At 43.2% G+C, this 288,358-nt stretch overlaps 6 protein-coding genes across 9 annotated transcripts in view; 4 read left to right on the plus strand and 2 right to left on the minus strand.

Annotated features, from left to right (window-relative positions):
- Nucleotides 1-10,283: 10,283 nt before the first annotated feature.
- On the plus strand, nucleotides 10,284-11,645 carry GPR19 (G protein-coupled receptor 19). Its single transcript, XM_033148236.1, has one exon. It carries the CDS (start codon nucleotides 10,318-10,320, stop codon nucleotides 11,563-11,565), a length of 1,248 nt encoding a protein of 415 aa, XP_033004127.1. The 5' UTR covers nucleotides 10,284-10,317; the 3' UTR covers nucleotides 11,566-11,645.
- A 4,673-nt stretch (nucleotides 11,646-16,318) lies between these two features.
- On the minus strand, nucleotides 16,319-21,855 carry CREBL2 (cAMP responsive element binding protein like 2). The gene is made up of 4 exons (XM_033148237.1): nucleotides 21,784-21,855; nucleotides 20,975-21,172; nucleotides 19,370-19,517; nucleotides 16,319-16,550 (listed from the first exon to the last, which is right to left on the minus strand). Exons 1-4 carry the CDS (start codon nucleotides 21,796-21,798, stop codon nucleotides 16,546-16,548), a joined length of 366 nt encoding a protein of 121 aa, XP_033004128.1. The 5' UTR covers nucleotides 21,799-21,855; the 3' UTR covers nucleotides 16,319-16,545.
- A 20,185-nt stretch (nucleotides 21,856-42,040) lies between these two features.
- DUSP16 (dual specificity phosphatase 16) lies at nucleotides 42,041-98,025 on the plus strand. Of its 2 annotated transcripts, none has more exons than XM_033148240.1 (7): nucleotides 42,041-42,163; nucleotides 69,111-69,732; nucleotides 70,109-70,247; nucleotides 89,996-90,159; nucleotides 90,656-90,815; nucleotides 94,656-94,779; nucleotides 96,736-98,025. In XM_033148240.1, the coding sequence occupies exons 2-7, from the start codon at nucleotides 69,502-69,504 to the stop codon at nucleotides 97,916-97,918; spliced, it is 2,001 nt and encodes a 666-aa protein (XP_033004131.1). In that variant the 5' UTR covers nucleotides 42,041-42,163; nucleotides 69,111-69,501; the 3' UTR covers nucleotides 97,919-98,025. The 2 variants fall into 2 exon arrangements, with proteins under 2 accessions (XP_033004131.1, XP_033004130.1); XM_033148239.1 differs by lacking the exon at nucleotides 42,041-42,163 and adding an exon at nucleotides 67,864-67,930.
- A 2,646-nt stretch (nucleotides 98,026-100,671) lies between these two features.
- BORCS5 (BLOC-1 related complex subunit 5) lies at nucleotides 100,672-150,573 on the minus strand. The gene is made up of 4 exons (XM_033148241.1): nucleotides 150,406-150,573; nucleotides 148,174-148,317; nucleotides 130,341-130,498; nucleotides 100,672-104,824 (listed from the first exon to the last, which is right to left on the minus strand). Exons 1-4 carry the CDS (start codon nucleotides 150,461-150,463, stop codon nucleotides 104,594-104,596), a joined length of 591 nt encoding a protein of 196 aa, XP_033004132.1. The 5' UTR covers nucleotides 150,464-150,573; the 3' UTR covers nucleotides 100,672-104,593.
- Nucleotides 150,574-151,110: 537 nt separating this feature from the next.
- On the plus strand, nucleotides 151,111-167,310 carry MANSC1 (MANSC domain containing 1). Its single transcript, XM_033148242.1, has 4 exons — nucleotides 151,111-151,199; nucleotides 161,946-162,250; nucleotides 164,491-164,631; nucleotides 166,359-167,310. Exons 2-4 carry the CDS (start codon nucleotides 162,037-162,039, stop codon nucleotides 167,177-167,179), a joined length of 1,176 nt encoding a protein of 391 aa, XP_033004133.1. The 5' UTR covers nucleotides 151,111-151,199; nucleotides 161,946-162,036; the 3' UTR covers nucleotides 167,180-167,310.
- Nucleotides 167,311-193,986: 26,676 nt separating this feature from the next.
- Nucleotides 193,987-288,358, plus strand: part of LRP6 (LDL receptor related protein 6) — a 98,641-nt gene continuing 4,269 nt past the window's right edge. For 2 of the 3 annotated variants that reach the window (XM_033148244.1, XM_033148243.1), the window contains exons 1-22: nucleotides 193,987-194,079; nucleotides 209,619-210,012; nucleotides 224,216-224,413; nucleotides 232,031-232,227; nucleotides 235,590-235,721; nucleotides 244,442-244,838; nucleotides 246,282-246,453; nucleotides 262,476-262,692; nucleotides 264,180-264,469; nucleotides 265,248-265,474; nucleotides 266,754-266,938; nucleotides 267,880-268,206; nucleotides 268,922-269,124; nucleotides 270,328-270,539; nucleotides 271,617-271,810; nucleotides 277,967-278,176; nucleotides 278,426-278,551; nucleotides 281,781-282,017; nucleotides 283,007-283,117; nucleotides 283,785-284,015; nucleotides 285,793-285,929; nucleotides 288,275-288,358. The exon at nucleotides 288,275-288,358 is cut by the window's right edge and continues 14 nt beyond it. In XM_033148244.1, coding sequence (XP_033004135.1) covers nucleotides 194,025-194,079; nucleotides 209,619-210,012; nucleotides 224,216-224,413; nucleotides 232,031-232,227; nucleotides 235,590-235,721; nucleotides 244,442-244,838; nucleotides 246,282-246,453; nucleotides 262,476-262,692; nucleotides 264,180-264,469; nucleotides 265,248-265,474; nucleotides 266,754-266,938; nucleotides 267,880-268,206; nucleotides 268,922-269,124; nucleotides 270,328-270,539; nucleotides 271,617-271,810; nucleotides 277,967-278,176; nucleotides 278,426-278,551; nucleotides 281,781-282,017; nucleotides 283,007-283,117; nucleotides 283,785-284,015; nucleotides 285,793-285,929; nucleotides 288,275-288,358 — 4,536 coding nt within the window. In that variant the 5' untranslated portion in view covers nucleotides 193,987-194,024. The remainder of the gene's footprint in view (nucleotides 194,080-209,618; nucleotides 210,013-224,215; nucleotides 224,414-232,030; nucleotides 232,228-235,589; nucleotides 235,722-244,441; nucleotides 244,839-246,281; nucleotides 246,454-262,475; nucleotides 262,693-264,179; nucleotides 264,470-265,247; nucleotides 265,475-266,753; nucleotides 266,939-267,879; nucleotides 268,207-268,921; nucleotides 269,125-270,327; nucleotides 270,540-271,616; nucleotides 271,811-277,966; nucleotides 278,177-278,425; nucleotides 278,552-281,780; nucleotides 282,018-283,006; nucleotides 283,118-283,784; nucleotides 284,016-285,792; nucleotides 285,930-288,274) is intronic. The other variant, XM_033148245.1, reaches the window with a different exon arrangement.

Raw genomic sequence — 288,358 nt, forward strand, 5'->3', positions numbered from 1 at the left:
ATTTATCTGGAGAGGTAAGAAGCCAAGAATAAAATATAAATTATTAACAGATCTTAAAGACAGAGGTGGCTTCTCCTTACCAGATTTAAAATTATATTATGAAGCTTCTTGCATTTGCTGGATCTGGGGTTGGATAATATTAAAAAACACAGATTTATTAGATTTATAAAGACATGATAATAGATTTGGTTGGCATGTGTATTTGTGGTACCAGAAGGCAAAAGTACATAAAAGCTTCCAGAATCATATAATAAGAAATGCAATTTTTAAAGTTTGGGGGAAATACAAAGATTTGTTAGAACAAAAAACACCATGGTGGCTTTCCCCACTAGAAGCAATATCCATGAAAAACGCAGGGGCCTAGCAAGGGGGCAGGCCACCCCAGGTTCCATAATGGAGGGGTGACAAATTATCAAGGAACAATTTTTTTGATTTTTGATTTTTTTTTTGGAAAATGCCTTCTCCAAAGGTCTTATCTTACTATACTAGGGATTATATAGCTATATATGAAATTTCATGCATATCAGTTAATATATTGACCCTCCTCCACCAAAATAGCTGTTTACTTGGCTGTTTTCCTATGAAGAAGAAGAAGAGTTTGGATTTGATATCCCGCTTTTCACTACCCAAAGGAGTCTCAAAGCGGCTAACATTCTCCTTTCCCTTCCTCCCCCACAACAAACACTCTGTGAGGTGAGTGGGGCTGAGAGACTTCAGAGAAGTGTGACTAGCCCAAGGTCACCCAGCAGCTGCATGTGGAGGAGCGGAGACGCGAACCCGGTTCCCCAGATAACTAGTCTACCGCTCTTAACCACTACACCACACTGGCTCTCTATGTCATGAAGGCTGAAATTTCAGTTCAAAGAACGCTTACTGTTCCCAACCCTAACCCTGTGGAAAGCCATCTAATTAGACTTTAATTTGATTTTGAAATGTTTTTAGGAGGTAATTTAATTATTGCTTGATTTTATACCAATGTTATGTATCTGATGTTAGCCACCCTGAGCCTGACTTCGGCTGGGGAGGGTGGGATATAAATAAAAAAAAATTTTATTATTACTTGTTATTATTCCTTTGTAAGAAAATATGAAATAACGTAAAACCATTTTTGCGGGGGGGAATCAATGGGGGGGGTTGACAAGAAATTTTCTGCACCGGGTACCACCTGACCTTCCCATGCCTTGGGGGGGGGTGACAAAAAGATTTTTGCCGCTGGGTACCAATTTACCTTGCTACACCCCAAACGTAAATATTAAACCTAATTGGGCAACATATAGAGAGCTGTTAACAGAAATGGATAACCAATTAACGTTGAAGGGATTTCAAGAAGTAAAAGGAAAGATAACAGATTGGCTACAATATTTCCAATTAAATGAAGTGTTCAAAAATGATAAAAAGAAAAGATTCACCTATGAAATTTCAAATTTACAGAGATAAGTAATAGAAAGTGATATTAAATTATTATCAAAAATGTACAATATATTGTTGGAATGGGAAACTAAGGATGAAGAGGTCAAGTGTGTTATGATAAATTGGGCAAAAAAAAACCTCATAACACTAATATTTAATAAATTTGTGACTTGTTTAAGAAAAGCATACAAATGGTAATAGGAAAAGTTCAAACCACTACTTAAGGGTAAAAAATCCCACAACTTATTTATATAAGCAGCGTGCTCCCTTCATAACTGATGTGATTTGTGCTAATTTGTAAGGTTCCAAAATTGATGTACAAAACATTTATTAAGGAATAGCTTTCAGTACTGAAAGATAATAATTAAGCAACAATGGTGAGAGAAAGAGAATGGTGCATAAATACCATCAGCTGTACTGAAAATGTATTCTACCATGTGTAACGGAATATTTGTCTCTTCTCTCCTATTTAATCGAAAAAGGCCCACAGCCTCACCTGGTGGAAATCATTATATCTGCGTGAAAGTGGCTTTTATATTACAATTACCATTTTTCTCAGTCATATACTTATTTTATTTTATTATTAATTCATTAATATTTGAGGGGATCATCACACCTAGAGTTAGACTTCTTAAAGTTGCTACCCTGTTTTAACTTGCTAACTCACAGGTTGCACTGCTCCCACAGTGGTATATAAAATGGTGTTGGGGAAACATGATATTATGCTACAGGTAAGTCTGCCTAAACATTAGAGAGGATAACTTTTCTTTGTAGTAGATCAGAAGACACCTCATGTCATGCTTACAGACTTCCCAAGGGCATCTGTGAAAACCGGAAGTTGAGCTACATGGGCCTTTGGTCTGATCCAGTGTGGTGTAGTGGTTAAGAGTGGCAGTCTCATAATCTGGTGAACCGGGTTTGCGTCTCCGCTCCTCCACATGCAGCTGCTGGGTGACCTTGGGCTAGTTACACTTCTTGAAGTCTCTCAGCCCCACTCACCTCACAGAGTGTTTGCTGTGGGGGAGGAAGGGAAAGGAGAATGTTAGCTGCTTTGAGACTCCTTAGGGTAGTGATAAAGCAGCATATCAAATCCAAACTCCTCCTCCTCCTCCTCCTCCTCCTCCTCCTCCTCCTCCTCTTCTTCTTCTTCTTCTTCTTCTTCTTCTTCTTCTTCTTCTTCTTCTTCTTCTTCTTTGTCTTCTTCTTCTGTTTATACTTTAATACAAAGTACACATGCTTCTTGATGTTGGCTCCATTACAATACTAATCTCTATGGGATATACCATAGTAGAGGCCATGTGTGTGTACTTCTTGCACACCCCATTATACATTTAATTAATGCATTTTACAAGTAATGCCATGAGAGGAGCATTCCTGGAGCATTCCTCTTGTAAGAAGCTCTGATCTTTGGGAGGAAGAGCAGGGTATCAGCGCAATCAATACATGGACAGAGGGGAATCAAACAAGCTGCAATTCCAGCAAGCTTTTATCTTTTAAACATCTATTTAGAAAGGATTAAGCAAGATTAGAATGCATAAGAGACTGAAGGTGATTAAAATCTCTATCATATGATCCATACTCCTGTCTCTTTTAACCTGCTTCCCAAATCATGCTTTGCTGGAGCTAGCAGAAGGCGTTCTCCTCTTTACACATCTGCACAGATTTGCTCCCTCCATTTTCTTCCTTTTTTTTATTTCTTCTAATTGCCAGGAGGGGGGCATGGTGACTGTTGCTGAAGAAAATAACCCCCTTCAACAATCACACAGCTCCATAGCAACCAGGACGTCAGCATGAGACAGCTGCAGGTTTCCATCCTAATTTCTGCCCTTCCTCGGGAACTGAAACATTTGAGGTGAGCAAGCAATGTATGTGTCATGGGAAATGAGAATGATGAACAAAAGCAATGGTTATAAAGGGATATATTTCTCAACACAGTGACTGCAAAGGTAGGGTGTGGATGCGAGCAGCTTTGTTTTTTAGATGGAATGCTTTTCCTTTAATTTTGATGCTGGCTATGCTGTGGAATAGGGTGGCTGGAGAGGTGGAACACAAGCCACAGAAGATAATGAAATTATTTATCTGCCAGCATGGCAATTACTTTTGAGGGCATGCAGAGCAGGTTCACTCACTAGCCGTCCTCCAGAGACCCTATTGCTGTCCATGGTGCTGCAGGTCTTTTTGATTTTTTAAAAAATGGCAAAAATGACTTCTGAAAAAGGAAATGGTGGAAGTGGGGAATCATAGAATAACATACTCTTTCCCTTGACAGCAGGCAAGGACTGCTAAAAGCAGAGGGTTGGAAACAAAACATTTTCTTGAGGTGGACTGTTTCTGTTGCATAATAAACTGGCAGTTTTGGCCACAGATTTACCTGCTTAAATAAAAAGCAGTTGAGGAGGAGCCATGTGATGCATTTCTCATGTGATCAGTTCCATAAGCAACAGGGAAGGAGGATTGTACAAAATATTGTCTCCCTTTTAAACCTCTGTTGGATTAATGTGCAGGTGTATAAGTCTTCAGAGCAACTGGGAACATGTGTTTGATCTCCGATACAATGAGTGACAGAAATCCTAATGGAAAACCCACCTGAACTCTGGATTATACTTAGAAGCAGGTATGGCTCATTCAACCTTGAAAACTGTTTGGTTAAAGAAGGGAAGGACAGCTCTCTCAATCTTTGAAACAGCAATCAGATTTGCTGCTGAATTCATTCGTTGCTTTTTTTGAGCATTGCTAGTCTACTTTTGAAAATCCATCCTGGCGGAGCTGAATAAGAAAAAAAAATCTTTGAAATACACCCCCCACCCCCTGTTTAAATAGAAATTTGCCCCTTAAATACACAAGAAAGGTGACTTCACCAGTGATAATTTTACTTGGCGCAAAAATAGTGATTAAACAGAAATTTGACTTAAGCTAAAACAACTACAAACCCTTTTATCTTTCACTAATGGGTTTCAATATAGCCACAGGTGTGTGTGTTCTCTTCCTTCGCTGTCTTATAAATATGCCTTTGTGTTCAATAGTTGCTATTTTGCTCTCCTGATTTTAGGAGTGACACAAAATTTGAATGCATTGAAGTTTTAGTTTGAATCCCTAGCATCTTCAGTGAAAGAATGGGCAGGAAAATAAACCCCAGCTGGAGAGCTGCTGCCCCTAAAAGTAGGAGCAGGCAACACTGGGCCAACAGCACCAATGGTCAGACTCTGCACAAGGCAGTCCTATAGCTGGTCTCCTGCTGCAAGCAGGTAAATGCAAAGGTGGGCTTATTGCATTTGAGCAGAAGTAAATGTATGACAGGAAGTTTATACCAAGCATCCAATTTCTTTCTTCTAATTAGAAGGGTGGGAAAAAGTAAAAAACAAACAAACAAAAAGTGAGAATCCTCCTTTGAAACTCAAGCTGTATGTCCTCATGACAACTTCCTCCAGTGACTGGAGGAAGTGGAGGCGATTTCCGTGTATCTTGGGAGATGTAGCAAATGTTTGTGGGTTTGAAGCTACAGGCACTGATGCAGAATGCTGGACTGGATGGAAGCTGATCTGTTCCTGAAAGGAAGCTGTTAAGAAATAACAAGATGTCATTAAAAATTTGTCACTGAAATGCCAAGCATATTTGAAGTCTTACAAACAGGGTAGTTTACCAAACTCAGACACTTGTAGGTTTTGCTGGGGGGAAATTGCCTCAACAGCATTAGAACAAGAACAACAAGGTGGGATATAAATTTAATTAATTGATAGTAACAACAGCAACAAGAAACTCCACAGAAGACTGTTAACAAACTCACTACTGGGTTATACCCTACCAAAGGGTAGCTATCCTTCAATTAAATTTTGGATTGGAACAGTGAACTAAAATCAGTAAAGCATCTTGGTTAATTCAAATCCCGGTCCTGAGATTACAGTTTGAACACCATTGTGATCATGAGGCCCACCTGCCTGCCACCACCTAGCTCACTGTGGCCCTGAAGCCTCCCCTATTCCCCCCTCTCATTTTTTTTGTCTCCCATTCTCTCTCTCCTCCTCCCTCCCTTTCTCCTCCTCTGTACTTTCCTCTGCCCCTGACACTTGAAACACGGCTGCTGTAGCTTCCTAGGCCCCCCTAAGTCATGTCAGACCAATCTGATCTCATTTTTTGACAGAATTACAAGCCGGGAACGCTGTGGATGTAGCCTATCTTGATTTCAGCAAGGCCTTTGACAAGGTGCCCCATGATATTCTCGTAAAGAAGCTGGTAAAATGTGGGCTAGACAATGCACCCATTCAGTGGATTTGTAACTGGCTGACTGGCCGAACCCAAAGGGTACTCATTAACGGCTCCTCTTCATCCTGGAGAGATGTGACTAGTGGGGTGCCACAGGGTTCTGTCTTGGGCCCAGTCTTATTCAACATCTTCATCAATGACTTGGATGATGGGCTTGAGGGCATCCTGATCAAGTTTGCAGATGACACCAAATTGGGAGGGGTGGCTAATACCCCAGAGGACAGGATCACACTTCAAAATGACCTTAACAGATTAGACAACTGGGCCAAAGCAAACAAGATGAATTTTAACAGGGAGAAATGTAAAGTACTACACTTGGGCAAAAAAAAAAAAAAAAATGAAAGGCACAAATACAGGATGGGTGACACCTGGCTTGAGAGCAGTACATGTGAAAAGGATCTAGGAGTCTTGGTAGACCACAAATTTGGCATGAGTCAACAGTGTGATGCAGCAGCTAAAAAAGCCAATGCAATTCTGGGCTGCATCAATAGGAGTATAGCATCTAGATCAAGGGAAGTAATAGTACCACTGTATTCCGCTCTGGTCAGACCTCACCTGGAATACTATGTCCAGTTCTGGGCACCACAGTTCAAGAAGGATACTGACAAGCTGGAACGTGTCCAGAGGAGGGCAACCAAAATGGTCAAAGGCCTGGAAACGATGCCTTATGAGGAACGGCTTAGGGAGCTGGGTATGTTTAGCCTGGAGAAGAGAAGGTTAAGGGGTGATATGATAGCCATGTTCAAATATATAAAAGGATGTCATATAGAGGAGGGTGAAAGGTTTTTTTCTGCTGCTCCAGAGAAGCGGACATGGGGCAATGGATTCAAACTACAAGAAAGAAGATTCCACCTAAACATTAGGAAGAACTTCCTGACAGTGAGAGCTGTTTGACAGTGGAATTTGCTACCAAGGAGTGTGGTGGAGTCTCCTTCTTTGGAGGTCTTTAAGCGGAGGCTTGACAGCCATCTGTCAGGAATGCTTTGATGGTGTTTCCTGCTTGGCAGGGGGTTGGACTGGATGGCCCTTGTGGTCTCTTCCAACTCTATGATTCTATGATTCTATGGATGCAGTGGAAACTACAGACCTCCCCGCATCTGCAGCATAGCAGTGTCCCTGATGTTGCCATTGTTGCCACTGCAGCAAAATATTACAGGTACTGAGTGACTCTTAAACATCACAGGAATTAAATATTATTGGCATGAAGTGATTACAGGCATTTCTGACTCTCGTCTTATTGAGAGAAGTTGCTCCTGGAAGCTCAAATGTCTGCACTCTCTTGCCAATAAAACTAACTTGATTGGTTGTAGATTCAGGACGGACAAAAGAAAAGTATTTCTTCCCACAATGGATATTAAGCATATGGAACTTGCTGCTACAAGATATGGTAATGGCCACTGGCAGTGCTTTTTTCAGGAGGTACTCAAGGATATGCAGTACCAGCACCTTTTTTGTTGTTAAAAGTGTGGCACTTACTGTAACAGCTTCATGGTGAGTACCGTCACCTATTTTTAGGGGGGGGGGGACATGGGCCACTATGATGATGATGATGATGATGATGATGATGATGATTATTATTATTTATACCCTGCCCATCTGGCTGGGTTCCCCACTGGCACTGATGGCTTCAAAATTGGAGTTAGCAAGCTGCATGGAGGACTGATCAATAGGCATTACCTCCATGTTCAGAAGCAGTCTACCCTAACAGAGAACAAAAAATGTGGGGAGGCTTCATACCTTCAGGAATCTTGTAGGCTTTTTGGAAGTGATTATGACTGGTAATGTTAGCAAGTGGATCATGATCTCAGTCTGTTTTGTGGGGGCAATTTACATTAAGGCTTTGAATGAATGTTCAAATGTATTTTAAATTCATGAAAGCATTTGATTAATCAAATGAAAATTATTTTATTTGACTGAGAATATTTTCTTTCCACAAAATACATCAGTCATGCAGGCAAGAAAAACGCGGCACTAAAACAAAGGATTGAATTTTTGCTGAATCAGAGCTGGCTATCCTGTGACCCTGCAGCCCATCAAGGATGACCTAACCAGCAAAAATGCTGTGAAAATGTGACCAATGGCAACAAACTGAAGCAACTGAGCTTCCTCTGAAGAAAGAAGCAGGTTTGACATCTCCGAATAAGTCTTTGAAAGAAGATGATTTTTGCCCAAAGTAAATTACGTGTCTTTGGTGAGTCAGCGCATAATGTTTTCAGCTCAGACTACAAAAGAACTCATAAAGTCATGTCTTTTATTCTGAACTGTGCTGCTGTTAAATACAGTGATGCAGGTACAGTAGCTTTGCATCATGATCCTCTGCATAATGACTCGGAATTAAGTCCCACTGAGATCAATGGTGTTTACTCCAAAGTAGGCAGATACAGGATTGCACCCTTAGGATACCTGTATGTAGAATATCTATATATAGGGATGTGTTTAAAGAGGAACCTAACGGTTTTATACTGAAGGTTTTTGCCAGAGAGATTTGAACCTGGAGTGGGATGCAGTATCCAAAAGGGAGGCCACAGTCTGTAAGAGGCAGAGCCGGCCTCCCAGGCAGCAGACCCACCAGTAGAGAAGTGCAACCATTAGCAGCACCATATTGGACAAGAGCATGCCAACCTTGATCAAGATGTCACCAAATGCCAGCATGATCTTGCCCCCAATCATTGCCAATGGTGTGCCGCTTCTCCCAGTGGTGGATGCAGCAGGGCACATGGTGGCAGCAGACCAAGGGGCCTCAGGAGCGCAAGCACAAGAGTAAATAAAACACAGAGAATCATAGAATCGTAGATTTGGAAGGGACCCTGAGGGTCACCTAGTCCAACTCCCTGTATTGCAGGAATCTTAGCTAAAGTATTCGTGACAGATGGCCACCCAACCTTTGCTTAGAAACCGCCAAGGAAGGAGAACGTCCACTGTCAAACAGCTCTGACCATCAGAAAGTTCTTCCTGATGTTTAATCTCCTTTGTTGTAACTTGAAGTCATTGGTACAGTTCCTACACTCCAGAGCGGGAGAAAACAAGCTTACTTCATCTTCCAAGTGACAGTCCTTTAGATATTTGAAGATTACTATCATATCTCCTCTCAGTCTCTTTTCCATGCTAAACTTCTCCAACCCCCTCAACCATTCCTCATAAGCCTTGGTTTCCAGACCCTTTATCACAGTTACATCACACTACAGTAAATGCCTTCTTTTACTAGACATAAATGAGAACAAACAGGATGGCTATTCTCAGTGGCAACCACCACCACTTGGCTCTTGAAAAGGCCCATTTAGTGTGTCACACACATTTATTTGAAGTATCTACAGTCTGATATGCTACAGGTTTAACAGCCCGAAGAGTCAAAGTTCCAAGGCTGCAAAGCATACTCCATGAATAAATATTGGAAACAATTTTCATTTGGGTCACCCAATTTTAATTGGAAAAAAATGTACTTCAAAAACAGCATTTTCAGTGTGGCAATGAAAACCTATGGATATTCAGAAGTTCCCTAGGATGAGCATGATGCCTCCGTGCGTAGAAAAAAAAATGGTATGAGTGCAGTGGCTGAGTTGTCTGCTATGGGGAAGGGATGGGAGCAGGAAATTGCCTCACATGGGTTTGTAGGAGGACAGGGGAGCAATTGGATCGTGTCCCAAATTTGATTTTATGTGCAACAACCTATAGTGTTTCATTTCAGTATCTGACTGTTACATGTAACACCACTGAGAGTAACATGAATGAGGTTAATGTTAGACAGTTTTTTATTAGTTTTTAGTTTTTAACAACTAATACCTTATGAGATTTCATGTTTTATGCCTGTCAAATAAACCAAGAAATATCACAGTAATCTGCTAGATTCTGAATATTTCTGAATATTTGTTTTAGCTCTGATCAACCATGTCAAAATTTATTGGCGTTAAAGTCCCAGGAAAGAGATATTGTCTACAGAACTATGAAATCTATAAATATGCATCATGTTATGTGAGGAGACTGCAAACTGCTTAAAGAGGACATATTTGAAATAGTTGTTGAAGCAGGGCTATTTTTCTAGAACAAGAGGCCTCACTCGTTCTCAGGTCAGGTTCTAGCTGCTTCTGCCCACTTGCTTTGTGCACACTCTCAAACTTTTTTTCACAGGGCCGAACTTTCAGAACAAAAATTTGCTCATACCACACCAAATTTTTAATTGATAAACAGTGCTTGATTTATAATATAGAACACAACTACTTTACAAAAAAACAATGTAGCTATATAAGAACACGAATCATTCTCTAAATATAATTATAAATGTGTCCTCTCCAGCAAACAGTGCTTCTGGTCACAACTAGGATTGTCCTCAGTATCACTTGATGCTCTCGCTCTCTTTTTGAAAAGAATCCATATTCTGCAAATAAATAAAAATATTTTGATACTATTCTATGCTACACTGAAATGTTTAAATGTTTCTTTGAATCTTCCCTCCACCTTTGCCATCCTCTCACCTTTTGAGAACTAGTGCTTAACAGGATAAGGGCAGTGGACTCAGCTAGGATTAATTATTGGCTAGGATCAAAGACAAAATATATTGTTCTTTACTAAGAGTGCTTCCCCCCCCCCACCCCATTCAGACTAACATTTGGACTTCTCTCTCCATGCAGCCCTTTGAAGCAAAGGCTGAATATGTTGCTTGCCCCTGATATGGAGAACAACGCTGCTCCGCTTCTTACCCCAACTTCAGGGCTGCTGCAGCAGAACCGGCACCATGAAGAAACCTCTAGCCCTCTGGCAAGCAATGAGATGACTGCTTTACCCAAGGAACACGGGCTTGAGAGAAATGGTACAGCCCCACCGTATGAGTTGATGCAAGGAGAGATCATAGCAGCCAGCCTGCTTTTTGGAGCCTTATGGCTATTCTCCATCTTTGGAAACTCCCTGGTTTGCCTGGTGATCCACAGGAGCAGGCGCACTCAGTCTACCACCAATTACTTTGTGGTCTCCATGGCCTGTGCAGACTTACTGATCAGCGTGGGGAGTGCTCCATTTGTGTTTCTTCAGCTAGTCTCTGGCAGCTGGGCACTTGGAAGCATGATGTGTAAGCTAGTAAGATATTTTCAGTATCTCATCCCCGGTGTCCAGAACTATGTGTTGCTTTCCATCTGTGTGGACAGATTCTATACTATTGTCTACCCGCTAAGTTTCAAGGTGTCCCGGGGAAAAGCCAAGAAAATGATTGCAGCATCTTGGATCTTCGATGCCGCACTAGTGTCTCCAGCTTTCTTCTTTTTTGGGTCAGGTTGGGACAACCATTGCAACTTTTTCCTGCCATATTCTTGGGACGGGGCTCTTTATGGTACCATCCATTTGTTGGTGGCTTTTGTGATTCCATCTTTTCTGATCATCCTTTTTTACCAAAAAGTAATAAAATATATTTGGCGGATAGGTACAGATGGTAGGACGGTTCGGAGGACTATGAATATAGTTCCGAGGACAAAGGTGAAAACTATCAAGATGTTCCTAATGTTAAATTTGCTTTTTCTGCTCTCGTGGCTCCCATTTTATGTGGTTCAACTTTGGCATCCACTTGAGACAGACTACAGAAAGAGCTCCTTGGTCTTTATGTCAGTCACTTGGATATCCTTTAGTTCCTCTGCATCAAAGCCTACATTGTACTCTGTGTATAATGCAAACTTCAGGAGAGGGATGAAAGAGACCTTCTGCATGTCCTCTATGAAATGCTACCGAAGCAACGCATATACCATCACCACAAGTTCAAAGATAGCCAAAAAAAATTATGTTGGGATCTCCGAAATCCCTGCACCAGCCAAAACTGCTTCCAAAGACTCCATATATGATTCATTTGATAGAGAAGCAAAAGAGAAGAAGCTTGCCTGGCCTATTAATTCAAACCCAACAAATACATTTCTCTGATTAATTCCAGTCCTTTCAACAATTATTTGCACAATTGGAGCAAAGAACTATGAAAAGATTCGATCTATTTTGAGCCGGGGGGCGGGGCGGGGGAGGGTTTGCATACAATTTGGCAGGGAGAATAAATGTTTTCTTTTCTTAAATCCACTGATTTATTGTATACTGGATGTTTTCTGTTTTTGTTTATAACTATTTCATGCTCTCTGAATTTAAATTTATTTTTCAACTGATGAGAGTACTGCAGATTGAACTGTCAATGTAAAAAGCAGTAAACTCATCAATTACTTCACAGCACAAGTGTCCTGCTAAAGACAGACCATCTTGTTATGTCTCTTCTATTATGCCTTTGGGGGATATGTTGGAGAGCCTTTTAAGATATCTAGAGCCAAGTGGTTTTCACCCTTTCCCAATCTAGAAGTTAAGCGACTGTACTCTTGATTGTAGTGTGTAAGCATGTAAATGCACACACGTTGGCATGAATCGCTAGTGCACTGCTTCCTTTCCCCCATCCCATTAATAACCTACACTGACAATAAAACTTGCTAAATGCATTTGACTTGCTGCTACTCCTTAAGTAAAGCCAGATCCGTCCTGGGTTTAAACATGGGAGGATCTCTGAGAATTGCAAAGGCTAGGGAAACGCCCGCACAGATGGCTATGCAGCTGTGGTCACATAGCTGAGTGGGCATCCGTGGCCCTAACTCCCACTCCTGGGAGGTCCCATCTGCACACAAGGCCTATGCATTTTGAGGAAAATGGACCTGTGAAATGGGGGCTTCTAGCAGAAGGATTGTAAGAGCCTCCTGACATGGGACCTTGATGTCACCATTATAGACATCCTTTGAAGTAAGGCTGCCACGACTAATCAAAGGCATCTCCAAAAAAGATACCTTTGGCACAATCTGGTCTCCCTTTTTCACTTTTATTGAAGAACAGGATATTTTAATGCCACCATCATCACAGAGGTGTTTGTGGAGGGGATAAATGGATTGAAATTGTCTAGCCCACCTGATCCGTAGTTGGGTTCCTATTTTGAATATTTGGCGAGCTAACATGACAGTGATGTGATATTGAGAACTGGAGTGATCATTTTGTGATATTACGGCAGTGGACAAAGCTGTATACTTTTGAATAAATGTTTATTTAATTTTAAAAAGAAGAAAAAGAAGGTGGCCACCACTGACCTTTTTTCATTGCAGCATCTCCTTAAAGCACACTCATTTTTTCTTATGCTTTTTTTGGGGGGGGGGTATTTTATTGTTTGTACCCTGCCCTCGGATTTACTTTGACAAAGGGCAAGTTTGAAATATGTTAAACCAAATAGTAGGTTATGAAAATAGGGGAAGGAATAAATTAATTCCTCTTCTGCTTCTGATCTAATTTCTTCTAAGAATCCTAATAAAATTATAATAAGATCTAAATAAATTCATACTTCTGCTCTATACATTCTAGGCTTTGCAGGCACAACGTAGACCCTGAATTAGTGACTATCCTATGCTGACTGAATCAGTCAATTATAGATGCTGTAGTCTGGGGAAGCTGGGTGCTACCTTGGGAAGTTGCCTCCAAGGTGTTATTTTTTAAAATTATTTCAGCTAGGGAGTGGCCCAGCTCAGGGAAGAGAAACCCCCTTTCACATTTTACACATGTGAAGGAGAGGGGGAGCATGCCTCTTGGTTCTGCCACAGCAGGGCACAGCTCCCCATCGTCCAACACATTGATTCACAACCGACATGGATGCTATTCCCCATCATTTCTTCATCAATGTGGGTAATGTGGTCTGTTCCTGCAACCGTCTACTTGTCAGAACCCATTCATTCCTTGATTTATAGCACCTATGTAGCTTGCATTTATTTTAATGGAGCCCAGTCATGTTAACTGGTACTCACAGCTTTCTTTGGGCTCTCGGATATCTCCCACTGGGCATTCTTGTCATTCACATTAGTACATCTAGTGAAGAAGCCTTTGTGCATCACATATACCGGTAACTTCCCTGGATCCTGGAACCCTGAGTTCCAGCCTTCACTGAGAGTTAACGAGGAAACCTTCCTACAGCCCTAGATTTTTCCCTACACAAGAAAGGAGCATGGCAACTAAGATGTGCAAAGTGCTATACTAGAGGACACCCTTAAATGGGGAAGAAAACCTGCCTTCAATCTCTTACACAAGATGGGCCAATGTATGAAAGCCCCAAAATATGTAACTTTAAACACGTGAATGCATTTAATGGGCTGATTTTCCCTTAAGTAATAACAGTCACCATGACAAAGGCAAACCAAGTTCAGACCAGAGAGTGTATTGGGGAAGTGGGGTTAACGCTTTTACAACTCTGCCGCAGTTCCACCAAAACCTCCCCTTCCACGTTTGACCCAAGATGGAAGCTTTCATTGACACCCTTGTAAGGGGTGGGACAGGGCAGGGCAGGAATATACTGAAAGCATTTAATGTCACAGCTGTTCTGGCCCTGAAGTGCAGAGGACAATGTACAACACACAGTCCTTCTTTCTGCCCCCACCCTATGAAGAGCTTTTTGTTACCCCTTCTAATAAAAAGTGAACAAATGTTTGAAGTTACATCCACTTTAATATAAAACAAAAAAGGACAGTCTTGGAAGTCTTACAAGAATTGAAGTGTTTTCTTCACAACAAATATAGGTGATCAAGACATCAGGCTGAAAGAAATTAAATTTTCCCTTTCTGATGCACAATGCTACAGTCAGACTCTAAACCAGAGCTTTCCAAACTGTGTGTCACAACACATTAGTGTGTTGGCTGCAGAGTGTAGGTGTGTCAGGCGAACGCTCTTATAAGGGGTTAGTTTGACCTCGAGTTTGCTGGTGGAACTGAATTACTGTGTTGCGAAATGATACATGTCTAAAAAGTGTGTCACCAACATGAAAAGTTTGGAAAGCTCTGCTCTAAATGGAGTCTGCCTGTTATAATACATCTACTCAACATGCTGCCTAAAATACCCCCCACCCCAGTTCACCCTCGTTAATTTCTGCGCGGTGCCGCTAATGAAGTCACTTCAGTAAGAGAAAAGTCAATGTTATGAGAGCTAGCAGACCATTTCTATTCCTCTCTTTCTCCAGCTGCCAACCAGCCTAGTGAGAAATGCCATCCCACCCCCATTCCCACTCAGCTGCTCCTTGGCTGCGTTGAGGAAGCAAGGAATAACGCATTAGGTTTTGACTCAATGATAGCATCAATACACAGGTTCCAAACAGGCACACAGTAACAAAAGCTAAGGAAGTCTAAAGCAAAAGGGTGCCTGTTCAGATGCACTCCGGCAGCATTTTACTTTCAAGGATAGTTTCACTTGGGTGTAAAAAGGGCCATCTCATGTCACAAAACAATGAACCCTTGAAATAATTTAATAGGTCAAATTAATCCATGGCTGGCTAACCTGCAGTATGGGAGCCTTAAGGAGTGCAGGCGTGTGGCACCCCTGAATGGGAGCAGGATGGCCCATAGTCCTGACTGTGGCATAGAACAGCAATTCACCAACTGTGGGAGTAGGGCTCACAAGTATGGCTCCATTTTTAGAAAGGTACTATGTCGGACGTCTTCACCACCACTCTCATGCTGCTCAGTGCAGAGCGATCCTGTGTGGGGCTGCCTTCCCCTGCTCTCTACCAGTGAGTGGACAGTGACATCATCCCAAAGGAGAAATGGGACACAGGGGGCTACTAATGGAGCTGGCCCCAGAGCTGGCGGGTGTGGGAGAATCCCAGGAAAGTTGGTATGGCCCAGCCAAGACAGTGCCATCCCCTATCCCTGGCTGACAGGGCAAAAGGGAGGGTGGGAAGCAAAGTTAACTGGAACTGCAAGGAGAATGCCTGTCCATTGATTCTGCAAAGAGAGATATCTTTTTGAAAAAGAAGGGAAGGTCTCCCTCCAAGCTTGATTTAACAATACACTTATTTACAGTTCTTTGCCTGTCAAATGTTTGGGAAACATTGACTGAGGCCTGGTCTACACAGGTAGCAGACTGAGGTGACAGAAGGACTTTAGCACTATAGACTGTAGGTGGGACACACTGTTTTTGAATGGTTCCTTACTACCAAAAAAGCAAGCAAACACCTAGCATATCAGCCATTCCCACCTGCACCTGTGCTAGTTTTTTTTGTCTGCAGGGAGTTTTGCATAGGAATGTACACAAAAAAGCATCTCACAGACATGGTAACACTGGTATGCTTAAAACAACCCTGTAGAAGAGCCTTTCTCAACCTTGGGTCCCCAGATGTTTTTGGCCTACAACTCCCATCATCCCTGACCACTGGTCCTGCTACCTAGGGGTGGTGGGAGTTGTAGGTCAAAAACATCTGGGGATCCAAGGTTGAGAAAGGCTACTGTAGAAAGAAGGTCAGTATTATCACTCTGAATTGCAGATGGAATGGCCTTGGCTAAGAGAATTCATGGCAGAGGCGAGATTTGAACCAGGGACCTCCTATTCTTAGCCACAATGCTGCACTAGGTCAGAAATAACAGAAGTGTAAACCCATTGCATATTTCCAGCCCACCATGGGAAACTGGAATTATTATTACAACATGGACCACAGATAAATACAATACACATAACAGACTACTTTGATGGCAGATGGGTAAGATCTCAGCCTTTGCGGCACATGGTTTCTTAAATAACCACTCTTATGAATACTAAACAGAAAAATCCAAGGTACAAGCCATGAGCAATTATAACAGCAAGTTTGGAAATTTCCTTCACCATCACAGCAGAAATCTCTACATACACGTAAGTTGTAGTTTATATATCTATATAACAAACTGGTGGTTTTTTAAGTTGTAGATTTAATTCTGTTGGCTTGCCATTGGGTTATTTTGGTAATTCACCTCCACAATCAAGTTATTTGCTGCTGCTGCATTGCCACACATCATAGTGGAAGGGAAGCTTAGCATAAAGACTACAAATCAGTGTTGCTAGTATAAAACAGGGACTTTGATCTTGGCTGTTCCATCTTCTTCACCCTGAAAGAGAAATCAAATACAACTAACAATATTTTATAGCTATTCACAATTTCAACCAATCAGCCAAGAAATCTTATCTACATTTGTTATAGCCAGCATTAAAATATCTTGCAGGAGGTTAAAGAGCCATTTGCCAGTGACTCAGTTTCTGCAGGAATGAGATAATCCTGATGCCCCTCCACCTCTGCTCAGTTCAAAATACAACCCACCAAGCACGGAGTGGTCTGACTCGCACAACATGGTAAGCTAAAACTGTATCTTAGTATGAATGCATGTGCTCTGGGAGGGGAAATAATGGCTGATTTGCTCCTCCTTTGGGTCATTCGGCTGCTGTACTAAATCACTGCTTGGCCTGTCATTCAAACACAGGCTCCTGGTTTAGCTTTCTACACATGAACCACACCCTGCAACCCAAGTTTGTCCAATGGTGGTGGTTTGTCTTGGAGAACTAAACTGGGTTCAAACACCATGCTAAGCCAAGTCGTGGCTTATGACTGCGGAAGAGCAGAGGCTTTTATATTCTGTCCAGTAACCCACATGCTTTCATTTTAACACAAAGCCACACTTTGGCTTAGCATGACATGCAGACAAGGCCATTATGTCCAGTGCCCTTCCCCTACCAAAAAAAAGGGTAGCTGAAGGACAGCGGTGGAGAGGTTTTCAACCTTTTTTGAGTCTACAGCTCCCTTGACCAACTACATTCTTTCTGTGGCACCCCAGTTATGTCCCCCCTTGCCTGCAGAGCTGGCAGCCCCTCACCCCTTTTTGAAAACCCTGCATTGTGGAGAGTTCCCTCAGCCTCTTCTCCCCTCTCTTTGGGGGTGCTCTGGGGAGCTGCAACTGCTGCCCCTAGTCTCTGACATGCCCCCCGAAAGGTGCCTCCTCCCACTGCCTCACAGGGGTCTGGGAAGCTCCCTCTGGCCAGCCCCAGAGGAACCATTCACCTGTGGAGCTTGTAGCCAGGGCTGCTGCAATGATCAGCCACACAAGCCTTTAGGAGGCAGAGATGCAAGAGGGCATCACAGGAGGGGTGGAAGGAAAGAGGGACAAAGGCCAAACTTGCACACGGCACCCTGACCATCATTCAAGGCACACCAGGGTGCCACAGCACACTGCATGAAAACCACTGCTGTAGTGGAAACGTGCAAGAGGATCAAGTAGGCATACGATTGGCCTTGCACAATCAACCTTTCCTTTAAGGCCATAAGTCTTGACAGGAGTACTCCTGACCTTGTGGGTGCCCCAGCTGGGGCTCAACAGCCCAGATTATGGGACCAGAAGGAGCCCTAATCACCACAGGTAGCAGCCATGGAGGGATCCAGCCCTGCCTGGTTGGGGCAGGTATAAATGATGCAGAGAGCCTGGATGTAGAGCTTGGGTGCAGTGCAACATAGTTGATGTTGCTGCATCATTGAACACACTGCTGTTCCAGAGGCTCCCCATGGCTGGAACAAGAGATTTGGGGATCTGGTGCTGTATGTGGGTTGTCTGGCTGAAGGTCTTGTGGGGATAGTTATATGGGATTGTTTCTATGTGTGAGAGGGTGCTTCATTGATTGGGGAAGTTTTACATCGGAAGTTTATTTTGTTCAAACAAAAGTCTTTCCCCTCAGTAAGTGTTTTATTGTCTATCAAAGATCCATTACAGAACCTGTAATTGACTAGGCAAAACAAGAACTTACATGTAAGTGTTGCTTAGGCACTGACTAGAAACTTTGCTGGACAAAAGACAGAATAACATGCCTAATCCTGCAGATTGCTGTCACCAGCAAATAAGTGACAAAGACAAGATGCAACCACAAGATGTTAAGACAATGGCCTTATATGAAGCACAGAAGGCAGGTTTACTTAAGGGTGTACATTGCTTCATTTCTCAAGACTTGGGGACTTTCAGTTGAATGTATGGGCGGAATTCAGTGAATTGAATAAGTATTGAGCTGCTTCATAAGCCATCCAGCCTGGCTTCACACTGTGGCCTCACTTCCCCTCCACCACACAATTAGGCTTCTACAGTGGTACGGTACCTCGGGTTAAGTACTTAATTCAGTCTGGAGGTCCGTTCTTAACCTGAAGCGTACTTAACCCAAGGTAGCACTGCATTTTTAATTTAAGGGGTCTGCACCCTACTCATCAGGCAAAAGCTTCCCATATAGTGGCTAACAAAGGGAGAAGTGTGCACATGTGCACATACACAGAAATAACAAATCCATGGTTAGAAAACCAGGGGCAGCCAGACAAAAAGAATACATAAAAACTGGATCTAGAAGGTCAGGGCAAATAAAAAGGTCTTCACCTCAGAAGACATCAGGAAGTGGCACTGGGAGTCCAGGTGTCGCAACTGAAAAAGCCGTATCACAGGTCACTGCTCAGCTCACCAGAAAGGCCTCTGAGACAGATCATGGAGACCAAGAAGAAGGGAAAAGGCAGTCCTTGAGCTGCCCATTTTTTAAAGCCCTTAAGAAAGCACCTGGAAATTTCTAAGCTCTGTGAATGAGTTAAAAAATATGTTGGCCTCCCTGCAGATTCACAGACTAATAAAAAAGGGAATGGGTAAGGAAGAGAACAACACTAAAACAGCTTCTCCTTCACATCTGCTCAGCCAGGGTGCTCACAGGACAATCCATGATGATTCTGTGATGGACCTACACTGTTATTTTCGCATTACCCTATTAATAAGCCTCCAGGTAGGCATGTTCTTTCTAAATGTAAGTTGCTGTCCCTTGAGGCACTTTACAGTAAGACTATATGACCCGCTCTTCCCCACCTGCACGTCTTGGTCTACTCTCATAGTCATAAGAACCTTCATAAACTAATACTTACAGGAACTGTGACTGTTTGCATCCATCTTTGAAGCCTTGCCAACCTTGGCCATGTTCTGCTGTGGTTTGCTTTGCTCTTCCCCGCTTAGCAGAGCTTTAATTTCAGAGGGGATTTTTCCTTGATCCATTGCTAAGCACCACTGCTTGTACTAAAAACACAAACATAAAAATGAACTGGATTGCAAAAGCAGAGGGCTGCACTATATTTACTTTCAGTTGTGATCATTAGAGTTCTGTTGTTCAACAGCCAAGACTAAAGCCATGGCCATCATCAATCAGCATGTAATTATTTCTAGCGGGAAGCTGCTAGAGGAAGACATTCAGTCTGCCATGTTCCTCCCCCGGAAGTGTTGACATTTATTAATAATGGGAGTCTCTTTTGGTCTTTTTATGTATAAAGGAAGATGAATTCATCTATTTGGGTTAGAAGATTGGGGAAATGTAACCAAACAGAAGGTAGATCAGCTGGGTGTCATTCTAGAGTGAATATTTTGTTTTGTGTAACTTCTCATCTTTTCTTTTCTTCTTCTTTTCTTCTCATCTTTTCTTTTCTTCGAGCCAGTGTGGTGTAGTGGTTAAGAGTGGTAGACTCGTAATCTGGGGAACCGGGTTCGCGTCTCCACTCCTTCACATGCAGCTGCTGGGTGACCTTGGGCCAGTCACACTTCTCTGAAGTCTCTCAGCCCCACTCACCTCACAGAGTGTTTGTTGTGGGGGAGGAAGGGAAAGGAGAATGTTAGCCGCTTTGAGACTCCTTCGGGTAGTGAAAAGCGGGATATCAAATCCAAACTCTTTTTTGGTTTTCCTTAGTTTTGTTTTCTCTTTCTCTGTTTATTTTTGTTTTTATTTAATTAGTTTCTTGTTTTAGGAAAAAGCTTTAATAAAATCTTATTTTTAAAAAAGAGAAATCTGCTGTTGTACATGTGTGATTATTGGACTGGGGATGTGGAAATGTTCATCAGCAGGGCTATGTGGCATTGCAGCAAGTTATTCTCTTGGCTGCTTGTCCGTTGGTCACTTGGCAAGATTTTCTTCTTGGTCAAGGGCCATATCTTCAGTGTCCTGCAAAGTTCCTTGCCAAGTGGCAAAAATGGCAGAATAAAGGATGCCAAAAAAATACAAGAAATCTGGCAAATCTGCTTGATTTAAATAGTGTCAAACTTTTATTGGAGTTTAATTTGGATTTGTTTGTTTGTTAAAGTACACACAACTCTGTTGATGTACAGGGCATCTCACTTTTCTGTCCCAACAACCCTTATTTGGCTACAGTAATTACATTCTGCCTTTCAATAAAGTTTTCAAATCAGCTTTCATATGAAAACTGGGTAATAATTAAAATATCTTAAAAATTGTACCCTGTACGAGTCTTCTGTTCTCTTCCTTGAACAGGACATGTCTTCAGACATGTAAGCATTTCCAAGTAGAGAGTGGCAACTCCCTGCTCTCAGACATCTAAGCAGAGATCCTGGGGACATAGTGACGTTGGTCACAGGGGAAAACAGCATACTTGCATGAACGCACACAACTCAGAAGCTGCTACTATGCTCTAGGTCCAAAGAACTGACTCAAAACTGGGGTAAGGTGGAAAAGAGAAAAAGCATATTACCATTTCCAGCTCTTCTCTAAGAGCACATATGGCTCTCTCTCTGCTCGAAACCAGCTCTTCCAGGTACTGGTACCTCAGCTTCTTCCTTGCCCTGCATTCTCTCGCACTCTGCCGGCTCCTCTCAAGTTTAGCTTTCAAATCTATTTTGGCTGGTTTACGGCCCCGTTTACCTGGTTTCTTCACTTTCCCTCCAGCTACCTAGAAAACAGCAACACATTTTACTTCAGTCAGGGCAGCATCAGTAAGAGTTCTCCCTGGTGGTTCTTACAAAAATTATAACAGGAAACAAGATGGGGAGAATTCGGTTTGAGAATGTTTCTGCCTAGACTGCGCTCCTGCTGTCTAGGGCTTGAAAGCAAGTCTCCACTGTATCAATAAAATAGGTTGCAGAGTGCCTGTGACACCCACAAGTGTGCACACAGAACCAAAAGGGTTAACAACCCTGGGATTAAGGCAAATACAAATTTAATATATAACAACAGTAATAATAATAATAATATGGCTTGGAGAGACTCCCTGCCTTCAAATCGCAGGGAGCTGCTGCCAATGAATCCGTGTACACCAGCCTTCCTCAATTGGGGGGGGGGGGAGTGGCGGAATCCACGCAGCTGTTGGACTACAACTCCCACGATCCCTAGCTACCAGGCCCAGTGGCCAGGAATGATGAGTGTTGTAGTCCAGCAGCTTCTAGGCCCTCCACCGCCTCCCCATGAGGGAGAAAGGCCGCTGAGTCTCGGGCCCCGTGGTCCCCTGGGGAACCCACGCGCCCCACCCGCCGCGTCCCTGCGGAAGCCGCGAACAGCACTTACTTTGCTGTCATCCATGGGTGCAGCCGAGCCCCCTCCCCAAAGAGAACCTGAAGGCCAAGGAGGCCCCTTGCAAATAGCCCCCCCCCCGCCCCGCCCTAGGCCGCCGCCGCCCCCGCCCCCAGGGGCCGCCCTCCCTCCGCCATCACACGCCGCTTCCGGCTTCCTTGTTTTGAAACTCTTTGCCACGAAGGGCGGAGAGAGACGCGGGAGGGGGGCGTGCATGTCCGGCCAGCCCAGTGCATTTCGGGAGCTGTAGTCCCACTCTTCTCTGTCCTCCGCCCTGCCCAGCAGCCAATAAAAGGCGCGGTTGCGTAATGACGTGAGGTATCCTGGCGGGGGGTGGGAAGTCGGAGTGACGAGCCATAGAGTAGGAGGCGCTGCTAGAGCGGCCCATGAGGCTGACGAGGCGGCGGCTGCGCCTGTTCATGATGTTTCCCTACCGAGAGGGAGGTTTATAGAAGTTGTGCCTGGCATGGAAAACGTAGCAGAGGGCAAAGGTTTTTCTTCCTCTCTCGCATAACGCCAGAGCTCGTGGGCATGCCATGAAGCTGAACTTTGGAAGATTCAGGGCAGAGAAAAGAAAGGACTTCCTGTTCAGTGTCTTTATAAAAACTAATTGGATGAAGGAATTGAGGGGGTGCTCATCCGATTTGCAGAGGACACCAAACTGGGAAGGGGAGCCAGTGCCGCAGAAGACAGCATCGGGAATCAATATGGCCTTAACAGATTGGAGAACTGGGCCCAAACTAACAAAATGAATTTCAATAGGAACCAATGTAAGGGTCTGCACTTAGGCAGGAAGAACCAGATACACAAGTATAAGATGGGGGACACCTGGCTTACTAGCAGTACATGTGAAAAAGATCTAGGAGTCTTGGTGAAACACAAGCTTAACATGAGTCAACAGTGTGATGGAGCAGCAAAAAAAAACAAAAAAAAAACTAATGCTATTCTAGGCTGTGTCCAGATCAAGGGAAGTAATAGTACCACTCTATTCTGCCTTAGTCAGACCACACTTGGAACACTGTCCAATTCTGGGCACCACAGATTCCTGCATTGCAGGGGGTTGGATTACATGACCCTTAATACTTTATAGAGGGCAGAGCCTGGCTCAAAGTGAAGTATATTAAATCAGGCAGAAAACCCCAGAGGTTTTCAAACATGGCTCCCTTGACCAACAACGTTCTTTCTGCGGCTCCCCTGTGGGGAAATGTGCTCCAAGTCTCAGAAGCCCAGTTATGTCACCCCTTGCCTGCAGGGGCCGGCACCCCTCACCCCTTTTTGAACACCCTCCCTTGTGGAGTGTTCCCTCAGCCTCCTCTCCAGGCAGCTCCTGGTCTCTGAGCCGTCCCCGCCCCCCCCCCCCCCGCCCAAAGAGAGACACCTCCTCATTCCACCCCCTTGGGCCTGGGAAGAGGATTCCCCCAGCCTTAGTTGCCCTGACAGATACTGGCCAAAGGTGAATGTGAAGCCAGCAGCTTAATCAGCTTGGGAGGCAGCAGTGGACACTGCTCGGCCTGCATGGCAGAAAGACTCCCCTTTGGTGCGGGGAACTCAGCTCCCAGGCAGGCATTGCACACAGCAAGCACAAGAAAGGCCAACACTGCACCTGCCCGGCCTCCCACTAGTCCGTCTATTCCCAACAGCAAGGGCTGGTGGTATCGTGGGCCAGGAGTCGGCTTCACCTGCTGAGCAGCAGCCTGAAGGAGCAGAAGGCAAAGTGATCCCACCTTCTGCTGACCAGCCTTCTTGCTCCTGATGAGAACCAGCTGAATGTTGCCTGCAGCACCCCTGACCAGCATTGAAGGCACTCCTAGGTGCCACAGTACACTGGCTGAAAACCACTTGCTTACCCTATTACTTCTATCCACTGACGCTGTGGGTCCCCCTGCCGTCTCTTAGAGAACCTTAGAAGATGGATAAAGCCATGAAACTTGAGGTCATAGTCTGACAACTGACAATGTTGCTTGATGGTGGAAGCATAACATGGTATAAATATGATCTGGAACATGCTTCATGTTGCTTCCAAGGATGCCACCAAAATAAATATATTTTTGATGAGCTCTTGCCCCTGCCCTCTGCTCTGGAAGGGAGGACTAGAACCAATGGATTCAAGTTATAAGAAATGAGATTCCAACTTTCTGATAGTAAGAGGTGTTCAACAGTGGAATGGTCTCAGGAGGATGTGAACTCTCCTTCCTTGGAGGCTTTTAAGCAGAGCTTGGGTGGCCATCTGTCATGGATGTGATTTAGTTGAGATTTCTGTATTGCAGGGGGTTGGACTAGATGACCCTTGGGTCCTTTCCAACTCTTATAGTTCTATGATAATACTAACAGTTTATGAAATTCTCATCCTTTGGGATTAATGCATAATTGCATTTATTGTATAGGAATCATTTCAAGGATCAGAGATTCTAACACAGCATAAGTTACGGTGTTTGCAGTACGCCAACAAGAAATTATGTATCTATTAAAATAATTAAAATAATTCTCCAAAATAATATTGCAAAACTTGTGTACCTGATACCAAAAACTTTTCCACAAAAGAGCCTAACAGTTTGGTGGTGGTTTTCTCAGAGGTATGCCAATGTTCTGTAGCACTTTCTCAAAATTAAGCATGCATGAACATTTCAGACTGAGGTTGCACTTTTCTTCACGTAACAACAACAACAATAACAACACATTTACCTTGGAGTTAGTCTCACTGGACATAGTGGTGAGGATAACAGGAAGCAGAACCATGAGCTCCTTCGACGAAGGGCAAGGAATAATAATGATAACAATGGAATGGGCTGTGTTACTGATGCTCAATGATAACCAACTCTAATCTGGAGGGATATATCTTAAATTATTGGTCATGTCCCATGGGTGTAGCCAAGGGGGGCAGGGGGCAGTTGCCCCCCCATAAATAAAATAACTAACTGAGGTTCTGCCCCACCAACAAAAATCCTGGCTACGCTCATGTCATGTCCCCAGAATGGAAGATACCGCACTTGACTGCACTTTGCTTCAATGTGTTTTGCAGATATTGCTTCTTAGTAGGAGGCGGGTGCAGCTGCAAGCAGCCCAGCTGCTTCTAGGGGAAGGAAGCCCCCTGCCCCCCTCCCTTCTAGCCACAGGAGTGGAGCTGTCTAGGGCTGAATCCAGGTTTTTCCGCTTCTGCACCTGCAGCCATGGGGGCCTGACTTAATGGACTACGCAGTATAGTATACAGTATAGTGTAACTTTTTGTGCATTGGGGAACAATTTTTCTGTGTGTGACTTGCTTTATTGCGATACTCACTTTATTGTGGTGCTCTGGAACTCAGCCCACAGTATTTCCAAGGTATGTATGTATTAGACATATTTTTCTGCAACTAGAACTTTGCACCCAAAGGCCTGACTTGATATGTCAAATAAATATGTTAATTTAAGCTTTCTTTGCTGCTGCAGTTCCTGCCCATGTTCCCCAATTCCTTCACCAATGTGATCTTCCTATGGACCCCACAAAGACTCTGAAGCCCAGCCCCCATTCATCCCTGCTCTAGGTCAGTAGTGGCAACCATAAATTTAATTCTGTCAACTAGTAAGCCAAATTTCAAGTATACTTCACCATAGACATAATATTCTTTTTAAAGGGAAAGAGAGGGTGCCTCTATCAGAACAGCACACAACTGGGTTTTGTTTGGGACACTTCAAATTTGAATGGAAATTTTGCTATGAACACACTGCTGGCTGCTCTCCCCATGAAAGAAACCCCAACAATAACGCCTATCCAAACAGCAGGTACAAAGATTAACTTAGGTTGCTTCTGTGGGGCAGGAAGCAAGAAAACAGAGCTTTCTATGAGATCAGAATAGCCCAGCCAAGGACACCGAGAGATCCTCTGCTTGTCTTCCCTCTCCTGGACATAAGGGCATCGCAGACAATTACTGGCAACAACCAATTGAAGCAAGTCCCAGAAGTGGCTGGAAAAGGAGGCGGAACAGGAGATGGACGGGCAGGGCAGGGCCAGAACAGGGGGTAATGGGGCAGAGTGGCCTTATGCATGCTCCACCATCACATGAAATCACCTGGAATGCAACCCCCACGCAAATGCAGAGGCTTCACCACTGCACCTCAGCATATGTCAGTGCATTAAAATATACACTGGAAGGAAAACAGATATTTTTGCAAAGACGTTAACAAGGATTTAAAATACACAACTTGAAAGAAAAATCTCTGGCTATAAGAAAGGGTGGTGTTAAATTCTATGAAGTTAGAAAACGGATAAAAGTCGGCCTTGCAGCAGCATCAACAAACCAAGTAGAGCATTACAATGTAGTTCATTCAGGAGTGTTGCAGCCATGCTGATATGTGTATCTGGCACTTAAACAACAGAGAATTATGGCTGCTGATATGGTAATTGCAGAGGTACAGAGGAAAAAAGTGGGTGGGTCATGTGAAATTCATGAAATTCTTGAGGTGAACTCAGACAGCACAAGCATTAGTCACTTCAGTGGTGTACGCTTGGTGTGACTTGCTTTGTACAAGCGCATTGTTCATTTTCAAGAGAGGCTCAAACATGTGTTCCATTTCAGAGCTGTTTTTTGTTTTTGTTTGCTGTTTTTTGTTCTAGAGAGATTTTTCTGATGTGTTTTCACTCCTTTGGCCTACACAGAGAAATATGTCTATATATGCATACCTATTACAGCCAGAGAACACATTGTGGTCTATGAATGACCCTTTCAGACTCTGCTGTGGATGTGTCCAGGCCTATATTTTAAAACCAGAAGGAAAAGAAGGGCAACAACAAATTAGTAATGCCTTGCACATTTCAACAATGTGCCTTGAGCACATTCCCCGTAAGAACCAGAACTCTGAGAATATAGTCAATAGCTACACAACAGCCTTAAACTATAGTTTAGCGCCATGTGAATGCTGAAAATGGTAGTTTTGTGGGAGGAGTGACTAGGGATACTGAAAGAACCCAGCAAATTACAATTGCCAGGATTCCTAGTGGGAGGCAGCCATTCAGAGTTATACCTAGGGTCTCTTGCGCCCTTGGTAAGGAGCTGTATCTGCACACACACACACACACACACACACACACACACACACACACCCCATCACTTTATCTCAACAGAAACATTAGAAATTACTACATTTTATGCAACCCAAGAAGTGTCCAGAGTGAGGGTGAGGCAAGGGGGAAAGACAGAACAAGTTGCACACCTTTGTGCTGCAGTGTGAGGATGGGAAGCTTGCCCACATTTGCTCTCACCGCCACAGCAGCAGCAAGTTGCCACACACACATAAATCATGCACTCCATAGTCTCCAGCAGTCAACCTTCATACCGCCTTGCCATTTCTCCTACTGTTCAGCTCCCAGCTCTTGTCTAAATATATGATCTTACACAGATAACTGGAGACAAATTTCTGGAGTGATTTTTGCCCTCCTCCCCCTTCCAGCCTGCACCCTTGATTTTACCAACTCCTAGGTACGACTGCAGTTAAACTCATATCAAACTGTTGTAAGTCCTTGAGTAGATATACCCTGAAGGAGAACACTGCTTTGAGAGGAGGGGGATGTTCTTGCTTATGAAGAAGACACCATGCCAAAACATGCTGTGGATTATTATTCAGTCCAGTTGATTTGCTATTTGGCACTGTGACATTTGTGACAGGTCTTTTCCTTTATTCAAACAAGCCACTGTTTCAGAACACTTTAGTTTGATCACAGGCCAGCCTGTCCCAGGACTTTCTGCAAACTGCAGTAGGAGTCTCTTCATGACTATATGCATGGAAAAACAGAAACATTACAGTCTGCACTGGTTAAACTGATTCTGCAGTCATATTCTTTTTCCTAAGAGCCCCATGCATTGACTACATCAGGAATCACCTTAAGGTTTCCATTTTATTTTATTTAACAGGATTTATATGCTGCTTAGAATGATAGATACTGGTAACTACCACTGCAATGGTGGTTGAAGTTTCCCATGACTATGATATCTCTGCTTTTTGAATGTTTTATAATCTGATGTAGGAAGACGTCATCCAAGTCTTCAGTCTAACTTGGTAACAGTTGTTTCTCTCTCCTGCAATTTTTACCCATATACTCTCAATCTGTTTTTCCTGCTCCAAGTCATGGATCTCTTCACAAGTGTACACATCTTTTACATATAATGCTGCTACTTCTCCTTTCCTGTTTCATCTATTCCTTTTGAACAGGTTATACCTCTTCATTTTCTACATTCCAGTCATGTGTCTCTGTGTCTCATTCCACCAGGTTTCAGTAATGCCTACCCATAGGGTTGTCCAGGAAAATGCAGACATGTTCTCTTTTGGGGGTCAACATGCCCACCTGGGCACATTTTTACATTTTAAAGGAAATGTCTGCGTTTGGGTGGTGGTGGCTTGGGCTCAGGTGGCTTGGGCTGTTCTGCATGCCACAGCCACTCCCAGCCTGAGCCAGGGAAAGAGGCGTGTGTCCACAATAGCGCCTCCCCCCGCCCACCTGCTTCTTTCTCCTGCTTGGGCTGGTAGCAGCTTGGGCTGTCCTCTTTTTTGCTCTTCAATATATGGCAACCCTACCTGCTAGGTCATATTTGCAATCCTATAATAAAAGCTTGAATTCATCTTTATTGTTTCCCATACTCTGTGCATAAGTATAGAGAAAACTGAAACCATGAGCTGTTCTCTCCAGCTGCTTCCTTCTTTTAGTTTCATGTCCTTTAGCAGATTTCTGTAGCACCACCAGAGTTTCCTGTGCATCAATGAATGTGATGGCCTGGGATTCAGACTCGGATACTGAACCTGAGAGATCCCAGCCTGCACAGGATTCCCTGCCTCCAGAACCAGCTGAGCCAGGGCCAGGGCTTGAGCCTGAAGGGTCCTCACCTGTGCTGGGTCCTCAGGTGCAGGCATCAGCGGAGTCTGCTCTGGCTTCTGATGGGGGGGGGGGACCCATTGCCTGCAGGTGCTCCATGCCCAGCCTCGTCAGAGGAAGCTGAGGCGGCCCCTGGGTCCGGTAGCCCACCGGCCTCTCCTGAACTCCAGAGGTTCAGGGCAGAGAGGTGAAGGGAACTGAGTGCTTGCAGGAGGAGTACTCGCCTCCAGGCTAGAAAGAGAGGCGAGTCTCCAGAGGATCAGGGCCGCCCTAAGCGTCAGGGCAGATAAAAGCCAGCCAGCCAGCCACAGCCCCAAGTTGCGTGAGCAACATAGTTGCTGACACGCTTCTGATTGTAACCCTGTTCCTGCTTTGTTCCTTGCCCTGCTCCCTGCCGGACTGACCCCGTTGGGACTCCTGGACTTAGGATTGGACTAGACCTTGCTTTACGGACAAACCCCTGGGGGCCAGCACAGTGAAGCTATTATCCCCAGTACCAGGTGTTCTGTTCCCCTGTCGTCCATAATATTGTCTTCCTCTCCCTCAGGATTTAGTTTAAACCTCTCCTGATCAGGTTCATGAGACTCTTAGCAACCACATGCTTGCCAACCACTGTTAAGGTGCAACCCATCTTGCCACAAGTCCTTCCTCAAGGAACTGGAGACCAGTGCTTCTTTTCAGGGGGTACTCAAAGGTACACAGTACCAGTACAACTTTTTTGTTGTTGTTAAAAAGTGTGGGACTTACTGTAACAATTTCATGGTGAGTACCGGCACCTCTTTTTCTAGGGGAAAAAACACTGCCGGAGACGATGGCCCCCAAAACCAAACCTTTCCTAATAACACCATCAGCACAGCCGGTGGTTAGTTCCAGTAATTTCCTTTGTCTTTCTGGGCCATAAGCTTTGACAGGAAGGAGTGATGAAAAGACCATCTGTGCTCTAAGTCTCTTCCTGCCCATAGTCCCTTGCTATATGTTGAAGACTGTGTTTGGCAATACTGTTTGTACCCACATGGATCAGAAGGAAGGGGTAATGGTCAGCGGGCTTTATAAGACTAACTTATCGGTCACATCATTAATCTTTGCACCTGGAAGACAGCATTGCTCCTGGGACCTCCACACACTGCTGCCCCTGTCCCCCTCAGTAGGGAGTCACCTACCACCTCCACATGTCTCTTCCTCCTCTAGGGAGTGGCAGGAATTGTTCTGTACCCTCCACAGCCACCTCAGTATATTCTGAGGTCTGCAACTGCTGTCCTTGCTCCTCTAGCTCAGAATCGGTGTCCAAAGTGAGGGCATAGAATTTGCAGCTCCAGCAGCACCACATGGCCCCTGATAATCCTGCTTTTTTGTGTCACATTCCTGCAATGGACAATCTTCCTCCTCCCCCACATTGCTGTTCCAGGACAGTCCACTCTGCTCTATCAATAAATTCCTTAACTTGTCCCATAGTTCAAAGTGTTTGTAAGTGAACCTCAAGTTGTTGTACCTTCTCTTCCAGCAAGGCAACCACATTGCACTTGCTGCGGGTATAGCATCCATGTCTCTTGGTTGAATGCACACCATTCAACAGCACTCTGGGCTTCCCCATCAAAACGCCCTCACAAACATCCCTGTTTAATCATTAAAACCTCTAAATAGTTCATGTAAAAAAAAAAATTAAAACATTGAAAACTACTGATAAAATCAGATGTTAATCACTCAAACTCTCTGTCTATTAATATTAGGCAGGTTTCTTTGGTGTATCATTTTCTGTTCCTGCTATCAGGGCCATCTTAACCATAGGCACCAGGGGTGCAGGGCACCCGGGCCCCGGGCTCTCAGGGGCACCAGGCTGAGAGTCCGGGGCCCGAGAGTTGGAGTCCGGGGAAGAATCCGCCCATCTGAGTTTTTATTTCGCCGCTTGGTTTCACCAGCTCATGGGCAGTGTAGTTCCGCCACCTCAAAGAAAACAGCATCGCCTCAGGGTTGGGCTCCAGAAACGCGAGAAAGACCATCCTGAAGGGGAGCGGGTGCCCGGTTGGCCTTTCGTTCAGCGCTATATTGTCATGTTTCTATGTGCCACTTGGCATCCTGGGAGACGTAGTCTTAACGCCCGTGCGCTCTGAATTGCCCTGTCGAGGAGAAGGTTGCTACCCAGCATCCTGTCCGTGCTTTGAATGGCCTCAGAGGAGCTGAGGCCGCCTCAGGGAGTCACGCCGTGTTTGCTGGGAAGGACGCTGCCAACAGAATCAGGCAGGACTGGTTTCCAGGCAGGCTGGCCCAGCCATGAGGAAAGGCATGCAGCAGTGTCCACACAGGCAGCAGATCCCTATGCAGCTTTTTCTTCCCCACTTGCTCCCAAAGCAGATCTTCACTCCACTTCTTCCCCGGGAGGAGGGAGGGTTGGGGCTTGTCCTGCTGCCAGGTAAACAAGAAGAGCGGCTCTCTCAGGATTCGCACAGGGCCCAAGATCCCAGCCCGCATTTGGCAGATGTGCATGGAGCCCGGCAGGTGGGTCAATGCGGAGGCAGTGTGGCGCAGTGGTTAGAGTAGGCAGCTCTGCTCCGCAAGTTGGGGGCGAGCGAGACAGTGAGGTGCTGAGGCGGCCGGCCGGCTCCACCCACCTGTGCACATGGGATTGGCATAGGGCCGTGAAGAGGCCCACCCAGCGCACGTTGCTCACACTACGAGCCGCCGCTGCCACAATCTCAAACTGGTTTGTAAAAAAGGCCAACAACTCTGGGGTTCCCCCCCCTAAAAACTGGGGGGGGGGCACTGGGTGGATCTTTGCACCCTGTCGCAGCATATGCTTAAGACAGTCCTGCCTGCTATAACCTTTTTTGTTTAGTTAAGCCTACCTAGACACATAATTTTATTATGTAGATTTGTTTTTAAAACTTTTGATTTAATTTTCATTTGGATAATTTGTATGTTATACTATACTATACTATACTATACTATACTATACTATACTATACTATACTATACTATACTCTTAGAGATTTTTATTTAAACCCTGTATAAACATTGCTAAATAAACATTCTGGAGAGTCATATGTTTCCTGGCCCCTTTTACAACTAGATAATATATGTGAAGTGACTGGAAAGCTTGAAATTGATGCATAAATGTGAAGTATTCTTAACAACCTACACTTCTCCCATCAATAAAAGGGGCAAAGACTGTTGTCCTTAGTAAGCCTGGAAATAATTGGTCAAGTGGACATACAGAGGTGAGCAATGACCAGCACTCAGCTACCCTCTCAGCCTATCCTTATGACCACATTTCCACTCACATTACCCACATTTCCTAGTTGTAAGCAATGCTTAATAATTTAAACATCAAACTTGAGCTATACAGTGGAGAGAGGTGTGTCTTTTTCTAAAATATACCTCCCCCACTCCACTGCAATCTTTACACAGCAAAGCTATTTATTAACCAGAGACCTTGTTACTATAATATCCCACATGTAAACATTAACCAAAGAGGCAATGGGTCTACAGTACTAACTCCTGACCTTTCAGATGGAACAGGTTGGCCGAAAGCCACCATCCGTCTGGTGGGTCAGCTTAGCACTCCACACACAAAGTAGCCAATCAATTAGATCATTTGCTAATTTTCTCAAATGCCTTATCAGATGCTTCAGGTCACTGGTCCTCCTAGCCCAATTACTATATTGTCTTTGTCAGCGATTTCCAAACTTGTGAGAGAAAGCAAGTATGTCCTGGTGATCAGTGGTGATGAAAGCTAGGTAATGTGGGACTCTAATCTTAACGGCGTGAGCAAGCCTTGGATAGCTCCACAGACCACTTCAGCTGTGGAGCATACAGTTAACACCCTACTCTTCTCTGAGACCCTTCCCTTCCACGGCCATGCCATGGCTTCTGCATTCTAGATACGTTAGAGCAAATGAACAAACAATATAGTAATGAGTTACAGCTGGGTAGCTGTGTTGGTCTGCCATAGTCGAAACAAAATAGAAAATTCTTTCCAGTAGCACCTTAGAGATGTTGTAAGAATTTTAGGGTATTTTATTTATATATAATAATTGTTATTAATGTACCAAAACAAATAAGGCCACATGTCTGAAAACCAGCACAGGAAGACAGGCCTCACTCCCAACTGACAAGTATTTCTTTGTCTCAGGAACAAAGGGGGGGGGGTTGCCCTTCCAGCTACTCAGCAGCCCTCTGCCTGAGTGATAATCTCTGGCATCCTGATATCTAAGTGTCAGACAAAAAGGTGTGATTAACTTGGCTGGGATATAGGGAAATGTAAATATCTTTTGTTTCACTTGATGGGTTTTTTGTGGAGGGCAAGAGGCATGGGGGCAGGGTCCAAGTTGCCACCAGACCCTCCCAATTTGTGATGTAATTCTAATGTATGGAGGGGGTGGTCTTGAGCTGGAGGGGGGGGAATTTCAAAAGTCTATATAGGAGCTTGCACACCTTTGTTCGGGGTCTTTTGCTTGCAAGACACCCTGCTGCAGCAGTAATAAAATACAGGGCAATCGCCTTGCTTTGGGAGATTCTGTATCGTCTCTATTTTATTCATAAGTGCTCTTGAGAGGAGGGGAGCCCTACTAAGGCTCTCCCCCGGGTTCATGGACTCCCTTCTGGGGTTGAACCTAATTTTTATAACATTTTTTGGTGACTCTGGTGGGACTCCAGTTTTACCAATAATTTTGGGATCCCAGGGGAAGGAAATCCAGCGCGCTCCCAGCCAATTGCAGGGAGGGTTTCTAAGCCTGGGAGATCCAAGGTTTTTGGCAGTAATTGGGAGTCCTTAAGAGACTTACAGAAGGCAAAGCAACGCAACTGGGAAAAGGGAAATTGTTTTACAGGACAGGTACAGCGAAGACCCAGGATAGCCCAGTGCGATCGCGAAGTGAGTATAAGGGAAAAAGGGACACGGGGTGGGCTAAATAACCGCAGCAACTAAAAATCTGTTCTATCCTCATCTTACTCTCTTCTTGGGTTTTGGTTGCAGCAGAGCTGCCAAGGCCAGGTGATAACGTAGAATCAAAACCCTGGGTAAAGACTCCTTGTGTTTAGAACGCAGCATTAAAGAATCTAACCCAGCTCACTCCTAGCAACCTGTCTAGGGAGTCTGAGCGGGCTGTCTCTCTCCTTAACTGGGTCCTCTAAAACCCAGGTCTGTTTCCATTTCTCCTTTTGAACTTATCAGGTGAAGACGCCCCTCTGCCATGGCAATCCTTGTTGGGAGATGACCCATGAACAGAGAACGCAAGTGCACCTGTTCCTTTTCAAATCTATCCAAGACATTACCGCTCGGCATTGCACACGCAAGCGTCTGAGGGCAGGTGGTCTTTTTCCCTTAGTTTGTAACAGGCAGGAAAGTTGCTGTGGGACCCTCGGCAATTGATGACCAGGGGAGGGTTCCAAAGGTATTTAGTGGCACGGGACAGCTGAGTAGTCAGGAGACCAAAGGCTGGGCCACCTAGTAGTTAGCGCAAACGAACGGTAGGCAGATCACAGCCGGGGGCTGTGGGATCTAGAAGATCCGGGAGGAACGTGTCCCAGGATAGAGGGTTCTCCTAACCCGACTGCAGGATAAAAGGTCAGACCACACTTTTTAGATAATGGGTGCACCCCAATCCAAGGAATTCCTTTCCCAGACTCCTGGTCAGAACAAAGCCCATCAGGCTTGGTCCTGGCTGGAACTCTGAGCCAGTTCTCTCCAATTTGTACTTTAAAAATTGACATGACAAACTTATAAAATTGCAATTGGTACAGGATGAAGAAAAATGAAGGGTTGTAACTTTGAAAATGTTTGCTCAAACTTTGAAATTGGTCCTTAAAAGGAGGCTCATAAAACCACTTCATGTGGGACTTTCCCACTAACCGCTTAATGAAACAGGAAGTGAGCCAACTCCTTATGGAAATATATGTTTACATGTTACATGTCTGTTATGTGTGTTGTCTTATACATGTGAGTCTGTTCCTTGTGTCTCTGTCATTTTTGTTTTCCTTGTGTAACTTCAGTGAGCTTAAAAAGGCCAGAGAGAAATTCATATATATATATATATATATATATATATATATATATATATATATATCCAGTCTGAGAGCCTGTATGTTAGAGATCTTCAAGGTGTGAATTGCTGGGTTTCTGTTTAAAATCCAACCCTGTTCTCAAAAAATCTACTCCTCACGCTTACCTTCCTTACTCAAGGTTATTTAGCCAATGAAAGCAACTCTTTCAAATGGTACAATAGGTTTCTAAATCATGAACTCTGTACATGCACAGAAGCTACTGACAAAGCTTAGCCCTGCAGGGAGATTGCTGCAGAGGCCACCTGAAGAACAAGAACATTATAAAGTATTTGGGCTTTAAAAGCCTAACATGCCAAATTCTTTCCACAGGTAAAAATGAGTGCTCTCTCAGGAGCTTATTCTTTCTTTTCTTTTTCTTTTTTTGGAAAAAGGGGGGGACTTTTACTTATTACCTTGATAACTATGTCTTTAAGCCCCAAACCCTACCCCTTACAGGATATCCCTTCTACGGACGTTAATGTAGACCCAATGATGGAAAACCCTCAGCCCAATTCCATGTGACCACAAGACTAGCTACCTCCTGCAGCAGCAGCAACAGCAACAAGACTTCAGAGTTTTCAGAGTGGCCACAGCAATCTCCTTCCAAAAGACATAAGACTGAGGGGGGTTTGGGGGAATTGACAAAAGGGGGGAGTTGAATTGTAAGGACATTTTTTTTTCTTTTGACCTCAAGATTCTGTCTCAAAATCACATGAGTTCCTCAAAAATATCCAACTGCTGTGGAATTAATAATTGTATGTTGTGTATATTATGTGTTATTATGTAGGAATGCTGAAATGTGTCTGATACTGTGTTCTTTTTGTGTTTAATTGTTTTGTTTTTATGTTTAATGTATAGTGTATTGCCATGCATTTTATGTTTCAATAGATCAGACTATTGCATAGTCCAGTATTTAGGTTAGACCAATTTATGACCACATTTCCTTGACCCACTGGATACTCCAACCTCCTACGCATATTAGATTGTTTGAATCATTTACCAAGAAGAAACTTCAAGATCCAAAAAACAACACCCCGGATACATGAAGGTGTTTATGCTTTGATTTAGCAGGAATGGTTCCTTATATGTTAAATTGATTAATTTGGACCACTGCCTTTTTTAGAATGGTTTTTCACAGGTTGGTTTGGAAAGTGAGAACCATGGGCCTATATAAATTTTAATTTGGACTTTGTCTTTGTTTGAATTGGACAAGTGTATCCAAGGTGCCATTGGCTTTTGTCCCCTTAAATAGCAAGAGCGCAGGCCCACCCCTTTGAGAGCAGGACCAAAGCCACAGAGGCCCCAAGGATGGGCAGATGGGGCATTTCTCTCCAGGGAGTGTCACATCTAACCACATGGGGTAAAAAGGCTTTAGGTCAAATCAATGCAAGCCCTTATACCAGGGATGCATGTATGGGTGTTGCTGTGGCATGCTGAAGGTCAAGAGACCATAGGACAGCTAGTTTGACACCTGGAAACACACACAAAAGACAGGAACAAAACAAACTACATTTTTAGTCACTGGTAGACCTTCCTGGTAAATAAAGCATAGACCATTAGGGAGAAAATGTTTATCCCAAAGTGCTAGAATACCACAAGTAATTTAGTAACAAAATGCAACATGTTATCCCTAAGGGCCCTGACTTGCAAGACTTTTCATATTCACACAAAGGCATCCATTTCATACCAGGTTAATAATTTTGTGAGGCAATAATTTTTTATCAAAAAAATTAAGCCTCAAAGGGGGGAAATGTTGTAAGAATTTTAGGGTATTTTATTTATATATAATAATTGTTATTAATGTACCAAAACAAATAAGGCCACATGTCTGAAAACCAGCACAGGAAGACAGGCCTCACTCCCAACTGACAAGTATTTATTTGTCTCAGGAACAAAGGGGGGGGGTTGCCCTTCCAGCTACTCAGCAGCCCTCTGCCTGAGTGATAATCTCTGGCATCCTGATATCTAAGTGTCAGACAAAAAGGTGTGATTAACTTGGCTGGGATATAGGGAAATGTAAATATCTTTTATTTCACTTGATGGGTTTTTTGTGGAGGGCAAGAGGCATGGGGGCAGGGTCCAAGTTGCCACCAGACCCTCCCAATTTGTGATGTAATTCTAATGTATGGAGGGGTGGTCTTGAGCTGGAGGGGGGGAATTTCAAAAGTCTATATAGGAGCTTGCACACCTTTGTTCGGGGTCTTTTGCTTGCAAGACACCCTGCTGCAGCAGTAATAAAATACAGGGCAATCGCCTTGCTTTGGGAGATTCTGTATCGTCTCTATTTTATTCATAAGTGCTCTTGAGAGGAGGGGAGCCCTACTAAGGCTCTCCCCCGGGTTCATGGACTCCCTTCTGGGGTTGAACCTAATTTTTATAACAGAGACCAACTGAGTTTGTTCTTGGTATGAGCTTTCGTGTGCATGCACACTTCTTCAGATCACACGAAAGCTCATACCAAGAACAAACTCAGTTGGTCTCTAAGGTGCTACTGGAAAGAATTTTCTATTTTGTTTCGAATATAGTAATGACTTAATACATATATCAACGGTGAGCACAGGCAGTTTCATGTTACATAAACCCACTTACCGGTAAATCCTAGCACCACCATGGCTCATAGCTGGCAACGTTTCCCTTTTCTTGCAAGGAATCCTATTCGGAATAAGGGAATTCCCCTTAAAAAAGGGGAAAAGTTGACAGCTATGTGCCATGGCTACAGGAAGAAAATATGGCATTTACTTCTGCCCTGATCCTAAAGGCATTTACTTGGGAATAAGCACTATTTTGTAATAGAAGGGGGATAATGTAGTTTTAAAAGGAAGATATTATAAAATTTACTTTCGTTCTCATGTACGTGTCTGGCCGGCTGCCCCATAGCTCTAAACTGTTTTTAATAATATGAAGAATGAATGGATTATGTAGCACTTAGCATCACCTAAGGTGCTGACACCAGGCCTACTTGCTACAGCTCCCTTCACCTGCCACTTGGAGTCATGGTGGCATGCATGGGCGTAGCCAGAAAACAATAGAAATACTTAACTGACCAATCATGTCAATTCTGCCCCCCCCCCCCAACAAAAATCCTGACTGTTCTGCTTCGCTGCCAAAGGTGAAATGTGAAGTTGCTTCGCTGCATGCCTGCGACCTGCCCCGCTTGCCACCCCGTTGAAGCCTTGCTTACCAGGGTTGTGAGACCATAGTTTCCAGATTCTGGCAAGATCTCGTGGGGCTCTTATGCAATCTTATAGGGCTGTTGTGCAATTTCTCCCGAACCCAGAGGCTGCAGCAGCTGCTTCTGGTTGCTTCTTCCATAGCAGCAGCATTGGGAACACACCCACAGAGATGCCCCTTGGATTTTGTTGCCTGAGGCAGCTGCCTTAGTCTGCCTCATGAGCAGGCCGGCCCTGCTCTGGGTGCTTGGGTGAGGGAGGCTCCAAAGTCCAGTCCTAGCTGTACCACTTATTAATTAAAGTTATTTGCAGATAAAGTAGCTCAGATTCAGGAAGAGGTAGACTACACCGTGGGAGCAGGGCTGGGGCGGGAGAGTGCTAGAGTCCCGTCTAGTCGTGTGGGATCAGTTCCAATCTGTTACCTCTGAGGATGTGGACAGGCTGCTTGGATGAGTGAAACCAACCACCTGTCTCCTTGATTATAAAAGCTAGCCGGGAAGGGCTGGGCGATGGGCTTCGCAGGGTGGTGAATGCTTCTCTCTGTGAGGGAGCCTTCCAGCCCCGCTGAAAGAGGTGGTTATCAAACTGCTTCTTAAAAAGAACCATTTTTAGATGGGCCCAATATGGCCAACTATCGCCCAGTCTCAAATCTTCCATTCTTGGGCAAGGTGATTGAGCGAGTGGTTGCTGAACAACTCCAGGCATGCCTGGAAGAAGCGGACCATTTGGATCCCTTCCAGTCAGAATTCAGGCCTCATCATGGGACTGAAACTGCCTTGGTCGCCCTGGTCGATAATCTCTGGCAGGCTAGGGATAAAGTTGAAAGCTGTTTCCTAGTTCTGCTGGATCTCTCAGTGGCTTTTGATACCATCGTCCATAACATCCTTTTGGACCGTCTAAAGGGGCTGGGAGCTGGGGGCACTGTTATACAGTGGTTCCGCTCCTTCCTTCTGGGCCATGTTCAGAAAGTGGTGGTGGGGGAGGAGTGTTCAGACCCCTGGGCTCTCACATGTGGGGTGCCTCAGGGTTCTGTCCTCTCCCCCATGCTTTTCAACATCTACATGCAGCCGCTGGGAGAGATCATCAGGGGGCTGGGTGTTCATCAGTATACGGATGATACCAAGCTCTAACAAAATAATAAAATTCTTCCAGTAGCACCTTAGAGACCAACTAAGTTTGTTCTTGGTATGAGCTTTTGTGTGCATGCACACTTCTTCAGATACCAAGAACAAACTTAGTTGGTCTCTAAGGTGCTACTGGAAGGATTTTTTTATTTTTCATTTTGTTTTGACTATGGCAGACCAACCTGTCATTATAACTAGTTTGTGGCACAGGTCATCATCATTCGACGGATTTTGAATGCTGCTGTGCAGAATCTGGTAACATTGTATGTTGTAGCAGGGTTGGTATCTCAAAGCAGCATGGGAGCTATAGAATTGTCCTGTGTACCCTGGGTACTTATGCAATGATGGTAAGATGAGGCTAGTACGAATGTCTCTATAATAAAGACACTGGAGTAGCACATGCTCTGTTGTTTCTATTTGTCCAGTCACAGGGACATTGTCTCTCCAGGTAAGCAATCTTCCTGTATCAGCCTTCAAGGACAGCTGAGGGAAGGGCATGACATCGAGCCAAGGTAAAGGCCCTCCTGTGTTTAGGGATTTTGCGTTTAGCTAGATATGCCATAGGGGAGGCAGAGTACCTAGAGGATTCATTGGCAAAAAAAATTGGGGTCCTGGCTAGATCCAGTCAGCACTCAGTGTCTACAACACGTTGTTTTATGAGAGCTTTGGCCCGTTTGTATCCCATGCTGAGAAGAAAACCTGGAGAGAAGCTCAGCTTTGAGATTTTAGTTGCCACAGCCTGCTTCCATGTGGGTTGAAAAATCATCATTCATAGTTAGTGGGGCAACTCCAAGGGGAAATACAGTGGTACCTTGGGTTACATACGCTTCAGGTTACAGACTCCACTAACCCAGAAATAACGCTTCAGCTTAAGAACTTTGCTTCAGGATAAGAACAGAAATCGTGCTCTGGCAGCACAGATGCAGCAGGAGGTCCCATTAGCTAAAGTGGTGCTTCAGGTTAAGAACAGTTTCAGGTTAAGAACGGACCTCCGGAACAAATTAAGTACATAACCAGAGGTACCACTGTAAAGATAGTCTGAACCAGTAGTTGAGTAGTTGGTCACCCATACTCTAGCCTCCATTTTTATGAAACCTGTCTCTAGTGTCAGGGTGGCATTAGGGACACATTTTGGGGCTTGTACAAGTTCTAGGGGTGCAAAATTGGAGAAGGGGCCCAGTTGGGCACCATAGAGAAGTTGTGCTATTGGTCTGGCTTCAAATAATTTGCGTGCTGCAGGTATATAGTGGTCATCTCGTTTTAAGAAATTTAAGGATTGCAGATGAGTTCCTCTGAGCAATATTAGCAACATAATCCCCATGGGCTTTCCTACTGCCAGCAGAATGATAAACTACCCCCAGATATTTGAAACAAGAGACCTGCTCAATGTTGTGGCCATCTATGCTCCAAGAGCAGCTCAAAGGCCGTTTGGCAAATGCTATGATCTCAGTTTTCTGATAGTTGAATTCTAGCTGGTCTTAATGGTTTATGGGTGTTACAAGGAGGGCTCCATGGCAGGGGTTGGCAAACTAAGGCCCGCGGGACGGATCAGGCCCAATTGCCTTCAAGATCCAGCCCGCAGACTGCCTGTGGATCGGCGTGGGGTTTCTGTTCATTCAGGCTGCGCCATTTTCTCCCCTGCGCCATTCCATCCCCCCCCCACTGCGCCAGCACCTTCCCCCATCTCCCTGCCCTGCCTAGAGGAGGAAGGGGGCTGGGCTGAGCTGGCTAAGTGCCATTTTAAGCAGCCCCTCTCCGGAGCCAGCCCTTTTGCGCCGCTCATCTTCCTCCCGCTGCCGCCTTGGTGCTCCTGTGGGCCAGAGTGGAGTGGACGAGCTCCCTCTGCCTACCCATGAGAAGCAGCGTTGGTGGTGGCAGCGCCTGGGAAGGTAAGCGCAGCAGCTGGGGGGAGGAGGACTACTTGCCCCTTCTTCCAGCCCCCCCCCCCCGCTTCTCTAGCCCACCACAAGGTCTGAGGGACAGTGGACTGGCCTGCGGCTAATTTTTTTTGCCAACTCCTGCTCCATGGTATGCTGGACACAAGCTATGAAGGCAGGGGTCAGCCAGACACTATTTTGCATCTCAGGTGTGTTGACAGAGGGCCTCTCCTCCTCATCCCCTTCAGCTGCTCGCTACCATGTGCAAATCTAGCCACCAAGGAAGTGGTAAAAGTGTAGTTAACATCAGGGCTCGCCCTCCCAGAGGCTAGGAGATCCTTATAGGTACTTTTAGGATGTGCTTTAACCGATGCTTTTATTGCACGCAGTCATGGCCTTTCCCCGTGACTTGGCAGTTTAGAAATGCTACTACATATTTTTTAAAAAAAATTAAAAGAAAAAAGAAGGTAGAGCAGCAGCAGCAGCAGCGCAAAAGCGCAAGAGGGAAGGGAAGGCCTCTTGTCCGAACTTCAGGCCCACGAGGAGAGTTCAGGGAACTGCAGCCACCAGCGACGGAGCCGGAACGAGGCGGCCACTTCCCGGAGCCCCTCGGGCTTCTCTGCCTCGGGACCAACGAGCTTCTTCAGCCGGGAGTCACCGCCTCCGTGCGCTCCAAGGCGAGCGAGACGCTCCGGGCTCCTGGGCAGGTCTGCGCGCAGGAAAGGCTCGCCCCCTCCGCCCGCCCGCCCGCCCGCCTTGGTTGGAGCCGCGTCTCCGCCCTCCGCCCCTCTTCCCTCAGGCGGAGCTCATTCCCGGGGATTGGTTTCCAATGACGCCATCGCTTTTATTTTTACACCGATGACCTCATCCCAGCGGCAGCAGCAGCCTGCAAGTTGACTGACCAGCAAAAACTCTTCTCTCCCTCCCTCCTTCCCTCCCTGCCTCTCCTCCTCCTCGTTTGTTTTGTCCCCCACATTCAGTTATTAAACGTGTTTGCTCTCTCCCTTTCATATGAGCCGCAGCTTTGGAGAAAGCGACCGGGCGGCTGGTTCCCCGGCTCCCTCCTTCCGCGCTCCCCTCAAGTCATCTTCCCTGAGGAAGAAAGAGCTCGAAGCGCTTCCTCTCTCTCCTTCCTCCTCCTCCTCCTCCTCTTTCTCTCAAGCGGAGAGGGGAGTCCCTCTCCCCCGAAAGAAGCACGAAAAGCCCCCGCCAAATCCCCAGCGGCTTTGAAGAAGGGAGACTTGAGAGAGTCTGGCAGAGTCAGAAGAGGCTGATGGCAGCTGCCAGTCCTTCTAAAGACAAGCCAGTTTAGAAAGAGGGAAAAAAGTAAGTGTTGGTGGTGGGGGGGGGGGCGAAGAGGAGAAGGGGGTGGCAAGGAAGGTGGGGGGGAATGTTGTCCTGTGCACCCCCCCCCCCTCTCCAATATGCAGTACAGTATGCAGCTCTGGGGCCACTGCCTGGAAGCCACATGGGTGGGAGTTATAAAAAATGTTTGCTGTGTCCCTCTCTCTCTAAAGAAAATGGAAAAGAAATAAAAGGTTCTCCACCCCCTGTTAAAGCACAGAAACAGCCCTGGATTTCTTAGAAATATCTTCATGTCTTCTCCATTGTTGACTTGAATTGAACGCCTGCTCTTCCTCCTTTAAATGGTTCTGCTGTAAGACAGTTTTATTATTTTACACACACACACACACACACAGTTATTTCAGATGGGATGAGAAACTACATACCGGTATATGCAAAGAATCTGTGTGTGTGAGAGAGAAAGTTATATTCTTGCTTCTATTAGTATTGTTTTTATGATCTCTCCTTCCTATTCTGTTCCTTGTGTTCTCCAGTTGCTTTGTGGGTTGGTTTGTCCTTTAGGATTTTTATCTGTTGTTTGTATGCAGGCCCCTCTCATGGAATTGGGAGAGGATCAGTGTGAGGCGCCACTACAAACAAATATTTAAATGAAATATCTTTATAAGATCTTTTTTTAATGAGCTTTTGTTTTTCAAATATCCAGGCACCTGTTCCTCTGGTTTTCAGTATCATGGCCTCAGGTTATTCACAGAGGACAAAACATGCAGACTTTTACAGTATTAAATCTTTTACATAGGAAAAGGGCAGAAGAAGGAATGTGCCTCAGAAATGCAGAATTGTCTAGAGATCATGCTGGGTTAAATGACAGTTTATTGATCATCTTACAGTAGGCCTACGTATCTGTGTAGAAGTAAATTCTGTTGAGTTCAATGGGATTCAAGTAAGTGGATACTCTAGGATTGCTGCTTATTCCACGGAGAGGTGGTGGACTCTCATTCCTTGTGTGGCTTAGTTGAAATTCTTGCACTGCACCTGATGGCCCTTCCAACTCCAAAGTTCTATGATTCTAGGATGTCTGGATGTTGTATAATGTACACAATTAGTGCTGCTTCCCTTTCCTCCCTGGCAGAACTGCTGTGCCTATATCTGCTGCCTTAAAGTCTCCTTATCAATAAAACTCTATGTTGCAAGCCTCACCTGGTGAATTTCTCCTTATCAAAGGATAGGGGGACCCTCCTTACAAACTTTCGTTATTCTTGCTTCTAGTCTTTATGAGGAAATATTACGGTTTTGACTAATTTAAATAAAGTGCTACATGTATCTCGTTCCACTAAAGTACCATCCCAGAGAGATTGGAACACTTTTAAGAAAACTCTGTATTGCTGTAAAAAGAGAGAGAGAGAGAGAGAAATACTGTAGTTGGTGACTAACCTGTTATTTTAAATTTTGGTCACCCTCATTTGGCTGATTGTTTTAAAAAAATTGTAGGGCCCTCTGCAAAAATGTCATTGGCAGAGAGAGAAATATCTTAGCCTGTTGATATTTTGCTGAGTGTGGTATGTGCGGTAATTCTATTGTAGACAGTTCTGGCCCACAAGCAGAGGTTTAGTTTCACTTATTAATTTTATGTAAAAAGAAATATATTGAGCTGTTAATTCTCAATCCATACATAGTTGACTGGAAACACTGTAGTTCCACATTGGTGTGTTCATGATTGTAGCCATTGCAATACTTTACTTCCATAATACTTAGAAATTATAGCAGTAGATGAATAGCCTGTGAATTGACAATTTGGACAAAACAGGACTTGAGGAAAATGATCATATACTTGTTGAAGGCAACAAACTTTTAATGCTTACCTCAGTGCGGGAATTGGTTTGTTTTTAAATTGCAAATATGTACACCTGTTTGAAATACATGTCTAATTAATCAAATGTTGATTTCAATCTGGCAGCACAATATAACCTACATACATGGCTGTCATGGGTGAGAATATACTTACCTGATCATGGCAATTGGACATCAACTACTCCATCCAGCTTAAGGGCATGCTCATGTCTGCAGTGATTGAGTGCAGGTTGCAACTGACTGTGTGAATCTAGTGCTTGATTCTAATGAAGATAGGATGGAGGGAACGTACCAGTGCAAGCAACAAAAAGAAGAGCGCTGACATTAGATGTGCAAGAATCAGTTTATTAAGGTCCACATTTTTCATGAGACAGTTCCTAGTTGATGTGATTTAATGGCGTTGGAGGTTATCTAGTTGTACCCTGTGCTTGATGCAGAAAATTCAGAACTAAAGCACCCAGCCTCTGGTTGAAGACTGCCAGTGTGGGAGAACCATAGACTGGATCTAGACACACCAAAAAAGTTTGTTGTAAACCTCATAACGGGAAATCACATTGGAGAAAGATGGGACTCCACAGTGTTATAACACATATAAAGCACTTTTTCTTTACTAATGTAGCTGAGTCCATAGGCAAGAGCCTTAGTTCTATTATCAAACTGCTCATATCATCAAGACGTTTCTCCTGAAGTTCAGCTGGAGACTTCTTAATTGTAACCTGAGCCCTTTAGGTCTTGTCTTGGGACAAAAAGAACAAGTCTTTGCCCCCTTTTTGTAGCAACCCTTCAGGTATAGTATTCCCCATCAGTCTTCTCCAGGCTAAACATAGTCAGTTTCTTTTATCTTTCCTCCTAGGGCTTGTTTTCCATACCATTGAGCATTTCTGTTGTTTGCTTCTGAATCCATTCCAATATGCCTATACCTTTCTTAAAGTGTGGTGCTTGGAACTGGACATAGTACTCCAGATGCAATTGTACTAATGCAGAATAAAGTGGATATTTTACACCTCAAGACTTGGAAACTGTTCTATTAATACAGCTTAAAATCACATTATCCTTTATGGTAACTATGCTGCACTGCTGATTTATATTTGGCAAGTGATTGACTACCATCCCAAGTTCCTTTTAACATGGTAGACCATAAACTTGACATGAGTCAACAGTGTGATGCAGCAGCTAAAAAAGCCAATGCAATTCTGGGCTGCATCAATAGGAGTATAGCATCTAGATCAAGGGAAGTAATAGTACCACTGTATTCCGCTCTGGTCAGACCTCACCTCGAATACTGTGTCCAGTTCTGGGCACCACAGTTCAAGAATGATACTGACAAGCTGGAACGTGTCCAGAGGAGGGCAACCAAAATGGTCCAAGGCCTGGAAACGATACCTTATGAGGAACGGCTTAGGGAGCTGGGTATGTTTAGCCTGGAGAAGAGAAGGTTGAGGGGTGATATGATAGCCATGTTCAAATATATAAAATGATGTCATATGGAGGAGGGAGAAACGTTGTTTTCTGCTGCTCCAGAGAAGCGGACACGGGGCAATGGATTCAAACTACAAGAAAGAAGATTCCACCTAAACATTAGGAAGAACTTCCTGACAGTAAGAGCTGTTCGACAGTGGAATTTGCTGCCAAGGAGTGTGGTGGAGTCTCCTTCTTTGGAGGTCTTTAAGCGGAGGCTTGACAGCCATCTGTCAGGAATGCTTTGATTGTGTTTCCTGCTTGGCAGGGGGTTGGACTGGATGGCCCTTGTGGTCTCTTCCAACTCTATGATTCTATGTAGCACTGCCAAGCCAGGTATCTCCAATCCTGCACGTTTTAGTTTTAGCCTAAATGCAGAATGTTGCATTTCTCTCTCTTTTTAAGTTGATTTCATAGACCCATAGAATTGTAGAGTTGGAAGGGACCCCAAGGGTCATCGAGTCCAACCCCCTGCAATGCAGGAATCTCAGCTAAAGCATCCATGACAGATGGAGAACCAACCTCTACTTTAAAAACTTTAAAAACCTCCAAGGAAGGAGAGTCCACAACCTCCCAAGGAAGACTGTTCCTTTGTTGAACAGCTCTTATTATCAGAAAGTTCTTCCTGGTGTTTAGTTGGAATCTTCTTTCTTGAGGTTTCCTTTTCCTTTTTTGTCAGTTTCAGGCCAGTCTCCTATCGAAGTCATTTTGAATTTTATTGCTGTATTCTGAGGAGGTGTTAGATGTTGCTCAGAGTTTTCGTCATCTGTAAACTTGATAAGGATTTTCTCTACCCCACCACCTAAATAATTGAATGACATCTTGAAAAGTTTTGGGCCCACAACAGAGCCTCTCCCCATTTGATGAGAAATCATAGATGAGCACTCATTGCATATTGTTTGTATCACCATCTATACTATAAACAGTTTGCTAACCAAAATATGTGCTGAAATCAAGATGATTTGATCCAGAGCATTTTTAAAACCCACCAAGATTTTTTAAAAGAGATAAAATTATTCTGGCAGGATCTATTCTTGACAAATCCATGCTGCTGTCTGCTAATCACAACATTGTTAAAACACTTAGAAATTGACTCCTGTGCGCATCTTTATAACAATAATGCAGCCAGAATAAGTGCTGAGAGAGTCCTGCACATTACCAGAATACATTGTGGATGGAAATTATTCCCGATATTCCAATCCAAAATGAAATGGTGTCATTCATATTGTGCTTGTACTCTTCACGATGCTTCTTCACTCATATACTTGCATCTTGGTTTTGCAATGGTCATTTGCTTGGGTGCTTGTGGCAAGTGAGAATTGCTTCTAGGTGACAACACAAATTTAAAAAGATTGTTATGACATGTTCGAACAAATGACAACATTGGAGATGTGTAGGCCAGCGAGTTCATAATTTTTCTGTGGTCTATTAATTGGCTATTAACTTCTGTAAATTTATTTGCAAGGCAGGTTTCAGCCAAGTTTGTAGCACTCTGTCAGAACTGGCTGCAGGTTCCCAGTGCTGATTAATATTTATTTTCCAAGGATTTGGTCTGTTCTGCATGGTTATATGTGGTCAATATGAAAAAATAAATAAAGGTACTGCATTATTCAAATGTTAAGTATGACTGTTTACCAAAGGATTATTTGAGCAAAAATATCTATATCTATATCTATATCTGCTTGCATACACACACAAAACACCGATTTTATTTTATTTTTAAATAACTTTCCAAATTAGCTGTTACCAAACAGTAACTAATATATTGGAGTCATTGTTGCTTTGATTTCTTTAATCTGCTCTGTGAGCTGAAGCTGTTGACAAGGCAAACATAATATAGTACAGATTCACAATGAGTGTTTACTATGCAGCATGTGCTCCTTAAAGTGTGCACTGCTGCTGCTGCAGCAGCAGGACATGAATTGATGGGATCTCCCCTCCCCACACGCACCTCTAGATCATTTTGGTAATCTTCTCTTAATCAAATACATGAATGTGGATCTGGGGACCGTAAAAAACACTACTCAATATTTTCTGTAGGTAGTTTAGAATGTTCAAAGTGCCTCATGACACATGCCAGCAATCCTTCCAACAATTCTGTAAGTTGGCCATTATTATTGTTTTTATATGGCTGGTTATAGAATGAATCTGAGAGAAAAGTGAAATTTGAAAGCATACTGGACCCTGCTTAGCTTTGCAAATGTACTATGTAGTAGATTTATGGAGTCGGTGAATATACACCTACCCTCCACCAGTGTCCCAGTGAGTATGAAGCAATTCTAACTCCTGCACAAATTCCCTCTCTCATTTTCTTGGCCCCTAAGCCCCATAAGAGCAGTATAGTAGCACCCTCAGGCCGTCTGCTCTGAGTCTTCTCAGCTTCCAGTTTTGTTCAGGTTTAGCTTGGCTTTGTAAATGAGAGACAACTCCCCCTCACCTTTGTACCACCACCTCCTGTTGTCAGTACTGCCCTCTTTCTCTTCTCTCCCCTTTTTCCTTCAGCCAGTATCCCTGGTGCTGATTCTGCACCCTTTAAACCATGCTGTATCTGTTTGTGTTTTCCTGTGAGCATTGACCTTGTAAGCTGCAAGTAGCTTAGCTGTTGTTTCAGCAGCAGTCTGAGATTAATTCTTTCGAGTCAGAGGAGGACAACGTGGCAGCCTTGGGCCAGGCAGCTGCTAGCACCACAGGCTGTTCTTGTGAAAGTGCCTGGTTGCAGGGGGGGGGGCATGTTGGCCATTGTCAGACAGGGATGGGGCAGAACAGGAAGGCGGCAAGGGCAGGAATGCACCAGTTTGCTGGTAGGTGCAAGTGCAGGTTCCTCTATGGTGGCGTACCTGGGGCAGCCACTGAGTTTGCCTCCCCCTCACTGTTCCTCATCTAGGAGCCCCACAGCCAGCATGCCAAGTGTGGTCAAACAAAACCAGGCTTTCTTGCACCCAGGTCAAAGACTCAGTTTGGCACCCACACCCACCTTCCAGCACACATTTGCATACACAATGTGCACATCCACACACCCCTCAATATATTTGTTCTTAAAGCACATAAAAAAGTGAGGGAACTGCCAGAAGGCAGTAATTGTAACTGCTGCACATGGAAGTTCTACTTTTGACAAACTTTTACTGTCATAATGCTTCTTAGGATTCCCCCAATGATCAGTTACTCTCTGAGGAGATCTACTTTTTTTTTATTCCCCAGCCACTCTGGGCGGCTTCCAACAAAATATTAAAAATACAATAAAACACCAGACATAAAAAACTTCCCTAAACAGGGCTGCCTTCAGATGTCTTCTAAAAGTCAGATAGTTGTTTATTTCCTTGACATCTGATGGAAGGGCATTCCACAGGACGGGCACCACTACTGAGAAGGCCCTCTGCCTGGTTCCCTGTAACTTCGCTTCTCGCAGTGGGACTTCTGCGTAGACATGTAAAGACTTGCAGTGTAAAACTCTAAAGAATAAAATAAAAGAATAAATAATAACAGAATAAACACTCCACAAGGTTCCTTAAAAAAATGCTGGCTGCTTATCCACTGCACTTAAAGAATTTAAAGTGGATTGGCTACATTTTCCTTCAAAATTAAAGGAAGGGATGTCAGCATCACATTTCTTTCATTGTAGGTATTTTATTTTCAGTATAAACAAGACTCAGTTTTTGTAGCTGATTGTTTGCAGCAGCGCCCTCTTTATGTATTCACTTGGTGTAAACATGTATGTTGACCTCTATATCCAAACACACACACACACACACCATTATAAGTAAGCAACACTCCAAAGTGCTTATCTTGTGAACTTGCCATTTAAATTGTTTAATCATGACAAAAGATTCTGTTTCCAAAAAGGACAGGAGGTGGTGGTCTGATCTCTTCACCACTTTTAATTGATCTCTGAGGTGAAGAAAACAAGAAGAAATGATATTTCAGGAGGTTGGGCTGGGTGTTCATCAGTATGCGGATGATACCCAGCTCTACCTCTCTTTTAAATCAGAACCAGTGAAGGTCCTGTGTGAGTGTCTGGAGGCGGTTGGAGGATGGATGGTCGCTAACAGATTGAGGCTGAATCCTGACAAGACAGAAGTACTGTTTTGGGGGGACAGGAGGTGTGAAGGACTCCCTGGTCCTGAATGGGATAACTGTGCCCCTGAAGGACCAGGTGCGCAGCCTGGGAGTCATTTTGGACTCGCAGCTGTCCATGGAGGCGCAGGTTAATTCTGTGTCCAGGGCAGCTGTTTATCAGCTCCATCTGGTACGTAGGCTGAGACCCAATCTGCCTGCGGACTGTCTTGCCAGAGTGGTGCATGCTCTAGTTCTCTCGCTTGGACTACTGCAATGTGCTCTTTGTGGGGATACCTTTGAAGGTGACCCAGAAACTACAACTAATCCAGAATGCGGCAGCTAGACTGGTGACTGGGAGCAGCCGCCGGGACCACATAACACCAGTCTTGAAAGACCTACATTGGGTCCCAGTACGTTTCCGAGCACAATTCAAAGTGTTGGTGCTGACCTTTAAAGCCCTAAATGGCCTTGGTCCAGTATACCTGAAGGAGTGTCTCCACCCCCTTCGTTCTGCCCGGACACTGTGGTCCAGCGCCGAGGGCCTTCCGTCTGTTCCCTCACTGCAAGAAGCCAAGTTACAGGGAACCAGGCAGAGGGCCTTCTTGGTAAGGCAGAGGGCCTTCCTGCAAGCTTTTGTGGTACCTCACCTTACACTCTAGGTCTTCAACTGCTTCTAGTTTCTTAGGTGCTTCTGGGGCTGGCTCAGAGTGCAACTCCCTGTCCCTCTTTGTGCCTCCAGTGTCATCCCCTGAAGAAAGGGAGTCTGACCTCAGTGTCATCATAATATTGAGGGCATTGACTTATGCCACAAGTTCTGTATCCAAGATCTTACCTCGTGTCAGCCTGGTGTCTTTTGTGCTCTCATTTCTTGACTTCCTCTGGGCATGTTTAGGCAGCCATACTCTGTGTATGATACTTTAAGACCGTGCAAAGGTTCCTTTGAGATAGCTGCTTGCATTAAGCCATTCTCCCTCACTCACAGACATAGCAGCACTGGAGCTGCTTCCCACATCACAGAGGTGTGTGAGCAAATATCACAGCCATGTGATTATGGAGCTGCCTTACACTGAACCAGACCATAGGTCCATTCTAGACCATGATTTCTGCTCTGGCTGATGGTTGCTCTTGAGAGTATTGAGCAAAGTCCATTTTTTACCTTTCTACTCAATCCTTATTAATCGGCGATTTCAGGAATTGCATATTCCAAGCATTTACTATATATATATATATATATATATATATATATATATATATATATATATATGGCTTACAGCTACCTTTAAATAGTGTTTAAGGTGATTATGAACATTTAAAAACACAATAAAAACCCTTAAAAACTCAGAAGAAAAAGAAGAGGTTGAGGCATGGTAGATATTGGTTCATTTATAGCATTTCTATAAATGCCTTTATCAGTGATTAATGAAAACATTAGAGTCTGTGTAAAAACCAAGGCTGTACCCAAAGGGAAGGAGCCAGTTGGGCAGGAAAGCCAAAGACTCATGACCCACACGGCCACACAAGATTTCACAAGGAAGCAGAGTTCAGATCTGGGAAGTGTCCCTTTTTAATGCTTCGCAGAAACACTTGCCCATAAAGAAACACAGTGTTGCTCTTGGGCTTGAGTTAAGGACAAAAGTGCCTGTGACATGTAAATCTGTGCAACAAAGAGGTGGTTTTTTCCTCCTGTGGTGGCCCTGAAACGATGGAATCCTGACCCTCAGGAAGTTCATTTTATCACTTGTTTCTTTTTGGAAGTAAATAAAGACGTTCCTATTTCCTACTTCAATTTATATTATTTCTGCTGCTGGTTTCTTATGCTAGCTTTTGTGTTTTAAATTGGCTTTTAGGTTTTTTGTGTATTTCAGTTGCTGTTCTTATTTTGTAAACGGACTTTGAAATTTTCTTCTGTCAAGTCAAACCAGCTCTGGGAAGGGCAGCTCAGAAGAAAAAAGGGCTGCCTGGCAGTTTTCCATTCCCTGCTAGGTTCCCGGGTGCATGCTTGCAATGTAAAACAACACACCCTTGATCTATGGATAGAGGAGCTTGGTGAGGTGCTCACACTTATTAGGAAAGGATCCTTTGCTGGGTGTGTGAAAAGTTAAAATATTATTCAGGGAGGCTTCTGCTTCTAATAGCAATTGGGGGGGGGGCAATGGATGCAATGACTTATTGGCAACTGTTGTTAGAACTCCCTAGTGGAGATCTTTTTGGCTCTCTGTATATTACTTTTTCTTCAATGACTGTAGCAGGTCCACTTTTTGGAGGAGGAGAAAAGAATTTAGGCTGGAGGCTTGTGTGTGAGAGAACAGGGTTTGTCCTTTCCTTGTGCTCCATTTGTAGTTTGCTACTGAGCCAAGGGTGACCTACTCAGAGTTGGCTCTGAATAAACTGGCAGGCTTCCATTTTGTGTCTCTGCGAAATGCTCTTGTAGGTTTTTAATAACTGAGGTGGGATTTAAGAAGAAAGTGGGGGATGGAATGAAAAGTGTAATTAGTTTCCAGAGTAAAGAACTGCCCCCACCCCTCCCAATTTTGTTTTACTCAGCAACCAAGTTGTGGGGAGAGTGATTTTCCTCCAAGATGTCTTACCTCTGCCTTTGTTTTCTCTCTCACTCCTTTGGGCTTCCTCTTGAGTATGGACCAGCTGATGTTCACAGCCCATTGGTAGGTTTAGGGTGTGAGTCACTTGATGCAGTAATTGCCAAGATTGTCTGGCCACAGATTTTGTCCAGTGGAGATGCCAAGTTAGCTAGCCAATAGGCATCATTGGAAGTGCTCACTTCTATATCATTAAGCATTAAATTCTGCTGACTTTCACAAACATTTAAAGTGTTTTATGAATAAATTACAGGAATATAAAAATAAAGTTATAATGCTTTTGTATTATGAACCACATTGTCCATAAATAAGCTACAGCCCAGAGCAACTCAAACAGCCAATATGACATAAGTACTCTTCGGGCAGCTGGCTCTCCTTACCTGTTAAAGGACTCAGCACTCCTGCCCCAAATACCACTGCAACTTCCGAGGGTCTGTAGCCCAAACAGTGGAGGTGACAATATGCTGAAGTAAACGTTATGGATCTCTGATCCCATGCGATAACAGGGTCGTGTCTGGACAATCAGGTCATCCCCAAGACTAGTTCTGAAGACAAAAGTTGGGATGAACGGGGTGGGGGGGGGGGTGAACAGCAAAGTGAAGAAGAACTGGAAGAGCTAACCGACTCTTTCTCGCTGGAAAGTGTCCAGCCTATCTGTCCAAGGTCACATAGAGCAGATAAGATGGCTACACAAAAAGCACAGTGGTTGCAAGGTCAGGTTGCAATAGGCGGAAGTGACTAGGGAGGAAGTGGGTGGAAACCTTAATTGGTTATTCCGAGAATGGCTGCTTTCTTCTTTTGCTGTGATCATTAAAGACTTTAAATGGGGAGGGGGGAGAAAGCCAAGCCCCCGAAGCTTGACAGGTGCCTTAGAGCTTACTTATATTTAGCAATCCATTATCTTACACAGCTGCATGAAAATGTAGCATGTTAAATGAAGCATTACTTCCCACCTCCAGAGCTAAAATAAGCTTATTTTTGTTGTTTTTAGGGCTGTTTTGGCCCAGTTCTGTGTTCAGATGATCATTTCATTGACTGGATACTTAACACTTGCTGGTGGTTTCATGTGTTGATTTGCATGTACAAGCAGGTCCTCACAGCTGCAACCCAGCAGTTCTGTCTCATCTCACACCGCCTCACCTCAGATGCAACATTCTTCACAAAGAGCACCTCTCATGCACTGTATGCAAGAAGGGGCAACATACAACTAAAGGGGTTGTGGGGTGTAGCTTCCCCTGCTACAGTATAAGGTGATGTGGCTTCCCCTATGCCTGATGTTAGATGTCCATACCTGAACCTGGGAAATCTACATGCATAAGCTTCTGTGGCTCTGATGATATGTAACTAATGGTCATCGGGAGCAGGGGATGCTATACAAGCTTGGAGGCAGGGCCGTTGCTCACTTCCTCCTTGCCCCAAAGTGAAAATCCGGGATGAGTGCCCTGCTTGAAGATTTGTTTCTAACTGCAGCAGTAGCTAAGCAGAATGACAGCTAAGCAGATTGACAGTCTAGCCCAGTGGTTCCCAATTGGGGGTCCATGGAATGCACCCAGGGGATCCGTGGCCCCATCCCTTGCCTCCCCCCAAACTATGCTTTGTCATTTTTGCATGGTAATGTCAGGCTTCAGGGACTCGGCTTCCTCCCCCCCCCTTTGGCTGTAGATAAGCAGAACAATGCAAAAGGAGTTAGAAATTTTAATAATCACAGCGAGAGAACAAAGAATCCATTCCTCGGAATGAAGGTGCTCCCAATTAAGGGTTCCACCCACTTCCCCCCTCATCACCCACTCCCCTTCCCCACCCAGTACTTCGCAGCTTCTGCCTTCTGAACTATGTCCCTCTGCAAACAACTGTTCCAAATCTATACTACTTCCCTGCTCCTGGGAAGATTCAGGATCCTGAGCAGGGGGAGGGGGAGGCTCCCACCATTCCTCCTCAGTGCAGCCCTCCTCAGCATGGTACCTGACAAGTAATAGCACAAATATTATTGTATGTTTTAGTGCTGTGCGATTTTTCAGTATGTTGGCCAAAAACGGTTTTTAAATCACACCTTGATAATGATTTTGACCTGGCAATAAGCAGCAATATATCACTCCTTGCTTGAGGGAGAGCAGGGCAGCCGATTTCAAGGCACTGCTGATATCACACCGATATCTCAGCCGATCACACTGCTGATCTGAGCTGCCTTCCCTCACACTGACAGAGAACAGGGCAGCTGATCGCCCTCACGTCAAGGCACCCTGGCATTACCTTCCCCTGACACTGAGGCGGAGCAGCTTTTCTCAGTCAGCAGGATAACAGCAGCAGCCACAGTGGACATGCATCTCTGCTGGCTGCCACCACTGGCTTCCCCACCGACAGAGACGACTTCATGCACCCCCTGTCCCCTCCCCTCCCCCCTCAAACCACGGCGGTGGAGGTGACTGCTTGCTCTCCTTTCCCCACCCATCTGATCCCTGCCCGATCTCTGTGACTGCTCCTTCCCTCATCCTCACGCCTGATCTCCAATTTCAGACATCATGTTATATTGGAATATTGCAATGTTTAGCTGCTGATATATCACAACATTGAAAACCAGATATTGCTAGTCTGTTTTTTTTAGTATACCTAAAATCCTTTGCTTATTAGGGGCTTTTATGTGCTAATTCTTCTAATATTCTTCTAATTATTTGTTAATTAAAAATAAATAAAATTTCCTTTCTGATGATTCATAATAAATAGCATTGTTATGCTAGTTCTAGAAAGGTAGCTGTATTTGTCTGTCACTTGATAAGTTTGCAGCACTTTGAAGACTGATAAATTTATCGTGGCATGCGTCTTTATTGGCAAGAGTGTGTTTTGCGTGTGTTATATATCTGTCACAGTGTTAGAAAGATCTCTGGACAATCAACCACTGAAAACAGGAATCTTGGCTAGTTTTGCTATATTGAGAATCATTGCAGTTGTAACATTCAAAGGCCGAAGGGGCCTGATTTTGCATGTATCCAGCAGTCTTGCTCGCCTGTCTGCAGTGGGCCTAAAACATCATACTCAGATCTTTTCTGCTTCATTTTCACTTTGCATTTTGCTGACTAGTTATGGATTTTAACAATTTACCTGTTGACCTTTGAAAACAGCTGAGCAGTTTTATGGAAGCTTAGATAGTGACCTTCCTAGCTGCTATAAGACTATGCTGCATTATGTCAATAAACATGACAGCCCTATACAAATACAGTAAAATCTTCCAGGTCAAATGTTCCCCAGAACTATTGTTGCTACTTTGAGGTCTGCTCTAGTACATTAAACTACTGGTCTACATTTTTCTTCATTAGTAGTTCAGAGTAATACTTGCTTTGGCCCATAATCCTTTGCTAACGTGCTTGTTGGTCACATATTAATATGTGTTTTTCTTCTGTTTGCAATCTTTCCTCTTTCCGTAATAATTCTGGGAACCGAATGTTGTAAGCTTAATGGTGTAACTGTGACACAACCTTGAGATAAGTGGTGATGTCATTGGCTAATGAAATAAATCCTTTCCTTCACCCTTGGCTCCCAAAGTTGTTTTTCTGTCACCTCTATCTTCTTATGGCCACATAAATGAGTAATTAACCACCCCCCAAAAAATTTCTACATTTTACAATGATGTGGTAATTTCCTCCTGTCACTTGTCATTATCTGCAGAAAGGGAAATTGCTGACAAGCTTGTACTCTCTCTTAGAGTTAACCTAAAAACATGAACTTCTCTGGGTGTCTGGAATTCTCACAATATTTTTGCTCTGAGATCTCTGTATAACTCCTTACTTTACAGATCATTTTTAGCCAATTCATGTATAAAGTTGTCAGAATCTCACTGGGGACTTGGATGGCTCTGTCCAAACCCAGACCTACGGTATAGTGTGTGTTCAAGTTCCTGGGCTCAGATTCTGCCAGCAGCTACCTAAGACATTTCTGTCTCTTAGATGCAGGATGAGATAGTGCCCTCACCACCTGGCCACCAGTTCTACATACAGAGGATAACTGTGTATAAGCCCTGATGATGGAACATGGTCCTCCACTTCAGCTGAGGACAATAGCCTAGTTTAGGGGACACAGGACAGACTTCATGGCACACATGGCTCTGTCCTAAGAAGAATCCTGGTGGACCAGACCAAACACCCTGCTTAGTTCAGCACTCTGTTTTCACAGTGGCCAAGCCAATGCCCATGGGAGGTCTCCAAGCAGGACTGAGTGGAACAGCACTCCCACCTGAGATCCCCAGCAACTGGTGTTCAGAGGTCTGCTGCCTCCAGCACATCAGCTTCCTGGGGCAGTCGCCTCACTCTGTCTAATGGCAAGGGCCAGGCGAACCCAGCTTGCACTCAGCCCTGTTAAGCAAACAGAGCCCAAAACCACATTGCTGGAAGGCCTGGTCTCAGCACTTGGCATGACTGGGCAAATGCCAGCGCCCCTGAGGACCCAGTAAGACTGACAGCAGGGTGTAATATTTTCCCTTAGAACTGTATGTAGGGCCTGTCTTTATTTATTGTAGAACACTTGGTTTTGAAAGCACTTAGGTAATAATATCATTATGTCACCACTTCTTGGTGGTTGTATACCCGTTAGAACCTGATCATGCAGTGGCTCTTGAACTGGCAGGTTGTGTGGTGTCAGATAGGGATTCGGACAATGACTGAGCCAAATATACCCTGGCTTTGCCGCTGTTTGCAGGCTTCAGCTAGTGACCCCTTCTTTGACTGTTTTGCAGGGACCCTGTAAACATTGTTGAAGTATTTGCCCTGGTGCTGTTTTAATTTTACTCACAAGACTCCAGAGTGAGGGCAGGAAGCTTTGCCCCTATTCTGAGTTGGTTTCATAACAAAGCCACATAACTAATGAGTTTTGGATGTGAAGTCAAATTGGACCAAGGGTCAGTGCTTTCTGCTCTCACTCTGAAGTCTCCTGGGTAAAGAAAAGAAAAAGTCTTGTCCTGCAAGAATCTGGAGTATGGTTGTTGGCATTCCCAAGACCTCAGGCAGGAAGCAGAGGAGTGCAAAAGGTGAGCAAAGAGGACCTTTCATATAAAACACCCCCATCTGGTGACTCCTTTTTGAGCCCCAAAAGTCCAGCTAAGAAATTCTGGCTCAGGCTAGGTGTGTCACCATCCAGCACTGACTAAAGGGGGCAAATGTAGAGACAGACAAGAAGAATTCCTCTTTACATCTGTAGGCCAGAGCAGATCAGGTTGTGTTTGTTTACCATATTCACCCTAAAGTCCTAGGGTAGAAATAACACAGTTAAAACAAAAATGAAACAATATTAAATTTCATAATAATGTAGCAGTTTTAAAAACCCAAGCCAGTGTACCTGACCTTTTCCCAAAAGTCAGAGGGAAAAGGTAGAGCTTCACTTAAGGGCAAAATTCTGATCAAACTAATTCTGACCATAATTGTTTGGTCATTATCAAGTATACACTTCCAGAGTTGATGCTAAATACATTACTTTTGGTAAATGAGCCACCATAGCCATGAAAATTTGTGTCCTGGGCTTTTTTGACTCGTCTACCAATGTACTACCTGAAACCAAAGGGACACACTCCCCCCCCCCAGCTCTCCTACCTCACTATAAGTATTAAAGCAACAAAAATCCCTGTGCAATGTCTTTTGACAGGAAGCCAATGTAACTTTCTTAAAGTAAGTGTGGTGTGTCAGGTTAAAGGCACAAGGGAATGAGAAGAGTTAAGAAAACAAAGCAGTGTTAAATGGGGCATGTTTAAACATGAGGCTGACATCACAGGAGTGAATGAACAATGCACTGTCAACTGAAAATTAAGCCAACCCACATTTTTTCTTCCAAGTTTCGAAAACTGTACTACATAGATATAACATCACCATATCAGTCTAACCACTTTAAAGTCCCTTTCTTTTAAACAGGTTCAAGCTGCACGTGTCATATGCACACCAATATAGTGTCTAGGAAGCTATTCCTGCGCTCTATGGGGCAGTTGCAGCAATGGGGGATCACTCCCCCTCCACCAGTTTATGTACCTTTCCGTGACAGAGGCTATGCCTATGTGGAAGCTGCCTCTGCTCTTCCCGCTTCAGTTCTCTACTGGTTCTGGGAAACAGTGGTGCAAGAGCGTGTGGGGAAGCACCCGGCCCTTCACTTGCCTTGCCCACCACTTCCTTCTCTTCCCCACTGGCCATTACCTCCCTCTCCTGAGCCCAGCCCTCCTTTCCCCAGTGCAGTCCCTGATAGCATCTGGCTGGCTGCTGTGAGAACAAAATGCTGGACTAGATGGGACATTGGCCTGATCCAAGTTCTTATGGACTCTTTAAAGTTTTATGGGGTGCACCTGGGAGGGGTGTGAAATGAGGAAACAAAATTGAGTGCGAAAGCACCTAAATGATGCTGTGAATCAGCAGGGTTCTGTTGTATTTCCCATGACTTAATGTGGAGCAGCCCTGGCCAGCAGCTCTTAACACAGAGACCATTTTGACATCTGAATGACCTAATGTGGTTTACTTACAAACTTAAGTGCAAGTGAGGTTAGTTATGGACATGTGAACCAACATTTTTGGAGGGGTGTGTGGTGACAGAAATAGCCTTCAATGGCTGCTGTTCAGAAATGTCATTCAGAGGCAAGTCTTGCAAACTTGGGAGCTGATCTCCAGCAGATAACAGATCATGTAGTGAATGGTTCCTGGGTGGTATTATTTGAATGTGGAGACATGGGATCGCTGAGCCTGAATGTTCCCTGGTTTTAGTAAAGTAGTATTAAAATGTTTACTTCAGGGAACCGTTTTGTTTGTTTGATGAGGAATTCTTGTGCGCTGTGGAAGAATCTGACACCTGCAAATCTGCAAACATTTCACAGACGAAAACAGGGAGGCTCCTGTGCATGAGTGTGTGGGGTGGAGGCAGCAGCATTTAGTGGAACAGCTGTGTAGCTTCTGGATGATGATTGGGCAACACAATATAGATTTCATAAATTGTGTCATAAATATCAAAAGGGAACTGAAAGTGTGTGAAAGTATATGGATTCAGGAAACACAGAAGAAAGTACTTTTTCACGCAGTGCATGGTTGAACTACGTGTTCTCACACCAGGTAGTGATGGCAATCAACTGGGATGACTTTAAAAGAGGATTAGACAAATTTACAAAGAATAAAGCTATAAATGGTTAATAGCCATGCTAGTTGGGTGCCACCCCCTTTACCAGAGGCAGTACAGTGCGCCTCTAATACAAGTTGGTAGTGGGGATTGCAAGTGGGGAGGGTGCTGTTGTGCTCACCCATGGACATGTAGCTGGTCGCTGTGAGGACAGAGTGTTCGACTAGATGTGCTCATAGAATCATAGAATCCTAGAGTTGGAAGAGACCCCAAGGGCCATCCAGTCCAACCCCATGCCAAGCAGGAAACACCATCAAAGCATTCCTGACAGATGGCTGTCAAGCCTCTGCTTAAAGACCTCCAAAGAAGGAGACTCCACCACACTCCTTGGCAGCAAATTCCACTGTCCAACAGCTCTTACTGTCAGGAAGTTCTTCCTAATGTTTAGGTGGAATCTTCTTTATTGTAGTTTGAATCCATTGCCCCGTGTCCGCTTCTCTGGAGCAGCAGAAAACAACCTTTTTATACTTCCTGATCCAGTATTGCTGTGTGTATGTTGTTGAAAGCAATGAGACTAGCTACACACAAATTAAACACATATAATATACATCTGCATACTATGTGATATTCATAACATTAGGAATTCTTACCTAAAATTAAGGAGCAAGGCTTACATAATGATGGTATATCAACCACACAGATTAAAGCTCTAGCCCTCTTCTCAATCAAGTTTATTACAGCAAGAGTCAGCAATACAAAACAACATAAGTTTAAAAAAAAACCAGCAACACCCCCACAAGAAATCAAAATCCCAAGAGCCAGGACAAAAGATCAATGGCGCAAAAGAAGTTTATAATGTATTTTTCATTAAAAGAGATTTATATTTTTTAATAGCTAAGGTACAAAATTTGGCCACAGCGTAGGATACTGAGCTCAGAGAGTCTTCCAAAAGGAATTTCCGTAAAATTTCGGGGCTGAATTCCAAATAATATTGCAAAGGTATAAATTTTGATAAAGGGGGTAATATGAGTCGAGACCGTTCTTCATTGTAAAGTTCACAAAATAGGAGAATGAGTAACAGATTCCACCTTATTGGTCATGCATGGACATAAGCGCTCATGAATTGGAACCCGCAGGAATTTACTGTATAGTACAGCTGTAAGTAGTGCCTCAAATGGGGCTCTGGAGAATGCCCATCTAATATTAGTAAAATGGGGCTGCAGCTAGGAAATGAGATAACATTCCCTTTTCTAGCCCTCTTCTCTATAGAAATTAAGCAGTGACCTGTACCTCTGTTGTAAGCAAACTACAATCTGAGAACGTGTGGATTTTGTTGTCCACACAATATGCAATTTATTTCCCCTCCTCAAGCAGTTCTTCATAAAACATGTATCTGAAGAAGTGTGCATGCACACGAAAGCTCATACCAAGAACAAACTTAGCTGGTCTCTAAGGTGCTACTGGAAGGAATTTTTTTATTTTTTATTTTGCATTTAAAATTTGCCAGCTGTTTGCGTTGGAGCATGTACTTAGGCAATATTTTTATTATAAGAACTGAGCTTTCACCCCACACTCCTCCTTTCTTCTTCTCTCCTACGCATCCAAAAAAGGGAGTCTTTTATTTTAAACTTAATAGCACAGTGGAATGAGGCAATTCTGATTTTAAAATATATAGACTGTATATGGGTGTTTTATTAGAACACTAGCAACCTCATTCTTGCCATTGCTCAGGAATTCTAAGAAATAAAAAATCAGTGCAGTTTTGAAAGCAGTGCACTCTTGCATGCTTCAGTGTGCCATCTTGATTCCAAATAGTTCCAGTTGTATCTAAACATAGAGAAAAACCTGCTTAATTTCAGAAATGACCTCACAAATTTGGTAAAATCAGTGCAGTTTTGGAAGGTCTACTCTGCCATATTGACTCAAAATGGCATCCAATTGTAGCCAAACATAGAAAACCACCTGCTCCTTGATCTTGGGAACCATAGTGCAAAATATGGTTACAATTATCTTAAGAGGTGTCCAAGTCCATAGTGCATAGGCAAGCAATTTTCAAAAATAAATAGACTAGGCTATCTGTGTTTAAGACTCAAGAAGCTATTCTCTTCCTCAAACTCCTTCTGCCCTTCATTGCCCTTCCCCCCTTCCCTCTGAGGGACAGAGCTCCGAAAAAAAATAGGTCAGTCCGGGGTGAAATGGACTAAGATATGTGGCATTTGGTTCTTCCAGAGCTGTAAGCTTATTATTGTGCTCTTGGATGAGTTCTAGACCACGTCCAATGCTCTCATGGAGCTGCAGATGGCAATAAATGTTCAACAGTAGAAAGACAAGCTGTCCTTTCAGCAAAGTGTTTTCGGTTATTACTCATCCTCTGACTGAAGACCCCTCTGATTAGCTCCAAGGAATCCAGTTTGAAAACCAAATTTTAGAATATTGAAGTGTTGTTTTTAAAACAGTTGCAGCATTTACTTTTCCTACTGCTGCTACAAGAATTTTAATTTTTCCCTTGCTTGCTTTTGTTCCCATATTACAGTAGAAACTTTCACAAGGCATTCACAAAGAAATGAGAGGTAGGGAATATTCACTTCAAGTAAAAGGAGACTTGCTTACAAACAATCATATGCATACACTATAAGCAGGGAATTTTTTAAAAAACGTTAATTTGTAAAATAACTTTAATATTATTTTAGTAGACAAATTTTAGGGGGCATGGACAGCCACAAAAAACTGTAGGCATTGCAATGGGGATCCCATGGAAGCAGTCAGCAAGATATGCATATATAATATAAATAACATAAAATATGTTGGGAGGAGGGATCCCCAGGAGCCATGGAGCACTTTTCTAAAAATGATAATTTGCGGAGGAACAAAATACCGTATTTTTCGCTCCATAAGACGCACTTTTTTCCTCTTGAAAAGTAAGGGGAAATACCTGTGCGTCTTATGGAGCGAATGGTGGTCCCTGGAGCTGAGTTGCCCAGGGGCCAAAAGCAGATTGTGCTTTTTATTTTACAAAGAGAAAAGGGAGTGTTGAAAGGACCCCGCTCAGCAGCTGATCAGCTAGAGATTGGGAGAGAGATAAGAGTCCGGGCTCCCTTTCAGCCCCGCCCTCCTTTGTTGAATGTGCTGCAGAGGGAGGTTGGTTGTTTCCCCAGGACATGGGACTGGCTGATTAGATTATCTGTCTGGAAACAGTAGAAATGGCTCCCTTTCCTCAGAAATGTGAGTTAAACCCCATAAAAATGGGGCTTTTCCTCTTTGCTTTTCCCCCTTTGCAAAAAAAGCTGCAAAACCTTTAGATGATCCTAAAAAAAAAACAACCAGGGCTTTTCCCTTTGCAAAAACAGCTGCAAAGCTTTTAGCTGATCCTCAAAAAAGCCAGGGCTTTTCCCTTTGCAAAAAAGCTGCAAAACTTTTAGCTGATCCTCAAAAAAAGGCCTTTTGCCTTTGCAAAAACAGCTGCAAAACATTTAGCTGATCCTCAAAAAAGCCAGGGCTTTCCCCTTTGCAAAAAAGCTGCAAAACTTTTAGCTAATCCTCTAAAAAACAAAACAAAACAAAACAAAACAAAACAAAACAAAACAAAACAAAACAGGGCTTTTAGAGGAGGAAAACCAGAAAAAATATTTTTTTTCTTGTTTCCTCCTCTAAAAATGAGGTGCGCCCTATGGTCCGGTGCGTCCTATGGAGCGAAAAATACGGTACATTTTCAGGAGGAAGATAAGCAGCCTCGATTATTGGACAATATCCATCTGAAAGAAAACATTTCAGAGGTCTGTTTCATACACTTATTGGGTTGTGATCTTCATGTGGTAAAAATTCTGATGTGTTGTTATATTGATAGTGCCAACTGACTAGGGACTCAGCTATACAGCTGCGAATAAAACGTTTTAAATGTGTTGTAAAGTGCAATATACAAATGTGACACTAGATGGCAGCAGCGAGCTGTGCAAAATTCAATGTACAGTCAAACCTCAGTTGTTGAACGTAATCCATTCCGGAAACCCATTCGGTTTCCGAAATGTTCGACAACCAAGGTGCGGCTGTAGGAGCTTCTTGCACTGAAGTGGAAGCCGCGTCGGACATTCAGCTTCCGCAAAACTTTAAAAAACTGGAGCATTTACTCCCGGGTTTTCATCGTTCAGGAGCCGAATCATTCCAAAATGGAGGCATTCAGGACCCAAGGTTTGACTGTATTTTTCAAAATGTTTTTTTAAAAAGCATGTTCACGGTGGTTTTTAAATGTGTGTAGATTCCACTACAGTTTCCTCAAAGGATGATGTTTCATGGACCCACCTGCTAACTTGAGACTGTTGCTCCACTTTTATCAGGGTGTTCATCGTTCAGAGATAAGTAGTGTAGTGACAAGCAGGCAAAACTTGTTTTTAATTGCCTGATAGCGTCCTGTCAGAATATCAACAAATGATGTGGCAGCTGACCTCATTTGTATGAAGGTGGCTCTGCTCTGCTCATAAAGATTATCTTGCAAACATGGTATTAGTTGTACTTTAGATCAGTGGTTTTCAAAGGTTTCCTTGGAAGGAATCCTCCTCATATTGACCTGTCTGACGAAGCACCCTGTCCATCTGCTAAGGAGCCTTTTCTCCTAGGGTGCATATGTGGTTGGCAGAAGGCGCTGCTGCCTGTATCTGCTGGACCTCTCTGTTGGCCTGAGTGAACTGGGAATGCGATTCTGGGACACACTCTGTAGTGCATTGTGGGAGAAGATTGGTACACTGAACAAAGGGCTTATTCGTGGAAGCTCATCCATCATTACTGATCATATTCCAAATATTACTGATCTTCTCATGGAAGGGTTGCTGTCCCTGAACATAGTTTCATAACTACAATTTAGGAAAAAGACCAAGGTTCCTTCACATGACTTTTAAAAAGTGCTTCCTTTGATGTGTATGTATTAGAGCACGGGTGTCAAACACAAGGCCCGGGGGCCTAATCCGGCCCCGGCCCGCCAGACCTCGTCATGTGGCCCCCGCGCGCCTCCCTCCCTCCCGCAAACACACACGCATAGGCGCGCGCACACAGAGCAACCTCCTTCCCCTTCCCCCTGATCATGTGCCCCACTGCTGCCGGGATGGTCACCCCCTCCCTGCATCTACACACACACACACACACACACGCACACAGCCGCGCAGCTGGCCTCTCTTGTTCTGTCCGCAGCCGGCACAGGCGCTTCCCCTCCGGGAGCCTCGCGGAGAAAGAGGCGCCGCGGCGGGGAGGAAGAGAGAAGTAGCAGCCGGCGCCGATCTCCTCCTCCTGTTTCGCCACCGGTGGAGGATCCTTCTCCTTCCTGCTCCTCTTTCCTGCCGCCACTGCCACCGCCTGGAGGTAGCTTTTCTCTTTGGCGTTGCCGGCCGGCTCTCCTCCCTTTCCCCGCGCGCCCTTGCGCCACTCCCTCGGGGGGCCATGGGGCTCCTGTCGCAGGGCTCCCCGCTGAGCTGGGAGAAGACACAGCGCCACGCGGAGCACGTGCACAAACACGGCATCCTCCAGTTCCTGCACATCTACCAGGCGGTGGGCGAGAGGCACAAGGACGTGCTCAAGTGGGGCGACGAGGTGAGTAAGGGCCGGGGAGATGGAGCTGAAGACCGGATGGATCCAAGAAGCTGCCTTCCTTCCTTTCCTCTCCTCTCCTCTCCTTCCTTCTTTCTTTTTTTCTCTCTCTTCTTTCTTTCGTCCACCCACCATGGCGCGCTTTTGCTGCTTCAACTTCAACACAACAACCTTGGGAGGTAGACCGCTGGTGGCCCTGCCCTCGCCCAACACCACTGCACGGTGCACATGTTCATAGCTGTTAACTTTTCCCTTTTCTTGCGAGGAATCCTATTTGGAATAAGGGAATTTCCCTTTAAAAAAGGGAAATGTTGACAGCTATGCATGTTGCATGGGGAGCGAGTTTACTGGGCGTTGACGGGGTTTGCCCTGAGGAAAAGGTTTGGGGTTGTTATTGTTGTTATTGTTATTTGTTAAATTTGTTTGTTGCCCTTGGATCTCAGGATATTTCACGACATGAAAAAGCACAACATACATAATAAAGCAAACCAATAACACACACACACACACACACACACACACACACACACACACACGGGTTCCCTTGCACCCCCCATTCTGCTGGTTCACACTCAACCGAGACCATTTTTTGCAGTGTGAAACCTGTGTCACCTTGGAAAGCCACAAGCACATCCGATTTAAAGCTTGTGTCTCACATTCGGTTTCAGAAGTGGTTTAAAAGGCTTGTATAGCATCACTTATGAAAATGCCCTTCAGCTTCCCTCCTGCATGTAACAGATTGCTTTGTGCCTGGGTCTTCTCACATGGTGACTATTCAGTAGGCATGGTGCTTGTTTACTAATTAATGGGTTTGTGTATGCTAGTCCTATCAGAAGGGCCATGATTTACACCAGTGCCACCGTGCTCTCCTTTCACCCCGAGTTAAAATGATTGAAGTAGTGCACGGAGTGGACACATAGTCCTACAGATAAAACCGGCCCTTTGAGGGTGACCAAACTGCTGATGCGGCCCCCGATGAATTTGAGTTTGACACCCCTGTATTAGAGGGAGAAATACTAGTCAAAGAGCACTTCGATAGACTTGGAAGAAGATATTTAGGGATATATTTTTATACCATCGCAACATAACACCCCGCTCCCGAAAGAACAGCCTGTAACTGGCTTGGTCTTTGTTTTTGTTTTTTAAAAACATATCTGTTTAAAAGTTTCTAAGTTGGTTAATAAAAGGGGGGGGGGCGTATCCATTTAGAAAGTTCGTTTCATTTTTTTCTGTTTACCTTTTCTACTGGCCAGGCATAAACTCTAGTCTAGTCCTTTATCCACATCCAAGCAGACTGTCTGGCTGCCTCATTAACAGGTCTGATCTTCTGTTCCTCGAAGCAAACAGAACAACTTCTATTAGAATTGTGGGTGGGTAGGTAATGAGGTCCCCAAGAGTCTTTGAAAGTAGAAGCTCATTCTGTTCCGAAGAGCAGGGCATGAATTGTGCAGGAAGCCTCACTCCATGGGTTTTGTTCTTTTCCTTACATTTTGCTAATTTTAGATAGTGGGTCTTTGTTGGGAAGAAGTTGCCACATTCTCAATGCTTTCATGACTGGCAAAATACTCATAATTATGACTTACGTGTTTCTGTGGATGTAGTGAGTTTGTATATTGCAGAGAACCCTGGAGAGTGCAGTATATCGTTGCAGATTCTATATATAAACACACATAATTTCCTTCTCTTGAATTCATGCCATTGGAGGTTGGGTGCTTGTCCTTGCAACATAGGACAAAGATTTGTGGTTCAGAAATGCGTAAGTGGGGATGTGACTAGTATCCCAAGATCTGCATTTTCTTTGTTGCTCTCTATTTTTATTGGCTGATTAGGCAGAAGTCTGACAGCGCTTCTGTTGGTAAATCAAAATGGTTTGAAAAATAGTAATTCTTGAATTAGTTACAGATGGGGGTAGAATTCAACATGGTGCTAAGGTGGTTTCTGCTTGTGCAGTGAAATGTTCTGCAGCTCTCCTCTCCCTCATGCCCCCCTAAATCTGTTCTGGGTGTCCCCCCCCCTAGCAGATTTGGGGAAGACACAGAGCAAGCATGTACAGAGAGGGAAAGTCCCATTGTGCGAGTGGAAATCCTTGCAGTGACAGAACTCATTAGTTAAAATACAGCCCATAGTTTAGTTCATCTTTGCTAAATAATAATTTCTTTAATTCAGTAATTATCACCTGATGGCCCATGGGCCAAACTGTTACCCAGAATAATTTTGTCTGGTTGCTAGGCCCCATGTTTTGATTGGTATGGGAGAAATCATCTCCCCTGCTTACGTGTAAAACTGTTTGAGCAAAGATGCTTTTTCAGCTTGAAAGAATTAGAGCTATTCAATATATTTAAACTGCATATCTCTTGTTGTTGTTCAGTCGTTCAGTCGTGTCCGACTCTTCGTGACCCCATGGACCAGAGCACGCCAGGCACGCCTATCCTTCACTGCCTAGGCGTGCCTGGCGTGCTCTGGTCCATGGGGTCATATCTCTTAAGATGAAATAAATCTTATGAAACTGCAGTTTTGTTCATTTATTCATCTACTGCAGTTTCATAAGAGTATATATTTAAAGTAGATGAATAAATGAACAAATTAAGTTAATTTGGATATGCAAAATACCGGTATATTAAAAATAAATTTGAGGAACTGCAGAAAGAGAGGAAAGGAAGTCAAGTTTTGAAATGTTAAAATGACTGTAAAATTATTGAAATGTATAAATCTGAAAATCATAAATAAAATTTAAAAAGAAAGAAAGAAAGAAATCCTTGCTAGGCTCCAACTGTGCCCAGTTTCTCTAATGACAAAACTGCCTGCTAGCTGGTAACATTACAGTTTCAGACCATTGCAGACTCTCATCACCTATGAGGGGGTTGGTTTTTGTGCAGCAAAAGGTATTTCTGGTCCCTGGATCACTGGGGAATAAAACACACCCTAATGAAATGACTGTTCTTATTCCAGTCAACATTTCATTCCAGTTGGGTACATTCAGCCTTTTAATAGTTGAGGTTTCTTCCTCTGAGCTCATTAGTTTGGCATAGCTCAGAGGAAATGTAAATCTGGTGCACCTCTAACCAACTACAATGCTATAATTAAAACAGGACCTACACGTGTTGCATAATGATGGTGGTGGTGTGCGTAAACCCAATGCCCTCCCTGTGAGTAGAAAGCTAGCAAGTCATGAAAGCTAGGTCCTTTCTTCTGGGTAAGCTCTATGATATATTTAGGTTTAATCCCTGGTAGAGGACAAAGATCCTGAGATCATGTTAAGGGTAGCCAAATTCTGTGCGATCGCCATAAAACTCAGGGGACAAGCTGTGCTATCATAATGATTAAGACCTTAAATGATAATTTTAGGTTATATGTTAGTGACCAAGTTTTAATTTATAACTTTTTAACTGTTGCTATATTTGTATTGTCCCTGTTATTCCTAATTGCAAATTCAAATGTATCCCTATTGTGTTTTATGACTTCCTTGATATTGTATGTGGGCTGGAACTGGTCTGTGACCGAAATAATAAATTCATTCATTTGTATATTTAGGTTTTTGTTTTTAGCAGTGAGGAGCATTTAAAGAAAAACAGCATTCTCAACCAGCTGTCTGTAGTGGTGAAGTGTCTACCACGTAGTATGCTTTCATCTCATTCTTCTGCCTGCCTAACAGGCAGCATCTTAAACGGTTTCCCCCCCACAAAGGACTTGCCACAACAGTAATGTTCTAGATTCAGGTTTGGCCACTTTTTCTCACTGAAGGAAAATCTTACAGCAGACACTGGAAAATTCTCAGACCAACTGCACACCAGTGTTAAAATTAGAACTTTGGTGGCAGACCTGGGTGAGAAAGCCGGGCCTCTGCTGAACTCCTAAAAAGCAGTGGGAGAAAAGATGACACAGTTTGGGGAGCAGAAAGACTGGGTGGGTGAAGGAGTGCCTCTCTCTCTCTCCTGCCCAACTCTTCCCCCTGTGCTCCACTCCCCTGCTCTTCCCTGGCATGTGTGTTGTATATGTCTGTGGCACCTGAGGAAAAAGGCAACTTCTCAGTACATGAGAAATGTAGGACCCACCTGCTACCTCTCCCTCTCCGAAACCAAAGGGTCTGTGTCCTTGGAGACCAAGGTTTCTGGATCAAGATCTCTCCACTAAACATCTAGTTTTGCCCTTAGGGTGGGGGAATAAATGAAGTAAGGGAATCAGTTATCATGTATGCATTTATTTTAAGAAAAGAAAAGAAAAAGATGGTTCACAGCACATGTGAGGACTTTATTGTGACAACAGGGAAAGTTAAGGGGGGATGGGATTATGGGTTGCAAAGTCCCAGAGTCTGTCTTGTTTGTTTTGCTTTTCTTTCTGTCTGCCACTTGTCACCTCTTTCCATGTCTCAACAGGCTCCTAGTCCACTCTAAAAGCCGATGATGTGGGAACAAAGGTAAAGAATGATGTAATGGCAGGACCAGTCGAAAAGCATCTTTTGTTTGAGATGTGAAATGGCTACTCTATAGCCCAGGATGAATTGGTTGTGAGGGCTGCTTTAGCAAGCCCTATATAACTAGAATATCAACTGGGAGCCGGACGGGGCATTCATCTTTGGAGGACCCTCTCAAGAGAAAATGGGTCTAACTTTTCTCTTGCCAGTCACTGCCAGTATGACCTCATATACTGAGTACAATGGAATGGCTAAGCCTTTAAGTCCATAGCCATTACGTCACCTTCTTCATCTTTGCTGCAAATTGGAGAGGAAAAAGAAGGCAGTTGCAAAAGAAGGCCTCTGCTGTTGTCATGGCTGATGAGATGAATGGTACTCAACTGATAGTTGGTGAGAGGCTGGTGGCTTTGCTGCAAAGCGGCACAGAAAAATTGCTGGTGATTGACAGCCGCCCCTTTGTGGAATACAATACATCACACATCTTGGATGCCATCAATATCAACTGCTCCAAGCTCATGAAGCGAAGGCTGCAACAAGATAAAGTGCTGATCACTGAGCTCATCCAGCATTCTGCAAAGCACAAGGTAAAGCAGTGATGGGTGTTGATGAAATTCCTTTTTTTAAAGATGCACTTATGCATGGGTACAGAATTAGAGGTGGGAGATTGCCAGCAAAGACATATGAGCTCAGTTAGCATATAATGTTAAACCCAAACCACGGCTAACAAGCAAGTGTACAAGTGCACAGAGCAAATGTTATGGCTGCTTCACTTCTCCCCTGGTTCTGCTGCTGCCATGTTAGTTACCCAAGACACAACAAAACAAAATCCAAAGGAAGATTAATATTGTCTGAATTAATAATAATAGGCATATAAATAAGAGCTTTCTTTTGAAAAATGTGCTAAAGTTTTTTTAAAAACTTGATTACTTCTGATCATTCCTCCCCAATTATTTTTTCCAGGTTGAAATTGATAGCAAGCAAGAAGTTGTGGTGTATGACCAAAGCTCAAAGAATGTGGCTTCTGTTTCATCTGACTCATTCCTCACTGTCCTGCTGGGAAAACTGGAGAAGAACTTCAGCTCTGTTCATCTGCTTGCAGGTAGGATCCTGGGAAACCATATGAGTATGACACACATAGGGGAGTGCATATAATGCAAAAGGAGAGGCAGTGACTGTGCCAATGTCACTCAGTGCGCTTTATGGCCAAGTGGGGATTTGAATCCTGGACAAAATCCAACACTCCACTACACAACACTGACTAATGTTAGGGAAACATTATGGAATAAACTGCCATGTGAACTCAGTCTAGATGGGCTGTTTGGTTGGTGCAACAAGCTCATTATGTTTGTGAGTGTTTGTGTGTGTGTTCACGACTGATTATTGTGTTAGATTTGAATTGTGTTTATCCTTAATGCAATACTGTTGACAGATGGCTGAGATTCTACATATAGAAAACTGATGCAGGGAGATGGGGGCCTCTCCAAACTGTCAGTATTTTGCAGGAGAGATTTAAGAGTGTACTAGAACTTTAGCAATTGAAGCGGATTTAAGCACTCTGGGCTAGAGATGTAAAATTCCCGGAAATTTTGAAGCCACGAGGAAAAACTTGCCCCCCCCCCCGATTTTTTCAGAAAAAAATGGAAATTTTGGAAAGATTGAAAAAAAGTTCAGTGTGGAGTAGTTTTACAAATTGCGTGAAACGCAGTGTATATAAAAGTATTATGCTAGCAATAAAACAGGTAACCACTGCTCTTTCCCTCAAAAGTAACAAAAAAGCAAGAAACCATCAACATAAAAAATAATCAGATTTGCCCCTTAGCACCAACCTTCCCATTTCTACTTGAGGACAGCCAGGGCAAAGTTACTGAACAGTATGTTGCACTAAGGCTCAGACTCTGTTTGAAAGGAAAAGGAGTGTGTGTGTTTTTAAAATTGAATTTGTTATTATATATTATAAACCGCATGATGGTAAGAGAGCTTCTAAACAGTTTACAAAAATATACAACAGAACATTAAAATGATTGATAAAACACAGTTAAAAGCAGGTATTTAAGAGTGTTCAAAAGATGATTAAAGTCAGCAGTGGTTAAAAGGAAGTAAATCGCATGCAGCTTCTACATCTTCAGATGGGCTGCCCTAACGAAAATGTTTTGAGCAGTTCCTGGAAAGAGTACAGTGAGAGCACCTGCCTGGTGTCAGTTGGCAGGGAGCTCCAAAGTGTGGGTGCTGGAAGGCCTGGGGGGGAAATGGAAAAATGGGGGGGGGGCAGGTTTTTTCCATTTTTCCCCAAAGCCATTTTTTCAGGAAAAATGGGGGGGGATAGTGTTTAGAATATTCAAACTACATCAAACTATTTTGAGGAAGGAGGGGCAAGATGGCGACGGAACAAGCCGCAAGATTCGGAGCTCACAGATAACAGAGCTGGAAACAGTGCTGGCTACACTCAGGGAAGTAAATTCTCTTTCGTTCAAATATCTGTATTTTGAACACATGGACTTACTGAGATTCTATCAGCATTGATAGGCTGCGAGGAGTGTTCTGGGCAGAACGCCAGCTGCTGATTACCGACACCTCCCTCTGTGTCCTGCTCCTGGAAGCTGCTTTCAGCAGTATCCACAGAGAAATTTAAATTTAAAGCAAACCTCTAATTCCAGACTGAATAAACTCAAGTACTCAAGTACTCTCTATCTCCCCTCTGGTTAAGAAACCAATATTGATGAGTCATCTACTTCCACTTGCACTACTATGCCAGTTAGAAAACGTAACAGGGACCCAGAGGACCCAGAGGAAGCAGCTCCAACACCAGCTTCCAAGCAATCTAAGCTGGAGGAATTTTTTAATAATAATAAATCTGTTTTTACAGTTTTAACAAAAAATCGGTTCTCTCCTCTCGAGGAGAATGATGATGATGAAGAAGAGGAGAATAACAGAGATGGGAGTGCAAAAACAGATCCAATAAAGGGGGCAAGTTGACCTTGAACATTTAAGAGAGGAAGGAATAACAAGTGGGGAGAATACCCAGCTAACTTTAATTGCTAGAACAGTGGAGCATATTTTCAATCAAATTAGAGGTATTGCCTCCCAAGTAAGCAAATTATCTGAGGAGGTTCGCAACCTATCAGTCAACAATAAACAGGCACTAGCGGTACATCAAAGCTCCAAAGGGAAATGGCGACAAGAGCTGACCCCTAAGCATGAGACAGAATGCATAGAAACCTTTAAAACTACTAAAATAAATTCTTCCTACCTAATTTTCCAACCAAAGCAGATCTGTATGATAATACGTGGAAGACCTTACCAAATCCCTAGCTGGAAAGGGATCCTGCAGTCCAAACGACATTTATCGGATCTGCTTGGTGTTGGACTCAAAGAAATTGATTTAGTGGGTATGGAAGTACTGAATACCACAAATCAAATCCAAAAAATCATGCTAACCTTCTCCTCTCCTAAACTGCCTACAATGATTCACAAATCGAAATTTAGACTGATATGCAGAGGAGTTTTTCCAAATCGGGTGTTCCGCAATCCTAATGTCACACCATTATGTAAGAGGAGGACTGATCCCACAGAGGAGGCCACAAAATTAAGATCTGAGCCACAAAGGGAAGTAACAACAGCACAAAAAATCCTGACAAATAGAGGAGAAACAGACACGACTGAGCTGAACTTTCAGAGCCATGTCCATCATCCATACGAGCAGGAGAGCCAAAACGAACAACTGACGCCCTTAGACAACCAGCTACAGGAACCTGAACACTCTGTAAACACCTTGGATGAAGATTTTCTCAGCTCCTTTAAGGACCTCCCAAGAGCAGAGCAACAAGTAGTCATAAAGAGGCTTGACCATATGAATCAGATATTGAAAGAGTTCCAAAAATCAGAGGTAGAGACTGATAATGGACCTCATGGCCATAATAGAATGATAACAATAGAACCACCGGAGTACTGGACAAAGATGAGATACCTGGAGGAGGAGGAATCAGGAACTGAACCTAAGAAATCCCCTATGGGTGAGCAAGGTGCAAAGAAAAGGGCTGGTAAATACAAATGTGAGTGTTCCAGGGACAATGACCGAAGTAATTGAACAACTGGATCATTATAATAGCAATAGTAGTTCTCTCCTAGCTAATGACCCCCACTTTGCAGCACACGCAGCCCTAATTCTTCCAAATGTACAGGAAGATCAAACAGCCCTTCAACCATCTCATGAAGAAGAGAGAGACTGACTGCCAATAGACCAGCATAAAGCCACCCTCTTAACCTGGAATGTAGCTGGGTGGGCAGTAGCCTCCAAGAATACTCAATTCACTGATTTCCTTTCACAATATCACATCATCTTGATCCAGGAAACCTGGACCAGGAATGACATAGTATTAAAGGGGTATCATTGCTTTAAAATCGGAGCTGAATCAGGAAAGAGATACGGCAGAGCAAAAGGGGGTTTGGGGACCCTTATTTCCACCAAAATGGGCGCTACACCAAGGCCCCTACCTTCCCTAAAGACAACTGCCATGGCTACCCTGCTCCATCTAAAAGAAAAGACTCTACTAATCATAAATGTATATATGTCTCCAGCGTGCCAGAAATCTGATATCAGAGCCCAATGGAGTGAGCTGGAAGGATATGTGGCAGATCTCATCATACAGAACCCCAGTGCAATGGTGGTACTGGGAGGGGACCTAAATGCTAGACTAGGACCGAATAATCAAACTTTATACACACGTTTTGGCCAAATCCCACCTGACTGGGAGGCAGTAGGGCCACTAAAAACTCGAGCCTCAAAGGATCAAATGTCAAATTTTGCAGGTCTCTGTCTAGCCCAAATGACCTATAAACTAGGTCTCTATATTCTAAATGGGACCCTGGGAAAGGACCACCCGGCAGAGTTCACTTTCCTGTCTGGAATTAGGATGAGCGCCATAGACTATATAATTGTCTCGGAAGACCTTCTGCAATATACAAACAATATGGAGGTTCTAGCCAGATGTGAGAGTGATCACTTCCCGGTCTCACTTTACCTAACGGTAATCATAGAAAAAGAACATAACGAGGGAGATCCTGAGTGCACCTTAAGGCCTGTAGGAAAAACCCTATGCCGGGCCAAATGGACCCCCTCACTAAGTTCAAAAGTTACTAAAATGTTGAACACGGAAACCTTACAGAACATTCGTACCAATCTGATAAAAGCTGAGTCGCCAGAGACCCTCCTGTCAGCCTACAAGGACTTGGTCAAAGAACTACACCGAAATCTTAGCGGGCCAGAGCAGAGATACCATCAGCAATGTCAACATCATTCTAGACCATGGTTCGACAAAGACTGCATTAGTGCGAAAAAAGCCTTTATAAACGCACATCAAACATTTGCTGCAAATGCAACTCACTCAGCTGCACTAGCTCTCCTATATCAAAAAAGACATTATAAGCAGGTGCTGGCACAGAAAAAAAAGGAAGCAGTAAAAAATAACTGGACACAGGTCATACAGGCAGCTAAATCAAACAATTCAGCCCTTTTTTGGAAGGTCATAAAATGCTCCCAACCAAATAAACCACCAAGGGAAGAAACTCACATAACACCAGAAATTTGGGAGTCACATTTTAGAGAACTCTACAAGGATAGAGCAGGGGGGAGAGCTCAACCCCCGGAAAATATTCTGGACCTCCCAAAATGGGCTCCTGTGACATCATTAGAAATCGAAAGTTTAATAGCCCAACTGAAATTGGGGAAAGCACCAGGTGCAGACCTAATACCCGCAGAGGCCATTAAAAATAATTTAGATTTTTGGGTCCCAACTTTAGCCTCACTTTTCACTGGCATAGATACTTATGGATACATCCCTGAAGACTGGGGGCTGTCAATCATAGTCCCGATATACAAAAAAGGGGGAAAGGATGACCCGACCAACTATAGACCAATCAGTCTTCTTAATACAATAAGTAAATTGTACGCAAGACATTTGCAGTGGAAACTGGAAGAATGGCTTCGACAAGAAAATATTTTGGCAGATGAACAAGCGGGATTCCGAGAAGGTTGTACGACTATAGACCAATGCCTAGTCCTTCAACATCTGATAGAGAAGTATTCATCTAGTAAAATTGCTTCTCTTTACGTGGCCTTCATCGATTTCAGAGCAGCTTTCGATTCTATTTCCAGAACAAAACTATGGGGAAAACTGGAGAATCTAATATGCATGCTATATGAAGGGACGTCATTAAAAGTGCGTTATACCTCCCAGGGCCATGTATCCAAGGCAATAGAAACAGAGAAGGGAGTTAAGCAGGGATGTATATTGGCCCCATCCCTGTTTAATTATTACATAAATGATATGATCCCTCATCTTTCTAATATAAATTTCCATCCTCCAAAACTTGCAGGAAATCAGGTTCCGGTACTGCTCTATGCAGATGCTGCTGCAATCCTCTCTAGAACACCGATCGGCCTTAAAAGAGCCATGAAAACACTCGCTACATATTGCACAGAGAACAAATTAGAGCTCAATTATCAAAAAACTAAAATTATGGTCTTCGCAAAGAGGCCCAAAACATATGCGTGGTCTATAGACGGGCATAAGATTGAACAGGTTACCTGTTTTAAATATCTAGGTGTAGCCCTGCACTCATCAGGAAGTAGGAAAACCCATGGCATGTACGTTGCAGGGAATGCCCAGAGAAGTGTCAATGCTATCCTCAGGTACCTCAGGTCTAAAGGTGGGAATTATATACCAGCAGCCTTAAAGTTGTTTGAGGCCAAGTCAATTGCACAATTGCTATATGGTGCTCAATTAGGCCCATTTACCAACTATGCCCCTTTAGAGGTGGTGCAATCCAAATTCCTAAGATCTGCTTTACAAGTACCCAGATATGTCTCCAATGCCACCATACGCCTCGAGACTGGAGTTCTAAGAATCGAGGCAAGAGTGTGGCTGGCCATTTTAAATTACTGGCTGAGACTAGTCTTCTTCCCAAGTGGCCTGGCTCCATTGACCATCAAAGATGACTTCCAAACAACATGGAAAGGAGCAGTGGGAAAAATAATAGCAACCCTGGGATTTAATCCACAAACCCTGCTTGCCATGGGGTATGAAGGAGCAAGAAACACTATTAAACAGCGAGTGGTAGACACTCAAAGACAAGTTGACTTGGCCAGCTCCCCAAGATTTCTGATTAGTGAAAATAGACAATATTTGACCACCCAAATGCCATATGTAGCTAATCTTGAAATTCCAAAGCAGCGAAGGGCATTCACTTTGGCCCGATGTCGGGCATTACCTTCAGCAATGCAAGAAGGCCGGTATGAGAAGATACCCCATGAAGAAAGGAAATGCCCTTGTGGTGCGGGGCAGCAGGAAACATTAGAACATGTCTTCTTCTACTGCAAGTATTATACGGACGTCCGAGCAAGGTTTATCCAACCCATTTTAGATAAGTCTCCTGGGCTTTCAGAACAACATAATATCTCATTGCTATTACAGGATGAAAGCCCAGAAATCACTTACGCTGTCGCCAGATTCTGTGCAGCCTTGATAGATATACGTCGAAAGATGGTCTGTGATGTAAATCAACTTTAAATAGTGGCCTAAAATATTGTTGGATCTATATTTTAGTAGCCTATCTCATAGAACTGATACCCGAGTCTAAATTTTATTAGTTATATCTATGTTTAATCAATGATTTTAAGGACATGGTTTATATTTTTTACATTGTTTTTACATTGTTTTTTATAAATGCAAATATCTTGTTTTATGCTGGTCTGTGACCGAATAAAGTACATTCATTCATTCATCAAACTATTTTTTTTTTCAATTTTTCCATAATTCCCCCCCCCTGGCCTTCCCATCTCTACTCTGAGTTTGTCCATACTTTTGCTTGACCTGTTTTGTGATCATGTTGTGCAGCAGTGGAGCGGTGCAAGGGGAAATTAATCCGTACACAAATAGTGTCAAGATACAGGGCAAGCAAAAGTATGAATAACAAGTTCCTGTTTTAAAAAACAAAAAACCATGTATTCTTCTTCTGCAGGAAGAGTAATGGGGGAAATGCACTAGAGCGTGTGGGTGAATGAATGGCTAATGGAAGACATCCCACAAGCAAATCAGGGTGAATGCAGGTCATTGTCATATGTAAGCTTTGCGCAAGCAAACCAGGATGACTGCTGAAAAACAGGTCATCAGGAGGAGCCCTTAGACAGAGCCTTGTGGCAGCAGCAGAGGAAGCCGCTCGGGCATCTGGAGCAGCGCACCCAGGGGCGGGGCGCACCGTGGGGCCTCCGGAGTCTGCCTGCCTCCTCCCACTTAGCCGCCCTACAGCTGGGGGGGGGGGAGGCAGCGGGCGGACCGTTTGGGCAGTGGGCGGACCTGTGCGTGACAAAGCTACTGCAAAGCTACTGAAGAGATGCATGGCTCGAGCACACTGCGGCGAGTGCTTCCTGGCATTTTCCCACCCCCCTAAGTGGTGGCACCTGGGGTGGCCCGCACCTACTGCACCCCCCTTCCTCCGCCCCTGCCTTGTGGAGACATTCTAACTTCTGTCTCATAAAGCTGGGCTTCGTTCTTAGACAGGCATGTGTGAGGAGTACGTGGATAGCAACAACAACAATACTGAAAAATCCTGCACAGAGAAAACAAGCATTTCAGGAAGGATAGGCCTAGCCTAGCCTTCATCTGACAGTGAACATCCCATCAGGAGGGGAGAAAACTGACAAAAGGATGCTCCATCAGCACAGCTGAAAGACCAGCAACTTCTGGTGCTTCCCTCTCCTTGAACTGATTCCACCCCAGAAGGTCATTAGAAAAACTTGCAACTTAACAGCGTTTACTTCCTCCTACTTCCCAATACATTTTCTTTTAGATTGCAGGCCAGGTGAGAGGCAGAGAAATCCCATCTTGTCTGTAAGATCATCTGCAGGAGCTACTCTGCTTATTCCATGAGTTGATGAACTGGCTCTTATGTACCTGGGGGATGGTCAGGCTGGCCCCAACAAGGGCACATGCCCAGAGGGGATACCCCTTGTTCAGCTCCTGGGCGGCATTTTCTGCGGCCACGTGAATGGGGTGGCAAGATGCCTCTGCCTGTGTATCCAAATGCAACAAAGCAAAATTTGCCAGCACCACCACCCAGCCTTTGTGGGCATTGATGGATCAGCTGATCATTGGCAGCTGCAAAACCCCTTGCCTGACAGCACACCTTTAAAGTCTTGTTTGCAGGTGCAATTTAAGTTCAGTGAAAGCCTGACATCTTTCAGGTCACCAGTTCAAGGCCACTCTGAGCCTGCAGCCTGATCCTAGATGGTGATGCGGCACACTATTTAGGCACTGGTCGCTTATGAGATAACTTGACACTTTTGTTAGTGTTACCAAATCACAAGGTTTAACCAAAGCTACAGGGTTGCCAAAGCTGCAAAAACCCAGACCCTGAGATCTGAAAGGGCAGGTGGGGAAGAGCATGAAGTTAATTGGAGCTGTGATCTGCTGGCGTAGTATGTTGCCCTGGGTGCAACTGTTGCATCAAGTGGCAAAGACTGGCTGTTTCTGGTGGCTCAGGTGTCAGGGTCGAGTCAGATGAGGAGGAGTGGTGGCAAGCCCCCCCTGACAAGGCAGCACCCACAGAGGAATCTGAGGAATTCGTACCTGGGGAAGACTGGTGGCGGCATTCCTCAGAAGAGGAGGAATCTGATAGAGAGGAGGAGGAAAGACAAGAGCGAGAGGAAGAAGTGGGGGCAGGAGCAGGTCCCAGTCCAGAGCGGAATCAGCCGATCCCCTCTCCTCCTCCCTTCTCAGCTGTAGAACGCCGAGCTGAGAAGCGAAGGCGGCAATTAGAGACAGCTGTAGCTCATAGGAAGCGTGGGAGTGAGCCGACTACTTAAGAAAGCTACTCCCCTATTCCATTGCGTCTGCAACAATTGTGTTGGGCGCGTGGTTGCTGTACTCGTCTTGTTCCTGTGTTCCTGGTTCGTATCTGACTGACTTGGCTTGTTCTGACTTGGACTGTTTCTGACTTCGGCTTCTCTTGACCCCAATACTGTTACCTGACTTCGGCTGGCTTCTGACCTGGACTGTTGACCTTGGCTTATCTCGTCCTGACTGCTGCGCTGCAGCACACCAACTTGTTGTCGCCCTGACATCAGGATAGAGACTGAAGAATATGGGATCTGAGCCATGCAAGTAAAGTAGAAAATATCCTGTTGTCCTAGTCTGCACACCCTGAGATTTGAGGCTAAGCTCCTGTAAGTTCAGGTCACAACTTGAGGCATAGTAACCCTCCTGGTATGCCCCACAGAGGACCTTAAGGCCCACAAATAACGCTTTGGAGGTCCCGAGCCACAAGGTGGTTAGATTGGTCTCAACTAGGGCCAGGGCCTGGTGGAACACTCTGTCACAAGAGACCAGGGCCTTGCGGGATTTGACATCTTTCCGCGGGGCCTACACGACGGAGCTGTTCTGCCTGGCCTTTGGGTTGTACTCACTCTGACCCTTATGTTTCCCTCCCCTTATGGTTTTGATTTATGGGCTACTACTAAAATGAGGCTGCATTTTAAATTTTAAATTGTATTTTAACCCATATTTTAATTAATTGTTTCTTCTTTCTTGTTTTATTGTAATTTTATTGGTGTTAGCCACACTGAGCCTGGTTCTGGCCGGGGAGGGTGGGGGTAGAAATGAAAATTTATTTATTTATTTATTTATTTATTATAAAAAGCCCTATTCAGGTGTTAAAGGTAAAGGTAAAGAGACCCCTGACTGTTAGGTCCAGTCGTGGATGACTCTGGGGTTTCGGTGCTAATCTCGCTCTATAGGCTGAGGGAGCCGCCGTACAGCTTCCAGGTCATGTGGCCAGCATGACTAAGCCCATGGGCGTAGGAAGCCTATTATTGGCATCCCAGGGCAGTGTGCAGAGGCACCCCCCTGGGGGCGGGGTGTCGCGACATCGCGATGCACGTCGGACAGGCTGTGCATGCGCGGAAATGCCGCGCATGTGCAGTCCATCCAGCCCAGCGCTGCTGCTTCCACGGCGACCGGGTGACCTACCGAGCGGGCGGCGGGTCGTGGGGCTGCCCTGTCCATGCTGCTTTACGGATGGGGTGGCCTTGCGGGCCACTACTCGCTCGGTCGCCGCGGGAGCAGCGGCACCGACTCGGATGCACTGTGTATGTCAACCCCCCCCTCCCCTGGAACACGGGGCGTCCCACCCCCATCGCCCCTCCCTTGCTACGCCACTGACTAAGCCGCTTCTGGCGAACCAGAGCAGCACACGGAAATGCCGTTTACCTTTCCGCTGGAGCAGTACCTACTGGTATTTATCTACTTGCACTTTGACGTGCTTTAGAACTGCTAGGGTGGCAGGAGCCGGGACCGAGCAACGGGAGCTCACCCCGTCGTGGGGATTTGAACCGCCGACCTTCTGATCGACAAGCCCTAGGCTCAGTAGTTTAGATCACAGTGCCACCCGCGTCCCACATTCAGGTGTTGCTTGTGTGTAAATGTTGTCATGGGCAGGGCAAGTGGCGACGTGCTTCCTAAGTTCCCCCCACCCGAGCTTCACTATGCCTATTACCCTCCATGAATTGGAGGGCAAAGTCTGAAGTGGAGAACCTGCTCTGCTGAGGAAGGCTTTTGACTTGATTATAATCCTGCAAAATTGGGGGTCTAGAACATGTGGGGAAACTCCATGAGCATACCGGGCTCCCCAGTTCAGGCTTTGCCTTCCAATTCACAGGGGATGGTAGGCATAGTGATGCGCAGGCACCCTAAAAGCAGAACCCTCTTGAGAATAAGATTGTGCTCCTAAGATAAACATGATTTCCTACAGCATCTACACTACTTTGTTAGCATGAAAATACAAGCTTGCGCCTTTTTCTTTTCTTTTTACAATGAATCTAGATTTTCTTTCTATGTGGAAAATCATTCATAATTGGCAAAAATTACAAAAACATAAGATGTTGAGGACCACTCTTCACCTCTTCAGGGCCAATCCCAGAAAGAAAACATTTGTAGAGACTCATCATAAAATGTTGGCAGTTGTACTTTTGAGGACTAGAAACTCCTGTGAACTGTTTATTTTGTTTTGGAAAGACCAAAATTGCAGCACTTAAGAGCAAGTTTATGCACTTCTTTGACTTGGTGCTATGTTAACTCCTTGTGAGAACTCCTGAGATGAGATGGCACAGAAAAGCAGAGGTTTTTTTATTTAAAACTTTCACATCAGATGAAGAAACTAAGATTGATATTGCTTATTGTGACTGAAGAAATGTCCAGCAGAAGTCCACTTACCTGCAAAGGTTGTCCAGTTGAGAGAGATAAATCTTTATCCATGTTATATATTGCTATAGTGTTGTTTTTAGCAGGGCTCTGTTGCATGAACAGCTTATGTAATGGAAAATGGCACGCATCACTGTTGAGCTGAACAGGAATGCATGAGTTGTAATGATCTGTGTAAAATCTGCAGTTCATTTAAACAAAGTGGAAACACTACAAGTTCATAGGAAAGCTTAAGTCAGGAAATGTCAGGGGTTTTCTTAGCTGTGGGGTATGTTTTTGCGGGAGGAAAGGAGGTCCTATATTTGGTGTTAAAAATCTTAGGCTACAGTGCGGTACAGTCAAACCTGGGTTGTTGAACGGCTTCCGAAATGTTCGACAACTGAGGTGCAGCTTCCGATTGGTTGCAGGAGCTTCCTGCACTCAAGCGGAAGCTGCATCAGATGTTCGGCTTCTGAAAAACCTTTGAAAACCAAAGTATTTACTTCTGGGTTTTCAGTGTTCGAGAGCCAAAACAGAGGTGTTCAGAGACCAAGGTTTGACTGTAACTTCAGGGGGGTTAATGAATGCAGAGATAGGGAAATGGATCCTGCCCTTTCCCAACCCCTGCCGGCCACTCTGACAAGTGGGTGGGGCTTCCTATCTACCAGTCACCAGGCCTTACCATGGCAACATGTGAAGTATTTTCCTTTGCCCCACATGGCTGCCCACCCTTGCTATGCAAACTTGTGTATTTTGCTGCTGTCACCTTATGGGGAAGGGCGGGTAAGAAATGTGATCGACCATAAATGAATGAATGCTTCAGTCTCTTTTTTCCCCTTTCAATTTTTAAAACAAGTTTTTATTGAAATTTCTTTAAGATAATACAAATGATAATACAAACACAGTCTACACAATTACAAAAGACAATTACACAACCACATCATTACAATTACACAATCAAGTAAAAATAAAACTCAAAAAAAGACAGAGGAAAAAAAGAAAAAAAAGTTAAAATGACTTCCTAAAGTTCTTCTTCGTGTCTCCTACTAAAGTTCTTGTCTATGCTTTATTTAATAAATCAAGTTTGTTACAAAATATACTTATCCCTCGTTATCCATAATTACCTTTCCCTGTATGTCAGTCATTCCAAGCAGATCACAAATTTTGTTTCTACTCCTTCTTTCTTCAAATATTCCTCCACATATTTCCATTCTCCTATAATTTTTTGTTTCGAAATATTTCTAATTGCTGCTGTCATTTTTGCCAAGTTCATGAACTCTACTAATTTTAGGTGACACTCCTGTATCGTTGGAACCTCTTCCCCTTTCCAATATTGGGCTAATAACATTCTAGCAGCTGCACACGAATATAGGAAAACATTTCTTCTATCTTCTTGTATTTCCTCCTGTACCAAACTCAATAACATTGTCTCTGGTGTTTTTTTAAAGGTGATTTTTAACATCTTTTTCATTTTTTCATATACCATATTCCAATACTTTTTAATTTTGACACAGGTCCACCAACAGTGAAAGTAATTACCAACTTTCTCCTGGCACTTCCAACACTTATCTGACTTTAATTTATATAGTTTGGCCATTTTTTCAGGTGTTAAGTGCCATCTATATACTAATTTTAGCATGCTTTCCCTTATTCGCGTGCAAGCCGTAAATCTCATACTAATATTCCATAAATGCTTCAGTCTCATGTTAAGACTTTTGAGGGAGGCTTTTACTGTATGTGTGTGCATGATGATTATAGGTTCCTGAACATTTTAACTTTGATTCCCCGCTCACTTTATAAAAGATCCTAGTCCTTAAGACTGCAAGTGCATGCCCATCACTTTCTGAAATCTCAGAAGCTACTGATTGAGGTTGATGAACTCAATTTCCAGTGTTTGCGGGGTGGGGCTTCAGTTCCCTTTATATTTCGTTGTTAGCAGAACCAGAAAGAATTCTGCAAAAGAAAAAGAGGGGCTATGTAAATTTGATTGTTTTGCATAATAATGCATACAGGTCACATTATTTTGATCACAACATTTAAACTTTTTTTTTACAGTGAGGTTACACAAACACACAAGGTTGCATGTGCCATGCTGTGTGTAGCCCTAGTCAGCAACTAGTAGAACTTTATTATTTTATTACATTACATTTATACACTGCCTTACTTCTGTTAAGTTCTAATGTTGCAGCCAGTCATTTCCTATCCTTCCTTACAGTCAATGCAAGTCAATGAGATTTCCAATTGATTGGTTTTTCTGGATTGTGACTTGGATTAGGGAGTCTGCTCCAGATTGCCCCGGCTGAATCAGGTCTTAAATCAGATCAGGTGTGTTTTGTGTGTACATTGACAGTCCTAGTAATAATAATAATAACAACTGTCCTTTGTTAGGCAGCTTCCTCCTTTAAAAACGTCTATCAGTTGGATTCTTTTTTTGTTTGTTAAAAATTTACTCATTTTCAATTACTATCTTCCAATTAATGATTTGACCAATCAAATCAAATCAATCCAAATTACAATAATAGCAATACACAAATTATATATTCCAATTAAAAATTAAAAATTAGAGACTTTCCATGTTCCAGGTGTCTAGAGATAATCATCCTCATTCATATCTCTTCATTTTTGGCTATTTTTCAAATTCAAACTTAATATTATCCATCCTTATTCTCAATCTGATCAGTCGTTGTTTTTGCGGCTCACATCTTCTATAGCAAAGTTTTTATATGTTTAACACACAGGAGGCATCCCCCCATCATCTTATTATCTGTCCTATTATTTTGGTATTCAGTCCTCTTATCTCTCCTTTGTTCGTCAAGTTCTCATTAAAGGAACCAGGCTTCATTCCAAAAATAGAGTTTATAAATGGCAAGTCAACAAGTTCTCTCTGGTGTCTCTTAATGAGCTGCTATCCATATATGTCTGTATATAATGCTGTAGTGTGCGGCATGCATCCCGGCTGTATATTATGTGGAAATTATTTAAATTCCTCCAAGAGCAAAAGGACCTCCTGCAAGCTCCTCCAGGCCCTGAAAGAGCTGGCAGGGATCCAGCGCTCTCCGTCCTTCTGTCCACAATCATGTATAAAAATAATCAATACAAGCAGATGTATTTTAGAACAAAGCTCACCCAAAGTCCAAAGGAGCTCTTTCCCTTAAGAATTCCCTTTTTTGTGACTGTGCAATAATGATCGCCATTTCGTTTCCGTCTTCAGTCCCAGCTGCCATATCTGATCTTATTTTGCCAGCTCTGATTCTAATTAGAGTCCATTGAGGCCTGTGCAGCGTACATTCAATTAAAATTTTCACCTCTTGTGTTTCATTTAAGTAATTAAATTCTTTCTGGATGAGCTTCGCCAAATCGTGATGTAATATAACAAGTAAGGAAAGATAGCGGTCACTCACCTCCTTAATCCACGTTTCAAGATGAAGAGTCCCTTTGATGTCCAAAATTCAGCATCCAACGACTGTATAATTTGGCAGTTTTTTCCTTTTTTCTCCTCAATCTGGAGCATGCCTGTTTTCCCCTCAAATCTTTTTATTTTATAAAAACAGGTGTCTCCTGCATGTAGGAGTATCTCTGGAGAGTGCCAGCCATGCCATGCTCTTAGACCCAGCGTCCCTGCCGCTTGCACCTTGATGTGAGCAGATCACGGATGATCTGCGGGTCTATGAGACAGCCCTCCCCCACGCTGGGGAGTCTGCCAGGCTAATTACCCCCATACCAACCCTGAATTACTGGCACGGCTGGGGTCTGCTCGTGTGGGAGGCAGCCATTTCCCACAGCAGGAAGTCGGAAGTCCCTGTCAGTTGGATTCTTGTATTGACATGGAGTTGCCTGAGATTAACTTTAAGGCCCCTTCCAACTGTCATTCTATCTTAGAATTAAAATCTTAACATTGCCATGGTTTCTGTCTGACGAGAGAAGTAAAATTTTATTCATGTTACATGTTTCAGTATTGTTTTTATTTACTAACGAGTATTGCGTATAGGGTCTCTGGTGTATGGAGTACCTGCCTTAATACAATTACGGATTAGCATAAAACATGTATAAGACCCATTACTTGCTTCAGAGTAGAACTTCATTAGAATGCCCTCCCTTAGATCTGTGTGTTTGAGTGCCACTTTTAGGCACCAGGGTAAACATGATTTTATTTCAATCCAGTTTACTATGCCTTTATCGACTGCTGCTTGCAGAGTTGTTAGTGCTTATAAGAACTGGATGCTTTGCAACTTTATTTGTTCTGCTGTGGACTTTATTCTGTTATGATGTGCATGCTTTTATCATAAACATTGAAAGTTTATAAAGTGGTAAAATCCCATCAAAACAGCTAAAATATGAACCCTCCTGGTGCTTTTGGATAGAAAGAAACCTTCACCAAAGCTTAGCTCAAGTCTCATAACTTAAGTTTGTCAGCATTGGTGTTCCACCACAATCTCTAATTGTACGGGTGGAGCTTCGTGTGGTATTGTAACCATCAGGCCTAATCATAATGTTACATTACTGTTGCAGCTGTTGGTAACTTTCACATAACAAGCTGTTAGTGTGCTAAAGTCAAATTAAAAGAAACTTAAATGCTAGGGGTGCCGAGAGCTTCAGTAAGGTTCCCCACCCCCATCCAAAGTATATTAGGATGGAACCTATACAAAACTGAGTTCCATTTTAATACATTATTTGATTAGAAAAATCAAGATCTTCTAGCTGCACTATTACGGATTAGCATAAAACATATATGACTTTCTTAAAGTCAATTGAGTGCTACCAAAGAAAAAGAACAAAAGCAGGGAAATGTGAAACATCTGCAATGTGTTTAATTCTTAATTCTCTTCTTTCTTCTTGCTGTTTCTTAGCTAGGACAGAAGAGTTTGCATGTGTGTCTGTGGCATGTAATTGTCGCTTCTTCAGTGCAGAGAATTCCCTAACAAAAGTGATCATACCTTTGGAATAATAACAATAACAAACATGTATGCAGAATTTGAGGAAACTCCATTGTGCTTTGATCACAGAGAGGGTTTCCAACCACCATATTTTCATGCCCACTTGTTGCATCCTGATAATTAAATATGATACTTGATCTTGGCAAGCTTCTGCAACTGGAAGTGGGAGAGAGCCTGCTTTTTGCATGCAAAGATCTGGGAGGTATTTGGTTACTGGAAAACAAAAGCAATTTGGGTTTTCTCAACCACAAGCAGCTTTGGGCGCCTTAAGTTGGTTTCATAGAAACTCCTATCTGAGAATTGCAGCCACAAGTAATAAACTGAACAAGCCAGCACTGGAAAAGTTGCACGATGCATTAATGTGGGGAAATACCCAGAAACCACCAACTAAATAAAACAGCTGAATTGTCTTTTAACTGACACCCAGACTTTCCATAGATGTAAATCCTCTCTGTTATACAAGCTAACAAAGGGAACCAAGGATATTCTCACTCTGTTAAATAATCCCAAATTTAGCCATACAATTGCATCTGTTAATTTGCAAAAGGGTGGTGTTCCAAGCAGACAGCATAGCATAATAGCCTTATTAATTTGTTACTCTGTGTGTGTGTGTGTGTGTGTGTGTGTGTGTGTGTGTGTGTGTGTTTCCAAGCTGGAAAATAATACATCTAAAACAAAATTGGCCTTTCCCCCTGTCCTTTCCCTGCTGCAAGGACAGACAACGTAATACCCTCCAGATGTTGTTGGTCTACAGCATGGGTAAGCAAACTAAGGCCTGGGGGCCAGATCCAGCCCAATCGCCTTCTCAATCCAGCCCGCGGATGGTCCAGGAATCAGCGTGTTTTTACATGAGCAGAATGTGTCCTTTTATTTAAAATGCATCTCTGGGTTATTTGTGGGGCATAGAAATTCATTCATTTCCCCCCCACCCAAATATAGTCCAGCCCCCCACAAGGACTGAGGGACAGTGGACCGGCCCGCTGCTGAAAAAGTTTGCTGACCCCTGGTCTGCAGCTTCCATCCTCCTTGACCATTTGTCATGCTGGCTGTGACTGAGGGGGAGTCCAGTAACATTTTGAGGGCACTCCATTGGCAATGCTGATCCACTGTTTGTTTCTGCATTGTCCTTTGCCTACACTGGAGTAAGCAGCTGGGGATGCCAGTGCAAAATCTGGGCCCACCTGTGTGAATAAACTATTTGGTCCTGCCGGTGCAGTGTGAAGAAGTGCAGCAACAGAGCTGGCTGTATAGCTCCTATGGTGGAGGAAGAGGGGGCGGGGGGAGCGCACCAGCCCCTGCGGCGCAATCCCGGTGGGGTGCATCACGGCTCCCCCCTCTGCTGGGTGCCACGCCCCTGCGGGCATCGCCCCACGCCCACGGGATGTGCGCCGTACCAACTGGACACGTGCCAGCCGCGCCCCTGCCTGCTCTCCGCCACCCCCACCCCCTGGTGCCAGAGCATGAAGCTCCGCTGCTGGCTGCCCCTCCATCACAAAGTGGCTCATCCAGGCTTCCTTCTGCACCATGTTTTTAGGCACGTCCTATCTAGCGGTTTTCTTCTTTTTGTTCCACCTCTTTCCCCAGGAAAACTGATCTTAACTGCTAAATCAGAACAAATGGCAATTGGGTTTCCCATTTGCTCTGATTCAGCAGTACAACACAGGTTTTCACAGGGAAAGCGCCAGAGCAAAAAACAAAAACGCTCACACACGGACCCAGAAATTCCAGATATGCGCCTAGAAAGGTATGTTTGGATGAGCCCTAACTTATTGCTGGCTGGGGACGTAAGCCAAGCAGCAAAACTAAAACCCTCTAAGCAGTTTGCAGACTCTGTGTAGCTTCTTCTTCTTCTTCTTGGTATATACCATTTTGTTATATATATATATATATAGTCACAAGACTCAGCAAATCCATATACTTTGCTAAGGGAAATTTCCTAAGTAATCCTAAATAATTTATGTGAATGGTGAAACATGCAGTAGAAATATCCTGTATCAGTTCATTCACTGTTTTGGAATGGTGTTTATGATTTTTTTGTCTATGTAGTATAAATAAAATATACAATAATAAAGAAACTTGTGTAATCCACACAAAAATAGTAACTTTTATTGGCTTTAATTAGCTAAATCCATAAATGTCACTTCAAGATAGGCAGAAGGGGGAAAGGTTAAGAAATGAGGCTGTGTCTATGCAATCCTGTGTTCTCTCTCTCTTTCTCTCTCTGTGTTACAGAATTGCTTGTTTTCAATGTGTGAAGATGCAAGGAGGACATAATATGGTTAGAAACATTACATAGGAAGACAGTCGTGATATTCTTGATAGTTCTAGTTTAGTTATTTGAGTTAAGGCCAGGTTTTTATATTCAGAGCCAAAAGGTTATTTTTAGCAGTTATTTTTGTTCTGTGATGGATACCAATATCTTCTTTTTGTTTTCAATGAAATGGTGTGTGTCCCGTGTCGTGTCCCCCCCCCCCAAAGTGGAGCATTCCACCAGCATAACTGGGATAGAGGCCACCTTTGGTAATAGTTCCTTTTCCCGCCACCCCCACCCCCATTCTGAAAGGTCCACCAACCCTCAGGAGCAAATTGTGAAAAGGAACATGAAGGTACAGGGGAAGCGGAATTATCAGAGATTGCTTTGATCTCTGATAATCACACAGGCGGAAATCTCCGCTGGACAAAAGAGCCTTCCATTTATGAAGGAAGATCAATTTGTACAGATTGTTTGAATGGTCTTCTTGTTTAAATGTTCTTCTGTTTTAACAACAAAAGTGAGGAGGGTGTGTCTGGGGATCTGGTGGAGCACAGCAGCCAAAGGTTCAGATTTTGTCCTAGCCACAAACTCTCTAGGTAGCCTCGGTAATCTGGCAAATGCTAACCAGTTGCCTGTACTCACCAGCATTCAGTGTCTTACTTACACTGCAGACAAACCAGAAGATTTTTGTGAGCCAGAAGTTCCTGCACACGTGTTGTGCTATGACTGTGGCTCAGTGCTGCCTCATCAGCAGACCAACAAACATCCTACACATTCCACCCATTTTGCATGCATATTCCTCCTTTGTGTTTTCAGACCTGGCCTGACAATCATTGGCCCTGTTCAGATGTAATGTTAAACCATGGTTTACTCTTTTGAAGTCAAGACACAAGTTTTGGCCTCTTACCGTTCTCCCTTTTTGTTTCATTAACTATGGTTAGTACCTAGTTGGGTCTTCAGCTAACCATAGTTAGCCTGAACCATAAGGTTGTATCCAACTAAGTTATACTCAGAGTAGAAACATGAAAATAATGAACCTCTAAGTTAGCCATGTCCATTAATGTCAACGAGTCTGCTCTGAGTAGGACTAGCATTGGCTACAACTTCTAGTTTGTAAACACTCTTCTAACCACGGTTCCAAACTGTATAGCAAAGTTTAGTTGGAGGGGGAAGCCAGGTACACCGCCTGATATATCTACTGCCCTTATTTTACATCCTTGATGATTGGTGCTGAATGTGTGTTCTGATTCAATTGAAAAGCATGAATAATATTTCAGCCACCATGTGACTTAATGTACATGTTTGACTCACCTTGATGTCTTCTCTGGTGATTTAAATCTGGTGATTTAAACAGAAAAAATATGCTTCATTGTGCATCACACTACCGTCCTACACTTAAAACTGAAACTTGGGCTGTTGTTTCCTCCAGGTGGATTTGCTGAATTTTCCAGTTGTTTCCCTGGCCTTTGTGAAGGAAAATCTATTCTGGTGCCTTCTTGTATTTCTCAACCCTGCTTACCAGTCTCCAACACTGGGCCAACACGGATTCTTCCTCACCTTTACCTTGGGTGCCAGCGGGATGTCCTCAACAAGGTGGGTGCCGGGAAATGTTATGGCACTGATAATTGACTCAAAGGACAGTCATTACTTTACCTTTACTTCTTTTGCTGTCAAGCTGAATTGATTTCACTTAATCAGTGATATTATCACTTAACCAACTCTGATTTAAAAAAATACATTTTAACAGCAATTTTTCACAATTCCAAAAAGTTTTCTCTCTAAGAAGAACTTGCATTTAACCTGTATGACAACACAATGATACGTAGCCAGTCAGATATAGCTAAGTGATACCACTGATCAAATGAGAGTGACACCAAGAGATGATAACAGTGTGGTGAACATTTGCATGAAAAATAATTGAAAAGGAATTTGTTTTGTTTGTTTGTTTTACACTGCCAAAAATATTTGTGAAAACCGGGAATAGTTTTGGGTCCTCTCAAATATATTCTCAATTAACATTCTCTTTCTTATATTGCTCTGTAAGTGGTGACACTTGTAACAGCTGGCCTTGGCTTCCTTTCTTTAATAGGAGCTGATGCAGCAGAGCGACATTGGCTACGTCCTGAACGCCAGTAATACTTGCCCCAAGCCTGACTTTATCCCGGAATCCCACTTCTTAAGAGTGCCTGTGAATGACAGCTTCTGTGAGAAAATCTTTCCGTGGTTGGACAAGTCTGTGGATTTTATAGGTAAAAGATGGTGTCTCTTCTAAAAAAGAAAAAAGAAAACCTATGCCAAATGATTTACTTCCACTAAATGTTTTTCAAGCAGAAACATGTTTGCTTGACTCTGCGCCGCTTGCACGACTTCTCTCTTCTCACACTATGGCTGACACTTCTGAGGGGGTGGGATGCTTTCAGCATGAAGCACAGGAAGTTCGCTTTCAGGTGGGCCTGCAGAAGGATGGGCCCCAGAGGCACATGAATCTGCTACAGCACCAATGGCTATGACTACCTGCACAATTGTCCACTTGCCACTGAAAATTAAAATTTGATTATTCATGTGCAGGTGTGAAGAAGCCAGTGGCAATATGAACATGTATGTATTATCATGTTTGAGAGTCCTGGATGTAAATAAATAGGGAGGGTTGGTGGTAGCCATTGGAGTTGGACCCCAGGGTGAAATCTAGTTGGCCTAGAGCAGTTTACGTGTTCCTTTTTATTTTTATTATTATTTATACCATTCTCATTTTTCTATTTGCATATCATACATTACCATCAAATATTCTTTCCATATAGACTTCCCAGCCTAGCCTTCCATGGCATTCGTAATAGATCTAGTATTGCTGTATATCTGTCAGAGGCTACTAGGCAGAGGAGGAATGCTGGAGACCGCCTCTCCAGCCTGGCCCTTCCAGAGAAGAAGACAGTTCAAAATTACAACAGGGGTTTGAGGGAGGTCACAGCTCAGGGGAAGATGAAGGGGAAAGTTGGGAAATAATGGGAGAGGAGGAGGAGGCGGCAGAGCCGGAGCAGCTGGCTGACACATTATTACTAGAAAGCCTTCCAGACCCACCATCTCCCAGAACCTGGTGAGCCTTGAAAGTAGGAGAGCAAAGGGCTCGGAAGCATAGAAGGGATGACGAATGAGGAAGTGGGAGAGAAGGGGAGTGGAGATTTACTCAGGACAATGCCATTATTCCAAGAGGCTGCATTCACAAGCCTCTCTCTGGAAATACTGAATAAAAGCAGATGGTAAAGACTTTTCCTTGTCTTATCTGTTCCTGGCAACCTGCCGTGGGGGTTGGTTCCTCTGCTGCCTGACAATATCCATATCTTAATCTGCCCTACTTTTTCTTTTCTAGTCGCTTCTTTGTATTTAACTGTTGTTCAGAGAATTACCCCTACTTGTAGTTTTGTTTTAGTATCAATTTTGTTTAAGTGCTCCCCAAGTTTCCCATTTGCCCTTTATTTGTTTTCCATTCCTTATTTTGGCTGTCATGCTCGCAAGTTTGGCATATTCTGTCAATTAATACAGTCATTGTTCTTTTGTTGGTATTTCTTCTTCCTTCCAACTTTTAGCATATTCTGGCCACTGCTGTGACATAAATAAATTACATGGTCTTGGGGGGATCTCATCACCAATTATCGCTAATAGAAAGGCTTCTGTTTTCTTTGGAAATGTATTTTTTAATTAAAAAAAATTGAGCTCATTGCAGACCATCTCCTGTTATTTTTGGGCATATTTACACTGCCCATATGTATGAAAGTTCCCTCAATCTCTTCACATTTCCAGCACAGTTTGTTTTTGTTTTTTAAAAATTTCTATATCACTTTCTATTTAGAGAATTTCAAGGTGGTTCAAAGTAAAACTTTAAAACAGCTCTGAAATAACAGTATTGAAATAACACTACTGTGTCACAACATCCAGTGGGCAGCAGCAATGATCAAGGTGTTTTTGGTATAGGTTGAAAACCTGCTGGCTGGAGCTCACTTCCTATTGATAGGAAGACACAAGGTAGGCAGCACCAAACTTCATCTTGTGGATGCTGCAGGATGGACGACCACATACTGTAGCTCAACCAGGAGAGCCTCATGCAAAGGTTTTATTGAATGGGCAGGTCCATATGCAAGAAGGCATTCTCTCAAGTGACCTGGTCCCAGGTTGTTTAAAGGTAAAGGTAAAGGTAAAGGTACCCCTGACCGTTAGGTCCAGTCGTGGATGACTTTGGGGGCATCTCTCTTTACTGGCTGAGGGAGCCGGCGTACAGCTTTCAGGTCATGTGGCCAGCATGACTAAGCCGCTTCTGACCAACCAGAGCAGCGCACGGAGATGCTGTTTACCTTCCTGCCAGAGCGGTACCTATTTATCTACTTGCACTTTGACATGCTTTTGAACTGCTAGGTGGGCAGGTTGTTTAGGGATTGATAAATCAGTAATAAAACCTTAAACTTTGCTCAGAAGCTATGTAAGAAGTAAAGAAAATAGGAGAAAGGTGAAGTGAGTTGCTTTCCTCTTTCCTTAGGCTATGTGTGAGCATGCAATGTGGGAGTGGACACCTCTTACCTCACTTAAAGGAGAGAAGCAAAACTCCTCCTGTTGCACAGTATCCTGGAAATGCAGAAAAGGGGCACACAACTCTCTCTCACTCCCTCCCTGTTTTGATCCTTCTGCATATCTTGCAAAGCTACCAAGCATCCACTTTGTATGAATTAATACCACCTACAGAGCCTTAAGGGACGTGGGTGGCGCTGTGGATTAAACCACAGAGCCTAGGGCTTGCCGATCAGAAGGTCGGTGGTTCGAATCCCTGCGATGGGGTGAGCTCCTGTTGCTTGGTCCCTGCTCCTGCCCACCTAGCAGTTCAAAAGCATGTCAAAGTGCAAGTAGATAAATAGGTACCGCTCCAGCGGGAAGGTAAACGCCGTTTCCGTGCGCTGCTCTGGTTTGCCAGAAGTGGCTTAGTCATGCTGGCCACATGACCCGGAAGCTGTACGCCGGCTCCCTCGGCCAGTAATGCAAGATGAGCACCGCAACCCCAGAGTCGTCCGCGACTGGAAATAATGGTCAGGGGTCCCTTTACCCTTTACCTTTACAGAGCCTTAAGTGGTAGGTGATTACCAAGAGCCATCATGGCACCATGATAGGCCTCTTGGGATGCACGGGTATTGATTCTGACGCACTGCCTAAAAATACTTATCTGTATCTGGAGTCTGCTCCATCTTCCCATCTTGCTTGGCTGATCAGTGAGGCATGTAAGATTAAGCAATGAGCCAGAATCAGCTGGGAGGGCACAAATTGCACGCTTCTCAAAAAGGAATCGGAAAAGGCATTTTTCTAGAGACTGTGCACTTACTGGAGACTGTATGTATTGCCTGAAGAATGTACAAATTCCATTGATATATACCCATCTCCCAAGGCCTGTTGGTGATTATATATATTGACTGGAAAATGTGCACAATTTCCTCTTCATGGAAGGATAATGTGCATATTCTTAATGAGTCTTGGTGCATGTGAACAATGGCTGGTGGTTATGGACATTAACTGCTCCACCTTCATTTCCCCTCAATGTACTTCTTCAATTTTTTTCAGGTAACAATCACATTTTATTGGACCATCTGTGCATAGTTGCCCCTCCATGTTGGCAATCTAAGTATGGGGGCTGAGTGGGTGGAGACAAGTCAGCCCTGCAGGCATTTCGGCATGAATTATATGTATGTTAATGGATTGTGAAAAGAGGTAGCAGCTTGGTGCAAGACCTTCATCCAGTTTATCTCTATAGCTTGATTTACTTAAACAGGTCCAAGGATTATTACTAGCATTCATTGCATTCTTAGTTTTTGTCATGGTTGATGGTGCTTAGCATTTTGGGATAAAACTGCAAGTGGTTATGGCTGTTGTGTAAGCAAGCCACCATGAGAGCAGGGAGAGATGCTTTTTAAAAAAACTAGTTGAAAATGGCTGTATGCTGCAATTTATTGATTTTTACTTTTGCCTGTGGATCCCTGGGCGATTAAACAGATTTTTCTCGTTTTCAGCATCCTTTAGAGCACTAATGAGTGGTTTCCACTTTCTTTCCTTTCCCACAGAAAAGGCAAAAGCCTCAAACGGCCGTGTCCTAGTCCACTGTTTAGCTGGGATATCTCGCTCTGCCACCATCGCTATTGCATATATAATGAAAAGAATGGATATGTCATTAGATGAGGCTTACAGGTAAGGAAGAAGGGTCCTTTTCTTGAGCAAACCTACACAAAGGGCTGACTTCAAATATTCTCATAGCCTCAGCTGCTTTCAATGGTTTCTGTGTGATTAGGGCATGCACGACCAGCAGCCGTTAAATATCCCTGATTTTGTGTTATTCCCAGGCATTGTGTGAAACTTAAATCGTAGCTCCTGGACTCAGCTGCTTTTTGAAAGTGAATCCCAGGATTGTGTGTTGACGCTTGGTCCGCAATGGGCCCTGTGTGGCTTCAGTAACGTTTATTTGATTGGGCTTTCCATGTAAATGGAACAGTAAGTGTGCAATAAACACGTGGGTGGCGCTGTGGTCTAAACCACACAGCCTAGGGCTTGCCAATCAGAAGGATGGCAGTTTCAATCCCCATGATGGGGTGAGCTCCCATTGTTTGGTCTCTGCTCCTGCCAACCTAGCAGTTTGAAAGCACGCCAAAAAAAGTGCAAGTAGATTAATGGGTACTGCTCCGGCGGGAAGGTAAACGGTGTTTCCGTGCGCTGCTCTGGTTCGCCAGAAGTGGCTTAGTCATGCTAGCCACATGACCCGGAAGCTGTACGCCGGCTCCCTCGGCCAGCAAAGCGAGATGAGCGCCGCAACCCCAGAGTCATCCGCAACTGGATCTAATGGTCAGGGGTCCCTTTACTCCACAGCAATTCTGCCAGTGTCTGGGAGATATGGCACATGTCCCGTCTCCCCAGTCTTGCCATTTAGACCCCGTTTACCTTATTCTATATAACTGTAATGCAGGCCCACCTTACTTTTCAAGGGACTATGCTGTGCACACAACACTGTTTGTGTACCTACAAGGCGAAGGTAACTGAAGTATCACCACACATACCTGTATACATACCTGTTGAAATGATCAACATTTTAAAAAAACAAAAACACCATCCTGTGGAAAATGTAGAGGAAACTACTTCTGGAGCAGCTCTCCTCTTCAAGAATGAATTATTGCTATAGTGGTGAATATGCTCTTCTGTGTTAAACTTCTTTCTCCTGGGTGTATGCTGCAGCACTGCACAAGTAGAGAAAAAGAACCGGATTCTGATAGATGGGTACAGAATTTAGCAGTTTGAGGAATCTCAGCATTTTATTTTGAGAGAAGCAAGTTTCTAGCCCTTATTTAGCCCAACGTATCCTTCTACATGGAAAGTGTACAAGTCTGGTGGAATACCTAATGCCATGAGTTTCTACTGGGACACGGGTGTCACTGTGGTCTAAACCACTGAGCCTCTTCGGCTTGCCGATCAGAAGGTTGGTGGTTCGAATGCCTGCAATGGGGTGAGCTCCTGTTGCTCAGTCCCAGCTCCTGCCAACCTAGCAGTTCGAAAGCATATCAAAGTGCAAGTAGATAAATAGGTACCGCTCCGGCGGAAAGGTAAATGCTGTTTCCATGCGCTCTGACACTCATCATGGTCCTCCATGTACCAGTAGCGGTTTAGTCATGCTGGCCACATGACCCTGAAAACTGTCTGTGGACAAATGCCGGCTCCCTCGGCCTCAAAGCGAGATGAGCACCACAACCCCATAGCCACCTTTGACTGGACGTAACCATCCAGGGGTCCTTTACCTTTTTACATGAGGTTCTACTGGTCAAAGGGTTGGGGTTTCGCAATAGTTTCTGGTCATTCCCAAAGATGAGTTGATTGTCCTGAGCAGGGTGGATTGGAGGAGGAACTTTAAGGAAGGAGGATGCTCCAGTTATAGGGGCTGTCAAGGAAAAGGGCAGGGTTGCTTGAGGGAACAGGAGAATTTTGGATAGCAGGAGGTGAATTTGCTTAATGTGTGCAGCTTACCTTGGTATAGCCTAGTATGCAACACATGGGTTCTGGTCAGCCTCAGCACATGACTTGCATGCAGAATTCAGCTGTGGTGTCATAGGCTAATGGATTGGCTGGACTCATTTTAAAAAAAAACCACATATTTCTGTTTAGATTTGTAAAAGAGAAGAGGCCAACAATTTCTCCCAACTTCAACTTCCTTGGCCAGCTTCTAGACTTTGAGAAGAAAATCAAGAACCAAAGTGGCCAATCTGGATCCCTTAGCAAACTGAAGATTATGCATTTGGAAAAAAGCAGTGATCATGGACTGAGACTGGACAGCGGGCAGAACAGCAGCAGCAGCAGCCTTTCCTCTTTCCCGCTCTGTGCTACATCTACCTCGGAGACTGTGGAGCAAAAGCCAGTGGAATCAGGAAACCAGCCAGGTTCCCCTTTGCTGTCATCAGAGGACAGCCCATTGGTACAAGGCATAATTGGACTAAACATATCCTCGGACAAAGTTGAAGACAGTAACAGGCTAAAGCGGTCGTTTTCCTTGGATATAAAATCTGTGTCGTGTGTGGCAACCAGCACCTGTGTTGCTGCTTCAGGAGAGGGCTACCCCTCCTTGGAGGACACACTGGAATATTACAAGCATTCTTCCACCTTGGAAGGTGGAGCCAAACTATGCCAGTTCTCCCCTGTTCAGGAGGTTTCAGAACAGACTCCTGAAAGCAGCCCCGATAAAGAGGAGGCAAAGCTTCCAGAGAAGTCCCAGAATACCTGGCTGCTGGACAGCCACAGCAAATGGCAGCACTTGGGGAGAACCGCTAGCACCACCCAGAGGTCACTCTTGTACCCACTGCATCGAAGTGGCAGCATGGAAGACAACTATAAAACTAACTTCCTCTTTGGCCTTTCCAGCAGCCAGCAGCATTTGGCCAAGTCTGCCGCTGGGCTGGGCCTGAAGGGCTGGCACTCAGACATCTTAGCTCCCCAGGCTTCCGCGACACCTTTGGCCAACAGCTGGTATTTTGCTACGGACACTTCTCGCTTTTATTCTGCATCGGCTATATATGGAAGCAGCACAGCCTACTCTGCCTATAGCTGCAGCCAGCTGCCCACGGGGTGTGAGCAAGCCTATGCCGTTCGCAGGAGGGAGAAGCATGGAGACAGGGGGGACTCGCGGCGGAGCTGGCATGAGGAGAGCTCCTTTGAGAAGCAGTTCAAGAGAAGGAGCTGCCAGATGGAATTTGGGGAAAGTATTATGTCCGAGAACAGGTCCCGGGAGGAACTTGGGAAAGTGGGCAGCCAGTCTAGCTTCTCAGGCAGCATGGAGATTATTGAAGTATCTTGAAGCTCTGTTCCAAGATTTACATTTCTCCCTTTCTTCTGTGTCAAACAATTCCCTGTAAATCTGAAATTTGAAAAGAATGCAAATTGTGTGGCTTCAATGTGAAGGAAGTGAATAGGTTTGTGTGTGTGTTTGTGTGTGTGCACGAGTGAGAAACTAAATGACAAGTTAATACATGCAAGGGGCAACTGCTATTTCCCTGCTTCCCTCCCTTAAGACAGGAGGTGTAGATACTCCTAATGTTTTTATTTCCCTTAACAGCCAAGGCAGTGAGATGCCAAAAATGGTCCAACCTTACTGTGTTTTAAAAAATACTCCTTTGTAAACTAAGCAAATCCTATGGTTCATTTGAAGTATTGTATTTAAACTGAACCTCACACCTGGTACTATCCACCCATTTCTTCAGCAATGCAGCTTAGCCTAGAAGGCCTTAGCTTGTTTCAAGAGAGGAAAATGAATGCAACACTCACACTGCTCAATGCTAGTGCAGTTTGACTGAAAACTAGCATGTATTTTGTCTGGATAGTTTGAATACCCAGTTAGATTGCTAAATCATATTCTTAAAATAAGACACTTCAACAGGTGTTTCCAGCTACCTGTCTGTCAGTCAGCATGTAATGCTATTTGAAAAATAGATGGCTTTTAATTGACAAGTGATGCTCTTTCAAAGGACAGGTAGATTTCAAGTTGTCTACCCCATACAAATATTCTTTGGCTGGCATTGAATGTTTATGGTACCCAGCATGCCTGCATCTGATTTCCAGCTTGTGCACTATTGGGAGAAGCTGATGTGTATTGAAAAATTAAGGCATCAGGTCAGAATCTAACATCTGATGTAGCCACCATTTTTGGAACAGAGAGTCTCCAATTAGCACCCCCCCCCAAAAAAAATTTTTGCCACTATATAGCCAAGGGAGGGAGAGCAGGTATCTGACTTGTGTCATACAAGCCAGAAACATCACCATTCTCTAGAAAGGCGGTGATGAAGATGAAGAAGAAACACTTGTATTTCTGAGTCAGCTGAGTATGCTCCAATTTCTAACTTCATCAAAACTATTATCCAGGTAGCAGGTGTTTAGGTTTAAGCACTGAACAGGTCAGCAGAGAAATACCATTGCAGACAGGTGTGTTAAGATTTAAGGATAGATTTTCAATGTGACCAAATAATGACCAAACTGCATAAAATATTTGCCTGCGGCAGGAACAACTGATGGCAAAACTGAGCTTTTTTGTAGGTGGAGCAAAAAGAGACAAAGGGGTAGAGTATTTTATTTTATTTTTTGTTCAAAACTAAATTCAACTAGGTGGTGCCCTTCAGCTTTCCAATAAAGTTTGTTAGCACTGTTTTCAGTGGAGGCTGCTCCTCTTAAAGAGAAGGGCTTTCTACTTCGGAGAAGAGACTGCGCTCTTCATTCTCCCCTCTGCAAATGTTTATTTTCAACTCTAGGTCCACGGGGTTAAAACTCTACCTAACTCTGTGTCGTGTACTCTAGTTTCGTAAGAGAATGTATGATTACATTAGCAGTTGGCTCATTCAGAAATTGAAGGGAGAGTACAAAAAGCGTTAATGCTCAGTGGTTATGAGATAAAAAAAAGACACCAGTTGAGAGGGGAACATGGACACTTCGTTTTACCAATCACTGTTTCCATGCATAGTGCAGCCTTTGAGGAATGCCATTCACTGCTGATGCTGCCACAAATGTATTTTGCCAAATAACACCTAGGATTTTTTTTTGCTCAAAACGAAGTACAAACTGTCTCTGCTGAAGGATCAAAGGGCCTGTGGTGCATTGCTGTCCTTGTAACAAAGAGGATATTGGAGAAACTGGTGGAATTGAAAGCAAAACTGATTAGAGCAATTTCACTTTCCATTGATAAGCTTTCACAACTACCGGTAGGCTGAGTTGCTAGTAAGTGTGTAGTATCAACCCCAGTTGCACATCAGACTTTGTGTAATCTTATTTCAACTTTATTAGGACACAATCGTATACCTTACTAGGAGGGTTTAGTTTGTGCTTCCACATGGATGGATCGAACACTGGATCAAAGAATTACATGGATTATATCAGAAGAAACCATATACATACTACTACTCAGGGGAGGCTGGTGGTTGAAAACTAACCCAGGACACCCCCAGTTCAAATCTTGCCTCCATCCTACCATTAGCACCTCAACTGCAATATGGGAATGTTAACTGCCTACCATGCTAGGATGTCAGGGTTACTGTGACCACGTATAAGAAGTGTTAATTGGTCCTATACTATCTGTCTATTCCATGTGATTCCCTTATCTAAACTATGAGTGGACAAAAGACCAAAGCAAAAATATGGTCAAGAACATATTTTAAAGGCTAACTGCAACCCCTCCCCTCAGCCATTGGTGTCAGTGGGCACTCCAGCCCCATGCAGGTAGCCTTCCCTTTAACATTACTATGGGGAGATCAGTAGTATTAGCACACATCACTATTGAGTCCAGTATCAGTCTGTACTTTAGTCCAATTTTATAATATACACATACTTAAAATATTTCTTTCAAGCACAGGTCAGCAACTGGCAGACACAAAGCCAAATCCAGCCAACTAAGAAATACCATCTTACTCCCAGTCGTCAAGTTAGGGGGAAGTGAAGTGTGGGGAACAACTGGAGTGATAGCAACAGGACTTCGTTTTTGGGAAATGGTGGGAGTAAGGAGGGTTTTCCATCTGCTGATAGAAGAGCTGGGCTGTTTCTTAAAAAAACAAACACCAGAAACACAACCCAGAAGAAAGCTGGCATGTCACATGTCCTTTAATTATTAATAAAACCAAACAGTAATAAATATTCCCAGCTGAAATAACATTGTGTTAGAGCAGCATCTACATCACACAATGTAATGCAAGACCCATCAAATTTGTACAAGTTGCATTGCAATAAAAGGAAACTACATAGTGCATATGACACTAACCTGTCAAGAAACTGCTTCACCACCACTGATTCCCCCTTCTCTATTTCCAAGGCCTAAAATATGAACACATTAGACTTCCAAATGTGCACCTTCAGCGAGCACTTAAAAACCCTGGAGAACGCTGCATGTCTGCCTGTGGGGATTCCCTGAAGTTTCTGGGGCATGTTCTAGAGCACAGTTTTCATGAGTGTTAGACAGAATTGTGAGGGCAGAAATTATGGCCTGGGATCACATTTCACAGACCCCTGGAGGGAAAGGTTGGTAGGAGTAACAACTTCCCAAAAAGGAAGTTCCACTTTGAAAACCACTGATCTAGGAAATGTAGGCAAACAATGTGTTTTCACTGCAGAGCATTTTAACATCTGGGTACCCTAGCAAGCCAAGTCTCAGTAAGGATCACCTACAGGTTTTCCCCAAGACAAGAATTAAATTATTATAGTAGATAACAGTTGTGCTCAAAAGCGCAAATGCAGATTGAGAAAATGGTTAAGAGAGATGCATTTCTACCTGCATTCCAACTGGATAAAAATATGCTTAACATTTAAGAGGAATGAGGTTGCATCATAGCCAAACGCACACTGCAAAGGGTTCCCAATCCAGTCTGGAAATCTGCATATGGCATCTCCCTTGCTAGCTCACGAGGGGCATATCGGCTGCTTGGACTAAAATACCCACCTGCCTTGCTGGTTCGCAAACTACATAACTCTTTGCACTTTTACACAGGAGTCCAATGCACAATGTATTTGTACATGTTACATTTTCTACTGCTGTTACACATAATTAAATGGAACACTCTGCCAAATTTGGCTCTCAACAGACCCAATACAATTCAATGTATTTCAGGAATTCATTGCATTTGCCTACAAAGTTCCACCATGCCGGGCAGCTTTGTGAAAACATGCTTGGAGCAGAATGAGTAACGAAGACATTTATTTTCCTTCTCCATACTTTAAGGCTTCAATCCTTTACCCACTTACCTGAAAAGTAAGCTCCATTGAACTAAATGAGGCTTGCTTTTGAGTAGACATGACTTGCAGTGAAAATAACTCTAAGGTTTTCCTGACTAGAACTGTAGTCAATAAAGCAAGCAGAATTGGTCCCCCAAAATGAGAAGCAAAGTGGTGATAATATTTTCCTAGAGCACATCTTTTAGAATAATGCGTCCAAAGAACACATCAGCCTTCAGTGTATGCATTTTGACTACCAATGCTGGAATCTGACAACACTGAGCATATTGTTCCAAATACGGCTTTAGCATTTCAAAGCCCAGCTGGTCTGCTAAATGCTATTTCTTAGCTAGAGTTGTGTTGTACAACAAAAGGTGTAATGCAGAAATAACACTAACTTGCATCCATTTTAAGAGACCAGGCCATATTTTGAAAGTAAAGCAATCAGAATATGACGTTAGAATCTTCTAGAACTACAGCTGAACCCTTTCCTCACTTTTGGCTGCATCTGGGGTTTTTTGCAACACCTTTGCATCTATCCATGTAAGATTGCTTATTATTTATTTACCATACTAATTTTCAACCAAAATAGTTATTTAAAATTAATAAGCAATTGTGCCAACAAAATAATGCAGAAAGCAAAAATATAAAACATAAATAAAGCTTCTGTGGAAAAAGCACGCCTTAAAATAAGGTGTCGCATGCGTAGGCACTGTGTGGAACTTCTGTTGTGCTGGTTAGCTGAAGAGGCCCTCTGTCGCCGACCTCGAACCACAGATTGCTCATGGGTATTTGGGTAAAAGCTCTCCTACTATTCATAATCATTTCTGATAGTTAAGCATAGCCCTTTTTAGACATTTTTCCTCACTTCCTTAATCATGATTTAGTGGTTGCTTCTCCTTTTCAAGGGAAGAGTGCACATTTCCGAGAACAAGTGGTTCCTTCACCACTGGAAACATCTACAGTAGTAAGAGCTGTAGGAGGGAGACAGACTTTGTCAATCACTTCTTCAGCCTTGGAGCAATACAGTAGATTTCCATTTTCTGCACCAGGAGTCCCTTCTCCAGTGGCTACTCCCAAAGTAGACCCTGCTACCACAGAGAGGAGTATCGAGTGTCTTCTTTTTCCTTTTCACTCTTGGATTCATCTCTTAAACTAAGTAATAACAGATATATGTAAAAGCAACTTCCCATTCCTTCCTTCAAAGACTTGGAGATAAGAGGGAATTCGAGTGTGCCAGAACAAAACTGGATAATGTGACAATATTAGGATTCCTCAGACCTGGCCAGCAAAGGAATCACATAGGGAAAACAAAGCAGGAATGGTTGGTCAAGCAGCTACATACACAGGCTGAAGACTTCAGTGGTATTTTCCACGCTAGTGTACTATACATAGGCTTGGATCAAAATCAAGTGCTTTACATAAATAAAAGTGTTTGAAATTCAGAAGGCAACTCTGAAATAGCATCCAAACCCTTTTTAATTCTAGGCATAGCACAGCTTCAAAGCTGCACCAGAATTACAGAGCAGGAGACATCAGTCCAAACTAACATGGCCTTGTCCCTGAACTGAGACCATATAGCAGCCATCTTTGGAGAGATTCAACTGCAAACAGCAAGCTGGCATTTTTATGGCATACCTCTGAGGTGCCTTTGGCAAATGAGCCAACCTTTCCCAGCTTAGCAGGCTTTACAGTTTCCTTTGGATGTGGACATATGGACATAACCTTTCCTCGTCATGTTTTATCCATCGTGTTAAGAATAATCTGGCAAAGCAAATTAATAGGATAGGGCAGGAGAGGCACTCCTTTCATTCAGGTGTTGGAAACACCAGCCTAAACCATTACCCAGGCTCTAGCTCTGCTGCCTGCAAAGCTGTGATAGGTCACATAGCTCAAGCATTTGCACATTTAATAGCCCTATAAAATAAGAAGCCAATTTAAAGAAAAACCCTAAAGGAGGGAGATCCTGCCCACCACCACAGGTGGGCAGGATGACTCACCTATCAATCATCAGATTGCCTTATGACTTCAGATGATTGGCGGGCAGGTTGTCTCACCCCTCTGTCAAAGTCCCTTCCACAGCGCTTCTCAAGTGCCTGACAGCTTACTGGTTATTGGGTGCTTGGGCAATTATGTTTTCTGCAGTGATTGGCTGTGTGAACAAGTTGCAAAGCTGAATCTAGCCATGTCCTTACCTGCCCCATACATGATGTCAGGTATGGTGCAGGTGGACATGGACATAGCGAAAATGGCCTCATGGGCCAAATTGGGACCCTGCTCCAGAACAATGACCATCAAACTCCCACTTCTCTGTGTTTTTCACACTCCTTTTGTATGCTGGAATTGTACAATTCAGGTATGTTAGAGAGGAAGTCAGGCAATGATGGTGAAGCCCTGGCAGGCAGTTTGTTAGCCAACACCAATCTTACTAGAAACAGTTTAAAAATTACATTAGAGCATGCCCCAGAATCCTCTGCAGCTTGAAGGATTCCTCAGTAAGCACACTAATGTGCACAACAGTAGAGGAAGGATGTGAACCTTGTTAAAGCAATGTTTGGGTGGGTGGAGTCAGCGGTGGCAAGCAGGTGGAAGCAGGAAAGGTAAGAAATGGCATTTCATTCCAAGTTGCTGTGTGTATTTACATTCCCTGCAAGCCAAACACAGTCTTCCTACCTAACACAGAACGGATACCTCTGCTCTACTCACTCTGGCTTGTGAAGTGTGTTCCAAGTAAGTTCCTTATCAAGTAGGGTCCAGGAAAAAGATGACTGAAGGCTGTATCAGAAAACTACAGCTTGAGCTCCCTGTCAGGGCTCATGCTAAATGGTTCCAGCCTCTCGCTCTCGGGCAGCATGGCATTCAGTCTCTCCATCAGGGGAATGGTCAGGTCAACGCCCATCTGGATGCGACGCAAGATGGCAGACATCTCGTTGACCTTCTGGATCTGCTCGGCGTATTTGGCATATCTTTTCTGGCGCTCCTGCATTAAGCTGTAGAGGGTTTCTACCGAAAGATCCATCTGTTTACAAAAAAAAAACAGGACGGTTGTGTTCAGTTAGTCACCTCTCGGAGGAACGAGATGTTCTTTCCATGGACTGTGGGTGTGGAGCCAAATGTGGTCCCTGAGACTTTTCCTCTGCCCTCCATCTCTCCCAGCCCCCAACAGTACAGGGGGCTAGCTGTACCAGGCCAGGCACAGCAGTACTGAAGCTCCAGTCGGCAGCCCTAATGAGTCCTGCTAGTCTTCCATTTGGCCCACGAAGCTGTTTGGGGTCAAAGGGGGGTTGCAGGTGTTGCTAATCAGTGGTCCATGCAAAGCCCTGTGCACAGCGCTTTGCAAGCACCAACTATCAGCTGATAACAGTCAGAGTCACTCTCTCTCTCTCTCTCTCTCTCTCTCTCTCTCTCTCTCTCACACACACACACACACACACACACACGGAAATGACTTCAAAATTAACCAAGAAATAAATCCTTTCTCCAAACAATCGAGAAAGGACTTTCTGGTTCACTCTGAAGCCATTTCCCACCCGCACTTTCCCTGGTAAAGTGATTTTATAACTGGCCCATCTCAACCACAGCCCACTCCTCACAATATGGTGTGGGCAGGTGGGTGTGCATGGGGAGAGGAGTGCAGAAAGTTCATGATTTTTGCATGACTAGAATGTAGCCAACTGTTGTTGCCATTATTTTGCTCACTTTTGCCTCTGGTCCTGCACACCACTGACATGGGAGCCCCCAATGGAAGCCCATGGGGAATGTTGTCCTTGTGCTGAAAAAGGTTTTCCACCTCTTCCACAGCAATCACCAAGATTACTGACAAGTCATTAACCATTTTTAAAAACCTCTCTGTCCTTTTGCTTGCACCTTTCACACTGCTCCTTCCTTGTCTTCCTGATTATTTGCCTCTCCCCCCATATTACTGCCCCATTGTAAACTCCTTGGAGCAGGGAGCTGTGCTTTCTTAGCTCTTGATGGAATTGTACCATAACAACAAGAGGCAGAAATAAACTTCTGGCTAGTCCTAGCTAGTGCTATTTTTCTAGAACAAGAGGTGCTGGAACTCACCATGAACACCTCCCTTGTTCTCTTAAGAATGCAAATGGCACCCACTTGAGAGGTGGTAGGACTGGGGAAAAAAGCCCTGGTCCTAGCAAACCCTTCAAGATCTTTCCCCCATAGAACACTTCTCTTAAATTAGGAAGATATACAAAGACACAATGTAATAAGGATTAGTCATACACCAAACTTTCAGAAGTTGGTCTTGTAAAACAATCACTACCTCAGAAGAAACCATTTCTTGTTTTAACTTCTGTGAGCTAATGCATTTTCTAACCACTGATTTGGGGTGGATCAGCAAAAGTGTTCCAACGAATTTGGACTGCATTTCTCCCAATAATAGGTTTGAAATTTCCAAGTAGACACATGTAACCTAAACAGCCATAACCTTGCTTTGTGCACTGGTCTGTGCTTCTTAAATATTTGGGAACACCCGCCAAAAATAAAAAATAAAATTGGAGACACACTTACACTAGAAAATGATTACTTTTTAGAGTTAGTCAACCTCTGAAGAGCCCCTCCCTCAATCTGTATTGAGCATAACTCTAGATTAAGAGATGGCAAGTTCAGAAGCACAACTCACATAACTGGCCTCCTCCTCTGAGGGCAGCTAATTCTGGGAACTCTAGGAATGACTGAATGTCGGAATGTAGCTGGAACCACCCAACTATAGTGGAGACTTATCTGAATAAAGCAAGACCAGAGCAGATACTCATGCCAAGTGGGTGAACAGCTGCTATGGAATCACAGGTACCTTTCATCATATTTCTTGCAGCACAGAGATTGGGAATCACTGACAGAAGCCAGGTACTGTACTGGTGGCTAACAATACCACCAATTTCTTCCTTTGCTTTTTATTAAACAATAATACTGTATTTTAACCATCTTGTGCTGGTTAAAATTGTTATCAGCTTTATAATAGCCATGACATGCCAACTGATGGCAATGTTAGATATGCACTATTCAGCCATTAAAGTTCAGTTCCTCTCCTTGGTGAACTGCCCATCATGCTTCGCAATCCCACCAGTGGTGTTTTGGGAATATGATCTCGTACCTTTTCTAACCTTGGGGCCCACCACCTTCAGACTGGCTTACAATACCACCCATCTGCATGCAATTTGCACTGGTGGTATGGTTTTGTATGACAGCTCTTTTCAGCGCAGCTCCTTGGTGAACTTCGACTACAGTCCTGAACTTTTTCTATTTATTTGAACACCCCATAGCTGAAGAGATCACAACATTGACAGAGTAATGAGAGAACAAAGCAAACCTATAGTTAATGTACCTGCACACATTAAACACACGTATGGCAGGTTACCAAAAGAATATGCATGTTCATTGATTTTCATTTGCTTTTCTGAATTAACTACCAAATTCTTCTGTCTGTTTTTACAGAGGATCTAGCATATAATTACAAAAAGTATTGTTAATGTATGGTACTATCAACATATATGGCACCAGTGGTTTGTTTTTTTTCTGGGGGGATGCAGGAGTACGCATACCCCTAAACATTTTGTGAATCTAAGTTTGACCTAAGTATTTCGAAGTATTTCAACATGTGTAGGAAAATGAGAGTACCCCTAAACATTTTTTTAGAAAAAAGCACTGCATGGCACCTCATGAAAACTGTACATTTATTATTTATTGCCTTTTACCATCTCAGTTAAAAAGTGAAGTAATTAAGAGAGAGAGAGAAAGAAAGAAAGAAAGAAAGAAAGAAAGAAAACCCAGAGCTTCAGCTGTTAGTCATTCATAACAAATTCATGGCAGGCCAAGTTCCTGCTTCCATTATTTAAAACTGTGTCACTCAGTGAACAATCTCAAGCATAAGAGTCTCATTCAAAGTTGGCAGGAATATTCCAAACTCTCTGAAATCATCCATTGCTGAAATTAGTGACCATAATGAGAGTTCCGCCAGGCAATCTCAGTCTCTCTCCACGTTACGCTGAGCAGGACACTCCAGCCTTAAAAGTGTCTCAGAATTTTGAAGAGGCCGTGTACCCCTTGCATGCAAGTCAACCAAAGTACGCTAGACACTGATACAGGATTGCAATTCCCCCACCCCTTTTAATAGCTCCCTAGATAGAACCTGACGCACAATTACAGAAATTCTAAGAGTTGCCTTCCATTAAACATAAACCTGTTGAGTAGAGGTTGCTTCACATTTTCAAGTTAAGGGCAAGTGAGACTCGGCTGTGACCACTGGATGGGGCAATGATGCTGGACAAAGAAACTGGCCTTAGATAGGGACGACTCAAGGAAGCAGCACATTTCTACAAGATGACACAAGGAACTTGCCATTCCCCAGCTCCTGGAAAGAAAAGGGCAGCATGCTGTGCAAGCGATGCACTGCTCACACGAGTAAACCACTTGAACAAGCAGGGGGTTTGTGGGTGAGTCAATCCCGCCCCCCGGAAGAGAATGTGCATTTTCTTGTGGGGCTATGTGCATACTCCCCTGCTCCTCTGCAATAGTACAGAAAGTGTGCGGTAAATGTGCATTTTCCTATAGGGATTGGGATTGTGTGTGTGTACATTTTTGGCAAGACTATTAAACTGGTGACTGAAAAGGCTTCTGCTCATCCCCAAATTAATTATGCAAGTTCTGAAATTCAAGATTATCATTTGGTCATGGAAATGAAGCCTGGGGTTTTTTTTGTCACACAGGAGCTGAAACCATCACTGTCCCCTGTTCTTTCTTGTGGCTTCCTTTTCACACATGGAACAAAATTAAAAAGAGCAGAACAAGGCATTGTGCTGGGCATGGAAACAATTTAAGCTTTGTTCATGAGTTTCCATTAAAAAAATAGATAAACTGGACTTTAAAAACTTTTGTGTGCTGGGGTTAGCCATGTAAATTGCAACATAGAAAACAGACCACCAGCAGGTCAACTGTTGCATGGGATGGAAGCAAATGGAAGCCATAATTTTAAACTGATTGTCCCACCTAATGAGACAGGGCTGCAGAATGGGAGCCAGCTAGAATGCTACCAAAAGCATGTATGCCTCATTAAACAGAGCAACACAAGGACTCTTGGTTTCTGAAAGGCTGACTCCAAAGAAATGCCTTGGAACGGTTTTGCAATGCTCCGGTGTATAAAACGGACTGAGATTACAACGTCCAAAGATGGCAACTAACAAGCAAGAAATTGACTGCTCTTTGAATGCTGCAGCCCACTTTCTGATGGGGTTCATTTGCACAGAGTGCACTGAAACAGGACTTGAGGGTCTCCACTGTCTCCCTGCTGCTTTCCAGTATGAGGTCAAAATGGTAGCCATGATGTACACAAACCTAAATGGCCCGGGTTTAGCATATAAATCCACTTCCACATTCCTATGACTCATCACAATCCATAAAGCTGTCCAGGAAATACTTAGGGAAAGTCTCTCACCTCTGGAATTCATTTCACCTGGAGACTCACAGAAACTGGGCCTCTTTGTTTCCTAAGAAGAAGTGAAAAACTTTTCATTCAAATGAGGAAATATGGAATTTAAACAGTGTAAATTAGGAGTTTTGATAAACCTAGCTATAAATCAAATGGACAGAAAATTGGAATTTAAGGGCAAACGTTCAAGCAGATTAGCTTGTGAACTTGGTCCCCCCGCCAAAAAAAAATCAAGGCACATTTCAAGGTGCTGGTTTTGATCTACCAGTTCACAGCTGTTGCTGTTGCTGAATTCGTTGAATTTATACCCCACCCTTCCTCCCCAAGGAGCTCTAGGCTGCATAAGGCTTTAGGCCTCACGCCCAACACTTACAGGTATTGGAGACCACCTGCTTGCTTTGTTATCTCACAACTGTTAACAGATCAGCAGAAACTGCTTCCTTGACTTTACCATTCAAGAACCAAGTTGGAATAGCAAGAACACAGAGAGAGGTGTTCTCTGAGGCTGCCTACAGTTGTGGCACTCTCTTCTACTGGAGATTTCTCAAAACCAGAGCTTGGTCCCGAAGAGCTGTAAAACTTCTCTTTGGGGGCTGGCATTCAATGGTCCTTGAGAACTGGATGTTTTGTTTGGTTTGTGTGGTGTGTAGGTTCTTGTTTTTAACATTATAATTCACTCCAAGGCTTTGGAATGAGGAAGGACAGACTACTACCGGTAATACCTGAGGAAATGAAAGTTTGGTTAAAACCTAGCTAGTGTCTATTCTACAATCCTGTACACATGCTAATTTCCAGAGAGAGTAGGAAGAAAGCAACAGCAACATCTTCTCCTCCCCTTACCACATTATTGACAGTAGCATTATAAATGTTCTAGTAATGCATTTATGTGCAGACAGAAACTCTGGGTACTTGTGATCCAATCCTCAGATTGAAAATGCAGCAGGATTGGGAAGACTAGGGAATCCTGAGGGCTGATAAATACAAAAGAGCTCAATTTGCAAGCTACCTTCTATGCATGTTAAGAGAAGAAAGTGCCTTCAAGCTTCCAGGCCACAGCATTGAGCTTTCTCTTCAAATGCAGCATCTGAACTTAATTTGCCTTACAATAAAAAACATGGCAAGCAAGCCAACCAACAATACACAACACACAGGAGACACAAAGTCAGCCAGGAAGCCTTCACCCCACTGCTGAACAGCCAGGGTCAATTGCAAATAGCGTTTTCCTGGAGAACAACCAAACAGACAACTTTCATCTAGGCTTATTCTCTAAATCCAAATCAAGGGCCTTCTCTTCCACTTATGTAGCTTATCTTGACCACAACCCAATACAAAGACATCACTATACTGGTACATTTACAAGAATGCGGCAGGGCTAAAACCTCCCTCCTAATGCAGTGCCTTATATAATTATGGCTGGGACGCGGGTGGCGCTAGGGCTTGCCGATCAGAAGGTCAGCGGTTCGAATCCCTGCGACGGGATGAGCTCCCGTTGCTCGGTCCCTGCTCCTGCCAACTTAGCAGTTCTAAAGCACATCAAAGTGCAATTAGATAAATATGTACCGCTCCAGCGGGAAGGTAAATGGCGTTTCCGTGCGCTGCCCTGGTTCACCAGAAGCGGCTTAGTCACGCTGGCCACCGACCCGGAAGCTGTACGCCGGCTCCCTCGGCCAATAAAGTGAGATGAGCGCCGCAACTCCAGAGTCGTCTGCAACTGGACCTAATGGTCAGGTGTCCCTTTACCTTTACCTGCTCTCAGTCTACCATAACACAGAAACTCAGGAACCAGGTTCTTGGAAACTTAAGCTTTCAGGAAAAGCAAGTTTCCTATTCTTATGCCTATAAATATACATATAACGGTGTGACATAAGTTGGAATCTCAGAAGCCAGAGAAGTAACCAAACAGGATTTCCAATAAATAGTTCAGTGAGAATTAGGATCACTTTCCTGTATAGCTCTTTTTTCTATCTGTAAGAAGAAGAAGAAGAGGAGGAGGAGGAGGAGGAGTTTGGATTCGATACCCCGCTTTTCACTACCCAAAGGAGTCTCCAAGCGGCTAACTTTCTCCTTTCCCTCTGTGAGGTGAGTGGGGCTGAGAGACTTCAAAGAAGTGTGACTAGCTCAAGGTCACCCAGTAGCTGCATGTGGGGGAGTGGAGACACGAACCCGGTTCCCCACATAATGAGTCTACTGCTCTTAACCACTACACCACACTAGCAAAACAAGAACAAATAATGCAAAACTCTAAAAGTTGCAGAACTGCGCAAATTAGGAAAAATTCGCATAACACATATGGGTTGTGGAATTCAACTTTTCTTGGAATAGGAATTTTATTGAGAGTATACAGAACCCTTATTATAATGTTCTGAGGAAAATATTGTTCCCCAAACACCCTTTCCTATGACTTCTTTAATGAAGAAATTATATCTCTGCAGATAATAAATATCTCAGGACCCACACAGCTATCAAAGGGGTCTGCTGGGGGTGGGGGAACCCAGGATCCAGCTTGCTGGCTGGAAAATATTCCTCACCACTGCATTAAAAAAATAATACACGTTCCACCATAATATAACAATTCACAATAATCACAGCAACCAGCCATCTGGGTGAATGGTATTAGAAGCCAGGAAATGCCTGAATAAACAGATACATTTTCAGGATGTGCCGGAAACATAATTCCATTGACGCTTAACTTATTTCTAAGAAGACGCTGTTCCAGATGGAAGATGCTACTACTATGAAGACCCTCCTTCAGGTGGCAGCATGATGGATTTTCTGAAGGCTGCAGTACTAGGAGGCCTTCATCTGATGATCTCAGGAAACGGTCAGGTTGACAACAGGGTGGTCTTCCCTTGGCTATCTGCCTCCTAGATCACCAATTTTGTGTTGTGATCCAATTCTTTCATGGGCAAAGCCATGATCTTTTAATATTCTCTAGAGCCAATATAAGCACAACTATACAGTCATACCTCGGATTGTGCTCGTTGTGGGTTGTGCGTTTTCAGGTTTCACTCCGTGCTGAACCCAGAAGTACCGGGACGGGTTACCTCTGGGTTTCGGCGCTTGCGCACAAGCGCTAAATCATGCTTTGCACATGCGCAGAATAGGGATGTGAAGGCCCGGAAAAACCCGTCTTTTCCGGGTTTTTTCCTGAAGCCTTTTTTGTTTTTTTCTGAAAAATTGGAAAAATTGAAAAAATAAAAAATAGATTATGGAATGTTTTATTTTAACATGATGAAAAAAATATTTTAAGGTAAGGGGTTCAAATATTTTATAAATTATTTCTAAAAAAATGTATGGCATCAGATTATTCTAATTTCTGTGAGGACAAGCAAGTCCTAGTTACAAACTGAATTCTCCAATGCAAGAACAAGATACATTTCTTCCTTTAGGAGGTGCTGTTGTCACCAGAAAAGTAAAAGGTTTCAGTTTTGTTTTTGCATGCGTGTGGTATGCATTGGTTCTGTTCCTCTTCACTAGGCCCCAAAGCACTGGAAGAAAATATAGAACAACAAAAAGGGCCTGAAAGTATATACTTAATTACGGTACACTTCAGAAAATGATTCTGATTAAATTCCATGCCCATTCATTGAAACTTAGTCCCACTTCCTTCTTCAGTTCTATTTATGAGAATGTTTTTTTTTAAAATACTGTGGAGAGGAAATATGAATTATTTTGTGGAGTTTTTTTGTTCCACATAAACTAGTAAGCAGTTCAGGAGATGGTTGTTCCATTTGTTACAAATACAAATAAATATTATTTTAAAAGTAAATTCTGTTTGTAATAATTGTTTGGATACACTATATTTTAAATATGCTAGTTGTGATAATTTTATGCCCATTAAAATTGTCCATAGTTATATTTTATGTTTCTAAAGTAACAGAATGACTTTCAATCTGGAAAAGAAAAAAGAAGTGCTAATGTAGCATTTTTTTCAAATTTTCTGAAATTTCCCGTTTTCCTCCGGAAAAAACTGGGGGGGGGGGAACGGGTTTTTTCTGAGCTTCAAAATTTCCAGAAATTTTACATCTCTAGCACAGAAGTGCCGAAATGCGTCACGAGCATGCGGAGATGCAGCAGTGCGGGTTGCAAACACGCCTCCCGCACGGATCGCGTTCGCAACCCGAGCATCCACTGTATTTTTATCTGCTGTAACTTCCTTCCACGGGTCTCTCTGAAAGTAGAGGTTTCTTGAATGCAAATCAATGGAATTGTTCATCCTGGAATTGTATGCTGCTAAACATAAACTGAATACCAGCAAGATGTGGAGGAAGCAACAATCATGGAAGTCTTTCATATTCATATTTTTCACCAGACCATATGTCACCTCTTTTTTCCCCTAGAAAAATAGGTACCGGTACTCATAATGAAGTTGTTACAGTAAGTGTCACACTTAAAAAAAAACACCCCCCAAAAGAGGTGTGGGTACTGTGTACCGTTAAGTACACCCTGCGGGGGGGGGGGGAAGCAGTGTCTACATACCATTTCATTTTGGCTTCCATAGCTAGTCAAAAACTGCTGCTACATGGTGCAGTCCCAAACCACAGTATTTGAGAGTTCATCTGGTAAGAACTGACAGTTGTTAAGTGTGTCAAACTTGCACTATTATTGTTTGCTTCTAGTTTTATGACTCTCTCTTAGTACCTACATCTTTTACTTTTATACCATGCACTGTTGATTTAAGCCAGGATCTATCCAGGTCTTGTGCCCCACTTCGTGCCCCGACTGGGCCAGGCGATAAGACTGGAACACCTACAGCTCAATCATAATATCTGGACTCAAGACTGTCTGTCATGAGCACCCTCACTTCCTCAGAGGTTGAATAAAGCGCTGGCTATATTAACTTGAAACAGTTCTTCTTTATTTTCTACAAGCTACATTATATACATAACTATACAGCTTGTGTGGCTAGGTTTCTTCCACACATCTTATCTCCAGAACGAACCCTGTCTAACACACACAGTGAAGGTCACATTCTGTCTGACACAGAGAAGTTAATTAAGAGATCAAAGACTCAGTTCCCTCCCCCTTCTCTCAGACCATAAGTCACACGATTCTCACAAAGGGAGGGGGTGAAATACTAACATACTCCCCCATTTCATCCCGAGGTTTGGGAGAATCTAACATAACTGTAACTGTTTAACATATATACCAAGTTGTTCCTTGTTCACAGCCTTAGTCAACACATCAGCAGGAATTTCCTTCCCTGGTACATATGAAACCTTCACAACATTTTTCTGAATACATTCTCTGGCGCATTGTAATTTTATCTGCAAATGCTTTGTTCTTTGCTTGCAACCTTCAGAATGTATCAGTGCTATGCAAGATTTACTGTCCTGGTATACATTAACTGGACAAGTAATTTTCAGTCTAATGTCTTGGCATAGCTGCAGTAACCACTCAATGTTCATAAGTGAGTGAGTTAATGCATTGAGCTCTGCTTCGCATGAACTCAAACTTACAGTCGCTTGCTTTTTACATGCCCAATCAAAAACACATTGGTTGTACATATAACAGATACCTGAAGTGCTTTTTCCATCAACTGCGTCACTTCCAAAACTGGCATCCGTGTAAATTTCTAAACCACCTGACTTCTGGCTAGAAAGACGCAAGCGATAGTGCATAGTACCTTTAAGGTAGTTTACAATGCGTTTGAGCGCCTTAAAGTCTTGCACTGTGGGATTGTTTGAATATCTGCTGAGCAGATTTACACTAATGGCAATATCAGGCCTGGTACATCTAGCTATGAAACTTAGCTTGCCCAATATGCTCCGAAACAATGTGACATCAGGAAACATTGTAGCAGTTGTGTCATGTTGGTACCCTGTGACCATGGGAGTGTCCACTGCATTTGTTTTTTTTGTTTGTTTTTAAAAAGAATTTATTGATTTTTACAACAAACAAATAAAACACCCACATTGACCCAACACCTAACTGAAAATAAACAAATACATATACACCAATGATTCTTCTTCTTATATCATCAAAAAAAAAAAAAAAGATCTTGATCGAATCTTGGCACAGACTTCCCCTGCCTTTCACCTTCGTTTCTAATACCAAATATTACTTTAATAACATCATATAAAAAGAATTAACACCTAATCTTGTTTTGTAACATGCAAAAATTTAACAAAACTAGCTTAACAAAATTTAATCATATTATGACTTCATATTAATTCCACACACAATTCTAGTTCTTAACACATTATTCTCAATAAAAATCACAAAAATATCCTCTTTCTCTATAACTGCTGTTAATAACAAAAATTTTAAATATCTCTTTTCTTAGTCCAAAAACTTAAAAACTTGACACGCCTGTTTACCATAGTTTATCAATTTTTCTTTTTACCATTAATACAGTTCACCCTATCCCCCTTCTGTCCATTTTCTTTGGTCGCCTTACTCCAGAGCCGCTCCTCGAAGTGTCATTATTCCTTACAAATCCACAGATCCAGACGAAAACCAAAACAGTCCTTGCATAGAGCTTCAGGGTACGCAAATCCTCTTCTTCCAGCTTCTCCGGTTCACCATACCATTCCTCTTTTATTTGTAGACACAATTTTTTCACCGACGCTCCCGGGCTCTCACCTCGAGAGTTAGATATAACAATTCTCCTGAAAGACGTTTCATTTTTCCAGAGTCGCCAGACCATTCCATTCTGTTCTTCAATCATCCCCTTCAGTTCCATGCCAAGGCTCCCTTCCAATACAGCCATTTCTTGTAAAGTCTCCTCTGTGGGATATATCTTTTCTGACATGTCCCGGTTCAAGATCTCCAATTTTCTGTTGAGCAGTTCCAGTCTCAGTATAAAAATCCTTTGTTCATCACTCATCTCACAGTTCATCACCAGATCGAAAACAAAACCCAGCATGGCAGAAGCGGGCATAGGTGTCAAATTACAGTTTCGATTTTCAAACTTCTCCATCTTAATGCCAGTAACTTTCCACTCAATCACAATCTTTCGCCTCCATTTTCCCTGTATCCAGGGTGCAAGAACCACAGATTTTAAAAAGAGATATTATCCACAGACTTGTTCCCCAGAGGGAGATCAAAGAAGTCTCACTTGTCAAAATTCAAATACTTTGTAGCCATCACTGTAACAGCAGTCTCTTAAACTGGTTACTTTCTATCCCCCGAAGGGAGGGAGGCAGGCTTCCTTTCCAAATGTCACCCGGGTCGTTAAAAAAGAACAAAAACGAGTCCAATCCACTACTCACGGCCACCGGGTTTCTTTAATTCCAAACTTGACAGGTAGAACATTGACGCTCGTCGCGGGGGTGACCGCCGCTCCACGTCCCGGTTGGGGCATGTCCCCTATAGCCCGGCTCCGTTGCCCCTTCACCCCCACTCCCCCTTTACAGGGGGAGCGAGGGAAGGGTTCAGAGCCATAGTGGGCACAGCCGGGGAGCCCGGGGTGCGGGACGCTCTTCCCGCACCCCACCGGAGCCCCGCTTTGCGGTAGCGGGGCTCCAACCCCCGGGACGGACTGGGTCGCCTCGCAGCCGAGGCAACCCACGACCGCTCCGCGATGGCGTCGCCGCCGGAAGTCCGGAGTGTCCACTGCATTTGACTCAGTGAGTCTCAATTTCTGGACCAAATCATTAATTTTGCATGTCTGGTGTAACAGAACATCACCTTTGTCATTCCTTTCAACTTCTAATGACAAGTAATTAGTCACATCTCCCAGATCTTTCATATCAAAATGTTTCTGCAACTTCGTGAGTATGTCTTTGTAAATATTTACATTTTTCCAAAAGAATAAGAGATCGTCAACAAAAAAGATGCAATACAACTTCTGTTGCTTGTGCTCTTTTACAAAGACACAGGAATCGGCCTTTCCTTGTTCAAAACCTAAGGAAAACAGTATTTCAGTAAGTTTGGTATACCAACAGCGAGAACTTTGTTTGAGGCCGTACAAAGACTTTTTAAGCTTGCACACCATTCCTTGCTTTACTTGTACACCATCTGGTGGTTGCATATAAATGTTTTCATCTAGAACACCGTATAAAAATGCGGTATTCACATCATGGTGTGAAATTGTCATGCCTTCCTCAGCAGCAAGTTTCATCAACAGTCTGACACTTTCAAACCTAACTGTTGGTGAATATGTCTCGTGGTAGTCTTGATCAGGAATTTGAGAAAAACCACGAGCTACTAGTCTAGCTTTGTGTCTGACCACTTTACCATGTTTGTCAGTTTTGGCTTTGAAAATCCACCTGCTATCTATTAATTTCATGCCTGGTTCTTGTGGAACCAATTCCCACGTTTCATTCTGCTTGAGGGAATTCAATTTAGATTTCATAGCATTAAGCCAAGGTTCTGCGTCTTTGGCTGACATGTTTTGAACCTCTTTGTAACTGGTTGGTTCAAACACAGAATCTGAATTACTGGCAGTAACAGCAGTTTTGGCAAACTCAATGGAAAAACGCTTTGGTGGTTTTCCCTTGGTGGTTCTTTCGGACCTTCTTACAGTCTCCTGATCATCTGGATCCACTTCCTCCTTAGGAGAATGAGGATCTATTGTGAACAAAGGTTGTTCATCTGCACCAGCCTCTGGCTCATCTTTAACTGAGGCTTGGGCACTGTGAAGATCTGTATCTGGATCAGACTCTCCACCATCACTAGAATCAGCATCATCAGACTCAACCTTTTTCTTTTCTGGTTTTGGTTTTACATTTCCATCATCAGACAGTGGGTAACATTGGAAAATACCAACTGTGTCCCATTTAGGATTGCAGTCTATGCTCCTGGTCAACCTTATTGCTTTTGTGTCTGTCATCAGAACACGATAAGAACCTTTCTCATATCCTAGAAAGATACCATGTTGACCACACTTACTCAATTTGTCATTTTTTACAGTGTGCACCCAGACTTCTGAACCAAAAATTTTCAAATGCTTTACAAATGGTTTCTTCTGAAACAGCATCTCATACGGAGTACTCTTAATACTTGAGTGAAATCTCCTGTTATAGACATAAGTGAAACAAGACAGAGCTTCCCCCCAAAAAGAGTTAGAGAGGCCTGAATCATGCAACAGAGTTCTTATCCCTTGTTGCAACGTTTGGTTCATTCTCTCACACAGGCCATTTTGCCATGGTGACCTGGGTGTGGCGGTCAAGTGTTCAATTCCCTGTTCAGAGAGGAAACTTTCAAATTCTTCTGAACAAAACTCACCACCCCGGTCAGTAAAAAAAACAGCGTACATGTTCATTGTGCACATTCTTAAGCCATGCACAGAATTGCTGAAATCTCTGAAAAGCCTCTGATTTCTTTTGCAACACACAAACCCAGACATATCTGGAAAATGAATCAATCAGAACTAGAAAATACCGTGAATTTCCTCTAGAGGGCGCTAGAGGTCCCACCAAATCAGCATGAATTACTTCATAAGGTTTTGTAACCTCCCTTCCTGATTCTGCACCTTTGGAGGCCTGTTTGATTTTGTTCTCTGCACAAGAGATACATTTCATGTGGTAAGGACACTTCTTAACCTTCATACCATCAACCAAATCTTGCATTTTTGTTAAAGCCTGAAAATGAAGATGACCAAACAAGCGATGATAATCATGAATACAATGGTTATGCAACTTCTCATTCTTATCAATTGATATGTTGCAGTGGGCCTGTTTAGTTTTCTTAGCTGTACCAGCTGTTGCACCTGTAACAAAAGGCAATACATATAAACCATTAACACATTTGGCATAAAGAATGAGTTTGTTGTCTCTAATAATGTCACATCGGGACTTTGTGAACACCAGCTTGAGACCTTGAGAAGTAAGCTGAGAAACACTCAACAAATTGTCCTGCAAATGAGGTGCATACATAACATTCTTAACTGTTGCATTAAGATTCTGCAGAGAAATCGTTCCCTGGCCAGGAGACTTTATCTCTGACCCATCGGCCTGTTGAATTCGGCCTTCTTGTCTCTGCAAATTAATGAAAATACTCCTGTCGTTGGATACATGCCGCGTGGCCCCAGAATCGACAACAAAGACAGAGTATGCGTCCTTATCAGTACAACGAGAGATCAAAGCCTTTTGTGCAGCTGGCCCTTGAGGTCTGCGTCGTCCTCCACCACCTTTGAAGTTGCCCTTCTTCTTTGAAGCTTTCTTGCAATTACTCCGATAATGACCTAGCTCTCCGCAGCCATAGCAACGTACTGACTTCAGTGCCTTTGCAGTAGTTTCACTTTCTCCTGCTGAAGGCTTAGAAACATTTTCAGCAGCTTTGCCCCGGCTTTCTTTAACAGTCTGTCTGCGGTCAAACTCATTTAAGAGCACACTAGATACATGATCCGGTGTTAAAAGATCATTAGGCAATGCTGATAACTGAGAAGCAATAGCATCATATGACTCATCCAGGCTATTAATCATTAGCATGGAAAAAACAGCATCAGAAAAAGTCAAGTCTCTTTGGATGAGGTCTTGTCTAAGACGTTGTAATTGGGACAGATGGCTGGGCAAATCGCCATCTTTCTGCAACTCCAGTCTACACAATTTCTTAAAAAAAAGAATACTGCTCCCTGCTCCCTGCCTAAGATGCAAATTATGAAGATTGTCCCAAACAGCTCTTGCCGTTTCAGCATCTTCTAAACTAACCAACAGGGTATCACAAACGCCCAGAACAATAGTCCCCCTGGCTCTTTGATCAGCTTCATGCCATGCATCCCAATCATCGTCATCTTGCTGTGGGGGATCATCCTCAATGGTATGGAAAAGCCTTTCCCTTTGTAAAAGCGCTTTCATTCTAACTTGCCAGGTAGGGTAAGTCTCTGGCGTAAGAGGAGGAAAAGAGAGAGATATCTGGCCAAACTGTGCAGAAGACATGCTTGCGTTTTTAACTGTAGCAAACACCACTTCTTCATGCAACAAAATAAGCCTTAACTCCCTTTAACTTCACTCCCCCAAACTCAGCGCAATTAGCAAGAATCTGGAAAAGCGTCTCTGCTATCTGTTCTGGCAGCTAAACAGCATACCATTGTAAATCAATTCTGTAGCTTGAAAACAGCTCCGAAATGAAGCAGCCGAACTGTCTCACCAAATGAAGCAGCCAAACAGCAAACCGTCCGCCTTCATCTGCAGAGGAACGAAAACCAGCCGCTTTGCATCACAGGAGGAACGCCAACCAGCCGCTTGCCACCATAGGAGGAACAAAACCATCCGCCTCTGCTACCATATGTTGATTTAAGCCAGGATCTATCCAGGTCTTGTGCCCCACTTCGTGCCCCGACTGGGCCAGGCGATAAGACTGGAACACCTACAGCTCAATCATAATATCTGGACTCAAGACTGTCTGTCATGAGCACCCTCACTTCCTCAGAGGTTGAATAAAGCGCTGGCTATATTAACTTGAAACAGTTCTTCTTTATTTTCTACAAGCTACATTATATACATAACTATACAGCTTGTGTGGCTAGGTTTCTTCCACACATCTTATCTCCAGAACGAACCCTGTCTAACACACACAGTGAAGGTCACATTCTGTCTGACACAGAGAAGTTAATTAAGAGATCAAAGACTCAGTTCCCTCCCCCTTCTCTCAGACCATAAGTCACACGATTCTCACAAAGGGAGGGGGTGAAATACTAACATGCACACCATAAAGTTTTAATAAAATTATGTTACTGTATGTCTGTCTGTCTGTCTACTAGTGCCACAACAAACTTCTGCTTGAAGATTCATTTCCACTCATAGCTGTGCCCATTCTATTAATACATTTTGAGACACCTCTATATAAGAGGCATCCTTTTGGCTGCTTTTCAGCCGGGTTTTCCTTGAGGTTTTCATCCAAGCTGAATCTAATGCAATGGGCAGCCTGTTAATAAGTGTGTCTTTAACACATTTTGGAGGCACTTGAACCCCAACACATCACATCTACTCTCAGAAGAGACATGCCACCCATCCACCCCGTCCCGAATAAGGACATGCTGAAACAAGAGGGGTTGGTTTCTCTGAGCCAGGTGACTCTTACCCTATTCAGCTGAAAGAATGAAGTATGCTCCCAATTTTATTTCAGAAAAAAGGTCTGCTTCAGTCATCAAGAGGTTTGTGAAGTACATGAACTCTGGAGAAGGAAAGACCCTGTAGGACAAAAATTATGAAGCAGCTGTCTATTTTAAATTAATAAGAGGAAAATTAAAGTGCAGAAAGATATTATACAACATTAGCTTTCTACACCTCAATATTATGACCTGCAGTGTCCCAGGCCTCCTGTTTCCAATAATGCTAACCCATTAATCATCGTTAGAAATTTTAGAGGCAGACACAGCTGAAAATCTGTTATGCATGATGATAATTTAACATTGAGGCAAATTCTGGGTTTCTTCCAGCACATCAAGATGAATAACCTGTTAAAAAGGAATAGACCAAACAGGAAGGGAGGAGCAGCAGCATTATATATAAAGGATGTGTACACTTGTGAAGAAATCCATGACCTGAAGCAGGAAAAGCAGATTGAGAGCATATGGGTAAAAGTTGTAGGAGAGAGAAACAAACCCACCTTACTGTGGGTGTCTGCTATAGACTGCCAAGCCAGACTGAAGACTTGGACGATATCGCCTTATTAGAGCATTCAAAAAGGAGAGAAATAGTAATCATGGGGGACTTCTGCTTCCCCGATATCTGTTGGGACTCAAACTCTGCCAAGAGTGTAAGGCCTGACAAATTCCTCCATTGCCTCACTGACAATTCATTTCTCAGAAGGTGGGAGGAACTGATTCGTGAAGTGGAAGTGCTCGGAAACTTGGGAGGAAGTGATCATGTTCTCCTGCGTTTCAGGATACGAGTGTAGTCGGACACGCACTCTGGACTTTAAGAAGGCCAATTTTGAAAAGTGGAAGGAGGTACTCAGTGTGATCCCACGGTCAGAAATACTCAATGAGAAGGGAGTCCAAGATGGATGGGAGTTTCTAAAAGGAGAAATACTGAAGGCACAAATGCAAGCCATACCAGCAAGAAAGAAAAGTGAGAGGCGTCTAAGGAAATTGGTGTGGCTGCATAAGGAGCTTACAGATGAGCTGAGGGTTAAGAAGGGAATGTATAAGAAATGGAAGAAAGAGGAAATCACAGAGGAGGAGTCCACAGAAGTAGCCAACAGTTGCAGGGGGAAGGTCAGGCTGGCAAAAGCTCAGAATGAGCTCAGGCTTGCAAGAGAGGTTAAAAAGAAGAAGTTAATTTAGCTATGTCTGAAGAGGAAGAACAAGCAAGTGGTAGGTCCTTTGCGTGGGGAAGATGGAGAAATGCTATTGGGTAACAGAGCTACTTTGCCTCTGTCTTCACCCAAAAGGAAAGCAATGCCCAACCTGGTGATAACAGAATAAATGACATAAGGAGGGAGCTGTAGCCCAAGAGAGGAAAAGAGGTGGCAAGGGAACACCAAGCTGCTTTAAATGAATTCAAATCTCCAGGGCCTGATGAGCTGCATCCAAGGGTACTAAAGGAGCTTGCAGATGTAATCTCAGAGCCTTTGTCTTTGAAGAACAGGTGAGGTCCCTACAGGCTGGAGACAGGCAAATGTTGTCCTCATCTTCAAAAAGGGGGGAAAGGAAGACCCAGAGAACTACCGACCAGTGAGCTTCATATCATACCAGGAAAGGTCTTAGAACAGATAATTTAACAGTTGGCCTGTGAGCATTTAGAAAAGGAAGCTGATTACTAAGACCCAGCATGGGTTTCTCAAAAATAACTCATGCTAGACCAATCTGTTTTCTTTTTTTGATGGAATTACAAACTTGGTGGATCAAGGAAATACTGTGGACATAGTGTATCTTGATTTCAGTAAGGCTTTTGACCAGTTCCCCCATGATATTCTCATGAGGAAGGTGGTAAAATTGTGGGTTGAACAAGGTAACTGTTAGGTGGATTTGTAGCTGGTTGGTGGAGTACTCATCAATGGTTGGTGGAGTACTCATCAATGGTTCCTCGTCATCCTGGGGAAAAGTGACAAGTGGGGTGCCGCACGGTTCTGTCCTGGGCCTGTTGTTGTTCAACGTCTTTATAAATGACTTGGATGAAGGAATTGAGGGGATGCTCCTCAAATTTGCCAATGACACCAAACTGGGAAGCATAGCCAATGCCGCATAAGAAAGAATTGGGAATCAATATGGCCTTAACAGATTGGAGAACTGGGCCCAAACTAACAAAATGAATTTCAATAGGTACCAATGTAAGGTTCTGCACTTAGACAGGAAGAACCAGCTGGGGGACACCTGGCTTAATATGTGAAAAGGATCTCTGGGTCTTGGTGGACCACAAGCTTAACATGAGTCAACAGTGTGATGCAGCAGCAAAAAAAGCTAATGCTATTCTAGTTTGGATCAACAGAAGTCTAGTGTCCAGATCAAGGGAAGTAATAGTACCACTCTATTCTGCCTTAGTCAGACCACACTTGGAATACTGTGTCCAATTCTGGGCACCACAATTTAAGATGATGTTGACAAGCTGGAATGTGTGCAGAGGAGGGTGACCAACATGTTACAGGGTCTGGAAACCAAGTGCTATCAGGAACAGTTGAGGGAGCTGGGTATGTTTAGCCTGCAAAATAGGAGACTGAGAGGAGATATGATAGCCATCTTCAAATATCTTAAGGGCTGTCACAAGGAGGAAGGAGCATGCTTGATTTCTCCTGCTCTGGAGGGTAGGACTCGAACCAATGGCTTCAAGTTGCAAGAAAGGAGATTCTGACTAAACATTCAGAAAAACTTTCTGACAATAAAAGCTGTTCAGCAGTGGAACAGACTCCCATGAGAGGTGGTGGCCTCTCCTTCCGTGGAGGTTTTTAAACAGAAGCTGGATGCTCATCTGTCATGGATGCTTTAGCTGAGATCCCTACATTGCAGGGGGTTGGACTAGATGACCCTTGGGTCCCTTCCAACTCTAAGATTCCATGACTCTCTGATTCTATGATTCTAATCATATTTTCCCCCAAATGCATTCTTTACCCAAATCCTGTCCTCCTCCTTCTTCCTCTCCTCCTCCCATTCACCATATGTATATTTTTCAAGATTTTTATTTCTAAAATTCAACTGGTTTTTAGTTTAACTAAGTGAACTGCTTTTGTTTCAAGGGCAAAATATTTTTAATGTAAAATGCATTGTCAAAGTTCATCCTCTCTGATTTGCAGGCTTTTGATTTGCTGTTAATCAGGTTCTTCTGTTCAGCTAGCAGCTGTTCCTTTCTACAGCCAAAGAATAAGGTTTATGGCAACTCTTATCCAGAGTTTATAATTTCAGCTGGAAGCTGCGCTAGCCGCGCACTGTGGCGCAGGGAGGCACAGGTCCCTCTTCCTCACACACTCCAGTGTGCGCCAGGTCTTCTGATTATGTGGAAACTGCTACAGGTGCATTAGCTGAATCTGTGCATGATTCAGCTCACAATGGAGGCTGTGATGGGGGGGGGGGTATTTGAGCACATCTCCACTACATGCGCTGCACATAATTAAAAACAATGGCAAAAGAAGTACACTTTCTTTTTAAGCATGCATGTGTCAGAAATGGCATCAGCTTAAAAGAGGTATTCTTGGATGAGAAGTTAATCATCTAAACTGTTTGTCACCAACCAGTTGCAGACCAACAGTGGCATCTAGAGTGCCTGGGATTGGGAACCCCTGCTGAGATGCTCTGAACAGAAAACTATCCTGGGTTTCATTTCCAAATCCTCATTTGCTTAGATTGCGATGCTTTTTATGAGGAATTCTTCAACAGAAAGGAAGGGAAAGACTTCCCACCCCCTGGATCCATTATAAAATTGTATACCGGTAAATAAAATTCTAGTGATCAATCAAAGGCAGCTTTTAAAACTGATCCAAGGTTTTCTAACCAGTTCATTGCCATGGGTTGTCAATGGGATGTCCAAGGGCATTTACCCACAGAAGCCCTTCCTGGAGCACACCAGGTCCTGTTTCTATCCTGAAATTAGGCTTTACAATGACCCTATTGTCCAGCAGTGGTCAAGACACAGAGTCAGGGGCTTCAGTGTCTCCTGCTAAGGAGTCCAGATCAGGTTCAGGGTTCTGGATCTGTTGGTTCAGGAGACCACCACGTCTGAGCCCCCAGAAGAATTTCCATACCATCAGGACCTCATGGGAACCTTCACCTGTCAAAAAACAAATGCCACTGACAGTACCTAACTGCTCCAGCAGCGCATAGAGCTATGGAATAGAGAAGAAGGGCCCGTCTTCATCGCAGAAGGTTGACCCTTTAAGAACTTGGAAGTTCTCCACAATGTGGTGGAGCCTGAAAGAGGTGGTTTGGAGGCAGAGGCTTAAAAAGGCTTGGTATGCCCACAACCTCTCTCAGAGTAAGACTGGAACATGTTAGGCTTGAAAAAGCCTTCTGTTTTACCCAGTAGACCGGCTTTTTCAAGCCTAACTACACCGCAGGTAGGTGATTTCAGGGGTGTTGCTCGCCTCTTCCCAGCTGTGCCCCCTTCACCACAATTATGCTTCAAAGAAGCAATTTATTGGCTTTAGTAGAAATCATTTAAGGGCTGGGTGGGTGTAGTTGTGGTGTGTGCATAGTGCCCAGAGCATTTATTTTGTGGTTTGTATAAGCTTCCTGAGGTAATGGAAAGTCAACTCCAAAAAGTTACGCCACAAATAACATCCCGCTCTATTCTTTGGAGGCTAAATAGTAACTGTTTCTGGGAAGTGGCACGGTGCCAGTCTCTCATTCTTTACTACTGAACTTGGCTGGTGTTTGCTTGCAGGGTCTACAGCTCCAGTGACTTACATACAACAACTGGGCACCATATAAGAATGGAAGGGTCATCCATCATTAGCAACATCTGGACAGCCGCTGATTTCTCATCCATTCTTAAAGGTAAAGGGACCCCTGACCATCAGGTCCAGTCGTGTCCGACTCTGGGGTTGCGGCGCTCATCTCGCTCTATAGGCCGAGGGAGCCGGCGTTTGTCCGCAGACAGCTTCCGGGTCATGTGGCCAGCATGACTAAGCCGCTTCTGGCGAACCAGGGCAGCGCACGGAAACGCCGTTTACCTTCCCGCAGGAGCGGTCCCTATTTATCTACTTGCACTTTGACGTGCTTTCGAACTGCTAGGTGGGCAGAAGCTGGGACCAAGCAACGGGAGCTCACCCCGTGGCAGGGATTCGAACCGCCGACCTTCTGATCAGCAAGCCCTAGGCTCTGTGGTTTAACCCACAGCGCCACCTGGGTCCCTTTCATCCATTCTTACTAGGCCTTAATTACTGCTGTGTAGGACAGGCGCTGAAAACAGACACATCATGTGTACAAATGCCTCTTTGCACTGCACTGGCCTCCAGTCCAGATAGCCGCCAGTGCAGGCAGCCCCATGTAGAGAGCTCTCTTCCTGCCTGTAATTCTGTTACCACACTTCCTCAAGGCATGTCTAAACTACTTCTCTGTTTTCAAGGAAATAAACCAGGAACATGAATGCTTGGGGGAATCTGGCGTGAAGGTTGCTGTTGTTAAAATAAATAAATAAACATTATTATTTCATTCATGAATCACTTCCTATGAGATAACTCAAAAGCAATTAACACAGATAAAACAATTTTAAAAACAAAAACCCAATTACATACAAAACTATTCAAAAAACACACCAAAAACTATTACCATATATAAAATCAATTTCAAATCCAATGCAGATGCGAACGTGGATACCAATATGCACTTATAAGACTTGCTGATAGATAAAAGTCTTCAACAAGTACCTAATGGACACTAAGATATGTAATGGGTAACCTCCTCCAACACTAAAGGCCAGACTCCACCATTGTGCAGAACAGAGGGTGTCTGCCCCCTCCTGCAGGATACAGTGACTGATGGGGCAATAGGCAGATGAGATGACCTGTCAGGTATCCTGCTCCCTGCCTAGATGGGTCTTTGTTCACCAGCAAGCTGAACCACGTTGAGCAGGGGGGACCTCTTCCAACTGAGCCATGGCTACAGGACAGGTTCATGGCAGTCCAGACATCATGTTTGAAGAAAAATACCAAATGGTCAAGTGTCTCTAATGTTTGGATCATTTAGTATGGACAGAGAAGTGCCATTGTAAGGTAAGGTATTCCACAGCTTTCCCAGAAAATGAGAGTTTACTGAAATACTTCATTAAACAGTAATGATTGATTCATTGAATTTATATACCGCCCTATACCCGGGGATCTCAGGGCAGTTCACAGAAGAAGAAGAAGAAGAAGAGTTTGGATTTGATATCCCGCTTTTCACTACCCGAAGGAGTCTCAAAGCGGCTAACATTCTCCTTTCCCTTCCTCCCCCACAACAAACACTCTGTGAGGTGAGTGAGGCTGAGAGACTTCAAAGAAGTGTGACTAGCCCAAGGTCACCCAGCAGCTGCATGTGGAGGAGTGGAGACACGAACCCGGTTCCCCAGATAACGAGTCTACCGCTCTTAACCACTACACCACACTGGCTCACAGAATAAAATCAAGATATAAAACCACAAAATACCTAATAAAAACAAAAACAGCAACCCACATTTTAAAGGGGCATGGGATGTAAATCGGATCAACCAAAGGCCTGGTGAAAAAGGAACGTTTTTGCCTGGTGCTGAAAGGTGTATAATGAAGGCGCCAGACGAACTTCCCTGGGGAAAGCATTCCACAGACGGGGAGCCACTGCAGAGAAGGCCCCGTTCTCATGCTGCCACCTTCCGAACTTCTCGAGGAGGAAGCACATGAAGAAGGGCGTCAGAAGATGATCTAAGGGGCCGGGTAGGTTCATATGGAAAGAGGCGGTCCTTGAGGTATTGCAGTCCTGAGTCTTTTGAGGCTATAAATGGTTTATTTCAAGAAGGAAAGAGAAAGAGAAAGGAGAAAATGTGCAGTGGGTGGTGTAAACAGTGCTTTTTTCTTGGGGGGTACGCAGGGGTACGCATACCCCTAAACATTTTGTGAATCTAAGTTTGGCCTCATTGAGGGGCAGTATTTCAATATGAGTAGGAAAATGAGAGTACACCTAAACATTTTTTTTTAAAGAAAAAAGCACTGGGTGTAATGATGTGGCTTTTGGCTTCAGAGGAGGAGGGGAGGAGGGCAAAGTTGCAATGGGATGTAAGGAGAGAAGAAAGAAGCATTGCTGCTCTGTCTGGAACTGGAAAGGGCTGAAGCATGAATGGGTGCAGTCAAGCACCAACTGTGAACTCCTGAACATAGACAGACAAGAGGATCTGCCAGCAAAATTAACAAAAGATGCTCTGAAAGAATGGAACTCCAGAGAATTCTGGTACAGTAGGTTCAATTGTACTGTCTGCTATACAAAAACTTACACACACACACACACACACACACACACAAAGTTGTTCCTCTGGGGGAATACAAAAGACAGACAATTGCCCTCTGCATGATTACTCAATGGAGGAGTGGGCTTTTCTTTGATTTATATGGCTTTTTATACAAAGTCTCTCTCCAAGTCTCTAGAAAGCAAATCAATAGGTGTACAATGACACATCAGACTGAAACACTATTTATGCTCATGTGTCATGGGCAGGGTATAAATAATAAATTATTATTATATTATTATTACTACACTTTTCTTCACCAGGCAAAATTAATCCTTTCAGAGCCAAGACAGTAGGGAAGCATTTCAAATGGCAAGGGGGCACTGATTTCCTTGTAACCCTTGGCCTTGTGCTCCCAACAAGCTGAGAATCTCCCCAACTTTTGCCCTTGAAACATCTTTGGTTTTCATTCCCTAGAAAGAAAAAGGGAACTATTGTACAAGCTGTTTTGTTTCCCTCTATTGGCAGTTAGATTTCCCTGTTAGTTCTCCACTCAAACTAAAAGCAAGAGAGTGACAGAGAGATGAATCTAGTTTCAGGAAGGTTTACAGGCTTTATTTGAATTAGCATAGTTTCTTCAAGTTGGCAATTAAAGAAATTGCTGTATATCGAAGTAATCTGAGTCATCAACATCTGCAGATACATTCACACCTTGTGTAATTAGTTGGCTTCATCTTATGTGTTGACCAAAAATACTTTTAAAAAATAAAAATGGTTCACATCTGAACTGGGATTCAACACAGCATGAAATGATTGCAGGCATTCAATAAATGCAGTGAATCACATTTATTGTTCAGCTAGCCATATGGAAGTTCCGAATTCTGAGTCAGGCTAACTATGAATCTTGGCTGCCTTGCATGGAAAGTAAGTAAAGATTAAGCAACCACCCAATAAAAAATAGCATGTTATGTTCATTGCTTATTTTAAAAAAGGGCGAAAAATAAGAGAGAAAAGAGACAGACGTACAATCTAGTTTGCAAAAGGAAGTTGGACAGAAATACTGATTGTGAAATATGCACAATTATTACCTGTTTAGAACAGAGTATGTTGAATTGTGTAATACAAGTCAAGGATCTAAGTGATAACAATGTTCACTGGTCAATGATTTTTTTGCACATATTTGCTCAAATGCAATATTCGTGCCAACTATCAAGCACCTACAACAACTAGGGGATGTACACAATCAAGCAACTAGTCAGTATTTACAGGAGTTTATAATCTAAAACAGATGATACATGAAGAAAGTAGGACAGCAGTTGAAGAATGGAAAGTGCAGCTGGCTTTGATTTATCAAACTTGTATATCACTTTTTACTTAAAAAATAAAGTCTCCATGATGTAATTTGCAATGCAATAAAGCACAATAAAAATACATTAAACCAAGCAAAATATCAAAACAAAAGTGATGACCAAAACACACACGACAGCCTGGACTGAGTAACTGCAACAATTTAGGATTCAACCTCTCAATAAAGGGGTTCCCTCAATAAAGCTGGCAAGAGGCCCTTGCATGGCTGAAGAGGCAGGTGGACCTTTGCGTGTATGGAACTGAGGAAAGCTGTGACAGAAGCAGCTTAGAGTGGATGTTGGTGGGAAGAGGAGTGGAGCAGGACATCATCGCCTTGTAACACCACCACTTTGGTCCGACACAACTAGTGTAAACAGGACTTTAACTTGCTCTAAACTACTGTCTCTCCCCCAGAGAGACATAAAGAGCACTTTTCTCCAGTCATGTTACAAATGAGAGGTGGGAGGCTTTTCTTGCCTCAAAAGGGCAAGAGCTGTTGAAGATGGCTTCTCCAACCACAACATATTCCATACCTCTTTGATCCGTTTGACTAAAGCATTCTGGTCAAAGGCAACCGCTTCCGCGCATTGGTGAAGGTGGTCTTGGTACCGCAGGCAGAGCTGGAGAACTTGCTGAGAATCCAGTTTCTCCAGTTTTATGTTGGTAGGAGCTGTCTGCCCACTGAGAAGACCTAGAAGAAAATTGACAGCAAAGGAAATCACTAAAATGGCTAATAGCAGAACCAGCAAAGGGATTGGTGTGATCAAAAACAAAACACACGGAAACAGTAGCTCCACATAAATCCCCAGTTGTAATCAGCCTGTTCTTAGTGCCATTTACCATGTTACACAAAGACAAATCCAGAAGCAGCTCAACAGCTTACTGGTGATCTATCATGTCGGATACAAAGGCCTTCAAAGCACCTTGCAGGCAGCAATACGCTGCTAAAATGGAGGGGGGGGACACCCTTCATTTGGATCAGGAAGGCGTTGGCACTGTGTTAGATGCGGGAAACCTGCCTGCAAGGGGAACTTGAGTGAAACTGAGTGATGTCAGCTGACTGACCGGGGGGGGGGGGGTTTGAAAAAAATGACCTGATGGACTAAACACCTCTGACTCACCACAGCTATTTTATCTAACTCCCTTTTCCTCTTTTTCCTTCCAGCCAGCGCATGAAGCGCCACTCTGTGTGTTGCAAAACTATTACTGTATTGTGACTCCAAAGAAACCAGACCATTTCTGCTGGGGTGGTGTTCTTGCCTGTTTATAGCATTTATTTCTTTATTGTGTTTTACTGTGTTTTGTCAGGCCACATGTTGTATGTTGCTTTGGGCAGAACTCTCTGGAAACTAGTGACTGACACTTAGGTAGCAATTGCTCATCATGCATGTAAAAATCTTCCATTAGGAATACAGCAAGCCCACAACTTATGCACATTAAACTTGTGTGCATTCAGCTTTACACGTGGGGCAAAAATGTAATAGGGGGTGGAGCAAAAGAGGGTGGAGTTAAAAAAAAAGGCTTTGGCAATCCCACCCGTCACTGAACCTGATGGGTTTTGACTGCAAGATTTGGGCTTTAGGCACAAACCCCGGGACAGCACCTCACGTATTTTGCAAGCAGACTCTACTCATGCTGCTAGAAAAATTTGTTGAAATTGTTGCCTCTTACATTAACAGGAGAACAGAAAAAATAACACTATTTGTTTAAAACAGCAAAGTATTCTCAGCTTTTCCAAGTGTCTATTTGCAATCATACGGTATTCTGGGAGGCAGAGACAACATGGGTGTTGGCATATAAAGCTGAGCAGCTGCGCAACAAGAAGGTTGAGGAGACTGTAGAGCAAAACTAGGAGTGGTTTTAATGAAAAGCAAAAATAACAGAAATTACATCAGCTAACATTACATTACAGAAACATGACCCATACGGTGACCCACCACCCAGGGCCCTGAGGAAGGTACGCAGACCTCCTTATATATTGTACCCGATTACTGGCACGCCCAAATCAAGACAAACTCAGCATCACCTGCTGCACTGTCCCACAGCTGGAAAACTAGGTCAATTTACTTCTTTCATTCTCTTAAAGAGATATTCCTGTGGAACAGTAATGAACCTTGAATTAACATCCAACATATCCCCTGCGGTTCATTAGTGTGAAACACAAACATTCAATATATTTCGTACATGTCTTTCATGCGTGACCTTCGGGAGTGCCTTAGTAAAAATGTCCGCAATTTGATGGTCACCTGGAACATACTGAAACTCAATTGTTTTATCAGCAATCAAATCTTTTACAAACTGTAAGCGTAATCTTAAGACTCTAGTACGTTGTGTATTAGTTTCTGAACACAGAATAGCAAGTCCACTCTGGGAATCAAGGAAAACTTTTACTGGGAGTGTGACTTGCATTTGCAAATCTGCAAATATTTGTAGATACCATTCTACATCACGAATGGCCTGAGTGCATGCGCACAACTCACTCTCTGTTGTGGAGAGACAAACAATTGTTTGGTTCTGTGATTTCCATTCAAAAGGGCATCCATTATAACACATAATTATACCAGATACACCTCTGTAACTATTTTGTTCTACTGCATGAGATGCATCACAATATATTTCTAAACCTTTTTCAATAGATGGTGTAATCTCCAATCTATAATGTCTGGTATGTTTAAGGTACATCACCACTCTTTTGAGAGCAGTAAAACATTGGGTAGTAGGCTCTTCTACAAATCTTGCCAGGAAATGAAAAGCGTACGTTACATCTGGTCTTGAAATTCTTTGAATGAAATTAAGCTTGCCTATGGCAGAACGATACAAGGTTTTGTTAAGGAATGGTTTATCCTTGTCTGTAAAAGTGAAACCACACACCATAGGTGTTTCTTTCCCATTTGCATTTTCTAAGCATAACATTTCAATAAGATCATCAATTTTCACAGTTTGATGAATCAGAAAAGAACCATTCTTGCCTTCTTCAATTTGCATGGATAGGTAATTTCTAGCTTTGCCTAATTCTACCACATCAAACTTTTTCTGTAGGTATGACACTATTTGGTTATATTCACGTTTAGTTTTTGTAGAAATTAATATATCATCTACAAACACACATATTTTTGTTACAGAATTTGCATTTTCTTTTATAAACACACAGTTATCTGCCTTTCCTTGTGAAAAACCAAAATTCAACAATTCTTTCGCCAAAGTCTGATGCCAGTTTCTACCACTTTGCCGCAAACCGTAAAGGGACTTGTTCAGTTTGCATACTAATCCTTCAGTAGCCAATACACCATCAGGAACACGCATGAAAATCTGTTCCTTTAAATCTGCAAACAAATAGGCAGTTTTTATATCTAGATGATAAACAGAATGTCCACGTTGGGATGCATCTTTCAACAAAAGCTTAACAGTTTCATACTTTACACTTGGTGAATAACACAAATCATAATCTTCACCTGGAACTTGCTGAAAACCTCTGGCTACTAATCTAGCCTTGTACCTTACAACTTCATTCTTGTCATTCATTTTCACTTTATAAACCCATTTAGAATCAATGACTCTCATCTCTGGGGTTTGTGGTACAAGAGACCAAGTGTTATGCTCTTTTAAAGAAGCTATCTCAGAATCCATGGCTTTGTACCAATTTACAGCTTCATGCTTAGGTAACTTCTGAACATCATTGTAGCTTTTAGGCTCAAAGGTTGCCTTATTGGCATACACAGTGTTAAACTGTTCTTTTGAAAACCGTTTTGGCTCCTGTCTTTTTCTATGGGATCGTCTCAGTCCTGAAGAAGAGCTAGACCCTTCAGAATCAGTGGAACTAATTGGGCTTCTAGCTTCTGACTTTAAATTATTATTGTCAGACTGAGAAAGCTCCTGCGGACTTTGCTTACTATCAGGGAATTCAAAAGAACTTGGCCTTTCCTCAGGTGTCTGTGACTTTAAATTTTCAAATAAATCACTAGACCCAGGCTTCTCGTCTTCAAATTCACCACTATCCCCTGCTGCAGGTTCTATTTCGTCATCTGCTTCTTCCACCTCAGTATCATCTCTACCATCATCATCTTGAAAAACAGCAACTCTATTCCATTTTACAGTTTGTATCATGCTTCTGGTTATATGAAACTTGCCAGTTGCTGGTATATAAACTCTGTACGCCCCCTGCTGGTAGCCCATTAATTTTCCTTGAACACTTCGCTCATCCAGTTTGTGCTTAGCAGGATAGTGCATAATTACATCTGAACCCCAAATTCGTAGATATTTTAGATTAGGGCGCTTTTTAAACAACATTTCATAGGGAGTGACATTTAGACCAGAATGATAAGAGCGATTTCTGACATAAGAATATGCATGGAGTGCTTCAGCCCAAAATTCTTTGGGCAAATTAGCATCATGCAGGTAAGTTTTAACACCTGCCTGCAAATCACGCTGTGCTACTTCAACAAGCCCATTTTGCCAGGGACTTCGGGGACAGGATAACTCATGAGTAGTCCCCTGCGCTTCCAGGAAATTCTCAAAATCCTCAGAAATAAATTCCCCTCCTCGGTCAGAAAATAGGTTTTTTATAGGTTTGTTAAAGTGGGTTTTTACCCAGTTGCAAAAAACTTTGTACTTCTCAAATGCTTGGGATTTATCAGCAATTGTAAAAATCCAAACATATTTACTAAATTGGTCAATCAAAGTGAGCCAGTATCGTGAAGATCCCAATGATTTAGGGAGTGGCCCGACCAAATCAACATGCAAACGCTCAAACACGTCTGTTACTTTTCTGTCTGAGTATTTACCCTTGCGTGCAACTTTTATCTTGTTCTTACAGCAGGATATACATTGCATATAGTATTTACATGGCTTCAAATTTAGTCCATCAACAATATCTTTTGTCTTAAGCACATCTGTAAAGTTCAAATGTCCTAGAAGTCTGTGCGCTTCATGAATACATCCAGAATGTGGTTTTACATTTTTCAACCCCTGTTTTGGCTGTATTACCTTGCAATTTACAGGTGGTTGTGAATACTTTTGGAAATAGAGTCTATATAAACCCCCAGACTCCCGGGCATATAACACACGTTCATTTCCTTTGAAAAACTCACATATTTTCTTAGTGAAACGCACAGTTATGCCTTGTCGAGCAAAGCAACTTACTGATAATAAATTGTCCACTGAAGGGCAGTAAGTGCAATTTGCTATGGTAATGTTTAGAGAGTCAAGTTTCACAGTACCTCTGCCAAACGACTGCATAACGTCAGAGTTAGCTAAATGTATCTTGCCAATCTCCTCTTCAAAAGACATAAACAGGCTCCGGTCATTACAGAGATGGGTCGTTGCGCCCGAGTCGACAACAAAAGAACTCCACGTGGCCCCTTTAACTCTTTTATGACCTGTAGTCCGAGCATGAAAGGCTTGGGGCTCGTGTCCATCTTTGCGATACACTGCTGACTGCTGGGGCGTTGCCTGTGAATTACGACCTGAAACAGTCCTGGGAGCATTTTGCTTCCTTTTAGATCTGCAGTCCTTGGCAACATGGCCACGCTTATTGCAGACCCAGCAACGCTTGCCAGCTTTAAACGCAGCTGAATCTCCACAAACTTGCTTACGGCGTTCATCATTATCTCCAGAAATAGGAGTGCTTATCTCACAAGCCTCCCTTCTGTCCAGCTCGCCCATTAATCTTGCCGTTACCCCTTCCACAGTTAGTTGTGCCGGTGGAACGGCAGATATCTGGCTAGCTATAGCATCAAAGTCTTTGTTAAGCGAACAGAGAATAATAAACACATATTGAATGTCAGGTATTACCATGTCTCTTTGGATTAATTCGCCACGTATCGCCTCCAGACGCCTCAAGTGTGCTGCCAAATCACCACCAGGCTGCAACTTTGTCTGGTACAGCTGCTTAAAGAATGTTAAGGCAGACGCTGACTCCTTTCTGACATGAACTGCTGCAAGGCTGTTCCACATCTCCTTAGCAGTTTTCTTGTTTCTTATATAGACTACCTGCTGGTCACTCACAGCCATGTTAATTAATGCTCTGGCTTTTAATAATAATAATAATATTTATTATTTGTACCCCGCCCATCTGGCTGGATTTCCCCAGCCACTCTGGGCGGCTTCCAACAGAAACCAAATACAACAATATCAAACATTAAAAACTTCCCTAAAAAGGGCTGCCTTCAGGTTTTTTCTGAACGTCAGGTAGTTGTTTATTTCCCTGACCTGTGATGGGAGGGCGTTCCACAGGGCGGGCGCCACTACCGAGAAGGCCCTCTGCCTGGTTCCCTGTAGTTTTGCTTCTCGCAGTGAGGGAACAGACAGAAGGCCCTCGGCGCTGGATCTCAGTGTCCGGGCTGAATGATGGGGGTGGAGACGCTCCTTCAGGTATACAGGACCGAGGCCGTTTAGGGCTTTAAAGGTCAGCACCAACACTTTGAATTGTGCTCGGAAACGTACTGGGAGCCAATGCAGATCTCTCAGGACCGGTGTTATGTGGTCTCGGCGGCCACTCCCAGTCACCAGTCTAGCTGCCGCATTTTGGATTAATTGCAGTTTCCGGGTCACCTTCAAAGGCAGCCCCACATAGAGCGCATTGCAGTAGTCCAAGCGGGAGATAACCAGAGCATGCACCACTTTGGTGAGACAGTCCGCGGGCAGGTAGGGTCTCAGCCTGCGTACCAGGTGGAGCTGGTAGACAGCTGCCCTGGATACAGAATTAACCTGCGCTTCCATGGACAGCTGTGAGTCCAAAATGACTCCCAGGCTGCGCACCTGGTCCTTCAGGGGCACAGTTACCCCATTCAGGACCAGGGAATCCTCCACACCTGCCCTCCTCCTGTCCCCCAAGAACAGTACTTCTGTCTTGTCAGGATTCAACCTCAATCTGTTAGCCGCCATCCATCCTCCAACCGCCTCCAGGCACTCACACAGGACCTTCACGGCCTTCACTGGTTCTGATTTGAAAGAGAGGTAGAGCTGGGTATCATCCGCATACTGATGAACACTTTTGCATCTCCTTTCGACCAGGCATCAGTCATAGGGTCAGGAGGGCTTTCAGTTACATACTTCCAAACATCTCGTGAAGTCAGGAGCGCCTCCACCTGAAATGACCACAAACTATAATTTTCATCAGTAAGTTGTGGAAACGACAAAGCCTTTTCAACTTCAGAAACCCGGTCCACCATTCTGCTTCTCAAACGCACAGGACCGCAACAGCAGCAGCAAAAAGAAAAAAAACCTTTCTTAAGCTATTCACCAACTCCTAAACTATACAGTCATCAACTCAATGGCTGGGCCCATAACCAGATGTTGGCATATAAAGCTGAGCAGCTGCGCAACAAGAAGGTTGAGGAGACTGTAGAGCAAAACTAGGAGTGGTTTTAATGAAAAGCAAAAATAACAGAAATTACATCAGCTAACATTACATTACAGAAACATGACCCATACGGTGACCCACCACCCAGGGCCCTGAGGAAGGTACGCAGACCTCCTTATATATCGTACCCGATTACTGGCACGCCCAAATCAAGACAAACTCAGCATCACCTGCTGCACTGTCCCACAGCTGGAAAACTAGGTCAATTTACTTCTTTCATTCTCTTAAAGAGATATTCCTGTGGAACAGTAATGAACCTTGAATTAACATCCAACAATGGGTGGCTGAATTATAAAAAGGAAAAGCCATGCAGAAGGTCTGCTAACAATCATATTCTATTTCCCCTCCCCTTCCCCACATTCAATAGTCATAAAGCTGTTTTACTCTCTCACACACAGCACCTCTGGCTATTCAGTTTCTAAATACAGAGCGAGGTAGTTTAGACTATTTATTTCCAATTCCAAGTGGGCTGTTAGAGAAGTGCTGGTGCCACATAAATTAAATTACATATTTAAAAAGCCTCTTGTGGGGTGCCCTGCTGTGTCCCTACATCATATACTTCTCTACCCTAATTGCATCTTCCCTTCCTGGGATCAAGTCATTCTTCCCCAACTCTACATGAAAGGGGTGGGTGCAGAATTGCCCGCGGAGTCCAGCCAGGAAGCCCTCCACCATCCCTTCCAGAGAAACACAGGGGGGGGGCTCTTTTGGGGGAGTCTAATTTGTACTTTACCACTCACAAAGTAAACGGCTGTGGGGGCAAATGTGAAACTGTGCCTGCAAAATTTAATTCAAGGGGCAAAACTCCCTGGGAATTGTATGCATCTGTCCCCTTAGTATTTAAGTCCACTGTACAAGATTTAAATGCCTTTCATGGCAAAGCACACATTTTAACAAAAGACAAGGCAATACGAAGAGCATTTGCAACGTACCCTTTAAACCACGTAAACCATTAACATGACAGCAACTTTGGCAATGTGGCCCAGGTAAAATAATTTGCACAGGGAAATCTATATAGAGACATCTAGAGGGCATGTGGGTCAATGGCACTGGAAGCTTAAAGAAAGTAAAATCCTGTGCCACTAGGTTCCTGATCTGCAACTAGGAACATCGCCCGGCTGTGGGGCGTGGAGGCCACTCCCTGCAAGGCCCTTTCCACCTGGCCTAGAGGGCAGGGCCCACACTCACCAACCCTACTATGTTAAATATGTATTCTGTAGTTGACCTCCTTTGTAATGTTTTATTGTGAAATCTTTAAGATAATATTTTAGTTTTCTGTTATGTTGCTTTGACTGTATATTTGACTTTCTTCAGATTGCTTTATTTATGTTTTATTGATTTAATAGGCTGTGAACCGCTTTGATACCTTTGATGGCGACATGACCCGGAAGCTGTACGCCGGCTCCCTCGGCCAATAAAACGAGATGAGCGCCTCAACCCCAGAGTTGTTCGCGACTGGACCTAAAGGTCAGGGGTCCCCTTTAAACCGCTCTGAGAGTTTTCTTAGAAATATAAAGCAGTATAGAAAAAATAAAAATAAAATAAAATAAAAATAAAACTAGTTTGCCGAACAGCCACTGGGGAGCTGCTATTGAACCCCTTCCCCTTGAACTTCTACTCCCGCAAATGCCGTGCTGTCATGGCTTTACGGATACTGGTCCGCCACTCCCTGTGTGTGTGTGGATGCCTGTGGCAGTGGCTGGTTTTGCGTTCCTGGGCTTCCACTTGCCAATCCAGACACCTGACGTGCCTAACGGCCATAACTGCGTTGCTGCTCATAGGGTGCATATGGGAAAGTTTAAGGGGCTTTGGGGTCTGTGTCTCATCTGGCAAAGGAGAAAGTGACAAAGAAGAATATTTATTTAGGAGTAGGGGCTTCTGGGCCATTCCATGAGAAATTAGCCTGATAAGAATGTTAGATGAGTGCTGGACTTTGGTGAGGAAGATTCCAAACGTGCAGTCTAACCATTTTTTTAAAAGCTAAAGACAAAAGAAGTTTATTTTATGGACCTTCTTTTCAAAAGCCCACCCACGTAGTCTTCACAGAAGTGTTCAAGTTAAAAGTTTTCTGTTGATTGTCCCACCCGTGACAGCATTTTTTCCTTAATTTTGTATCGTTAAATTTCTTAAACTTAATTCCTGATTGCATAGTTGTAACCAATAAACATTGATTTAAATAGATATGCTGAGTTTATCATTGATCCACCTCCCAACTCACAGAGCTTTTCCATAAATCAAACTTATCTCAAGCTCCATGTCCTTTTTTTGTCCCACCCGTGACAACACTTTAAACATTTAATAAAATTGTCAAAAATATCCATAAAAATAATAAAAAATTATTAAAATGTTCAGCATCTTATTAAGAACATAGTTAAAATTTTGGTTGTTAATTTTTATGTATATTTACATTGTTACACATGTGTGAATACCAAAAATCATGGTCAAAGTGTCCCACCCGTGACAACGGAATGGCCCTTCTCAGGCCCAGATGCCAGAGGCTGGATCAAGCTATCAGGTGGCCAGTTGACTACTCACAAACTGCAATTGCCGTGAGTTTCATAACCCTGGCAAAATTTTGCTGTTGAATTTTGGCAATTTTGCTGGAGTGGATACTTAAATCAGGGCAGCGCCCAAAATATCACCAGACAAGAACCACAAAGAATCATGCAGCTTTAAGTAGGGAATTCTGTGCCGCGGCTACACTATGACGTAGAAAGACAGGAAAAGCACCCCTAATTTTTGTATATTTATGTACTCAATGCCTGCAAACAAAGCAAGCTGCTTTTTTGTATATAATATGTTCGAACAAAAATTATGTCTACAATGTTATCCAGTCCTCCTTGATTCCTTTTCCCGCCCCCTTCCTTCACCCACTCCCTGCTCCTCATGTTGTGCTGTTTGTGCAGGGAAAAATAAAGAGTCCTGCTCTTGCCAAGAGTGACCTCAGCTCATTCTTATTTGGTGACACACAGGAGAATTTCACTCAAGCAAACATTTGCAAAGTTTCAAAGTCTCAAGGTTACTGGCACCTTGTTGCTGGCCACATTTGCTGCTTCCTTTCCATTATTCTTTACTTGGTTTGCTTATGCAAGAAGTCACTAGACTGGAAGAAGCATTAAAAATAAAGACATGACACTTTCAGGTCCCCCGCACCAACCTTTAGGAGACGCCTTTTGTCAGGAATTAGGACTCATTCCCCCCTCGCCCCGCCCCCCCAACAGCAAGTGTGACTTTTGAGTCTTTTTGCGTAAGGAATGTGCAATACTGAAGCAAGAGATGGTCAAACATGCAATACAGGATTACACCCAAGATTAAAACTATTAAATAAATCACCCTCCCTATGAACAACATTTTGCAAGAGTCAAACCAAGTCATTTTATGCAAGTGCAAATCCCCGCGATGGGGTGAGCTCCCGTTGCTCGGTCCCAGCTCCTGCCCACCTAGCAGTTCAAAAGCACACAAAGGGGGCCACATCTGCAAGCTGAAGTTGTACAGTTCAGACACAGCCTTGCCAGCAGATGAACAACACAAGAACAGCAAGAGGTTGTGCATGCTTGTCTTCTAGCTACAACAGCACCCAGCTACACACACTGCTTGTCAGGTAACAATTCTGCACATGTACAAGTTCTCTGACTATATGTAGATCTATCAGGATTAGACTTGCTGGATGCAAAAGAAAACCAAGAGGGGTATTACTGTCATGATCATATCAAGGTATTTCTGAATACCATTATCCCTTGCAGGAACATGAAAAATTGTGCAGCAAGTTTTAGCGAAATGTCTCGATTTTTATTGTATAGCTAGCCAAAGATTCCTACAATGCCACACTTAACAAGTAAACTAACATTTTGGTGAAATGAAAGGCAATATCACCTGCTGCAGAAGAATTTAAATCTTTCTTGCAGGAAAACTGTCCAAATGAATGCTTATTTAGGGCAGAGACGCAGGCAGATGGGTGAGGGTGTGCAGCTCAGGGGTTTAATTATCACAACAGAAATACTGAGAAAAACTTTTTTCATCAGCACTCTCTCTCTCTCTCTCTCTCTCTCTCTCTCTCTCTCTCTGCATTCTTCTAAGGCAGGAACATAAGCAGAATGAGCAGAATTTCAATATATGCAATGCATAAGCGTCAGAGGGCAAAGTGACATTTCCTCAGAATAAGGTTGGCTTCAACCCTCAGAAGTCCGAAACTAACACCAGCTGATGTCAACAGGGATACGTTTTGACTTCAGCAGCACACTGAAAAGCCAGCATCTTTTCACATCTTGTACAAGTTGTTGCACTCTTAAGTTTCTAACACCATTAACGCAAGAGCTGCTTTATCTTATTTTTTGCCCCCTTTGCAGCTAACAGAGTCCTGGGAGGGGAGGAAGTTAATCTGAATCAGAGGAAGCACTTTTAAATTTTGCAGCGTCAATCTGACACTGTCTTCATCTATCCCTTCATTCCCTCACAATGTCACCTCATGGGACCACAAAGGCCATCTAGTCCAAACCCCTGCAATGAAGGAATCTTTGACCCAATGTGGGGCTCAAACCCACGACCAAGCTCTACTGCCATATTGCCTGAGCTATCCCAGGCCATGTCATCATACTGCATGGCAGGCCTGGAAATGTTATCTGAGTGGTCCCACTATCAGCCTTTGCATTATGGCCTTTGCATGCAACTTCGTGGAAGCCAGTATTCAATGGTGCAATGCCCTGTGGCAAGGGACCCCAACAATTCAAAATGTCATCAATGGAGGAGCAGAAGAGAAAGATTAGGAATTGACAACATACTATTAACTGTATCTATACAGATTAGGGGCTTATGGGTTTGTTTGTTTGAATTGACCCATTCTTTAAGATGCAGAATCAAATCATATATAAGAAAATGGAAGCTGTGTTTGGAAATATTTAGGATTCAGAAAATCTCTAGGAAACTTCAGAAATGCAATGTATTTATCTTGCAAATGATCAAGATTCACTTGGCTTGGTATACACCCTGAAAATAGATTTGCAGCTTCAAACTTCTGAGGTTGGTATGGCTGCATTTTTTATAGCTTTGTTAATAATCCTTTGAACTGGAGGTTTTCATAGATTTTTTTTTAAAGTTGCCTTTTGAGGTTTTACAAGACTGCTTTTCCCTAGCAGCAATTTGTGTGCCAGACACACTTTTTATAAAGTCAATGGATTATTACTACTTGATTAAGTGGCTCCATCTACTCAAGCTTCTAGGGATATGTGGCGTGTATTTTTACCTCCCTGATCATGATTAAGCTCTGCCTTTGGCTGTCTCATGACAACTGGGGAGAAAAGAACCCGGGAGACACCAGCAACACATTCCAGTCTGGACGCCACAGCACAATGTCCAGACTGGACAGCATTCTGCTCACACAAGGCCTGACACCCCCCCCCCCGGTAGAAACAACAAACACTGGTAACATTAAAACCACAGACCACGCCCCAGTAGAAGCTACCCTCAACATAGGAGAGGAAGCACAAACTGCCCCATCATGGTCCTTCAGACCCATCCTAACCACAAACCAACTAGCTAGAGAGAGTCAATTGAAAACTCTCCAAAACAATGATGTGGGCGACATTACAACCCCCCTCCGCTGAGACACAATGAAAGCGGTCATCGGAGGAGCCTGAATAAAGGAGAGGGAATCCCTTTTTTAAAAAAATCAAACCTCCTCAAAAATTGGTAAATTGGAACAAGACATTACAGCCGTCTCATCACACTACAAAAAACAGAAGCCAAAAAAACTTAAGCTCATAGAGCTCCTTAAACTTATACAACAAAAAATAAGGGAAATTGACTCTCTAGAAATCAATAAAATAATGATTAACATCCTATACTCTAAACAACGCTTTTACAAATATGGAGGGAAGAACTCCAGGCTGTTAGCAAATAGATGCAGGAAAAAAATCATTCAAAACAAGAATAGACTGTGTCACTAAAAAAGACGGCAATCTAACATCCTCCAGCAAAGAAATAACCTCAGAATTTGCTGGATTTTATGCCAATCTATACACCTCCCGCAACCCAACTGAACAAGAAATCAGAAGATTCCTAACAGGGCTGACCATGCCAACCTTTTCTGCAGAGGAACAAGAATTCATGGAGAGCCCTGTCACCCCAGAGGAAATAGAGAGGGTACTCAAAAACCTGAAACCACACAAAGCCCGGATGGCTGTACAACAGAATTCTACTAAAAATCCAAAGAAGCCCTGATGCCTTACATGACCCACCTATTTAACGACATCATAAAAGGGGCCCCATCCCCCAAACCTGGGCCTCTTCCAAAATAGCCTCTATCCCAAAAGCACGCAAAGATAGCCTCAAAATAGAATCATACCGCCCAATCTCACTGATAAACCAAGACTACAAGATATTCACATCAATCCTGGCTAACCGGCTACACAGACTTATTGCCCCAGACCAGGCAGGCTTTGTTCCTGGTTGCAACGTAGCAGACCCCAGGAGGAAACTACTGAATCTGATAGAACGCAGCAAAACGAACAAACTCCCATTGACGATCAGGTCCCTGGACATCTTTAAAGCCTTTGACTGCTTGGAATTGAAATATCTATTAGCAGTATTAACTAACATGAAATTTGGCCCCAACTTCCTACAAATTTACTCCCAAGCCTCAGAAAAAGGCAGAATTAACAATATGGACTCCTATACCATAGCAATCCAAGGAGGCACAAGACAAGGATGCCCCCTGCCTCCCTTCCTATTCATCTTGGCCCTGGAACCCCTTGCAATCCGACTCCGAGCAGCCCCAGATATCAAGGGCATGGAAATAAAAGGTAAAACTATAAACTAGGGTTGCAGGTCAACCTGATGGTGACAACACCAGACCCCATAAACACAGCAACTCAACACATCCACAGTGGTGTTGGGCCTACAAGTAAACTTTGCAAAATCTGAGGTTATGTGCTTCAACAACCCCCCCACACACACATACCACATACCCAAAAGGAATTCACCAACATCACAAAGATAAAACTCTGCCACACCAAATTCAGGCACCTGGGGTTCAAGTAACCAGAAACCTCAACAAATTATACCTCCACAATTACAAACCCCTGTGGCAGGGGTCAGCAACCTTCGGCTCTCCAGATGTTTTGGACTACAATTCCCATCATCCCTGACCACTGGTCCTGTTAGCTAGGAATCATGGGAGTTGTAGGCCAAAACATCTGGAGAGCCGAAGGTTGCCTATGCCTGCCCTGTGGCAACAAATCAACAGAGATTTGAGGAAATGGAACAATGCCAACTTCACCTTCTCAGACAAAATAGCCATGACCAAAATGATCACCCTCCCAAAGCTAACCTATTGATTCCAAACCCTCCCAATATGGATTCCTCCAACCCAACTCCAGAAGTGGCAGAAAAAACTACACTTGTTTATTTTCTCTCACAAAAAGCCAAGAATAAGCCCTAAAAACCTGCACCTCCCCTCCTCAGAAGGAGGATAGGGAATCCCCAACATAGACTCATGTTACATCGCCAACCAAGTATGCCACATAATCCCGTATATTCTAGAAGACGAGACAAAACAATGGGTCCACTTGGGGAGAGACACCATTGAAAACATCCCCACAACAGCATAGCCATTTCTCCAAAACAAACCAAAGAAAATCCCCACAACACTGAACAGGTTGACACAGGAAGTGAAAAGTAGGCAAACTATCCCCATCCCCCTTAACCCCCTGGACTATCGCCCACTATTCCAACACGCAGCACAAAACCTCCAGATAAACACCTGGCAAGCCAAAGGCCTACACTGCCTAAAAGACTTCTACAAAAACAACAAACCCATACCAACACAAGAAATACAAGACAAACCAGGGGACACCCAAATACCTTGGCTAACACACCATCAACTACACGTCTTCTTAAACAATCCAGCAGTAAAATCAGCAGCCACTAGGCCCTTGACCACCTTCGAAAACCTTCTCCTGACAGCAGAGGGACATGGCAAAGGGATGGTATCCACAATATACATAATACTGCTCCAAAACCCCAAAAAACCCCTTAACGCATTCAAAGAACAATGGGAGCATGACATAGGCTATGAAATTAACCCCACCCAATGGACCAGAATGTGGTCTAAACTACCCTTTAAGTCCATATCAGGTTATTACCGGTACCCATCTACTATTGTCCATGCCGGGTTGCTCAACCATTGCTACTGTGTCTTTTCTTTTAGCAGATCAAGATGATCAGGTGACAGCAAAAACTGCAAGGTTTTTAGCAGGGTCAATTAGAATAAGATCTATTATTTGATTATTGATGTAAACCCCCAAAATGTATTTTCTATAGTTAAGTTTTTACCTCTACCTTCAGCACATTTTATTTTATTGTTATGGTTAGTGGCTGATGCAAATAATGATTCTATCTAATCTCCATATCAGCCAGAAGGGAACTTACTCTGAAACTCACCTACTTAACACCACGGAAACTGGCGCTGATACACCCAGGAACCACACCAGCAAAAAACCTCTCCCCAGTCCTAGTCTGACACTCCAACCACTACCTCCACCCTTGGATTATTCTAAGGAAGAGTGGGCTTGACACTTCTTAAAAGAAATAAAGTAAGCATGTCACATTGTCTTGGCATTTGTCCAGCTTGACCTGCTCCCTGATACTAAGAACTGGAGACTCAATCTGGGGCCGTGTGCTATTATGCCACATACCAAGCGTCTCCCTCATTTCCACTCCATTTTAGAAATGATTACAATACCAATTTTTCATGAGGGTTTAACATGGAAAGGGCTTCCCTCAATCCCCACTCTAGAGCTTGCCGATTGCTATTCTGCTGCAAACACCACGAGTCCCTACCAAATAAAATTCTTTTATTGCGTTCTGAACATCTGCTGCTCTTGGGAGCACTGCAACGCACCAGAGGCAGTGAACAGTGCCACCTGTTGACTGCACTGGAATTGGCAAATTAAAAAGATCAACAATATCGGACCAGGAATCCCAGAAAACAACGTGGACTCACCGTATAATGTTATGAGCTGCAGTGGTGAACTGGTTGGGGCACTTCACGACATTCCTGCAGCCTGTGGGCCTAGTCTTTACAGTAACTTAGGGAGAAAGTAGACCATGCCAGTTTTACAGGCCTCTTTTTAAAACAAACAAACAAACAAACCCTGATGCAATTAAAATAATAGTGTTGCTCTTTGCCAAATGGGATCACTGTTAGGTAACTGAAAGACTCAGGGGCAGAGATCCCTGGGGAGGGGGGGGAGAGAGAGAGACTTGCTGTCAGGGCTTACTCTAATTTCCCACTGACTGAGAAGGAAGATTCCTCAGAAGCAAGAGGAAAATGTCTCTGCAGCTGCTGGGTGGCCTTGGGCTAGTCACACTTCTCTGAAGTCTCTCAGCCCCACTCACCTCACAGAGTGTTTGTTGTGGGGGAGGAAGGGAAAGGAGAATGTGAGCCGCTTTGAGACTCCTTCGGGTAGTGAAAAGCAGGATATCAAATCCAAACTCTCCTCCTCCTCCTCCTCCTCCTCCTCCTTCAATGCCCTCTTGCATGTCTGCCTCCCAAAGGCTTCAGTGGCTGTTTGTTGCAGCAGCCCTGGCTACAAGCTCCCCAGTGGGCAAGGGAGTCCAGCCAGCCAGTCCACCAGCCCTTGCTGTTGGGAATGGACAGACAAGTGAGAGGCTGGGCAGGCAGTCAGGCAGGCGCTGTGCTGGCCCTTCTTTTGCTTGCTGTGTGCAAGGCCTGCCTGGGAGTTGAGTGCCTGGTGCCTTTACGCCACGCAGGCCTGGCAGTACCTCCTGCTGCCACTGCTGCCTCCCTAGGTAAAGTGCTGGCCTCACATTCACCAGTCTCCATTGGGCCACTAAGGCTGGGGGCATCCTCTTCCCTGGCCCCTGTGGGGCAGTGTGAGGAGGCACCTGTCTTTGGGGCGGGGTGGGGCAGCTCAGAGACCAGGAGCAGCAGCTGCAGCTGCCCAGAGGACTTCCAAGAAGAGGGGGGAGTTTCAAAAAAACATGAGAGGCTGCCAGCTCTGCAGGCAAAGGGTGACATAACTGGACTCCTGAGCACCACAGAAAGAATGTAGTTGGAGCCGCCGTGGACTCAAATTTTAAAATTACTTCCACACCATTTTCAAAAAGGAAATCCTGGTCTTTTAAGATTCCTCTCTTTGGCATGGAGAAAACTGGAAAACTGCCATTTTATTTACCAATGTGCAGATCAAGGTGATGTTGAAAGAGTGAAGAAGCAAGCGTGCAGGCAGTACCAGCACCCAGAAATCAAGAGCAATGTTTACTGAATTTACTGTCAGATTATGAACAAGGGGATGCCTAATCTGAGATAATGAGCATCAAAATACCATCTTAACTAAAGCACTACTGTTTCCCAGTTTATTCCTAGGCCAGGGGTGGGAAGCCTCATGCCTAGGTTCCAAATGCAGCCCTCTAGGCCTGTGTCTGGTCCACATAATTTCCCCCAAGGCTACACCTCCCTGCTCAGCCACACACCTTCTCCCCAGATCTATTCTGCACCCTCCTGGAGGGATTTTGCTGAACTAGAATGTGTCCTTGGACTCTTTCTTGCCTTGAGAAACAGAGGAGTGTGTGAGTGTAGAAGCTGTAAATTCACTGCTCCACACTCAACCTTGCCTGTGGACCCACCTGCCACTGGCATCCTGGGTCCAAAAAAGGTTCTCCACCCTTATCCCAAGCCTCCCATAAGGTTCATCTCTTCACACTGCAGAACACAATGACTCAACAGAACTAGAAGCACAAATATAACTGCTTCCTGGACAAACTACAAACCGCTAGATTTAACACATCAATACATTAAAACATGTTTACGTTTTACCCAGTTCTCTCTACCACTTTATAGAAGCACGAGGACTCAGCAATGCATGACAAAACAAATGAGCAGATTACAATGGGATCATCAAAAAATTGGCACTGTTATGAACCAGGAAGCTCAAAGGGGAATGTGGGGGGCGGACCTAGGAACCTTGTTTCTTCATGTCATATCTTACCTTTCAGAAGGGGTTGGAAAGTTGGGATTTCCTGCAACTTAATGACATCTGGGTCATTGCTGACGTTCCGCGAAGACTGTGTCCCTTGTGCCACCACCACAATATCATCCATTTTAGCTCGCTGCTTGGCTGGTGAAGGAGATGCTGGGGAAAATACAAAGCACACCTATGATTACCCTTCATCCGGTACCAGCAAAGAAGGATGACTTAACAGCGTGTTGTCGTAAAACACCCACACACTCAATTATTGTGACAGAAAGATCCATTGGCCTGGTTTGCACATAATTTGAAGCCATAGTCTAAAACAGACCACAGCTTATTGTAAATGTGAAACATGCCAGTGCACAGTGTTCGTTCACACGCACCCCCCTTCTCCCTATGCCATAGAGAGGTAGCAACCAGACCTCTGACATAATGCTACATGCAAACCACAAGTGATAAGTCAAGACCAGACCTTGGCTTACCACTTGTGGTTTGCATGTAACACAAAGTCAGTGTGTTAGTTGTTTCCTCTTCCCTGTGGCACAAAGAGCAGGGGTTTGGGCACGAATGAGCCACGCACACCAGCTTGCTCGAGAAAGGCAAAAATCCATTTTAGACCGTGATTTCACAAAACAGGCCACTGAACAAATTACAAGCAATCAACATTTTGTGCGGGAGTTCTGTTCCGGAACCCACTCTGCCCCTTTTCATGACATCTCTATGGTGTTCTGGGGCGACTTACAGGTTTGGTGCTGTGCACATCACGCATTATTTGGAGGCGCCTAAATCAAGGCAGTGATCTTCGTGGATCACTGCCTTGTCATGGCGAAGGGGCTTGAATAACTCAGGGAAGCTATGAGCTATGCCATGCAGGGCCACCCAAGATGGACAGGTCATAGCGGAGAGTTTAGACTCAATGTGATCCACCTGGAGAAGGAACTGGCAAGCCACTCCAGTATCCCTGCCAAGAAAACTCCATGGACAAAGACAACATGCATATAACCCAGTGAGAGATTTTACTTTCTTGGGCTCCATGATCACTGCAGATGGTGACAGCAGTCACGAAATTAGAAGACGCCTGCTTCTTGGGAGGAAAGCAATGACAAACCTAGACAGCATCTTAAAAAGCAGAGACATCACCTTGCCGACAAAGGTCTGTATAGTTAAAGTTATGGTTTTCCCAGTAGTAATGTATGGAAGTGAGAGCTGGACCATAAAGAAGACTGATCGCCAAAGAATTGATGCTTTTGAATTATGGTGCTGGAGGAGACTCTTGAGAGTCCCATGGACTGCAAAAAGATCAAACTTATCCATCCTTAAAGAAATCAGCCCTGAGTGCTCACTGAAGGGCAGATCCTGAAGTTGAGGCTCCAGTACTTTGGCCACCTGATGAAAAGACCCTGATGTTGGGAAAGATGGAGGGCACAAGGAGAAGGGGATGACAGAGGATGAGATGGTTGGACAGTGTTCTTGAAGCGACTGGCATGAGTTTGGCCAAACTGCGGGAGGCAGTGGAGGATAGGGGTGCCTGGCGTGCTCTGGTCCAAGGGGTCACGAAGAGTCGGACAAGACTGAACGACTGAACAACAACAACAAAATCAGGAGTTGCCTGTATACATTTCTCATTATAATACTTGTAAAATTTAATTTCATATTAGACTGCACATTTTCTGTTTTGTTTCTAGTTCTAGTAACTTCTATTTTCGGGGGCCAAGGTCCAATTCTTACATGCATGTCCATCACTTTGCAAAATGTATCACTTGCAAATGTATGTCTGTAGGGCTGGCAGATAGCAGAGGAGAGAGTACCAGTTCAGGCTGCAAGATGAGGGATGCCATTTTTGAATGCTCCCCCATAAACAAAAAGCTTGCACATTGGGGGCAATGCTGCTGGAACAGACTCCTTTTCCTCTCCGCCTGATCTGTTCGTTCGTTTGTAGCAAATAATTTTTAAAATGTGAGTTTCACAAGTTTGTATCACCGCTGCACACAAAGTTAGCTGATGGGATGGGATGCGGATCACTGGCTTGGAGTGTGAGAGCAGATTGGATACGTCGCACAAGGCGCGCGTTCAACCTTTCTCCCTCTTAGCCTTTCTCCAGTTTTGTACCTTGGAGCATTCATGTGAAGCAGCCCAGCCTCTGCGCAGCCTGGAGAGGCGCAGCTCATGCACACGCGCTCCATATTAAAGAGCACCCAAAGCAAACGCTCCAACGAAACCCCGAAAGTGGGAAGGAAAGGGAGCCCCCACCTGAAGTGTTCGGGTCGGGATGCCGGTTTTCCGCATCTGCACTCTGCTCGGCCCCCATAGCGAGAGCGGTCTGGCGCAGAGAAATCCCAGGAAGGAGAAGGAAGGGCTGCGCTTGGCAAGGCGCGCTCCGCCCCGGGAGGGCCGATGCACCGCCGCGCGGCTCCCCAGGCCAACTCAGGCCAACGCCTCTCTCCCTGCCGCTGCAATGCCTCTCTCTTCTCGCACGCCCAGAGCAGACGCTTCCGCCTTCCCAGCAACCAGACTGTTTCGGTTCCCGGGTCAGGAGAAAGCCTCGCCCACGCCGAGAGGCGGAGCGGAGGGCGAGGGAAAGGGCCCGGCGGTGGCCTCCTCCGCGCGGGAAGTACCGGCTGACTCCCAGTAAGATTGCGCTGCTCTGCAATCTGATTCTCGGATACAAACCCTAGTGAGCTCAGGGGCACTTGCTCAAAGTAGACGTTACTAGAGCCGCGGCTTTAAAGGCAATTGGCAGTAAATCACATAAGAGTAAATGTAGGCACAGATCGGGTTGCTAACTCTTAGAAATCATTCCCTTTGAATAAAACTTCTCCTGTTTCTGAGTGAAGGCAACGTATGCTTGGGGTACAGAGCCTATATGCAGCTTTTCTCCGTCCCACCTCTTCCTTTTACGCAGCTGCTCGCCCTTGCCACTAACTCCTCCCTTAACTACTCCTAGGCGGATACACGCACCGCAGAGGAGTTCTTCCCACGCCCCAGCTCGAGGAAACTGGCCAACTTCATCCGAGCGAGGGAGAGCGCGCCAGCTGCCTTGCCAGGTAAGCCCCCCAAGTCTGTTTGAACAGAATTGAGCAGAGCTCTTTGTGGCATTCTTGGCCGTGGGAGCGCGTAGGGTTGCAGACCCAAGCATGGGATCGGACTCTGCTTCACTGCTCCTCGGAACAAGAGAAGAAAGATCCGGATTCCAAAAGATCTCCAGGATTCATGGTGGAGAAAACGGATTGGCAATCTAACCTGCAGCGCAAGACGCCCAGTAACGAGGCGTGTCCTCTTCGTGCTGCCTTTCCTCGAAGTCAGGGATGGGGCGTCTGTGCCCTCCAGTCCAGGTGCTGGTGCGGTTCTGCCAGCATCGCCAGTGGCAACGGTCAAGGGGAGCTGGAGTCGAACAGCATCTGGAGTGCCTGGAGGTCTCCATACCTGCTCTGGACCGTAGTTTTGCACTGTGCAGTAGTTCTGATAGTCCATTCTGGGAACACCAAAACTCCAAGCAAGTCAGCTAACAGAACTTTATATTTGGATGAAGCTTGATTTGTGCCTGGGCTCAGGCTTTTACCCCACTCAGTCATCTTTTAGTCACGGCCCTCTGCCCTAAAACAACAAGTGAGAAGGCTATTATCAATACTAGAAGCCTGCATCCAAACATGAGCTGGTTGGCTCAACTTAATGTGTGAATTCAGGCCTCCTCCACCCCTTTTCTTGGACCTTGTAGCCCTCTTGGGGTTGCCAGGTCAAAATACAGCAGTGACAGAAGAAACCACAATCAGGGGCGTCGCTGGGGAGGGGCGGTGGGGGCGGTACGCCCCCAGTGACAAGGTGAAAAGCGGCGGGTGGGGGTGTCAAGCGGCGGCCCCTCCCGCCACTCCCACGCGCTGCCGCTCCCTCCGTCACCCAGCAGCACATGGAAGGGGTGCTTTCCGCCGCTTTTTTCGGCGGGGGGGGTCGACCAGCGAGGGAGGGTGTCAAGCTTGTCACCCCTCCTCGCTAGTCGACCCCCCCGCCGAAAAAACCCGCGGGGGGGGGCGGGGAAAGGAAGCAGAGCCGGGGCTTGAATGCAGAGCGCCGGCTCTGCTTATTTTTCCCCTTTCCGCCGCTTTTTTCGGCAGGGGGGGGGTCGACCAGCGAGGGAGGGTGTCACGCTTGTCACCCCTCCTCGCTAGTCGACCCCCCCCCCGCCGAAAAAACCCGTGGGGGGGGCGGGGAAAGGAAGCAGAGCCGGGGCTTGAATGCAGAGCGCCGGCTCTGCTTATTTTTCCCCTTTCCGCCGCTTTTTTTCGGCAGGGGGGGGTCGACCAGCGAGGGAGGGTGTCACGCTTGTCACCCCTCCTCGCTAGTCGACCCCCCCCGCCGAAAAAACCCGCGGGGGGGGCGGGGAAAGGAAGCAGAGCCGGGGCTTGAATGCAGAGCGCCGGCTCTGCTTTTTTCCCCTTTCCGCCGCTTTTTTTCGGCGGGGGGGGGGGTCGACTAGCGAGGAGGGTGTCACGTTTGTCACGCCCTCCTCGCTGGCCACTACCCACCGCCGAAAAAAGCCTTGGAAAGGGGGAAATTCCCCCTTTCTGCTCCCATTTGCGTCGTGACGTCATGATGATGTCACGACGTACGCGTCGTGCCCCTCCCCCAGGGGGGTTCCTCTGCGCTGCCGCTGCCGCCGCCCCCAGCAGCACAGAGGCTAGCAACGCCACTGACCACAATAAACAGATTAATCTCCATTCATGTGAAGGGGGTCCATGCAGTGAACAGAGTCATGTTTCCTCCCACTGTCCACACATTGAGTGTGGATGTCTGTAGGCTTCTGCCTAGGGGTGTAGACGTAATTTCCACAGGAACTGAAACCCCAACTGCACAGGGTTGCAGCTTTCATAGGTAGTGAAGGGTTATGTGGACCTCTTCACATTTATTGTGTGTGAAAGGGGATGCAGTAGTCCAATGCTCCCACCTGCACCTGTCCGTTGGCAGTGCACTTCCACCCTTCCATCATCATGGCTGTATATCAGCCTTCCTCCCATTAGAGCCCAGGGGCATGTATAACATCATTAAAATACAATCTCAAAATATTAATTAAAAACCATGTGTCTGTTAATAATAGGACTCTAGTTTAACACAGCGAACAATACTGCATCATGCACGAGGTTTTGCCACAGCCCTCCTTCCTTGGCTCTTCTGTGCTTCCACTCCCCATAGTTTTCTTTGGTCCCTGCTTTTCAAGCACTCTGTCTGTTGTCCTGACCCTTACAAGCCAGTTGTAAGTTCTCCCTGTGCACATCATAGGGCTCCTCCCGGTCTTTAGTTTTGCGGAGTTTCTTCAGCGTTCTTAGCTCATTTAATGTTTCCGTGCCCCTTTTCCTCAAGCAGCAAGGGGGCTGGAGAAGGATTGCCCTTACCTTTTGTGCAGCCCCGTCCCCTGCTGTTGGTTTTTAGAAAGTAAGGGAGGGCATAATGTGGCTAAAACTAGGGCACCAAAACAGCCAGCATTATCACCTCCAGATTTATGGGCTCCAGCTCCCTTCAACCTACGCCAGCATGGCCATTGGCCAGTGTCCAGGGATGGTGGGAATTGCAGGGTGAGCGTATGTATTTCAGGACGGTCCCTCTCCCTTTCCCCTCATGAAGCGCAGGCCTCTTTGTCTGCTTCTTTGTATCCCACACCACAGCTACAATTATTATTATTATTATTATTATTATTATTATTATTTATACCCCGCTCATCTGGCTGGGTCTCCCCGGCCACTCTGGGCAGCTTCCAACAAATATTAAAATACAATACAAAGTCACAGATTAAAAACTTCGCTAAACAGGGCTACCTCTTGCCTGAGGCTTTACCGGTAATTACAACCAAACTGACCAGTTCTCTTCCTTCATAGACCTCTCACCCCTTGCCTTTCCCTGCAAGACTAATTGCACCCTTTAAGAGTCAACAGGTTTTCCACACCTATCAGCTGATCACCCCTCCTCACTCCCTCACTACAGTGGTGCCCCACTAGACGAATGCCTCGCTAGACGAAAAACTCGCTAGACGAAGGCATTCGTCTAGCGGAAGGCTGCCCCGCAAGACGAAAAAGTCTATGGGGCTGCCTCACAAGACGAATTTTTTTTTCTCCGTCTAGCGAAAACCGCAGTTTGCATTGGTGCTTCGCTAGACGAAAAAACCGCTAGACGAAAATATTCGCAGAATGAATTATTTTTGTCTAGCAGGGCACCACTGTATATTTAAGGATCTGGTGACTTCTGTTTCAGTGTATCTGAAGAAGAGTGCATGCACACGAAAGCTCATACCAAGAACAAACTTAGTTGGTCTCTAAGGTGCTACTGGAAATAATTTTTTATTTTGTTTTGACTATGGCAGACCAACACCTGTAACTGTTCATAGACATTGTTCTGCAAACTGCTTTGCTCCTTGAGCACCTGAATATTCTGTGTCGGTTGTAACAGCTTAGCCAGTTCATGTCAGAAGTGATGCAGTACAAATTAATAATAGTCAATGATGCTTAAGAAATAGATTCTTAAAATCATAGAACTGTAGAATTGGAAGGAACCACGAGGGTCAGCTAGTCCAACCACTTGCAATACAGAAATATTTTGCCCAATGTGGGGCTTGAACCCATGTTCCAGAGAGCCAGTGTGGTGTAGTGGTTAAGAGCGGTGGACTTGTAATCTGGTGAACTGGGTCCACTTCCCCACTCCTCCACATGCAGCTGCTGGGTGACCTTGGGCTAGTCACACTTCTCTGAAGTCTCTCAGCCCCACTCACCTCACAGAGTGTTTGTTGTGGGGGAGGAAGGGAAAGGAGAACGTTAGCCGCTCTGAGACTCCTTAGGGTAGTAATAAAGCGGGATATCAAATCCAAACTCTTCTTCTTCAGAACAGCCACAAACTATAGTTCTCTTAGTGTTAAATAATATTATGTAAAATGTTTTTAAACTGCACTTCATCTTTGCAAATACCAGGGCAGCACCCAATGGACATGACTAAAGTAATCATGCCATAATAAAATGCAATAATACAAAAAACGAAATAAATAAAACCAATTCTGATCAGACATATAGGATAATGACTATTTTAATGCCTGGGAAAATTTAAAGGGTGTTACACAATGGGGGCAGTGCTCCTTTGTTGCTGCCTAATGCACCTCCTTTGGCAAAGGAACTCTGGGAAGGGCCTCTGTGGACATTCTTGGCCAGCCTGGGCAGATTGAAATAGGGAGAGGTATTTGGGTCTTAAGTCATTGAGGGTTTTAAGGTAAAGACGGCCACCTGGAACTGGGCTCTGAAGTGAATAGGTAACCAGTAGCGCTGGGCTGGATGAATCCCAAGCTGGAATTAAGATTGCCAGAAGAAATATCAACAACCTCAGATATGCTGATGACACAATCTTGATGGCAGAAAGTGGAGGAATTAAAGAACCTTTTAATGAGGGTGAAAGAGGAGAGCGCAAAATATGGTCTGAAGCTCAACATCAAAAAAAACTAAGATCATGGCCACTGGTCCCATCACCTCCTGGCAAACAGAAGGGGAAGAAATGGAGGCAGTGAGAGATTTTACTTTCTTGGGCTCCATGATCACTGCAGAAGGTGACAGCAGTCACGAAATTAAAAGACCTCTGCTTCTTGGGAGGAAAGCAATGACAAACCTAGAAAGCATCTTAAAAAGCAAAGACATCACCTTGCCGACAAAGGTCCATATGGTTAAAGCTATGGTTTTCCCAGTAGTAATGTATGGAAGTGAGAGCTGGACCATAAAGAAGGCTGATCGCCAAAGAATGGATGCTTTTGAATTCTGGTGCTGGAGGAGACTCTTGAGAGTCCCATGGACTGCAAGAAGATCAAACTTATCCATCCTTAAAGAAACCAGCCCTGAGTGCTCACTAGAAGGACAGATCCTGAAGTTGAGACTCCAGTACTTTGGCCACCTCATGAGATGAGAAGAGAAGACTCCCTGGAAAAGACCCTGATGTTGGGAAAGATGGAGGGCACAAGGAGAAGGGGGCGACAGAGGATGAGATGGTTGGACAGTGTTCTTGAAGTGACTAGCATGAGTTTGGCCAAACTGCGGGTGGCAGTGAAAGATAGGCGTGCCTGGCGTGCTCTGGTCCATGGGGGTCACGAAGAGTCGGACACAACTGAACAACAACAACCACTTTTTGAGAATAATATGATGCCATCTAGCTGTGGCAGTTTGCATTCTGCCTGTTACATTCTGCATTGGTTGCGACTTCTGGGACGTCTTCAAGGGCAGCCGTATGTAAACACTGTAAAGCAACTGGGGGAGCGTGGATCACTGTGGCCGGGCTATTCCTGTCCAGAAAATGGAGTGCTGCTGCTAAAGGGTAGGATCCTGGATCAAGATGTCTCCTCAGCTGTGCACCTGCTTTTTCAGTGCAAGGCCATCTGGAATGGATGGCACACCCATTTCCTGGCCAATGAGAAGCACCCCGTGCTACTGTCTTGTCAGGATATCTCATGGCTGTTTCCCTCAACTTGTTAGTCCTTCAGATTCTTCACGCCTTAGGAGAAATGCCATGTAAATCACAGGACATTGTTCTTAGAATGGCTCATTCAGCCATCACATTCCCCCAGCAAAATTAAATGTGATGTATTAATAATAATGTAACGAAAGCTCATACCAAGAACAAACTTAGTTAGTCTCTAAGGTGCTACTGGAAGGAATTTTTTTATTTTTTATTTTGTTTTGACATCAGGTAATAATTGTGCTGTTTTTTAAAAGAAGGGTGTGGATCCCCACCCCACCCCCATTGCCCTCAGTAGATTTAACACAATCTTATCTGTTACGGAGACATCCTTTAAGTCATATAAAGTTCTTTTCTTAGCCATATGTACTGAATTCCCCTGTGATAGAAATCTGTTGACACACCCAGTAATCTGACCCACCAGACGGAAATATTGGTTTATAATATGGAGTGGTTGGGTTGAATCTGGAGTCACTTGCTTTTCCTTTTCTGGCAGGGCTTTGGATCCCCTTAACTATGAAATATTGTTACTGTTAACATAGTTAAGTATTATTATAGCTAGCTTCCTGGCAAGCAGAAATCCAATAAGCAAAGATTTCCCTGTCTTGAGGAAATGCATATCTACAGCTGTTTAAAAAGTGCATGAGCCCTGCCAGAAAGGAATATGGAAAAGCAGTTCAGAAATATTTTAATTAATAAGTTTAAAACTTCATCTGACTTGGATACTTGTTTTGTAAGGGCACTTGGTGGGATGTGCCTGGGAGGAGAGGAGCAGGGAGAGGCCCAGTTATTGTTCACATATATCAATGTTGCCCCCTCCCCCCCCGAAAGAAAAATATGTGAATAGGGGAAAACTTCCCCTCTTTTTTTTATCTGCAGGCAATTCCTCATAAGGAAGTAGCAATCTAAATTATTCAGCCCCCATTGCAAATCAGATTTATTATCCAAATTTACAGACTTTCAGCTGTTTGCAATGAGCAAATCAAACAAAAGCAATTGAAATAGCCCAACACAACGGATGCTTCAAGTGGGTTTGCCAAATTAAGCAACTTATACTGGCTTCTCAAGTCTCGCTGTTATTCAACCCCCTGAATAGAATAGAATCCCTCACAACAGACCTCCAGGTATATGGCAGTACTGTATATAAGAATAAATAAATAACCAAGGGCTTCATTAGTTGCACGAGGTGTGCTGAAGCTGGAACACATGAAATTCCTGACCTGGCCAGGGGTTGGCTGAGCGTCACATTTGGCTGCATGTTAGAAATATGGCTAAGCCAGGAGAATGTTTGAAGAAGGTAAGAGAAGAGATCATCGCCCTTCACAAGCAAGGAGCAGGATACAAAGAAATATTAAGGGTACTGAATGCTCCTAGAGACTTCGGATGGGGAAACACCTTGAAGCATCTCTTCGGTTGAGCTATTTCAATTGTTTTTGTTTGATTTGCTCATTGAAAACAGCAGAAAGTGAAACCCAATTTGCAATGGGGGTTGAATGATTTCAATTACAACTGTAGTCCAGAGCACCCTAAGCTTGCAACTCTCATTTCTCCCCAATCCTCTCAAGCTCTCCCTTTACCTCCTAACTAAGGTTGCCATCTTTCATCTGGCCCTGCACTTGTGCCTTTAAATGTATAACGTAGATGTACATTAAATGTATAAAGGTAAAGGGACCCCTGACCATTAGGTCCAGTCGTGTCCGACTCTGGGGTTGCAGCGCTCATCACGCTTTACTGGCCGAGGGAGCCGGCGTACAGCTTCCGGATCATGTGGCCAGCAGGACTAAGCCGCTTCTGGCGAACCAGAGCAGCGCACGGAAACTCTGTTTACCTTCCCACCAGAGCGGTACCTATTTACCTGCACTTTGACATGCTTTCGAACTGCTAGGCTGGCAGGAGATTAAATGTATAACGTAGCGTTTTATTGGATATTCTGCCTACAGCACTCCTTAAAGTGTACTTCAAAGTAACATGGGCAAGAGGGCAATTCAGAGTATTTTAGTAGATAAACCAACTGAAGGAAGCCTTTCTGGCAAGCTCTCTTAGGGAAAGTGGATTTTCACAGGAAATCCAGCTGCTTTGGTGAATCTGCCTTGGGTCTAGGAAAGAAGGACGGAGAAACCCAAACACATTCTCGCCCCATCTGTGCTCTGAAGACTGCACAAATGCCACCTGTGTGGTGTGAGTCACACCTTCCTGTGGTGGTGGTGGTTTTTATGCCTTCCATCTGACTCACACCTGAGCAGAATGGATGGGGCAGGAGGCAAGACCTTCGGTGGAGTCCTGGTTCAATGAAGCAGGAGACCTTCCAGAATGTCCAAGATCTACTGAAATTACAATAAAACCTGCAAGAATCTGACACTGAGCAGCTGGGTAAAGATCAGCTGTAATTGCTTGGTTTATTTTTTTTTAAGACAAATTTTTATTATTGTTTTTTTTTTAATGCAAATACAAATCCAGCATTCAACATTCAGACATATTACTTTATGTAACCTCTCCACTGAGAATATTGAGCAGTTGGTATGAGATCTTGATTTTGGTCCTTAACCTAGTAAAAGAAAGGGGTCCACGTTCAATGGAAGGTGTCTCTATTTGTTAAGCCTGTGATTGTCCTCCTATGTCTGGTGAGACGCTCAGACATTGCTGTATCCCAGATATTATTTTCGCATATGTTCAGGGGTTTTCAGTCTGGTTCTTCCATTGCTGAGCTAAATTGTTTGCAACAAAACATGTCTCTCCCATATTGGTCTCTACAGCCACAACAAGCTCTGTAACCTTCCAACAGTTTGACTTCACCCCCAAAGGTGCACTGCCCCATTGTCTCCCGGGACAGATGGGTGCCAACTCTCAATGTATTTAATTGCCACAAACCTGGTGGGAGCCAGACCTAGCAGACTCCAGTTTGTGATAGTCTTGTAAAATTGTGGGTCTCAAATGCAGAAAAGCTTCAGAAATCTTGAAATACGTTATTTGAGAGTGTCAGGACATTAAAATGTAATCAGAAGCAAAGCCGGAAGAGTTACATGTTTTATGCTACTGTGGGGATAAGAGCCCCCCTCATTACACCCCCTTGCCTTCACTCTTCTCACTATCCTTCCCGCCAAGAGTCTCTCCCCTCCTTTTCATCCCTTCACTCATTGTAAGGATGGTTCTAATTTTTTTGAAAGACTAGTGATTCATATCTAGGTTGCCTATCCAGAAAAGAAAAAAAGTGGCAGGGAAGAGAGAATGTGTTTAATTTGCCTTTTTTCTTAAGCCTTAAAAAATATGCTCATCATGTTTTCAATCATATGTTTGATGTACATCAGGTGCAATAAATCGGAGATTACAAATGTAACTATACCTAGGGAAATGATATAAGAGGACAGTTCCAAATTGTTCATCTATTCCTGAGCCCTGTAAGAGACATTCATAGGATTACACTGCTATTCCATGTGCCAGACAGAGCTTCTTTCTCAGCCACAGATCACTGTGGTGTGAGTGTTGTTAGCTAAGAGGGAAGTGCAGAGGTTCTGCACCCTTTAAGTGCAATGTTGAGGCATGTGGAAACTTGAATGCATATAGGGTTCTCCCTTTTTTGTTTGTTCAATGTCCCAAATAAACTACTGGTTTGAGAGTATGAATGTCTTGCATAAAAAAAACCCAAGAAGCAGATATTTGAGAAGCTAATGTATACCTCTTGATTTGCAACAAATGAAGTATGTTGTTTTTTGTGAGCTACATGAAAAGCAAAGTACTTCTGCACACAGTGCATAGTTGAGCTGTGGAATTCACTCCCACAGGATATGATGGCCATCAACTTGGGATGTCTTTAAAAGAAGAGTAGAGAAATTAATGGAGCATAAGGCTACCAATGGCTACAAAATTTGAGGGTGATGTTCTGTCTCCAGTGTCAGAAGGCAGTATACCTCTGAACAGGGCCGTCTCATCCATAGGGGCTGGTGGCGCAGCGCACCAGGGCGCCGAGCCCCCCAGGGGTGCCACCGCGAGCCTGCTGGCATACCGAGCTCCCCCTCCCCAACCCGCCCCCACGGGCGGGCAGGCACTCGCGTGCTGGCGGGCGGGCGGGCTGCAAGCCGGCCGCCCTTGCCTCTCGGAGCCCCAGCTGGAGCGGCGCGGGGCTTTGCGTACCCTTCCAGCACTCCAGCTGAGGCTCCAGGAGGCGAGGGCGGCCGGCTTGCAACCCGCACGAGCGCACGCCGGCGCACGAGTGCACGCCCCTCATCCCCCGCTCGCCCACCCCCCCTCCCGAGGGGCGGCCAGCACGGGAAGGAGGCGGGCGGAGAGGCGGCAGGCCGGGGGCGCCGAGGGATCACCGCGCCACGGCGGCTGATCCCTCTAAGACGGCCCTGCCTCTGAATAGCAGTTGCTTAGAATCACAAGCGAGGAGACGGCTGCTATTGCACTTGAGGCCTACTTGTGGGCTTCTCATAAGTATCTAACCACCTTGAGAACAGGATGCTAGACTCGATGGGCCTTTGATTTTTCCAGCAGCACATTGACCTGTGTGCATCCTTTTTCTACTCTTAACATTAATTTTGTTGTTTTAGTTCACATACCTGCTTTCCGGCCTGTATGGGGTGCAAGGGGAAGTGTTGTGCCTCTGGTGGGGGACATGTCATGCTCCTTCTGGAGTCCCCACCCTGCACTCAGCTCTCTCCTGTGGCTCCTAGAAGCTGTCAGCAGGCGACAATGGCCACACCCTGGGAATAGCTTCAACTGGCCAGCTAAACCGGGTGAGGGTAGCCAGTGGGTCTCAAACCCTCAGTGAGTTAGGGACTTCCCCTGCGTGTGAAGACAGGACAAGACCAAGAGTGGGTCTAACCATCAAGAAGGCGGTTTCTGCACATGCTGTAGAGGGAAGTACCGGCCAGATGGGCGGGGTACAAATAATAAATATTATTATTATTATTATTAAGGAGCAGGTGGGGCATCTAAGAGAAGGAAAACTCTGATCCTAAACATTCGCTGTCTTTGGGAGAAGGAAAGGCTGAGGAGTAAGCCCTCCTTTTGGCAACTCCTGCAGCCAACCTGGTGCCAAGCCTATTGCTTTCCTTTCCTTTGGACCACAGAAGTGAGGCTGAGGGGGGGGTGTCCATCCACACTGCCCAGCCTTGCACCCTGGGGAGGTCACTTTGCAGCTGCTAACACAGCCATTTGACTTCACCCCTGGAGGCGCACTCTGTTGTCTTTCAAGACAGATGGATGCCAGCAAACTTCCTTTTAATTGGTTTAATTAATTATACGTGAATATTAATGGAAATGATAATTTATTTTTGTTTGTGGCATTAAACAGTAAGATATTATCTCATCATTTTTTTCACTAGAACAAATGCAAACACCACAGCTTTCTTAAAACTGCTGACCCTGATGGTAACGAAAGAACTGTAAGGAGTCTGTCACAGCTGAGGGAAAGAGATGTCCGTCCGGATTGCATGGCGCTCTGCTTGCATCTTTGCCATGGCCTTTTATACGTTGCCAAAGCCAGCCCAAAACCAAGCGTGTTCCACGGAGAAGATGGAGAACACCACCATTGACATCAAAGCAGCCTTTTCCAAAGGCATCCGGGGGGAAGATCCAATCCATGCTTCATCTTGGGAAGCCTGTGTTGATGTCTGCTGCTTGGGTGCAGGTAAAAACGGCGCTCTTTAGGTGCACCTGCATTATAGGCTTAAGTTGGTTTAACAGCCGGTCATTTCCCCACTCTAGGAAACCTTGAGAACTATTGTCTGTGTGTGTGTGTGTGTGTGTGTGTGTGTGTGTGAATTATAGAATTCTCAGCACTTACACCAAACTACAGTTCCCAGAATTGAGGGAGGGGTGATTATGGGGATCCATGACAGCTATAGCTGGCATAAAATCAATGTAAGTTTATCATATAGATGTGTCACTTGACTGCACTTGAAATGAGCTGGGATGGACTGAGTTGGAGCTTGCAATCAATTTTGGGAGCTGAGATATGGCCAGTGCTTTCCTCCCAATCTCCTCTCCAAAGGTGACTTCTCCCCACCCCATCCTCCAGTCCCATGTTTCCAGCCACATGCAGCTATATGCCAAGAGCATCTATAGCTCTGGAAAACATGAAGTACAGAAAATTTAATATTGAGTATATTCAGTAAGAGGGCTTAGAGTCTTGCTTTAATCTGCCCCTTCTAATAGTTCTTCCATGCTGCTTATCAGACTGCATCGTGAGCCTCCATGCCCTGGAGCTACTCCCCACCTCCTGACCCTAATGTTTTACTCCTTTTCTGCCAGGCTTTGCCTCCTCAATCTCAGGTTTAAGACTCAGGGAACCCTGACCACTCTAATCCTCACCACCTAACTTCTTGAAAGCAGCTATGTCTTGCACACCTGGGGAGCAGGTGCTCCCAGAGTTCATATTCATGCTGCTTTTAGAAAGCCAAGTGTCACAGCTGTTGACTAGGATGAATCATAGAATAATAGAATTGCGGAGTTGGAAGGGACCCAAGGGTCCTCTAGTCCAACCCCCTTCGATGCAGGAATCTCAACTAAAGCATCTGTGACAGATAGCCATCCAAGCTCTGCTTAAAAACCTCCCAGGAAGGAGAGCCCACCATCTCTCACGGGGGTGTTCCGCTGCCAAACAGCTCTTACTGTCAGAAAGGTTTTCCAAATGTTTAGTCGGAATCTCTTTTCTTGTTACTTGATGCCATTGGTCCTCCCCTCCAGAGCAGGAGAAAGCAAGCATGCTCCCTCCCTCCTCCGTGTGACAGCCCTCAAGGTATTTGAAGATGGCTATCACATCTCCTCTCAGTCTCCTCTTTTCAGGGCGAAACATACTCTGCTCCTTCAAGCGCTCCTCGCAAGGCTTAGTTTCCAGACCCTTGATCATCTTGTTCGCCCTCCTCTGCACACGTTCCAGCTTGTCAGCATCATTAAATTGTGATGCCCACAATATGTGATTGTCATCTAGTCCAATCCCCTGCAATGCAGGAATGGATTGGTGAGTGCACAGCTATAACAGTATGGGATAGAGCCGGCTGCCGGTGTGGTTTTTCAACCTAATCTACCTCACAGGGTACTCCAGAAGGAGGGAGGGATTAAAAAAAATGTCACAAAGTAAGTGGAAAGGTTAATGAACCAGTTCCTCTGAGTTTTTTCAGCCTCTCCACCCAGAGGCAGATTTGGGGCAGCACCAAGCCAAGGGGGCTCTGCAGGATACTGCAACGGAATGGAAGGCGAGAGGCAGGTGGCACCAAATTTTGGGTTTGCACAGGGCACCACTGAAATTTGAAAGACCAGCACCTGCCCTGTCTCTGCCTCAAGTTCAGAGAGGGCACTGGGGAGGAGAATGAGAGTGGTACCCAGTGCTAGTCCTACTCAGAGTAGTCCCATCAAAATTAATGGCTATGACAAACTTAGTTTCATTAATTTCAGTGGGTCTACACTGAATTGAACTTGGCTGGATACAACTCTGAATCTCCAACTAACAGAACTGTGGCACTTCTGGAGCCTGACAAAGGTCTGGAATTCTTACAGTGAGTGTGAAGTCATGACTGGGCTATACCACTTCATAATGAGGGGAGCTCCACCATATGAGAAGAATAATTCTCCTGCATATAGAAACTAGCCTATCAGTTAGAAAGCTAGGCTAATAATAACGCTGACTAGCTACTTACACACACACACACACACACACAAAAACATCAGCCCTGCAAGCCCCCATCTGCACTCTGGAATGGTACAGCCCAGTCACAGGTTACCCACCCAAGTTGGAATTTAGCCAGCAAGGTGGAATATTGAGGACTTTCCCACTCTAGATTGAGATGTCTTATCATAAATATATCATATATAAAGTGTCTCCAATGTTACAGTATATTTAGGTTGTGTGTTTGTGTGTCTGTTTTCCAGACAGCAAGAAGTGCAACTATGTGGTCTTTAATACCAGGAGCAAAGGAAATTACACAAATTGCTACCTGTTCTATTATCCCACGAATGAAACCTTCCTGGTGAGACGAGTGTCAGGACTGGTGACCTACCGAATTATAAAAGGTAAACAATGATTTTTAAAAAGAAAAAGTGTTGATTGACAGTGGAAGATTTTCTTGCTTCACGTTGCTGTTTTATTATTGACTGTTTTATTCAAAGTGTTGGTGCTGACCTTTAAAGCCCTAAACGGCCTCGGTCCAGTATACCTGAAGGAGCGTCTCCACCCCCATCGTTCTGCCTGGACACTGAGGTCCAGCGCCGAGGGCCTTCTGGCAGTTCCCTCACTGCGAGAAGCAAAGTGACAGGGAACCAGGCAGAGGGCCTTCTCGGTAGTGGCACCCGCCCTGTGGAACACCCTCCCACCAGATGTCAAGGAGATAAAAAAATACACAATTTCAAAGACATCTGAAGGCAGCCCTGCATTGGGAGGTTTTTAATGTTTGATGTTTTTATTATGTTTTTAGATATGCTGTAAGTTGCCCAGGGTGGCTGGGGAAACCCAGCCAGATGGGTGTGGTATAGATAATGAAGTTGTGGTGGTGTTGGTGGTAATAATAATAATAATAATAATAATAATAATAATAATAATATCTTTAGCCATCTCACCCCTTGCCTTTTCCTGTAAGACCAATTGCAGTCGTTAACAGTCGTCAACAGGTTTACCTCACCTATCAGCCAATGACCCATTCCCACCACCCCACCACTCCCTCACTATATTTAAGGATCTGGTGACTTCTGTTTCAGTGTATCTGAAGAAGTGTGCATGCACACAAACGCTCATACCAAGAACAAACTTAGTTGGTCTCTAAGGTGCTACTGGAAGGATTTTTTTTTTTTTTGCTGTGGCAGACCAACACAGCTACCTACCTATAATAATAATAATAATAATAATAATAATAATAATAATAATTACCCTGCCCATCTGGCTGGGTTTCCCCAGCTACTCTGGGTGGCTCCCAGCAGAACACTAAAAACAGAATAAAACTTCAAATATTAAAAACTTCCCTAAACAGGGTAATGTTGATGTATGATAATTTTTGATTTTATTATGTATTGCAATTTGTTAAACTGTACCCCACTCTAGGATTATATTTAGCTGTGATTCTGTCAAAGATTCTTTAGATGTGATTTCTGCACTGTAAGGGGTTCAACTAAATGATCCAAAACCTACAATTATATGATTCTAAGATCAGGCAAGTGTTGTGGTGTGTTCTTTCTTTAGCCAGACCATTCGCAGACAACACAGCTTCACCATACCAATAGGGATGTTCCACAGATTGTACAGTTTGCGCATTGTAGTGTTGTATTAGAGCATCTAAGCATACTTGATCCTAGGAAAGTTTAGTCTTAAGCAACTTCCATCAAATTTAGTAAGGCTTACTATCAAGCAAGTGTGCATAGGATTGTAGCCCTACCAGGAGGCAAGTCCCATTGAACTGAAGGCATGTCTAAACTACAGTATATATGTGAGCTAGTTTTGAACTTTTTGACAGTAATGGTTCCCCAGCAAGGGATTCTGGAAATTGTAGCTCTGTATAGGATTCTGAGTTATGATGTTGATGATGATGATGATAATTAATAAAAATTAGTTAATTCCCAACATTCCTGCAGAATCTGCAATCCCTAGGGTTCTTTGTAAGCAGAAGCAGAATGCGAGTCTCATCTACTGGAGTGCAGGGTAGTGATTCTGAAATAAATTAAGGGCTCTTCACCCTTAATTTGTATTTGTGTGGGGACTTGCTTGTTGAGAGTCTAACAAATAATAATATACCTCCTTTCTTCCTTTTTAGATGCAAAGGTTCCCATGCCATCTCCTTTCTCAGTTCAGCTCTCCCACCCAACTGTGAATGGGAAGTCTGTGTCTGCACTGGCTGCTGTGTTCGATCTTCACATCCCAACAAGCCCTCTGCGTGGGTCAGGCCCTTTGCAAAAGCCAATTCCCCCAAAGAGTGTGGAAATATTGAACCACTTTGATGATAAACACATAGATGAGATGGATGGACGCTCCCAGGATCCACAAAGCAGAAGGGCAAGTGGTTCAAAGAGCTTGGGTTCTTCAACTATGCCTGAACTGAAGAGTTTGTTGTCCCCAAGTACTCCAAATGCTATTGAGCCTGGTATTCCCACTGCACAGCCCACAGTTAAGTCACCTACTATTACCAGTGGCACCCAGGCTGGTACTGTAATTCCTCACGTGTCTCCTAGAAATGCAACAACCACTAGGTCTACTACAGCTTATCACAAGAATGCACCTTGGGCAACTACAAATCTAAGAAGAAGTACCACTGTTCCCAACCCATCAACCACTGCTGGATCTAGTGCTCGTAGCCTCAGCCCACTGCTTGTGAAGTTTTCTTCTGCTTCTTTACATGATGTCCATCTTGGCAATGGGCAACTAGGCTTGAAAGGCGATATGCTTAATGGAGATCCAAGCAAGGAACATTCCCCTCACTTTGGTGACAAAAGCATACTTACAGCTGCATTGCTTTTGGGGGTGATCTTCTTTCTCTTAGCTACAGTGCTGGTAGGTAGAAAGGTGCTTGAATCTCTTCAGAGAAGGCGTTACACTAAGCTAGACTACTTGATCAATGGCATGTATGCCAACATGTGACAGAGGAAAAACAGGAAGATGTACGTTAGTGGTAAATTTGGAAGCTTTATTGATGGATTGGATTTGTCACAGCAGAGAACATGTTATCTTTCCTACAAGGTCAAGTTTAAATATTTCAGTTACCTCACGAATGGAGTTCTCATGTGGTATCTTTGCTTGTTTGCAGTGTGTGTCATGTGTTGGTCGCATATTGCTTTCTGCAACAAGAAGTCTGTGGTAGTTTGGCATTCTATCCCACGTGCATAATGAGAGCAACATTTACATTCAGCCAGAGCAGTTTGTGCAGCAGCCAGACTGACCAGTCTTCTGGGGACAACCTCTTTCTCTGAATGGTTGTTGAGAATATGGCATGCAGGAAGGGACTAATCAGTCTGCCCAAAAAGAGTGGTCATGTTAGACATACAGAAACAGAAGGCAGAACTTAGTTTAAATACTGTCTGTGTCTGACTGTATTTCCACACACAGTAAACAATCAGCACAAACATCTGTGTGATTGGAGACAAGATGCCACACAGCACACAAGATGCTTTCAGAGCAAACCGCTTTCCACTTCGCTTCTCACACAAAGTGCCAAGTATAACACTTAGACCAGGCTTCAGTCAAAATGGGGCACAGCAAAATGTTAAAAGAAACGGGACCACTGCTAAGAATGGTGACTCCCTGCCATGTTCCTTGTGATCTCATTGCATTGTGCAGTAGGGCCAGTGCAACACACAGCACTGTGATGTCAGTTATGGAGAACTTGAAACGACTATCCCATTTTAGCAGCAGTCCCACATTCATAGCATATAGCTCTGCCATGAGGGTTTTCTTATGGGAAATATTGCGTCATCATTTGCTGTAACAATTAATTTTGAAAAAATAAACCCAAGCACAATTTAGATAACATTTCCCCTTTAAAAACATTGTTTAGTCACTTGAAAACTCATACCCTACAGCTGCTTCAATGTATTTTGTAATTAGATTAAAACAAATCATATTTGGATTTTCTAAATGGTTTATTGCTGTTTCTGTGTGTTTTAAACATAATCATCTGCTCAAATTCTTGGTACAGATACTTTCTCTGGACATTTTGATTCATTGGTCTGCAGTTCCTGATACCCTACCTAAATCTGCTCTTCTGCTATTTGAATTCATTGCTTCTCTGTCTACTACTAAATCAGCCTAAATCAGCTTTTCACAGCATATAGATCAGCATTAGCTAATGCTTGCAGGAACACCACCATCCCCATATTCTGCTACTGAATGTGGTCCCCCCCCCACTTTAAATTTGCTTACAGATACTATTTCTTGAAGTGGGGGTCAGGCTGGCCTGAACAGTGGGGCAAGTTAATGTTCTATGTGAACACCAGAGGGCAGCAAATATGCTAACATGCAGGCTGCAATCCTAAACCCACCTTCAATGGAGTAAGCTATTGGTCGGTGCTGTGAGCAACACTGGCCTCTGTCCCTCTTTCCTTCCCTCCCTTCTCAGGTCTCTGCTTCCCAAAGGCTTGTACAACTGTTTGTTGCAGCAGCCCTGGCTACAAGCTCCCCAGAGGAATGGGGCCTCTGGCTCCTAACATGGCAAACAAATATATTCACTCTGCTGACACTGAGAGCTCAGAAAGTTTAGCCATGTCCCAGTGGGCTCAAGAAGGAACAATTTATTGTCCCACCATATATATATATGGCATTTATATGTGGCTAAATCATTATCGTGCATAAAAATAACCCTACAGAGAATAAAAGAATAAACAGTCTCAGCAAAGCTGAGAATATAAAAAAGGGGAAAGCATAGGTCCATGTTTTCAATTTTTGACAGTGTCCAGTATGGTGTCATCGGTCAACTGACTTCTGCTTAAATAAAAAATAGATTAAATTGCTGTGCTGCGGACAGGGCTCTGCTTATGTCAGGGTGGTCAGCATCCATCTCCAGCAATGGCTAACGGGAGTCCAGTGGTGGAAATGGAGAGAAGATAGTTTATAGCAAGAGCTGAAGCAGGCAGGAAAGTATTTGTTGCTCTCATCCCACTATCCTCTCTGGAATTATGTTGAACTCTGGAAATTGCGTTACCAGTTTGATCAGAAGCAACATTGAGACAAACGGGGTGGTATTGCTTTAGCATTGCAATCTCTCAAAATTATAGTTATAGGTAGGTAGCCGTGTTGGTCTGCCATAGTCAAAAAAAAAAAAAAAAAATTCCTTCCAGTAGCACCTTGGAGACCAACTAAGTTTGTTCTTGGCATGAGCTTTTGTGTCAAGAACAAACTTAGTTGGTCTCTAAGGTGCTACTGGAGGGGATTTTTTTATTTTTTTATTTTGTCTTAAATTATAGTCTGTCTTCAGGCCTAATTCTGTTTTTACTGCTGAATCCTTCATTGTGCCAGGGTGCACACTGCCATGTTACAAGGTACAACTTAATTAAAAACTGAGGAGTTTCATCCACTGAAGAAGTTACATGTTTCATTCCTTTTTTATTTACTGCTGTGACCCTGCCAAATTCTAATCCGTCTGGATTTTGCAGGTGGAAGAAAGTTTCAGATAATTCTGCAATACTTCTGCATTGAACCTGATTCGAACTTTCAATCTTTCCATCACTCCTGATTAAAAGATAAAACATTCTTGAATAAGTTTCCCCATTAAAATCCCTGAACAGATCATGTCCAATCAGGAGACATACTCAGCACTGTGATTTATGCTACACAGGGAGGTGGAAAGTTGTTATAAAATTTGTATACTGCCCTTCATCCATAGGTCTTGGAGCAGTTCAGAGTTTGTAGTCACACAGACTTGGGATATGAGAGATAATTGAGATATTGCTGTGAGATATTGTAGAATATAACATAATCCAGCCATGTTTTGTGCTCTTTTTGTGTGTAGTTTTCATTTCTGTCACTAGGAACTGAAAACATGGGTAATTTATACTTTTTAGTGTGATGTATGTAAAATAATAATTTGGACGTGGGTGGCGCTGTGCTATACTTCCTCCTCCTGTCCAGAAAACTCCCCTTTCCTGTCCCGTCCTGTCCCCCAACACACAGTTACCCCAGCAACCTTTGTGACATGACTCCCCAGGCCTAAGGATCCTTCTGTGGCCCATCAGCACCTTTTTTTGTAATGCTAAGAGGTGTGCTCTTCCCGCAGCCAGCCAGGCTGGTTCGCATAACTCAGCCCAGGAATTCCTTTGCACCTGGCATTCTCCCTTCATACCACAAATAACCAAAATCCTAGCATTTATTAATTTCTAGGTTTATCTTGTCTATAACAGTACTTAATAATTTCAAAAGCTATTGTCTAAAGTCATGTTCCTTGTGCAATTTTTCATCAGCTTAAAGGTAATATTTACAAGAGACTTTAAAAAACAATTTGTTCAAATGTTGATTAATTGAGTTTATTTAAATGCCACTTTTCCACAATGAGCTGTGCCTGAAGAAGTTTACAGAAAGCATTCAAAACATCGAAATACAGAGCATTAGAAATACAAATATACAAAATGCAAACAGGTCAGTAAACTAAAAAATGACAAAAAATAAACGATTTTGTAAAGACAGAATAAATTACAAAACCCCCACATTCTAGGCTTAAGTACATAAATACAAAGCAAAACAAGAGTTAGCTGACAAAGTTTCTGATCCTGGTCTTGCTGCAGTCCAAGGAACCTGCTTTAATTGGAGCTCAGAGGGGAGGGGAGATGACATAACCGCGTGCTCACACACTCCTCCAGAAAAAGAGATCGAAATGTTTGTGATTATCCAATGTATCTTGGGTTTGAACTTGTCTTCTTAATATGAAGCATAAAATGAATATTCAAACAAGGATATATAATAAGGCAACACTGGCTGAATACTGAACCATGGAAAATGGGTAGTCAACTAAGTTTTACTCAAATAGACCTTGAGTAACTATTTCTGTTAAATTGTGTATATGTTTGTGCACAACCCCCCCCCCCCAAATAATAATTCATAGCTCATTGTCCTCATTTTATGTTTGCTGGGTGGAACAGAGTTGTTCAAAATAAAACCTTGCACCAATGGGGTGCAGCACTATGCTGGTGGAGAAATTACACTGGTATAGCAATATCCTTGTGTGGGTGAGAAGCAACCACAGCACAGCCGGCCCTGACACAACCAGGATTAGCTAAGGCAGGAGACAAACTGAGTGGAGTTGTGGGGAGGAGCTGAAGTCAGTGGACATCCCACTCAGGAGCAAGTTCCGCCACCCAACAAGAAGTTGAAACATTCCTATGATAGTAAATAGAGGGAGCCCCAGATTACTGTGCCCCTAGTCCACTACCTCACAGTTACAACCAAGGGTAGGATTTTGACAGACTCTGTGTGGCACATAACAGCACACCATCATATATGGTATTGTTGCTATGTGGCCGGAGTTTCCCGGAAATGGGGGGGGGGGAGAGAGAGAGAGAGAGAGAGAGAGAGAGAGAGAGAGAGAGAGAGAGAGAGATTCCAGGCGTGAAATCAACACCCTGGCGAGTTTTGTTTTTTTTAATTTTGCAAAATGTCCTGGTTTGGATGGCAGCATCAAGGTGACAGCGGTAGCGAGGTGGAAGCCCGCAGGCCCTACCCCCATCATCCCGGCCAGCCAGGCCCCCATTCCGGCTTCCCTCCCTTCCTTCGCTCGCCTCCTCCTCCTCCTCCTCCTCGGCTGGGGCGCGGGGGATCGCGAAGGGAATGTCCGCTCTCTGCGCTTGTGAAAGGACAGGTGGGGACGCCGAGCGGAGTCTGTCTCCATAGAAAGGCTCTGCAAAGCTGTTGACGCTGGCAGAGCCTCCCGCGCGCCCCACGGCCACTCTCTCCAGGGCTGGGGGGCTGCTGGGGTCCCCCTCCCTTTGGGGGATGGGGAGGGAAGGGCAGTGGGAGATCACGTGTCTAGCACTTCAAGGGTTAAAGCCAGGAGCCGCGTCTGATCCCTTTACCCGCGCTTCCCCGCCAGAAGGAAGGGGTGGCGGCGGCGGCGGCGGGTCTGATCCACAGAGCTCTTTCTGCCTGAAGATCACATTTTCCAGCCACTGGGGGGGGGAGGCACAGGAAAGAACCCCCCCCCCCTTGTTCAGAATCCCTGCAAAAAAGAAGAGAGAAAAAACCACCCGGCCAGGGCTTTCCCCCCATCACCATCAAACCGGGAGGATCCTCCAACTCTCTGCCCCCCTTCCCCTGCTTAAAATGTAACAATTGCATCTGTGGGAGATATTTTCCTTTGCAAAAAAGTGTGTTGGGGAGGTGGTGGGTGGGAGGAGTCTGTGCGCCTGCGTTTGCGGGACCGCTTTGCAAGCAGCATATGCGGGCGGAGCGTGGAAGGAGCCGGCGGCTTTGGCTCGCTCCCGCTCCCCGGCTGGAGGCAAGGCAGCCTCAGCCCAGCAGCGGCATCTCAGGGCCCCGGCCTGGCAGCGCCGTCAGGGTCCTCGGATGCCTCCGCCTTGCCCGACCCCTGCGGAGGAGGAAAAGTGTGCTGGCCTGCCTCAGCCGCTGCTGACTTGGCGCGGGGGCCCCCCCTCTGTAAGACCCCCCTGCCAAGACTCCCTGTGTGGTTTTGGCAGTGAGTCTCATACTTTTCTCCTGCAAAACTGTGGTAGTTTGCGCAATGAGTAGCACTGTGATGTTTCCCCGGCTGCCTGGTTATGTGTCATGTGAGAACAGGGTTAGGTAAAGTCATGGGTCCATCAGGCCACCATAGTATATTGAGTGGTGTTTTCTGCACATGGCTACTATGATGCACCCATAAGCAACATTATGTTAGTGGGTGGTGTTGGAGTTTCCAGAAATGTGGTGGCCTTTGTTCTGCTGGTACTGCAATGGTGGTCTTTGTTCTGCAGCGAATGTTTTCCTTACTACTAAGAGAGCACTGGAAATCATGATTGGTGTGACTCTTGGCATAGCAGTAGACTATTCATGGCAAGATCTTAAGAGCATCCTGTCAATCAGTGTTCTTGGAAAAATCTTTCAGCCTGGCTAACTGCTCCAGGCAGACCTCACTAAGAGTCTCTGTATTTGTGGAAAGTTCAAAAGTAATTTGATTATGAAACATGGACTTGAAACAAGTGAAAATGGTTTGCTTGACATGCACACTCTTAAATCTGAGCAGTGTGTCACAGCATGTGTGTGGTACTTCTAGTCACCAGACCACAGGAACATGCAACTTCCAAATGTCCAAATGAGAGAGGGGAAGAATTCAGCAATGAAAATACAGGATATGTTAAAAGAAGTTAAAAGAGAACCAAAGATTCATGGCATAAATGGCATGTGCCAGAGAGGTAGCTGGAGGGAGTTGCTGTTTACAGTGGCTTATAATGTGCTCATGCTAGAAGCCTCTAAGCCAGAGATAAAGAACCTGTGGCAACACCAGATGTTGTTGAACTACACATCCAATCATCCCTAACCTTGCTGGCTGGGGCTAATGGAAGCTGTCTGGTATCTGGAAATACACCTAAGCTCTGTAAAGGCAAGGCAACAACAAAAAATGTTTAAGGTTTTCTTGAATTCCAGAACTGAAGGGGCCAAGCAAACATTAACTGGAAGAGTTAAGACCCTGTCCCATATGCTCACCATATTTATAACCAATATCACCTAAGAATCAGATCTTTTTCAAAACAAATATGTATTTATTTCTAAAACAATGATTTACACAAAAATAATAATTTACACAAATAAATCTGATATTACTAAAATTAGCATCGCAATATATAAAACTGCCCAAATTATGTTTTTTAAATTTGAATTATAGAACATACCATTCCTCTTATAAATCAAATAGGTCAATTTGTCTATTTCTGCTCATTCAAGACACTTCCATAGCCATTCCCATATAGTTGGAGAATCTTTCCACTTTGGGGCCCAGATGACACTGCTATAGTCAATAAAACCTTTGCTGATTCTGCAGATACCTTCTCATTGATCCAATTAAATAAAATCGACATAGGATAGTCTCACATTATGTGATGCAAGACTCATCTCCAAAATTCAGAGGTACACTGGCAATCACACCACATGTGTTAGTGTTACTGCAAAACACTTCTAGCATTTGAACATACAATCTTTATACATTCCGTTCAGCCTGATAGGACTTAAATACCAACAGAGCAAAGGTCTAAATTGAGCTTCCCATATTGATAAACTCAGTGATATCTCACAAAACACTATATCCAGGGTTATCTTGATTCTTAGATGGTGAAATCCAATTGTCGCTCCCCACCTTAACCTGGCTACTGACTCCACCAACAGCCCATAGGGGGGTTGGGGTTCTTCTGCTAGCAGACCCTTCAACTTATTATTTTTATTAGCACTTCCCATGCTGTCATCTTTGTTATCATCCATGTAGGAATTATGGCTGTCAAAAGCAATATTCCTTTGCTGGAAATATTGAAACCATGGTGGTAACCACCCTTCCACATTTTGAGCTATCTCATTCCGGTTACCATTCTTCTGTTATATCTTTTAAATCCTTAAATTTGTGTTCCCACTTTTCTCAATTTAGCAAATCTGATGGTTAATTTCCTATTGGAAATCTATTATTTTAATAAATAATAATAATAATAATAATAATAATAATAATAATAATAATAATAATTTGTTTAAATTTCCTCTTGGAAATTTATGTGTCTTAGAATAGATTCTAATAGCAATACATCTGGGCTTACGGTAACACTGATTTGTATTCCACGTTTTCATTATATTGAATGTTATAAATTTTGTTTTAGTTAGTCTGTTTAAATTTATATACCCCACAGAGATGTTTCTAGTGCTTTGATGTTAAACTGTTCTAGCTGGTACAAAGTCTCATGTCACTCTCCTGAGTTATCCAAGCAGAACTTAGATTATGGGCAGAGTCAGACACGTGCAGGCTGTCCTTTAGGAAACCTGGTCCCAAACCATTTAGGGTCTCAAATATTAATAGATGCCAGTGCAATTGACTCAAAATCGGTGTCACATATCCAGTCCAATTTGCAACCTGGTGGCTGTCTGCTGCAGCAGCTGAAGATTCCTAGCCATCTTTAGAAGCAGCCCCAGTTAGTTCAAATTGGAATAATCCAGTTGAAAATAACAGAGCAGAGGTGATCAAGGTCAGTTTATGCCACCCAAGTTAGGGCAGCAGCTGGTGGCCACGGGAGATGTACAAGCCCGATGATAGAATGCGGTCCGGGCCACTGCCACAAGCCACAAGCCCAAGAGCACTTCAAGCTGCAGACATGGTCTTCAAGGGGAATTGCAGTCCCATCTACAAGATCAAAATGATGCCAAAGTTCTTAACATTGTGGTGAAAAATCAAAATCCCACAACTGTTACAAAGTGCTGCTTGTATATTTTCCTGTATTCCTGCAAGTGTGATAGAGCACAAGTGCCTACAAATCAGTGGGCGAGGGGATTGTTGTGGGATGTAAACACAGAGCAGCCAAACACAACACTCCTAGAGAGGACATGAAGGTAACTCAGTCCTCCAGGCTTAACTTCCTGTTTACCTGGACTGAGTTACAGGAACCAGAAGTAGGTGTGGTCTTACCTGGGAACCACATCCCAAAGATCACTCCCCATTTTGCCTCATCCTTTGAAGAAGCAGGATGCTCTCTCAGCCTGCAGCTGAGAGAAGCAGAAGTGAAGCCTGTTCCCTTATGGAATCAGCTTCACTGCATGTAAATACATTTATCTAAGTTTGTCTGCCTCTTTTTGCCTGTACTGTGACTCATGGATGTCTGTAAGTAAACTCCTTTTATATCTTATAATCAGTATTGTGTCTTTTTACTTTTAAGAGGGAACAAGGGGAATATACCAGGAATATAGCTGGCTTAAGCAAGCCTATGCAAACGTTTTCTGCTGTGTTTTAAAAAGGGAATGTAAACTCTGCTAAGTTTGGAGCTTGCTCACACAAGCTGGGATTGAGATATATAAATAATATATACTCATCCACATTCCTAAACATTCCCACAATTGTTTTGAAGCTTTATGCTGAAGAGAGGAAAAATAGAATGTAAAACTTAATTGTTCAAAGGCAAAATCACTTAATGTGCTGTGATTAAATAGGGATTTTGTTCTGTGTAAGCTACTTTGAGAACATCCTAAAGGTATTACGGTAGGTTTTTCGTAAACACTAAAATGAGAAAAAGGAGCAAAAGTTGCTAGAAAACATAATCAAAACTGTATTGTAAGAATGGAATTCTAAGGTTTAGTCCAGCCTCTCAACCTTGGGTCCCCCGATGTTGTTGGTCTACAACTCGCACCATCCCAATTAGCAGGACCAGTGTTCAGGGAGGATGGAAGTTGTAGTCCAACATCTGGAGACCCCCCCCCAAAGGTTGAGAAAGCTGGTCGAGTCATTCATTTTCTCATAAATTATAATGTGCCTATGTTTTAATTTGATATTGTGAAACATTCCCTGGTAATGACAAGATTTGATTATTGTAATGTGCTCAACATGGGGCTTCCTTTGGAAAACGCAACAGGTTCAGAATTCAGTACCCTGAATTTTATGGTACAGAATATAGGGGTCATAGAGGGGTTGCTTTCCCAGACCCAACTCAAATAGATGGTTTTGATGGTATAAAAAGTTTAGGCCTGTCTACACATGCCTCAGGGTCATGTGAGGCTGCACTTCAAGTGTCTCTCAGCCCCTGAGGTTTTTGAAGCCATTGTACTATGAGTATCTAGGCTGTTTCCACTGCCCTCCCCCATAAATGGAAGCCAATGAAAATGATCCGGCACAGTGAATTTCACAGCATCATGGTGCCTTGTCATGTATTGTTTATTCATGACATTATTAACAGAGTGAGTAGGAAGCCAGAAGGCATGTCCAAAGCCTTTGGCTGCTGCTTTGCTGTTTCGTTTCAAAAATAAATAGGAATAGGAATAATTTATTATTGGCCAAGTACATTTTCCAACATACTTGGAATTTGTTTCGGCTACATTGCAATGTAAACATACAGACACTGTTCCTCTTACAATACAAAGAAGCAAAGAAAACCCCACCCATATTTTACCTCCCCTTAAGCTATACAACCATGAATTTAACAATTTAATGGCACAAGGAAAAAAACTATTGTTGTGCCTGGCCGATTTTGTATATGAAGTCGTGTAGCGACGTCCAGATGGAAGTAAATCAAGCAGATGATGACCGGGATGTAAAGGATCTGCTACAATTCTCTCTGCTCTCTTCCTAACTCGGGTAGCATAAATTGTCTCTATTGAAGGCAAGCTAACACCAATTACCCTTTCTGCAATTCTTACAGCTCGTTGGAGCCTTTTCTTGTCTCTCTTGGAGGCTGTACCGTACCAAGCTGTTATAGAATTACAGAGAACAGTTTCAATGATGCCTCTGTAGAACTGGATCAACACTTCCTGGGACAATTTAAATTTCCTTAGTTGATGCAGGAAATACAGCCTCTGGTGGACCTTTTTGATAATACTATTGATGTTGCTTGACCAATTTAAGTTATAAGAAATTATAGAGCCCAGGAACTTAAAGGACTCTACTACTACAACCATGTTACCAAGAATGGAAAGTGGTTGCAGAACGGAAGAGTGCCTTCTGAAATCAATTACCATTTCTACTGTCTTTTGGGAATTTAGTACCAAATTATTTTCGGTGCACCACGAAACAAGATGGTCTACTTCCCTTCTATACACAGATTCATCGTCCTCCTGGATAAGCCCAATCAAATTTCAAGATCTTAACCGATGGATCAGTTGAGGTACATTCATTTGTGTAGAGAGAGAAAAGCAGTGGGGAAAGCACACACCCAAATTATCACATGCATATGTACATAATATATCTGATGCCCCCTCCAATTAATAAAAACCTTAAATATAATTTCAAAACAGCTTGGAGAGTTGAGTTCAATACCAACACCACCAGTGTATAGATCTTGATCTTGAGCAGAAAAAGGTATGTGTGTTCCAGGAGTGTGAAGGTACACTTTGGACACTTACAAGTATCATGTCTGTCTTCATATTTAAGCAGTGGGTTTTACTCCTGTAAGGTTAAACGATAAAGGTAAATGTAAAGAACCTCTGGATGCTTAGGTCCAGTCAAAGGCGACTATGGGGTGCAGCACTCATCACACTTTCAGACTGAGGGAGCTGGCGTTTGTCCACAGACAGCTTTCCAGGTCATGTGGCCAGCATGACTAAACTGCTTCTGGTGCAACAGAACACCATGACAAGTGCAAGAGCGCACAGAAATGCAGTTTACCTTCCCGCTGCAGCAGTACCTATTTATCTACTTGAACTGCTAGGTTGGCAGAAGCTGGGACAGAGCAACTGGAGCTCACTCCATTGCACGGTTTCAAACCGCCAACCTTCCAATCAGCAAGCTCAAGAGGCTTGGTGGTTTAGAGCACAGTGCCAACATGCTTAATAGGATTGATCTGCAAAGCTGAGAGGCATGGACTTCTGCCATTGTTCCGATCTAAGTATACTACAATACTAGAAATAAATTACAATACATATATAATTATTTCATTTTAAAGGTGCAGTGCAAACCACAATCTACATTCTCCTGAGATGTGCAGGGCAGAATGTTGAATTCCTCTATAGAGTTCCAAGAAGAAAGCTGTTTGCAGTTGCTGTTGTTTAAAAGGGACTCGCATGATAGTTAATGCAACCCATGTGCTGAATGTTCTTGAATGTTCTGTAAGCTCAAACAAATAATGTTTCAGGGCTTGGTGGTTAAAACATGATCTCGTTAACAAACAAAAAAGTATGTTTTGCCAATGAAGCCTGAAGTACTTCCAGTACAATACTAAGAAATTTCTCCAGATGTTTTAATAATTCTGCTGAATAATTTAGCAATTGAAAAGCAGTTGCCTGCCCTACGTACAACTTTCTAGCCAGGACTTTCCTTTTTCAAACCTATTTCTTATAACCTCTTCTAGCTCTTGGGATACCCTCCAGCCCTGTGATGTTATAATATAGCTGCAAGAGTGGCTTATGCAGAAGAGGATGGCGGCTAAAATGGAAAATCCAGTTCTTTTGTTAAATAAACAGCCCTTGCCAAAAAAAAAAAAAAATCCTTCCAGTAGCACCTTGAAGACCAACTAAGTTTGTTATTGGTACGAGCTTTTGTGTGCATGCACACTTCAGATACGTGCATGCACACAAAAGCTCATACCAATAACAAACTTAGTTGGTCTCTAAGGTGCTACAAGAAGGAATTTTTTTTAAATTTTTTGTTTCGACTACGGCAGGCCAACACGGCTACCTGCCTGTAACTAGCCCTTGCCAAATCTGTTAAGCAACACCTTTTGAAATGCAAGCTAGTGGCGAGATGTAGCCACTGAAACTAAATAGATGGAAGCATTTTAGGAAGCTGACAGCTGATTTCACCTACATGAAAGAAATGCCATAAACCTTGTGACCTCACTGAAAGGAAACAGCAGGGGTATAGACTGGAACCCCTGAAACTTCTCACTGTTCTGAGATTAGGCCATATATAACACTGGTGTTAGAAGTGGAAATCTGGCTTACTTTGGCAGTACAGACCTGCCTGCATCTCTCATATTGGATATAGGGTAGAAGAGTCAATGGGGTGAAGGAGAGCACCTCACCCAGGTTGCTGGCTGCTGGTCCTCCAATATGCTTATGGGAAGCCCACAAGCAGAACTTGAGTGTAACAGTACTTGCCCCTTTTGCAGTTTCCAGCAAAGGGTATTCAGAAGCACACTTGTCTCCAACAGTGGAGGAAGGTCATAGCCATGTAGGAGTAATCCCATCAGGTGGTGGTGCAGGCAGGACTGTACAGACAGGAAAAAGGGTTTTGCAACGGAAGAATCAAAAGTAGATAAAGAATTAATACAAAATAAGAGCAATACCCAGAATGTACAGGCTTCTTTTAGAATGGGAAGTGAAAAATGAAGTGGTGAAAGAAGTAATGATTAATAGGCGAAAGATTTTGGTAAAAATATCCAACTATCAGCACGGGAAAGATTATAAGTATGGAAATTTACGCCCTGTTAGACGTGGGTGGCGCTGTGGGTTAAACCACAGAGCCTAGGCCTTGCTGATCATAAGGTCGGAGGTTTGAATCCCCATGACAGGGTGAGCTCCCGTTGCTCGGTCCAAGCTCCTGCCAACTTAGCAGTTCGGAAGCACGTCAAAGTGCAAGTAGATAAATAGGTACCACTCCTGCGGGAAGGTAAACGGCGTTTCCGTGCACTGCTCTGGTTCACCAGAAGCGGCTTAGTCATGCTGGCCACATGACCTGGAAGCTGTATGCCGGCTCCCTCGGCCAGTAACGCGAGATGAGCGCCGCAACCCGCAACACGACTAGACCTAATGGTCACAGGTCCCTTTACCTTATACACTAAAGGAAAATTTCTTGAATATATTCTATAGGTGGTAAATAACTCCCAGCAAACTGGCCAAAATGTATAAAACAATATCTAGTATTTGCTGGAGGTGTAAACAGGCAGAAGGGACACTTTCATAAGTGGTGGGGCTGCAAAATAAAATTATTATTATTATTATTATTATTATTATTATTATTATTACTATTGTTGTTGTTGTTGTTGTTGTTGTTGTTATTATTATTTCTGGGTATTATTTATGAGGAATTGAAAAAAATGTTCAAGCAAACCTTCATAAAGAAACCAGAAGCCTTTCTCTTGGTCATTTTAGACTCAGATATTCCAAATGAAAAAAGGAGAATATTCTTATATGCTACAACAGCAGCAATAATATTAATTGCCAAAAATTGGAAAGGAGAATTAGTACCAACAAAAGAGGAATGGCAGGATAAATTATTTGAATATCTTGAATGGGCAAAAAAGACAGAGACAATTAGGAGACAGCCAAACCCAAAGTTCAAAAAGGAGTGGGAAACATAAAGAATATTTTTTAAAAGTGTCCTCAAGTCAAAACCTGGACATGCTTTAATTTTTGCAAATTACAAGATAGATTATAAGTATAGCATTCAGATAACAGAACAAATGGGGAAATGATCAAAGAAGCAGTTTTACAAATAGATAAGACAGACCCACTTTGAGGAAGACGGAAGTGTATTGAGAATTAAGAACATGGTAGCATACATTTTCTTTTAATAACTTGCAGATTTATGTGTGTATGTTTTTCCTTTTGTTATTTTATTTTTTGTCAATTTTGTTTGTTAAGAAAACTAATAAAAAGCAATACACACACACCGAGTATATGATGACGCTACACTGTTCAGCGGATTTCTTTTCCTTCTTTCCTTTTTTTTTTTAAAAAAAAATCAGCCTTGGGATTTTTTTAAAATGTTGTTTCTGTAACATAAGGAATGTAGAATCAGTTGTAAAGCATTGAATAGTGCTGGGAAGAAGACAAATCTTAACTGTGTACCTCACAACTGAAGCAATACACATGGCATGACTGTCTAAAAACACCCCACCCCTCCCCAGGTTCTAAGTTTATCTAGCTACCCTACTATTCCTATTTACCTTCTGGATTTGCTTTTAATAGCCCAGACTGGGAAGCCTGCTTCTGAGCTTTTTAGACCCTTGTAACAAGCCTCTCCGATAGCCTGATGTGAAGATACTGCTTCAGTTGCCTTTATAGATTAGCCCCGAGGTCCTTGTTTAGCTGTCTCATGGCCTCCAATGGCTTCTGACTCGGCTGTTGTGAAGCCTCCATTTTTCCTGAAGCAGCTGTTGAGGCTCTTCCAGCTGTTGAGGCTCTTCCAGCTGCTGCTTTCTTCCCACATCGCTCTCATGTGTGATGGCCTGGGACTCAAGCTTGGGCTCGGAACCAGAGGAGTCTCAGTCTGCACTGGATCCTCAGCCTCAGACATCATCTGAACCAAGTCTGGGGCCTGATCCTGAAGAGCCCAGTCTGCACAGGTTCCCCTGCAACAAGCACCAGCTGGGCCAAGTCAGGGTTTCTGTGTTAGAAAAAGGAGCTGTCCATCTGCTGGGGGTGGTGTTCTTTTCAGCAGGCCGTAACGCTGGCCACTGCTCACAGTTGGGCATCCCTGCGAAAATCCCACCTTCACGTTACAAATGGGCTCTGAGAGCTTGTCCACTACCATCAACCCAGGATCAAATCCAAGATGTTAAATTAATCTTCCAAGGTAGTATCAAATTTCCTGGAAATTGTAACAATCATTTGTGTTTCCTAATAATATATATCACCGTACTATTTTCAATAAAAATTCATAGTTGGTTGAAACTATCAACATAAGTTGATAGTTATGTTAGAATTCAGGATAAAAGCAACAGGTAAACATTTACCAAAATATATCGAAAGTCTATTTTTAAAATTTCTTACACACCACAGAAACTCAGAAAAGGTCCTAAACAAGCCTAATTAAAGCACTCATATAATCTCAGACAACCTTCTCAGCATCCTCATAATGCTCCAAGATCCGCTGTCACCAAAGTGTTTCTCTGCTGACTTCAAAGCCAAAACACTCAGACCACACACCTAATTGCCCACCCCAGAGAGCAAAAAGGCCATGCCAGTAACTTAACTAAAGTATCTTTCTGGCAGCAAACATGTCTCTGATAGAAAACAGAGAATCTGATGAAACATGCTCCGATACAGCTTCTCACTATCCTCCTCCTGGTCAGAACATGTAACCCCAATTATAGCATGACTGCACTGGTTGCCAATTAGTTTATGGGCTCAATTTAAAGCACTCGTTTTGACCTATAAAACCTCACACACCTCAGGACTCCAGTGCGTCAAGAACCACATCTCCCTACATGGATCCACACAGATCCTATGATCATCATCTGAGACCCTTCTTTGTGCATCCCTTCCATGGGAGGTTTGGAGGGTAGTGACACAAGAATGGGCCTTTTCAGTGGTGGACCCGCCCTTGTGGAAATTTCTCCTGCTAAACTGTTTTTTTAACATCTAGTTGACTCCTCGGCTTAATCAGGCAGCAAGCAGACTCCGTCAGTTTTTTAATCTGTTTTATTATATTCAGTAATTATACTCACAGCCACTCTCACGGCTACTGACTCCTTTCAAGACATTGAGGCGTCTGGGCTCCTATTCCGCCGCCAACAGGATATCCTCCAGGAACGCCCCCTTCACTTCTTTTATTAACCCTTGTTAACCTACAGGCGCATCTCTCTTGCTACCTTGAGAATTTCTCTCCTCTTCTCTGGCAGATGAGAAGGGGGTTGCGGGGAGCTGTTTTCAAACTGCTGGGAAACTATTCCTTCCTCTACTTCTACCTCTCTGTCTCTCTGAAGATCCCAGTCTCTGACATTCTCTGGTGTTAGGGCGCCAACAAGTTGGTGTGCTGAAGCGCAGCAGTCAGAGTCAGGTAAGCCGAGGTCAAACAGCCCGGGTCAGAAGCCAGCCAAAGTCAGGTATCAGTACTGGGGTCAAGAGAACCTGAAGTCAGGAACAGTCCAACTCAGGAACAAGCCAAGCCAGGAGTCAGGAACACAGGAACAGGATGAGCAAGAACAACCACGCGCTCAGCACAGCAGTTGCAGGTGCTAGTGAAGAAAACAGCCGGCCTTCCTTAAGTAGCTGGCCCGTAATCACGTCTCTTACAAGCTGCAGCTGCCTCTAATTGTTCCCTGTGTCTCTCAGCTCTACGCTCTACAGCTGAGAAGGGAGGAGGGAAGGGCCCCCACCGGTTTCTCTCCTCACAAGGGCCTGATTCTGGCTCGACTTCCTCCTCCTGTTCTGGTCTTTCCCCTTTCCATCTGATTCTTCCTCTTCCGAGGAGTGCCGCCACCAGTCTTCTCCAGGTATGAACTCCTCCATTTCCCCAGATTCTTCTGTGGGTGCAGCCTCACCGGGGGGCTTGCCACCACTCCTCCTCCTCATCTGGATCAACCCTGACATCTGGCTGGGGTCCCCTTCATCATCCCCATCACTGCTCTGGGGAGCTCTGTCTCTGACAATTGCGTTTTAATTGTTATAACCCACTTTGGGACGTTAGGGTGAAGGGTAAAGGTAAAGGGACCCCTGACCATTAGGTCCAGTTGTGTCTGACTCTGGGGTTGCGGCATTCATCTCGCTTTACTGGCCGAAGGAGCCGGCGTACAACTTCCGGGTCATGTGGCCATGAAGGGTAGGTAATTAATAACAGTAATAAACAGTCTGATACTCTGATCCCATGTAGTAGGCTTAGAATATGACTGAGAAACCACCCAGAGACCTCTGGGTATAGGGCAGTATATATATTCAATAAATACTAATAATAAATAAAAACAAAAACTTTGCACTTCTTGTTATAACAGGGCTTGTGCAGGTTCAAATCTGGCATCAGCCATGAAGTGATTAGGTGACCCTGGGTAAGTCACCATTCCTGAAGCCAGAAGCACCCATCTGCAATGTGGAAATAACATCATTAGTCTACTTTACAAGGCCATTGTAAAGATTACTGTGAGACTGCATACAGAATGCTTCTAACATTTAACATTAGATTTATCATCCAGAGTGTAATTTTTTAATGAAATTGTTGGGTTTTATATATTTTTCTAATTTTTTTTAAAAAATCTATTATTATTATTGTTACTGTTATATTTTAATCTTATTCTTCTTTTTATTGTTTTAATTCCTTTTCCTTAATTTGTCTAATATATTAAAAAAAATTATTTCCCATTTCCTTTCCCCAAATTTCTTACCTCTTTTTCCTAACTCTTAAGAATCAAAATGGTGGGGCCCAGAAGGGAGCCCTGAACCAACACAGGCCACTTCCTGAGATCACTGCTTCAGCCCTGACTTCTTACTTATTTTTTATTACTCGTTTTTTTAAATTAAATAGGAAAAAGAAAGAAAGAAAACAGAAATAAAACCTGATTCCTTTATTTATCTATTTTTATTTTTTAAGGGGGGAGTCCTCCCCGCCCTCCCATTACTATCACCATCTTTTCTTAAAAAACAAATAAAAAAGCTTTTTATTCCACATTATTGTTATTGCTAGCTATTTCCCCTTCCTCTCTCTTCCTCCCCTCCCCCCTTCATTTTTCTCTTTAAAGAGAACACACACAATTTTGTATTATCTTTTCCCCTCTCAAAGGGGGTTTTCTATATATTTTTAATTTCTTACTTTTATCATTTGATATAAATATACTACTTCCAGACACCACTACCTCAACATCTTCAGTTTCTTTTTTTGGTGGGTGGGGTGCCTTTTGGTTTTTTGTTCTCTCCCTCTTTCTTCTCTTAAATTTCCCACCCCACCATCCCCCCTCCCTTCTCTCTTTTGTTTTCTCCCCCCCCCCCCCCAAATAATAATAATAAATCACATAGCTACATACATAAATCTCCCCACCCATTTTCAATTGTAACCCCCCTTTGGTGGTCCTTTACCTCATACAGTACTATAACTAGAACCAACACTGCAATTTATTATCATTATTATTACTATGCTTTCTTTCTTTCTTTTTATTTTACTCTAATTTCCCTCTTCCCTTCTCCTTTTTCCTTGTCTTCCTAATCTCCCCCCTTCTGTTTTGTTTTATTGTGTTTCTGAACACACCCTTAAAGGTAAAGGGACCCCTGACCATTAGGTCCAGTTTGTCCGACTCTAGGGTTGCGGCGCTCATCTCGCGTTACTGGCCGAGGGAGCCGGCGTACAGCTTCTGGGTCATGTGTCCAGCATGACAAAGCCGCTTCTGGTGAACCAGAGCATCACACAGAAACGCCGTTTACCTTCCCGCCAGAACGGTACCTATTTATCTACTTGCACTTTGACGTGTTTTTGAACTGCTAGGTGGGCAGGAGCTGGGACCGAGCAACGGGAGCTCACCCCATCACAGGGATTCGAACCACCGACCTTCTGATCAGCAAGCCCTAGGCTCTGTGGTTTAACCCACAGCGCCACCTGTGTTAGTTTATTTGGGGCCAAAATGCCAAAGAACGTTTCTCTGCCTGGTTGCCTGGAAAGAAGGCTCATCCAAAACTAGACAACTCTCTTTATTCCCTAGTCAGCTCTCAAACAGGATTTATTTATGCATACACTTGTTTGGCGTGCTCTGGTCCATGGGGTCATGAAGAGTCGGACACGACTAAACGACTAAACAACAACACTTGCTTAGAAAAAAGGACAGCAAATTTTCCAGTTCCAGGAACCACACTGAACATAAGTCACAAGCTCATTTGCAATAAGGTAATAAGAGCACATCACATGATGGGCCAATTAGTCCATATACAACCAGTCCGCTGCTTTGACCTATAGAACTGGCAGTTACAGGTGCCACATAATCTATTGCAGGAGACCCTAAAAAAGCCTACGCCCATGGACCCAACGTCTCCAACAAGCAGGGCTTCCCCTTCTGCCTCATTTTAACAACCAGCACAGCACATGGCTACCAACATATCTGAAGCCCTGCAACTACTGAAGAACCTCAGACTCAACCCTCCATATCTGCCCAACTAAGATTGGAATTGGGACTTCCATCTATAGTCGCAAGAGCCCATATTAGGATAATCACCTACTATAAATCACTTGCAGAAGCCTCAAACTCGTCACTTGCCAAACAAGCCTTTCTAGCCATTACCAGCAGTCGTACTTGGTCAAAAGGCATGGCGACCATTTGCGAACGCTATTCCCTCCCAGACTTTGCCGCTTTGACCTCATGGGATAAAGACAAAATCCGCAAATGGATTTTAGACAGGGACAAAGCATTGGATTTGGCTCTATCTAACTCGGCTAGCCTTTCTACGTGGTTCCCCCGCGTGAAGGCAGTAAGATCTCTGGCCCACTATCTGAGTGACCTGACGAACCCTATGCAAAGATGAGCCTTTACACTTGCCCGCTTCCACTCCATTCCTACAGCATTCCTACAGGGTATATTTTCCGACACTCCTCCTGATCTTTGCCTTTGTCCGTGCAACAGGGGGAAGATAGAGGATTTTATTCACTTTTTCTTTCACTGCTCTTTATATGACTCAATAAGACCAAGGCTCTTCCTATTAATTCCCCCATCCATCGTCTTGGAAGATGACTGTATGAAATACTTATTGGTGGACGCCAACCCCATGGTTACCCGCGGTGTGGCCATCTATATTTTGCAGGCCCTGAAACTTTTGTAAATATTCTGAAATACCCATAGCCACATGATTTATTACTGCTTTTACCATATCTTGTTTTATCTACCATGATTTTATATCTGTTGTTTAGCAAATGTAGCTAACATATTTTTTATAACTGCGGCAGGTTTCTGCCTGAATTCTTTTTATGTGCTATGGCCAATTGGCTAATGCAATAAACTTTGATTTGATTTGATACAGTTGATAGGTCTGGGCTAGAACAGGCTTGCAGAAAGAACAGGCTGAGAAGAAACAGGCTGGTGGAAAGCTGGAGAAGGGCCGGGGAACCAAGGACTAGAGCAGAACTTCAGGGATTCCTGCTGCAGGACTGAAGTGAAGTTCCAGGTTTCTTGTTTGGACACTTGTCAGGGGAGCCCTGGGAAGAAGGGCCTGGAACCAATGAATTCTTTATTAGTTAACTGGCAACAGGCCCGTCTTAGAGGGATCGGCCGCCCTGGCGCAGCGATCCCTCGGCGCCCCCAGCCTGCCGCCTCTCCGCCCGCCTCCCTCCCGCGCTGGCCGCTCCTCAGGAGGGGGGGTGGGCGAGCGGAGATGAGAGGCGTGGCGTTGGAGCGGGCGCCCGCGCTCTGGCGGGCGGAGGACGAGGGCCCGCTGAGGATGAGGGGCGGGCGGGCACTCGCGCACCGGCGGGAGGGTGGGCGGGCTGCAAGCCGGCCGCCCTCGCCTCCCAGAGCCCCAGCTGGAGTGCTGGAAGGTCGCGCAAAGCCCCGCGCCGCTTCAGCGCTCCAGCTGGGGCTCCGGGAGGCGAGGGCGGGCGGCTTACAGCCCGCCCGCCTGCCCGTGGGGGCGGGGGCGGGTTGGGGAGGGGGAGCCCGGTATGCCGCTGGGCTCGCGGGGGCGCCCCTGGGGTGCCCTGCGCCCTGGCGCGCCGCGCCACCGGCCTCTATGGATGAGACGGCTCTGACTGGCAATCACTTCAAGGTCTCGCCAAGGACTTACAGATCCCAGTTACTATTTCCACCACCACCACCCCTTTGAATTTGCTTCTACATTCAGGTGCCTATTCTGTACAGTTAAGTGTTAGTTCAGTTGTTGGAACCCAGTGGGATTGGGAAGAGGTTGCACTTGCCTCAAGTCTAACTCTAATACCATAGCAATCCAAAGAGGCACAAAACAAGGGTGCCCACTGTCTCCCTTCCTATTCATCCTGGCTTTGGAACCTCTAGCAATCCGAATTCAACCAGCCACAGACATCAAGGGGGTAGGAATAAAAGGCAGAACCTATAAATTAGGGCTCTCTGCAGACGACCCAATGGTCACAACAACGGAACCCATTAACACAGCAACTTCCCTAATCAGAGAACTCAACACATTTCCAATGGTGTCGGGCCTACAGTTAAATTTGGCAAGTCTGAGGCAATGTGCTTCAGCACCTCCCCCCGATACCCAAAAAGAATTTGCTAACATCACCATGATAAAACTTTGCTGCACCAAGTTCAGATACCTAGGAATAAAATAACCAGAAACCTCAACAAATTATACTTCCACAACCACAACTCCTTGTGGTGACAAATCAACAAAGACCTGAAGAGATGGAACAACACCAACTTCACTCTCTTAGACAAAATTGCCCTCCCAAAATTAACCTACCTATTCTAAAACCTTCCAATATGGATTCCCCCAGCCCAACTTCGCAAATGGCAGAAAAAAATACACTCATTTATCTTCTCACACGAAAAAACAAGAATAATACCTGCACCTCCCCTCCTCAGGAGGATGGTGAATCCCCAACATAGAAGCACATTACACCACCAACCAAGTATGTCACATAATCCTGTATATCCTAGAAGACGATACAAAACAATGGGTACACCTAGAGAGGGACATAATTGAAAATAACCACACCACAGCATACCCATTCCTCCCAATCAAACTAAGGAAAATTCCCACAACACTAAACAGGTTCACACAGACCATGCTTAAAGCATGGAAAAAAGAAGTAGGCAAACTGTCCCCAACCCCATCCCCACTAATTCCCCTGGTACACCACCCAGTATTCCACCACGCAGCACAAAACCTCCAGATAAAAACCTGGTAAGCCAAAGGCATATACCACCTAGCAGACTTCTGCAAAAACAACAAACCCATATCAACACAAGAAATACAGGACAAACTAGGGACACCCAAATGCCCTGGCTAACACATCACCAATTACATGCCCTCTTAAATGATCCAGTAACAAAATCAGCAGCAACTAGGCCCTTGACAACCTTTGAAAACCTCCTCCTAACAACAAAAGGACAGGAAAGGGATGGTATCCGCAATATACAAAATACTACTCCAAAATCCCACAAACCCGCTAGACGTAATAAAAATATATATGGGAGGATGACATAGGCTATGAGATTAACCCCACCCAATGGACCAGAATGTGGTCTAAACCTCCCTTTAAATCCATCTCAGCGAAAAGAAAAGAACTCACTCTGAAACTCACTTATAGGTGGTACCTAACACCATGGAAACTAACACTAATATGCCTAGGAACCTCACCAAAATGCTGGAGAGGATGCACCTCCACAGGCACATACCTCCACATGTGGTGGGAATGTCCTGAAATCCAACTCTTCTGGACATCAATCATACTAGAAATATGCAAAATAACTAAGCAAGTATTAGCAGTCACCCCAGAACTGGCACTACTAAACATCTTCCAAGACAATAATGCCCACTCATATCACAAAGACCTCATAACCCACCTACTCTCAGCAGCCAGAACACTGGAGAGACCTGTCAGGAGGAAGCATAGATCAATGGTATCAAATAGTATGGGAAACAGCCTTATTAGAAAAACTAACCAATAAACTGAAACTGACACGGGGACAAATAGAAGAAGACGCCTTCATCCTGGGATGGTTACCGTATTTTCCGGCGTATAAGACGACTGGGCGTATAAGGCGACCCCCAACTTTTCCAGTTAAAATATAGAGTTTGAGATATACTCGACCGCAGGTTCTCTACCCAGCGTATAAGACGACCCCCGACTTTTGAGAAGATTTTCCTGGATTAAAAAGTAGTCTTATACGCCAGAATATACAGTACTCTTTATCACATACACAGCCCAGCAAGACAACAACAATAACCTGCCAACAGCATACGAAATCAATCTGGCTAACCTGATCCAAACACACACACACACACACACACACACACCCCTCACACACAAAAACAAATTTCACTACAGCCAATCAGACAACCAACCACACCCTAGGCCACCCCCAACCTCTCTCACCATCAAAGAAATACAAGTGAATAGTAAAGAGAACCCACACAAGTGATGCTGACACAAAACCCCACACATACACTAAGTAGAACAGAAGCATTGCCACCCGACCCCACCTCACTCACCATTCCCCCCTCCACCTCTTCCCCCCTTTTCTTCCTAATGTAACACTAATGTATCACAACAAATGAAACTGATCTGTAGAAAACGCAACTTGAAAAAAGAGACATTGCACATACTTTACTTTTGTAAACTAAGAAAACTTTAATAAAAATATATTAAAAAATTAAAATAATTAAGTTATAATCTTAGGGGTGCACTGCTGGGGGGGCTACTTGTAATGGTTTCATGATCATCTCTTTCAAGGCAGCTGTGTTCACTCTTTGCAAGGAGCTACTCAAAACTGCAGAGACCCACCCCATCACACTTCTAAAGGTCTAGAGGGTAGGATTCCAATGGATCCAAGTTACAAGAAAGGAAATTCTGACTAAACATTCAGAAAAACTTTCTGACAGTAAGTGTGGAACAAAATCCCTCAAGCAATTGTGGACTCATCTTCATTGGAGGTTTTAAAGCAGAGGTTGGATGGCCATCCATCAGGGATGCTTTAGTTGAGATTCCAGCATTGCAGGAGGTTGGTCTAGATGACCCTTTAAGGTACCCTCCACCTCTACAATTCTAAGTCGAACAGAATCCATTCCGGAAGTCCGTTTGACTTCCAAAACATTTAGAAACCAAGACACAGCTTCTGATTGGCTGCAGGAAGTTCCTGCAGCCAATCGGAAGCCATGTTGGACATTCGGGTTCCAAAGAACGTTCACAAAACAGTCACTTCCGGGTTTGTGGCATTTGGGAGCCAAAATGTTCGACTTGCAAGGCATTCGGGATACAAGGTATAAGTGTACGTGCTTTCACTTAAACACGAGGTGCCTTGGAACATAACCCTCATGTAAAATGGGAGTTGCCTGTATTCAGACCATAGAAATATAATTGGTTGAGGGCTCTGTGTGATGTCATTCCCTTTCATCACCTGGAGGGAAGGAACATACAGTGGTACCTTGGTTTATGAACTTAATCTGTTCCGGAAGTCCGTTCTTAAACCAAAACTGTTCTTAAACCGAGGCACGCTTTCCCTAATGAGGCCTCCTGCCGCTGGTGCCCTTCTACCATTCGGATTCCGTTCTTAGACCGAGGTAAAGTTCTCAAACCAAGACACTATTTCCGGTTTTGCGGAGTTTGTAAACCAAATTGTTCTTAAACCGGACTGTTCTTAAACCGAGGTACCACTGTGTTCCTCTGTCCTCTCTTTTAGTTTGACCAGCACTGGATGCAGACATGCCTCTACTTGCTCCAGCTTTAAACACATGCCTGAAGCTGGTTATAGTGTAAGGTATACCATAAAGTATTTTGCCTGCAGAGTTTTTGTTGCTGCTGCTGTGAACCAATGCACCATTATAACCAAGTAAATTATATATTTTTAAATTTACTTCCCAAGTTGTTGCTTGATTCTTTGTTAAGTGAAGTAAGAAAGAAAGGGATAGCTAGCTTACTTCATAGCTGCTGTTGTTGTTCAGTCGTGTCCGACTCTTCGTGACCCCATGGACCAGAGCACGCCAGGCACCCCTATCCTCCACTGCCTCCTGCAGTTTGGCCAAACTCATGCTAGTCACTTCGAGAACACTGTCCAACCATCTCATCCTGTCGTCCCCTTCTCCTTGTGCCCTCCTTCTCCTTCAGCCTAATTCCTATGCTTTTAATTTTGTTCCCAAGGATAGGATTTTAAAACTGCGTGCAACCCACACATGGGAACGTGGAGGGATTAAATTGCAATTAATATATCTTATCCCATCCATTAAAACCCAAGAGGACAGCTGTATAGAACAGGGAAATTCTGTAGATTGCATGCTTACATTATATAGCATTATATAGCATTTTCAGCACTGTTAAGATTCACATACATAGATGCAGTAATCCTTACAAGGATCCTCTTAAAGATAAGCCAATATTATTGTCTTAATATGTTTGAAGGAGGGAGGTGTTGGTAGCGGTTTAAGCCTGAGAGTATAGCAGCCCCTTGCCTGCGTTTAGGTAAAGCTAATGCCAATGCTGGTTCTCTCATCAGGGTTACCTGCACAGTACTTCCAAAAGGGACGTGAGTTTGTAGGTATCTACTTGAAAGCAACCCTCTGAGGTGAGCAGCAGCGGCGCCAGCTGTAGGGGGCAGAAGGGTGCTTCAGCTCCTTCAACATTTAGAAACATGGGGCTGAGCCCTTCCGATACTGAGGGGGCCGCCATCCCCCGCCGCCCCTGGGCGAGCGCCGGCACGACCCTCCGGCAACCCTCAAAGGGAGGCTGCCCGTCCCGGCAGGCGTTGCCCGACTGGGGGGGGGGGGTCGCGTGTGTGACGTCATGCACACACGACAGGCACCCCCCCCCCCAATGTTGGGCTCCACTCGGCGCGCCTGGTGAGCGGCTGCCGTCCTTTTTACGCCAAGTTATGTGAGCCGCCTGCGTGGCTGGCCAGGTTGGTGCCTCACCTTCGCTCGTGCACAACGTTCACCAAGGAAATAAAAGTGTAGCCGGTTAACTCGCGCGCTCCGCCCTTGCCTCCTTCCCCTTCTCCTGGAGAGAGAGAAGAGAAGAGAAAAGAAAAGCCGCCGCCGCCGCCGCTTTGTGCTGCTCTCGCTGCGCAGCCTATGTCCCCGAAAGTAGTTCCGACATTTCTCAGGTCCAGAGCGTGAGATTATGCAGCCGAGGAGGACCTGATTATTTGAGGCGAGAGCGAGCGAGGCGGCCAAAGGAGTCCCTCAGGAATGCGGCTGCCGCGGCGCCCCCTTTCCCGGGGGAGCTTCGGGGGGTGGGATCGCGAGCCCTTCGCGCGGCGGCCTTCGGGGAGTCGCTCCTGACTCCCAGCAGGAAAGAGGGAAAGAAACCCCGAAAGAGGAAGTGTGGGTTTTCGTATGCACATATGTGTGGTACTACATAGTTGCCATAGGTGGAGGGAGGAGGAGGAGGAGGAGGAGGAGGGATCTTTTCTCTTTGCATTCGGGAATCCAGGAGGGGAAGAAGAAGAAGAAGAAGAAGGGGGGGGGAGGAGGAGGAGGCTGAGGAAGGGGGATGTGCTCCTGCGCTTTTCCTTTCTCTCAGCTTTCCAAAGAGGAGGAGGAGGAGGAAGAAGAAGAAGAGGTTGCCTGAGGAGGAAGGAGTCGGGAAGGCGAGGGAACTGCCTGAAGAGCCGTAGCCTTTTGGCTTTGGAGGAGGAGGAGGAGGAGGAGGTGGCTGAGGCAGCAGGCATGGAGGACCGAGGGTTTCTCCGCGCTCTCCTTTTCCTCCTCCTTCTTTCCCGGGCGAAGAGCTGAGGGCGAAGCAGCCCTTTAACAGAAACAAAAGAGGAAAAGATTGGTGGCAGCTTCTCGCTCCTTCGCGGCGGCGTTTCCTTTTGTCGCGGCTTCCCTTGCTTCCTGCCTCTCTCCCCTCACACCCCGAAAGTATGAGAGGGCGGCCGAGGTGCTGCTGCTGCTCCCGCTGCTCTCGCTCTCCGCAGCCTCCGTCGCCTTCGCCGCCGCCACCGCCGCTGCTCCCGCCGCCGCCGCCTCCAGGTCCTCCCCGCCGCCGCCGCCGCCGGTGAGAGCCAGAGGAGAGAAGATGGGCGCCGTCCTGAGGAGCCTCCTGGTCTGCGGCTTGTGCTCCCTGACGAGAGGTGAGGCGGGGAGGCCCGGCGACGGGGCCAGAAGTTGCCAAGGAGCTTTTGGGAAAGGAGGGGTCCCCGGCAGGCAGGCACATCCTCGTGTTGTGTGTTTGTGTGTACGGTACGCATCTCCAGGGAAGGAAGGGGAGAGAAAGGGAAAGGCCTGGCTGGCCTGGAGAAGAGGGCCCCCTGGAAGGGGGCACAGCTCCTTCCTTCCTTCCTTCATTTCCTTGCCCAAATCCTGAAACATGGAGGATTTTGCAAAGTGGAGAGCTTGCCAGTACACACACACAAACACGCGGAATACAGTTCTCTTTCCTTTAGTTTCATGGAGGATTGATTTTAAGTTTTTCTTAAAACTTAACAGCATACCAGCCTTTATTAGATTTTGTGATCTTTGGGGAATTAGAACTTTGGAAAATTGTTTCCATCAATTAATTTCCAAGAAATGTGTGGCCATTGTAAACAAACAGCCCATTCCTATGTCTGTCTACTGGTGCTATTGATTGATAGTGGGGGGGACTTCTTTACAATGAATAATGTTTAGAATCGCGGACTTGATATTCTTGGTTGATTTTCCCTTAGCAAGGTCTCCGATCCTGGCTAAATAGTTACTTGGGAGTAAGCCACGTTGAAATGAGTGGAACTTACAGCAGTCAACATAGTTAAGATCAGGCTGGAAGCTGTAATTAATAATGCAATCCTATACAATTACCTGGGAGAGGCCTATTGAACTTAATGGCACTTACTTCTGTGTACAGGTAGGTAGCTGCATTGGTCTGCCGTAGTCAAAACAAAATAAAAAAAAATTCCTTCCAGGAGCACCTTAGAGACCAACTAAGTTTGTTATTGGTATGAGCTTTTGTGTGCATGCATGTATCTGAAGAAGTGTGCATGGACACAAAAGCTCATACCAATAACAAACTCAGTTGGTCTCTAAGGTGCTACTGGAAGGAATTTTTTTTAAATTTTACTTCTGTGGAGACATGTATAGGATTGCACTGCAGGCAAATAACACATTTTAGCTTGCAACTGTGCAGTCTGATCCACCAAGTTTAATGGAGTTTGCTTCCTTGTAATTGTGTGTGACATAATATTTAGCTCGCAATCACTTTGGAAAAGTTGAGTGACTCCTGAGCACACCTGTTTTTGGACATAAGTTCTGATGAATGAAGCAAGTGAAATTTACAGCTTGATCATAACCATGCATACTCAGAAATAATATTCAATTAATATCCCTTTATCCAAAGGGTATGAAATGTTCAGGTCTTCTGCCAAGAACAGCACACCAGCAGTATTTTTTATTGCATCTGTGAAGTCGGCATATCTTAATAGTATTTTCAGCCATATGAATTAGTTTGAGTTCATTTTGGGCAAAATGAAAAGTATCCCCAGATTTCAGGAAATGACAATTTTCATTTCAGAGACCAGACTGGAATAGATTTTTATATTTTTGTATCTGAAAATAAAAATAGGATATAATGGTCAGTTTATTCAGTATTTTATTTCATTTTTGTCTCTTCCCCCACCTCCCACTTCCTGTATTGTGGTGAGTAGAAGCTTCAGATACTCTACAGCTGATTTCCTGAAGCTGTTTCACATACTGTTTAGAAGAAATCTTTGTTCACAGTCATCTCAGAACTATTCTTTTTTGCTGCAGTGGAAGGAGAAGAATGCTTCTTGTATTTGTGTGTGAAAAGGAATCCTGTCTCAATTTTTTTGCTTGCTTTGACATTTTGGGGAGTTGAACTGGATTGGAGGGAGATCTAGAAAGGCAGTTGATAAAAACAACAAAAAACCCATGTGCAAGTATATTGTTGAACTTCAAGCTTTATGCATTTGTTTACCACATTGCATCTTCGTAGGAAAATAATATGCACATGTAATACCAAATATTCTATTTGAGGAATTATAGTTGATTTATATGGCTCTCTGATTTTCAAAGGAAAAAATGATTGTTTAAGTCATAAGTAGGCAAACTAGGGCCTGGGGGCTGGATTCGGCCCAATCACCTTTTAAATCCGGCCTGCGGACGGTCTGGAAATCAGTGTGTTTTTACATGAGTAGCATGTGTGCTTTTATTTAAAATGCATCTCTGGGTTATTTATGGGGCATAGGAATTCATTCACTTCCCCCCCCCCCCAAAAAAAATTGTCCGGCCCCCCACAAGGTCTGAGGGACAGTGGACCGGCCCCCTGCTGAAAAAGTTTGCTGACCCCTGGGTTAAATTAACTTTTTAATGCATAAAATATAGTCTAGTTGTGCTGTGTTGTCCATAATCAATAACCTGACTGAGAGTACAAAAATTAGCAGTGTTTTGCCACAAATTATTCTTTTCTTCAAATGTTATGCTATACTTCCATATTTATGAAAATTTCTATAGTGTATTGTAGAAAAAACGTTTCTAAAGATGCTTACTTTGTAATCAAATATGGATTTAATATGCTTACCATAGAATCAAAACTGGGTATATTGACTGCATTCAGATGATCATAACTTGGATTAATAATAGTTCCAGTTACAGGTGGGTAGCCGTGTTGGTCTGCCATAGTCAAAACAAAATCGAAAATTCTTTCTAGTAGCACCTTAGAGACCAACTGAGTTTGTTCCTGGTATGAGCTTTCGTGTGCATGCACACTTCTTCAGATACACAGTGTGTATCTGAAGAAGTGTGCATGCACACGAAAGCTCATACCAGGAACAAACTCAGTTGGTCTCTAAGGTGCTACTAGAAAGAATTTTCGATTTTGTTTTGGATTAATAATAATAGAATCAGAATCATAGAAGGGTCCCTGAGGGTCATCTAGTCCAACCCCCTGCATCGCAGGAATCACAGCTGAAGAATCCAAGGAGAGTCCACCACCTTCTGAACAATTCTTACCATCAGAAAGTTCTTCCTGATGTGTAGTTGGAATCTCCTTTATTGTAACTTGAATCCATTGGTCCATTCGGGTCCTACCCTCCTTAGCAGGAGAAAGCAAGCTTGCTCCATCCTCCATGGCACAGCCCTTTAGATAGTTCATGATGGCTGTCATATCACCTCTTATCCAGGCTAAGCATACTTAACTCTCTCAACCATTCCTTATAAGACTTTGTCTCCAGACCCTTGATCATCTTCACACATTCCAACTTGTCAACATTCCTTCTTGAATTGTGGTGCCTAGAACAGTACTCCAGGTGTGATCTGGCCAAGGCAGAATAGATCGTATCATGGATTAATTATGGTTTTCATGTTTATAAAAAAGGTAAAGGGACCCCTGACCATTATTTCCAGTCGTGGATGACTCTGGTGCTCATCTCTCTTTATTGGCCAAGGGAGCCGGCGTACAGCTTCTGGGTCATGTGGCCAGCATGACTAAGCCGCTTCTGGCGAACCAGAGCAGCGCACGGAAATGCCGTTTACCTTCCTGCCAGGCAGTACCTATTTATCTACTTGCACTTTGGCGTGCTTTCAAACTGCTAGGTTGGCAGGAGCAGGGACCGAGCAACAGGAACTCACCCCGTCGCAGGGATTCGAACCACCGGCAAGCCCTAGGCTCTGTGGTTTAACCCACAGCGCCACCTGCATGTTTATACTATTTTGCAAATTTTATTGGGTCACTTTTGTGTAAAATACAATAAATAATAATAAGCCCCAATATGAATGAGCCTTATGGCCACACACACCTGTTTCATACCCCACATCATGCTTGCAAAGCCATAAAGTCTTCAGTTAAGTTAATTTCATCAGAACCAAGAAACTGACCAATGGCTTCAGAAAAATCCAAGATATTGAAACCAAGAAACTCGTTAATTGCTTCAGAACAAGCCAGGAGAAAAAGCCAACTTCAAGTCTGGGATAATATAATGACTTATTCTGAAGCCCTTAACCATTGTTTCTGGTTCGATTCAGATGAAAAGGACAACTTTAGATAACAGAAGGCTTGTATGCTTGCTGAAGTTAAATGAAGGCTCATTTGAATTTGGCTATAGTACTGTATCTTCTATATGTTACATAATTTATATTGGATCTACGTGTGAGTTCAAGTGGGAATAAGAAAAGAGCATTTGAACTCTGATTGTAAGGTGAATTATTTTATCTTAGAAAATAATGGATGTTGGCTAGCTCTTTAGATTACTCAGAATTTCAGTATAAATGCCTTTGGATTACAGAGAGTTTGTGGCTGTGTATTTTACAGAGGACCAGTTAGTTAGTATATTACTGCTGAGAAAAATAGGAATTTGGTAGGGTATAGAGGGTTAAAGATTGTGTAAGCTTGTTAATTGGCTGATTAATGGTGTCAAGCTGCCAAAAGTTGGAGATCCAGTCATTGGGACCCCAATATTAAGATGTCACTTTTTAAAATATACAGGATGCACATAGCAATTTGTCATAAATATATGTGTATGGCCAGAAACTTTTACTATTAATATGTACTGGTTATCTTTTAGTTAGTATATTGTAAACTGTATAAAATGAGTATGCTTATATATAATGTATGATGTACTGATATTTGGGTGAAGAGAGACTGATTTCAAATTCCCACTCGGCCATGAAACTCATTGTGCAACCTTGGGCTAGTCACAGTCTCCCTGGTTAACCCCAGCATACAGTTTCACTATGAATATAAAATGGGGGGGGGGTCACCCTGAGTGTTACAAATACAATAAAATATTAATGCTGGATTGCTGTATCCTTTTTGTGCTGTACTGCTAGGGCTGCTAGTTTTGACTTCAATGAAAATCAAGCTAGGAAATTGCTTTCAAAAGCAACAGTAATTACTTGGCCATTAAATATGCAATCTGTTGGGACTCTATTTGCCAACTTGGCTAAAAACAGTTTTTTAGACAGTCTTTTTTTTTTTTTTTACTTTGGAAAATATATTTCCTGATGTAAGGCACCTAGGTAAACATACCTGACATGGGAATGCTCTTTACTAGACAAACTAACAGCTCAGTCCTATTTATGCTTCCTTTTTAGTGAGTTCCAAAGTTCATTAGGGCTTTCTGTACTCCTTTACGTTAATTCCAGAGTGGGTAGTTGTTAGTCACCATAGACTTGTGGTACTTTGGAGATTAGCATGTATTTTGTTGTGGCACAAGCCTTTGTGCATTACAAACCATCGGATGAAGTTTGCTCTAGTCCATGAATGCTTATTCTGTTAATTCTCAAGGAAACTTAATTAGTTATTCCTTGCATAATTACTTGGATGGAAATCTCATTGAACCAAGTGGTATTAATTTGCATGTAAACAAACACAAGGTCAGGTATAAACCTGCCAGGGTAGTATATATGAACAAAAATGGCATACAAGGATAATGCTCCCAGGGGGTAGGATTCTTTCTATCAATTGTTAATTTGGGAATTCACTGAGATTTTTGTAAACACCTTATTCCTGAGCTTGTGAGTGCTGTTGCACTATGCACTAATAAAGTCTGAGTTGCCGCTGAATATATGTAACACAGAACCACAGCAAATCCTGGCTGTCCCATGAGTGGTACTATATAGGTGTCACATTCACACTGGATACTATTTTAAAAATATTAATGCTCTGATTTTCCTATAATGGTCTGTTGAAAAGGAATTTCCCTTAAATAGTGTTCAAAATTCCCTAGGTGCCTGGTGCATTTTGCACCTGACTATAGGTTACTTGTGACCAAGTGAAGATGTCTGGGTGCCAGGGTGGTGCCTGACATCTCCATCTGGAGGTGCATGCCTAGGGATCATTGGATCTTGACTGTTTTCACACACTAATACCACATCCTGTATAATTCTATCAGTTACATTTTATCTGCACAATGAGAGTGAATTTCAGGAACCAAAATGCTGCTTCTGTGCAGCCTGAGCAGGAGCAATGAACAAGGTTATAGTTAGTTGTTTTCACTTGTCTTCACTTACCCCATCCCACTAACATGCTCACAGTTGTGAAGAATACTCTTATGAAAAAGTAGGAATCGGCTTGTATATATGTGGACTGTCCCTTAATCAAGTAACTTTTCTAGGTTAAGTTCTCAAAGTTATTAACCTAGCTCAAGCTTGTCACCTGAACTATCCCGATGTTTAACTGCTAATCAATCACAATCAGTCCATAATTTGAAAAATAAGATCTAGAGCAGTCTTGCCCTAAAATGGCAACTAAACATTCTGTTTTGGCAACTTCATCCCTAGTTTAAGGTACCATTTGGCACCTAGCTTCTATATCTGAGTTTCTAACACTGCCCCCAAAGCCCCACAGCAAATTTATAGTAATTAGGTCATTCTTATTCCATACCTTTTGCTGTCTCCTTGAAATAGCAACTTCTCAAGCTGTTACTTGTAAGCATAAGTGGGGAGTTGAATGAAATACCCAAATACTGTAAGTTTCACAGCTGGAAATAATGACCAGACTCTGGAGAGTTTGTAGCTTTCAACTTTTCTCTACTCTTAAAAATGTTGCTCACGCAAATCGTGCATGAAGAGACTATCAAATATTAATGGAGCATACTGGGGTGGCATTATTTCTATGAGCAGTGCAGCTATGATGCTGGAGCAGGTATACGAGACATTAAAATGTATTTCGTACAACTTACTCTCTATGTAGTACACTCTCAACTTCCATCTGCCCCTCAGTGTGGCCAGTGGTCAAGGATGATGGGAACTGGAGTCCAAAATGCATGAAGGAAAAATAGTTAGGCTATGATACTGTAACAAACATTTAAAAAAATAAAAATGGAATCGCTTTGATTGTATTCACACTGTGCTTTGATGTCCAGCTAGGGGGCAGAGGAAGCGCATTTCACTTCAGTTTTATTTATTTATTCTGCCATTTTAAAAAAGCACAAAATAAAGAACAAAATATTTCTCATAAAACACCAGCAATTAAAGATTTCAAATATTGAGTTGGCAGATGGAGAGAGCTCCCCTTTTTATTCTATATGAACACTTGGTTGTATCTGGTGCTGTGTGAACAGAATTTCTCTTGTGTAATGGGACTTTTTAAACCTTTCCTCCCACTGTGTACCCCCAAATCTGCTGCAGTTTATGAGAATTCACAGTGAACTTGGGGAGGATGTTCCATTGCTGAAGTAGAAGTCTGCTGTGCATGCTCGAAGTCACTGCTATACAATGATTTAAAGTAGAACTGCAATTTTGCTTTATTTACTAAAAGGTTCTGAGATAGCTAATGGCAAAATTTAAAAGCAATCAGCTTAAAAATCAAAATCAGTAGAACAGCAAAATCAAATCAGAAACAGCAACAAAAGTAGAAATGTCTGTGAAAGAACAGCCAAGGTAGCAAAATGCACCAGTTTATTAAAAGCATCAGAGAATAGGATTGTTTTACCTGGTGCTTAAAAGTTAGCAACTTAAGTACCGGCTGAGTGCTCCATGATCTTCATGCCACCACCGGAAAGACCCTATATTGTGTCACCATCCATTTGACCTCAGAAGGTGCGCGTGCAGAAAGAAGGGTGCCTGATTAAGATCTTTTAGAGTGAATGAGTTCGTTTGGACTTCCATTGTTTAGAATTGTGTGGATGCTTGAACCTTTGTTCATGCTGTGTGTTTAGATTTTTTTTTTTTACAGAAGCTCCATTTTTATGAATATAAGTTCCATAAAATTTCCAATTGTAAAGCAAAGTTTTAAAAAGAAATTTCCCTCAGTATCCAGTTTTTTGTTTCAGGATCAGGGTTATTTCGAAAACACTTCTCTTCTGTCCCTTCCACTCCACCAATAACAACACCAGTCGAATAATTATTTTTATTCAACATTGATGCATTAATGGCATCTTTAGGTTGCTATTAACAAACAACATATGCACAACAACAATGTTTTCTTCACTATAGCCATTTTCTCTTTAACTACATGTAGCATATCAGTAATAGTAGGATTGCTCTAGAAAAGTGTGCTGTACTCGGAAGAGATTTAATACTATCATGTGAAAGTATGATTACCTCTGCTCCATGCCTTGATGTATCTTCGGTGTTTTACTGTCACAGCAGTACAATTTTTCTTGAGTGTGTGTAACTCAGAGAGTATGTTACACTTTATCTCCTGAGAACTCCTTATTACTCTGTGTTCAATAGCCAGGATGTGTCCTGCACTTTTAGCTTTACTTTTGTTTAGAATTAAGTAGGCTTTTTCGTGTATGCACAGAAAATCCAAAGATAACTGAACACACAAGAGCTGAGAAGCAGCCTTGAAAAGAAAACACTTGACATAGCTGCCAAAACTTAATTCTCCTCATCTCTTCTTTGTTAGTTTGAAAATATTATTTCATCCTAAATTGCCTCAGACAAGGTACCAAGTAGCCATTAGTGCCTAAATTGAGCATGGCAGATGCACCTGAATTGCTACAGGTGTTAGGAAACAGGTTCCTTTTCTTTTTGTAGAAATACTTACACTACTTCTAAATACTCTCTCTCTTTTTTTATTAATCTCTCTCAATATTTTTATTGATTTTCCAATATTGTTCCAATAACAGCCTCATTATAACAATGCCAATTTTATCCAATTAATACAATTATTAAAACCAATTATTTATATACCAAATTATACAATTTAGTTAAAGTGACTTCCTCGTGTGCTAGTTTTGATGGGTTTCTCTGTTTTTTTTTTTATTCTTTGTGTTCCGAAATCTTAATAATTTTCAGTTACATACCCTTCAAGATAGTAATCCTTTATACAGCAGCTACAATCTTATGGTTTCAATTTGTGTTAATATACCGGGTATTAAGTAATTTATAAAGTATTAAGTAGTGGGTGGACATAGCAGACGACACAGAGATTTCTCCAAGCAGCTCTTTATTCTTAAACTGGAACTGAACTGAACAACACAAACAGCTCAGCCGACCTGCTTTTATGGGCAGCCGGCTGACAACATTGTAACAACAATAACCCTGGGTTTCCCGCCTAAATTAACTGACGTGGACCTGAGTGAAAAAAATACACAACACCCCTGGTGGCCTAGGGTGAGAACACATAACATATATATACCCTGTTTCTCCTAAAATAAGACATAGCCATAAAATAAGCCATAGCAGGATTTCTATGCATTTGCGAAATATAAGCCGTTCCCCAAAAATAAGCCATACCCCAAAAATAAGCCATAGTGACGTGGTACCTCCCATTAAAACAGCCTGGAGAGGCGTGGTTATGCAGCGTACCGATGCGACGCGGTTAAAATAAGACATCCCCTGAAAATAAGCCATACTGTGTTTTGTTGAGCAAAAAAATAAAATAAGGCGGTGTCTTATTTTAGGAGAAACACGGTATACATAACATAAAGTTTCAAGTGAAGTACAGTAGTACCTCTGATTACGAATGGGATCTTTTCCAGAGGCCTGGCCGTATCCCGAAAATTTCGTAACTGGAGGACAACTTCTGCGCACATTTGCGGCGGTGCAGAGCACTTCTGCACATGTGCGAAGCTGCAAGCCCACTTCTGGGTTTGCCCCAGCCGTAACCCAAAGATTCCGTAACCTGGAGGTTATGCAACATATACCACTGTACTCAGTCTGTAATCATTGTTCTTTCCCTCGTGTGGTAATTCCACCCCACATGATATTGTCCCAGCCCTATATGGTATTGTGTCCTTAATTCTTCCAACTGTTGATATTTCCCATCATGACTCAGGGGAAGCGGTTGTCTCACAGTTTTCCAAAAGCCTCTGCATCGTTTCGTCCTGTGATTCAAGAGCTTGTTAGAGACCCCTCTGTTTCAACAAATAAACTGTCCTCACCATTTTTTCCAGCCTAGAAAAAGCGGTCTGATTCCAAACTGCCAATGATTAATAAGAAAACCTCTGCCTTTGCAGCTGGCAGACTCCTTTCCTCCTTTCAGCTGAAAATTTATAGTCGCTTATCTTTCCAGTTAGATTACATTCCAAATTGTCTCAGTCTCCTTCGCATTCCTTTGAAAATAACGGAGAGCAGGGATGGTTTCGTTCTATATTCCAACATAGTCCTTTAAAAAGGTGAAACTTTCCCCTCTTTCTCTCTCCATTCCATTCCTCTCACACACACAGTTCCAGTTTGATATTGAATTTCATGTCATTAATCCAGTTTCTTCCACGCTCACTTTTTATATTGTGTTTTAACCTTGCATTCTGAGGTGGGTTGCCGAATCAGAAATGTAGAAGAAAAACTTTGAAAAACAACCATAGGCTCCCCTCCCTCTACCGTCTCTGGCACCAAATGAAACCTTATCTCAATTCCAACCTTTAAATCCTTGTAGCTGAGGTGTTCCAGTTTGTCAACTCAATGCCTCTGGCACGTGCCTGTAAAAAGGTAATGGTACTCCTGACAATTAGGTCCAGTTGCGGACAACTCTGGGGTTACGGCGCTCATCTTGCTTTACTGGCCGAGCGAGCCGACGTTTGTCCGCAGACAGTTTCTCTGGGTCATGTGGCCAGCATGACTAAGCCGCTTCTGGTGAACCAGAGCAGTGCACGGAAATGCCGTTTACCATCCCACTGGAGTGGTACCTATTTATCTACTTGCACTTTGACATGCTTTCAAACTGCTAGGTTGGCAGGAGCAGGGAGCTCACCCCGCCGCGGGGATTCGGACTGCTGAGCTTCTGATTGGCAAGCCCTAGGCTCTGTGGTTTAGACCACAGCACCACCCACATTTTTTTCAACTCATCGCCTCTGGCACTGCCTGTACTTTATTCCAATTAAAGCCCAATTAGCAGGATATCCTCTGCTTCCAGGAACGGTGGGGGGGGGGTTCATGGCAGTTGGAGTGCTTATGCACCCAGTGCCTTTGCCTGCCCTGTCATTACATAGGGAAGCGAGTGCCAGACTGCAGGGCAATGTGCAGGTGAGAGCCGTTCCTTTTCCACCCAGAGAGGAATCCAAAGAATGAGTTTCCCACATCATTTTTTCTTTATCTCTGTCTCTCCCTGTGGTGTCGAGGGAAACCTCCATTCCTGGCGCAGGAGGAAACAGGAAGTCTATAAATACTCTCATACTACTTATAAACCTGCCAGAAGTGTTGAAACTACAGATTGGAGAAAAATACTGTTAAGAATTATATGGGCATGCTAATAAATTAGTGGGATTTTATGGAATCAGTTTCAATAATAAGTTATGGGCAAAAGGGTGGTAAAGCAGAGTTTCTCCTATGCTCCTCTCCCACTGGCTTACTGGGGCTAGAGCCAGGGCTTTTTTCAGTCAGAACTTGCCAGAACTCAGTTCTGGCACCTCTCAGGTGGGCTCCATTGCCATTATAAGAGAATAAGGGAGGCGTTAATAGTGAGTACCTCTTGTTCTAGAAAAATAGCACTGCTGAGAGCAATGAAGAACTGTGATCCACTCAGACTCCTTCCATGCACAGGTAATTTTCAGGTTGGATTTATGCAATGTGCTTTAAATGAGGCCATCATAGAAGACAGTTCAGAAACTGAAACTAGTCCAGATCAGTGTTGCTACACTGCTAACTTAACCTGGGATCACCTATGTTAAAACATTGACTTCTGGACAGTTTCTGAGCTCAATTTCAAGTGCTAACCTTAACCTTTAAAACAGAGGTCCTCAAACTTTCTACCTCCTGGGCCCATTGAGAGGACTGAAAGTTATTGAGGCCTGTCAATTGCAAAATAATGATGCAGAGGCAGAGCCAGTCACAAATGACAGAGGATGGAAATGGGGTTTCACATAATCAACTGGCAATTACTGGCCACTGGTCACTTCCTACTAATCCTTTGGAAATAGCTAAATTCTTAGTGAATTTGTTGTAGCAGTTAGTTTTATAGTCCAGTTTTTCTCAAGTTAAGTACATCATTTCTTAGCCTCCACATTTCAAACAGAATTTGCTGATTGAGAAGTACTAGGTGGAGAAGGCCTTTCATGATGAATTCTTCCCCGCATACCTCAAAGGTATTTTTACTCATCTCTTGTGATGTCTTCCCATCTTCTTTAACACTTAAAGTGAACTGTATTGCTGCTCCCCAAAAAACTAGCAGTTTCCATCCCTTCTCATTTTATGTTTAAAACTTTGTTATAACCGTTTCCCCCTTACCTATTCCTTATCGTACAGGTATTAGGATTGTTGTTATGTTGTCTTTAAAATGTCACCTTTTATTTCTCTCTTTAATTTCTGTTAATGCTTGTGCTCAGAAAAGGAAGGAGAAGTATCCTGGCTTGTCATAAGATTGGGCTGGAAGGTGGAGGATTGGGTGTGTTGGTCTGAGGTGCACCAGCAACTTCAGGCATTGCTCCTTTTCTTCTCTCAGAGTCCTCCCTGTTCTTTCACTTCCTTTCCACATGCTTGAACAGATATATTTCCTTCTTTTTCTCCCCTCCATCTTTGCATGTTACTTTTATACTCTCGTTGCACACTCTGATCAACTCCTGCTCCTATGTTTTGTTTTGTTTTTTGTTTGTTTTTGCACAGACAAGAAGCTGCTGCTTCTGACATCAATCTAAAACCCCTAAGCTTAGGTGGTGTGTCGGAGTGGGGTAGTGGAGCTGCACCGCTTAGGTCCACAATCCTGTCAACCTCAACCAGCATGGCCAGTGGCCAGGGATGATGGGAGTTGTAGTCCCAACAACATTGCAATGACCTCAGATTCCTCATTCCTACCCAACATGGCTAAAGACCCAAATACCTGTCTCTTCTCATAGCACTCTGTTAGTTACTGAAATTGCCACCCGAAGCATTTCTCTGGGTTCTACTGCCATCTGAAGTACAGTGGGTGGCATCAGGAGAGAAATACTTTTCAATACTGCCTTTTCACCTTTGAAATACCCTCCTTAGATAGGCATACATTGTCCCAAGCAAAAACAATTTTAAGAAATATGAATGTTTTACTTAGAACTGCTTTGACTTTACAGTCTGTTTGCATGATCTGTTGTTTTTGTTATGTTTGTTTAGTTTTATTGTTTCTTACTGCAGTACTTTGTTAGCTGTCCGGGCTCCATGCACTTGGAGAGGGCTCTTTGGAGCCAGACAGTCGATAACCCTGGTTAATTCCACATTCTAGCAGGCCACCAGGGAATCAGCTGAAAGGCCATCAACATGGGATAAAGTATCTCCTACCACTCTCTGAAAACCATTTGGATCCATTAAGTGGCGGGGGCGGACCATCCGAATCAGTCCTACCTCCCTGCAGAGGGGAAGAGTCTCAGAGAAGTCCAGTTGTACCAGGAAGTGATCCGACTATGGCACTTCTTTTGTTTCACTTTTAGTTAGTGTCAGATCCCCCACATCCATAGAGGTGAACACCAGGTCTAAGGCATGTCCGCGACTATGAGTTGGGCCAAATGTATTCAGGGACAGTCCCATGGAGGCCATGCTTGCCACGAAGTCCCAAGTGGCCCCTTGTAAGGTTGTGTCAGCATGGATGTTAAAATCCCCTAGGACAACCAAACTAGGTGTCTCCAGGAGAACATCTGCCACGACCTGAAGCAGCTCGGGCAGGGAGTCCTTGGTGCAGCGGGGGGGGGGGGGGTTACACCAAAAGGAATCCTGTACTGCCCCTATTGCCCAACTTCCAGAACATGCACTCAGAAAACTGGGTCTTCCCAATAGGACACCTGGTGCAAGCTAATGACTTCCTTAAAAATCTCTGCAACCCCCCCTCCCCACCCACATGACCTGGGTTGTTGAGTGCAAGAGAAACCTGGTGGACAAGCAGCAACAAGAACAGGCCCATCTGCTTCATCCAACCAAGTCTCTCTTACACATGCCAGGTCAAGTCCTCCATACACGATCAAGTGCTACTCGCATTGGTATGCTTTTGAACTGTTAGGTTTGCAGAAGCTGGGACAGAGCAACGGGAGATCACCCCGCCGTGCAAATTCAAACCACCGACCTTCCGACCTGCAAGCCCAAGTTGCTCAGTAGTTTAGACCACAGTGCCACCCGCTTTCGCTCCCAGCCGTATTATGGCACCAACCATATTAATAACTTTATTATTGAACAATGTTTATATACTGCTTGATTGCAAGAAACCCTACAAGCAGTTGTCAAAAATATAAAAAGCAGTTAAAAGCAACTATTTAAAATTCAAAAGATGATTAAAATCAACAGTAGTAGCTAAAAAGAAATAGACAGGTATAACCTCTACATGTCTTGGTAGGATTGCCTAAACAAAAAGGTTGTAATGAAAAAGTACATGAAAGGTCAATGATGTCTGATGTCAATAGGTAAGGAGTTCCAAAGGTACCTTCTACCACTAAAATGTCAATTTCTTACAAGTGCAGAATTAATATTATGTGGCACCTGTAACTGCCAGTTCTATAGGTCAAAGCAGCGGACTCGTTGTATATGGACTAATTGGCCCATCATGTGATGTGCTCTTATTACCTTACTGCAAATGAGCTTGTGACTTATGTTCAGTGTGGTTCCTGGAACTGGAAAATTTGCCGTCCTTTTTTCTAAGCAAGTGTTGTTGTCGTTTAGTCGTGTCCGACTCTTCTTGACCCCATGGACCAGAGCACGCCAAACAAGTGTATGCATAAATAAATCCTGTTTGAGAGCTGACTAGGGAATAAAGAGAGTTGTCTAGTTTTGGATGAGCCTTCTTTCCAGGCAACCAGGCAGAGAAACGTTCTTTGGCATTTTGGCCCCAAATAAACTAACACAGGTGGCGCTGTGGGTTAAACCACAGAGCCTAGGGCTTGCTGATCAGAAGGTCGGTGGTTCGAATCCCTGCGATGGGGTGAGCTCCCGTTGCTCAGTCCCAGCTCCTGCCCACCTAGCAGTTTGAAAGCACGTCAAAGTGCAAGTAGATAAATAGGTACCGCTCTGGCGGGAAGGTAAACGGCGTTTCCGTGCGCTGCTCTGGTTTGCCAGAAGCGGCTTAGTCATGCTGGGCACATGACCCAGAAGCTGTACGCCGGCTCCCTCGGCCAGTAACGCGAGATGAGCGCCACAACCCTAGAGTCGGACACAACTGGACCTAATGGTCAGGGGTCCCTTTACCTTTACCTTAAACTAACAGATAGGTGTGAGGTTTGTGCATGTGTGCCCACACATTCTCTTGTGTGTTGCTAACTTTGGATGACTGTTTACAAACAAAATTGCTTTGCTGCATGAAACATTGAGTCTTCATCTGGGGCCAATCAGATGTGTCTGGAAATTCATAAGCAACTTGTGGATCATCAGAAGTATACTGCCTCTAAATGTGTAGGCTCTGCTCAGCTATCCTCCTTAGTAAAGCGCCTTTGACAGATCTAAAACAATCTAAGCCAGTGCACATTTTTAGTATTTGTGGCAGTACAACCTATCATTTAATGATGTGTGGTGTGAAGAAGTGCTTTTTGTCTTCTTGTCCAGACCCTAGGACTGGTCAGCTTAATTGTGTGTCTCCTGTGCTCTTACCTTATGAGTGGAGGAGAAAGACTATATCCATTCTTACTTGCAAAGCTCTTGCAGTGTTAAGAGTGAGTTATTGAAGTTGTTGTAACTATGATCACGATCACCTGTGATTTCAAATCCCTCATATTTTTTTAGAAAGTTGATAACACTGGAAGTTTTTAAATACAAATTAAATATTAACTTGCTAATTACTTCATGTTGTGACTTGATTCTGTTGTATCCTTAATTTGTGCATAGCCCAGCTTAATGCTTTTCTCTTCTTTCATAGGTTCTCCTCTGTTGCTATATGCAAATCGGCGTGACCTGCGACTGGTAGACGCTGCACAGGTGAATGAGAATGCTACAGTTGTGGTGGGTGGCTTGGAGGATGCAGCTGCTGTGGACTTTGTATTCATCCACAGCTTGATATACTGGAGTGATGTAAGCGAAGAAGCCATTAAGCGAACAGAATTCAACAAATCGGGAAGTGTGCAAAATGTGGTTATTTCTGGGCTTTTATCACCTGATGGGCTAGCTTGTGATTGGCTAGGCGAAAAACTATACTGGACGGATTCTGAAACAAACCGGATTGAAGTTTCCAATTTAGATGGATCTTTGCGAAAAGTTTTATTCTGGCAAGAATTGGATCAACCCAGAGCAATTGCCTTAGATCCTGCACGAGGGTAAGTTTTATTGTCCTTTAAAACTCTTGGTTGAGTGGGGGACAACTTTTGCTAGCTTGGTAGAAGTTCCTAGGAAAAGAGCACAGATCAAAATTCATTTTGCTACAGCATTAGCTGCCAAAGGCTATATTCCAGTTGCAGTGTAATGGTGTGTTTATTACTAGGTGAACCTTTCTTGCAGAATGTTCTCTTTCTGAACTTCTGTTTGTGTCCTGAAAAGCTGTTCAGTTATCAAACAAACTAAGAAGACTAAATATGTTAGTATTCATTCATTTAATACCTTGGATTGCAGCTTCACCCTCTCCTTCCCACCTCATTGCTGTGTCACAGTTTTCTTTATGGATACAGAACTCTGGTGGAAAATTACTGTTTTTAGCACCATGAAATCAAATGACCATTTAGAATGTAACAGAAGCAAAACCACAATCTAAATTTGACAAAGGAATTCAGGAAAGAATATAAACTGATGTAATTGCACGTAAAATAATAGCTCATATAAATGTGAGCCCTGGACCACAGGTATGCAACATGGTGCCCTACAGATGTTGCTGGACTCCCAACTGTGTGGCAGTACTGGTATATTGTGTGTGTGCTTAAAGATTTGCACTGGCTTCCAGTTATCCACCAGGCTGAGTTCAAGGTGCTACTACTGGTATATGTTTGTTGTTGTTTAGTCGTGTCTGACTCTTCGTGACCCCATGGACCAGAGCACGCCAGGCACTCGTGTCTTCCACTGCCTCCTGCAGTTTGGTCAGACTCATGTTGGTAGCTTTGAGAACACTGTCCAACCATCTCGTCCTCTGTCATCCCCTTCTCCTTGTGCCCTCAGTCTTTCCCAACATCAGGGTCCTTTCAAGGGAGTCTTCTCTTCTCATGAGGTGGCCAAAGTATTGGAGCCTCAGCTTCAGGATTTGTCCTTCCAGTGAGCATTCGGGGCTGATTTCCTTAAGAATGGGTAGGTTTGATCTTTTTGCAGTCCATGGGACTCTCAAGAGTCTCCTCCAGCACCATAATTCAAAAGCATCAATTCTTTGGCGATCAGCCTTCTTGATGGTCCAGCTCTCACTTCCATACATTACTACTGGGAAAACCATAGCTTTAACTATACAGACCTTTGTCGGCAAGGTGATGGCTCTGCTTTTTAAGATGCTGTCTAGGTTTGTCATTGCTTTTCTCCCAAGAAGAAGGTATCTTTTAATTTTGCGCTCTCCTCTTTCACCCTCATTATATATAGAACCCACAATTGCCAGTTTACTTATGAGATTGTCATGCACAGTGTCTATTCTGCGTGTGTCAGGTGTCATGCCTTTAGTATGTCAGGAACTGCACTTTGGAACTTCCTGCCTAATGACATTAGGCAGGTGCTATTATTGTATTCTTTTTGAAGCTTGTTGAAAATGTGTCTGTTTTGGCAGGCCTATTCACACATGATTGGCTACATATTTTATTGTGTTGCATTGTTTTTAGATGTTTTTAACAAGTTTAAAATATTTTAAACATGTTTTATTTTTTATTTTTATTACAGGAGTGTTTGCCATCCTTGGCTCCTTTGGTAGGAAGGGCGGGATATAAATCCGATAAATAAAAATACAGTGGTACCTCAGGTTACAAACCCTTCAGGTTACAAACTCCGCTAACCTTGGGTTGAGAACTTTGCCCCAGGATGAGAATGGAAATCGCGCACCAGTGGCACGGCGGCAGTGGGGGGCTCCATTAGCAGAAGTGCACCAGGTTAAGAACGGTTTCAGGTTAAGAACGGACCTCCGGAACAAATTAAGTTCGTAACCCGAAGTACCATTGTATTTTAAGACTATTGTATTTTAATATTTTGTTGGAAGCCGCCCAGAGTGGCTGGGGAAACCCAGCCAGATGGGCAGGGTATAAATAAATTATTATTATTATCATTATTATTATTATTATTATTATTACCACTTAAACAACTCCTATCAACCAGCATGGTCAGGGTTCTGGAATTATAGAGCTTATAGTAGGAGAGCACAGCATTAGCTACCCTTGCTCCAGACAAATTAATTTTTAAACTATTCAAAGAATGGTGTGAATCCTTAAAGGTAGATTGCCACTACTTTTTAATGAACCTAGAGACATGTTTCTGTTAAAGTCTGCTGGTACATCAATGAGCTATCTACAGTACTTCTATAATGAGAAACTAATGGAGGATTGTTGATTGTGTGTCTAAGGCAGAGCTTTCCAAACGGTGTGCCACGACACATTAGTGTGTCGGCCGCAGTGTGTAGGTGTGTCAAGCAAATGCTCCCTGTGCTCCTCCGAGGGCTGGAAAGGGGTTAGTTTAACCTCCAGTTTGCTAGTAAAACTGAATTACTGTGTTGCGAAATGATGCATGTCTAAAAAGTGTGTCACCAACATGAAAAGTTTGGAAAACTCTGGTCTAAGGCATACTCTCAGTTCATGGTGAAATCGAACAGACCGGTATGAAATGTTTGCATGCTTTTGAACACTTCCTCAAATCCTTTTCAGTGTACAGGGATTCCTTGGCAGACTAATCAAAATGGAAAATGTTCCATGACATTGGTCAAGATGTGAGTTGCTTTCCATGTACAGTATGCTTTTTTAGACATCTTAATTACTGAGCTAAAAAAGTATTTTTCTTTTGAGGAAAAAAAGTAACATTGTTTTCTGTGTCTGTCTGCACATCAGTTCCCATGTGACTACAACGCTATCCCTTATTCATATGGTATTAATTGCAACTCATAAAAACCTAGTGTGGGCTACAAGATTTATTAACTTCCTTGAACTTGTCATTTTAAGTGTTGCCAGCAGCTCATTAGTAACATTTTTGGGGCTTCACTCAGTTTTTTTTGTATCTTCACCTTGTTGTCGCTTTGACACTGAAGTGGTTTTGACAGGTGAAATGCTAAACTTGTTAAATGGCTCAAAGATTGTGTAGAATTGTGTTACTGTGCATGTATGGACATTTACCAAGTTCTGTGAACTTTGCATTGAATCATGGCTAAATGATCTGTTACTTGCACATATGTAGCTGTTCTGTCACATAAACATTTCTGGAAGCAAGTTTCACAGATTTACATGGAATTTACTTTCAAGCTAACATGTTAATGATTGGGATACTGTATTGGGTATTCATTTCAGTTTTGTCCTTTTTTGTGTTCGTTGCTTTAAAGCTGCATTAAGAACAAGCCTTGGTTCCTGAATGTAGGATGCAAATAATAATTGCTGGACTTCTAAAAGTTGTATGTGGTGTCTTGTTTGTTTCACAAAAAGAGTGTGTACTAAGGATGTGGTAGTTTCTGTTTTGCAGCTAGGTTTACCAAGTGGATGAAACTACTGATTCAGCAAAGTCCAGTTTCTGCTCCTCACCCAGACTTGTTAGCATGTCCTCCAAAGTTGCTAGCGTACAAACATTGTACTTGCCTGCATTTTGCACATCATAACCTTTTTTTTTTAGTAGAAGGCAGACAAGGAAAACAGTTTACAGGCTAGATTAGAAATGCAGAAGACTATCCAAAGAGCCTGTCCAGCTCATTCAAAGTGGAGGAAGAGGCTTTGCCTCCTAGGAGAGAATGCAATGGGCTACATGTGTAGGTGAGGATTGCGCCATGGACAGACATATTTAAATGGGTCTAGGAAGACTCCCTCACAGAGGGAAGCATTCACCACCCCAAAGAGCCCATTGCTCAGCCCTGCCTGGCTTGCTTTTATGAGCCAGGATGGGCAAGGATCAATAAGACAGGAGGTTGGTTTCACTTGTCCAAGCAGCCTGTCCACATCCTCAGAGGTAGCAGGTTGAAATTGATCCCACACAACTTGACTAGACAGAACTCTGGGACTTTCCTATCCTGGCCCGGCCCTGCTACCACGGTGGAGTCCATCTCTTTCTGAATCTGAACAACTATTTGCAAAATCATGGCAGGAGATCTTGGGGTCCTCAGTAGACCCCAACGTGGAAGGTGGTTCTGTTAGACTTCAAACCATATGAAAGAGTCTCCTCTTGCTTTCCACAGATGCAACAGAGCCGCCAAAGAAGGTCCTCTTTGCCATCACCACTACCACTTGGTAGGCTTGACATTGAGCTCTAACCCATTTTCAGTCCGATTTGGAATGAATTTTTTTCATCTTTAGCGCTGTAGCCGTCTGAGCAATTCTTTCATCACCCTCAGCTTGGGGGCAGCATTTGAAATTAACTGGTTGCCAGTCGTTTTTTGCAACTCAAGAATGGCATCTATTGACCAAGTTGAGATTTGCAGTTGCCTCATTTGCAAGTGAAATAAATCTCCACTGCAGGAGAGCAAGAGCAGCGGTTACCGCGCTACTGCCCTGAATACTTTTCTTTAAAAAATAATTTTTATTAAAGATTTTCTTAGTTTACAAAATATGTGCATTGTTTCTTTTTTCAGGTTCTGTTTTCTACAGATGAATTACATTTGTTGTGGGACGTTAGTGTTACATGCAGTATAAAGTTGGGAAGAAAAGGGGGTAATGGGCTGGTAAAACTACAGTGGTACCTCTGGTTACGTACTTAATTCATTCCGGAGGTCCGTTCTTAACCTGAAACTGTTCTTAACGTGAAGCACCACTTTAGCTAATGGGTCCTCCTGCTGCCGCTGCGCCACCAGAGCACGATTTCTGTTCTTATCCCGAAGCAAAGTTCTTAACCTGAAGCGTTATTTCTGGGTTAGCGGATTATGTAACCTGAAGCATATGTAACCCAAGGTACCACTGTATTTTACTTAGTGTCTGTGTGGGGTTTTGTGTCACTGTCACTGGGGTAGTTCTCTTTCTATTTGTTTGTTATATTTCCTTGGTATTGAGTGAGGTGGGGTTGGGGACTAGGGCGTGATTGTTTGTCTTTGGTTGGCTGCAGTGAGATTTGTTTGGGGGGAAAGGTTGTTGGGTCAAGTTAGCCATATTGATTTGCTTTTTTTAAAAAAAACTTTTATTAATGCAATTTTAACAGCAATTTTTACACACATTGTACAGTATCCGTCACTTGCCTCTTTTCCTAAGACTTCCCAATCCATCTCTCTGTGGCATTCTAGGGAAATCTTGATCTGCTGCATATCCTGATATTTCACCCATTATCATTTCAAGTCTTCCTCTTTTGATGTTATCTGCTGCTCATATGTTAACTTGTAGGTTAAATTGTATATTATACCCTCTAAAATAATCTCCAAAACACCTCCACTCTTCTCTTGTCTTTAACTCATCCTTATTCCTTAGTTTCACGGTCATGGTTACTAATTCTGTGTACAGTCAAACCTCGGTTCCCGAATGTCTCTGTTTTGGAATGTTTCAGCTCCCCAACACCGAAAACCCAGAAGTAAGTGTTCTGGTTTTCAAACGTTTTTTGGAAGCCGAACATCTGGCGCGGCTTCCGCTTGAGTGCAGGAAGCTCCTGCAACCAATCAGAAGCTGTGTCTTGGTTGTCGAACATTTCAGAAGCTGAACAGGCTTCTGGAATGGATTACGTTTGACAGCCGAGGTTTGACTGTATTCTATCCATTTCTGCCAAATTCCTTTGTGGGTATCTTTCCAATTTTTTGCATATACTGTACTATTCTAGCTGCAGCGGTTGCGTACAGAAAAATATTGAGTGCCTTTTTTGGAATGTCATCACCTATTATCTCTAATAGAAAGGCCTTTGGTCTTTTGGGAAATGTGAGTTTTAGAATCTTTTTTAATTGTGTATGGAACATTTCCCAATACAGTCTCGTACCTTGGCTGTCAAATGGAATCCATTCCGAAATTCCGTTCAACTTCCGAAAAAGTTCGAAAACCAAGGCACGGCTTCTGATTGGCTGCAGGAGGTTCCTGCACTCAATCAGAAGCCTCATCAGACATTCGGCTTCCAAATAACATTCTCAAACTGGAACACTCACTTCTGGGTTTGTGGCATTCGGGAGCCAAAACAGACAAGTACCAAGGTGTTTGACAATCAAGGTACAACTGTACTCTCTAGCATATTTACACGATCACCACATATGGATCAGGGTTCCCTCCACCTCATGGCACTTCCAGCATAAATTAGACCCTTTTTAATACATTTTCACTAATTTCCTGGGTGTCAAGTACCACATGTACATCTTTTGTCGGTTTTCCTTAACAGATAGAAAAAATCATGCCCCCCCCCCCCAATTTTCCCCCATGCGGACAATTTCATGTTGTAACCAATATCTACAGCCCATTTTGTCATTGTTACCTTAACCATCTCAGCTTGGGTTTCTCACTCCAGTAGAAGTTTATAAATTTTCAAGATTAATTCATCATCCTTTCCTCTTACAACTTTTTCAAATTCTGAACTCATTTCTGCAAATCCTTTTTCCTTATTATCTCTTTTAAATAACTCATACTTAAACCAATTACTGTATGATCCAAAATCTGTTCTCTTTTTCCAGGCAATCTCTTTAAACTCTATAAGATTTTTATAAGTGGTCCACTTCTCGTCCATGTTCAACCTTTTCAACTGAGACCACCTCAGTTGGTGATATCCATCTTGAGGTTTTTCTCTCTAAAAGATCTTTGTGTCTCTGCCAAACCATGTATATACTTCTTCCTATGACATGGTTTTGGAAACGTCTGTGCAGCCTTGATTTGTCGTAATGCAGCTTTGCATGCCATCCAAAACATAGGTCAAAACCTTCTAGGTCTAAAGTGTTGGTATCCATTCTTTCATCCAGCAGAAGCACACTGCCTCATAATAAAGTCTGAGGTCAATAAGGGCAAAAACCCCTCTTTCTCTTACATCTGTCAGATTTTTATAATTAATTTGGGGGTTTCTCCCCTGCCAGATGAAGTTTGTTATGTCTTTCTTCTGCTGATTGAAATATTCTGGTCTATTTATCACCAGCAGTGTTTGAATTAAGAAGATCATCTTGGGCAATACATTCATTTTGACGGCAGATATTCTTCCAAACAAAGGAAGGTTCATTCTAGTTCAATTTTCTAGATTTTTTAAAATTTCGTTCCAGATTTTAATATACCGTATTTTTTGCTCCATAAGACACACTTTTTCCCTCCTAAAAAGGAAGGGAAAATGTCTGAGTGTCTAATAGAGCGAAGGCAGGGGCCTGGTAGCTACCGGGCGTCGCCTGCCTCCCGACACTGGCAAAAGTGGGGGGGGGGGAGAAAGGGGAAGCCCGACAGCATTTTGTGCATTCTGCAATTTCCATTTTTATTCAATTTATTGATTTATTTATTTACAACAAAGAACAGGAGAATTTGCATAGACTAGCAGTGCAACTTCAGACTTTGGTGGGAGACCCCTGTATGAATGAACTTGGACTGTCACCTTTCATTCTCCTCTCTGATTCCTTTCTCAACTTGCACTGTTGATCCATAGGAATTTGAGCACTCTGGGGAATCGCAGTTTTCTCTTGGGTGGTAATTAACGGTGTGATGTGCAAATAGTTCCTTGTAATATGTTTCTTCTTCTTTTTACAGTTATATGTTGTTTCTAAAGACACTAGACACTTGGACTGGGGATGAATATCTTTATCAGTCTGAATAGAATTATGTGCCATGATAGAGCAAATGCTCTGCATACAGTAAGTTGCTGATTCAGTCTTTTGCTAGTTAAAGGATCTTGGGTATCATGTCTGGGAAAGAATATTTCCCTGACAACTTGGATCACTCCATGATAAAAGGAGTAGGCCAGTTCAGACTGTAATTCCGATCAGTCCCAGGCTGCGTGAGCAGAAGCTGCAGTCCAAAACATCTGGATGGAATGAGGTTGGCAAAGGCAGGAGTAGCCAATACTAGGCTAGATGAATCAATTATCTGACTGATTGAAATCAGCATCATATGTTTGCTTTATTTTTAAAGAAACATTTCTAACCCATTCTTCATCACAAGCAATATTCATTCTTTGACAAACCTTTGTGGTGAATTCACATTAGTTGCTCTCATTAGCATTGACACCTCATATTTCCCCAATATATAGAATTAATTTAAGATGCATTACTATACTAATTTTGCTGATCTATTACTAATATTCTGCTGCAGTCTTCAATGGGAATGGCAAGTGGCATTTGTGTTGTTGCTTCTTGGCAATGGAACAGGATGGGAAGTTGGAACTCATAATCTGGTTCTCATTTAAGCAAGTTCTCTTTCCTCTGACATTCCCTTTTGAAGTTGAAACGAATGTTCATAGTTTGAAGGTTCTGACAAGATTGGCTGCTTAGCATGTCTCGTAAGGAGGGGATGCACACAATTATTGGCATGCATTTGGTTCCCTTCCCTTTTATTATTATTTTTCTTTCCAGATGACTTTTTAATATCTCCCAGATCACTTCACTCAGCCTGCTATTGAAAGCCATGTGTTACATTAAGAAATCTTACACCATTGGTGAACATACATATAGCAGTGATATATAAACACGTTGCTCAATAGTTTTAAGCCTGTGAGTTTTGGTGGATCCTCATCTCTTGCTGGCCTATACTAATCTTTTATTTGTTTTACTGCCTCAAGCACAGTCTCTCTCTTTGTATATTTACTTTCTTTTCTTACAGTGACCACAACCTGGTATGATCCAAAATGAAGAATGTGCTTTTAGATAGGGGGCAATCTGCTTTTGCATATGTGTAATGTCCTCCTCAACTACAAGTCAAGGTGACAAAATAGATATTGCGTTAAACCAAATTTCTTCTTGATGGTTATTTCACAGATATTTTTGAAGATATGTAGTAACTCCTGTGAATAAATCTCAAAGGTAGAGAAATGGCAGCTGTTAACTGGACCAGTTTCTACTCTGGAGATCTAAAAAGTCTAGAGTGAGGCGGTTGGAGTAAAGCCCAGATGAATCAAAGCAAACAAACAATGAACTAAATCACTTTAAATGAATTTTGAAAAAGATTTGTATATTGTGAAAATACATATTACATAATAAGATTTATTTTTATGGTACAGTTTAAAATACAACTGGAGTAATGAACCCTATAAACAAGGGTACAAACAAGACATGCAACGCTTTGTATTCATCAATCGTGAGATCACTTGAGCCCTTACCTTGATTACACAGACATTAGATGGATTTATACAGATTTTTATAAGAAGAGGTAACTTGATAAATGGCTTTTTGGCTTCGAAGAGAAATAATATTTTAGGCCCACCTTGTGTTGTTCATTTATAATAGAACCAGAAAGAAGACAGAACAAAAGGGGGGGGAATGCACCTGAATGTCTTCTTATAGAAGGTACCTTCATTTTCACAAGAGTCTACATAGATATCAATGAATTCTTGCCATATTGCTGTGAATTTGTCCCTTTTTTAGGGTTGCCATATTTTAAGAGGTAAAAATCTGGAAACAAAAAGTTGCTGAGCTTTTTTAGGGCAATCGGCCAATAGTCCCTCCGTTGCAGCCGAGCCAGAGCCTGAACCAGAAACCGGGCTGCCCACGCCAGAGTCCAGGTTTCCCAGAACCTGAACCAGAGCCCAGGTCACCTGCACACATACACACACACACCCAGGACAGTTACTTTAAAATGTAACAACACCCCCCATGGGCATGTAGACCCCCAAGAGAAGACATGTCCAGGAATTCCTGGATGTATGGCAACTCTACTTTTTTGTAATTTTTATCTGCTGCCAAAGCTGGCATGTCCTGAATCCATTTATTTACTGATGGGCCTTTTTGTTAATTATAAAGGTACCGTCACGTACCCTCCCCCTTGTAACTGGTTCTCTCCACGTTTGGAATGGGAATAGAAGGGTTCTCGATCACTCACCCCCTTAAGAATAAGGAGGTTTTTACTCCTCTTCTTGCCTCAACAACGTAAGAACTTAGTTTCAATATCCATTTAAATGTTCACTTAAACTTCTCTTCTTAGCGATCCTTTGACATATGATAAATTCAAACTCAGTCCTTTACATTTATTCTCCTGTATAATTTTTCCTTGCAGTGAGTGCTTAGACCATGTTGGGGGGACCTCCTTTTTTCCTCCCATCGTGTTGTCAAATTTTGTTGTTGTTGTTGTTGTTGTTGTTCAGTCGTTCAGTCGTGTCCGACTCTTCGTGACCCCATGGACCAGAGCACGCCAGGCACTCCTATCTTTCACTGCCTCCCTCAGTTTGGCCAAACTCATGCTAGTTGCTTCGAGAACACTGTCCAACCATCTCATCCTCTGTCGTCCCCTTCTCCTTGTGCCCTCCATCTTTCCCAACATCAGGGTCTTTTCTAGGGAGTCTTCTCTTCTCATGAGGTGGCCAAAGTATTGGAGCCTCAGCTCCAGGATCTGCCCTTCAGTGAGTGCACAGGGCTGATTTCCTTCAGAATGGATAGGTTTCATCTTTTTGCAGTCCATGGGACTGTCAGGAGTCTCCTCCAGCACCATAATTCAAAAGCATTTCTTTGGCGATCAGTCTTCTTTATGTTCCAGCTCTCACTTGCATACATTACTACTGGGAAAACCATAGCTTTAACTATACGGACCTTTGTCGGCAAGGTGATGTCTCTGCTTTTTAAGATGCTGTCTAGGTTTGTCATTGCTTTCCTCCCAAGAAGCAGGTGTCTTCTAATTTCGTGACTGCTGTCACCATCTGCAGTGATCATGGAGCCCAAGAATGTAAAATCTCTCACTGCCTCCATTTCTTCCCCTTCTATTTGCCAGGAGGTGATGGGATCAGTGGCCATGATCTTAGTTTTTTTGATGTTGAGCTTCAGATGTTAGTTTTTTTGATGTTGTCAAATTAAAGTCCGTCAAATTTTACGCTGATCAGGTATGAATTTCGTTTGTTAATAAGTGGAAAATTTACCACTTGATGCTAAGGGCTCAAGGCTTCTTGCCGTGGGGTAATAGATGCTTCTTGCGCTGGAGTTTTACTCCCCCCCCCCCCCGTTCCTTGCAAAGTGGCAGGGAGCTCCTTAAAAGGCACCACCAAATCTTTTCCGGGCTCAAGACTCCCTCTTGAGCTTTCTGGGGGTACGCGATGCCTTTGTGTTTCCTCCTAAACCCCTTCCAACGATTGGGTCCTTCTCTGAGGAGCAAACTCGTGTTCTGACACCATTATGCAGCAAACTGGAAGTCTCCTTGAAGACCCTGTCTGTCCCCAGTAGCGGGGAGTCATCCCTATCAGGAATGTCGTTGTCCAATCTGTAAACTGAAATTCACAGTAATAAAAATGTCCTTGTTTTAAATGCAAGAACAATAAAACTGCAAACAATATTCAATAAAAAATGGATAAAAACACAACTATATATCAAAAACAAATGTGTACAAAAGAATAAAAATTCCATTAAAGCTTGGGTAAACACTTAAGTTTTAAACAGCTATCGTTACTGTCCTAGCTGCAGGAATTAACTGAGGGAGGGCATTCCAAAAGGTAGGCACTGCTGCCAAGAAGGGCTTATTCCTGTGCTGTTACCAAGTGACAATTCACAATTCTATTATTCTATTGTATACTTTAGTTGAGATTCCTGTATCACAGGGGGTTGGACTTGATGACCTTCAGGCTCTCTTGCAATTCTACAATTCTATGATTCTATGTTGTAGAATGAGCAGCAAGGTCTCCTTCACTTTGTCTGTGCCTGGGGCAGCGGTCTGCAAGTTGTGCAGGGCTTTAAACCTTCAACATCTCTTGGGAGCTAATAGACAGCCAGTGCAGATATTTCAACACTGGTGTAACATATATATGTTACTTATAACTCATTTATAAGTTGAATACATGATTTTGTCTCCATTACATGCTAACTGCTGAAAGTCATTTGCATCTCCCCCCCCCCACTCTTTGAGTCAAGTTCGTTGTGTTGACATCTTGCAATGAATTATTTACAGACAAGTGTTCGTGTGCATCTTTTTTAAAAAAAACTAGATGTAAACTTTAAAATAGCAGGGAACAAAATTTTCAAGGTTTATTTTTGGATATGTTTAAAACATAAAATTATTTTTTAAAATAGCATATCAATAGAATTTTATCTGTATGCCCTTTCCTCTTTCAATAAAAAACACAAAACTTGTATTGACCTGCCTGTTTGTTTTATAAGATTGAAGGAACACTTTTTTATTACCTTTCCTCTAGTCCTAGCTTGATTAAGATTTCCCTTATTTCCCTTGTTCAAATGGGTCTTGCAAATGAAACCGCTTGTGTGATAAACAATAGGAGCTGTGGGTTTTTATTTCCCATTTGTCATATCTCTGAACTCTTATTTTGTATGCATAAGCAGGTGGTGTTCGTTCTTACTGAGAAAGCTGGTGAGTGACTTACATCAGGGATCAAAACAAAATAAAATAAAAAATAAAAAAATTCCTTCCAGTAGCACCTTAGAAACCAACCAAGTTTGCTCTTGGTATGAGCTTTCATGTGCATGCACACTTCTTCAGATACCTTGGAGAGAGTGTGGCATAGTTTCCTTGCATATTCAGTAGGATAAGTGGATTGTAGAGGGTTCTTAATTCTAAGACCCTTAGGTATAATGTCCAGGTTTTGCATTTAGTCAGACAGAAGATGTTGGTTCTTGGTGAGGTTGATGGACTTATATTTCATGTGGCTCAATGTGGTGCCTTCCATAGTTCCAGTTACGGGTAGGTAGCCGTGTTGGTCTGCCATAGTCAAAACAAAATAAAATATAAAAAAATCCTTCCAGTAGCACCTTAGAGACCAACTAAGTTGGTTCTTGGTATGGGCTTTCGTGTGCATGCACACTTCTTCAGATACACTTCTTATTTTGCTACCTGTTATACTCCTTCCTTGTTCCAGCACCTTTCCAGAGCTTCCCACTTAATGGGGAGTGGAAGGAACTCATTGCTCTTTGACAAATGTATATATATGATACAAATAAATGCAAATTCATTTGCTGTGTGTATCCCACATTGATTGCATTTTGAAGTATCTTTAAAATATATAGAATATAATGCCTGAAGAGATTAGCTGTATTTCCAAGAGACTGCCATTTTCTCATTAAGAAAAGGCGGAATATTAATAAATAGAAGGTAGAACATACAGTGATGACTTGTTGTTTTGCACTGCTGTCTAGGATATTGTTCAAGCCATAATGATTTGCACTGTGTGATGCTGTGCATGTTTCTAATAGCCTAAGTGTGGAGAGCACTTTGTGCCATTTATGTCTGGCATATGAAGTTTGAAAAAGTCCCCACTGAGGTATATGAAAAAGCACTTTCTTAGTGTTCCTGATGTTGGAAGACATAGTGAATTTTAACAAACCATAGAATCAATTTTCTAATCTTAATTCTAATCATGGGAGGGGCTGTGGCAAAATCTTTTTCAGGAACCTTCAGCTTTTATTTTAAAAAGAAAAAAGCAAGCCTCCGAATCTTGCCCTTTTTAGTCATGGAAATATACGGGAAAGTGTTGTTGCTAAGATATTTGTTTGCTCTCAGCACTCCAGCTGCTAAGACCAAGAGCGTAGTTGCCTGTTTGCCTGTTTCTTTCTTAACAGTTATAACTACCGGTATACTTCTGAATAACTAGCAGGTAACTTGAGTATGCAGAAACCACTACCTTAATCAATCAGTTTATTTCAGCTTTAAGCTCATAGCAACCACAACCTTACTTTCATATTCATAGGACCATGTTTGGCACATCCTATTTTGCCTCCTTGCCATTCTGCTGCCTGCTGCCAAAGCCTCCCTGGATGGTGTGGGAGTGCCCATGAAGTGCAGACCATGATGATGGGTTCTGGCAAGATTCTACACAATCTTGTGGAGTGCACAAGATCTCGCAAGATTTCAGTGGAAGCTGGCAACGGCGGGGTGGGCGCTGCAACTTGTGGTTCCGTCGCTTGAGGCAGCTTATGGGTGGGCCAGAGCTACATAGGGCCACCCAAGTTCAGTGGTATTAGTGGATGAAGAGATGATAGAGACTTTCAGCAGTGTTGTTATAACCTTGCCATCCCAGTTGCACGTGAAAGGCCCATTCACTTGACAGTGGTTCTGAAAATGTGTTGATTTTGATGTTTTAATGTTACCATTATTTTTAGTCTATTACTACTTACTACCTATTAATTTTTCCACAGTTTTTTTTTAATGTGACCATATATTATCTGCCACTGTGCAAAGTTGGTTTGACTACTGTTTGGCAGAAAAATGGTATAAAAGGTTAATTAAAATGCCTATATTATAGCTCAGGGTGAAAGAGAATTGACATAATCCAAGTATTAATTATTATTTGTTCATCCTGTTGATTGGAAGAAGGTCTTGAAGGATGTTGGGAAAATGTGCATAATATCTGATTTCCCTTTAAAAAAAACAATAGGTTCATGTACTGGACAGACTGGGGAGAAGTGCCAAAGATAGAACGTGCTGGGATGGATGGCTCAAGCCGCTCAGTCATAATCAACGCAGATATTTATTGGCCAAATGGATTGACCTTGGATTATGAAGAACAGAAGCTCTATTGGGCAGATGCTAAACTGAACTTCATTCACAAATCAAATCTGGATGGAACAAATAGGTAAGAGTTGTGTTTTGCTTAAAAAAAAAAGAAAAACACTTTGTGAGATTATATTCTAAATAAATACAACAGTGGTACAAGTATATGAACCAATTGAAGCCCTTGAATACCATGTTTATAGTTTGTTAAATTTTAGATGTTTTAGTTTAGAAGCATAATGTAGAGAGAGGTCATAATGCAGAGAGAGATCAGACTGCAATTTGCTGAGAATCCCAAAGGGAAACTTCTTAACTTGCTTTATTCAAAAATGAGCCTGCATTAATCTTCATAAAATGTAGTTCTTCAGAGTCTCCCCTACGGTGCTACAGCAATGATGCCTTTTAAAAGTATTTTAATCCCCTGCTTGGAAAATATGTGCATGTTGATCAAATGCACACACGTTGATCAAATGCACAGAAAAAATAGTGTAGGCAGTGCTCTGACTAAATTGGTTTCCTGGGGTGCCCAAAGTATACTTTAGATGGGGTCCAATAGCTTGGGCATGCTCAGTGGAACTTTTGATGTTTTCCTTTTGAATTGACATATCTCTATCCCATACCACAACCAGCCTTTGAAAATTCTTCGGTTTCAAAAGATGATTGCCATGTATTACTGGAGGCAAGAGATAATTTTTTTGTTCAGGAAACACAAGGCACAGGCCCACACATTTTGGCCTGCCTAGGTAGCCAGCCGAAACCAAAATCTGATCTCTAACATTACACTGCACTTTGGAGCTACTTGTAAAATATTAAGAACTTAATACTGTTCTCCCCCCCCCCCCAACCAATGCTTCCAGTGTGAATGAAAGAAGCAGCTCCACTTTCCTCATTAGATTAAAATATGTGCTGGCAACTGGCAAGTATCTGTAAATTTATCCATAGCAGAGTTCTGAAATCTACTACATTGGTTGTGCCCTTTAAAGACTCATCTGAGCTGAGACTGTCAGAATATAAAATGATAGCCTTCTGCATTACAAATTGCAAACGAAGGGTGGTTTTTCTTGGAGTTATGAAATAATAATAGTTTGCATAACTGTGGCAATGTTCAGTTTGTTCTTGACAGCTGATTTTCCTTTTTGAATTGTAAGTTATTTTGCAACCCAGATATTTGAGCTCTGGAAGATTAGTGTGGCCTCATTTGCACATAACACTAAGATGAACATGGCAAACATGCAGCTATAGTTCCACTTTATTTCCCCAGTCTTGCTGCTACCACACAATGCAGAGCTAAGCTATGACTTGGCTTAGCTTTATGTGCAAACTTGGAGTCATGGTTTATCTTGCTCCCAGTAAACCATCAGCGGTAAACCAAGGGCACACCTTTGTATGTTGGAAACAATACAAACCATGAACCTAGGTTTGCATGTCATGCTAAACTAAACCATATCTTAGCTGTGGGTAGTGTTGCAGGTACAACTGGGCAGGAGCATAGTGTCCCACATGCTTGCTTGTTCTTGCAATGCTGTAGTTTGCTTTTGCGTGAACTGAGCCTGTGTTGAAAAAAATGTTTGAAAGACTGGTATGGTAGGTTTGTAAATGAATGGTGCTGTCCATCACATCTATCAAAAGATGGTGTTCTTAGGGACCTCTCCAGGCAGTAGCTTAAGGCTGGGAATGTGTGAATCAGCTTAGTGTGCTTAAGATTGAGGTTTTTGAGAACTTTTAATAGTATAATACTGACTTAGTACTCAAAATTCACTGCCAGCCTTTAAAGATAAGTGCTGTTTTGCTATATATGGTGGTGAAGGGGACTCTCTAGTACAGGAGCCTAATTAGGCCCACCAGACCTTGGAAGTTGACCCACCAGACCATTTTGGGCAAACCATGGCCACTTCTTCTAACATCATATGAGTTCAGTTACAGGAAAATCTGAGTCATGGTCAAAAAGCGAAAACTGGTAACACTCACACCTAAGGGTGCTCCCAGTTCTTCCTTTACTGCCAAAATTTGATGCTTTTAAAAATTGACTACTTTTTATGTAACCCTGCATGAAGACAGAAAACCCTGCATGAAGACAGAAAAAGGTGTCTAATTCAGAAAGTACCACATTTAAGTTACAGCTGCAAAGGAAAAAGATTGAATTTTGTTTTTCTGTTTTGTGGGGGGGGGGGTGTTAGCAATAAGAATCTTTGAATTTGAATTCAGAGCTCAAATTGGGGGTGCAAAGGAAAATGGTCCACTTTGTCCCAGGTATTCATTTTAAAATTAAAACCAAATGCTACGGATCTGTGTGGTAGGGAGAAGCAGTTCCTGTTTAAACCATGACATAAGACCCAGGGCTGTGACATGAATGTTTATTATTACGGCCATACTAAAACCAGAATTTCTGCATGGTTCTTTACAAAAACAATAAAAACAATCAGAGTGCAATTTAACAATCAATATACTAGTGAAATTTAGTTTTTCCAGTAGATGGCTGACGTACAGTTTCCTAATAATGTTGGGTAGACTAATGGGTCTGTAGTTTGCTGGTTCTGTCCTTTTCCCTTTTTAAATATTGGAAAGATTAACACTAGACCCCAGTTCTCAGGGATACATGCTGAAAGATCAGTGCTTGTGAATAAAGTTACCAACACGGGCGTCCACCAGTTGAAGTTGGATTTAAATACTTCAGGTAGAATACCATCATTTCTTGGGGCCTTGCCTCTTTTGAGCTTAGAGATAATACTCTTAATTTCCAAGATGGTTATTGGGGGCCAATTTGGAAGGTTACATGTATTTACCCTTTTATTCTGCGCTACCTCTTGCCCTGTTTGCCCAGTAGCATATATACAGTACTACTAAAATGGGATTCCCAAGTCCTTGCAGGGATATGATACTACACTCTGGTTGTAAGGTTGGGCCAGCCTTTGGCAACCAGCTTCCAAAAAGTATCCATTTCTTTGCCCTTTGCTTCTTTTATTAAATTCCACCAAGCCTCTCTCTGGGCTGGGCTGTGACGTAGCTACCTGAAGTTTCACCTTTCCCACAAACCCGTCCAGCAGCTGATAGTTATTAGAGGCCCTTCTCTGGGTACCCCTTACTTCTGAGGTTTCCAAGAGAACTGAGCAGAGGAAACTATTGAGGGCAAAAAAGTTCCTTCAGAAACAAGAACTCTTGCTCAAATAAGGAGAACAAAAAGAACCACAATGTTTAGCAAAAGAATTTTGCAGGCAAAATGAAATTAAAAAAGGTAGAATTATACATTTGATGAATGTATAATTGGGAATAAAAATTTATTTATACCAGAAGCAGGAAATTAGCTAGGGAAGCAGCTGGACAGGAGACAAGGGAGTCAAAGGAATGCTGAAGCATTATAAGGAAAAGCTGAATTATTTGTTTGTTTATGTCCTGTTTGTGGAAGATGTAGGGCATATACCTGTGCCTGAACTAAGTTTTTCAGGAAGGGAGTCTGAAAAGCTGAGGAATATAGTGTTTTATTCCTCTTAGTTTTATTGCATTGTAGCTTCATAAATTTTAAATTTTTAAATTTCTTTGCATGTTGCCCTGAAATCTGTTTTTTGAACACAAATATAGTGGTGACGCCATAAGGTGGCCTTATGGGCAACTAAAAAAATGAACAATTTGCTAGCTCTGGATGTTACCCAGCCAAAAGTTCTTAAGAACTCAAATGTGAAATTGCTGATCTTCTAACAAGAGCATGTAACTTTGTTGCTGAAATTGGCTATAGTAGCCAGTCCAATATTATTTTTGAAAGGGCTCTGTAGTGAATTCAGGAAATTTTAGTCCTGCTTGCTTAATGTCTGTTCTGGGTAAATCAGTGGAAATCACTATCATATATAATCAGGTACATAGGAGAGCAAGTGTTGCTAAAGAAGAATCAGCATGTCTTCTGCAAAAACCTCTCTGTGAGTGTCAGCAAGTACATATATAAGGATGATTCAGTAGACTGGACTATCAAAAACTTTTGAAAAGGTCATTCAATAAATGCTGCTGAGTAATGTGAGCAGCCATGGCATAAGAGAATGAGTCATGTTATGGATCGCTAATAACTTTAAAAAACAACTGAAGAGTAGGAATAAATTAACAGTTCCTCACAATGGAGGGATGTGAAAAGGAGGATCAACCACATTCTACTTTGGGCCAGTGGTTTTAAACTTGTTCATCAATGACCTAGAGTTAGAGCTAAGTGGGTATGGATGACACAAAATTATTCAGGGTGGTAAAAACAAAACTGGGTTTGCAAAGAGCTCTAATTCAAGCTTCCTTCCAGGAGCTGAGTGTGCTGTACATGGTTTCTCATGAAGGGATGCTATCATGTTTGTTCAGAAATCAACATCTCTTCCTTAAATCATAAAAAGCACAGCTGAAGTCCATTTGGGTGCCTTGCAAGCTCTTCCCTGTTTTTCCACATAGTTGTACTCAAGCAATTGTGATTAGTGTTTAGGAACAAACCTGTTTGCTTTTATAGCATGATAGTTATTGTGAATTTGAAGTTTTCAGATTAAAGGCTGCCCTGTTGAAGAATGCAGTGTTGATAATACTAGTGATTTGCATATGTGGTGGGAACATCAGGTTATAAAATATGAAAGCATGCCATTGGGTGGTATAAGTAAGTACAGTGGACACTCAGGTTGCGAACGCGATCCGTGTGGGAGGCGCGTACGCAACCCACAGCGTTCACAACCCGCACCGCTGCATCTGTGCACGTGTGTGACGCAATTCAGCGCTTATGCGTAAAGCGCTGAAACCCAGAAGTAACCCGTTCCGGTACTTCTGGGTTCAGCGCGTTCGTATCCCGCAGTGAGTGCAACCCGAGGTATGACTGTATAGAGTGCTGTTGAAAGCCCTCCTTGTATTATTGAGATTTAGAAAAGATATTGAGGAACCACAGGAGTTGATGCTAATCTTATTACTACTTCTTAAATAGAGCTAGCACGTGCACACACACAAAAGTCAGTTTGGATCCCGGTTCAGCATGTTGAAAATTGCCCAATTTAATCCAAGGTATTGTAAGGGCAGTCTAGTTCAGATCAGGTCTAAATCCCAACCCCCCAAAAGACAGAATTGTGACTAACCCATTTATTATTATGGGGAACTTTTTTAAAAAAAGGTTATAATGTGTTTTTACTCTTGATAGAATTGGTTGACATTTGCAGACATAGTAGCCCTTCTTAAGTGAATGAAGCCTGCCAAATACAATTATATATTTCATTAATTTGGACCCTGCCAAAGGAAGCCAGTGAATTCTTGGGCTGATCACCTGAGGGCTTTCTCAGGGGTTGCTCCCAGACTTTGGAACTCCCTCCCTGGAGAAGATAGATTGGTTCCCTCCTTGCTGTCATCTGCCGTCAAGTGAAGACTTTCTTGTTCCAGCAGGCTTTTGGGAACTGATTGCTTTGAATGAAAGGGTTGGTGTGCTGAATGTTGATACATGATAGGTAGGTAGGTAGGTAGGTAGGTAGTTTTATTCTATCAATGTTAAATTGTTTTTTAATTATTGTTTTCCTCCCTATGTGGATGGATGGCAGCTAATAGATTGAGGTTGAATCCTGACAAGACAGAAGTACTGTTTCTGGGGGACAGGGGGTGGGCAGGTCTGGGGGACTCACTGGTCCTGAATGGGGTACTTGTGCTACTAAAGGATGAGGTGCATAGCCTAGGAGTTATTTTGGAATCACAGCTATCCATGGAAGCTCAGGTTTACCAGCTCCATCTGATACGCCAGCTAAGGCCCTTCCTGCTTGTGTACTGTCTCGTCAGAGTGGTACATGCCCTGCTTATCTCCCACTTGGACTTCTGCAATGGAGCTCTACGTGGGGCTGCCTTTGAAGGTGACCCAGAAACTACAACTAATCCAGAATGCAGTAGCTAGACTGGTGACTGGGAGCAGCCACTGGTACCATTTAACACTGGTCCTGAAAGACCTACATTGGCTCCCAGTATGTTTCTGAGCACAATTCAAAGTGTTGGGGCTTACCTTTTAAGCCCTAAACTGCCTCAGCCCAGTATACCTGAAGGAGCGTCTCCACCCCCATCGTTCTGGTCCAAGGGCCTTCTGGCGGTTCCCTCACTGCAAGAAGTGAAGTTACAGGGAACCAGGTAGAGGGCCTTCTCAGTAGTGGCACCCAATGAAATTGTTGTTGTTGCTTTTGTTTATTTGGTAGATGACTTTTATCCAAATGCCCTCTCCTTCTGAACAGAATTTCTATGACTCATTGTTATACATCTGTGCTGGGGGCAATGAAATAAGACGGGAAGTGGCTAGAGCACAAGTAGAGGAAGACTCATGCCTCATGTTGTATCTGACCAAACACAGGAGCATGGTCATGTGCACAGGGTGTGCCTGGGCACAGCCTAATGTTTAAAAAAACAACAACAACCAGGAATCATGGCAAGGAGGGAGAGAGCACACAGCAACCTGGCTCCCTCAGCTGCCCAAGCAACTCACCATCATTTGTGGAGAGAGCTCAGTGGGAGTGAGGGGCTGCTTTTGTGGTGCACAAGCAAGGAGGAGGAGGAGGAGCCATTTGCCCTCCAGATCTGCCCTCTCTCTGGTCAGCTTGGCCCATGGGTCTTTTCCTGTGCATGAAAAATATATTATTTTGTCTTCTTGACCACTCTTGTTGTGGTTGTTTTGCTAGCTTTTTTTACTCTTTACCTCTTCATTGTCCTCATTTGCCTTGTCATTTCCCCCGCCTTCCTTCCTTCCTTCCTTCCTTCCTTCCTTCCTTCCTTCCTTCCTTTCTTCCTTCCTTCCTGAAAGAAATAAATGGAAAATTCCCGCAGTTGAAATGTGCTGTGCATGCCTATGCACAGGATAGAGCTCATCATTGACCCTATTCTAGTGGTGATGGTGAGATTTAACTGGATTAAATATTATTCTCTCTGGCTGGAATCTCTGTTAGAATATTAACTATCAAAATGCATCTCCTAAAATTCTCATGTTCTGAATGTTTTATCACCGTTTTCTCTTTTGAAATTCACCTATTTGCAGTCCATAGTTAGTGTGACCTCTTTTTTCTTTCAGTGCATTTTGTATACTGATGTATAAAATATTAATTCAAATGTCAAGACTGCAATCCTATGTGCACTGAATTGCAAGTGTAAGAATATATGTAACCCTGTGGCATATATAATTTTTCTGGGGTGTGGGTAGTAAGCGAAAGTAGTATTAGAGAGAGGGACAGCAATGGTTGGGGTCTGCATTGTTGAAGTTGACAGAAAGAGAAAGTGTATTTGAGAAGAGGTGCAGTACTGGGTGGGGGAATACTAATCCTGGATGATTTCTGTAAGGAAATTTTACTGCATATATTCTGTAAATATGTAAAACATTGAAAGTGTACTGTATTATCTTCCCAGGATATTTTGGTTACAAACTGATTTTTAATGCTGAAATATTGACATGTTTCATGATGTTCTTAGCAAATCATGAGTTTGCCTCTATGAGTTACTTCAAGCAGTGTGCAACCCTAAAACTATAAAATCCTCAGTTAAGATTTAAAATAAATCTATTCAGGTTCTCTTAGCCAATTAAGGAAAGATAAGGTTGTCCTAAGTTTTAAAATAAATTTAGGCAATTTAGCAATTCAGACCTAAGAACAAAGATGGTTGATAAGAGTCCAGTTAGAGGTTCTTTCCTAGATCTAAGGACTTTGCTTGTAGATTAAACATACGTTTTCAATTTGTTTTCCACCAGGCAAGCTGTCATTAAAGGGTCCCTTCCACATCCTTTTGCTCTGACATTATTTGAGGATACACTGTATTGGACTGACTGGACCACACGTTCTGTCCTGGCTTGCAACAAATACACTGGGGAAAACCTGCGTGAAATACATTCCAACATATTTTCTCCCATGGATATTCATGTGTTCAACCAACATCGACAGCCCATTGGTGAGTTCTCTGTTCCCCCACCATTGCTAACTACAACTTTGAACAGATTTGTAGAAGTCCCAATTTGCCTTAGAGTGGAAGAGATCATTATAGATGCTTTCCTTGGTACAATTTATAAGGCAATGAATTAAAAATCTATCCCAAGAAACACTGGAACCAGTTCATACAACACCCCAAGGCATGGTTAAATAACCTTAACTATGATTAATGTCTGCATGATACCTTGCTATTGGCCAAAGAACAAGAATAGTTTCCAAGTCATAGGTTATGCTAACTGTTCTTTGAATTGTTTTACCTCTGGAGACCTAATAGACCCTGGAGATTGAATTGCTAAGTAGATATAAAACAGAAGCAGATGATCAACTCTAAATCATTGATTGCTTGTATATTCCAAATTCAGAACTATGGATAGTGCAGCGGTATGGCTTAGCCCGATATTGAACAGAAACATTTTGTATTCTAGGGTTTGTATTTTACTTTACAAAACTTGTGCTGTTGCTTCTCTGGCTGAGCCAATGTACTAACAAATTTCTAACTGAGAAGCTATTGGTGAGCTTAGCTTTTGCCCAAAATTTGGCTTTTGCTAGCTAATATTTACACTCCCAAAGTAAAGCTGCTGACTTAAATGATGATTGACATGAACTGGTGAGTGAATCACCAACTCTTACAATGTTTTTGATCTGAGTAATAAAATCGTATTATTTTACTCTCCCTGTGTTTTTGTTTTTAGTTTGTGGAAAGTTTTTGGTTTGTGGAAAGTAGCCAGGTTGCTTTTTCTTTTACAATTCAACGCAGAATTGCAGAATTGGAAGAGAACACAAAGTTCATCTACTCCAACCCCCTGCATTGCAGGAATCTCAATTAAAGTATCCATGACCGATAGCCACCTTCTGAAGGACTCCTAAATTCTTCCTCATGTTGAGTTAAAATCTCCTTTGTTGCAACTTGAATACACTGGTTGAATCCTACCCATCAGAGCAGCCAAAAAAAGCACCCCTTCCTCTTTCATATGACGGCCCTTGAGATATCGTAGGTGGCTATCATATCAGTTCTCCGTCTCCTCTTTCCCAGTTTGGTGTCATCTGCAGATTGGAGGAGCATCTCCTCAATTCCTTCATCCAAGTCATTTATATAGATGTTGAACAACAATGGGCCCAGGACAGAACCCTGTGACATCCCACTTGTCATTTTTCCCAGTATGGCGAGGAACTGCTAGGCAGAGTTCGCCCAGCTCCTAAAGGTGTGGGGTGAAATCCATCCCAGCACCTAGCGGACCAGGGCCCTCTGGTGCTGCTGATTTGCATCTAGGCAGCCAGGGCTCCTCCTCCAGACCTTTTTGCATCAGGTGAGTGAGGACCACTTGCTTTTTAAAATTATCTGATAAATACAGAGCTGTGTGCCATTAGGACTGTATCTGTAGGTTTCCCCTTCTGTGTCAGTTAACTGGGGTCAAATCAGTATTGTTTACTTTTTATAATACATGGAATCTAGGGAGGTTGTGAACTCTCCTTCCTTGGAGATTTCTAAGCAGAGGTTGGATGGCCATCTGTCATGGATGCTTTAGCAGAGTTTCCCAAGTTGGACTAGAAAGATGACCCTTGGGGTCCCTTTCAACTTTTATGATTCGATGGTTTTCTGCTTCAACAATATTTCATTATGTTCCTATCATTTTATAGAAGTCATGTTTCACCTTTAATGCTGTTTTAGATTCAACTTATGATTTAGCTAACAGGACAGTAAAATAATCCCCCCATTAGATAATTTGAACCCATGTTCTTTTGGCACAGATGTTGTACACACATTCCATTGTGGGGGAATATGAACGTGTTTTTATAACTAAAACATGTTCTGTTTACAAACAGAATACTTAAATAGCTATCTTTCTACCGGGGGGGGGGGGCACAGGAAGGAAACAAAATTGGAAGGGGGCTGCCGTCAGAAAAAAAGTTGAGAAACACTGTCGTAGGGAAAAGGAGACTGAGGGACAAACAGCTTGTCAATTTAACTCCTCAGAGAGACAGGGGTGGCGTTTATGCTTCTAATTATTTTGAGCCTATGAAAGTGGGTTTTCCCATGGTCAGATGGCTCCCTCGGATCAACCTCTAGGAGGGATTGCTATTTAGGCTATTGCTTTACGTTCCTGACAAGGCAGGTCAGAGGATGAAATATGGTGAAGAGAAAATGGAAATAGTTACTGTTAACAGCAAGGAGGCTTCTGCTGTACCATAGTTTTCTGTGCAGCTGCCTTTGCTTTGCATATCTCATATCATCTGTCTGTCTGAAGGCAGACCAGTCATTACAATAATAAAGTCAAAATTGGGTTTTATATTTATTTTATTTATAAAATACTATGCCCCTTAATATACCATATTTTTCGCTCCATAAGACATATTTTTTCCCTCCTAAAAAGTAAGGGGAAATGTCTGTGCGTCTTATGGAGCGAAGGCTCCCTGTCAGGCAAGCCGCGAGATGCAGGGGCAGCGACGGGCAGCAGAGAAGATGCTGCTCGTTCCTCTCCGCCACCTCTTGCAAAAGCCCGCCCCCTGCAGAAGCAGGCTTTTGCGGGCGGCAGTGGAGGAGATGCTGCTCGTTCCTCCCCGCCTCTTGCAAAAGCCTGCTTCTGAACGTGGCAAGAGGTGGGGAGGGGGGGTGGGACCTAGCAGCCCGGAACGGGAGAGCCGCCCTGATGCTTGCTTTAAAGCCAGCAGCAAAGGGGTGGGGGAGGAAGGAGGAACTTCCCCTGTCCCCTTGCTGCTGGCGGCGGCAGCTGCAGAGGAGGAACGTGCAGCCCAAAAGCTGCTTTCTCCTCCGCACCCACCGCCGCCAGGTTTGAATCGGAATATCCCCCCCTCCCACCTTTAGAAAATAGGTGCGTCTTATGGTCCAGAAATACGGGTAATAAAATTTCAGAGCAGTTTACAACAGAAATACAATAACAACAATAAAATGCAAATAGCATACAATAAAATTACCCCCAAAACTTGAAAAAATAAAATCACAACTGTATATCACAAACAAAACTGAAGGTTGTGAAAATGAAATTCTCAAAACAGCTTTTCTTCAGAAGGATGAAATGCAGCTTTGGAGGCTCACATTATTTTGCAGATGTGGAGAGGGAGGCTAGGGTTGGTGTGCAACGCCTTCTTTGTATTCCCCCCCCTCCTGTGCACACATAGTTCCCCATCACATAAATATACACATATTCACGTCACATATATCCTGTGTATGTGCACTTCCTTACTTATTTTGCTTGTTTCTGCTGTCCTTGTTTCTCTTCCCTTAAACACATGTTATTTTTGATGTGCAATGTAATGTTTTTAGTATTATTACACACTGATCTGCATGGTCTCTGTACTTGACAGCTACAAACCCATGTGGAACCAATAACGGTGGTTGCTCCCATTTGTGTTTGATGTCTCCCGTCAAGCCCTCTTATCAGTGTGCATGTCCCACAGGCGTGAAACTCCTTGAAAATGAAAAAACCTGCAAAGATGGTATGTTATAATTTTAAAAGTTATTCAGATAATAGAGTTTAAACTGGCAAAGAATTTGATCTGCTAGCATAATTGAATAGTGTACTTTTTGGCAAGGATGCTACAAGTCAAGTACAAAATGTACACTGCCACTTCAGTGTACGTTACAACAGTGGTTTCTCAAATTGTGGGGAGGGTGCAAGATATCTGGAGGAATGTGTGTGGAAAGTTCTAGGGAGGAAGAGTTAGTACCACATTAGACTTCATACATAGAGCTTTGTGGGGGGATATTGTGTGCTCACATGCCAAAGAACCGGTTGGCAGTGCGTTGGGGACTTGAAAAGGAGAACAAGCTTAAAAGGGGGTAATTTCTCCTTTAATTTGATGGGCTGCAAGACTGGCAGCAGTGCTGTGCGGGAAAGGCAGACAGGCCTGATTTGATGCCATTGCCAGACTCACTGGCCATTCTGGGCATGTTATAAACACACCCTGACTATGACACCCAGATGGCTGTCACCTCTAATCTTTAACTTACTGCTAAGGAACAAAATGCTTTTTCTGGAATTAATTGATAACCTGCATGAAGTATTTATCCTAAAGCTGAATTAATATGTTATGAACACACACACTTTTCACAGTGGGCTGCGATAATAATGTTATTGTTTAAACCATGTTTTGTTCAAAGAACCATGGATCATCTCACAGACCTCAAAACTGGACTGTTGTAATGTGTTGAAGATTCAGAAACTACATCTAGGACAGAATAGAGTATCCAGCCATGCTGTTTATGAGCACTGCTGGCTGGGTACATATTACACCAGTTCTTGAAAGACCTGCACTGGTTGTCTTTGTCCTTCTGAGCCCAATTTAAAGTGCTTATATTGACATGCAAAGCCATAAATGACTTGGCCCAAATATCAGGAAAAGCACACTCTTTCTTATATGCCTCTCTTAGTATATTTGTTTATTGTTCAATAACAAGTGCAGGTGAAAGGGGGTGGCATTAACCACAAGGCTTTCAGGGCTGATTCACAATGATGATCATCATCAAGCGGTGAAGATGTATGTGTGGTTGGAATTCTGATGTTACATCTGATCACATCAAACACAATGCTTTTAAAATGATCTGTTCACATATTCTGTCTGTAAGTTATCAAGTGTTAGAAATTATAAAAATATAAAACACCAAATTACTTTTTCAACGAATGTCAAGATTTTACTTAGAAATGCAGATAGCTTTTTTAAAAAATCTTGGAGCATTTTATAGGTTGCAGCAGCTGCTTCTCCTTGCTCCCCCCCTTTTTTATTTAATCATGGTTATGTGAATCCACAAAAAACTTGCTTAAAATAATTTGTGCCTTCAGATAGATAGATAGATAGATAGCGTAAAGAAACCGAAAGGCTAAAGTAAACTTGCAGAATTTGTCCCTATACATTACCAACCCATTAAAAAAACAATTTCATTACTGCGACTCATAACTGCATAATACATAAACTAATTGTCTTTATGTTGTCCATCTAAATATTCTTTCAGACAAGGGAGGAAGGATACAGTTCTGCAAAATTTGTTTCAGCTTCTTTTTCAAATATTAAAATATTTACTCAAATATTCCAGTCATTTATTTAATGACAATTGATAGCATTAGAGGCCTAGATTTGTTAGTACAGTATTCTTTCATCTGTTCTCAGTTGTCACAATCTAATGGAAAAAGCAAATCCGTGTTTTCAGGAGATATAAATGCAAACATTGTTTTCTTTTTTGTTACAGAACAATCTATGCTGTTCTTTCAGTAAATTTATCTGCCAAGAGCCAGTGTGGTATAATGAACAGACTTAAATTGAAGAGACTATTGTCCAAATCCTGTCTCTGTCATGAACCTTACTGTGTGATCCTGGGGCCTGAAATACAGGACAGAACTGTATCAATAGAGGATGTAGCATTTTACATGGAAATACGGGACAATCCTGTATTGGTACAATGGCAACCCTACCTATTACAGACCAGATTAGTGCTTCTGGACCACATGACATAACTTTTATATTCTTTCTCTGTTGTTCATCCCTGTTATTTATGAAATCAATTTATCACTTTTTTATTTTAATAAATTCCATATTTGGCTATGGAAATATATCAGCACAACACTTTCAGTTAGGCTTATATTATGTCCCAAGACTCTTTCCTTGGTAGTCAAAATTGCATAAAGCAATCAATATAAAATATTAACAGTGAGAATATGCTAAGTAATAATCCTGCAGAAAATTTACAACTGCTCTACAGATGCTGTAGATCATAGGTTTGTCGCAAGAGTGGAAAATGGAGGGAAGGCCTGGTCTTCTTCTGCGACAGATAAGGCTTGCTATGCCAGCAACAGTACCAGAGCTTGATGAATGCCAGATTTAGGATAGAGAAAAGGAGGTACTTCTTTATCAAATACTTCCATAAACTTAGGAATTGCTGTAACAAACTCTGGTGGTCACTGGCTTAGATGGCTTTTTGAGGGGATTAGGCAACTGCAGTTCCATAAGTGGTGGTAAGCCAACATAGCAAGATGGAAGCTCCAATGTGCAGAGGAAGTTTTCATCTCTATAGCAGATGTGTGTGGGACAAACACATACAGAGGGCTCATTGCCTTCATATCCTGCTTGTGGAATTCCTGGGACCATCTCACTAGCCACAGATGGAAAGAGGCTGCTGGAATAGGCAAACTTGAAAGGGAATTCTATAGGAATAATGGGGGGTTACCGAGCCAACAGGCCATCGTGTACTCACATCTTGGGTCCGTGTGCTTCCCCATTAGGCACTTTAAATAGCAGTCTCAGCAGAGCAACACAGCTTTGTCCCTGGATTGTTTGGCTTAATAAGGCTTCCGAGTCAGTAGCTTTTCTTCTAGAAAATACTTTTATTGCAAACTATATACAGATTAGCCTGGAGCACATTCTTCCTGCATTGTGTTCTTCAGCTCACACAAAAGCAACCGCAACACAGAGAAAAGCAATAGCAATACAACAGTGTCAACATCCAGCTGTAGGGACGTCACATCCTCTTCAGGTTTAACCCTGTGTTAACCTGTTACTCCAACAAATTCTTATTTTGTTAAGTAGCATAGATGTCTAATGGGTAGCCAAATTTGAATTTACTTCCCATCCTTCTCACCTGCCACTCCTTTGCACACCTAACATAGTTTTGAGTTACAAAACTGTAGTTCTTTATAAGATAGGCAGACTGCTTCCCATGTGCTATTTAATCATGTCAGTGAAGTCAATTAAACTTACGTTATTGCTTTACAATTTGTTTTATTTAAATCCAACAATAAGTATGGGAAGATGCAGTACGTTTCCAAGCACAATTCAAAGTATTAGTGCTGACCTTTAAAGCCCTAAATGGCCTTGGCCCAGTATACCCGAAGGAGCGTCTCCAACCCCATCATTCAGCCCAGACACTGAGGTCCAGCTCAGAGGGCCTTCTGGCGGTTCCCTCACTGTGAGAAGTGAAGCTACAGGGAACCAGGCAGAGGGCCTTCTTGGTAGTGGCGCCTGCCCTGTGGAATGCTCTCCCATCAGATGTTAAGGAAATAAACAACTATCTGACTTTTAGAAGACATCTGAAAGCAGCCCTGTTTAGGGAAGTTTTTAATGTCTGATGCTTTATTGTATTTTTAATATTCTGTTGGAAGCCACCCAAAGTGGCTGGGGAAACCCCAGCCAGATGGGTTGGGAATAAATTATTATTATTATTATTATTATTATGCAAAATTGAAGACCGCTGGAAGAAAGACGAGTGCTACAATATTTTTTAATATTTTTAACCCACATAAATTAAATCCAACTGGCCAATGTTGGTGCCTAAACTATACTAACATCCATTTTTTGAAATGGAATGAAAATGAAGAGGAAGGGTTCTCAGTGAAATACAGATAACTTAAATCTTATACTGGTTTTACTTATGTGATCACAGCTTTGCATGGTGGGGGGGGGGGTTAAACAAATAAACGAAGAGTGGAGGAAACCCACTCTCTATTTACTTATTTCCACACCACTGTCGGGCTGCTGCCAGCAGCTCCCATGACTGGTTGCCTAGGAACGTACAAAAACAAGGAATGTTCTTATCGTCTGCTTTTTATTCAGTATTTACAGAGAGAGGCTTTAGAACCCAGCCTCTTGGATAATGGCTTTGATCTGAGTGAATCTCCAGCCCCCCCCCCCCCGTCTCTCCCACTTCCTCATCCGTCATCCTCATCACCTCTTCTACGGGTACTGACAAGCGGCCTCAGTCTTTGAGCCCTTTGCTCTCCTACTTTCAAGGCATGCCAGGTTCTGGGAGATGATGGCTCTCGAATGCTTTCTAAAGACACTGCCCACCAGCTGTTGCCCCCCGGTGCTTCTTCTTCCTCCTCTTCCTCTCCCATTATTTCCCAGCTTTCCCCTTCATCTGCCTCTGAGCTGTGACCTCCCTCAAACCCCTGTTATAAATCTAAAATGTCTTCTCCTCTAGAAGGGTCAGGCTGAGGAGGCGGTCTCCACCATTCCACCTCTGGCCAGGCCCTGACAGCCACCACCTGTGCTGCTTGAAGGTAGCATCCCAGAGCCCTTGCACTGCCTTCCCAAAGCTGGGTAAGCGAGGCACTGGGCTTTGTAAATGAGGCGCGAGGGCTCTGGCAGGGTTCTAGTGCTATCCAGGCTCCTTCCCAAAGCTGGGCAGGTGCTTCCTGGGCTCTGAAAGGTGGCAAGAAGGCTCTGGGACACTGACAGAGCCCTTGTGCTGCCTTTCTGAAGCCGGGTAGGCAGCCGTCCGCCGGGAGGGGGCGCAGTTCCGGGGGTTCCTGGCTTTACCCATTTTTATGTACAGTATATGGACTCCCGGAACCCAACCCTTGTGTAAGACCTAATAGCATTTTTTGCAAAGTTTATGGCAAGCATAAGTTTTTAAAAATTCAAGTGTTCTGGCTCTTTAAGTAATGGGAGTATTTTATTCTTCGGGGCATTAGGCTGGATCATCAGGAAGAGGATTGGGAGTGAGGGAACACTTCTACAATTTATAGTGCCTTGGCATTGACAGATGATCCATACACCCAAAAGTGAACCTGGCTGACCCCAGCAGAGTAGTTTCCATGACAATTAACTTTTTTGCCTTCTCAATTTGCAGCATATAAAAACCACATTGTATGCATGTGTGTTTTAATTGTATCTTGGAGAGGCAGTTGTAAACAATCACTCCCCCCCCCCCCCAGTTTCCTGTTTCTAGCCATTTTGGAAATCTTCGAAAGAAATATTCATCAAGGAGCTGAAATTGCAGATGGCATAGAATTACTTAAATGCAGTGTGAATTCTTTTTGTCTGATAATAACTGAGTTGGGCACTTAATTTCATTTTCCACATGTTTTCAAAATAACACTTAGCAATGGATATAAGCCAAAAATCCTAGTTCATTAGTGAGCTGAGCCAAAACCGTAGTACAATACTCCTGCAGTGTCTCAGGTCGAAAGTGCCAAAATTCTTGTGCAGAGCAACAGAAATAAACTGAGTGTGAGAGAGAAGCCAAGAGCAAGCAGTGTGTATGAATATGTGAAGGCTGCTGCTGGCAACTCCATTTTACATAGGCTCTCACTTTCATTGTACCATATGCCGCATAAAGCAATCTGGACTTTTCTCATGCCATGTTAATGCAGCAGTCCTGTTGGGTGTGAAATAGTCTCTACCATAATAGAGGCTTACAAAGTCAGGAATGGTATTGATCAACTAGATACAGAGACATTATTTCTCCGTCTCTCATAAAACTGAAACTGGCCATTGTCATCCACTGAAGTAGATTCAGAAAAAAAGGAAATACTAATTAACACAAACTTTAACTAAGCTTATGGACTTCATTGCCACAAGATCTGACAATGGCCACTGACTCAGGCATGTTTTGGAAACAGATTTAACCTCTTCATTTCCTCTCTTATTTTAATGTACACTGAACTGTTCACACATTATATACTGAGAATAACTGTCAGACTGTACTGTCTATGTTCACTGCATTTTAATTGTGCCTTGCTTTTGAGGGGCAATTACATTTTAGTACTCAGGTGATAAAAATAACCAAGAATACACTTCCTTCCTCTTGGCTGACACTAGGAATATACTGCTGCTGGTTACCAAACTGATAGAATCCTATGTTTTCATAGGAGGACATGCTTTCAAGCTGTTTTCCAGAGGTGCCACTTGTCTCTTCTCTCCCCGCAAAAAAATGAGTTTCAGACCATATGATTATTCCTTGGCAGTTTCAATATTTCTAGTTGCTGTGAGGTATACAAACTACAGCAAATCCTCTTACAATGTGTTGCTTTTTTGCGGTTTAGCCTGGAACATATCCAAGAGCAGTCCTTTGATCCTGGCTGTGAATCTATCCTTCCTCCTTACTGAAACCTAAAATAATGCCCCTGAGTTTGTATTGACAAAGCCAGAATATATTAGCTGAATCTTCAAGCCGACCATTGGAGTCTTTTCTTATGTTTTTAATGTACAGTGGTACCTCTAGTTGCGTTCACCTCCAGTTGCGTATCCTTCGGGATACATACGCGGCAAACCCAGAAGTATTTTTCCAGGTTTCGTCGCACACACATGTGTTGAAGTGCTAAACCGTGCTGCACACATGCGCAGAAATGGCACCTATGTTTACAAATTCCTCAGGGTGTGATCGGAGCTCCGGAATGGATCCCTTTCACAACTGGAGGTACCACTGTAATTGTAAAAACAACCACCACCTTAGTCCTTCCTCACTGTCTCTTTTGCATCATCACTTCTTCACTCTTGTTGCATTGTCCAGCTATTAAATATGAATTTCAGTAGTGTATGAGAATCCAAAGATTTTCAATGGTTTTTGTATTTCCTGTACTGCCACAGTAGAATAAGAATTTGGCTGTATATTCAGCATGCTGACATGCTGAGGCTAGAACACCATTGCAGATAAGTCCAAGAAAGTTAGTAGTCTACACACTATTGTGCTAGGATATTTTTGTTATAGCACAGGGCTTGCCAGCCTTTTTTCGCCTGTTTTGCAAACCAGAAAAAACTTACTGTGGGCATCTATTGGCTATGATAGAATTGGGGGGGGGGAGGAAACACTGTGAGTGTCAAGAGAGGCCTCTACAGGTGCAGGTGCACATGAGAGTAAAACAGAGACAAAATAACAGCTCCTGCTCCTGCTTAAAGATAGCTGGTGGCACTGTCTCCAGTGGGTAGGTGAAGCGGAGTTGTAGAGCACAGGTGACAGAACACATACTGTATTTTCCGGCGTATAAGACGACCCCCAACTTTTCCAGTTAAAATATAGAGTTTGAGATATACTCGACCGCAGATTCTCCACCCGGCGTATAAAACGACCCCTGACTTTTGAGAATATTTTCCTGGATTAAAAAGTAGTCTTATACACCAAAATATACAGCAATCATGTGGCCCACTCTTGGTTGCTTAATTGTGGCTAATGCCAATCAGGAAAGTTTGGGGGCGGATCTGACGCTACTGTGCCTACAAATTCTTCATTTGCTTCTGTTTGTATGGACTTGAAATTCAAAATGCTTGCCTGCTACCTGAACAATATTTGTGGGTAAATGCATTTTTAATGGTTCAGATGTATGAGGGAATGTCTTGATCATTATGATACCAGAGTGCTCTTTTCATCTTAGCTTCTGAATGCTTAACGCTATTCCAGACTTGTAAAGAAAACACCCTTAATGTTGTTTCGAGTGCATTTTCTATTTTAGGCTACATTCCAACACACCTTTGGAGTACTAAAATGTCCCCAGATTGAACCATAAATGGGATGGTCTGTTTTTCTGGATCAATATTTTTTTGAGAGTCATTTTAAAACCCCCAATACATTAATACAGTGGTGCCTCGCTAGACGAAAATAATTCGTTCTGCGAGTGTCTTCGTCTAGCGATTTTTTCGTCTAGCGAAGCACCAAGGCAGAAAGGGTTTTCACGACGATTTTTTTTTTTTTTTTTTTGGTCTTGCGAGGCAGCCCCGTAGACTTTTTCGTCTAGCGGGGCACCACTGTAGTGGGTAAAAGAAAATGGCATTCCAGTGGCAAAAATCAATAATTTCTTTGAATTTTTTCCCCTCCCAACTTCTTTCTGGATTTTTTTGCCCATTAATCCTTCATTTTTGCTGGATGCAGGAAAATACCCCAATATGCTACATTTACTGGGTGCACATGTTAACTCATGTAACATTCAGTTGATTTTCCTGGGATTTTCTTTGTCCCAGATGCTTTATGTGTACAGAAGATAACTCAAAATAGTGAGCAGCTGAAATTTGAAGAAACCATTTACATCTATCCATGTAACTATGTTCTAGAAGGATGGTAATGTAAACTTCAGTGTAAACTATGAAAGGGAAGGGGCAACAGGCTGTAATTTTTACTCCTCCCCTCCAAATAAGTATGGTTAAGTGGTTCTGAATTGTGTTCCTTTAGGTTCTGAACTGAATTTTTCAGACAGGTGCTGCTTTTGTTCATATGTTGTAGCTGCAAGAGATGATAATATTTTACTTTTTGAAAATAAAAACGCTTAATTTCACAGGGTGGTCTGTTTAAAGCGACAATCCAATTTACTAGCTTATTTGCTTGTAAAATGTGTAAATTTGACACATTGAGCATTTTAGATTAAGGACATGGTACAACTGTAAGAACTTCTATAACTTTATTTGGATATATTTGTGCTAAGTTTTTAAAATATATATATATATATATATCTGCACAGGTGCCATGGAGCTGCTTCTATTAGCCCGGAGAACTGATTTGAGACGGATATCATTGGACACTCCAGACTTCACTGATATTGTTTTGCAACTGGAAGATATTCGACATGCCATTGCTATTGACTATGATCCTGTAGAAGGGTATATCTATTGGACAGATGATGAGGTGAGGGCCATCCGGCGCTCTTTCATTGATGGGTCGGCTAGTGAGTTTATTGTCCAAGCACAAATTGCACACCCTGATGGCATTGCTGTGGACTGGATTGCCCGTAATCTTTATTGGACTGATACCGGCACGGACCGCATTGAAGTAACAAGGCTTAATGGAACCATGAGGAAGATCTTGATCTCAGAAGACTTGGAAGAACCTAGAGCTATAGTTTTGGATCCCATGGTTGGGTAAGATGCACTAATTTGCTATATCAAACCAATTCATTTCATGGGTTTCTAGCTTGCCCTGATTCAGAAACAGATTGTCTCAGTTCTGCATTACTTAGATTAAGGATAAGCAGTTGGAGACCTCAAGGCCACATCCATTCTGAAAGGCTTTCCACTGTGTTTACAAATAGCCTGTCAGTCCCCTGACACAATACACTGTTATGCATCTCAGTCACTTAGCTGAGATGCAAGCAGAGGACTATCCTACAGTGGAAACAGCAACAGAAGCATTGGCCCTTCTGACACACCTCAGCTACTTCCGTGGGAGAACTGGTGAATAGTGATAAATAGCTGACATGACTGAACTAAGCAGGGGCCAGCCTGGAGATTTGGACAATCAAAGAGGCCCCTTTCTAGAGAGAGGCAGCTTTGATTTTTTGATTTAGTCAGCTTCCTAAATAGTTCTAGCAGTCAATCAATCTAAAAATGATTGACTGAGTCTGTAAAGAGACAGGACCAGAAAAGTCCAGGCAGAGAATTGATCTAGTTACACAATCGCCAAGTCATTTGTACACTGTTTCTGTAGGTCTAGGTGTTTTTTCTGGAATATGGGATGCTTTAATATGCAGGCAATCCTTGTTAAGCCAGCCCCACCCGTTTTCACGGTGTCTTTGGGGCGTGTGATTGCGCCCGCCTCATTTGGACGCACCTAAATCAGGAGTTGCCTGTTTTCTATCGTAATAAATCTCTTAAAGTAGTTTAACAAAATTTTAACATTGATGCATTTTTTCTTTTTTAATTATTTTGATCAGCTTTTAATCATCATTTTATTTGTATGTTGCCTTTCCATAGTTAAAATCATGCTCAAGGTGGCTTACAACATGAAAATATTTTAAATTGCCCTGAACCTTTTCAATAGTTGACATGTTGACCATGTTTTAGGACAATATAGTGTAATTCCTGAATTACCGGTACTTTTCAGTTAGTGTTTGAATAGCTACTCACTTGATCTCCCATATACTTTATATGCAGTTTTATTATTTCCTTTTTTTCTTAAAAAGCGTAAACATAAGCAGATGTAAGTCTCAGCCTGTAAGCATTTAATATTGTTCTATTTAAAACACTTTACTTTCCATTTGTGAGAGGTCCACCCCCCCAACAATCTCTTGCGTGTTTAAAAAGTGAAAGAACTGCATCTAGTTCTTGATATCTCTTTCAGTGTGTTCATAGGGATGGCCACACAATGCTCAATGTGTATACACTTTTAGGTTATACATTTATGAAAAAATTACATCAGATTGCAAAGCAGTTTAAATTATCTAATCTGTTTCATTGAATCTCTTTAGCTAAAGAAAGCAAGGGCCACAGCCCAAATTCCTATCAACCATGCTAAAACACAAACAAATGACTATTTGTGTGTGTTATGATAGGATTTTATTGCAACATTTCTGTTTCTCCTTACAGCTATATGTACTGGACTGACTGGGGAGAGAATCCAAAGATTGAGAGAGCTGCATTAGATGGATCAGACAGAATTGTGTTGGTGAATACTTCTCTCGGCTGGCCAAATGGCTTGGCTCTGGATTATGTTGAAAACAAGATATACTGGGGAGATGCCAAAACAGACAAAATTGAGGTCTGTTATTTCTATTTTATATCAATCTAAAATCCCAGATTTGCTGCTAGCTTCCTGAGACAGCCTATGATGAATTTGTGTTTAAAACTCATTAAGCAGTACAACTAGAAACAGCTAGTTTAAGACCATAATTAATTATTGGTGAATTTTAATATCAGCATTCTCTGTTGCCTTTCTCTGAGCCCTCTAAGGATTATCTAAATTATATTTTATTTTCTGTTGAATAAAAGGTCAGTGCTGGTGAGTCAGAACAAATTTGTAAAACACAGGGTGTATTGACAAAGAAAGTGCTAGATATTACTATCATTTCACAGAAACACGTAGCCATTACCTGCTGTAGCTGTTGTGCATTTTTTTTCATTGGCTTGGCTCCCAATTCTGAACTTTATTGCTTCATACACCTTAGTGTTTCTGCTCACAGCTCTTAAAGCTGTAGACTAAAATGAGTATAAAATCCCACATTGACTGAAATTCTGAAAGTAGAGAAGCACCCCTGGGATAAACACAGAAATTTCCTGAGTTCTTCTGAAGGTTCAGAAAGGTTATCATCATCTTGGAAGCCTTTCGTCCACCTCCACAGAAACAGATGGCTCCATTAGTTCCCAAAGGAGAATTTGGCAGTCATAATATCCTCTTCTTTTGAGGCATGCTTTTATAACCCCCATAGTTCTGTTTCAAGCTTGGCTCAGGAGAACTTCACTAGCAATTCCTATTGTTTAGTTATTGTAGGTTTGCTTCCTACAAATTCTACTTTTGCATTTGAAGCAATCTGCTTGCTCTTCCTGTGTTCCTGGCTGAATGTTAAACCCCCTTAATATATGTGCATATCTACAGCTATGTCCACAGCTACTTCCATGCCATTGAAAAAGCATGCAGGGTTTTCGATTCCTGTGGTTACTTCTGACAATGACCTGGTCTGCATATCATGAAGCCATAGTCAAAATGAACTATGATTTAAATGCTGGTGCATGCTACTGAAATCACAAGTGCTGTGCTCCAATCCTGCTGCTGTTGGGAAAGTGTGGCTCGGTGTTGCATCTGCACCAGGGTCAAGTTCAGACAAAAAGCTGAATGGTGGTTTAGCTTGTAGCATCAATAGGTGTTTCTACAAATTTATTTCATGGGGCGCTGGGAACAGTGGATTGGGTATATCCTCTCACATGACCTCAGGCAGGAGCAAAGATGTTTTCAATTTTGATCTCATTTTATTGTTGCTTTATTTTATCTAGTCTTCCTTAAAGGTAAAGGGACACCTGACCATTAGGTCCAGTCGTGGACGACTCTGGGGTTGCAGCGCTCATCTCGCTTTATTAGCTGAGGAGCCAGGATACAGCTTCGAGGCCATGTGGCCAGCATGACTAAGCCGCTTCTGGCAAACCAGAGCAGCGCACGGAAACGCCGTTTACCTTCCCATTGGAGTGGTACCTATTTATCTACTTGCACTTTGACGTGCTTTCGAATTGCTAGGTGGGCAGGAGCAGGGACCGAGCAATGGGAGCTTACCCCGTCACAGGGATTCGAACCGCCAACCTTCTTATTGGCAAGCCCTAGGCTCTGTGGTTTAACCCACTGCGCCACCCGTGTCCCAGTCTTCCTTAGTTTTAGCAATTTAACTCCTGTCTAAGAGTCTTGCGCAAATATCTATACAGTGGTACCTTGGTTTACAACCTTAATCCATTCCGGAAGTCCAGTCTTAAACCAACGTGGACTTAAACCAAGGTGTGCTTTCCTATAGAAAGTAATAGAAAATGAATTAATCTGTTTCAGACAATGAAAAGCAACCCCTAAAACAGCAATTTGACATGAATTTTACTATCTAACGAGGCCATTGATCCATAAAATGAAAGCAATAGACCAGGCTGCAATCTACTACCCAGTATAAAAACCCTTACTGCAGCCTGCCCACACCATCCTGCGCCCTGTGAGGGAATGCCGTGGCAGGCACCTCTGGGGCTGAGCTGCTTTGCGTTGCTCTGGGGCCTGGAGTGGCGGCTGCGCAGGCGACACCCGGTACAGGGGTAGGGGGTGGTTGCTGCAGCGGCACGGCCTCCGATGCTGCAGTGACAGCGGCGGCAGAGGGACCCAGCACCGGGGAAGAAGGAGGGAGAGAAAGAAAGAGAAACACGTACAAGAGACGCCAGCTGCCGTACACCAAAGTGCGCTTTGGAGAGCTTCCCATTGAGACTTGGAGAGGGACGTGCGGGGGAGAGGGGCATCACATGTCCTTAGGATCCCGCTACGGATAGAGATGGAAGGGTGCAGGGAGGGGAGTCCGTGGCGGCGAGCCCGATCTGGGTTGAGTTTCCTTTTGCTTTGCGTGCGCCTCTCTCCCCGAGGAGTGGAGATTATCAGTGCGTCTTCGGCCTCCTTCTCCCCCAAGGTGCGCTGCCTTTAGGGACCTCCTTGTGAGTTGGCCTGGCAGCTCCACCAAGTGCACTGTTGCCAATGCAGACCGGCAGCAGCTCCCCGGGGTTTCGGGCAAGGAACGGGCTCCTTCTTTTCCCACCAGCCCTTCCTGGAGGTGCCGTCTTCCAGAACAAGATGCCAGTGTCCCCCTTCTCCACTCATTGCTGGGGAGCAACCCTCCATGCAAAGGTCTTTGTTTTGTGTGTGAATGGGGGGGGCGGGTTCCCCAGTCTCAATCCGCTACAAATCCTTGCCTGCCTCAGCTGCCTGCCTTCTTGCAATCACGATCGCCAAGAGCCCCAGCCCGCCAGACTTGTGCAAGGCACTGTTGCGGCTTTGGGAACGTGGGATCGCTCTCTCGGGGTTTCTGTTGTGTCTCTTGTGTGTGTCTCTCCCCCCCCTTCTAACTTGGAAGCCTCAACATCCCCTGTGGTGGATGGCACCTCCAGGAAGGGCTGGGGGGGTGGGAGAGGGAGCCCGTTCCTTGCCCCAAACCCCAGGGAGCCGCTGCCAGCAGCTGGCATCTCTTGTGCATATCTCTCCCTCTCTCCCTCCGTCGTCTAACCTGGAAGCATCAACATCCCCTGTGGAGGATGGCACCTCCAGGAAGGGCTGGGGGGGAGAGGGAGCCCGTTCCTTGCCCCAAACCCCAGGGAGCCGCTGCCAGCAGCTGGCATCTCTTGTGCATCTCTCTCCCTCTCTCCCTCCGTCGTCTAACCTGGAAGCATCAACATCCCCTGTGGAGGATGGCACCTCCAGGAAGGGCTGGTGGTGCGCTGGCCTCTTCTTCACCTTTGCCACTCATACAGCCTTCCATGAATCAGGAGGGGAAAGTTAGGGAGGGAGCAGGCAGGCAAGCGTGCGTGCCACAACCAAAACTCTGTTTGGAAGGCTGAGTGGCAAAGACACACAATTTACAACTAGAGCTGTGGCCTCAAATAGCGCCGCGCTGCACACTTTGGCTTAAGAACTGGCATGCTGATGCCGCGACCAAAGTAAACCTCTCTACTGTGTACTGTACTGGGGGTTACTTGATTGGGAAAGCTGCTCTCAAAGATGTCTTGATTGAGTCTAAGAATAACACAAAATCCTAGTATCTCAAAGGGATATGTCCAGATGCTGCTTTCCTTATTCGCAAGCTCAATCCTTTCGTTCCTTTAGAAACCAAAATAGACAAAGAGATTTTAGATTAAGTCATAGTTATTCAGACAGAGGCCGCAAGTCTGCCAGGGCTTCCAGTGCCCTCCTTCCTCCAACTTCAAATTCAACAAGCAGAGAACCCAACGACAGGGTTTCTTCCCAAGTAGGAGGCCGTCTATCCCACTTCCTCCCTGCTTGGCAGCAGTTTGGAAATGCATAAGTCATCTCCTGGAAATGGGAGCGATTGTACCAGTTCCAGTCAACCAACGCTTCCAGGGCCTCTGTTCAATTTTCCTCATTGTACCCAAAAAAGGTCACAAGATTCAACACTACTGGTTGATCTCTTTGCTCACAAGATTAAACCGTCAGCTGCCCTGTTACTTCAGCAGGTTGCAAGACAACCAAGCAGATGCCTGGGATGCCCTAATGGCTGAAGGAACTCTTTTATGCCTTCCCTCCTCAAGCCACCATTCCAAGAGTCCTCTGAAAGATCAGGTTGGAAAAAGCTCAGTTGGTTCTTGTTGTGCTGTTCTGGCCCCGCAGGCCTTGGCTGTCAGAGATTCAGGCTTTTTCAGTGGCCCCACCATTTCATCTTCCGTATTGTCCGGTTTGCTTTGTCAGGAACCATGGACTCATTCAATCCCGCAATGGTTGGAAATGTCTGCATGGCATTTGAGTGCCATAGACTAAAATCTTGTGGTCTGGATGAGAATGTTATCTCCACCATTCTAGCTTCCAGATGTCCGTCCACAAGACGTATTTATCAATTAACGTGATCAGCCTTTACCTCCTGGTGTAAAGCTTCTCATCTATGGCCACACAGAGTAATGGTTCCAGATGTTCTCCGCTATCTCCAACATGGTCTGCAAAATGCCCTATGGCCTAATACATTAAAACGTCACCTTTCCACCATTTCTTTGATTTTATGTTCTGCTGGCAGTTCTTCACTGTCACAAAATCTGCTAATCAAGCGTTTCCTGTTTCCTCAAAGGAACTACCATATTTTGCGCTCCATAAGACGTACTTTTTCCTCCTAAAAAGTAAGGGGAAATATCTGTGCATCTTATGGAGCGAATGGTGGTCCCTGGAGCTGAATTGCCCAGGGGCCAAAAGAGGATCATGCTTTTTATTTTACAAAGAGAAAAGGGGGTGTTGAAAGGATCCCGCTCAGCAGCTGATCAGCAAGAGATCGGGAGAGAGATAAGAGTCCCAGCTCCCTTTCAGCCCCGCCCCCTTACCCAGGCCTCCATTGTTGAATGTGCTGCAGAGGGAGGTTGTGTTTCCCCAGCAACATGTGACTGGCTGATTAGATTATCTGTCTGGAAACTGTAGAAATGGCTCCCTTTCCTTTAGAAGCTGCAGAAATGTGAGTTGAACCCCATAAAAACGGGGCTTTTCCTCTTTGCTCTTCCCCCTTTGCAAAAGGAGCTTTGCTTTTCCCCCTTTGCAAAAAAGCTGCAAAACTTTTAGCTGATCCTCAAAAAAACAGGGCTTTTCCCTTTGCAAAAAAAGCTACAAATCTTTTAGCCGATCCTCAAAAAACCAGGGCTTTTCCCTTTGCAAAAAAGCTGCAAAACGTTTAGCTGATCCTCAAAAAAACAGGGCTTTTCCCTTTGCAAAAAAGCTGCAAAACTTTTAGCTGATCCTCAAAAAAACCCAGGGCTTTTCCCTTTGCAAAAAAGCTGCAAAACTTTTAGCTGATCCTCAAAAAAAACAGGGCTTTTAGAGGAGGAAAACCAGAAAAAATATTTTTTTATTTTGTTTCCTCCTCTAAAAACAAGGTGCGCCCTATGGAGCGAAAAATACGGTATGTTACAGCATCCTCCAGTGACTCACCGTTTTCCATCATGGAACTTGCATTCTGTTCTGTCAGCACAGCAATGGCCTCCATTTGAACTACTACGCCAAATCTCCTTAAAGAACCTTTCTTTTGGAGTCTTATTTTTGGTTGCGATAACTTTGACGAGACGAGTTTCAGAACTGTCAGCCTTGTCGGTAGCAAAGCATTTATGCATCTTCCATAAGGATAAGGTGGCCTTGCGTACAGATCCCTCCTTTCTACCAAAAGTTCTTACAAAATTCCACATTCGCCAGGAACTCATTCTCCCGTCTTTTTTTGCTGATCCAAAACATCCGTTGGAAAAGGCTTGGCACCCCTTGGATGTCCACAGAGCCTTAAAAGTGTATATACAGCGCTTTTCCTCTTTCCACCTTAGGAGCAAAGGTCACTTCAGCTACCCTAGCTAGATGGATTAGGGCGTGCATTTCCTTAGCTTATGGTACTATGAAATTGCCCCGCCCATCTCATATTTCTGCTCGTTCCACTAGGTCAGCCTCCATTTCTGCTGCCTTTATGGCTAATGCCCCTTTAATAGGGATTTGTAGGGCAGCCTTCCACTTGGTCCTTCCACTTTCACTAGGCATTATAATTTTGACCAAATGCCTTCAGCTGAGGCGGCTTTTGGCCGTACAGTGTTACACCAAGTTTTGTAATCAGTGCATCAGCCATGTGGACCCACCCAGTAATTGTGAAGTGCTGTGGTATGTCCCAATCCACTGTTCCCAGCATCCCATGAAACAAACAGAACAATTGGCTTACCTGAAGTGTAGATTTGTGATTGGGACACTGGGGACAGTGGAACCCTCCCTAGGGTGGTCTGCAGTCACACTGGGTTTTTTTTTCCTTTAGGAGGGGTACTATTGACTCTGCCGCTTCTATTTTTATTGATTTATGAGCCAGGAAGGGAGACAGGCTGCTATTATTGTTTCTGGTGCTTTGGTAAACATTGCTGCTTGGCGAGTCCGAAAAACTGAGGAGGAAGTACCTGCCTCCCATAAGTCTTTGCTCCTGCCTGAGGTCATGTGAGAGGAAATACCCAATCCACTGTTCCCAGCGTCCCCCAATTCATTAATCTACACTTCAAGTAAGCCAATCATTCTTTTTAGGAGCATGCAGAAGAATGCTGCACATTCACATTTAAATGACGGTTTGTTTAAATATGGTTTAAAGTGACATGTGAACAGGATCATTGTGTTTAGCAACCATGAATGAGCTCAGCTCCTTTACACAATCCTTTGCTGATGTGGTAACAGCAGCCAAGCTGCTGAGTACACATGTAAAGGTAGGTTAGTTATTGTGTTTAAAACTATTGAGGAGCAAGTTTAGAGAATCAGGTGGGTATACGTCTGAGCAAATGTAAATTCGATTCACCATGATCTGTAGGCCTACTTGTGCCTATGCCACTTAAAGTTCAACATTTTTCTTGTTCTATAACAGAGTATAGATAATTAAGATTAATGCACAACTACCAATATCTTAATGCTGAATTTCCTATTATGATTCTCACAACCTGGAATAAAAACTAGGTGCATTTAGAGATAAATGAGGATTTTGTCCAACCTGCATTATTAAGTCACCCAACCTCATTTAAACTTCCAAGACTAATATGCGGATCAGAATTCAGTTTTATTACATCTCCAGATTCTGTACTATAGCTCTTGGTTGGATTTTTTTTTTAATGCTCATTTTATGATAAATTGCTTTGAAAACAATGTGAATTGATGTTATTGTTTTAAAACGATGCAGATCAATGTAGGAACTGAAATAACGCACATGAAACTGGCATCAGGTATGGATTTGGGGGAGCACGACTGGTTCAGTTGCACAGGGCACACAGCCTCGGGGGTGCCGAAACTATAATGTAGAATGGAAGGGGGGGCACAGGGCACCACTGAAATTTGAGACCCCAAAGCCCACCACTGCTGGCATAGTCCATAAATAGACTGACACTGTCCAGAAATAGGTGATCACTAGGTGCATTGCAGAACTACTGGATGATAGTACACAGCTATTACCTTGCAAAAGGAATATCCCATTGAATCCCCATTTTACCACAGCAGGCTGGTTGAAGCCACATGCTGCATTACGTCTATATCACTCTGTGGATTTAAAGGGTCTTGGCATCAGAGTCACATGGGGGGAAGCAGAAACTGGAGTAGGATGAGTAGCTCCTTTTGCCTTAGTTTTCTTGGTGTGCAAAAATTGTTGTAGGATTAAAAGAGAATGAAAATTTATTTCAATTTACAAAGGCAGAGCATCATCTCAAAAGCTTGTTATGATGCATAATTTAACCAACGTTAAATATAGCAACCAAGTTGCTATATTTGGTTAAAGTATGCACCATAACAATGTCACCATGTGATATACAACACTACAGTGGTACCTTGGTTTGCAACTGCTTTGGATTACAACTGTTTTGGATTACAACCACGTCAAACCCAGAAGTGCGTGTCCCTTTTTTTGGATTGCAACCCATTTTTTCCAGATTACAACCAATTTTTTTGGGGGGGGGAGGCCCCATTGGTGAAAGCACGCCTTGGGTTACAATCTGTTTTGGTTTACAACCGGACTTCCAGAACCGATTATGGTTGTAAACCAAGGTACCACTGTATTAATTCTGAAAATGCATAACGAACCTGGAGGCAGTTAAGTTTTATATGATTTTGCATGTAATATATAAAATAAATGTTGGGGTGTTGTAGACTAGAATGAAAGGAAGTTATTTCAAAATACATAAATAGTCACCTTTTTCTTTGCACATGCAGTATTACTCAGATAATAAGCTTGCCATATCACTAGAAAAATGGGGGATGTCTCTTGTAAATCCAGATTTTGTGGGGGGGGGGTTACTGCTGCATATGTGGTTTTTTATTATTTTCTTTCAGCTTACTGATTCATGCTGCACTGTTGCATAGCCCCCAGATAGTAAAGCACCAGTGGGGGGCTAATGGAGACTGGTGGGGGGAGGTTCAGCAGGGAGCTTTTGTTCCCATTTTATCTGGCAGCCTGCAGCAGGCAGAGGAAGGCTGTGGCTCAACTGCTTCCTCATTTATCTTGATCAGGTTTCACTGATAAACGTCTATTGAATTGGATGGCTGCTATTGTGCTTACCAGTGGGGAAGATTTCTCATTGACTTGCTACAGGTTTAAAGCATATTTTCCCCTGCTGCGCCATGACGTTAAAAATGTATGATATGCTTTGTTGAATTGACTTCATATTTATTCATTCCCTGCTCTAAGTTGAATATGAGTCGGGGTGAGGTTTTCCCCCTTTGCTTGTGCTGGTCACGTATGCTACCCATCTTCAAAGTATCCAGCATTGGTGTAGCATTTATATGTGTATTGTGCATCTTTGCATATTAAGAGCAGGCTATATACCCTTGCAACTAACTTCCCAGCTTTTTGCATATGCTTATGCTTATGCTTTTTCTATTCGTTATCTAACCATTCTCTGTTTTCTGTTAATTACTTTATTCTTCTCTCATCCAATCAACACAGAAAACCATACACTAACACACTAACAACCATTGTCTTTTCACCACCCTACTTCAAAAACCTTTCCTTATAAATCCCCTCCCTAAAAGAGGGTCTGTCCACACATTGTATTCAGAGAAAAAAGGGTTTGCTTAAAGGTTAAGTCTACTGGCAAGTGCACCATTATTCATTTTCAGAATAATGCAAGTTCTTATCCATTTCTTGTACGTATGCCAGTATTTGGGAAGTCATCGGCTGCCAATCTACCACCTATAGCTTATCAGTCCACTTCAACAAAGTGTACTTCTATAATTGTTCTGGGTTCAGTTGAGATTTCACACAACAGTAATTTGTAGAGCAAGATAATTTTTGCATCAACTTTCTGTTTTTATTAATAAGGATACTGCTTCTACTAACAGATGCACATTGGCTCGTAACATACACAAACATATAGCCTAAAGTAAATAATAGTGATACTTAGACTTCTTGTTACAAAGTCTGGATATTCAGATTTCCGTGGTTTTTCCATGTCTAGGTCTTGCCAGCTTTCTACGTTGTTGACCAACATAGGTTCAGGCTAGTGAGCATTAGGAGCTGATATAGTCATACTCCAGAGCACATTTCTATAGTTTATGAAATAGTAAAATAAATAGTTTCTGATAATCTAAGCATATGAAGACTCCTTTAAAACATATTAAGCTTTGTTAATACAATCCCTTTTTGAACAAGGATGTTTTGGGTTGCACCTGCTGGTTCTGCATTTGCTCTGGGCCCTAGGTGGGATTATGTGAACCTAAAGACATCAAGGGTAGGGCCAGCAAGCATATAAGAATGAATATTTTTTTAAAAAACCGACAACTAGGAGGGGAAAGATATCATTAATGTTCCATTTACTATTTTCCAAGCTTAATTGAAATTTCTCTTTGTAATGCAAGGCATTTTATGTTTCCCCAGCTCCGTAAATCCTAGACTGTGTGGTGAGGAACAGTAGTGTGCTATGATAAGGATAAGGTGTGCCTTGAAAACTGAAGTCATTATGTTTTTGCATCTAACACCATGTGTTGCTCAGAACACACTCTTAATAGTCATCATTAGTTCCCACATTCTCTGCCGAAATATGGACAGTGACTTAATTCCAAAGGATAGAACTTGGACACACCAGAATTGCCAGTGCTGACTACTGTGAGGGAAAATCGGAAGCATCTCCATTGCACCATGCCGCTTCTGATTCTTGGCTTACTGGGTTAAGGGGAGGGTGAGAGGCACTATTAGCTGAGCTGCCTCACTGTTGTAAGAAGGAAGTCTTTACTGTACTCACCTGAGCTTATCAAGAAATTGAAAGATACAAAACTTTAAGAGTAGAGTGAAGTGTGCCTCTGCCTCCTGTTTTTAATCCACCCATCCCCATATCAAGTATTTGGGGAAATTGTCCTGGTTTTTAGACCCCCCCTCCCCCCGTTAGCTCAGAGACTTGAATTATGATGCACCAAGATTGAGCACACGTTGTACCTACTGTTCTCTGTTCCACCCCCCTCTCTCCACAACCCTTTCCAAAAAAAGAGATGAAAATTGATAGGCCAGAGCAGTTGACTCATTGCCAAACTGAGAACAGACAGTTACACAGTTTGGTTTAGTAGGGGGCCAGAGCTTCTGCAAGTATTAAGGGAAAAATGCAGACGAAACAGATACTCTAAACCTGCTGACTACTGTAATTCTAGAGCTGGTCAGACTATCAAAATGAGCAAATGCGTTTGTATATAGTGTGTACATTAGGTTGTGATTAGGTAGGCATTTCTCCAAATTATTTAAAGTCCCCCACCCCTGCATGGGTTATAATCCTAAATCCATTTGCTCTGGTTTGGTTGGGTTTACTGAAATCAGTGGTCTCTGTGACTAGTAATAATCACTCATGGCGGGACCAACAGACCTTGAGATTTTGTTGGATATTTAAAAGTTTTACAGTTGAAGGTGGGGATCAAACCAAGAATGAATTTTTTAGATTCAAGTATCAAAATTGTCAATATTGAAGTTCAGTTGAGACAATCCACATGAACCCCCTCCATCCTCCTGCTAAGCAGAAAACAGAGGAAGAAGCAGAGGAAGCAGGTGAAAACACATGAGATTGCTGTTCATGTATGCTCCTCCAAATCATGGTATATTTACACTTTGCTTCAGTTGGAGACAAAGGAATTAAGCCAAAGGATTCACATAAGGGGTCCTAGGAAGGAGATCCCAAGCACAGGGAGACAACATTGAAAAATAGTAAAGTTATTGAAGGCAGTATTTATACTTTGGGTGGCTGATAATAATCAGTATTGCAGAAACAATGGTTGTGGACAAGACACAACAGATGGGGCATATCATGTAGGGCTGTGGAGGTACTTACACTTGTTTGGGAAAAAACAGGTGGCAAATAAAAGAATTTGAGGAGTATAACTGAATTGTATGGATAATGGGAGAAGAGAATGATTAAGTTCCAATGAGAAATATTACATGGGAAATGGCTTGTATGCTGTTAGCACACGTATTTTAGAGCAATTCAAAGGTTTTGCACTTACTTTGCGTTACAAACCTGAATTGGAGCTGTCAGTTCCTTTTCCTGCTTTTCCTGCTGCAGATGGATAGGACCTGAACCAATGGCTTAAAGTTACAAGAAAGGAGATTCCAACTAAACATCAGGAAGAACTTTCTGACAGTAAGAGCTGTTTGGCAGTGACACAGACTCCCTTGGAAGGTTGTGGACTCTTCTTCCTTGGAGATTCTTACATTGCAGGGGGTTGGGACTAGATGACCCTCAGGGGCCCTTCCAACTCTACAGTTCTCTGATTCTAGTTGTAATGGCTGAAACAGGCCATTTCCCCCCTTGTGGGGAGCTTAGTCACTCTAGGAAGAAAGGTCTGGCATGTAGTATGGTGAAGTCACATCTGTTTTCTGTCTTAGTCTGTATTGTTGCTGTGGTTTGAAGGGTTTTAGGAGTGGCCTCAAAATGTGAAATCCAACCACATAGTGGTTAAAATGAGCAGAAACCACTGGAGACACCAGCTGGATGTAGAAGGGTTTTTTGCAGATTGAGACTTTTTCAATTTTATTGAAAAAGTAACTCTGCCTAGCACATTTCAAACAAAGTTACTGAACATTCATAGTTGAGCCTGTAATATTAATTTGCTGAAGTGCATTTATTGTCTGATTTTCTTTTGTTCCCAAATATTCTGTGAATGGACAGACATTTTGTCACCCTAGACCTGTTTTTAAAAATATGGGATAGAACTTCCAATTCAGGATAACAGCAGACTGCTGCAACCTTTTTGTTGTTTAGTCAATTAGTCGTGTCCGACTCTTTGGACCATGGACCAGAGCACGCCAGGCACTCCTGTCTTCCACTGCCTCCCACAGTTTGGTCAGACTCATGTTGGTAGCTTCGAGAACACTGTCCAACCATCTCGTCCTCTGTCGTCCCCTTCTCCTTGTGCCCTCCATCTTTCCCAACATCAGGGTCTTTTCCAGGGAGTCTTCTCTTCTCATGAGGTGGCCAAGGTATTGGAGCCTCAGCTTCAGAATCTGTCATTCCAGTGAGTGCACAGGGCTGATTTCTTAGAGAATGGATAAGTTTGATCTTCTTGCAGTCCATGGGACTCTCGAGAGTCTCCTCCAGCACAATAATTCAAAAACATCAATTTTTCAGTGATCAGTCTTCTTTATGGTCCAGCTCTCACTTCCATACATCACTACTGGGAAAACCATAGCTTTAACTATACGGACCTTTGTCGGCAAGGTGATGTCTCTGCTTTTTAAGATGCTGTCTAGGTTTGTCATTGCTTTTCTTCCAAGAAGCAGCCGTCTTTTAATTTCGTGACTGCTGTCACCATCTGCAGTGATCATGGAACCCAAGAAAGTAAAATCTCTCACTGCCTCCATTTCTTCCCCTTCTATTTGCCAGGAGGTGATGGGACCAGTGGCCCTGATCTTAGTTTTTTTTTATGTTGAGCTTCAGGCCATATTTTGCGCTCTCCTCTTTCACCCTCATTAAAAGGTTCTTTAATTCCTCCTCACTTTCTGCCATCAAGGTTGTGTCATCAGCATATCTGAGGTTGTTGATATTTCTTCCGGCAATCTTAATTCCGGTTTAGGATTCATCCAGTCCAGCCTTTCGCATGATGAATTCTGCATATAAGTTAAATAAGCAGGGAGACAATATACAGCCTTGTTGTACTCCTTTCCCAATTTTGAACCAATCAGTTGTTCCATATCCAGTTCTAACTGTAGCTTCTTGTCCCACATAGAGATTTCTTAGGAGACAGATGAGGTGATCAGGCACTTCCATTTCTTTAAGAACTTGCCATAGTTTGCTGTGGTCGACACAGTCAAATGCTTTTGCGTAGTCAATGAAGCAGAAATAGATGTTTCTCTGGAACTCTCTAGCTTTCTCCATAATCCAGCGCAACCTAGGAACCCAATTAATTGCAAGGTTCTCAGTGGCCCTTAGTAAACCTAAAATTATCTATTGAGGGATATCTATCTGTCTTGTCTGTCTACCCATCTTCCTATGTATCTTATTTCGCGTATACATACACTTCTTTTCGGCTGTAATGGGGAGGGATTCAAAGTGTCATACAACAAAAGGGAAAAGGTACAATAAAAAGAAACAGAAGAAGACCAAGCAGCTTAGTAGACAGCTTTTGAAGCTAAATGAGGTGCCAGCCAGACAAAAGTGTGTGAAAAAGTGACTTCTCCCCTGGTAGTGTTTGCATCTCATTCATTGTTAAAACAGGTGCTTTTGTATGGCACAATGGGTGGTGTTGGCTGGCCTCAATGCAGCTTGAAGGATCGACCTGCCTGGGTGGTAACATTCTTCCAGATCTCCTCCCTATGCACATCTTCTTGTCCCACCAGGAATCCATGCATGGGAATCACATTTAAATAGGGCAAGTACACATGTGAATAGAAGCAAGTACTGAATAGCTTGAAAAGCATAATAGACTTCCCTTATAAGATCTGAGAACCACTCATACTTACAACTTACTTCACCAAACCTTTATTAGGCATTACAAGTATAAAGGTAAAGGTAAAGGGACCCCTTACCAATTGGGTCCAGTCATGGATGACTCTGGGGTTGTGGCGCTCATCTCGCTTTACTGGCTGAGGGAGCCAGCGTTTGTCCACAGAGAGCTTCCGGGACATGTGGCCAGCATGACTAAGCCGCTTCTGACAAACCAGAGCAGCGCGCGGAAACGCCATTTACCTTCCCGCCGGAGCGGTACCTATTTAGCTACTTGCAGTTTGATGTGCTTTCGAACTGCTAGGTTGGCAGGACCTGGTACCGAGCAACGAGAGCTCACCCCATTGTGGGGATTTGGACCACCAACCCTCTGAACTGCAAGCCCTAGGCTCAGTGGTTTAGACCACAGCACTACCAGCATCCTATTACAAGTATAAAGGTAAAGGGACCCCTGACCATTAGGTCCAGTCATGGATGTCTCTGGGGTTGTGGCGCTCATCTCGCATTACTGGCCGAGGGAGCCAGCGTACAGCTTCCGGGTCATGTGGCCAGCAGGACTAAGCCGCTTCTGGCGAACCAGAGCAGCCCACAGAAATGCAAGTATAGGCCATCATAAAACACTCATACAATTTGGGACTATGCATGACTTGGGGCTAGGTGGCACAATTTCACTTCCAGAGAGATAAATTTGGGAAATATGTTAATTGGCTAGATCTGATTTTAGCCAATTAAAATCTAATTCTAATTCAAGCAACTTCAATTAACTATTTTAAAATCTCATTTATGGTATAGAAAAGCATTTACTTTCTCCTTATGTGTATGAGTCTTTGGTAGGGTTCCAGGCTTCAGACTCTTTACAAACCAAATGTTTTATAATCCAGCTCTCAGACATAATTCTTGTTGTTTTAGGAAATAAGTGTGGGAGCTACATGGGATTCTGTTGATAACATAAGAGGAAATGCTCTAGTGTTGTGCACCTGATATTTGGAAGAGAGTGGGAAATCTTTCACAGGATGTTCAGAAGGATTGTCTCATACCACTAGGTTTTGTCTGCAAATCACCATCAATATATATAGCGTTTTACAGAGGAGCAAAAACACAAAGAGCTTTCAGTCTAAGCAAGGAACAGACAAGGAAGGTGATCTACCAGATTGACTTTTCTTTCATGTACAGATGTACACACATCCTGCTTTCAAGTTAATCATTACTTATGCTTACAAGTTGTGAGGCAACCCACATTTCCTGAGGGTATGGATATATGGCAGTGCAGTTCTGCACTCTGGTGATTTTCAGTGAATTCTGAAACATGATTTGTAACTTCTGCAAAGGGCAACGTATCCAAAAGCAAAAAAGCATGTTAGAGAGTGCGGAGGGTGGGGAGTGGGAAGCATTGCTAGAGGCATGAATACGTCACTGGGTATGACATAATTTTGTTAGTGTTTTCTTTAAAGGTGGTGTGTGTGTGTTTAACGTTTATGAGGAATTAAAGCAGAAAGAAGGAATGGCAGAGCATCATATTCAGTGGATACTTTTTCTGTAGATGGATACTGTTACAAAGCCTGGTGCCTGCCCGTTTCTCTGCCAAGCAAGTGGCCACAGGCACACACACAGGATGTGTGTCCCTTTCGAGAACAGAAGACACAGCGAAGACTGTCATGCTTTAAGAAATATGCTTTATTCACCCATTTACACATTCAGTCTGCATGGAGGGGGTCCAGATCTTACAGCATAGTCATTCCAAGAGGCAGCAGCATAAGCTGCCTGCAGCCAGCGCACTCCAAAGATGGATCCCCCCTTTTTTCCCTTCTTCCCAGAAGCCCCTTGCCCTCCACCAGAGCAGTTGCCCTGGCAACCTTCCAAATCCCCAGTCTCTGGTCACACCTGGGGCAAGAAGTTCTTGTCTTGTTAACGACCCTCAGTGGCTCTCTATTGGCCAGGCTACCCAAAAATCCCTTTGCAGCTTACATTTCTCCCTTCATACCACAAATATGCAAAATCGTAGCCTTTATTAATTTTACCCACATCTATAACAATACTTTGGACTTATATTTAACTTATAATGTTGAGTTGCACAGTTTGAGATTTATTGAACTAAATGGTCTGATAATCATTGCTTTTTAGGTACTATAACTTATATTTGTATGTGTTTGTTTTGTACCTGTGAAGGTCATGAACACAGATGGAACTAGCAGGAGAGTCCTTGTGGAGGATAAGCTTCCTCATATCTTTGGTTTCACTTTGTTGGGGGACTATATTTATTGGACAGACTGGCAGAGGCGAAGCATTGAGCGAGTTCATAAGCAGACAGCGGAAAGGGAGATCATCATAGACCAGCTTCCTGACCTCATGGGTCTGAAGGCTGCAAATGTCCACCAGATACTTGGTGAGTATCCTAGAAATCTGAACTGTACACTGTTAGGTTAAAGAGGGTGTTTAATAATCAGTTGAAAAGGAGGATGTTTCAATTGAGGAACCTTTCTGTGTGTTTAACCATACAAAGTGAGAGAGTGGGGACATTGGCTGTTTAAATTTGTGTTTTATATAGCACCATGCAGTTTAAGTTGGCATTGACTTTATTTGTTTATTTCTAAGAATTATGCCTATTTTACTTTCCGAGAATGAAGACTACTACAAATAAACCAATAATACAAAAACTAACACAGCATAACATTATAATAAGTGGCAAATCAATAAGTAGTCTCAAGGATAAAATCAGAATACATTTCATTATTTATTTATTTTAAAAAGCAACAAACTCAGTCAAAAAAAAGTCCAGGTTAGCTCTGGTGAAAAGTTCTTTGTACCACCTCAGTATCCAAGGTAAGCGACTAGATCTAATAGCAGCCCCAAACTGCAAACTTGATATTTAATTCACCTGGGGATGCCCACCCTTTTCTCCATTCTCCAGAAAGAGAGTCCACGATATGTTGTACGACAGCTCTCAGTTAACACTGGGTTTATGCTCCAGGGATACACACACACACACACACACACACACACATATATATATATATATATATATATATATATATATATATATATATATATGAATGATGCATGCAAGTTGCACGTTACCTGTACAGTTAATTCCTGGGATTGTTTTTAAACAGTTTCCATAATTTATGCATGAAGGAGAAGGTTCCATTATTAATGCCAAAGAGAAGGTATCCACTGCTCTAAGCAGCTGATAAATGAAACTAAAAATGCAACTCTCAGATTATTTATTTATGTAGTTTTTATAGGATTTCCCCTTAAAAATATGTGCACAAATGAGAACAAGGTGGCACTAGTACAGAATGACAGTAGTTTGAGCCATCTGCCCCTAGTGGAAATGAGGAGTACCAAATGTTGTTTATTGTCAGTGGCCTGTAAAAAATTGGATTCAGAAAGTATCCTGGCCCCCCACCAGTCATCAGTGCCTGTGAACTGTGCTTGAAATTAAGGTGGGTAGTGATGTGCTTTCTTTTGTGAAAGTAGTCAGGTTGCAGGATGGTGGTTGGTGGAAAGAAATATTTAGAAAGAGAAACCACACCTTCCAGGTTCCTTCAGGACTGGCAGCAGGTGCAACTGCCCCCCCCCCCGGGCCCTGAGGGTTTTCGGCAAGGATAATTTTACTCTCACATTATCCTCAATTAGCCACACGGAAAGGCTCCGCTGGTCTGGGAACAGCTGTACGCCATGGCAGCCAGACGGGAAGTGAGTCTGAATTGGTTCAGTCCACTTACGTGTGTGTGCAGATAACGTGAGTTAACTCTGTTTTGCTTCACTTCTGGGAAACGTCGTGAGTGCCAACAATCCTTCAGAATCATGTTTATATTAGTCTCACATCAGAGAAGAATCCTAAATTGTTTCCCCCTTCTGTCTTCTTAGGTACCAATCCCTGTGCAGAGGCGAATGGGGGTTGTAGCCACCTTTGCCTGTACAGGCCTCAGGGTTTGCGCTGTGCCTGCCCCATAGGCCTGGAGCTTATAAGTGACATGAAGACCTGCATAGTCCCAGAAGCTTTCCTGCTGTTTTCTCGCAGAGCAGATATCAGGCGGATCTCTCTTGAGACTAACAACAACAATGTTGCCATCCCACTCACAGGAGTTAAAGAAGCTTCCGCTCTGGATTTTGATGTAACTGACAATCGCATATATTGGACAGACATTTCATTAAAGGTAATGCAGTCATGCAGTCAACATGCATTGACTTCAGGAAAAATTGAGCAAAACAGCAACATTTTACTAGGTACTTGGAAGAGAGTTTTATCCCATTGGAAGTTTTGAGAACCAGCCCAAATGTCTGCTGCTTAAGGGGAGTAAAAACACTGAGGATATTGGATGCACCCACTCTTCTATCCCTTTGAAGTAGGGCAGCCCCATGCGGGACCAGCCAAATACATAACCACAAAACAGTGTCCCCCTCCCCGTCAGGGAAGAAGGGGGGAGTGAAAGACCTACATTAGGAACAAGGGGGACTAAAAGTCAAGATCAGCTGCCCCATGGATGCTACCACCTGAGATGGTTGCCTCACCTCTTGGGTGGAGCATGGATACTTCCTCTGTTTGCCGATACAGTGACATTCCAAGGAAGGGAGTATAGCTGTACCAGGGTTCCTTGACACAGTTCACACTACAGCTGGTAGGTGTGGGGAATCCTAGAAATCTTTTCTGGCAAGACAAAGGGGGAGTGGAGGATGCCAGGAATGTTTACAGGGAGGATATGTCCCCTAGAAGCTGATTGAGAAAACTTAACCCAGTGCCTCCTGGGAGAACCTGTGCACTAAATGCTGTGTGAATCAGATCAGGAGAGAGAGACTTGACTAAGAAGAGCAACATTGCATAGGACCACACTGGAGCTCTAAATAAATGTACTAAAGGAGTGTGCTGTTTCCTAACTTTCATGTGTACTCTCTGTCTCTTGCCTTCCCTCTCTCTTCTGCTACTTCCCATTGCAGACCATCAGCAGAGCATTCATGAATGGTAGTGCCTTGGAGCATGTAGTTGAGTTTGGCTTGGATTATCCGGAAGGCATGGCTGTGGATTGGCTTGGAAAGAACCTGTATTGGGCCGATACTGGAACAAATCGTATTGAAGTGTCAAAGTTAGATGGGCAGCATCGCCAGGTTCTAGTGTGGAAGGATTTGGATAGTCCTCGGGCGTTAGCACTGGATCCTGCTGAAGGGTGAGGTGCTTGCTTAATTTTCTGTGTTAAGCAATTAAACCAGATGCTGACTCTTTTTCAGCAAGGTTTGAGGAAAAAATGCTGACTGTGCTATGAGAATGATCATTTAGCCAGTGATTTCAAACCTTGCTACCTTTCTGTTCCTCACATGCATGCTGATGAATCTCTGTATGTCGGCCACAAACCCCCTACATGTTGCAGAGTGTTCTTGGTTATTTCCTACAGTACATTCTCAGTCCACATGTGGTGCAAGCCAGGCCTGCTGGGTCTCATCCTAGCCCTGGATGAGTTGAGAGTATATCCTGTTACATTGATCATGTCAGGAAAATATTAATAGTGGTAGACAAAAAGGAAATTGGCTCTGTTTGCTGGGGTTGGTGGGAGTTGGAGGGCCACAGGTTAGTCATCATCACTGTCCTCCTTACAATCCCATGCCATGACAGAAACAGTCGAGATCCAAAGCTACAGATCACTTGGCAACTAACAAGCTGTAATAGCTTATTAAATCTTCAGTTTATTTTGCAGTATAAAAAGATGTTGAATTTCCCCTATACATTTTTCAGGCAAAACCATTAAAAGATGAGTACCAATAAAACCAACGTAACTTAATATAATAACCAGGGCTTTTTTCCAGCTGGAACTTACCAGAACTCAGTTCCGGCCCCTCTCAGGTGGGCTCCATTGCCATTATAAGAGAACAAGGGAAGCATTCGTGGTGAGTTCCAGCACCTCTTTTTCTAGAAAAATAGTACTGATAATAACTAAAATAACCAATAAAAATAAAATTAAAATCATATAGCATCTAGCATAGTGGATTATAATTACCACAACAAACAGAAAAATCTTTAGGTGGTCTGCCAAGACTCTCAGAAATTTTCAAGTGGTCTGTGGGGAAAATGCTTGGGAACCACTTGCTCTAGTCCGTTGCCTGCTGCCCTCCATGATCTTTCAAGTTACTGTATATTCCACTTTTCCTCTTGGGACACTCAGACCTATATACATATATTCCTTCTTTATCTTCCACAGCAGCCCTGTAAGGTAAGTTAGGCTGAGAGTCATTAGGTACCCAAAGCCACCCATTGTTTGCAATGGCTGGGTGAATATTTAAACCTGGGGATCTATTATACACAGTACAGTGAAACTATTTACCTCTCAAAAGAAATAAAAGTTATGTTGTGTGCTAAAACAAATGTTTAAGCATTATAGTTCTGATATATTTCTATGTTTTGTCTTTGGTTCTGCATGAGATGAATATGGAATCTTTGATCTATATTTTCAGATTCATGTACTGGACAGAATGGGGTGGAAAGCCCAAAATTGACAGAGCTGCCATGGATGGTAGTGAACGTACAACATTGGTGCCGAATGTGGGACGGGCTAATGGGCTGACAATTGATTATGCTAAAAGAAGATTGTATTGGACTGATTTGGATACCAACCTAATTGAGTCTTCAAATATGCTAGGTACAGTTTAGCTGGTTTGTTGGAGCATGCTAGGATTCTTGAAGTCAGCTGAAGTGGGGATCAGGGTATTTAAAATGCTGCCTGCTCCAATAAACCCAACTGCTAAGGTCTTTGGTGAAATCTGGCTGGCTGGCTAACTGGCTGTCTCTTTCTCCCTCTTCCAATCTGCTGTATCTGATCCATTCCTCTTGATGTTTCATTGCCTTGTAAAAACACTCATTCTCTAATGAGCTCTCGTGGTTAGTTATTTCAGCCCCTGTTTTGTGATTGACTGGTTCTGATACTAATTTAGTTCCTTTGTTTTCTGCTGACCCATATTTTGTTTTCTTACTTGGTTTTTAATGGTATGCAATGTTTTGATCTGTGGTGCTTTTGAGTGCCAGGAAAGTGGATGTGTACATTTACTGTATTGTAAAATGAAAACATAAAAAGTGCTCCCACCTACAAAATGAACAGTCTCCAGATTAGAGTTGAAGTCTGAATGCCATGAACCAACCAGTTATTCATTAGTACTATATAGACATAAATTACTGTCCTATGAAAAAAGATTTATGAGTATAACTTTTTACACTGTCAGAATTACTTTGTTCTGGTGTGACTAAAAGGTTAAACATTTCTCCATTCATTCTCCATTCATTCATTTGCAAAGTTTCACTTAATACTTGTTTATCAAAAGGAGCTCAGGCTGGAATGCATTATTCTCCTTCTTCCCATTTGTCCTTGCAGCAACCCTGTGAGGTAGGTTAGTGATTGGATCAAGGTTACGCAGCGTGAGTGCAGATTTGAAACTGAGCTCCCAACTTGTGGTGCTACTTACACCACACTGACTCTCATGTTCATTATATCTATGAGTTACTGTAGATTTGATTACAACTCTCCTTCCTAGTGTGGGAGAGGTGGGGAAATCTTGACATCAGTATATATTTTTCTTTCTAAAACAGGTCTTGACCGTGATGTTATAGCAGATGACTTGCCTCATCCATTTGGTCTGACTCAGTACCAGGATTACATCTATTGGACAGACTGGAGCCGGCGAAGCATTGAACGTGCCAACAAGACCAGTGGCCAAAACAGAACTGTCATCCAAAACCACTTGGATTACGTGATGGATATCCTAGTATTCCATTCATCCCGTCAAGCAGGCTGGAACGAATGTGCTTCCAGTAATGGGCATTGTTCCCACCTCTGCTTGGCAGTGCCTGTTGGTGGTTTTGTCTGCGGATGTCCAGCTCACTATTCCTTGAATTCTGACAACAGAACATGTAGTGGTAAGCCATAAACACAGTTACGTGGTGCAGAGGGCAAAGGGCTATGTTTTCATGGTTCCTCTCAAATATTACAGTAATGTTTGAAATGCAAACCAAAATGAGTTATAGCTGTAGTGGATGGAGCAGGAATATGCCAAATACTGAGCCATTTCCACTTGTAACATAGAAAGGTTTGTTGGGGTCTGATATAACTTGATTCATGCAAGATTTGAATATCAGTTGCATGTGTTAGGTTTTTTATTTTTTATTCATGGCTGAAAAACTCAGTAACTTTCTGTTTAGCTGTTTTCTAAATGCTCAAAACACATTGTATGAATTAGTTCTCCAATCCTAACACTAAGCATAGGCCACTAGTATTCTACCTATATTTCAGATTGGAGAGCTCAGAGAGCCGAGAGCCTTGTTGGAGGCTATCCAGCAAGTTCATGACTGACATCATACTTGAATTTAAGATTTGAGCTTAATTCTTAATACTAAAGCCATAATGGAGACTATCAAGATATCCAGAGCAAATTAGATTTAAAAAAATGTGTGTGTGAAAAACAATTTCTATGTCACACACCCCTTGCTGTTTAGTTTGTTAGTTAGTTTTGGCCAATCAATTAAAGATAGCAGCCCTAATTTGCTAAGTAGCATAAACATGTTTTTGTTAAATGAATAGTTTAATAATTTGTTTTGAAAATGACCAGTTGGCTTTTTTGTATTTATGTTTAAGCCCCTACCAGTTTCTTGCTCTTCAGTCAGAAGAATGCAATAAATCGCATGGTAATAGATGAGCAGCAGAGTCCAGATATTATACTTCCAATCCATAGCCTCAGGAACATCCGAGCCATTGACTATGACCCTGTAGACAAGCACCTGTACTGGATTGACTCTCGGCAAAACATTATCAGGAGGTCACAGGAAGATGGCAGCCAGGTATCTTAAGTGTGGGTTGTTTGGGTTTCCAAAGAAAGTGGGGGGGGAGGGGGGAGGAATAGGGCTCTTTAAAATGGTATTCATGTTCTAAATACTTTATAAATGAATTTTGTATACTAAAATCTATGGGGTACATGTTTGCTAGTGGAATATGGTCATAGATGGAGAACACATGTAAATAGTAGGAATACCTCAATTTTGAGGAGGAGATCATATTATATTTCAAACCTACCTATCTCTTAGTTTTATGAGTCTTTGGAGAATTAGCTAAAATTTGCACAGATGCTGTAGATTTGTGAACAGACATCCCACAAAACTAGTAAAACACAACGTTTGAGAGACCTTGCTTTAGAAGTAGAACTACAGTATATGTTATATATTTTTTCTGTCCCTATCAAAACGGGCATGAGAAGTCAAGGTGATGTTTAAATATTCTGAATATATGTACTAAACTTCCTTCTGATACCTGAATATTAACTGTGTTAAAACAGTGCCAACCTGGTGAATTAAATATCAAAGACGGCATTTATCTGGACAGCTATTTTACTTCCTTGTTCACTTTAAAATAAAATAAAAATGAAATAAAAGACAACAGCAGGGGTCTTAAAGTGCATTCAGATGCTTCAACAAGCACTAAATTAGGAAACATTTCCTGTTATATTCAAAAATGAACTCATGCATGGATAGATACATGGCACCAACTGTGGGAACCACATACTGCTGACACAGCAATCTCTCTTTATTGGAATTACAGTAGAAGCATGAAAATGAGAAGTGCTGCACTTTTAATGGTCTATTGAATATTAACGTTCTTTCTTTCTGTCTTTCTAAACCACACTATACCCGAAGGTCTCAGGGCAGTACTTATATTTGATATAAGTTTATGTGACTTTTTGTATTGTATCAGATTGTTAATGTTTGATGTTTTATTATGTTTTTAAATGTGTTGGAAGCCACCCCGAGTGGCTGGGGCAACCCAGCCAGATGGGTGAGAAAGAAAGAAAGAAAGAAAGAAAGAAAGAAAGAAAGAAAGATTATTATTATTTTCTGTTTCAACACTTGGCTGTAACTTGTGCCAAGGAACTTTGAGGCTCTGAATTATATTAAAGCCATTGCTTTCACATAGTAATTCTGCATTGTGTAGCTAATTCTCTTCTGGTTGCTTCCTTGGATCAGTCGTCAATCTTTTTCTTCCCACCCCAGAGCTTTACAGTTGTGATGAGTCCAGTTCCAAATCAGAACCTAGACATACAACCCTATGATCTGAGTATTGACATCTACAGTCGTTATGTTTATTGGACTTGTGAAGCCACAAATGTAATCAATGTTACACGCCTGGATGGAAGGCTGATGGGGGTGGTGCTGAAAGGAGATCAGGATAGGCCCAGGGCCATTGTTGTGAACCCAGAAAAAGGGTAGGTAGAGTGTTGCATGGAATATACATGCTTAAAACCATCTGGTACGCAGGCTGAGACCCTACCTGCCCACGGACTGTCTGGCCAGTGGTGCATGCTCTAGTTATCTCTCGCTTGGATTACTGCAATGCTCTCTATGTGGGGCTACCTTTGAAGGTGATCCGGAAACTACAACTAATCCAGAATGCGGTAGCTAGACTGGTGACTGGGAGCGGCCACCGAGACCACATAACACCAGTCTTGAAAGACCTACATTGGCTCCCAGTACGTTTCCGGACACATTTCAAAGTGTTGGTGGTGACCTTTAAAGCCCTAAACGGCATCGGTCCAGTATACCCGAAGGAGCGTCTCCACCCCCATCGTTCTGCCCAGACACTGAGGTCCAGTGCCAAGGGCCTTCTGGCGGTTCCCTTACTACGAGAAGCCAAGTTACAGGGAACCAGGCAGAGAGCCTTCTCAGTAGTGGCACCTGCCCTGTGAAACGCCCTCCCACCAGATGTCAAAGAGGAAAACAACTACCAGACTTTTAGAAGACATCTGAAGGCAGCCCTGTTTAGGGAAGCTTTTAATGTTTAATAGATTATTGCATTTTATTGCATTTTAATGTTCTGTCCAGAGTAGCTGGGGAAACAATATTATTATTATTATTATTATTATTATTATTATTATTATTATTATTATTTAAACTCAGCAATTAAAGCACCAGTTTCTCTTTTTTTAACAGCTTACCTTCTTGAAATAGAAGGTGCTTCTGTGACAGAGTAACTAATGGAAGAATGGTTGACAGCAGAGTGGAATGACATGTTGGGTGGACTTAGTGATGGCGGTGGGGAGTATGGCTGTGTAAGAGAAATATCGGGTGGGGGAAATAAAATGAGAGAGATTAATATAGTTGAATAGTTAGGGGATAGCTGTTATGAAATTTGACATTGATAGTTATTAGATCAGGGAAGCACAACTTTAAAATACATATAATATCCATGTCTTAGATATTATGCTCCATAAATAAATATATGGGGAAGGACAGCTTTTCAGAAAAGGACATACCTGGTAAATGATCTAACTCTGTTTTTATAGGTACATGTATTTCACCAATCACCAGGAGAGGTCTCCTCCTAAAATAGAAAGGGCTGCATTAGATGGAACTGAACGTGAGGTCTTATTTTCCAGTGGACTGAGCAAGCCTGTAGCCTTGGCAATTGACAACCAGTTGGGGAAGCTATTCTGGGCAGATTTTGACCTCCGGAAAATTGAGAGCAGTGACCTTTCAGGTAGAGTAAAACAACAACTTGCTTTTACCAATTTTAATCAGTGTTTTAAGTATTTCATAAACTGGTAGGAGGGAATGGGTATTCTCTCTTGCTCCATTGCTGTTTTCCCCTTTCCTCTTTATATTTTCACTGTAGTGAATTTGCAGAAATTTCTGTAAGGCAAGAGCAGGCTACACTCAGTTTAAATATAGTAAAATAATTGCTACTGTGCCCATTGAGCATTTTCTTGTGATATTCTCTATGGAATTGGGTGATAAGCAGCTCTGTAAAGCAGCTTGTCAATATGTTTTAGACTATTCTTATTTTCCAGGACTGAGCTTTGCATTAATCTTGAGTATGTCAACTAAGGGATGGATTGCATCTTCTGGCTAGAATCCAGAACGGAGCTGCAACTAATTAGAAACACCCAATTTTTTTTATTGGTATCCACTCCTGAAAACAGTATTTTAGAGTTCATTATCTGAACAAACTCTCACTGGTTTCCTTAAGAAGTGCTTATATTGAGCTGCATTTCCAAGTGATGCCCATTGCAGTCTTGGATGGCTGCTGTATAACAAGGTCTTATCCATAGTTTGTATTTGTAGTCAACTTCAGGTCAACACTCATTATCTTTTAGCCTGTCCCCTAGGGCTGGGCAATATTTGGTTTTCAACATCGCAGTATATCACCAGCTAAACATCATGATATTTCAGTATATCATGATGTCTGATAGCATGCTTCAACTCATACAAGCCAACTTCATGGGTCTGAGTACAGTTCAGTGCCCCAAAGTATGCTGGGATGGGGCTGAGCCCCCCCCCCTCCATGTTGAGGGTCCAGCCCCAGCTGGGCCTCCCCATGGTGGTGGATGGCCTCCCTGGGCCTCACAGCCTCCTCCCAACATGCATAATGTTACACGTGTGTGGCGCCATGCACATGCAATGAGCCCCCCCAATGTCGCGTGGAACTCTGTGCCTCTGCTTCAACTAAACCATTAAAGATTTCTGGGGAATATATTACTGTTCTATGCAGTTTTGTGGGCATTTTTACAATTTAAGTTAGTAGATGATTTAATAAAAATATTAAATAAACCATATAATATATTTAATATATTTTCAACTAAATTCAGAGTAGTTCAAGTTGCATCTGTTTCCGCACTCAGAGGTCTAAGTGGAATAAACCCCATTGAATTCAGTAAGGCTTGCTTGTGAGTAGAGACACATTTGCTTGCACTGCTTACTGACAAACACTCTCCCCATCATTCTCACCTCATGCCACACAGTACCCAACCACCTATTTCAGCGTAAGGCAGCTAGTTAAATCTTCCCCCTCCATTTCCCCCTGACGCAGAAGGACCCCCCCCCCAAAAAAAACCATCTCAAAGGCAGGGAGGGAGGGCAAGCAAACAAAGAGATAGCCTCCTTTTAAATATGAAGGGTAGCTATTTGTTGGGAACCAACAGCGTAAACACCACCAGAAAATCAAAATCAAAATACTGCCCCCTCATGGGTGCTGGATCTCCTGGATTGTTAGCAGGCTCTGCACAATTAGCTACAGGAGGGAAACTATTTGATCCCCTGCTAAATTTGCCCGTTTGCCCCCTGATGAAGAAATGACCAGTCCATAATTTTAATGGTAGGTTTATTGTAGCTGTGAGAGACAGAATAACAACAGGAAAACCCCCAGAAACCCAGAAGACAAAAGTCAGAGATTGAGGTGATTGTCTCTTTTGAGAGACAGTAATAGCTTTGTAACATACAAAGTGGCCCCCTATGCACTGGCTGTCAAAAAAATAAAAACAGGGAAAAGGAGTTAAATAAAATCACTATACAGTAAATTGTTGTGGTGATTGGGAGGTTTAATATGAAATCTTTTTTTTTAATAAAAAATTATTAAGTTTTGACAAAATATAACAAAAATAACAAATACAAAATACAAAATAAACAAAACACTACAACAAAACTACAATACTACAAAAATACAAATAAAATAAAATACAAAAAACATAATAAACAAACACTTATTAACCTATTCTTATCTTATTCATCACATTGTTTTGGGACCTCCTCACGTCCTCTCTTCTGCATACATTTCTAATTAACTATAGTAACTTTATAACATTGTAAATTCTTCCTTCTCAACTAGTCTTAATCTTTATATATCATAAACATCATATACCTATAATCTTATTCCTAATACAAATAAACATAACACAATTCAAACTTCCTATATCCTATCTTAACCTAACTTCTGATAATACTGTAGCCTTAAATGTCCTCTGATTTCAATTTCAAATGTCTATCTTTTCACGTCGTTTCAAATAGTCTTTAAATTTCTTCCACTCCTCTTCCCTCTGGTCTCGGAGTTTCGCGGTCAGTTCTGCGAGTTCCATGTATTCAATCAACTTCATCTGCCAATCTTCTACTTTTGGTATATCTTCAGTTTTCCAGTTTTTAGCTATCAAAATCCTAGCAGCTGTTGTGGCATACATAAAAAATGTACTGTCTTTGTTGGGAATTTCATAGTTGGTCATGCCCAGCAGAAAGGACTCCGGTTTCTTAGTAAATGTGTTTTTCAATACCTTTTAAAGTCTTTATTCCGGATCCAAACCTGATACAATGCATTTCTAATGATGTGAGTTTTAAAAGCCTTGTGGGCCTTAACTTTATCGTACCAAAGATAAGCATGCCAGCCAAATACATTATCATGTCCTTCCAAGTCCAAAACATCAGTATTTTCTAACTTAAACCAATCTTTCAACCAGCAAAAGACTGCAGCTTCAAAATAGATTCTAAGATCTGGCAATGAGAATCCACCTCTTTCCTTTGAATCTGTCAATATTTTATATTTTATCCTGGGTTTCTTCCCCTGCCAGATGAATTTAGATAAATCCTTTTGCCACCTTCTAAAGCAGTCCAGCTTGTCAATAATTGGAAGTACTTGGAATAAAACAGCATCTTTGGTAACACGTTCATCTTGATAACTGCTATTCTGCCCATCAAAGACAATTTCAGTCTTGTCCATAAATCCAAATCTCTTTTTATCTCACTCCATAATTTCTCATAATTGTCCTTAAACAGATTTAGATTCTTGGGAGTCAAATTCACTCCCAGATATTTCACCTTGTTAACAAAGCTAAGTCCAGTTTTGTCTTGCAATTTCTGTACCTGCAAAGGTGTTAGGTTTTTTGTCAGAACTTTGGTCTTTGCTTTATTCAACTTAAATCCTGCTACTTGTCCAAATGATTCAATCCTCTCTAATGCTTTAATCACACTGGTTTCTGGGTCTTGTAGGGATAACACAAGATCATCAGCAAAGGCTCTCAATTTGTATTCTTTTTCTCCCACCCTTATTCCTTTTATCTGCTGTTCTCTTCTAATCATATTCAATAGGACCTCCAGGACCGTTATAAAAAGTAGAGGGGAGATAGGGCAACCTTGTCTCGTTCCTTTTTCTATTCTAATTTCTTCAGATATCACATTGTTTATTATAATTTTGGCTTTTTGTTCTTTATAAATGGCGTTTATACCATTCATGAATCTTTGACCGACCTCCATCTTTTCCAAATTCTTCTTAATAAAACTCCAAGAAATGTTGTCAAAGGCCTTCTCCACATCTATGAACATCAACGCAGCTTCTGTATTTATCTTCTTTTCCAGTCTTTCCAATATATCCACAATATTCCTTGTATTACTATTCATATGTCTGCCAGGTAAAAAACCTGCTTGGTGTTTGTGGATATATTCCTTCAACACTCTTTTTAACCTAGTGGCCAAAATATTTTGTAGCACACATTTAAAAGTGTTATTGGTCGGTAATTCTTCATCTGTGTTTTATCAGTGTCTGGTTTCAAAATCAATGTGATAAATGCTTCTTTCCATGAGTCTGGTGCCCTGGGGAGGTTTAATATGAAATCAAGCTGGATTTGCATTTGTTGGTGTCTCTGGTAACTTTTCTCTCTTACATCATGGATGTTGTCATGGATGTATGTTCTGCATTATTTTATTAATACTGTTAATACAAATTTGTCATGGCCGTGGGCTAGTGCAACAATCGTATGAGCATAAAAATATAAATTTCTCTAATATCTTTAAAAGTTGTTGTTTTTATTATGCTGATATAGTTCAATTTTAATTGACGAAAGCCACCGTGACGGACAGCAGTACCAGCCCAGAGTCTGGCGATGCAGTCCCCCTGAAATTCCACCAGAGGGTTGGAGCCTCTCTCGGATTGGCTACAGAGTCAGCTAGACACAGAAGGGGGAGGAGCAGCACTTTGGGAGGGAGAATAAAAGGAGCCGGTTCTGAGGGAGAGAGAGAGATAAGGCTAAGGTTCAGATTTGGTTGAGAAGATATAGGGCTGGGTTTCAGCAGAGAGCTGACTGAGGGAGACCTGGTTCTGAGTTAAGCATCCACACTGAGGAGACGGTCTGTAGCAAGAGGACAGGGCCTCCTCGTGTGGAGGGTCTGGGAGGGGGAACCTGTGGGAATTCAGGCTCCCTGGGTCTCCGTCCATCCAGGAGGGGAGAGTTCTTCTGGGTCCAGAAGACTCCCAGGAACAAGGGGGGAGGGGACCCCCTGGGTCTGTTACACCATTGGGAATACCTCTGGTGTGGGGTTGTTAAGAGAGCGGAAACTAAGGGAAAGTGCCCCTCACTCGTGGGAAGCCATGCTGCTTTAAAAGTATTTAACTGCCAAAACTAAGTGAAACTGAAGTTTAAGAAGAGCATAGAATTGTGTTTAAGTCATCTTTTAACCTAGTTTTAGTAATAAGTTAACTTCTACTTGAAAGAACATTTTTCCTGACCTGTTTTGTTTCACAGTCTTCTTTTTTTAATAAAACTTTTCTTGTTTGCTTGATCAACTGCTGCCTGAGACTCTAAATCATTAAGTTTTCCCTCACACAAGTCCCCCACATGATAACCTGTGATAAATTGAACAACTTCATGTAATTGGCATGTAATACGGCCAACCCCTTTTAGATCAAATCTCAGATCAATTTTAAATTGCATTTATTATTGATTCTGTATGTGTCTTTTTTTGTGTGTGTGTGCTGGTCGTCGACCGTAATAAAGTACTTACTTACTTAAATTATTAATTGGTGATAAGCGGTAGGATCTGCATTAATTATGTAATTCAACATGTATATTAGAAAGACAGTGTAAGGACGTTCAGTGGTTGCTCATGAGAAATCAGCCGAACGCAGAACTTCTAAAAACTAAGTTCTTTATTGTGCAGATATTTACAGTGGAGCAAAAGTTCAAACGTCCATCTCAACCCTCTGCAGAGTCCGGGAATGAACCCTTCCGGTTCTTGGTCCAGCAAAAGAGGCGCGGGATCCTAATCCCCCGCCTCCCCCTTCCACGTCTTTCCTGTCTGCGAACTCGGGGCGCGGGAAACTGTCCCTGTTCCCCGCTTCCCCCTTGGTGCTCAGGCTCTGCGATCTCTTCACAGCCCCTGCGCCGACTTCCTGCCTCTAACTCCCCCTCCCCACTGGAGGAATGGTCGCTTCCTGCTGAGGAGGGGGATGACGAACTGGTGAACAAAGGGGGTGGTTCCCTGTACTGCAAGCTCTCCCGGGATGCTACCTGTCGTGGGGAGGGGGGTTTCCTGACAGACAGGTTTTACACACACACACACACACACACACACACACACACAGAGTCCTGGATCAGACAAACAGTCCATCTACTAGAGCATTCTGTTTCCCACAGTGGCCCACCAGATGTCTTTGGGAAATCTGTAAGGTTGAGGGCAAAAGCTGTCTCCCACTGCTGAATCATGGCAGTTGGTATTCAGTGGCACTGTGTCTTGTAATCTAGAGTTAACATATACCATACAGGGGGTGTTGGGGGGCTTTTGTTCCATCTTCTGGCTGTTGGCATCAGGATGCGTCTTTTCCTCTTGTTTGTCTGAGGAGGCTGTGAGTAATCCTGAACAGGTATGGAGATTGCTTGCTTCCTTTCAGCCCAAAACTAATGTAATCCAGATATTAAGTTGGGTTGGGAAATTTGTTCATTGGGATAGAGACTTGCAATCCGTTTTGGATGGGGTGACGTTCTCCTTGGAAGACCAACCAAATACGTGAGCAGGGGCAGTGAGTAGTTGCTTGGTGCATTATTTCTCATTGAACCCTTGTTGCCACATTTTTCAACTATATTTCCTCTCTACTCCATAGGAGCCAATCGGATAGTCTTAGAAGATACCAACATACTACAACCAGTAGGGCTGACTGTGTTTGAAAACTGGCTGTACTGGATTGACAGACATCAACAGATGATTGAAAAGATCGACACAACACTTCGAGAGGGACGTATGAAAGTTCAGGCTCGTATTACGCAGCTCAGTGATATTCATGCTGTTAAGGAGCTCAACATGCAGGAGTACAGTAAGTGTCAAGCAACATAACAAGGAGGAAAAACTAAATGACCCATATCATACATGGTTAAGATTTCATTGGCTTCTTTATTTATTATGCTGTTCACTACCATTGAGGGAATCCCCCAGTAAACTCCTAATGAGCCGTAGGGTTACCTGGAATATAATTTCGGAACCACAGATAAATGCTGTATTTTATTATGAAAAAAACAGTTTTAATACATGAACAATAAGTTTCCACTCTTATTTTGTTCCGTAGGACTACACCCTTGTTCCCAAGATAATGGCGGTTGCTCACACATTTGTATTGTTAAGGGTGATGGAACGACACGTTGTTCCTGCCCTGTGCACCTTGTCTTGCTTCAGGACGAACTTTCTTGTGGAGGTAAAGCTTTTTATTTTGTTTCCATTTTTAAGTGGCATCATTCCCCCTATGTAAGTCAATACAAAGATCTGCAAACCCACTTCAAACCCTGTTTTCAAACTCTGGTTAAATTGGGAAGCCCAAGTAGTGCTAACCATGACTAAAATCATATTCTAAATCATGATTAAAACAGAGCAGGCGTAGGGTGGGGTGGGGGAAAGATTTGTACAGTGCTACCTCGGGTTGCGGACACGATCCGTTCCGGGGTGCCGTCCGTACCCCGAAAAGTCCACATCCCAAGTGGCGATATTGCGCTTCTGCGCATGTGTGCGCGACGAAACGCGGAAGTAAACAACCCGCAAAAACGCAACCCGCAGCGGACGTAACCAGAGGTATGAGCTTGCATCTTGCTCCAAACCATTGTTAAGAGAGATGCCTCTGCAGTCCGAGGCTAGACATTTAGGGCAGTTAACATTTTCTCTATGTCTCTGACCTTACAGAGAAAGTGTGAGGATTTTGAAGTGTTAAACCAATGTGAATTAGTTAGCTTATTTCCATAGCAAACATGTCTGCATATTAGAACAAGGTATTTCAGCAATGTTTTCCTAGACATTTAATGCTATGCTAAAAATGTAAATGTATGTGAGAAAGAGAAAGAAATAGGTATCTCCAAATTTATGCTCCATTCAGTCAATAGTAACTATAGTTTTGCTAACTAAGGTGGAATCTACACATATAAAAACCATTCTGAAAATGCTTTTTTTAAAGTGTTTTTAAAAATACATTGAATTTTCTAAACAAAATAAAAATTTAAAAATTCCTTACAGTAGCACCTTAGAGACCACGAAAGCTCATACCAAGAACAAACTTAGTTGGTCTCTAAGGTGCTACTGGAAGGAATTTTTAAATTTTTGTTTTGTTTTGACTACAGCAGACCAACACGGCTACCTACCTGTAACTGGAACTATTGAATTTTCTATAAGGCTCAGCATCGCCATCTAGTGTCACATTGTATATTTCACTTAAAACACACTTGAAATGTTTTATTTGCTGAGTATATTTATTTGCTGAGTATATTTATTTGCTGAGTATAGCTGAGTCCTAGGAGTGAACAGCTGCATTGAGATTGTGGTGGGGACTGGAAGGAGCTTAAAAAGCCCTCACTCTGAAACAAGACCTATTGAATGCATTTATAGAAAGCACATTACTAGACACTGAGTCACTGTGGTGCACCCATCTGCTGTACATTATATCCCTTTTTAATGTTTTCATATAGACTTATTTTAGTAGAACATTGGAACATGAGCTGCCTTCATGAACACAACTGGGTTGCACTAAAAACAGAACTCTTCATGTCCAACTGAAACAGAAAGGCGTAATAAGGAGCTTATTGCCCAGGCAGGTGCATTATATGACCCATAAGAGTAGCAAAATAACCAGACTGTACAACAGTGATGGGATAAAATCAGGCCAAAACTTTACTAGGATCAGGTCATAATTCCACAAGCCCCATGTTGATGGAATGAATCCACTGGGTTTGGACTGCTTCAAACCTGTTCCATGGGAGTTGGCCAGTGTTCAACTTTGCCGTGGTGCAAGCAAGTAAGCAAGATCTCACTGGGGGACCAGGGTACAGATTCCAACCAGGCAGATACCCAACCCAAGCTTGGGTTTGCTGTAGTCAATCCTCCCCTCAGACGCCTATGTTGATCCTGCACAATGCCATTTCCACCCTCATACAAACAATGTTCTTCCACCTAACAAAGGAAGGCCATAATTTCACTAAGGGAAAGTGGGCAGGGAAGCCCAATGAAGTGCCAATCAGGTTGAGGTGGGCAGGAATCCTTTCTGGCCCTGTCAACCAGCAACCCAAAATTGCTCAGTGTAGGCTCTAACCTGAGGTTGGGCAGGCAAGATGCTCTCATAGTAAAATGGCTCTGAGCTCCAGGGAAAACAGCCTTTCTCCCTCCCCCTTGCAAGGACTCAGTACAGCTTTTTCCCATGAGCCATTGCACAGAGAGGATAGTGGGCAAAACCTTGCCCAGTATTTTGCTGCAATCTCTGGGCCACAGCGCCGCCAAGCAAAGGCACTTATTAGGCATGGAACAACTAGCAGAGGCAAAGAAGCATTCTTCTTTTTATGTGTGTGAACTTAACAGCCTAGTGAGATGAGTAGAAAAGACACGACTCAGCATATTAGACCCAAGTGCTCATTGTTCCCAACAATGCCCAACAAAGCAGCTTTTGCGCTGTTTATAACTTAAGTATTTTATTTAGTGTATTGCCCAGAAGTACCCTAAAATACTGCAAAGTTTGTATGCTAGTTGGCATAAGAGTAATGGCTCATGGCTTTCAGTTTATATAACCAGATGGCCCAGAGTTTTAAAATAAAGGGAGGAGAGACAGAGAGGAAAGATTTTACAAAGAGTTGTGTAGCTGGACATGGGATTGCCCACTCCCTCCTCAGATTGAAATCCGCCTTCTTTCTTTGGTTGTGGCATTGGCACTTTCAAAACCATAGTGAGAGTAGCTGGGAAGGGCAGTAGGAGGGAGGGGTGGAGTGAGTCAGAGGCATCCCCACAACATTTCCTTGGGGATAATCCCAGGGAGAAAATAACAACAACATATAAATAGACCCATTATCAGCACTAGGTTGCAATTTATTTTATTTAACACTGATTTTGTTTTGAACCCGGAGTGTCTATTGCTCTTGAAACCATGTAGATCTTGAGATGCATACATTAGAGGCTGTTTCTGTTTTGCTATGTAGATTCCACAGTTTAGTTTGGCTATACAGTGGTACCTCGACTCACGAAGATAACCCGTTCCGAAGGCGCCCTCGTAAGTCGAAATCTTCGTAAGTCGAAGGCGCCATCTCGGAACGGAAAAAACTTCGCAAGTCGAAAAAAACTGCATTGAAAACCTCGTAAGTTGAGGTATCGTGCCGCCGCTTTCCCTTCGTAACTTGAAAATTTCGGAAGCAGCGGCCATTTTTTTGCTTCCAGAACTGATTCGGAAGTCGGATGTTGCTCGTAAGTCGAGGTACCACTGTACATCACTGCATCACCAAAGTTCAGTCATTGCAGTGGGAGAGGCAGAGGTTGGTTTTTCAAACAGAGCCTTAGTTTTGGTTTTCCATAAATATGGCTTCTACCTCCCCATAGATATTTTTGACACTTGATCAGACATTTATGTGCTGTTACTCCACAGTTTCATTCTTCTGAAAAAACCCAAAACTTTTTCATAACAGAACCACCAACATGCTCTCCTCAGCACTTCACATGTTTCACAGGGGAGATTGACTGTATTCCTGCGGCTTGGCGCTGTGATGGGTTCACTGAATGTGAAGATGCCAGTGATGAAAAGAACTGCCCTGTGTGCTCAGAGTCCCAGTTCCAGTGCGAGAGTGGCCAGTGCATTGACAGTATACTTCAGTGCAACGGAGAAGCAAATTGTCAGGATAGCTCAGATGAAAAGAAATGTGAAGGTATTAATTTTTCCAGCTCTTGAAAGAAACTGGAAAATTGATTTGGAGATGAAAGGGGAAAGGAACAGTGGCAACTTTTTAAACAATCTTGATACATGTATTTCAAACAACAAAAACCTCTTTAGAATGAATTGTCTGTTCTAACAGATACCTACTGCTGTATGTATTCTGTGCAGCAATAAAAAGTACAATTCTGAGCTCAGGAAATCCAGCTTCTTTACTAAGAGAAACTGAATTCTGAAACTTATAGAAACCTTGCAAATTGAGTGAATTTGCATAGTTCCTGTTCTGTAATTTTACCAGTTTGTGTATTCCAATTTTGTTTGCTGTTGGGAAAAGGAAGGAGTCACATGGGACAAGCATTGGAAGCCTTTTCAGCCCCCAGCCCACACACTTTTAAGCATATATTTACAGCCCAAAGGATTTAAAATTTGCAAAACTCAAATTCTTGAGAAGCTGAATTTTGCATTCAATGCCATAGACTTTCTGACTTGTGAGGAGTGATACCTGCCCTCTTCCCATTGGCAACTCCCTTTGTCCCTTCTTCCTTTATGAAATTTTCTGAAATGGATGGAGGAAGGGAGAGCTAGAATGCAAAAGTGATTTTTATCTCTCACTCTCTCTCTCAAGAGCCAACTCTTCTCTCTTCTCCTGCTGGTGGAGACTAGCCTGTTCCTCACACTCTTGAGGTTTTCGGTAACAATAGTAGTTTCTGAATTGCTGGAGGGTCTCTAGAGAAGATGGATTAGGGTCTTACTGATTCTTCCTATTTACACCTGCTACAAAAAGCTGTCACCTGCCAGAGCCCCCAGGGCCTCAAATTTGTACATTGTTCAAGTCAAATAGGCTTGATTTGCCTCCTGATTTAGAACTCTAATAATGATAAGCTTTGATACTATTCATTATCTTGATTTTTATGCCGAGCATTTGGCTAGTTGATTCAGATATTTGTGATACTAAGTAAACACATGTTTGCTTTTATCCTCCAGTGCTTTGTTTAACAGATCAGTTCCGATGTGCCAGTGGGCAGTGCATTGGGAAAAACAAGAAATGTGACCACAACTTTGACTGCAGTGATAGCTCTGATGAACAGGGATGCTGTAAGTATGAAGTTTAAATACAGAACAACTACTATTTTGATCCAGTTCATAAGTTATCTTGCTTGTAGAATACAGATGATAGAAGTAAGCTTTATATTAGTTGAAATAAAGATAAATAGCTAATGCTGCTGTTATTCTGGAATTGAGGTGAGAGAATGAACAGAATAAACAGAGGTAGGAACCAGACAGCATCCGTATATCACATTCTTTACCCCTAGCTACACCTTACAGACTCTACCATGCAGATGGCTCTTGCCATGTGGAAAGAATCAACCTTCCTGCCAGACAAGGACACGAAGACTTCCCACATGGTTGAGATCATCCATGCAGTAGAATTTTAATGGTACAGTTGCACAATGCCATTTTTGCAACAATCCCATGGCTCAAAATGGCATGTGCTTGAGCTCTTAACTCTCATCATCTAGTTAAAGAATACTTTTATCCATTCTCAGGAGAGCTAAAATGCCCCCTTTCAAGCATCTCTGTACTATTCCATTAATCCCATCAGTTTCTTGCTACCTCACTTCACACTTAAGCTAGGAGCAGATATGTCATCACATTAAAGATGTGTGGCAAGTTAAGATTCATAAGGGATCAAGGTATAGAGTGGCAGGACTCTAGGGTTCAAGTTATTTAAAATGTATATTTGTTATCTCCTTACTTTTAGACACAACAGAGGAACCAGCCCCGCAAGCCACCAATACGATAGGTTCTATCATTGGTGTGATTCTCACAGTTTTTTTGGTTGGTGCTATGTACTTTGTTTGCCAGAGGGTATTGTGTCAGCGCATGAAAGGGGATGGAGAAACAATGAGCAATGACTATGTCGCGCATGGACCAGCTTCTGTACCTCTGGGCTATGTGCCTCACCCAAGCTCTCTCTCTGGATCTCTTCCTGGTTAGTCATCAGACATACAAGCATTTTGGAACTTTGTTGTCTATTATTTTCTGTCTGAATGAAGCTTCTCATAGTTTTGCTTATGTGTGCCAACAAAGCAATGTGTATGCTGTCTTCTGTTTTTGGCAAGTGTACTTGCAGAAGCTGCAACTAGAATCCTCAAACATTATTTTTATAGTCATTTGGAGTTTTATGCACCACCCGCTTCTTCCACTGGCATAAGTGTGGCAGTTCCTAGGCTCCTTATGCAATAAAGCCTCAAATATATCCCAATTAACAGTTTACTGAAGCCCTAATAGGCTGATTGTAGTGGTGCTGAAAAATGATTAGAGGTAGACCCGGTGGTGTTACTGCAAACTCAGAACAAGGGTAGGTGGAGTGTGCCATGTGGAAGTATGTTTTAAGACTTGCCAACTAAAACATCCAGTCTAATTTTCACCAGTCTGGTGCCTTACAGCTTTATTGGACTGCATCTTCTATCACCCCCAGCAAGCACAACTTTGGTGGCTAGCTGATGGGAGTTGTTGTCCAGTATAGCTGGAGGGCACCAGGTTGGCGATTGCTGATCTAGTCCTTTTGATTGAGTGCTGGCTTTCCTCCTCCATCTTCAGATCTTCTTTGCAGGAACTAGCTACCTTCCAATAGCACGGTGTGTATTAGTCTTTCCTAAAGTACGTGCATACGCCAGACCTGTGTACCAGGACTGGACACCAGTGTAATAGCAACTAAAGCTCAATTATGCAACCTGTGTAAGTTATGCAAATTGAAAACATTTGTATGATTTCTTAAGCTTTGAATATTTACTTTTGCCATCATTACCTTCCTAGTAAAAGTGGGTGTCCAGTGTGTGGGTGAAAGGACAGACCAGGAGGGATCTCCTTTATAGACATTTACAAACAAATGAAAAGCCCAAGCCCACAAGAACTGAGGGCTGTCAGCAAAAGTTGATAGCAGAGAGACTGGCAGGCAAATTGCTTCCCTTCAACCCAGGACTCCAATGGGAGAAGGGTCATGTAAGCTGTGAGGTGTCACTTTACAGTTACTGTATTATGTGACTGTAGGAGTGGCTGTGCAAGCAGGAAGCCCCCACAGAGCTGACCTCCAAAGCAGCAGTGTCACAGATACTGGGAAGATGTGCGGGAGGGTGATAGTGAGGTTGGGGTGGGGTGGCATAGGAGTGCTGGACTAGCCCCCCCCCCCCCTCTGCATCCATACTACTCTACCCCCACCGCATCCCGAAAAGTGGCAATGGCCCACTGCACAATCTGCAGGACTAATCTTCAATTTCCCAATGGGTTTGCTGCTCCTTTCTCACCCTGATCCCCACTCGGTGGTTTAACAAACTTATGTGTAGAAGTGGTGCTTGGTGGAGATTCTTTAAAATGTGCAAAGCCTCCCTAAAAAAGTAGTTATTCATGTTATTTGGAGAAAATATGGGTGCTATTAAAGCTTGTTTGGACATATGGTCCCTGCTATCCAGAATACAGTGGTACCCTGTGTTATGCATGCTATCCGTTCCGGATTGCGCTACGTAACACAGGCGTGCTTAACATGAACGCCCTGGGGAAAAAAACAAAAAACCTGGAAGTTCGTGTGTTTTTGCGCTTCTGTGCACCCGTGCATTGCGCACGCTCCTGGGAGGACTTCCAGGTTGCGGAGGTCCGTAAGTTGAACGTACGCAACATGGAGCTTATGCAACTCGAGGTATGACTGTATTGTATATTGTATTGTATGCTATCAATGTTGTGAATGTTGATTAGTTTTCTTTCTGTTTTAGGAATGTCCCGTGGCAAATCTGTGATCAGCTCACTCAGTATTATGGGTGGAAGTAGTGGACCTCCATATGATAGGGCCCATGTTACTGGTGCATCATCCAGCAGTTCTTCAAGCACCAAGGGCACTTACTTCCCTCCAGTAAGTCACTTCTGATAAACTATTCTTTCTGTAATTTGTTACACTGCTGAGCCTAGCTCTGAAAACCTATAAATAAATAAAGCCTATTTTTGAAGCACAAGAAAAGGACAAAGTTAAGTCAATATTCTAACAAATCTGTAATGTAATATTGAGCAGGAAAGCCAAATGTTAGTTAGAAACTTATTAAATAAATATTTTTTCTCCTTGGAGCTTTCAGTTTGAAAGCATAGTGTGAAGGTACACAATATAGCAACTTTTCTGAATCTAAGAATATCTGAATCTGATAAGTGCCTTGATGGAAAACTACCATGGAATTCAGGGTAGACTCTCTTAAGTTCCACTATGGAAAAAAGACATAGAAATGAAGTGAAATAAAAGCAAATGTAGAAACAAAAGCAAATGTAGAAATAAAAGCAAATGTAGAGCAGTAAAAATGAGTAGTATGTAAAACACAAGCATTTCCATATACCATACCTACAGGATCACCATGCCTTACACGTTGCCCACTTGACTGCTTCAATTGGCAGAATTGGCACTGCTACAGGTGCCACATAGTGCCCATTCTGCATTTGTAAGAACGTGATTGTTTAGCATGGCAGTGCCTGCACTTTGGAACTCCCTGCCTATTGAGATCAAGCAATCACTTTCACTGTATTCTTTGTTGTGTTTCCTAAAAACGTTCTTGTTTAGACAAGCTTAGTCAGATGCTTAGAAAGTTGAAGCAATCTTGACCTGTTTTAGTATTTTAACTTTTGTATGTTTCAAAGTATGGTTGTGATTTTTTCTCAGTTTATTGTTTTATAGCTTTGAGGGTTTTTTTTTTTTTACAACCAAGCAGTGTATAAATTTTATTAAGTAAATATATGTGTGACATTGCTCCAAATTCTAAGAAACAAACAAACAAAAGAAAGAAATCAGTGCACTTTTGAATGGTTCAGTCGTGATTCAAAATGGTGTTCAACAGTAGACAAAAACCTGCTCCTTGATCTCAGGGACTGTCAAAATGGTTACAATATCTTATGAGAACTGACTGCAGGCCTAATCTTCCATGTTTTTCCAGTGGTTTTGCTGCTCCTTTCTCACCCTTATTCCCACTCTAGGTGGTTTAACAAACTTGTGTGCACAAACAACTTTCCAAAATATATATTAAATGGTAGAAGCTAGTGCTGTGCTTACAGTGGTACCCCGCAAGACGAATGCCTCGCACAACGAAAAACTCGCAAGACGAAAGGGTTTTGCGATTTTTTTAGTTAACTCGCGAGACGAATTTCTCTATGGCCGTGCTTCGCAAGACGAGGCATTCGTCTTGCGCGGTACCACTGTACTGTAAGAAGAACCCTCCCCGCTCGTCCTTGCCGCTCGCTTTCCCCGCTCGCCACTCGCTCTCCCCCTCGGTGCAGGAGTTGGGTCCGGGCTCGGGCGTCCGCTGGGCCTTTGGGGACTTCCTTCCAAGGTAAAGAAGCCGCTCCGCGCTGCCGCCTCTTTCCCGCCCCTCACGTGTCTCTCGGCACCGCCAGGAAAGCCTTGGCGCACACCTCCTCTCGCCCTCGCCGCTCTCCCTTGCCGCTCGCCCGCTCCGCTCTCCCTTGCCGCTCGCCCGCTCCGCTCTCCCTTGCCGCTCGCCCGCTCCGCTCACCCTTGCCGCTCGCCGCTCGCTCTCCCCCTCGGTGCAGGCGGCAGGAGTCGGGGCCAGGCTCGGACTTCTGCTAGGCCTGCGGGGACTTCCTTCCAAGGTAAAGAAGCCGCTCTGAGCCGCCGCCTCTTTCCCGCCCCTCACGCGTCTCTCGGCACCGCCAGGAAAGCCTCGGCGCGCACCTCCTCTCGCTCGCCCTTGCCACTCGCCGCTCGCTCTCCCCCTTGGTGCAGGCGGCAGGAGTCGGGGCCGGGCTCAGACTTCCTTTCAAGGTAAAGAAGCCGCTCTGAGCCGCCGCCTCTTTCCAGCCCCTCATGCGTCTCTCGGCACCGCCAGGAAAGCCTCGGCGCGCACCTCTTCTCGCCGCTCGCCCTCCCCGCTCGCTCTCCCCGCTGGCTCGGTGCAGGCGGCAGGAGGCTCCGGCTGGGCCCAGCCAGGCCCAATTCCCCCCCTGCTGCTGCCGGCAACAAGCCCCGACTTTTTTCCCCATAGGAACGCATTAATTAAATTTCAATGCATTCCTATGGGAAACCGTGCTTCGCAAGGCAAAATTTCCGCAAAACGAAAAGACTTGCGGAACGAATTAATTTTGTCTTTCGAGGCACCACTGTACTAAGGATTGGCTTACTACTGCTGTGCTTAAAATACTACTTTTAAACTTTGTTATGGTTCTGTTAAAATTGTCTCCCCTCCTCTCATTCTCTCTCAAAAGATTTTGAATCCTCCTCCATCACCAGCTACTGAGCGTTCACATTACACTATGGAATTTGGTTATTCTTCAAATAGTCCTTCTACC

This window comes from Lacerta agilis, chromosome 5 (genome assembly GCF_009819535.1).
Source record: "Lacerta agilis isolate rLacAgi1 chromosome 5, rLacAgi1.pri, whole genome shotgun sequence".
NCBI classification, from domain to species: Eukaryota; Metazoa; Chordata; class Lepidosauria; order Squamata; family Lacertidae; genus Lacerta; species Lacerta agilis.

Coding starts and splice junctions, on each gene's coding strand:
- CREBL2 (XM_033148237.1), bottom strand. Junction 19,518..20,974: donor TTAGAGAAGAGCTGGAAATG/GTAATATGCTTT, acceptor TTGTGTTTTTAG/TACAAGCAGTGGTGCTTAGC.
- DUSP16 (XM_033148240.1), top strand. CDS start 69,502: ATGGCTGATGAGATGAATGGTACTCAACTGATAGTTGGTGAGAGGCTG. Junction 69,733..70,108: donor AGCATTCTGCAAAGCACAAG/GTAAAGCAGTGA, acceptor TATTTTTTCCAG/GTTGAAATTGATAGCAAGCA. Junction 70,248..89,995: donor CTCTGTTCATCTGCTTGCAG/GTAGGATCCTGG, acceptor TGTTTCCTCCAG/GTGGATTTGCTGAATTTTCC.
- GPR19 (XM_033148236.1), top strand. CDS start 10,318: ATGTTGCTTGCCCCTGATATGGAGAACAACGCTGCTCCGCTTCTTACC.
- BORCS5 (XM_033148241.1), bottom strand. CDS start 150,463: ATGGGGGCCGAGCAGAGTGCAGATGCGGAAAACCGGCATCCCGACCCG. Junction 148,318..150,405: donor TCCCGACCCGAACACTTCAG/GTGGGGGCTCCC, acceptor TATTTTCCCCAG/CATCTCCTTCACCAGCCAAG. Junction 104,825..130,340: donor TAGTCAAACGGATCAAAGAG/GTATGGAATATG, acceptor TTTTGTAAACAG/ATGGATCTTTCGGTAGAAAC.
- MANSC1 (XM_033148242.1), top strand. CDS start 162,037: ATGTCCGTCCGGATTGCATGGCGCTCTGCTTGCATCTTTGCCATGGCC. Junction 162,251..164,490: donor TGTCTGCTGCTTGGGTGCAG/GTAAAAACGGCG, acceptor TCTGTTTTCCAG/ACAGCAAGAAGTGCAACTAT. Junction 164,632..166,358: donor GACCTACCGAATTATAAAAG/GTAAACAATGAT, acceptor CTTCCTTTTTAG/ATGCAAAGGTTCCCATGCCA.